The 288,358-nt window shown below is 39.5% G+C and overlaps 2 protein-coding genes and 1 long non-coding RNA gene across 6 annotated transcripts; 1 reads left to right on the top strand and 2 right to left on the bottom strand.

Annotated features, from left to right (window-relative positions):
- Window positions 1-60,935: 60,935 nt before the first annotated feature.
- GRIK1 (glutamate ionotropic receptor kainate type subunit 1) lies at window positions 60,936-216,888 on the top strand. 2 transcript variants are annotated; one of them, XM_085241740.1, is made up of 17 exons: window positions 60,936-61,326; window positions 143,749-143,916; window positions 146,319-146,576; window positions 154,436-154,617; window positions 163,436-163,489; window positions 165,492-165,665; window positions 168,547-168,690; window positions 181,462-181,569; window positions 185,713-185,826; window positions 187,074-187,277; window positions 187,888-188,111; window positions 192,626-192,744; window positions 196,888-197,105; window positions 201,008-201,233; window positions 205,552-205,802; window positions 208,453-208,618; window positions 216,396-216,532. In XM_085241740.1, exons 1-16 carry the CDS (start codon window positions 61,188-61,190, stop codon window positions 208,600-208,602), a joined length of 2,733 nt encoding a protein of 910 aa, XP_085097866.1. In that variant the 5' UTR covers window positions 60,936-61,187; the 3' UTR covers window positions 208,603-208,618; window positions 216,396-216,532. The 2 variants fall into 2 exon arrangements, with proteins under 2 accessions (XP_085097866.1, XP_085097861.1); XM_085241735.1 differs by lacking the exon at window positions 208,453-208,618 and having other exon boundaries at window positions 216,396-216,888.
- Window positions 105,005-106,212, bottom strand: LOC109365629 (uncharacterized). The gene is made up of 3 exons (XR_002111342.2): window positions 106,141-106,212; window positions 105,582-105,633; window positions 105,005-105,198 (listed from the first exon to the last, which is right to left on the bottom strand). It is a non-coding gene; the product is annotated as an uncharacterized LOC109365629 (long non-coding RNA).
- Window positions 216,889-259,290: 42,402 nt separating the features above from the next.
- Window positions 259,291-286,476, bottom strand: BACH1 (BTB domain and CNC homolog 1). Of its 3 annotated transcripts, none has more exons than XM_085241707.1 (6): window positions 286,335-286,473; window positions 279,298-279,428; window positions 274,698-274,995; window positions 269,695-271,086; window positions 267,867-268,073; window positions 259,291-262,607 (listed from the first exon to the last, which is right to left on the bottom strand). In XM_085241707.1, the coding sequence occupies exons 3-6, from the start codon at window positions 274,935-274,937 to the stop codon at window positions 262,146-262,148; spliced, it is 2,301 nt and encodes a 766-aa protein (XP_085097833.1). In that variant the 5' UTR covers window positions 274,938-274,995; window positions 279,298-279,428; window positions 286,335-286,473; the 3' UTR covers window positions 259,291-262,145. The 3 variants fall into 3 exon arrangements, with proteins under 3 accessions (XP_085097833.1, XP_085097841.1, XP_085097826.1); XM_085241715.1 differs by having other exon boundaries at window positions 279,298-279,431; window positions 286,335-286,472; XM_085241700.1 differs by lacking the exon at window positions 279,298-279,428 and having other exon boundaries at window positions 286,335-286,476.
- Window positions 286,477-288,358: the final 1,882 nt, after the last annotated feature.

Below are 288,358 nucleotides of genomic sequence, written 5' to 3'. Positions count from 1 at the left end.
GAGAACTACAGCTGTACATGGCCATGTCACTGCAAAACGTCTCTGTCATTTATGCAAGTTCGTACAGGTAATGTAGTTGAATACACATCAGCATGGAGTTAAAAAATGAGTAATTCATCATAGCTCTTCACCTCAAGAAGATACTGAAGGCATTTTGTCAGGGACATCATAGTTCTGGGGTGACTGAACCTCAGCTTCTCTCTTTGTGGTATTCGATGTCAAAGAGAAGAAGAACAGAATGGTATTTGAATGCCTCGCTTTGACAGTTCTGACATTAAACTGAATTAAAGTGATGGTATTAAATATGGTAATTTTTGAAGTCTGAGGATCAGAGTCTGAGACTAGACACATACTTACCTATGCTAGAACTTGAAGAATCATTTGCCACTCACACAAAATTAATTGAATTGACTTAAAATTTTATTTTGAAAGGAAATGTGTCAGTTTTTTATATATCTTCTCCTTCTCAAAGTCCTTAGGTTCTCATGCATGAGCTCTATTCTGAAATTTTAAATGCTGAAATGGTGTTCTAAGTTAGGAAGAATTTATAATTTGGGATTCTTCCATAATCCACTGACTCAAGGGATTTTAAAATGATAAAAAAAAAACCCTGTATTTTCAATTAAACCCTAATGCTGTCATAACAAGTTAATATAGATAAATATGCATATCTATTTGCGTAAAGTTACATAATCATAATAAAAAGAACTACTCCTTTCCTTAAAGAAATTCACAGTTCTTAAAAGTTTTGGTTCCTGAAAGCTATTTAATCTCTGGCATAAACCATCCATGCATATTTGAAACAAGGTTCTTTTATTTGTTCTTGAACTTTTTGCTTATTTTCCTTGGAGTTTGTTTTTGTTGCTGTTGTTGTTGGTTGTTGTTGTTTTGTCTGACATAACTCTTGCCTAATGAAGAGAACAGGAGCTTTAATATTAGTCAATTCTGATGTAACTCTGGAGCTGAAAAAACTTAATGGAAGAGTAGATCTGCATCTGCTCTGTTGCCTGGAAAAAGAAAGACGGGAAAAGTTATTTCCCTTGTGGTTGCCCCTTGGATCTGCTCAAGCCTGTCAGAATGTTTTTGTGTGGTAGGTAATTCAGATGCAATGCCATATTATTAATATTAAACTCCACCAGGAAAACAGGTAAGGAATTGCTATCTTTTACCTATATACTATGCAGCTAACTTGGAACTTGTTCTCAGTACTTGCTGAATTTTGGTTAGAAATTCTTAGAATTCTTAAAAAAACCTATTTTTTTAAAAACTTATTTCTGGTGGGAATTTAAAGTCTTTAAATTCTGTTATCAAAAGGTGAAATATTTAGAAAGCACTGAAAAACAAGAACATGTATTAAGCCTCGCAGGAATTGAGAACTACGTAGTTCACTTTTTCTTGTGATACTATTTGTTAATAGCACTGTTTTTACAACAGAGAAGACATCCCTGTTCTGAACTTCTCACATTTCCTCAGCTTGTGAATGTTTTCTTGAATTCTGCAATTGTACAACACAGAATGATAAGCTCCTATTTGTAGCAAGGTTTAATTTTCCGTGAAAATGTTGGCTGAAACTCATGGCTGGGGATTTGTTAACAGAACGAGAATAAAAAACAGTTTTGTCTTCCTTAGCGACCTCCAAAATCCACCCTGGTTTCTGCAAAATAGAAGGCGTTGTTTTCTGTGTAAACTCTTCCATGTGCACAAAGTCAGTGAATGGTGCAATGAAATATATATACTGGCAGTCAAATCAGATTTCTGAAGCTTAGCTGAAAAGTAGAATGTCATCAACTGTTTGAAACTCAGCTTATTTTAAGAGCCACTTTCCTTTTCAGTGTGTTGACATAAGAATATATTATATTTGTTATGAAATAGTCATTTGTCAATATAAGATCTTGAATCAGGCTTTCAGTCATATTGAAGTAACATGGAGAGCTGAACTCCTTTAGCAAAAATCATTTAGGAAAGATTTTCATTTGTACAAACGACATTTAGGAGCTAGATCTCAGACAGATATCTCCCACCCATCTGCCCCTGTCCTCTGCCACAAGTTGCTTTTGGGACCAAGTCCACAGATGGGAATACGTGTACCCGTATGGCCCACCTTAACTAACCCAACACCTTAGCAGAAAGAAGCAGAACTGGAGTGACTGCAGTACTGGGACACAATCTGTAGTGCTACCAAATGGAAACCTGCTAGAGAGAAGCAGCCAACTGTGATTAGAAAAATCACATGCTGACCCAAAGAGGCAGTAATGGGAGTCAAACTCTCACTGAAAACTCAGAGATGAGAATTTATCCCCTTGCTGAAAACTGAAGAAGTTGAAACCATTTCTGATCTGTGGCTCATTGCTCTTGGCAGAGTGGTGATGTCAACTGAACCAAGTATTAGATGAAGAAGTGTCTTGCATTAGTGACATTAATCCATAGCTGAGACTGAGTAACAGACCCAGCCTGTGGCAATGTTAGACTCAACATGCGTTTGCTCTGGGAAAGATGGTGCTTCAGTGCATCTGCTTGGATCTGTTCAACCACCATCCTCCCCTAGCATCCAAAAATTTATGTTGATACAATTCAATTTCAGCAAATATGATATCATCAGCTGAATAATTGCCTCCTATTGCCTTTAATCATTTTGGCAGGTAAATACAAGGGTTGAATTGAGGTAAAATGACAAGGTCATAAACAAGAAAATAAAGCAAAATATTTCTGCTAATTATCAACTGCAACCAAATACAGCTGCTGGGAACAAAGAAATGGAGTGCTTAGCTAAAGGTTCATTTTAAAGCTGGGTGTCAGGAGAGGGTAATTTGATACATTCTGCCAACCCGACAGTAATTTGTCAGACATGTTACAGACCTGCACTGCTGTCTTTGTTTAAGATGAGATGTCCTACTTTCCTGATTAAAAGGAACTCCTGATTTGCAATTCTGAACTAAGATAATTGCTTCAGCAACATTCCAAACTGGGTTACAATTATGGAGTGGGCATACATTACCAGTAATTTAATTTGTATGTCCATTTGTTACACAAGTAAGGATTCTTTCAGGAGCTACTGTGAGTGATATTTTTGCCTCTAGTATGTATTGGAGGCCACATTCACAAGATATACTTTCATGAATAAAACATGAGAAATCCAATTCCTCTGTCTATTGAAACAAAGAAAACAAACATTGCCTTTGGGACACTGTATACAAACAGAGATGCATTCAAGCTTGCACATAACTGCCTTACCTAAGGAGGGGAGCAGAGCTGCGTGAAAAAAGTATTTCATTTCGCAAGAACTGCCAAAATTCTGACAGAAAGTGGTCTTGATCATCAGCTAATCGAAATAAGTGTTAACCAGCTCAAAAGAGAAGCTTATAATTAGCATCATAACAAATCTTGCCCATGAGCCTTCCACTTCCTTTCTCCCTGTGCTTCTTGTTCTCAAAGGATGAAATGCCTCCAGTAGTCAATAACATCTATTTTTCAAAACAGATGGGGAGTTTCAAAGGTGCTGAAGGGGATTTCTTGTTCACTTCTACAGAGAATTGCAGTGATGGATGGGCATCTGTCTCCTAAAACAAATGTAATGCATGTTTCCCATAGACAAACTGAACTACGGTTTTCAAAACTGGTTGTTTTTGTTGTTATCTGTATGTTTGTATTTCTAGGTATTTCTAGATACTTCTAGGTATTTCTAGTTCAAGCTAACTAGTGATTTTATGATTTTGAAATTTTATGGTTTTTTTCACCCTCAAATATGTTCTGACATAACTTTAAGCATCCTTAGAAATTTTACAATTATTCCAGTCGGCTCATTTCCTGCTCTGCAGCCAGTGGATGCTATCTCAAACAAGCTAAGCTCTCTAGAATGAATTTGACCCACTGTCACATTGATATCAATCTGATATAATTCTCTTAACCCCTAGACATCCAGTTAGTTAAACATCTAAACCAACAGTTTCTGAATTCAGTGGCAGATTTGTGTAAGGAATAGTCTTTGAAAGGCTCTTCCACTTCCATTCAATTCTGTTGAAGGTAAACACTTTGGAATCTAGATTTTGGAGGGAAACTTCTACTTAGAGACAATAAAACAGCCAACACGTTAATGACTGGCTAAATTCCCTACTCAACTGCCTGAAGCAATGAGTCATTAACCCAACCATGTAATTAACTTGGACAAGGGACACATTGCATTTAAACTGATTATGAAAAAAAAGCACCAACCAACATATGCCAAGTAATAAAAAACTTTCAAGGATCCAGGCAAGGACACAATATGAAATAAAACAGAATGTAGTACATTTTACCCTGAAGGATACCTAACTGCTTTGCAAGTGATATACAGGCAGTACCGATGAAATAAATCCACCTTGAGGGGAGATACAATATTCATCTAGCAAAGAACTCCACAATATGGGAAGAAAAGATAGAAATAATTATTTTAACTGAAGGATGCATGGAAAAATCTGCACTCTAAAAATTGCCCTTGGAACTTCAGAGTAGGTGGTTTTATGTGTCCTTTAAACATCCCAATTAGAGTGAAGTATATAATATCCCATATTAAAGGATAGAAGTAGCATTTTTACGGGCAACAGGACCTGTGAAGGTGCCTTATGTAGCTATACCAGACAGGAAATTAGATTAGTTGCTACTGACAGGACCAACACCAGCTGTCCTGCATTGCTTCTTGTCTAGCAGATACACAGCTATAATTAGGGAGAGTTATAACACAGTGAAATATTTCCTCTAGTAGAATATGTTTACCTTTGTCAAGTACTTTCTATTTCCAAGGAAAGTATAAAGAAATAATAATTTCCTCAGACAGGAGGCTAAAGGATAAGCAATTGCAGTGAGAGTGAGACAACACGCCAATTCCTAATTACCTGCCTGTAATAGAGAAAATACCTTTCTTATTCTTATCTGTGTTTGTGGATAGGTGAAAGGACCTGAGCTGACAATTTCCTACCTCTCCAATTTTTCTTATTGGAAATTTCATACTGTAGAGCAGCATGAAATTCAGAGGACCAAGCAGCTGGAAATACTCTTCCTTCCTCTGCACTTGCTAGAGTCTTCTGTAGTGAAAATCAGCTTGGACTGTGGACAGCATCTTAGTCCATATTCTTTACCTCTGTGAAAGCAGCAGGCTAGTTTAACTAAGATATGCACTTATCACCTGTCAGACACAAAAATGTCCTTCAGACACTCTGGACATCCTTGACATGGTGACTGTTCATGCCATCTGTGCCCATAGCATAGGCACTTCTGTTAACTTCCAGAACACCATGGCCCAAGATGCTACACAAACATGTCTGATGGCAGCTCACTTTCTTATGGGGCTCAGCCAGCAATCAGAGACTAGCTGATTCCTTGTCTCCTTTGAATACTCAAAAAGGGACTGTTCCTTTCCATACCGTACAGATCCTTGGGTGAGCTGTGTAGACAGCAATTTCTGATGTCTTTGTGGTCACTGCGCTACACATCTTCTTGACTGGCGGATGTGACCAACTTCTTCAAGGTTCTACAGCACTGCACTTCCAGGAAGATTAAGAATGCATCCACCATCTCATTTCTTGCTTCTGTAACAGTGATGCAGTTCATTTCAGAACACTGGGGAGTTAGGATGTGCGATTTCTTTATTTCTGTTTTTTAAAACTCACTGCGTAACAACTCTTTCCAGCAACAGAACAATTGGCTCAGTTTCCCACTTTGGGATATACTATAAGCCTCTGGCTTCATAGTTTAACCACTTGAAACTGAATTATTGTCTCATTAAAATGTAAGCATTACCACTTAAGGGAAGTACCAAAAATGAAAGTGGCCTTTATCAAAATGATTCCATTGGTTAACTATAGTATTCTTTCCTGTACATTTAAGAATTAACCAAAGAAATAAGGAGCTCTGTGGGATCCCAAGAAGTCTTCAAGAGCAAATTTCTTATCACTTTAGTAAGTATTTATGTTAGGTCTTGGAAATCTTGCAAAAGGAACGTTAGTGACTAAGAAAATATTAAGCAAGATAAGAGTAGGTTAATGGATAAGACACACATATATACACGTACATATGTATGTATGTGATATATTCAAGAGAAATCAAGTTGCCCAGACAACATCTCTATCCCTGGAGGTGCTCACAGCCAGGTTGGATGGGTCCCAGGGAGCCTGAGCTGGTAGGTGGCAGCCCTTCCCATAGCAGAGGTTTGGAGCTAGATGATCTTTGTTGTCTCTTCCAGCCCAAACCCTTCTGTGATTCTGTGATTCTATGATTCTGTAGAGTTGGATATGACATAGCTTAGAAATGAATCTGTTTTAAAAGGAAGCCAAGTATTTTCTGTGCATGTGTGTTGAATAAACATCTAAAATCCTACCTCTCGGACTGATGTCTGAGGTTGATCACTGTATCCTAGCATCTTTGTTATGAACAAATGTGAATGAGGAGGAGAGCAAATTGTTCAAAGACTCTAATGAAGGTGAATTTCTGCCACAGTAATGACATCTCTTTGTATTTTTTTTCCCCTTTAAACCTCTAGATTTCCATCCAAGACAAATTTTATAATTTGTATCTTCAAAGAGTGGTTTGCAGAAGGTGCAATTAAGAAATGCAACCCAGGTCACATTCATATCAGTGTCAAAACTCTCACCGATTTCAACATGACTGGTGTTTTTCTTTGAGACTAAGTGAGAAGTGCTGTCTTCTAGAAGTAGTGCCTCCAAATTTCTAATCCACATGCTATTCACCTTTTTCTGCCCATGCGTATCTACAAGCACTTATCTTCTTTGTTAAGGTCACAATGAAAGCCCTGGAAATCTTTCTGTCAACATCTAAGGCTTTTAATTGAGTGCAATGTTAATATTGCATCATTCAATGAGTTCCAAAAACTTTTGCTGTTTGGAGTTGGGATGTAGGTCCGTGTAAAAGAAATAAAGTAAAAGTTATTGAATGTGGTTTTGATACTTTCTATATGATTACCAAAAATCAACAGTTATGTTATGGCCAAAATTAATGATGGAGACTTGAAATAGATTTGGAAGTCATGTCTATTAAAATCATAGGTTGATTCTCAGAAAATTAATGGAATCATAGAACGGTAGAGTCATTTGGATTGGAAGGCACCTTTAGGATCATCTAATTCCAGAGAGTGGTGGTCAATGACTCAGTGTTCAGATGGAGATCAGTGACGAGTGATGTCCCCAGAAGCCAGTACTGTGACTGGTGCTCTTTAAAATTTTCATCAGTGATAGCTATAATGAGATGGAATGCACTCTTAGCAGTTCGCAGATGATGCCAAGCTGCGTGGTGTTGTCAACATGCCTGAAGGACAGGATACCATCCAAAGAGATCTCGACAGACTAGAGCAGTGGGCCCAGGTGAATCTCATGAGGTTCAGCAAGTCCAAGTGCAAAGTCTTGCACCTGGGTCATAGCAACCTCCAGTATTGGTACAGGCTGGAGGATGAAAGAATAGAGCAGAGCCCTGCAAGAGGGACTTGGGGGCACTGGTGGATGGGAAGCTGGACATGAGCCAGCAATGTGACCTTGCAGCCCAGAAAGCCAACTGTATCCTGGGCTGCATCGGAAGAAGCATGGCCAGCAGGCTGAGGGAGGTGATCCTGAGCCTCTACTCCATGTTGGTGAGATCTCACCTGGAGTACTGTATTCAAATGTGGAGTTCTCAGTAGAGGAGAGACGTGGACTGTTGGAGTGCATCCAGAGGAGAGCCGCAAAAATGATCCACCTCTTGTACAAGAACAGGCTGAGAGAGCTGGGACTTTTCAGCCTGTAGAAGAGAAGGCTCTGGTAAGACTGGAGAGTGGCCTTTCAGTATCTACAGGGGAACTACAGAGAAAGAAGACTCTAATGTAAACATCATTCTCTCTTTCACTTTCTACAGCTAAGAATCCAGACCTCTGTTGTTACAGAAAAATATTAAATTGATGCTAGAATTGTTTACACTTCCTTTTAAGGGGAAAAATACAAATTCAATCTGTGATTTCACCATTAAATGAATGAATGAATGAATGAATGAATGAATGAATGAATGAAAGTACATGACAACTGAATAGGTCTATTCAATAATTTTATTTCCAGAACCATTAAATAAGTGAACGAATGAATCAATGAATCAATGAATGAAAGGTCATGTCAACTGAAGAGGTTTATTATTCAAACATCTTATTTCCAGAACTATATGCCTATAACTATCAACTTATGAGCCTGTAACCAGGTACTGCTATTCTGTCTGTCTGCAGTGGGTCCTATGCTATGGTGCCATCCTTTCACCTGCATCTGCTCTGCAAGAGCTGCAGGTTCATGTCAGGCAGTGCAGGGCTGCCCTATAGGAGTTGCAGGAGCACGGTGGGCAGTGTGGGGCTGCCCTACAGGAGCTGTGGTGCACATTGGGCAGTGTGGAGATGCTCAGGGCCGTCTGCCAGGTGGTGTCAGCATGGCCACTGCCATCATGGCCATGGAAAAGCATTGACTGAGGCATAGCAGGGCGGCCTGCGGAGCTGGAACTCTGGTGCCCGTGGGTGCTGGGGAAACTCCTGCTGTTCTGGCCTAGGTGCAAAAGTGGGTGCCACAAAGGGCAGAGCGTTGCAAGATGGAGGAGCAGAAGTGGCAGTCACATTGCAGAGGGGTGAATCCATATGCACGAAGCTGAGGAATGAAGCCTTACCTACTCACTGTTCCACAAACTCTGAAAGGCCTTTTGCTCCCCAGTGTTTCCACCTGAAACTGTTCTTCATCGATTACAACACAGTTCCCACCATGACCCCACCAACTGCTTTCAAACTGGTCACTTCCAACCAGTGCCCGGGGTTTCTCTGGAAAGCTGAGGGCTGCAAAGATACTGGCAGTGCCAACGTTCTGCTCAGAAGAGGAATAAGGTGAACATTTGGTTTCCTGCTCATTGGTAGAATGTTGTGAGTCCTTTTCTTCCTGTTGGTGCGCTGGCAGCATTCCAAGCTGTTCTTTGATTCTGAGAAGCACCAGGAGAAGGGCAGCCTGATCTCTCAGCCAGCTCCTCCGGATCCCAAACAGAAGAGGAACCTTCCACAGACAGCTGACTTTCAATATCTCCTGTCTCAGCCTGACCAACTTTGCACTCGCAGCCATCTCTGTGAGGAGCCACTCTCCGCCCTACCAGTTGGCAAGCAAAATCCCATAGAACTGTTTGGGAATCCGCTGGGAGATGCTCAGACATCACCATGGCACCCATGTATCATCACAGTGACATCTCCACAAGGTGCCCAGGGCCCGGCTGGTGCAGCAGCCAGAGCAGGCGTTGCTGACCCACACTTGTTGCTGGTCCTGCACAGGGCCACAGGTATTGTCACTTTACTCAAGGAGCAAATAAAACTGTGTCTGAAAAAGATGACTCCTCACCCAGACCTCAATTCCCCGTCTCTGTGTGATCCTCACGTTGCTCTCTTTTGGCTTCCTTGATGTCCCTCTGGTTGTCCAGGTGGGAGTGGAGGCCTCTAGGTGAGGCCCCTTAATCTGTCCAGCCCAGAGCAGAGAAACTGAGGGGAGGTCTTGTGATGGGCAGCAGTGGAGGGGCAGCACTGAGCTCTGCTCTGTGTGACAGCTACAGGGCCTGAGGGAATGGCATGGAGCTGTGTCAGGGGAAGGGCAGCTGGGGGTCAGGGAAAGGGTCTCCACTAGGGCGTGGAGTGGGCTGCACAGGGCTGTGGGCATGGCCCTGAGTGTTGGAGTTCAAGGAGCATCTGGACAGCACTCTAGATATAGGGTTTGAATTTTGGGTGGTGTCGTGTGGAACCTGGATTTGGACTCCATGATCCTTGTGGATCTCTACCAGTTTAGGATATTCTAAGATTGTACAAACTCTTCAATTTCACAAAACTTCACTTCTATGTTTTTCCAGGGGCACATGATAAGTCAGGGGAAAACAAAATTCCATTTTTGCCTTTTTCTGAAAAATTAACTTGCTCTTTTTATAAGAAAATCACTGCTTTATTTCAAGTATCTGTCAGTTTACTTCCAGTGTTATTAGAAGAGATGTGTGAAAGAAGAGGAGGAACAAAATCTGCTGGCTTGTTGAACAGAAGAGAATGAGTGAAGGCTCAAATTCTCTGTCTGGACAGGCAGATATGATCTAGGCTGGCACAGAGGGAGACATCAGCTGTTGCTAGTAGTGCTGTGGCCAGTCTATATGCTTCTATATTGAATTAGTAGCATCTTATGATTTCTTGGTTGGAATGCTGGAAGAGAACATAGTCCTTTATAGAACAATGAGCAGATAATTGGAGAAACAGGAAATATTAGTAATTAGGAAAGCTTGTTTGAAAAAGAGCTTAGCAGCACTTCTGCCACCCAGCTGGCAACCTCTGGAAATCTCTAAACAGTGCTTCTCCAATGCTACTCCCTCAAATTCTGTTTTCTTTCCTTCAGTCATTTGCTTGAATGACAGTGTAGACTCAATTAAGCCTTGATTAGAGCAAAGAGTGCTGCTGTTTTACTTTCAGAAATCTGTCTTGATAGTAGGTAGAAGGAAAAAAGTGAAAAAAACCCAACCCCATAAGCAAGCAAAGTATATTACAAGTACTTGTTTCAGAGACCATCTGAACAGATGAAAAGGTAGCAGGGGAAAGCAAAGTCAGAATCACATCACAAAGCAAAGGGAGGATCAGTTTCCTTACACTGATGCAGAATTTCTGGAGTAGAGCTTGGAACAAAAGTTCCTTCTCTGCTATGAAGAGGCAGACTCTCTTTTTGACCAGACAAAGAGCCACCTTTTAAAAGGCAACTCTGCACCCAGGGCTTTTGTCTTGCATATGCTTTGTGTTTTACTGGACATGCACTTTAAATAGGTGAAGAATATTAAAGCTGACTGGAAAAGAAATAATCATTGGACTCAACAGAAATACATTCTTCAGTCTCTCTGGTTTTTCTCTGACTGCTACTTCAAAGCCAAAAGCTGTAACGATGAATCTGCTTATAACACTCCCCCCAAATCAGAAAAAGCTGCTATCAGCATTCTTTGTAGGAAAATGAAAAGCAGCATAGGTTACTTTTGTAGGCATTTATCATCTTTGTTGTAATATGTAACTTTTAAAAGAAGCTATATCCAGATTGTCAGCTTGTTTTAATTCAATAAATTTCATCCACTGGTTTACTATATAATTGTCTTCAGCACAGATGAAGTAAATTTGATGTAAAATCAGCCTCTATGAGAGCAGATACACCATTAGAAAAATCAGTGTGGTGCTATTAAATACTTCAGGGGGTGTCTTTTGCATAAATAGTTAGAAAAATAAGTCTCAGCAAGACGAAGGAGCTGAAATGAAACACAGTTAGAGCCAGCTTATGAATGATTTATGCCCCCTTTTCACCACAGATTTCATTTTTACTTACGTAGGACTTATCAAACACGATGTATAAAAACGACATTCAATGGAATGAGTCACAGAGGGTTCAGAGGAACTTCTCCAATACTGGAGAACAATGGATCAGCCTTCGGGTTTGTTTTTTTGTTTGCTTTGCAGTAGTCTAAATGCCACTGCCCATTTCTCTGCATTCTCTAAAAGTGTAACAAAGAGACATTTCCAGCCGAAAATGTTTATAGTTGAAGTTTCAGATGGGGGATACTACATGCAACAGAATGGGGGCATGCAAGGCAACCAGAGGGAGCGTATGAGGTAACAGAGGCGCTTGTGTGCAGTGGTAAAGGCAAGGTGCTATGGTCTGAGGCAGAACAGATGCCTAATTGCTATCTGTACCCTGTGACCTGAAGGAGAGGCTGAAAGATGGTAAGTGAGGGAGGAAAGGCTACTGAGATGCAATTATCTTTCCACTAGTTTTAATTTACATACGTTAATATGCATACTTATAATCCAAGTAGCCCTCCATCACCACTTTGTGAGGCACAGCAACTGCAGGCAAACCCAGACTTACTGATTGGGTAATGCAACGTAATTAGAGGTAAGAGAGACTGTGCTGGAAGGGCTGCGCCTTTCCTTCAGTGACTGTCTCTGAGGTATGAGCTTTTATATTCCCTCTAACCCTGAGGATGCTGTATCATGAAGAGTGTTTGGAGCCCTCAGGTAGCTGCAATATACACTTGTCTGCAAGACCAGGAAAACAGCCATGGAGGTCACAGAATCACAGAATCACAGAATTGTAGGGGTTGGAAGGGACCTCTAGAGATCATCGAGACCAACCCCCCTGCCAAAGCAGGTTCCCTACACCAGGTCGCACAGGTAGGCGTCCAGGCGAGACTTGAATATCTCCAGAGAAGGAGACTCCACAACCTCCCTGGGCAGCCTGTTCCAGTGCTCCGTCACCCTCACCGTGAAGAAGTTCTTACGCACATTCGTGCGAAACTTCCTGTGCTGCAGCTTATGTCCGTTTCCCCTCGTCCTGTCTCCATGTACCACTGAAAAGAGACTGGCCTCACTGCTATGGCCGCCACACCTCAGATATTTATAAACCTGGATCAGGTCCCCTCTCAGTCGTCTTTTCTCAAGGCTAAACAGACCCAGTTCACTCAGCCTTTCTTCATAGGGGAGATGCTCCAGGCCCTTCACCATCTTTGTGGCCCTCCGCTGGACTCTTTCCAAGAGATCCCTGTCTTTTTTGTACTGGGGAGCCCAGAACTGGACACAGTACTCCAGATGAGACCTTATCAGGGCAGAGTAGAGGGGGAGGATCACCTCCCTCGACCTGCTGGACATGCTCTTCTTAATGCACCCCAGAATGCTATTGGCCTTTTTGGCCACGAGGGCACACTGCTGGCTCATGGCCAACCTGTCGTCCACCAGGACGCCCAGGTCCCTCTCTGCAGAGCTCCTCTCCAGCAGCTCATCCCCCAGCCTGTATTGGTGCATGCAATTCTTCCTCCCTAGGTGTAAGACCCTACACTTGCTTGTGTTGAACCTCATCCGGTTTCTTACTGCCCAGCTCTCCAGCCTGTCCAGGACTTGCTGAATGGCAGCACAGCCTTCAGGCGTGTCAGCCAATCCTCCCAACTTCGTATCATCAGCAAACTTGCTGAGGGTGGCCACTATCCCCTCATCAAGGTCATTGATGAAGATGTTGAACAAGACCGGACCCAGCACAGACCCCTGGGGGACACCACTGGTTACAGGTCTCCAGCCAGACTCTGCACCACCAACAACGACCCTCTGCGCTCTGCCAATCAGCCAGTTCTCAACCCACCTCACTGTCCACTCGTCTATCCCACACTTCCTCAGCTTTGATTCAATTCCAGACGGGCTTTAGCCTTCCTCGTTGCAAGGTCAAACAACAGCAAGTATTGAACTAGGTGCCCAGTAGATCCAGTTCTCACATTTAAACAATTTTAGACAGGTCACATGGCAAGGCCAAAGGAAATAATGGTAACACTTTGCGTCAGACTGGAGTTGAGCTGTTGGGATAAAAGTCTGTGTCCTGTGTATGGATTTCTGTCAAGACAAATCATCTGGCCTTTCTGGATGCACAACAAAGACATGCTGTGGGACAGATTTCTGCTTGCTGAAAACTGATGTAGTCTTCCCGTGCTCGCTCTTTTTATTTCACAGACCGTTTACTCCCTCAGTTCTTCTTGAAATTAGGACTAAGTAGCTGTGCTATCCATATGAACATAATTTCTGTGAAAAATGTTCTCTCTCACACTCACTTTCAATTGAATTTAACATAAAGGGTTTTTGAGTTTTGTAAACTTGAGCAGCTGGGTAAAGAGGGCAAGTCTTAGACTTTCCATGAGAAAGTTAGCAGCATACACAACAGAGAATCCATATTAAAAAGAAGAGGTCTCATGCATCCTCCAACTGCAGGAAGCTTTTTGATGAAAGCAGGTGCTTTAAGTCCCAGGAAATACAATCACTTCTTAGCAGTTCATCTGGGCTGCTCACACAACTACTTATTTTCCTTACTGACAATCTGCTCTTAAAATGAGAGGTGCTATGGTTTCAAAGTGCTCTTGGACCACTCAGAATGACCTCGGAAGCCCTAGAGAGTCACAAGCCCAGATGTATTAGGGATTGTTCATAATTAACATGAATGGGACAGCCAAGGGGCTGCCACAATAGCGAAACTGTGACCTTATCAGAAAAATAGACAGGATTCCAAACTTTGGCAAGTCAATTTTAAAAGACAAATCATGAAGAAGAGCTGAAGAATAGCTTGCTAAAAAGCATTACTTTTTTTTTTCCAAACAAAGCAGATGTAGGATATCCACTAGAATATATGCAGACCTGATAAAACACGGAAGTATAAGAAAAAGGAAGATAAAAACAGAGCAGAAAAACAAAGTGAAGATTCAATGAGATCTTCCTGAATCTGTTTATCATGGAGAAATTAAAGGCTATTTCCATGCTGGAAAGCTTCCTGAGAGGGAATGCATCGGAAAAGATTTGTGAAATAATCAGTCAGAAATCTATTGGACAGGTTGGAGTTTCTGAGGAACTTAATGATTCATCTGTGATATGAAACTTCTTGCATGAGACTGCCACCATATTGCAGAACTGCAGGCTGGCTAGCAAGACATAGTGCAAGGGAGAAGTGTAATCAAAAAGACTGGCACCTCTACTCTCAAGCTGGACTAGAAAGAATTCACTAGTAGGTGAATATATCAACATGGACTATTGGGAAATCTCAGCAGAGCTCTGGCAAGGGGAAATCAGGCCTTATAGATGTTCTGGATGGAGGCCTCAGGAGGAGTTGGAGAGCATATATATGAAGAACAGCTTGCTGATGAGACTGGAACAGATTTAAAAAGAGAATTAGTTTCCTTGCCAGTGGCTCTTCAAGAAGTAAAGCAGCTGTGGAATGGGAAGTGAAAACAGCATCAGCATGTCTGGAGATCATTTAAAAATATAGGAAAAAAGAGATGGGAATAGATTATCATTAATAAAGCCTATTCTAAATGAGACAGGAAGGAAGCAATTTGGAATGGTACTAATGATGCAAGCATTTGCACACTCTGGAAAGCTGCTGCAACTTTTTCTTCCATAACTGCTAAGTTACAAGAAGCATCTTTGAATGTCCCAAAAACTAGAAGACAAAATAAGGACTTTTGAGGTGCAGTGTTTTGTCCTACCTCCAAGGAAAAACAGTCTCACGTAGAGAAGGAGGAATATACAATAGAAGCTATAGAAGAATGCTAAGTTGCTTGTAAGAGGCTGAAACTGAGTTATCCTTTCCTGTCTGATTAGTTACTTAATGGATCCTACTATGATTTTACAAATCTCTCTCATTTGCAGTGACATCCATCTACTTGTTCTTCAGTGTCTAGAGATGAAAAAATACTGAGTTTTAGTATGTGGAAAACTTCAAGATTATAACAATTTTGAAGATGACTTTCAAATCAAAGAATTTTAGGAAGCATTGCCTGGAATGGCCAGTCTAGCAATATAGCAATGGCCATCCAGTACAGATTCCCACTCAAAGTAGAACTGTTAACAATACCAGATGAGGTCAAGTGGCTTTCTCTACCTGAATCTTGAAGAACAGATATTCTATAGCATCTCTTGGTATTGCATTTCAGTCCTGTGCTGCTTCTGTAGGGAAAAATAATAACAAAATTAAAAGAAAGATGAACATACATTATTACTATTATTATTATTATTATTATTATTATTATTATTATTATTATTATCCCTGAGAGATGTCATATTAAAGCATTTATTTGGGAAGCTGATGGAAAGAACAAAAATTCTTCAACAACAACGAGAGCAAAACCACTTTCATTTTTCTTGCAGACAGGTGATATCAAATGCTGAACCATAGAGAAGCACATTCATGACCATGAGACTTGTGAAAATTTTCAAGACTTAAGCAACTCCACTGTTATCAAAAGCAATTTTTATTCATTCTTAACTGAAGCTAGACAAGCCTGGCAGAAATCTTTGCTGTTCTAAAATATTCTAAGCTAGAATTTCACCTCTACAGCCTTGCCATCCAGCCAGATAATGAATGACTGACAAATAAGTCATATCACAAATAACACAGTGTCAGTATTGTGTTAAAATAGTCTTATGAATTTTAAAGAAACTTTTCCAAGCCTCAAGACAGGATGTTATAGCTAAAAAGATATCAATACAAATTAAGTATTTGCATGACAAGAGTGACTTTAATTAAAAATCTTTGGTATAATTTAAATCACATCCATGAAAATAGTCATTGAAGAATGAAATGTCTTATAGCAATTGACTCTTATAGTTCAACATAATTGGAAGGGAATGTCTGGAGCATCACTCACTAGTGGTTTTATACCTCTGCAGAAAAGCAGTCTGTAAGATTCTCTTAATAAACACTGAAGTAGCTGAGCTAAGACAGAAATATAATTCTGAAATTTAATAATATTGAATTTGCTTAAAATAAAAAAGATTTTGATATGGTATAGGTGGCGTTTTTGCACTTCAGACAAAAAGCCCTCAGGTGCAATGGAAGTTGCCATAATCCCATGAGGTTTCCAGGATATTCAGAAGCTCAGCTGGATGAAACTCTTGAATATGCACAAGTTCCCTTCTCTTTCCCCAAGGAAAAAGATTGTGAACATCCTGTTTCCCAACTGTGTTTTCCAATGTTTTATCTTTTCTGTATTATTGCATTTACAGATGATATGGTAATGCCTCAGTGTGTGTACATTACTTTTGTTTCTAGAACTAATCAAGATCTGTCAAACCTATTTAAGAATGTGGGCAGGAGAGAATGATTCTAGGTCATATTCAGGGGATGACATGCATTTTTTTTTTTTTTTTTCAGCAATTCCATTACATATCTAACAAACATAATCCTTGGAGATAACATATATTATCCTTAAAATGTTGGGCCAAATGCCTACATTTTAAAAGCTGGTTTTCATTAGTATAGTCCTTCACTGCAATCTGTAAAACCTCTGCAATGAAACAGCATGGAATTGAAGAACAGCCATAGAGCTGATGTTGTTAAAATAATTACAGACCATTGTAGAAAGTGTCATAAGTCTGAAAAGGTCCTGATCTAAATCAAAATGATAAATACAATACCTAGGTGTCTTCATAGAATCGTCACACAATCATCACAGAATGGCTTGGGTTAGAAGAGTCCTTGAAGACATCCAGCCCCAACCCCTGCCATGGGCAGGGCTGCCCCCCATCAGGTCAAGCTGCCCAGGGCCTCATCCAACCTGGTCTTGAGTGCCTTCAGGGATGGGGCATCACAGCTTCTCTGGTCAGCTGTGCCAGCTCCTCATCACCCTTCCTAAAGAATTTCTTCTTAAAGAATTTCATGAGAAGAGTGTTATTTGCCTTTTCCCCCTTTTCCCTTGCCTGACAAGCTACTGAATACTTAAGGAGAAGCAGGCTGTGGGAACCTGGACGTGCACCATAATATTAAGAGGCGGTTTGTCTAAATCTTCCTTTCTTCCCTGTGACCACAGCATTATCCCTCCATCTCTTGCCCCCCTTCAGCTTGATGAGCTTTAAGAGTATCTCAGAAGAACACATACTTTGTCATCAGTGATGACAAGGTAGGAAATGCTGCAGTACAGAGGCAGAAAACAAAGCAGAGCATGTTGCTGTATCCTAGGGAATAACCTAGACTGTTCAGGATGCTAATCAGGAAAGAAAATGAAATGATGATATGTTACTGTCAGAACTCTGTCTGCAGAGTGTATGAATGCAAGAGGTTATGATTATTTAACATTTTGATTTTCACTTCCCTCAAGTGGTAAAGCCCTTGCTGTCTAACTGGCTGCCATAGTTCTGCATCAGATTCACAGCAGCAAATCTCAAGACTTCTCAAGAAAGCAAAAGCTGGGAGTTACATGGCTAACATAAATATTATCAATCTGTTTGCAAGTGTCTGCATGCACTCAGAAATATGAGAATGTCATTTGTGCAGAGACTGTTAAAATACAAGCAAAAAACCCCCAAACCTGAGTTTCTCAGCAGAGGCAGAGCACAAAGACTCTATGCATGTGTTTCCTGAAGGTGAGTAGCCCGCATGACTCCTGCTAAAGTTGATGGAATCTGTGGTCATTCAATTCCAAAGAAAGAGCTGTGCTGCTTAGAGAGAAGCAAGTGCTCTTTAGGACTGCTGCTTTACAGCTGGGGGAAAAGGTTTAGACACCCACTTCTGCCATGGGGCTGCATTAGGCAGGTTGAGGACATCTTTCTCCACAAAAGGGCTCAAGTCCATAACTTTGAGAGTGAGAGGTGTCTCTGGAAGTGTGATGTTAGTACTTGATGAGGCGGTGGCACAGGCTGCCCAGGGAGGTGTTGCAGTCACCGTCCCTGGAGGTGTTCAGGAGCCGTGTGGATGTGGCACTGAGGGACGTGGGCAGTGGGCGTGGTGGGGGTGGGCTGATGGTTGGACTTGGTGATTACAGATGTTTTTTCCAACCTTCATGATTCTATCATTCTACTGTGAGGATAAGGGCACAGGAGATTATGAGGTACATCAAGGATGAGATAAAAACTTGAAAATGTCAGCATTCTGGTATCTTAATGTTACACCAAGCTCTACCTTTCCTCCTTGGAGAGCTGGAGGCATGTATTAGTTACAAATGAACACAAAGATGCTTTACATGTCAGGAGAAAAAGGAACAGTATCCATGACCTGAAACAATAAGGCGAAACAGGACAGCTTAAAAATGAATGTCTCTGCCCATCTGAAGAACAAAGAGCTGGTCCTGTTAGAACAGCTCACAACTGCTACATGCCAATTAGACATCCTTTTAGCTCAGACTGCCTTTAATCTCTGTGCTGTTCTGGTTTTGACTGAGCCCTTCTCAGGCATGGTAGGGACACAGAATCACTAAAATCTTATTTCCTAGAGCCTTGGGTGAAATAGCTTCTTTGGTTCCTTCAGAAAGGGAAAAGTTAAGTTTCACACCTTACTGCACACTGGGGAAGTGTTGGAATAGACCTCAGTCTTTCTTGTTTTAGATTTTCCACTGTTGATAATTAACTACAATTTTAATTAAGTCAGGCGGAGAGACTGAAATCTTCTGTCACAAGCAGCTTTATAGCCCTGGCTGCATTTCTGACAGTATGTGGTTTGCCAGCAACTCAAAATGTAAGGCAGTTCTGCTCAGTCCCACTCAGTTGGCTGTCTCTTGCCATTGGTGCCACAACAACTCCCAGATCTGGAGGAGGACTCTGACCGAACCACATGTGTCTTTACAGCTAACCTTAAAACTTCTTCTCAACAATGCAGTGGTCCTAAAAGGGTTTTATTTTCTTCGTTCTTTTCTTACTACCTTTCTTGTTTTCCCCCACACTTGGCTAGTTAGGCTAGAAAAAATGGTTACAAAGAACTGAAATAATTGCATCTACTATGCTTACCATTATCAGCAGAGTTAAGATGCTCTGACCAGCATCCCTACAATGAGCTCACAACCTATCCAGTACAAACATTTTGTTGAGGAATGAGCACCATCTATTCCAGTCCATTATTCCCAGTCAGATGAGCTGCTGTGGCTGCTTGAGTGCATGGCTCTATTGCTGACCTGGCATTAACCATGAGGTGAGTAACTCTGAGTTAAGTCTGTGTGCTACATCTTCAGGCCACAAGTGGGGCAGGCTAAGGCCATGAACGGAGAGAAGTGCTGCTTATCCAATGATGGGTGGTGGGTAGATGACTGTAGTAACCTAATGATGTAAGAATGGCACTAATGCCTTCAGGAGCACTAATGAACTGTATTACCAAGCATACTAAAAGGCTCGATAAAATCCTGACTCCCCACACAGCCCATAATACCAACCGCATTAGCTGCCAGCGTGCACATACTGCATTTCAAGGAACATTTGGATTTTGTGTTGAGGGATATGGTTTAATGAAAACTATTGGTGATAGGTGGATGGTTGGACTGGATGATCTTGTAGGCCTTTTCCAACCTTGGTGATTCTGTGATTCTGTGATTTCATGATGATGATACTCCACTTTACTCCACTGAACACAGGCCTTCTGCCCACAGGTCTTGCTGGACAAAAAGTTCAAGGCTCTATGCTCTGTTCATCCCAGAAGGATCTGATAAATGTTGGGTCAGGCTATAACTTTCTTGTAGGATCCTCTGAAGCTAACACTTAGGAAATAAGAAAGTAATTAAGCAAATAAGCAAAAGTAGGATCAGAACAAGAGGGGAGTTCTTTTGATTTAATACAATTTGAATCTTTGTAAATGTGTAGATTAAAGCCATTAAAGCTTTATTTTGTCCTTTGTCAATTTTGAGGCAAGCTGTTAATCTTCCTCCTGTGACATGATGTCTTGCCTATTAGTTTCTTATCAATTTTTCATCCTTTCAGAAGAATATCAGAAGAATAGGCGTCTATTGGGAAGGCAGAAATTAGAAATGAACAAAATCAGCAATTCTTCATACTGGCGTAAGTAGCGCTGAATGCTGAAAGTTTGTCCAGAGTTAAGCAATTACCGTAACTTTAGATAGTTTTACAGAGATGTTCAGAAAACAATAGAACAAATGTAGCGAATGTTACCTAATAACTTCTCAGATAAGCTGGGAAACACCCATTCTGAAACCAGGTGATTTTCACTGTTACTTAGTGCTTCAGTAAAAGTTGAGAACCACCTTTTTCACAGAAGAAAGCAACCAGGAGATCGCATTGGAGAAGAAAATCCTTGAAAAAAGAAATCCATTGAAAAATCATCTGTTAGCGATCAAGAGAGCAAATCTACTATGAGATCTTTGTTAAAAGACTACCAGCAGAACGGTGCAAACTGAAAGATTTATGTGTTGTCTGGTTGGGTATTAGGAAGAATTTCTTCTGAGCAAGAGCAGTGAGGCAGTGGCAGGGGCTGCCCAGGGAGGTGGTGCAGTCACCGTCCCTGGAGGTGTTCAGGAGCTGTGTGGATGTGGCACTGAGGGACGTGGGCAGTGGGCGTGGTGGGGGTGGGCTGGTGGTTGGACTGGGTGATCTCAGACGCCTTTTCCAACCTAATGGGTCTGAGATTCTATGACTCTCTGGAGTATTTTTTCTGCCAATGTAAATTACTTGGGGAGTGCTCATCTCCAGCAGGTATGGGTAGCAGACAGCAGACTAGACAGTCTGATTTGTATAAAGAGACATTAAGTGATGAGATGCCAAGTAGTACTTCATAACTACCTTGTCCGTTTTTGCAGAACACCTGGGAGAGATATTGCAGTGCTCTTGCAACACATGGTGCATTTGAGACTGAAATATTCCTTGTAATGTGGTGCATGAGAGCCAGGACTTGTGCTGCAATTGTATAATGATAGAATAATTTCATTAACTGGAGCTATGTTTGTGTCACGTTCCCTGTGCATGTTCTCTCACTAGGAAGAAATGTTGTTGTGAGTTGTGTTAGTACCAAAGGATGAGTTGCTTGCTGCAGTTACCTTTAAATGGGGGTGGGGGGGGGCGGAATATAAATTTGGATTTTTCTTCCAAAAAAACTTTTTTTTTCGTATCAGATAAATAGTATGCATGTGTATGTTTGTATTATTTAAATTTGCACAAGCCTCTTGCTTTTTATTAAAAAGGAGATTAGGCCTAAATAGAGACATTTTTCCTTCTGCATGGCTGGCAACTCCTTTCCACTGCCTCCCCTTGCTCCCAACCATCCCATCCTGCTCTTTTAAATCTTTGTGCTGTCCCAGTTTCTAAAGGAGAGAAATGAATGAAAGCCACCACACTTAACTTCAGAATGTGGCATGAAGGAGGGACAAAATTAAGTTTTGAAAGAGCATTTGAAGATGTCAGCAGAGCAAACACTGCCAGATTTTCCTTGAAGTGAACAAAAAGAACATTTTTCATTATACATTTCATAATGTTATTCATAAAATGAGTTTTTTCAGCAATTGAATACAAAGCTTAATTGAATAATGTTTACTGTTTTTAATTTTATAGCACCCAGTAGACAGGTAAATTGAGCCCCATATGGGAGCAATGGATGCTATTGTAACAGAGCCAACAATGTCATCACCAAGGTTTCTGTTGCCACATGTAGTAGAAGAACAACAAATGGACTGGTCTAGGTCACAAAGGAAATTTACATCCTTTGAATATGATAAAAAGCAGAAAATACAGAAATTACTGCTTTATCATTTATTTCTCTAAGGTTTCTAGTTCATAACTGTAGGTGTCTCTTCTTTTCCCCCATGTGTCCTTTCACTTCTAAATTGATATCCTTTTGTCTGTCTTGTTCTGGTCACCCTTAATGAGTAGTAGAAAGCTTCAGGTGTGGCTGCATTTCAATGTTAGGTAATTTATTACCAATGTGTCTGATTTGCCAAAGACCTGATATTTTCAAAACTATAGTTTTTTATTTTTGCTAAAGTCTGATCAGATTTGACAAATACATTTTTTCTCAGGGTGTGGTTAACCATTATGGAAAAACAAGTTTCTTCTCAGCCACAAGCCATTACTTGCAGAAGGAACAATACAAACTCTTATGCAGATTGTGCAGCTATTTTGGGTCGTGTTAGCTCTTGGATTTGCTGATCCAGCTGCCCATTTTACTCCTTCTGCAAATTTTCCACTTTCTTGTTTCCTACTTGCATTTCTGTATTATATGTTCTTGAAATGTATTATTAGGCAGAAAAGAGAACATAGTTCAGAAAACAAAAGTTTTTCTAGTGCTTGATTAACACTGTTTTCTTCTTGCATGTGCATAGGTGTGTTACACTTGTGTTGTCTTTTTTACATGGAAAATTGAAGGCTCGTTAATGGAAAAATGCTAATTTTAGTCAGAAAATTCTTGCTGTACCCAAGATTAGCAATATCAAACTAGTCCTGCTTGAATATTACCAGAAAGAAGTGGACATTGTTTTGAGCCAAAGGCACCAGTGATGAGTCTGTGGGTTGACATTCCCTGTATCATCAAAATCCAAACTAATGCACGCACACATACATGCACACGCACATGGTGATAAATGGCTTTGCTTCCAGCTGAGCTCTGTGACAAACTACCTTAAACTGTAATAAAGATCTGCAAGACCCAAGTGTTTTGCTGCTGCCTGTGGTGAGCTCACACTTCACTGGATTCCTACAGCTCGATACTGACATCCCATGGCTGGTCCCAACAACCCCAGCCGCTCCTCCTCCCCATAGGGATCTGCACTGTTGATGTTACAAATCAGCACAGAGACCAGAAAGGTCAGCACAGATGATTTTTTTTTCTTGTGTGAATTACTACGGGATGTGTTTTTCTGATATCTGGCTTCTGGCTGCTATCTGAATAGACTAGGCTTGTTGCAAAATTGTGTTGTGGTCTATGACTGAGACACTGGAAATTTAAGCCTTGTTAAAATGAAGAGAACTTTTGTCACTGAAGTACTGAGACCAAACAGACATCGTCATTCCCATATTTCCATTGTGGTTCTGCTACATAAACTTCACCTCAAGGAGGGCTGAAGGAAAGAAGGGGACACATTCTTTAGCAGGGTCTATGTGATAGGACAAGGGGAAATGGTTTCAGACTAAAAGAAGGGAGATCTACATTGGATACGACAGGAGTGGTGAGGCAGCGGAACAGGTTTCCCAGAGAGATGGTGGATGCCCCATCCATGGAGACAGTCAAGGTCAGGCTAGCTGGGGCTCTGAGCACCTGATGGAACTGTAGCTGTCCCTGCTCACTGCAGGAGAGTTGCACTACAGGGCCTTTAAGGGTCCCTTCCATCTCATTTAGATATATGATGATGATTCTATGATGGTTAGCTGAACTTGCAGTCACTCAGGAACGTTATAACCAATTTCTGCTTGCATGGTGCAGATCTTGGGTTACAAGATCTTCAACAGAGGCTCAAGGATGTCAGGCTTTTAGAACCGATATATTTGTGAATATTTTGACAGTAATGCAGATGTTTTCATGTAGATATTTATTTTAAATATCACCATTAGAAATTTAACAAGAGAAATATTTTAAATACTGAAAGAAAAGTGTAATCAGCCTGAAGCAGCTCTCAAAAAAGGAATGTCCTAACAGAAGTAATAACTTTCACCTCTGATTATGTAACATATCAAAGACTGAACTTATTTGAAATGGAGTGGGACAATATGAATTTTTTTACTTCTTTTTATGTGATTAATTGCCTTTGTTTGTCTAAGGAATTATGTGTGGATATATAATGATAAAATGATAAAGAGTAGATTGTAGAAAGAACACAGATGCAGATGTGCAAAAATAATCATAATTCAGAATTTTGATGGAAGGCTTTTTTTTTTTTTGTAATTAGTATGTAACATTTGCAAAAGAATTTTGAAAGCAAAAAGATCTGACAATAGACAGGAGATCCTTATCAGCTATTAAGTGAGATTAACTCAATTCATGCAGTTGTTAATTAAATATCTACGATTTTTGTGCAGACTTTGAAGTAAGAAATAAAGATGCAGTCTAAAGCAGACCCAGTAAAACGGAAATACAAGTCTGAGAAGAATCCACTCACATCCTAAACAAGTTATGAGACACTCAGAAATGGTATCTTGGGCTGATTCAGGAAACAAATTTGCAGTGTTTAACCAAATTGTCTAAGGTAATATTTTTAATAGCTCTGTAGAGCATGTTCTGAAGGTTGCTGGATACAGAAGTGTTTGGGTCTTTGATTTAGATACATATTGGTAACGTGTTAATGCAACTTAATTAATACAAACAATGTGGCCATGTGTGCATTATAGGGATTTTGGTGAGAACCTTCACCTGCTTGAAGGCCTCACCCGAATCCACTAATGAAATAAGAACTAAAAATTGCATGCCAGCATGATTTGTTATTCAAGCCAGAACAGAGTTGGCATTCCCTATTTAAAAGCCTGAGATGAGTTACACACCTAATATCTGACAAATCAGTGCTTATCTGTTATTTTAGAAGAGTAGTTATATTTTTATGACTGAGCAAGCAGTCCTTCTCACGGTAGTGGAGATTACATATACATCATGTCTTGAAAGCAAAAAGTACGGTTGTACTCATCTCTGGCAATATTAGTGAGGAGATATTACTCCTAGTGGAATGAACAGAGAAATTTTGGATTTTCTTCTTTTCTGTATCTTTTCAGATATGAGAAGCCAGACATTCCGAGCTATGAATCACCCAAAGCTCCAGCTAGTTTTGTACAGGCCACAGATCTTTTTCCATCTCTGAAAAACAGGTACTATAAAAGGACTGGAAGCACAAAATTGAGGTACCCTGTTTAGAAGCCACTGGTCTTCATAGGCAAAAGATTTTGATTAAAGTGCCTCCTACATCACTTTTCTTTTGTAGACTAATGGAAGACTTTTGTGTTAAGGAATTTCTCATCAATCATAGTCAACAAAATACGGGTGTCCACTTCTCTTTCTTCCTTAATGAATTTTCACATTTTTAGATTTCATATATTTACTAATATGTATCTCACAATATTTATATAGCAGAAAGAGTCAGGGGAAGTTTAAATGCATATCATCCAAATCAGTGCCCCGGAACTTACTAACTTCCTCTAATAGCAGTTGAAATAAAGGGAGGCTCTAAAACCAAGTACAAAATCCAGCAAGCAGGATTTTCTGCTTCACCAAAGAAGAAAACTATGGAAAAATTTAGAGGAGTTTGGCTACACACAGGGTTAGCTATATTTGAAAAAGACTTCTGGGCTGCCTAAATGACATTCAGGGCTGCCAAAAAGGAAATCGATTGTGTTAAATGCTTTGAACAAGTAAATTGATTCCTTTGTGGTTTCACCTTGGGCTGGTCAGGGACGTGCAAGGTTGCCTAAAGCAGCAAGCTGTTTCCACGGGGCATGCTCATCTAGAGAAAGAAGTACCCAAATAACATATCTTAAGTTGTCTCACGCCAAATTCCAGAGCGTCTCCCTCACTTGCTTTGGCTTTCAGGCAGAGCCCCTGTGTCTACCAGACACCCCCTGGCTGTGAACAGAGAAAATTGCAATGGCTGCGTTCTAAGGTTGCCAGGGGCCCTGCAGGATCAAGATGGGCTCAAGCTCATCATCCACTGAATTTAGGAATGAGACTCTTGAATCTTTCTACTGTGTGCAAGACCACTGAAATGAACCTTCTGCAGTTCTTGTTATTAGACTTTTTTTAGACCCGTTTAACACAGTATGCCTCATGCCAGAGAGGATTGTCTATTCCACCTGAATAAAGAGGAACTGAAATCATTTTAAAAAGAACTTTAAATCAAAGTAAACACTGAGTCATTAAAATGTTACAATGAATTAAGAAATTGTTTACTTAAATGTATTGATTTTTGTGGTTTACTAAATCAGGAGTTGGAATAGCCTCCATGGAGAAGCAAAATCCATTTGCCGACCTTTGTATTTATGTGCAAAAATATTGGAGAGGGACCAGAGCATTCTCTAGCTGTAGTTTAAATTCTTCTCATTTTAAACCTTTACAAATGAAATACATTATTTTGACACTTTCTGTATTTATTGTGGTAACGAGTCCTGCAAATTCCTTATGTGGTCATAAATCCTGAATACAACCGCTAGAAAGCACATACATTTTAGACAAGTAGTGGTTAGGCTCCTCACGCCTGAGACAAGCAGATATCTGTTCAGAACAGACAGTTCCTTATGCCACAGCCAAAGACATGGTCACCATCAGCCTGCTTTGGGAATTTCTTTGGAAGGAAGTCACTATTTCCTTTTGTTGGACCTTCCACCTGACTCAAAAAGTGGGATCTTTCAGGAAGGAAAAGCATATTCTCCCTCAGGAGTGTAGGATTAAGCTGCTCACGCATACATGGAGGGAAAGCCATGTTTTGTGTTGCTTAACCTCTTCACCAGCAGAAGTCCTCCTGCTGGGGCCACAAAGGAATTTGGGCTGATGTCACATTTTAAATCACTCCATCATATTGAATACTGACTAGGGATTTTTTTTCCTCCTTTCCTTGTTCTTTATATTTTTATATCTCATTCCAAGTATGGCTACACTTGTCATATCAAAGCTACTACAGAGAGAGTCCTAAGGCAGAACCTAAGGCGATTCCTTAAAGTTCTAGTCTGCTGAAATAATGTTTTCTGCATGTATGTATCAGTCTGCTCGCAGGTATAGACTGTGTGTTTCACAGCTTCATCTACCATAGCCCTAGAAAAAGTAGAGAGTCCTCTAGGAAAATGGAAAGGCATTTAGTACTGCTTTTCTTGTAATGTACTACAAAGGGAAATATCCTTTAAACGCAAAGTAAAAATGTGATCCAGGCATTACTTCTGTTTCAGGTTGAGACGTTCCTTTTGTCTAACACAGACCTGGTCTTTGATGACTGATGTTACATACTTCTTTTGGTTTTTCTGGGGAGGTTCACTGCATTCAACACTGAGCAGCAACAGAAGAGAAACTTAAAACTGTTAGAAGTGCTTGCTGAGAAATAGAACGGTTATAAAGCCAGTCTGCCCCTTCAACTGCCAAAGTGCATTTTCTTCTTACTGCTGTACTGATAGAGGCATTCTCTTCATTTCAGGGGAAGATTTCTCTAATCAGCAACAGTGATTTGTTACACTGTAGGCTTAGTAGTCTAAATAGACTCAGAAAGAAAAGAGGGAAAGGACAGGCATCTATTTCCTGCTTTTAAAGGTATTGAAAGATTTTTTGCACAGCTGGTGATATGGAGTAAGTGCAGATATTGGTAGCCACAGGTAAGTGATGAAAATACAGAGCTGAGAATGATTACAATGATACCTTTGGCACAAGGTCTGCCTTTGCATGCATGTGGATATTTGGCAACTAGCACAGAAGAGCTCTTTTTGTAAGTGACACTGTGTATCACTGTGAGCATTTCCTAAATAGTGTGAGATAGAAAACCAAAAATACTGAGCTGAAGGTTCTTCAGTTTGCATAAAACTGCCAAGCTAACCATTTCAGTATTTAAATTCCAATTTCATGCGGGAGTTTCAGGTAGGGATCAAGATCTTTTAAATTTAGAATTACACAGTACAGCATCTGAAGCAGTACAAAAAGATGAGAGTGGGAATGCTGCTGTGAGTAAGTGGAGATTGGGGAGACTGCAGGTGAATGGTGAACTAAAGATCCAAGAGACTTGTTACACAACCTGCAGCCATCGAGATCTAAGTTATAACTCATTGGAGCTCTTTTCAGTATTAGGGATGTCTGAGTTTCTCTTCTTGAAAGACCAACCAACCAACCAACCAACCAACCAAAAACCCCGAAGTCCCAAATACAATTCTCTGGACACTCAAATTCAGAACCTCTGAAAAAGCATATTGGAAGGTTTAGACTGTGAATTTCAGAAAGCTGAAAGAAGAAAAATCAACAAATATTTTTACTAATTGGGAAGACTTTCTTTAGGCACATTAGTGAAAAACAACTTAAAAACAAGTGACTCAACAGCGATCAAAGTGAGCTCTAAATGTTGATTGTGCTATTTTCACATTTGCCTACAGTTTCCTCTATAATAACAACTAAACCCCACCTTTATGATGTTTAAATTTGAACAAATGAAAGTACAGTTTGACATAAGCTATAGGATGGCACTGGGAAAAAGATGTCACTCAGTATTCTGCGACAAAAATGTTAGTATCTTCTGCAGCATTAATAGCAAGCAAAGGGTGGTAACTGGTAGGAACAGTCAAGTGTCAGGAGGAAAGCTGAAATCTGTTTCAGAGCACTTCTTTACCTGACAGCCTGAAGGAATTAGGACATTGTGTATAAGAAGACTTGAGTCCATGCATTTTTATTAATTGTATCTTTCGTGTGAGTGCATAAAAGAAATGCCTTACAATGACTGCTTTCAGTGAAGCAGCATTTAACATACTCTTCAGTTTTGTTTTTGTGCTAGAAAAAGTCATGCAGCTCAATAACAGCAGGTAATCAGAACTCTTCATGGCATAATTTCCTTAAAAGCATGCAAAATTGTAGATGGAATTATTTTAAAAAAGATAGTTAGAAGAGGAAAGGATACCCATCTTTTGTGCTTAGAGGCCTACTTCAGGAAACATTTAACCATTAGCTTAACTTTAAGTACATGCTTGTGTGCATTACAAGGCAGGAACAGGTTGCTTGTAAAGCATGAAGTGGAGCAACCAGGCTCTCAGCTGGGGTAAACTCATGCCACTGCAAGCAGTGAGAACCTGCCATGAGGTGATTATTAGCACTAAATTACCAGTAAAATCCTGCCCATAGCAATGTCACAGTGCCATTCTTGCTGGCTTCAATAGAAAAAGAGTTTTGTCTCATGGCTTAACTCCTCAAAGTGCCATGTGGTGTCTGGGAGAACTCCTACTCAAAACAATGATTAGTTTGCCTGAGTCAGTCAAATTTTTCTGTGAGACTTTTGTGCTAAGAAATATATCATTCAATTCTACACGTGAGACTCAGACCTCGTTGCACACGTGTTTCCATGCAATGTAATTACATTTGTTGTGAGACATTCAAGCAAGTCAAGGAGGGTACCAACTGCTGCCCAAAAGGAGAAAAAAAAAGACATAAAACATGTTCACATAGGGCTGCCAAGAAATTCACCAACTGCTTCATCAACTGGGAATTTCAAATTCTGACTTAAAACTGCACGCTATGAAGAAAAAAGCTTTAGGGGGTTCATATTTAATGAAATCCCAAATAGAAGGTAATTTAGTTTATTAGAAATGCCATCAGGAGCAAAACTCTGTCTATTGCCATTTGGGATCTCAGGCACCATTTGCTTTTTCTTCCAGGGTTATTGTTTTCAGGTTGTCTTTTTTTTCTGTGTTGAATTAGGAACTAATATTGGCATTAATTTAAGCTTCATTACTAGTGAGCAACTGCAAAGCCCTGATGACTTTGCTGTTTTATTAACAGGAAACAAATTGAACTGGCAACTGTAGAGTTTTTGTTTGCAGATGGACATTCTGCCCATCAGAGAGCGCTGTCTGGGAGGCTTGTGTGTAAGGACAGTACCCACAACCCCTACATACTGAAGATCTGTTTGGAGGCCTTCGCTTCTTGTACTCTGAACACATTTCTTATGTTAAGGTGCATTTGTGGTGGTCAGCAAGAACTGACTGAACTCAGTGGACTCCTTCTACTCCAGACGTTCTCTGATTGGATATTAGGAAGAATTTCTTCTCAGCAAGAGCAGTGAGGCAGTGGCACAGGCTGCCCAGGGAGGTGGTGCAGTCACCGTCCCTGGAGGTGTTCAGGAGCCGTGTGGATGTGGCACTGAGGGACGTGGGCAGTGAGCGTGGTGGGGGTGGGCTGACGGTTGGACTGGGTGATCTTACAAGTCTTTTCCAGCCTTAATGATTCTGTCATTATATGACTTAAAATCATGATCAGCCCCAAGGGCGTTTGTGGAGATGAAACTCTTCACCAGAGACATGGCATTAAGGCCCATCTACAGTAATAGATTGTTTCAGATTTCTCCAGTGTGTGCCTGTTTAACAGGGAGTAGGTCCTGATTTAGCCTTTTATCACTGTTTGAACAGCTCCTCCTAGATAATTCCCAGCATTTCAGAGGAGGTTTCTGCCACTCCAGCTGTGCAGGGCCATTGTCTCCTCTACTTGTGTAGCTCTTTCCTTTTAACTATTACTCAACTTGTTTTTCACTTTGGCTTTGGTAGTACCTTCCCAAGCAAGATTAACACTTCCAGTTGGGACCCAGTATAGTGGAAAACCAACTCAATTAATCTGTTACAGCTCAATTTTTCTCATTTCCATACTGAAATATAGGTAACAGATGGAAAAAACAAACAAGCAAACAAGCAAGCAAGCAAGCAAACAAACAAACAAACAAACAAAAACCAACAAAAAAACTCACCCTAAACAAACTCAAAAAACAGTACGTGTATTTTAAACACAAAGTAAGATTAAAGCTCAGTTTCTTTCCTTTTCCATGTGCAAAATCTTTAGGTGGAATATTTTATGAAGTATAAGAGAACTGGCAAAAGAGAAGAATGGCAGTAAGGAGAGCACAATCAGTGCCAGCAAGCACATTGTAGCTGCGGACTAGCAAGTCAGAGATGCCTAAAAATATCTTACAACCAGGTTTACTAGAGGAACTAAGGAGACTGAAACCTTGCTTAGCACTGTGGGTTCTTGTACTAGTGGGATGCACTTACCTAGGTGGGCTACTGATGTTAAAAAACTGATGCTGGTAACACAGCTAAAATCCCAAGTGAAGTGAATTTAAAGGAAATTCTTGTCAGGGGAAAGTACTGGTAACCTCTAGTTTGTTCCAGCTTTAAATATTTCCACCATGCATATAATGACTAAAAATTTTTGCATTGTGTCCTTGGATTAATAGATCTGCAGCTGGGGAAAACATCTTTGAGAAAAGGTCTTTGAGATTGATGGAGTTATTCTAATAAAACAGCAAAGTATAGATTTATTTTTTTCTGATCTGAGCATTTATTCCTTCAATAAATGTCCAAAGACTTCTTACGTGATTCTATTACATGCAAGCCTAGCTGCCATAGCTGATACCAACAATTGTTAGCATAAATAACTGACTATAAAAGTCTCCAAAATAATGTGGGTAGTGGTTTTCATTGGGATTTAGATCTCCCTAAGCAGAGCAGAAATAAAGACGGAAAGTAAATATGTGCCAGTTATGGAAATAATGCTGACAAGCAAATAGTGACAGAGACAGAAGTACTCCCTTATTCCCAGGAGTAATTGTGAGGACAATCACTGAAAGGAAATATAATTACATCTTCTAAAAATTTTTTCAAATCCCCACTACTTCCTGCACTGTGACTATTCCTAGTTGTATTTTTACTGTTACATTGAGTGTTTGCATTCACTTCTTAGCTGAAAGTAAATTATTTTTTGTAGTCCTTTGCTCTGAATTCCTCAAGGAGTCTCGTTGTGTATCCGCTTTTCTAATAATGGTCTATGGCTTTGTTTTTAACCCCAAATTTCATGAAGCTACGTGATGTTTCCATGCTGCCCCCCTCCTCAAGGAATGTAAGTCATTCTGATTCCCTTCAACTTCATTCTACTTCTGTCTTTAGGATACCAAGAATCACAGAATCACAGTGTGGTTGAAGGTTGGAAGGAAACTCTGAAGGTCATCTGGTCCAACTCACGTGGATCAAACAAGACCTGGAGCAGATTGCCCAAGAGCATGTCCAGTTTGGTTTTGAAATAAAGTATGAGGCATTAATTTCAGAGCAGAACTTGTATAAAGTATTCCTGTCTATATTTTAAGTGTGTAAGATAACTGGTTTTTTAGCATATGGTTTCTCAGAATTCCCTCCATATTTACACATACAATAAATAGATATTTGTTGTTTGTGTAACTGCAACAAGAAATTAAACATGAGCCTATAAAACCTGGTTTCAGGTCAAAGTTAGAAGATTCTGGGAACGCACTTTTTCTTCAGATATGCAAATAACACCACAAAAATACTGTACAGCCTTTTGTGTCTCACATCAACGTACCTTTTTTGTTATTTATGGCCAGCAGTGTGTAGAACACATCGTATTCCTCTTTGTCTCAGTTGCAGGTCTGACAAATACATTTGGCGGCTGATCACAAGTATAGTGTAATCTTAAATCACTTAGTTCATGTAAAATTATGTCTATAGCAGCAGCATGTACTAGGGGAAGATTTACGCACAGGAGATTTCTTCCACCGTAAATATTAAAGAAAATTTCCAGATGAAAAACACAAAGGCAGCTCTGAATGTAATGCCTCCTATTTTATTATTTTGGTCCACAACCTCAGAGGCTGATGGTGGTGGTGTGACAGTAGGCTGAACCTTCCCAACAGTATTCTGTTACATTTTGTTTCCGTTTGGCAGATGGCAGCAGTAGGGTAGTCTGACACAATGATGTCTGACATGGAGGTGTACACGAAGCAAAGGTGTGTCATCAAATTCCTCTATGCAGAAAAAATGGCCCCACTGACATTCTGCAATGCTTGCTGAACGTTTCTGGAGACCACACAGAAAATGTGAGTGCAGTGAGGGGTAAGTGGTGTGTTTCAGTAGTGGCAACAGTGACAGTGGATCACTTCTGCTGGTGCAGGTTTTGACAAGCACAGCTTGTTTTATTTTGAATTGCTTCAGTCTTAAAGGACCTTATAATAGCAACTCCAGTGTATCATACAGAAATTCTTCCTACCCCTACTTTTGTTTGTGATATGATCAGAAAAGTGTGCTCAAGGAAAGACTATTTTAGCAAAAGTGGAGTAGTATGTTCTGCATTTTGCTCTCCCCATTTTCAATCTTCTGCATTTTAGGAATTTCTTTAGCAAGAGGTTGCAGTTGGAGCCTCCTGTTTGATATTTCTGCCACTTTCTTTCTGAATTTGCCTGGACACAGCCTGTGAAAGAATGCCACAGTCTGTGCATTTTGTGAAAAAATTATTCTTTTTCTTGTCTTAACATGCCAGTTTGGTGAATGATACTTCCTGTGTTTACAGAATTAGGGAATGACTAACCCCACTCACTTCTCTCCTGTTGTTTATTATTTTTGATCCCCTTGCTATTGCTGCTTTTATGAACTAAAAGTGTTCTACACTGTTCAGCATCTTGTTCTTCAGAAGTCCTTCACTACTCTTCCTCCCTTCATCTGAAGTCATCCTGTCCTGTTACATACTCCTGAGGTGACAGGTCTGACAGGGTTGGCATGCAATATTCAAGATGTTGGATCAACTGCTTATTTTTGCAACAAAACAACGGTGTCTACTTTTTTTTTTTCCCCTGCCTTTTTATACATTCCCTAAAGACCACAACTGAGCTGTAAATTGATTTTTTCAGCACATTTCCAACAGTGATTCTAAGATCATTTCCTGGCTACTTTGGAAATGATTACTTCATGTATTTTGTTTGTAAACTTACATATATGTGAAAACTCATGGGAAGAAAAAGTATCTGTCAAAGCTGCTTTTACTGTGCATTTTTTTCATTTGGATTTCATCATTTTTCATCATTTGATGAATAATATGAAGGGTTGCAATTATCTGACACATAAATATGTAATCTTGTAATCACGATAACGGCTCTTACATAAAGAAAAGTCCCGTCAAATGCTAAAGTGGCAGACCTCATGAAGCACATGACTGATCTCTTAAAAAACAATCAAGATAAACATCAACAGTGTTGTGACAGTCACAGGAGATGTAGAGATGAAAACTAAGCACAGGTAGGAAGAGATGTCCAAGCTTAGCAAGCTCACACACGGCAGATGGAGAGGCAGAGACTCACTGCTTCATTGAAGACTCGCTGCGGGGAAGAACAGATAAGATTTATTACTGTCTGGGGACAACAGGTTCTGTGTAATCCAAAACTGGACTTGATGACTGAGAACTAAAATTAAACAGCTAAGGGTGAATTTTTAAGCTAAGACTGGGAGAAAGTCAAGAAACATGAAAAAGCACATAGTTAGGGATGGTGTATATCACAGGCATAAATCACAAAACTACTGTATCCTTAAACAAAGTAGGATGAAAACACAAAAAGCGTCAAAGCAATAATAAAGTGCATCCATAACAAATAAATCCGCATTTCAGAACATACATTGAAATTGGCAGGCTAACTAGGGCAGGCTAAGTATGGAAGAACTTGGATGTCTGGTTAAAAATGGCAAACAGAATAAATGAATATCAAACACTTGAGAGATAGAACATAATCAGAACAGTTCTTACTTCAGGGAGAACAATAATAATTTAAGGAGTGGCTGGAATCAAATCAGACAAATTTTCTAGCTGTTCACAGAATTCCTCTGGGCATCAGTTCTTTGCCAAAGCAGAACGATCACAGTCCGATATCTATATTACCGAGAATGACACCAAGGTGTGACAAAGACTAATGTGGTGAGAAGATCAAGAGGCTACAAATTAGAAATAAAAAACTAACAGAAGACTTCATGTCTTCTAGACAGACTGTCATGACAAAGCATGTTGCAGAAAATATTGTCTTAAAGGACTGCTTCTTTAATTAATTGATCAGAAAATCCACAAAGGAAAAGCTGTTCTTGATTTGTCTTCAAATAGGGAGTATGAATTTTTCAAGATGTACCCACTGAAGTTCTCCTTGATAGAAAAGCCTTAAGGTAGTCAAGTGTGACTTTTTGTGGTTCTTAAACGTCAAAAAACAAATCTACAGTAATAATATTAAACTTGAGATGTGAACCTATAATCAAGTAAAGAGTTTTATAGAAAGAAAATTAAAAGAAACAGCCAACAGGGTTAAAATAGTTGCAGGTGACCTGAAGAATGCTTCAGGACATCTCCACACTCCAGGCTGGGAATAAAACTTTAGAATGATTTTCAGAGAGGGAAAAAAAAAACCAAACAAATGAAACCAACAAACTGACAACAGAAAAACAGAACAGACAAACAAAGTAAAACCCCTTGAAAAATAACAATTAGCAGTTCAGTGGAAGTGTAAAAAAAATAATTTCAGAAATGGAAGTTATATCTGTACTGGGGAAACAGGCAATCAGGAATTATACATTTTAGAGAAATTTTTTGAGATTTGCAGTCTTCCCATGAGGGCCAGCATTTGAGCAGTCTGAGGCACTAAAGAGCTTCAGTTATAAGAAGAAAGTGCTAAAGGATTCAGATATGAACCTGCTCTCCTGCCAACTGTTGATGGTAGCCTGTTCCCTAAAGCAATCCTGATGCCAGTGGAAGAAGGATTGGTATACATAAAGACAGGTGTTTTGGGGAAAAAAGTCGTGGGCAGGAGATACATAGAAATCAGAAGCATACTCCCAATTTCTGTACTGTAAATTAGCTATAAAAGCATTAAGACCCAAGTGAGTACATGCATAAAGAGATAAGGGGTATGTATCAGTATGACTTCTGTGAGGGAAGAAATGCCTTGCAAAGAGACTAATACCTGGTTAGAAAAAGATGGATGACTTTTTATTTTAAATTGTCTTTCAGAGAAGCTGAATTTCTGCACATCTCTGACTTAATTTGGAAATGTTTCTAAAACAGCTGAGAATTTTAGAACTGCCCCAGAGTACACCAAGTTGGCAACAAAAAACTTACACATCACAAGCAAACATATGTCTTCTCTGGAAAACTGTGTAGAGTGTCTTGATGTAGCTTACATTTTCTAAAATGTAGCACTAAAGTAATGTTAATGTCTTTGGGGAAACACAGATCGTAATACATACGTTATAGTAATTTCAAATTTGATTATAAATTTAGAAAATTCAGAATTCATCACCAACTTCAACCCTTGGTTTGGTTGGATTTGCTTCGGTTTGGTTTGGTTTGGTTTACCAACTGTGGTACACAGTTGTCCACTTGTGTTCTTCTGTACCATTGACTTTGATCATATTTTCTTTGCATTTCTGGAGTTATCTTCTGGCATTTGTTTAGACCAGGAGTTTGAAAAATTCCTACTGTTGCCGATCTTTCCTCAAGTTGTTCTCATTTCCCCCAGAGGACTACAGATTGTCACTCATTGTTCTAATTTGCATTTTCTACAACTCCAAATCAAACCTAAACAGACTGTTTCATCAAGGAGAAACAAGAACATGACTCAGAAATACTAAAAAAGAATAATGGCAAAAGCAAAAAATTGTTTCGTAAGGGGCTTTAAGTGTTTATTCCAATGTTTGCTGATTGTGCCTAAGAGCAACAAAATGTAAATTAAATTAGTAGTTGAGTATATCATTAGGAAAAAAGCCTTTTGTTTAAAAAGGAGAAGAACCCCTAAATTAAGCCCAGTGTGGTTTCAGCCCACCCATTACATAAGCCACTAATCCACATCAACCCCTTTTAGTAACATATGGGCCATAATAATTTCCGGTGCTCTTTACTTCTTAAGCATAACAAGCTGCTAACTGAGAAGGACTTATGTTTGCATTTGTAGTTACTAAAGAGATCAACACTGGAATTTTCCCTTAAGGGTCACCGGAGTCTATTAAAAAGTCTGAGATTCATGACACTATCAGTTAGCAGAGAGCAGCATTGATGCATCAGGAGTAAGCAATCCAAATCCACATGGAAACATAGTGGCAGAGGCACAGTTTGTGAGCAGAATTTTTTGGGGGGTCCTTGCAGACTCTCTGCACTAACATCTGTCTCAGATGTTAAGTGGTGACAGAGAAATGGTGGATGTGCTTTGTTCCTTTTGTTTTTAAAATGAGAATGCATTGTGAGAGAGTATTTTTGTAGCATCTAATAACAAGTTTAGATTTATTTTCTTTAGAATACAACCTTTGTGTTACAAACAATGCTTGATGATAGAGTATCCAATTAATTGCTAGCTTTATATGCACACAGTACATAATGAATTTACATGAGTGTAGAAAAACAAAGCAATACTCATCCTGAGTGTAATCCCACTGATTATAGATGTGTGTCTCAGTTTTCATCCGTCCCATTATTCAAAGCACCCATTCTCCTTTCATTCATTCTTTTCCACTTCTCAAACCTTTCTTCACGGCCATGCTACCTCTTAAAATACCCTGTCATTAAGACATAACTAATCTGGTAGACTAGATGAATGAGGTAAAAACAGTTCCTCATGAATGCCTAGGATTTATTTTAAATCACGAGAATTTGCAAGTGCAGCTTGAATATGTCATTTTTCTCTCAAGATGTTCAAGGAAATATAGGGACATCTCTGTAACAAAAAATATATCTCTGCAGGAAAGAGAGTCTACGGTCACCTCTTTGCTCTGCATGGTATAATACTTGTCTGAAAATACAGAAATGGAAATTTGAACTTAAATGTTGAGCTCTGAAAAGACTGGAATGGTCTTTTCATTTGCCTGCAAAAGGCTCTGACCACCTGCAGTGCTGCAGGAACCAGAATAGTAGTTATGCTTTAAAAAAAGTAGATATAGGCCAAAAGCGGGCATTAACTAAACTCTAACAGCTACTGCATTGACTGCAATTGAGACAACAAAGATAGAAATTAGTAACTGTAGTGAAGAAGGGGGAGGACCTCTGAGTACAAAGCTGATTTTTGCCCTCTATTGCTATTTAGGTCATTTAAAGGTGAGCCAACAATTTGAAAGCCATTATTTTAATGAAAATTATTCAGTTTCTTTCCTTCTTTGCTTGTTTTTACAATTGGTTCTAATCCTATTCACTTTACTTGAGAACATACGAAAAATTAGGAAGATTTATGTAGCAATGGCTTTCCTGAATATAAAGAAAATATTGTGCATAGATGCCAGAGAGGTGGTGGATCAGCCTCTCTGCTCTCTTCCAGCAGGAGCAAGAACTCCCTTACGACAGCCTTGGTCACACCCTATGGGGACCTGCTGGGTTCCATTAGCATCAGCATGGGCAGTGAGCATCATTTCCTGCTTTCTGAAGTATAAAGAGACCCAAATCCAGCTGAGTTATAATTCTGGCTGGAAGGTTTTCTTCATTTGTCAGGTAGGATATACATATATACACACACACAAAACCATAAAACCTAAAAAAAACCCTTAACCATGCTTTACATTTCGCCTCTAATTTGGAGTATCTAGTATTCCTCTTACCTTCTTGTCACCTTAGGACTCTCCTGTAGGAACCATAGCACTGTCTAAACAAATATCAACACAACACAATGAGAATGTTCAGGAAGAAAGAAGGTTATGCACAGCCAGAAAGCACATCCCCATTAAAGCACCACTTAGTTCATCCAGGTGCCATAGTAACATTTATTTCCTGTGAATCTTCCCACAGGTCCTGCCCTCTCTTCCAAGGCAGCACATTGAGGGAAGTGAACCAAACACTGAAGGCTCTTCTTTCAGTCATTTCTTGGAGCAGGAAGCATCCTTCCCAGTCAGAAAGAGTGAAGATTAATGGCCAGACTGAGCCGGTTCCCGCAGAGTTGATGGATAGGATTTCCATGGTGCTTTCACAGATTCTGTCACTGACATGGACCAATGCATATTTTATGCAGAAAATGAGGATTTTGAGGGAGGGAGAAGAAACTGCTCGGCCTGCAGAAATTGAAATCAATGGAGGCGAAACCTGTTATTTTAGCACATAAGACCTACTGCTTGGTAATTAAGCCTCATAGTGTCTCAGAATGGTCCCTATTCATTAAAAGAATGACCCTCCATTCCAGATTTCAGATTAATGAAATTTAGTAATCCACCAGAACTGAGATGAACGAATGCTTTGTGACAGAAAGGGAGCAAGTGTCTACTCATGAAAGGCCACAGGTAATTGGCATAAGGTTACTGAAGCCTTTGTTTGGAAATTTAGGCAGAAAATTCTCTCTCTGGGTTTTACACAAAACTGAGAGAAAGCAGTCTTACAGAAGCAAATCTAACACAACTGTTACTGGCCTTATTATCGAGCAACAGGCATTTTTATTCAGTACTGCAGTTACCACATCCTCTTCCCTTTCCCAAAAGCAGAAAGTCATGAATGTCTAATGGCAGCATTTTTCTTGTTGTACATTCTCTGCTTGGGAACAGAGTAGGATTCTGTGCTCCAGTTTCACTTGTGAGCAGTATTTTGGAAAGCTTTTATTTTAAACTAAGAAAAAGAAATTTCAAAATGCAAGCCTGTAATGCACCTTATCAGCAGACAGCCAGGCTATGAACTGAGACCCCATTTCATGGAGTTCAGGAGATCAGTGTTCTTGTTCAAACTGAAAATGAAAAAATGCAGACAGTGATCATAGCCCTTTGCATCCATGGCATACAGTAGAGAGTAAATGGAAACAGATGCTCAGGCTGAAGTAGAATAGGAAGAAAGATAATGTGGCTACTGAAACTCGTTTTCTAGCAGTTCCTAACTGAGCAGTTCCCAACTCTTTAATATCCATACTTTACATTTTCTTCCACCTATGCTGGTCTCTGAGAGAACCTCTACAACCAGCATGAATGGAGCAAAGTTTTACAACTGGGTATTCAAATGGTGGTCACATACTACAGAAAGAAGATGCCTTGAATGTAAGTAACATAAACAATCATATAGATTAAGCATGGTAACTCCTTCAGGAAGATAAAAGTAGCTTCATCTTTACCTCATACAGTTTTTTTGAGACCCTTTAGACCCACAGGCTACAAAACAGTTACACCACCTAGGAAACAGTTAATTCTGAAGAAAACTAATCAAAATCAAGCTTTCCAGCAAGAGCTTTCTCAGAAGAAGGAAATCTCGTACTGTTATTTTTTATCCATTTTGGAAACTATTTAGTGAGTATATGCTAAATCTTTCTCTCATGTATGTTTTCCTGGCATACAAAGAACAAAGCCTAGATAGAGCCATGCAAATACCATCAGTTCCCTGAACACACACAGTCAGGGAAGCAAGGTCCCCAAGCTCATGTAACTCACAGTCAGGTTCAGGAGTCCTGCAGTTACTGATATATTACTTGGCCTATATACCTCTTCTCCAATTGCTTTGGATCGAATGAGTAAAATAGCAGATTTTAAGTGCCCAGGGTACACTGGGAGCCACACATATGGATGAGGACATTTTCTCTATGTGCTTGAGCCATTGCGTACACTGGTTTGTGATCCTCCCCTAACTGGCTGGCTCCAATTTGCTGTAGATTCCTGCATAATTCAAAGCTTGACTGGCCTTTTAAGCAGAGGGCTTTCATTTCTTCCAGCTAGCTATTTTAAGATTGTATAGTGATACTATCTAGGTAGATTGGTGATATCTTCTTCATTTGGAAGAATGATTGGATCAGCAAACATTTAATACAGCTTAGTGACACGTCCCCAGATTATTCAGTTAGGCTGTACGGCTGTGTATCCCAGCAGACACATCTAACTGAGCACCACACCAACCTAGAAGAAGTCAGCAAATCCAGCTTCATTCCAAATCTGTTTGGATTTTTGTCAAAGTCAGAAGCGTAATACTGCATAGGGCACAACTGCCATTTTAATACCTCAAAAGGATATAATTGAAATGAAAGCAAGTAATTATGACATGCAGATAAAATGCATTTTAATGCCTACAAATCTTCTGAAGCTCAACTTTAAAGTATGTCATTGAAACAAATACTGGTAATATCTGACTGTGACAGTATTCCCTTCTGCCATTTCCTCCTGTCTACTACTTTTTCATCCCCTCATACACTTCAGATTGAGATAACTATAATGAGTAAAATACACCAAATCATTACAATAACATGGTTCAGCAGGAATAAGATATTTCACCGATTTTTTTTCCTGTTTGCATGTTAACAATCACTGTGCTCAAGAATTCAGAGGACAAGAAAACTTAAGGACATATAATGACAATTTTGTGTACATCAGCCACTTTTAGTGCATTTGTATTCTTGTAATAAAATTAAATGACTCATTCTGCTTTCATTTCTCAGTGCAGCCTTTAACATTTTTCAGCCCTCATAAAAATACCTGTTTTTTTTCTTAACAGCTGTTGAAGTCATAATAGGGATACTACTGAAAATTCACTCTCTTTTTTCTTTTTCTTTTTTTTTTTCCCAGAGAAATGTTGGTCATCACATTACACTTGAGAAACTTCAAATGTTTGTGAAATGCTTTTAAGGGTGGATTTTGCTAAGGCAACTTCCGGAAGTCATGAATTTTTAGAATAGACACGTGATATGATAATTAAGAGTGCTGACACTAGAGGAATTTTTCTCCCTGAAGTACATAGAACTTTGCAGTGTTTGACAATGTGACAGCTAGCCAATTCAAGGGAGTTTTAAACCACTAATGTGAACTCAAATAATTTTTGGTATGGATTTTATTTTTGCTGTTGGATTCTTTCCAATTTGATGCCAGGCATATACACTTAGTCCCTGTATGCTCTACATTCTGTTATATAAAACTGAAAGTATTTTCTACCATGTCATCCTTGCCCTGCTCTGTGAGCTCTTTTGGACAGATACTGTTAGAATATATTTGTGTGCAGCCTAAATATGGCGCTCTAAATTTGACTGGCAGATCTCAGTAACAATAAAATAGCACTTTCTATCAGTGCTGTATGTAGAGGATGCTCCTGGCAATAAGAGCTGAGGACTTAGTCAATTTATCCTAATTTACGTCATTCTGTGCAGTATTAGCATAGCATCTTGCAGCGGCTGGCTTTAAATAAACATGTTCGGAGGTATTACAATGCATGTATATTGTCTTGAACGCTGATTCCCACTAGGACAGATGAACATCGGGTACGCACGCTGGAAAGGAATATGCGAGTTTAATTTGCAACTGTGCTCTTTCATTTAAAATAGAGCTTATGTTGATGAAGATCCAAGAAAATCCAAGAGTGTGTGACAGTGCCTTAGGCAGCTGTTATGTATTCTGATTGTTTTTTTGATCATGGGCTGAAGTAAAATTAATGGCTTAACTTAAACCAGTGGATATGCTTTGTGGCTGCTGGTGCTGACTAACTTCAGGAGCTTAATTACTGAGCTCATCTCCTAGACTCCTTGCATGGTGAGAAAGGAGCATCTCAGAGCACCTGGAGCAGAGTCCTGCTTTGAACTGTCCCCTGAAAAACATGTTGCTGTTGACTAACTACAGAAGGAACAGATTTCCTTGTTTAAACATTCCAACATCAATGCCACAGGTTATTTGGTGTGAAAATCGCAGTCCAGAGTCCTGCCGCAGCTCCATGCTTTTTACTGTCTTATTTTTGATTGTGTATCAGTCCAAATACACTTTCTCAACTGAAATCTTCACAATGATGAATTAACTTGTCATCAGCCTGATTACAAAATATGACAATATTTATCAAAAGACTCAAATATCAAGAAGCTCAATTAGGATAAATTTTATATTTGTTGTTGAAGTGCAGCATCAACTTTTCTGGTGTGTTACAGCAACTTTGTCCTCAGAATGAAATGTGAAATGACAAGCGACCCCTATACAGCCTCTTTCTTGACATCTCATCCTTGTACCACCATTCCTTTGGTCTACTGGGGTGTCTTCCCAGCCTTCATCAAGGCTGTTTTTGTGAGTACAGGACTACAGTTAGCCCTTTTTTTGTCCAACGTTTTTGCTATGCCTTATATTTTTCAAGATGACTGTTATTTTCACTAAATATCAGTACAGATTCTGGTGTCTTCCGAGGTGCTTTAAGAAGGACCTCACACTATTTAGACATAATTCACTATTATATGCGGACACATTTTAAAAGATAATGGCATTCCATCAAAGAGATGAGTGCAGAATAAATTGCAGAATAAAATGTTTTACTGAAGTTATATGGTAATGGCAAAGTTTCTTCATCATCTTCATTTATTATAGTGCCAGCTGCTGCTGGCATCTAAGTGCTCTAAAATAAATACTCTAATGTAATATTTTGAACCTTTTCCTCCTGCAATGGAAATTTCACTTGGCTGACAGAGTATAAATTGCCTCTTATGTCTGGTACTTCTATGGTGTATAGATAGTGATGGCTTTTGAGAAATAAAATATTTCTTTTGACATTTAAATGAAAGTCACACATTCTGTTTTGTTCTAAAAGTGTCTTGCATAAAGGTAAAGTGCGGTTATATTCACAAAGACAGAGTTCAGTGCTGGATTACATACACCTTTTATATCTGAGAAGACAACAAATCTATTGCAATAGCATCCAGACTGAAAGTGTACTGTCTTGCTGCCACAAGCAAGACAGTTCATTTATTTTTTTTTGTCAGCAGAAAACTTAACTTTCTTACACAGCTAGGGATTAAAATAAGGCATACTTATTTATTTACAAAGTCACAGGATATTTTTGTTGGCAGGTCATTCAGATAAGAACAGGAAATGTCCTGTAGTGTTTTCATTGGGAAAGAGAAAGAGTTCGATTTTGAGACAAGATAATGTAGTTATCACTCTGAAGTCCCCTTAGGATGAACCAAGAGAGTGAAGAATGGGGGTTTACAACTGAACTGAAGTAGAAGCCTCTAACTCTAGCACTAACAAAAGTACCTCTCTGGATACTAAGTGTGAATATAATGGGCTTGACATGAGCTAAACTAGAACTCTGGGCATGCTTAGCTTCCTTGCTTTCAACAGTCAGTTTACAAATAATGTTTGACTAATCATAAGGCCACGTCAAAAACAGTACCAGCCTTGGGGATAAACATGAAAACATTGTGTGGGTGATGCTTCAAAAACTGATGGCAGAAAATAAAAATTCTGACCACACATTCTTACTACTCAGTTCTGCAAAATTGTCATTAAACTGTGGAAGTGGGAGTAGATAAGGATATCTGAACCTTTAAAAATTAAGAAAGGAGATTAAACAGTGACACTTTCTGTTAAGAAAACGATACATCCTTCTTAGAAAGATGTAAGCACCCCTAGAAGCTAGCTGTAAGAAGCCCGAATAATCACATACACTGCAGCAGCATAGCTAAGAGGAGGTAGTGGAGTGAGCTCTTGGCGTGATGGACAAAGAATGGAAGTCTATGAATACATCCACTTGAACTTTTTGTTCAGTAAGGCTGCCATAAGGATAGCATTTGCACAGCTACGTGACATTCCTACAGAAAATGCTTGATTAGATAAACAGGAGATACTTAATGCTATGGTTTTCCATATACTTCTGTGCCAGACACCGTGTGTAGAAAAAGAGGGATCTTCATACCTTCCTTGAGGACTGTGATTGCACGACTTAGAAACATGGGGATAGAATTTAAAATAGAATAGAAGCAAATTTAATGTAGCTTTTGGAATATTTTTTTCATCTACAACTTAAGATATTTTCCAAGATATCTGCAACTTCTTGGTAAAAATGCAACCAATCAGATTATGAGGGCTTGTCCAAAGTTTGTGGGGCCATGAACATTACAGGTTTGTAATTACGGAATTAGTGTCTCTCCTCTCTTTCCTGAAAAGTTGTATGAGTAGACAGAGCTTTATTTTCAATGCTTCAAAATTTGTCCTCTGGAACATGAATGGGCACTTCAAAGGAAGATATGTGATGTTTGCCTGTTGCTTTATAGCATCGGGATTTCTTTTTTCCTGGAAATGGCCAGACTGGCTCTTGCTACATTTTCAAGAAATGGGAAGGAACAAAAAAATAAACAATCACAGTATATTTTGAAAATGAATCAAATCCTATGAAACAACATTTAGAGAATTATTATGGAAAATATTAATCAACGCAACTATAGTGTCACTACTGGACCATCATTAGTGATAATACAAATCTCCAAGATTCACTGTTAAAGTTATGTAAATCTGTTTGAAAAATAAAAGCTGAGTTTTACATTCCTATTATACATTGAATTACATATTTATAAGAGATGTGCCAAGACAGGAATCTGAACAGTAATTTTTATCTTTTCTTTAATCTGAAATAGAGAATTGCCACCATACAATGAGTTTCAAACATCACACATCTGCGTGGAAAAGTTTTAATTATAATTACTACAATTAGAAAAGATTGAAGGAGATAATCATTTTACACTTATTTTGTGCATTCTGCACTATTCACTGTGCGTGAATTAGTTTGTTATGGGTATTAACTCTTTGCTTATTTTTTTTCCCATGTCCTTGTCAACAAGTCTGTGTTTCCTTTTCATGGATTTATAAAGGATTGGCAAGCCTCAGGCACATGTAAAGTACACTTCAGATTGATCCACTGAGTTCAGGTGTCTTTACCACCTACAACTAATGAATAGATTCTGAGGCTTGCTTGAAATGTGCTATCTTTATCTTGGGAAAAAATAAATAAATCAGGGGACCAGTGTTCCTTGCAATACAAATCTGTTTCTTTCTGACAGGCTTAATGAGGCTAAAAGCTGTTAATTTAGGTGGTCCTCTGATGTACTTGGGCCAAGGGTGAGATGAAAGATGCATCTTCGATGTTTTTACAGATCTGAAGTGTTAACAGGGTTTTTCAAAGCTATGAACAACATCCAGACAGTCTGCTCCTCCAAGGCAGAAGTTGTCTTCAAACTGAGATTTTTTCTAGAAAAGATCACGACCCTTCAAACTTTTCTTGACATGTTTCTGTAATGGTAATGGTAATTCCTTGTATTTCTCTGTAGCTAACAGAGGAATGGAATTCCCTAAATGTCAAATTTTAAACAAGACTCTTGCTCTGTAGAGATAAGAACAGTCATCATTCCAGCCTTAGTCTTTCAATACGAATGTTTTCCACAATGAGTTTTTTGTTGTCAACCAAGAGCAATAACCAATCAATGTTGACATTTAAGAAAATCGTAGAGAATTAATCATGTATGACATGAGACCAAATGTTTTGATCTCAAAAAACAAGTGAAAGAACATATAGGTCAACTATTATTTGGCTCACATTTCTCCTACTGAAGGAAGTAAGAGATATTTATTTACTCAATTTTGCCATTATAACGAGGATTTTTTTCAAAATATCTGGAAGATTTTGTAGCACAAGCTCTTGTCCCTTTAATAATTTAGTCATAGCATCACAGAATGGCTTGGGTTAATATGGACACCAAAGATTACTCAATTCCAACATCCCTGCCACAGGCATGGACACCTCCCACTAGATCAGGTTGCTCAAAGGCCCATCCAATCTGACCTGGAGCACTTCCAGGGATGGGGCAGGCCTGGAGCTCCCAAGGCTCTCTGTTCAGTCTTGATATTCCTCAGTGTGCTCCTGGCTATACCACTAGTGCCCACAGGTAAAAAAAGCAGTGGGTAATAGTGAGCTGTACGAGACTTGGTAGTCTCTCAGTCACATCCTTGATACAAGCATCTGATAAACAGCACAGTTCTATAAAGAGTGTGTCAAATCAGCAAATGGGTGCCTACATACATCTCAGAAGGGAGTTGCCTGCTAGTATTTAGCTTTAGATGTCTTTTCATTTGAGATCTGACTTCTAAACAGAAGAAAAGACTTCTGTTCTAAAGGTGGCTGAATACTGGTACAGGTTGTCTGGAGAGCTAGTGAAGTTTCCATCCTTGGAGGTTACCCTGCTTGAGCAGGTATGTTGGACCAGATAATGCCAAGAAGTGCCTTCCAGTCTCAGTTGCTCTCTTCTTCAGAGATACAGATTCTGTTCTGTTCTGAATGTGGAAATCACATCCTAACATTTGTTTCAAACTTGAATTAATCATGCAATTAAAAATAAATGCTTTTGAAGTCAGAAAGAAAACAGCATTGAAATATGAAAATAAGACAGTATGTTATTTAAGCATATAATTTTTAATTGATTATGCTAATGTTTCTCTGAAGGAAATTTTTCAGTTTAAAGCTCTGAATAATCCACATTTGGGAAAGAAAACACTGATGTGCTTTCATGTGGTTTAAGGGTACCTGGGATACATGCAGTCTTTAAGATGAAGATCTGACATTTTTGCAGATTTGCTTATGCCTTGGTAACACTGGAAAACTTGAAAATGGAGAGGGAGCCTTTGGGGACTGAAGGACTCAAGCAATTTCAGGAAACAAGGAAGTCTTCTGCTCTGGTGCTAGGGATGGCCACAAGAGTTAACCTTGATCTATCAGTTTGATGAAGTCTTCCCAAAGCAGCTTCTTCTCTTCCAGGAAATTCTATGTGATCTTTAGAAGTGGACACTTGGAGAACATGGTAGTTAGAATATCTTTACCATTCCCTTTCTTTCATTCCCCTTTTCAGATGTTTTCAACCAGTTTTCCATTAGACATTTCACAAGAAGATGGTCCAGCAAGGTTATCAGAAAACTAGTAAAGCTAACAAAAAGACCCATGCTGGAGCTAATGCAACTCTCAGAACAAAACCAACTCCACCAGAGTTAAATCTACTTTAGTAAACACCAGCTGGGGATCTTGATATTAAAAATATAAAAAGAATGAGTGAAGATTTTGGTCTGCATGCTTTCCACACTATATATAATCTGACAAGAAAGTGAGATTTTTGGAGTCCAGTGTCACCAATTTAACCCTAAATCCACAAAGGCAAATACTTCTTTGGTATTGGTGTTAGATGCATTTACTCAGGCTGTTTTATTGCCACATGAATACTTCACCTAAACTTTGGAATTATATTAAGCCTAAAAATACCCTTCACTGTAGCAAGGGAATAGTACTAGCTCAGTACTTCTTATGGCACTTCTCCAGCAAGAGAGGAAGAATTTTTGGATCCCTGGATTGCAGTGTAGTTTCAGATAAAAATCTGATTGATTTAAAGTCATTATGTCTGATTTTCAAGATGTTTTGGCTTGTAATGCTCAAGTCTTAAATCGAATGGGAAAACTCCATTAATTTGGAAGATTTAATACTATCCCCTTGATGTCATTAACACAGTTCTAGATACACTGCTTCAAAATGCAGTTGGGTGGTAGCCCAAAATGGGCTGTGTCCTCAGTAATATAACTGTTCTTGTTCCAACAAAGACACATTGAGCTGTATGGACTTATCTTGTCTTAAGTTCTATGTACAATTTTAATTCTACCAATATCAGGGAGACTTGTAAATACGTCTACTTAGAGGCACCAAGTAATAAACACCTTCCTGGACTTTTCTTCAATATTTTGTTTACAGTAGTGAAATATCTTTCCATTCTCCTTTTCTCTTTAGTCAAATAGATAAAGCCAGAATTAACTGGAAAAAAAAAAATAAAAAATCTATTTATCCTGGTGAGAAAATTAGCCTATTCTAAGCAGTATTTAGATTATGTAAGCACGAAAGAAGTAGGAATTAGTGTTGTGGAGGATATCTGAAATAACTAAAAACAGTAAAAATAACTATTCTGATTAATCTGTCAGTTTGTCTAAGTACATTCATTCCTAAAAGACATTACACTACATATCACAGCCATAGCTATAGATGTTGCCCTATATCAACTGGACTGTTTCAATCACCTGTGCTCCAGACTAACTAACAATAAGTCAAAGGAACGGTGGCAGTGGATTTCTCAATTACAACAATATCGTTTCAGATAAGATGATCTTCTTCTGACCCTGGCTTTGATTTACCTACCTAGCTAACAGCATCATGGCTAGAGAGGGAAAAAAATACAATTAGAGCCAATTTGAGTCTTGTTATATTAGTAGACTCTCCAAAGTGGCATTTCAGCATTTAATTTTTTGACACGACATGACATGACAGAAACATGAGGGATTTTGATTGAGATGTGTTATCCTCTTCTGCTTCCTACAGAAAAAGTATTAAGGTGTTTCTGCTGGGTCACATAATGGGGCAGTCCTCAGCTAGTCACAGAGAGCATTCATGCAGCAACACAATAGAGTGAACAGAATGTGAATTAGTCAGGAGTCAGGACAAGATAACCCAGATGGGAGTGGACAATATGGAGAACGTGACTGTCTTCAGCTCACAGCATAGTGCCAGCACCAAGGTCTTCAGCATCGTTATGTTGTGAGAGGCAAAAATTGCAACATGCAATAAATTTGTTTACAGATGCAACGCAGCAGTTTAAGTTTAATTTGCACACAGCAGAGGAGGGCTGATTCAAAATATATCTAAGTTGCTTATGGAGATGTAATTTGTGTAGAGTTTGGGTTATTAAAACAACCACAAAAGAATATCATATTAAGGCATAGTTTTTAGGGTAATACGATTTCTTCATACATAGGAATTTCAGGCTAATTCTGAAAGGACATTTCTCTTTAACTTGATTGCATTTAATACTGGAATTGTTGTCATGCATAATTCCCTTAGTAATTATAGTGAGTATATTATATACAAGGCTTACTTCAAACACTAGAATATTAAAGAACTTGATCCAAACCCCAAAGTTGTTGGAATGGGCAGCCCCCCAAGGAGCTGAACACAGCTGGAAATGAAATGTTCAATCTCAATCCCAGCAAGACCAACGTGATGTTAGCTGCAAGGGGAGGACTAGCCAAGAGCAAGCTCCAGTCACTGTCTGTTCAACTTACAATCAGAGTTAGGGTGAATATCTGCACTGTACAGTCTACAAGCAATTAGACATATGGCCCAGTTCCTGAGCCTCATTATTACACACATGAGTACAAGGTACTGGACACGCTGTGTTGCTCAGGCTTTTAAATACCACTAAGAAATACAGTAAATTAGCCTGTGCAGGGGACTATGTTAGTGATGCTCAACAGCAGAATTACACAAAGATGTCTTCACTTGGAACAGCCTCAGTGACAGCAGCAGGAATGGCATGTCAGCTTGCTTTTCCCATGATCCCAGGCTGGAGATATGTCCTCCCTATTGGGTTCTGTACCTACAGCAACCTCTCGGTCAGAGGTTGTAATACTGTGGATGGAGAGCTCGGAGCACTATGCTCTAAGGACAGCCTGACAAGAGCACCAATCTGGTACTTCTGTGGACGTAGAAATGTACATGTACAAAAGTACATACTAGTGAGTCTGATCTGAACATGGAGGAATCAAAAGAAAATTTTTTTTCAAGTTCTCCCAAGACACAGCGTTGCACCTCTGCTGGCTGTCTGTACACACTTGTCTTAATGTGGACATCTGGACTTGCTGAAAACCCAACAGTGGGCGGTATTTATCAATGCTAATAATGTTATCAAGAGGTATGGTGAGGAGGGAGACCCAGACAGCCTCTCACATTTCACTACATAGAAGTGCTGTGAAAAGTACAAGAAGAGGAATGCTAATAAGAGCTCTCTCTTCTGCCCCCAGTCAACAAAATCCTTCCCCACTGTGTGCCATATGCCAACATGTCTGTGACTACTTCAGGGACTATTTGATATGTGGGTTGCAGTCACTAGAGAATACTGTTTTCAAGATGCATGAGCTGCAAGTAGTTTTTGTCTTCTTACTGCTTCCACTCCAGCCCCACTTGCCTTTTTTGTTTGTCTTTGCTACTCGAACTTCATTTTCTTCTCTCCATCCTTCATTCTCCATAGTTTGTTATCTACTTTTTCCCTTCCCTTGACACTTGTACCCTAATTCATGCCTCCGGTATTCCCAGACTTTCATGACCATAATAAAAATTAAACATGATCAACATAAAAAAAAAAGAAAAAACCCACAAGCTGCTTTTACATATTTGCCTTGACCATGCTGTTGAAGTACAGTGGCTTTGCTGCTCATTTGTCTACATTTCCCAATGTAAACTCTTTATAGAGAGGAGAGGATCTCCCTGTGGATAGTGATTGAAGAGGGGAAGAAGGAGAAGCAATTCTGTATTCAGCCAATTCCTCTCACACACAGGGAGAGGAGATGAAAGAGTACTAACACATGATTGCAGAGTTCTGAGCGGTGCTGGCGTAGCACAGAGCTGCACACTGCTTAATTTCCAGCACTGCCTGCATACGTGCCCTGCAACAGTGGAACTCCTGTCTGGACTGAAAGTGCTGTGCTTTGCCACCAAAGAAACCAGAAATATAAATAAAGAAGACCCAGTAACTTAGATATTTAAAATATATATCTGTATAATGTATATACATATATCAGCATGTATAGATATCCAAGTATATACATATAAAGATACTAAAATAGTCTAAGATTTTAAAATCATATGCTGATAAATATATATGTATATACAAAGCTGTTTATCTATATACACAACCAAAATCCTATATATTGCTTTTTTATCACAGATGTCTCGTCATTTTTTATTTTTTTGTGGATATATAAAAAATATTCACAGAACAAACACAACTTCTGTGATCCTTATGGTGCAGAGATTTAGAAGTACATACTACAGCTCTCTGAATGTAATTCTGTCAGGTGCTACATAAATTACAGTGGGTGCTATCACAACATAAATCATACATGTTTAAGATGAAGCTTTCTTTGTTACAGGCAAACTTTCTTAAGCAGTGGAGGATCTTTTCCAAAATCCTGATTCGTATCTGCACGTGAATTGCTATTGGTGCTCCTTACTATTACTCCTGTTGCCCTGGGAATAGGAGGCACACTGATCTGGGCCAGCACTGTGGTGCACAAGGTGAGACTTTGTGGAAAGCAGCAGGGCACTTCTGAGAGTCCCCAGAAGTGAGGAGTAACACTAAGATCTGCTGAAGAAGGGGAGTACCTAACACCCCCGGGCATCTCCTGGCAGTAGTGGAAGCTGAATTATCTGCTGAGGTCCTTGGGAGGGCAAGGAGAAGCTGTCCCATCTGATCCTGTATTGCTGACTGCATCAGAGCCAGGAAAATAGATTTTGGAGGAATCTAAGGAACTCATTTCCCTGCTTTTGTCAATCCAAGAAGAACTAGCAGTATCATAACCACCTTTCTCCCTCAGGTCCCAGTCGATTTCATCAATGCTGGAGTACTACAATAATAAAGTGAAATACTCTCTTTTTGACATTTAGGATACTCTTTTGAAATAAATGTGGAAGGAAAAATGTGATTGAGGACACATTTTAATAATACTGGGTAGGAATTTGGAGCAGTCATTAATTTACCCCATCGGCATACTCATAATTAAGACTAAGTCAATAGCAAAATATACACTGAGGAAACAGTAAATATGACACTTCATGCAATTTAATAAAAAAATCATATTAACTTTTCTCCCCTTGGCATTATCTGCTAAAAAATTTCCTTTTCTGTGTAAAAGAAATATGAAAATAAACTTTTCAAGAGCTTCTTAGGTTAGAAGTGTTGCTCTAGGTCAAATACTGAAAGCTCACATTGACTCCATTCATTTTAGTGGATATTTCAGGATTTCTTCTAATGTGATGAAGCAGAAATTGATTAAAGTTTGTTCTCCAATAGATGTGTCACTGTATTCTATGTAACTACAGTAGAAGTTTTCTTTTTCTAGATATCGCCAGTATATCATTTATTGCACACACACAAAAAAATGTGATATATGTTTGGCTGAGAAAATGTTTTCAATTGGTTGTGTTTGAGTTGCAGGTTATTTATGTCTTTCAGCTAAATAGTACAGCGGATGAAAGTATCTACTGCTCAGGGAAATGCAGTTTTGCAGATTAATATTGGGCCAATTCAATGGAGTGGATCAATGTTACTTTGTTAAGAGATTCTCCCTGATATTTCTTGCAAAAAGAGCTTGGAAAGGGGAGAACTGCATTTACAGGTTTGGAAATATAAATAAAGAGAGCACTTGAACTGAAAGAAGTTTTTTAAAAATGTGATGTTTAAGTTTACTGTAATCATGGTGCTATCTTCAGTGGGAGAAAAAATTATATTTTTTTCCTAAATATTATGATGCTTCAGCAAAAATACTCAATGCCTTGATGTTTTTAGTTTAAAAAGTAATTTAACCTCCTCTTTTATGTGAAATTCAGTCATGGTTTGGTAATAGTGTTATAGGTGGAGGGCAAAAAGCCATCTTTCTTGACTTCACCTGAAGCAAAATTGAAGGTAGGCTGGGGAATCTGAAATTATTCCCCTCAAACAACTCTCTTCTCTCCTCTGCCTACACTCAGGCAGTGCTCCATCACTCATATCCACCAGCTCTGCTCCACAGACCAAATTCCTTGTCTCATCATGCCTCCTTCCACAGACATCTGCAATTGCTCTCCAACGATGGCTGTTCTTCACGGGCAATGGCATGCTGAGTGACATAAAGGTTATTCGTATTCCTTATGGTTGCAGGCAAGTTTGGATGTGCTGCTTGTGTGTTCCCAGTAAAGAAAGTGAAGGAAATATTCCTCACCTTTCCTCTATATAAAAGAATCAAACAACTGAATATCCCAAGCTGGAAGTGACCCACAAGGATCGTCGAATCTGCCCCTCATCTCCACAGAACACTGCTCAACATTCAGACCCTATACCTGAGTGTTATCCAAATATTCCAATTCCAGCACTGAGGGCCGTGCCCACAGCCCTGTGCAGCCCGTTCCATGCCCAACGCCCTCTAGTGCAGACCCTTTCTCTGACCACCAGCTGCCCCTCCCCTGACACAGCTCCATGCCGTTCCCTCGGGCCCTGTTGCTGTCACACAGAGCAGAGCTCAGCGTTGCCCCTCTGCTCCCTGTGAGGAGCTGCAGCCGCCATCAGGCCTCCCCTCAGTTCTTCTGCTCTGGGCTGAGCACACCGAGGGGCCTCAGTCGCTCCTCAGATTCTTGCCTGCTAGAACCTTCACCATACCGTGTAGATACTGCTGGCCTATTTGTCTGCCAGAGCACACTGCTGACTGATTAAATTAAATCTCCAACCAGAAAACCCAGATCCCTCTCCATGAAGCTCTGCAGCCCTTCACCCCCAGTCTGTACACACACCCAGGGTCGTCCTGTCCTGGGGCAGACTCCAGCACTTGCTCCTGTTCAATTCCACGTAGTCAGTGACTGCCCAGCCCTCCCATCTTTCAAGATCTCTCTGTAAGGTCTCTCTACCCTCGAGGAGTCAACAGCTCCTCCCAGTTTAGTGTTGTCTTCAAACTCAGCATACATTTGAGTCTTGCAGACACTGTCCCTAGATCAAATCTTTTCCTTTGAGGTAAAGCACCTGATCCTGTAGAGAGAGGTGTGATTTAAATGGCATAGAGAACATCACTGTTTTCGTTGAATTGTGTTCTGGACTTCTAAAATACCAAATAACAGTACAGGCATCAATTAAAAGAGGGGTCGAACATCTGTTTCTACAAAATAGTGTCTTCTTCCAATTGGACTCACAGAGCTGCCTCTGGGAGACTGCTGGCACAGAAGAGCATCACCTGCACACACAGCTACTCCTTTGCAGAACCTGTGCTGTAGAAGAGTTGGAAGAGAACTCTAAGGGTCTAACTCCTCTGCAATGAGCAGGGACACCTACAGCTAGATCAGGTGCTCAGAGCCCCGTCCAACCTGACCTTGACTGTCTCCAGGGATGGGACATCCACCACCTCTTTGTGCAAGCTGTTCAAGTGCCTCACTGCCTGTACTGTAAAACATTTTTTCCTTATATGTGATTAAATATTCCCTCTTTTAGTTTGAAACCATTTCCCCTTCTCCTGTCACATAGATCCTGTCCTCTTCTTTCTTACAACCCCCTTTTAGATACAGAAAAGCCACTCTCAGATCTTATCAGAGCCTTCTCTTTTGCAGGCTGAACAGCTACAGCTCTCTCAGCCTGTCCTTGTAGGGGAGGTGTTCCATTTCTTGGATCACTTTTGTGGCCTTCCTCTGGACATACTCCAACAGGTCTACGTCTTTCCTGTAATGAGGACTCCACATCTGGATGCAGTACTGAAGATGAGGTCTCACCTGTGCAGATTAGAGAGGCAGAGTCACATCCCTTGACCTTCTGGCCATGTTTCTTTTGATGCAGTTCACTTTCTGGGCTGTGAGGGCACACTGTTAGATCATGTCCAGCTGCCATTCACCAGTACCCCCAGATTAATTTTCGGCAAGGACTCCTCCCAGTCTCCTCTTCTCTGGGCTGAACAAGTCAAATGAACTCTGCTGCTCTCATACATCTTGTACTCCAAATGTAAATGGAGAGTATTAACTCCAAAATTGCGAGGAAATAACAGCAAAAGTGTTGAATCACAGAATCACAGAATGGCCCTGGTTAGAAGGGGCTTCAAGGATCATGAATCTCCAACCCTCCTGCCAAAGGCAGAGGCACCAACCTCCCCATTTAATACTAGACCAGGCTGCCCAGGGCCCCATCCAATCTGTCTTTGAACACCTCTAGGGACAGGGCATCACAACCTCTCTGGGCAGCCTGTTCCAGCACCTCACCACTCTCTCTGTAAAGTACTTCCCCCTGACATCCAACCCAAATTTTCCCTCCTTCAGCTTAAAACCATTTCCCCTTGTCCTGCTGTTATCTACCCTTTCAAAGAGTTGACTCCCCTCCTGTTTATAGACTTCCTTTAGGTACTGAAAGGTTGCACTGAGGTCACCCCACAGACTTCTTTTCTCCAGGCTGAACAAGCCCAGCTCCCTCAGTCTGACTTTGTAGGGGAGGTACGCCAGCCATCTTTTTGGCCTTCCTCTGGACCCTCTCCAACAGCTCTCTGTCTTTCTTGTACTGGAGGCTCCAGATTTGGACACAGTACTCTAGATGAAGCCTCACAAGGGCAGAGTAGAGAGGGACAATCACCTCCCTGTCCCTGCTGGCCACCCCTCTTCTGATGGAGCCCATTTGCTTTCTGAGCTGCAAGAGCACACTGTTGGCTCATGTTAAGTTTTTCATCCATCAGGACCCCCAGGTCCTTCTCTGGAGGGCTACTCTCAAGGACTGCTCCTGGACAGCTGACAGAATGGTGGGTGGGAGATACCTGGGCTTCTGTTGGTTTGAGAAGGACAAAGAGGTCAGGAGGGGACCTGAGCTACAACACTTTCTTTAAAACTTTATTCAAAGAACAGAGCCCATGTTCAGAGGTGACAGAGGTTCTCGGGCACATGGGGCACTCCTACTGAGATTTGAGCAGCTTGGTGCTCAGTGAGGCAAAGTCTCTGTGAAGGGGAAGCAGTAATCTAGATCTGAAGGTCAGATAGGGAGGAAAGTGAGTGGAGACAGCAAACAAAGAGGAAGTCAGAACAACAGTGGAGCTGCCAGACCTGAGCCTGTCCCCAAATGAGCTACAACTTACCTTGGGTCTCTGAAGATGAAGACCTTGGCAACTCATTTGAGATTTTCATTCTTGTCTCCTTTGGAGGGATATTTATTTTTAAATGATATTGAAAGAAAATGTTTGAGCGAGTGGAAAGAGAAAAGGATAGGAGAGGAACATTCTTGTCTCTTGCTTTTCTCTTTTGCTTCAAATTTTTTTTTAATGCTCAAAGTGAAAGATTTTTTGAAGATCACAGCTATTTGTTTGAAAAGCAGAACGCTGATTTGATGTAGTTATTTTTAGATGATGCTATCAATTTCTGTGTTATCAGGTGTTGCATGTAGGTTATGAAAGACCTGGGGAAGTCTGATTTATTATGTTTCCATTGAGAGCTTTTACTACTGTGATAGTCTGCAATCTGTTGTTGAATCTTGTACTGTGTGATGCTGGAGGGGTATTGGGAGACAAACGATGGAAACACAGCCTTCACAAATGAATGCTAGCTGTTGTCTGTGGTCTAAACTCAATAAGAAAGTACTTTAGATGGGATGAGGTATGGCTGAAGTCCTGAGGGAGCAGGATTTTAGCACTGCACAGCTAAAATTTCTCAGCACTTCACCAAGAAAATGAGAACATTTCCAGGTGAGCCTTTTTGATATGTTTGCATGCAGTTGTCTTCCTGATATTTTGACTGACATCCAAACCCAAAACCAGAATTCCAAATTGAATGCAAAATGTGAGGGAGATGGTTTACATCCTCGGATTCAGACCTGAGGCTCAGATATCAGACACACTTTTAGGTTTTATTATTTTAACAGCAAATTGCATAACAATCAGATGGTATTTCAAACTGTAATTTGATGTTGTGAAAGAAGAGTGAAGACCTCAAATTCCTGTGTAAAGTACACTGTTATGATTTATAATATTAATGTACTCTGTGATGGGAACAGACTGATTACATACAACACTTTTCATTTACTAGGTATTGCAACACCTCTTACCAAGAAACTCATCTAAATATTGGCAACGCAGTAAATGAGTAAGCCAATGTGGCAGCCAGTATGAGCTGAATAACAGCTCACATGCTCAGGCTCTGGGCATTCAAACCTGCTTAAATGAGGGAAAAAAGGTTGGCCAGGGACCTAAGGGTTAACTGTTTTTTTTTCTCCAGAATCACTGAACAAAATCCAAATGGAGATTAATGATCCCAGGATATCAATAACTGAAGACCTGCAAGATGAACTCTATTGGGACTTCTCATTTTAAAATATCATCCGGAAATTAAAAAAAAAAAATGCTAACTGTAAGGCACACCATGATTTTTTTGGTTAGGACTTACTGGATGATTTGCTATTTGACAAGCAGTGGAAGAGATGTATGAGCTAGAAATTAGAAACCTTCAAGACAGTTCTAAGGCAATTTCAGTTAGTTTAAAAGTTTTTCTGTCCTTTTGCATTTCAGAATAATCCATTTCACAATCAAATATTCTCTTTCAGCAATATTTTGAGAAGAGGAAATACGTTAAATGTCAAAAGGGGAGCTTGAGAACCCTGCCTCTATCCCTCAGATTTCCAGTGGATGTATCTGAAATACAACCTTCCATTTCCCATCTGCGAAGACCAGTACAGGACACAGGATCACACACATAAATAAAAACAGAAAACTGGGCAGGAAAGATCTTTCGCAATAGCAAACAGACTATTTCTCATTTTAAATTTTGGCTTGTATTTGCCAAATAAGACCCGATTTGAAAATTTTCCATATTTGTTCACAGCTTTTTAAAGGCATTCACTCTTTCTGTATGAAGTTGCAGAATACATTCCAGGAGATGCTGAACTATACCCTGAAGAAGCAGCCTGCTTCCCGTTTCCTACAAACCACTGCTGCCACAAGAGTTGAGCAGAGCTTGAGCTGTTTGGGTTTCTCCACCAGCTCTAAGGGGTCAGCAGCCCTCTGCCCCTCCCTCGCAGTCGTCATTAAGCTCTTGTTATTCTCCTTTTGTGCAGCCTGCTTTCATAGGAGACACAAGGAAGCATTAGGCTAAAACCAAAGGTATTTTCTAAACCATATAGTTCTGGTTGACTTATTTTCTCACTTCACTGAATGCTGAGCTATCTTTGACTTTTTGCAGGAACATATCCACACTGAGGACAAGTGGTTTTGAAAATATCATGAACTGTGTTTTCCCTACAAAGTACTGGAATATTTTCTCTCTTTTCAAAGCAGTACCATTTCTTAGTGATGCAGAATTAGTATGATTTCCCATTGGCAGTGGCAACAGCTTGTAAATCCCTGTTATTAGCTATGTTGGTGTGATCCAGAAATTGAACTTGCCAGTCCAGTCTGTGCCACGTCAGTCACTGAGATTTTCCTGAATTAGAAGTGCTCTTTTTCTCATGAACAGCAATTTGAAAGAGGATGATAGATAATAAAACAGTGCCAAAGTTACTGAGCCATTTTATCCAGCCCAGAGTGGATATTCTGTCTCTTTCATGAGAGTCTAGGCTATAGTTATTAACCATGTCAGTGATTTAATATAATTGACACCTTTAGTCACTCTCTTGTGTTCTACACAGAACAGAGTGCTGGGCCATCTCTCATTCTATATCAGAACACATACCATGTCTTGGAGATGTGCAGGTAACTCTCAAGTAACAGTGGCAGGATGAGAAGCAACGACCTCAATTTGTGTCATGGAAGGTTTAGGTTGGGAATTAGGAATCATTTCTTCTCAGCAAGAGCAGTGAGGCAGTGGCACAGGCTGCCCAGGGAGGTGGTGCAGTCACCGTCCCTGGAGGTGTTCAAGAGCCGTGTGGATGTGGCACTGAGGGACGTGGGCAGTGGGCGTGGTGGGGGTGGGCTGGTGGATGGACTGGGTGATCTTTGAGATCTTTTCCAACCTTAATAAGCCTGTGATTCTATGATTCTTTGTATGCAAAATGTAAGAAATGTACAACTAGTGTCCTAGCGGGAATTCTCAGTGGTGAGAAGCACCAAATTGGCTCTGAGTTACTCAGTGAAAAGGAGAGGCAGGCTGACTGGGAGCTGTAATGCTGATGTTTGAATTTCCATTGGACTTCAGCATGCACTGCAACTCCTCTGAGAAGTTGATTTCTGGAACAATTGTTAGACAGACTGGAGAGGAATACAAAATAAACAAATTTAAATTATTTCAATTTTGGATCTCAGCTACACAGTTTTAGCCTTGTTGCTAGGTGGGAGTCATTCTCCTATTACTTTTTTTTTTTTTTTTTTGTCTTTTTTTCAACACAACTCAGTCCAGACACATATGTTTGTTTTGTAGTGAAACATTTTGAGATTTTGAGCTTCACAGAACTTTTAAAACTGAGATTTCAAAAAACAATGTGAGAATGTCGGCTAAGGCAAACATGGAAGGTGTTATGGGCCCTCAATGTGCAAAAACATTCTTCAATTTTCTTGACTGGGACTTGTGAACTCCTGATCACAGGTGAGCAGCCCTGCATTCTCCTTGCTGAGTCTCAGGCCATGACTGCGTGGGGGTTGCAACATTAGGATGTGTCCCTCACAGGCTTGCAGAAAGCCAGGGTAGCAACCACACCACAGAAAGGGCTGCAATGGAACAAGTAGCTGGAGGTGCTGCCTTCCCAGCCCCTCATCCTTCTGGCTTTCCTTCAGTCTCCAGGTGTTGTGCACCACTGCCTCATCACCGCTGATCAGTAGGAGTGGGGAAGCGATTATTCCTCTGTACTCCGAGCTGGCGAGGCTGCACCTAAAGTATTCTGCTCAGTTTTGGGTGCCATGCCACAAGAGCATATCCAGAGAAGGGCAATAGAGCTATGAGGGATCTGGAACACAAATCTGATGGGGAGTAGCTGAGGGAAATGGGCTTGTTTGGTCTGGAGAAAAGGAGGCTCAGGGGAGATATCATTGCTCTCTACAGCCATATGAGAGGAGGCTGTGGTGAGGTGGGGGTGAGCCTCTTCTCCTGGGTAACAGTGATAGGATGAAAGGGAATGGCCTCAAGTTGCACCAAATGAGGTTCAGGTTAGGTATTTGAAAAAATTTCTTCTCAGAAAGAGTGGTGAGGCAGTGGCACAGGCTGCCCAGGGAGGTGATGGTGTCATCATTCCTGGAGGTGTTCAAGAGCCGTGTGGATGTGGCACTGAGGGATGTGGGCAGTGGGCATGGTGGGGGTGGGCTGATGGTTGGACTGGGTGATCCTAGTGGTCTTTTCCAACCTTCATGGTTCTATGATTCTATGATTCCACATCTGGACGTGCAGAAGGGAGTGCTGTGCCACCTTTCCAAGCTTTGCCCCTCAAGGAGACTTTCAGAACCAGATGAAACCAAAAAGCAGCAGGAACTGCACGGCTGAAAGCATGGGGAAAACAGAAGAGGAGAATCCTCCAGTCTGGCGGAGGAAGCCCCGCGGGAATACGAGGCACAGAGGGGTGGGCAGCAGCTCTAGTTTCGTCCTGTTCTTGTGTCTGCCCCTATCCCTGCCCCTATCCCTGCCCCTATCCCTATCCCTATCCCTATCCCTATCCCTATCCCTATCCCTATCCCTATCCCTATCCCTATCCCTATCCCTATCCCTATCCTTATCCCTGCCCCTATCCCTATCCCTATCCCTATCCCTGCCCCTATCCCTATCCCTATCCCTATCCCTATCCCTATCCCTATCCCTATCCCTATCCCTATCCCTATCCCTATCCCTATCCCTATCCCTATCCCTATCCCTATCCCTATCCCTATCCCTATCCCTATCCCTATCCCTATCCCTGCCCCTGTTCTTATCGCAGCGCAGCACGGGTCCGACGGTGACGGGGAGCAGCAGGACGGTTCCTTCTGTGCCTCTGTGCCCGTTTCCCCCCCAGCGTGTACCGCCCGTCCCGCTCGTCCCCGGAGCCGCCCCGCCCCGCGGGAGGAGCCTCCCCTTCCCCTCCCGCCCCGTCCCTCCCTCCCGGTGGCGGCGGGGGGCGAGGGCAGCAGGGCGGCGGGAGCCGCGGGCAGCGCAGCGTAGCGCGGAGGCGGCGACGGGAGCGCGGGCGGCCGGCGCGGAGCCCCCGCGCCATGGGCGGGCGGCGCGGAGCGGCGGCGCGCAGCCGGCCCCGCCGGGGGTAGCCGCCCGCGCCCCGCACCGCGGACCCGGCATGAACTGAGGATGGCGAGCGCCTTCGGCCCGCGGTGGCCCCGGCGAGCGGCTCCGGGTGGTGGCAGCGGCGGCGGCGGGGGGCTCCTCTTCGTGCTGCTGTGCGCCTCGGCGGGCCTGCCCCTCAGCGGGCAGCAAGTGCTGCGGATCGGTGAGTGCCGCCCGTGGGTACCGCCGCCGGGCGCGGGGCATCCCGCTCAGCGGCTGCGGGCCGTGCGCGGGTGCGGGGTCGGGAGCGGGGCGCTGCCCTCGGCGGAGCGGATCCGAGCGGGCTCTCGCTCGCAGCCGCCACTTCGGAAAGTTTGCCCCGGTGCCCGGTGCGGGGGGAGCGGGGACGGGAGCCTCTGCCCAACGCCGCGGGGACCGCGAATAGCGGTTCGGAGAGCTGGAAAAGTGGCGAGATCTCCCGGGTCGGAGCTGCACCGCGCGCTGCAACCTTCTACTGTTTGCTCCCGTCCTTCTTTCCGAAGGGGGAAACGTTTTCCCTCCTTCGTTCTTAGCCCCTGACCCTGGAACGGAGGGAGCGCTCCCGAAGTGCTATCCGTACTCGTTAGCCCCAGCAAACAGAGAATTGTTTTTTAAAGGGAAAACTCCGCACCATGGAAACCCTGCTCGGCTCGCAGGAAGCCGCTCTCCCGACAGTGGGCTTCTTGTGTCGGCCAGTGAGACGGTGAATACAAAGTATCGCAGGAGTTAGGGGTGAGGAGCAACTGTGTTGCGGGCTGTAAGGCAGGAGATACCGCTCTTCTCTCTCTCTATCCCTTTTGCCAGTCTCTCTTGGCAAGTGCTGAACACGAAGGGAGTAAAAAGAAAAGAAATCGCACAGCCCGGGGGGATGCACTGGGTAAGGCACAGCCCTGTGACAAGCAGCAGATTGGTACCTCTTGGCCTCAAGTGCTAACCCCACTCACGAACTCTCCTCTAAAAACCCAGGGAAGGCTGCTCCCAGCTCGGAGAGCTCATCGCGGATTAGATAGGAATAAATGAAGGGGCTCAGTCCCTCAAAGCACTGAAAAAGGACAACCTGAAGGCACCCAGCAACTTGCAGCTGAAAATCTGAAATGTGTCTGGAGCTGTCTGCATGCGGAGAATGTGCTCTCCTTCTTTCTCATGGGGTGCAGCTGAAGTTTGCTGCTCTCTCTGCTCCCCACCACAGAGCTGTGCCCTGTGTAGAGGCAACGTGTACACACACAGTGCAGGTGAGATGCAAAATGAATTCAGGGCTAGTGGAACTCATGGGAGAAAGTGTGCTCAAATAACTCAGGCACGTGCTGTAGCTTTGCAAATGCATTGCATGGCTGCTGCTGCAAGGCAGTATTAACTTCCTTGTTAAGGCTGGAAATTGCTTCTGAGGTAACTGGAGCATTTTAGAGTTTGAACGAAAGTGTATTTGCTTGGATGTAGGCTAAATGCTTAGCTCTGTGCAGGATGGTCTGTGCAGAGGTCTACTATGTCCACCCCTCTGCTGCACAAAGTGCTTTGCTGTGTTCAGTCTAGCGAGGCTCCCAGGCAATTGCCCCACATTGCTTTTCCCTTACATAGCCCTGCACAACTTGTGGGCTCTCGGCTCTCTGAGGTGTGTGTCTGTCTGGTGCAAGTTCACTCAGTGATGGACACAGCGATGGTGCCCTAATGCTCTCTATGGTTGTATGACAATAAATGAGACAAATTGCTCAGCTTTCAATCACAGCAGCAAATACACATCCAGAGTGATGCTGCCTGAGAATGAATGTTCCTTATGTGGTTGTGAATGCATAAAACATTCAATGTACTTATTGCTATAGTTATCCTGCCTATAAAGTAATGATGTCATCAAATATTAATCCTTCACATCCGCTAACAGGGACAAGTCTCTCTGTCAGTCTTCAAAGTGACACGCAGAAGTAATGGAAATAACTCCTTCTATGCTCTTTGTGATAACATAATAAAATCATTCCAAAGCATTTCTGACTGAGGAAAATGCCATTAAGCCATCAGATTTTCTTTGTTGCGTTTTAGTTAATTAAGAAAAAGAAAGCACTGCCATACAATTTGCTGCAGTTTGCTGCCTGAATTAATACACTGTATTTAATTGCATTTTGCACTGTTAGGGAGCTTTTGGATTTTTTTGATTTTGTTGGCGTATGATACAATTGAACGGATTCTTTTGCTGGCATTTAATTAGTTGTGAAGGGAAATTCTGGCTATTCCTCAGCATCTAGGTGATGATTACTTTCCTATTCCTCTAAACAAGAAAATGAACAATAAAATTGATCCATTAGGAGAAAATAGTGGAATCTGAGGTAAGATACAGTTTCAGTTTCATGCAATACAATACTTTAGTGTCTTACTATTTCTTTCACGTTCATGCTAAAAAGCTTTTTCCTTGATATATGAACTAATAAAGCTGTCCAAGGAAATACTGTCTTTATCTATACATAACCCTCTAGACTATATTATGTGAAAGTATATTTAAAGTTCACAACCCTAATATTTTTGACTTAATACTGAGGAATTTCTAGCATTTGCACTGAGTCAACCTAACCCTCTTGCCTGCCCTACTTGTACCGCTTGTATAAAATGAACCAACTCAAATATGGGAAGGGAGAATGCAGATTAAGACGAGCAGGCACTAAATTGCAGAAAAACAGTCTCAAAAGCACTGAAATCTCATCAGTCACAAAACCTGATGTTAATGCTGGAGGCAGAGCGTTATTTCTTAGTGTGCATCCTTTGGACCATTGCAACTTCTAACCTAACGAAGCTATAAGAATATACTTCAGCATTACTGCAGGGTAATTAATGAAGATAGCTGTTTCAGCAACACTCTGGATAAGAAGTAAAGAATATTTGAGAAATTACACCAGTTATTAAAATATTGCTGGAGTTAATTAAAAAGAGAACATGGCACTTTGCAACAGATACTCGTAGGAAGTTAAACTTGGATGAAACTTGGAATCAATCTCTAAAATTAACTCCTGAAAATGAGCAAATGAGTAATTCTTAGGTTTCATAGAAATTGCATTAGTTGATTAAATAGACACTCTTCAGCTGATACCAGAAGTGATTTTCAGTAATATTTGGTATGTTTCTGTAGTTAATTGGAATATTTAAATATGGGTTTTGACTCTGCACTGATTTATTCCTTACTTCAGCAAAACCCCCAGTGGTTTTGTGAGCTGTGTTTTCAAAGATGGAGGATTAGTCCCGTAATATTTCTCTCTGATTGAGAAATGTAGATTTAAAACAGACACATGTAACTCAACCTGCAAAATATGGTTTTCCTCATAAGTTGAAATTTTTAGTATAGCTTTCGACAGATCTGTCTGTATTTCCCCAAGCAGGGTTGGAGCTGGGAGGTTTTTCCTGAATATTTGCATTTCTACAGTGTGAGAATGATAAAGATGAGAGCCTAATTAATTTCACTGGAAATTTTCTGCTTCTTGTCAACCTTTTTCAAGACTTTATTTGTGAAGGGAATTATATTAATACACATTTGAGATTCTTCAGTGTGACATGGAAAAAACTGTAGAAAGTTCTGTCGTATTTTAATGTCATTAAAATGTTAATTAAAAAGAAACTATTTCTTATTAGATGTCTACACGGTATTGTGTTCCATAATGTCGTAGGCAGTGTGACTGCATTTTACATCATTAGATGATCAGACATTAACTGCACATTGCTAACCAGATCCCAAATGCTCAGTGGCTCACCATTTCACTGTAATATATTTTATTTAAATTTCCTCATTCTGCACTTAACAGAAGACTGTTTTGCCACAAGTATTTCTGAAGGATTGCTACCAAAATGTCCCAGCAAAAGTTATAAGGCATCTCCCCTTCTCGCTGGGTTTGGGAGTACTGCACAAAGTGCGAGACAATGCAACATTTGGCTCATGCTCTAAATGGTTAATCAAGTCAAAAATACCCTATAAAAGGCAAATGCAAAATGCATTGCCAGAACCTTAGCAGAGCACTCCAGCATGTCTGTGCTTGTGCACAAAAAGGTCGGTGGAGCTCAGTGGCCATAATGCATACAGTGATCCCGGGGAAAACACTTGACTGCATTATGATTTGCGTGGTTGCATTCTGAAATTATAAAAAACAAAATCTCATTGGCAGTTTCTTTGTGTTCTGCCATTTAGGCTTGAAGATGCAGAAGGATGAATTACTTTGGGTTCTGTACCATTGTATTTCAAGGCTTTTTTACCATGGAAGATGCTTGCTGTGCTGGGTTGCTCCGCTGGGGTGTATTAAAAAGTCATGAAGCCACACTCAGCTGATGTACATTGACATCCTTTTATTGAACTCAAGAGAGCCATGCTGGTTTAAATTGCCTGAAGAGCTGGCTGGACATATTTAATATATGAGAGACAAAACTTCTGTAATTCCCCCAGCTGCCCTGCCTACTTACCACCCTTCCTAATGATGGGTAGGGTCAGACAAAATCAAACCCCATGTGTCTTGTTTCTCTTGTTTTCTGCCCATGAATTCTGCAGGCTTGGTAACCACAGCTAATCAATGGTGGCCATTGAGTGCCTGCAACTTACTGCAGTGATCATTGCCCCATCAGCTCTTGGTACCTCAGTAGCAGTGTTTGCTGGATGACTGTGCTGCTGCTGGAAAATCATTGTTACTGGGATGGCGTAAAGCACTGCTCAGTATGTGAAGAAATCTAGAGATGTTAACTTTCCAGAAAGCACAGAGTGTATATCTCTGTTGTCAGAATACACCTAAATATCTGCTTTAACATGAAATAGATGAGCTGTAAAATCAAAAATTATAGTCTTAAAATAGTCTATAATACCGTGGCTCGATGACTGTGCAGCAGGCAGCCACTCCCAGCCATACTAACAAAAACACCAGATGTGTTGCTTCTGTCCTGGAACATTTGTCAGAAAAGATTGATGGAGAACGGCAAAGAAAAGGTCCTAAGACTGGAGTTGGGATGGTATAGTCAGCACTGAAGGTAATGAAAAACAATTAAAAAAAATATGGCATGAAGGTGCGTTACTGCTGCATTTCACATCTTGGGAGATATGTGATTAGCAATGGCAAATTTTGCATATGTATCTTAGTCAAGAATCAAGTGAGTTACAGAAAAATGAAATGGAAAACAGCCGGGGCTGTTTTTGTTCCACTGACATCTGTGCTGTAATAATTTGTTACTTTCTCTTAACTTCCACAAGGTGTATATCCTAATGTGCAGAGTATGTCTGTGGTGCTGCAGTGAGCTCCATGTGGGAAGATAAATAGGGTATCCTGCTGTGTTTCACCAAGGCTTCAAATGCATTTATGTAACATATGTGCATCAGTTCAGACCGTTGAGAGTTCAGTAAAATAAAGCATGAAATCTTCACAACAATGAAATCAATGAAATTTTGCCAAAGGATAATAGTTTTCCATCAAATATTTTCATTTGTGCAAACTGTTTGACACTTAACCTAGTACTTTTTCAGTTAATAATTCATGCTCAGTACAGGTGAACACTGCAGGAAGAGCAATCATTATAAATAAAATAAAATTTCTTTGAGTTTCTGTTCTTGCCTAATAGCTTATTTCTGTTCAGGTATAATGAATTTCTTTTTGTGTCCTTCCCACAACACTAAATTTTGTATATCGAGCATCAGTTCTTGCTGTTACTATAAGCACCTCCATATGGCCCAGTCTCCACTTAACGTTTTCGATTCAGACCACAAGTACAGCCTCAGTACTGTTTTTTCATTATAGTCTGTTTTGTCTATCCTGGTCAGTAATAAAGCTTAAACCCCATACTCCCCTCTTCAATATTTTAAACAACGGCCTCTAATCTTCTTTTCTCAGAAGGGCTTGATTTGACCAACTAGACTATAGATTGTCCTGCAATGAAAGAAAAAAATCCTATCCAAGACCTGATTAGTTTTACTCCACAGCTTTGGATCTGTAACCCGCAAGCCCAGTTTGTCCTAGTTTTTGTTGACTTTAGATTTTAGTTGACAATAATGAGTTTATGACTTTAGAAAAGCTTTATAGTGGGAATATTATTACCCTTCATTCTCTCTCTTTTTTTCTTTCTTCTGAAGGTGATTCAGTATTACCTAGAAAATGATTCGCTTTCAAATGGTATATTTGCTTTCACTGAGCGTAATTAAAACTTTCATTATTCCAAATAGGCACTTTTTCGTTTCAATCAGAGGAATGAAGTATCTGAGCAGGCTGTTAAAATATTTTTTTCTTTTTCTTTTTCTTTTTCTTTTTTTCTTTTTTTCTTTTCTTTTTTTTTTTTTTCTTTTTTCTTTTTCTTATTTTTTCTAACAGTGCATAAGTTTCCCTATGTTATTTTTATACCTTCCTCTGTACCTCCTCAATAAATTGAGGTGCAACGAACACTGGGAGATGTGAATTAGTAATATGTCATAGAAGTATGGACAAAGAGGTAGAAATGATCTCAAAGGTTCAGTTGAGCTTTTCTTTGATCCATCATGCTCTTTGCAAATACACCTTCTGGTTGTTTGTTTCCTTGAGCTTTCAGATTACACCTCTAGAAGCTTAGAAGATGAGCATTATGAATTCTGTTAGCACTGATACTGGTTCCACATGCTGCCAGTGGATCTGGGAAAGCAAAGTTTGTCTGTTTCAAGGAAAATTTTATTTCCAGCACATTGATTCTGGCTAGGGCTCAAGATCAGCTATCCTTCCATATTGCTAAATGGCATAGAGGTCCTGGTGAAATGTTGAGTAGGTGGAAGTGACAGTCTGAGTGCAGAAGTATCTCCAGAAATATGGAGAAAAACTTGTTTAGAGTGAGGAAGTGTGCAAAACTCATTGTTCTATCTACATATGAAGGAACAGTGAAGCGTCCCACATCCATTATGTCCAAGCAACACTTTTTGCCAGAAGTACTGTCACAGATGCTGAAGCTTTGCTTTGGCTGTCAGACAGAGGAGGAACAGAGCCTTCCTTGACTTCAGTGGCATGCCACTGAGACCTTAAAATTACTATGATTTTACATTATAGTGATTTTTAGTATATAAAGAGCATTTAAAAACTCACGCTTTTTAAAGGATCAGGCATGCTAAAATATTTTAAGAACATTCAGTGCATTGTTAAGTCATACATACTTTTCAGCTCTAAATGTTTTGGAATAAGCAAGAAAAGATATTAGCAGATGAAAGGATTTAGAAAAAAAACAAACCACCATTCTAGAAGAACGACATTAGGTAGCTATAAGAAAAGAAGAAAAAGTGTTTGAAGATACAAGTTTATTCTTGGCGTCCCCTGGGATGCTTGATGAAGCAGAGTCCTGCCAGGTTGTTTTTATTGCCCTTGCTGCCACTCATTTCTACTAAGTATCACCTCCCCTTCACCTCAAGGGAGAGATGTGTCATTAATGTCCTCAGCATGCAAGGCAGATTCCCAACTGAGTAATTAGGCTTGCCTAATCTGCCACTGCTGTTTCTGCACTTGATGGCAGTCTGTATGTCAGCCTAACATATTTTAAGTATTTCTTTTGCTGCTTATTTCTTTAATGCTAAGTATCTTATCCTGTCAAAGAGCTTTGGCCTTCATGGTCCATGAAAGCACACATAGATCCATTAATCCAGTAGGTTTCTAACTCTCTGCTTTCCAACAGAGTAGAGCAAGAGTATGCCAAGTATTTGGTCTACAGAAAGAAAGCTACTTCTCTTTTCAAAGTTTGTCTTACTTATATCTTTAGAATGCTATAGCTGTAGTAGAACTACTGCAGTATACTGTAACAATTAAACAATGAACAACTACTATGAATTGCCCTATTCTTAGGGAAGGGGGATTATACCAACAGGGTTTACTATGATTCTGAGAAGAAAAAGTGCATGTACCTTATGTTTTGGATCATATAATTAGGAGGCAAATCCATAAAAATTGGTGCTTGTGGGATCTACCATGAAATGAAAGGTGGTATTCATTACTGCCTTACCTCATGTAGTTCCTACTGTGTTATATTTCAACAAGAATCATAATGAATAATAATAACACTGAGGTATTCTAAAGCAGTAGAGCTCATAGTACACCACAGAGCACATACAATTAATTTGATTTTATGGCTTGGGAAATCAACTCCGTAGGACTGAAGTGTTTTGCTGACAAACTTGTGGCAAAGCAGGAGGTGAATCCAGGCCTCGACCACCTCTGTCTACTGCATCACAACTTTGACATTTCCTTAAAGTTTGTATATTTGGTGAAGTTTTGCATAGATCCTTGGAAATTAGGAGTTTGAAGTGCTAAGCGTTGTTGCTATGGAGCCCAAAGTGTATTTATCTAAACGATTTACAGGTAACAATGAGAAGTTGCATCTTATAGCTTGAACTGTTAGCCCACACTTGGAGATCAGTCCTGGGAGGTCTGTATGAAGTAATAGCTTGGAAACCTTTCCTGTCACTGGAGGATGCTCTGAAGAAACAGAACACGTCTTCCTCTCCCAGTTTGGGTAGGGGCTAAATATTAGGTGCTGTATCTGACTGTAGCCAGAAGCCCATCAGAGACCAGCAGCATCCATGGCTCTTGCAAGTACCTTTTCTTCTGAGCCTAGATTTCTTCTGAGCCTACTTTCAGCATAGAATCATAAAACCTGAACCTCCTCTGGCACAACTTGAGCATACTTTCGCATGTCCTCTCCAGCCTCTTTCTTTGCATCTGTTCAGCAGTGGTGTTCTGCTGAAAATAAAGCATGGTAAATCTGAGCAACAAACACCTTTAGGATACAGTATGCTTTCCATTCATTCTCCTCATTTTGGCACTTACTCCATCAAGGCACACATGCCCCCTGTAATTATACATGTATCAAATACAGAAGCACTTTGATTGTCTCCTTTTGAGAAGGATATTTTGTACATGGACAAGATGGTTATGTGTTTTATAAGGCTGTAAATCTTAAGTAAATTCAAAATATTCCCTGAATTGGTCTGGCATGTTGTCTTGTATGTTTCAGCACCTCATTTCCTTTTTCCTCCATGAAAGGCTCTAAACAGCAAGAAAGAGACTTTCACATCATTCGAGCCTTATATAATGATGTACTATCAAAACCATTCAACTCTTTAGCAAATATTCAGGTTCCTTATAAAATATACAGTCACTAGCTAGGAATTAAATCTGACTTCAGAAAACACACATCTCAGTGCTTAGAATCTTTTGCATTTACTGTCCCGGACTTATCCCTGAAAAAATGTGAAAATTAGGTGCATTCAGATGTAAACCTCTAGGGGAAAAAAAAACAAAAAACAACCCACAACAAAAAATGCAACTTCGCTTTCACAAAAATAACCTTTTCTCCCCTTCAGGAAAAATACAAGAGAAGTCAAGCCATTTTAATCCTTCTTTCTGCCATGCAACCTGCTTTCTCCTAAATGTCTGCGGGGTGCTGTGCCAAACCAGTCATTTTTATAAAGGTTATGAATAGGAAGCTCAGGCCTGATGGGACATGAAAAGTAGTTTATGTGAAACAGTTCATTCTCGAGGAACTGCAAATTAATCTGTTTTTATCTGGAGCAGTCCCAAGAGATTAATCTCAAGACATCTGAGGCCATATCAAACTTAGAGACACCCTATCAGTAGTCATAGGAGGGGAGACCAGGTTGCTGCAGCAACAGCATGACATATGTAAAACTCTATTTGATTATGTTGGTATCATAGAGAAAGCTGTTTAAAAGTTAGGTCAGGTTTTTTAGTTGTACTATACTTTTCCAGAGACTGTCAGTCACTGTCAGATTGGTCAGTGACTCAAAATGCGTGATGAATAGCTTGATTAATTTATGCACAACTTAATCTCATGTGTATAGCAATCTAGCTGTCCACATAAAATAATTTAGTAATAAGATATTGGAGAGCTATTAAAGGAGCTAGTAATAAGCCACATAAGAATTCTTCCCTGCAATTTGGAGACAAATAAAATAATAATTTCTCATTAAAACATGTTCATGTTTTGATTTTGAATGCTTTTCTTCATGCTAGAGTTCAAAAAAGCACAGGAAATTACTTACATTGAACAGAGAATCTTTGACAGACATTAGAATGGGAAAAGAATGAGTAAATATACAGGCTACCAGAAGAACATGGAGTCACTGCTGTTCCCTTATGATTGTTCAAATTTATTTTGTATGATAAACAATGCTCATGATAAACAAAATTGCTTTCTTAATAGAATTCTGTGCCCCCAATTTATTCACTCATATTTAAAAATATTAAACATAAGAGACTATAGTCAAAGAACGCAGTAAATGAGGCAGAAATCCTGCAGAATAATGTACATAGTTAAATAACAGAAGATGGTATTTTTAAGTTGTTTAGTATTTCCCATCTTCTGGGGTTTTAATTTATAATCTAACGTGTTTTAATTAAAAAAAACTTTTTTGTATAGTTTTCTTTCACTGTGGAAAAAACAACCGAAAATCCAGGAGCGGAATGCTCCTTTGATGCCTACTGGGACATTCTTCACTGATAGTGCAGGAGCTTTGTGATGCAGAGCTGGGATCTGTACCACCTTACAGTAGATGTGGCTGTTCCATCTATGGGCTTTGCCCTAGAGAAGAATGAAGCATTTTTTCAGAGGTCTTTGGTGATGGGAAGCCAAGGGACTGGCTGACCATGCAACAGTGCAGTGAAGGGTTCTGGCTTATATTGCTCCTGACACCAAAAGAGACAAGGGACAGTTCCTGCAGATTTAGGCAACAGGTGCATAGTGTAGACAGGTTAAGATAGACACTTATCTGCCCACTGGGATAAAACCACCACTGACTGTGTGTGTTTGTGCAGCACTGGACCATCACATTTTAAGTCCTGCTTCAATATGTTCTTAGTGAAATGAATATCAGAATGTCTGTAAGTCAGGAAAACAACAACAACAACAACAAAACAAACAACCCCTCCCCTCCCCCCCCAAAATATTTGTTATTCACAGGAACAACTAAAACCTCCTGTATTCAGTCTGAAATAGATGCACATAGGGAAGTGTCACTTCAGATGGCTAACATTAGACAGAACTATAAAGAGCTAGAGACAGGGGTGTGCAGTGGGTAGAAACAGGGGTCTTTCACATTGACAAAAGCTACAAGGTCTTATTGGCAGTGCTCTTACTGGCAGTGCTTATAAAACAAGAGGTAGAGCTCTCCCATGGGAAAGCTATTTTGCCTTTGCTGAAGGTGAAGCATAAATAGCACCTAAGTGATCAGCCTGCATTAGCCATGTTGGTCTCGTCTGGGTGGTCACAGTTTCTGTCCATCATCTGGTTAAGGACCATGGAAACTTAAGGTACAGTAATAGGATGGTGGCTGTAGCAGTATTGACAGCTGGGGGAGTGCAGTCTGATTTGTCTAAAGCAGACCAGTTTGGACAAGCCAGCACAGGCAATGCCTTTCTTGGCATTTTACACTGTGAAATACTGCAATCTTTACTGCAACTTGCTGCTTCCTTCACTGGATTCTATCTGCTTAAATAAAACCTTTTAAGATCAGCATTTGTTCTTTGTTAAACAAGTCTCCACTTGTTTGCCTGCTAATGGCCAAGTAGAGCAGAAAAGAGAAATGCAGGTTTTCCTGCCTCTTCATTTGGAAGCAGTTCAAGAAATGTCTTCCTAAGGACACATAACATTCTTGTCTGTAGTACACATCTCTAAACCTGATAACAGAGATCTAGGCAGAGTGGGAGCTTGCTGCAAAGAAAGGTTTAGTATTCAGTGTGAACAAACCAGGATCTAGGGGAACTTTGATGAGAGATCATTTGGTCTGGGTTCATGCTGAACTTTACTGCGAATTATTTGCTATCCTGTGATCTACCACTAAGATGTCACAGTTGTGATGTAAGGATGATTTCAGTGTTCACTCGCAGCTTGCTTCCATGTACAGAGAACCATGGAGCAGAGTGGAACCAATCAAACACGAAGTTCAACATGCGTGTGACTGAAGATGTCAACAAAGCTGTAAGAGACTGTGGTTTTAAGGTAGCCAAATGTCAATGGAATTTAAGGCAAGTGAATTTCTTGTCTATTTGGGAACTTTATGCTTCCTGGCCATGCCTCCTCAATTTCTGCCTCTCCACTGAGCATGGAGATGCTCATCTCACTCTGACATGTGCTCCAGTGCAAGGTTCGATCCTGCCACCAAGGCCACTTTCAGAATTTTGATGCAAAATGATGTCTTTTTCTCACTATCTCTGTTCCAACAACTTGTACACAGAAAGCCTTTTATTCATCCAAAGCTGCTCGATTTTAACTATGCCAAACCATCCCAAAAACTTATCAGCAGCACACTGCAGCTGGAGTCTAGTATGACTTGATGCTTTTCTGACTGTAACTATCTAGAAAATTTTCATTTCACGTCCAAATTGTTTACTTATCTGCTACAAACATATGTTAAGAGAAGTTAAGGCTCTGTTGCCCAAGGTGCATTTTAATACAGGAAAAGAACTGCTTCAGACATTCCACATTACATCGTCTAGCTATATCTGGTGCTGTAAATTATAAAGCTGCTCCATTGAACTGAATGAAGATTAAATTTTTGAACACTGTTTCTGAAGAATGCAGATTTTTCTCTTTGAAATGAAGAAACTGTCCTGCATCAGTGTTTCTCACTGCACGCATTACTGCCCAGGCTTTCTATTTTTTAGCCTGGGTGCCAAACTGCTCCCTGGGGACTGTGTCCTGTCATTGATCCGTGTACTGACATTAAAAAGCATCTGCAGATGGAGTGAGTATGGGTTGTGCCCTGAGCAGCAAGTGGTCTGGGAAACTGTAATCCGTGTGCTGTCATCTTGAAATCAGATCTGTCAGGAAGGAAAATAAGCAAGAAACATCTATCTTCTCATCTGCATAAACCTTCTGTAGATGCCCAGATCATGTAAAATACACAGACGTGTTTTAAAAAATCAGCTCTCTACAGCTTCCAAATGAAGTACTTTCATGCTATTGTTTTACCTCGTTCCTCTACAAGCCTGAATTCCTAGCTTTCAGCCCTCTTCTCTTAGCTCTCCAGATGTGAGAAAGTTTCATCTGCTTTTTCTTCCTTCTGTGAGTAACAGTGGCCCCTGGGAGGAAGAGGAGTGGGTGCCTCTTTTAAAGCAACATAGTACCAACAGATTGCAGTGTGAAAATCTGTTGTTCTGTTGCCCTTGTATAAAAGGATGAATTTAGACCTTTTTCCTCTTACAAATTACCTCACATGCATGCACACAAATCCAGACATTGCAGCTGTCCCAGACAGCATTTGGAGGAGCATTAGCATATCCCTTAAGTTGAGAACAGTGATCACAAGCACACCTCACCCTGCTGTGGACAACGTCTTCAAAACAAAGTGGTGGAGGCCCATTTACCGTGTCATGCCCTCTATCACCTTGGGTGGTCAGCACAGTCTCAGCCTTCCTAGGATGGCTGCAATTAGGGTTACAGACAGAAAAGGAAAGTGTTTTCTACTAATTAGATAGCCATATGCTTTATGCCCTCTGGCTCTTAGCTTTACACAGGGGTGTTTCTTTATGTAAGAAGATCACTTCTTCTGTGTTAATCGGGATTTTATTTCTTAGCATACTTTATATATGCCTATTCAAAGAAGGGTAAGGAAGATGGTGAAGGGTCTGGAGCACAAGTCTTATGAAGAGCAGTTGAGGGAACCTCGTGGAAAGAGGTGGTTAGATGGAAGTCAGCCTCTTCTCCCACGCAACAGTGATAGGATGAGAGGGAATGGACTCAGATTGTGCCAGGGGATGCTCGGGTTAGATATTAGGAACAATTTCTTCTCAGAAAGAGCAGTGAGGCTGTAGCACAGGCTGCCCAGGGAGAAGGTGGAATCGCCGTTCCTGGAGGTGTTGAAGAGCATTATGTGGATGTGGCACTGAGGGACAGGGCAGTGGGTGTGGTGGGGGTGGGCTGATGGTTGGACTGGGTGATCTTACAGGTCTTTTCCAATCTTAATGTTTCTGTGGCTATATAACCAAAAGTTAGCCCAGGTTCTGTAACGTTTGGAAACGCTTTACACAGCAAGATAATGAGAAATAGTGATGAGGGAAAATATTGTTCTTTATAAATCTGGAATAATGAATACATCAACTTTTGTTCTAAGATCACTCATGAAGTAAATTTCTGCAAGTCCATAAGCACCCATAAGTGTGGAGAGGTCCCACCTCTTCTTGCTTTTCATGAGGGTAATTCCAAGAGTCCAATGTATGATTCTTTATCCTGAATATTTCTGTAAGTGCTAAATTTTTGTTATGCAGTGTCAGTACACGAGTGAATCTTGTTTCTGGGCATCTGTACTTTCCCTCTTTACTTTGAGAAATTTCACTAGTCAGTTTTGATCTGTTTTCTGGGTTATGTAGTGTTTTATAAGTATCTTGTGCAAGAAAGTAAAAACTTTAGAAATAATCCATATGACTTATGGAAACTGATCCCGGAAACATCTTTACTGAAAACATGGCTTTACTGATGTATTAGGTGTCCCATTGGTGTCAGGGTGCTGTGGCATGACTATGTGAAGCAAGGCCAGAGCTGCCCTGTGTTCCAATGGTCCACTGCAGGACAGAGCCTGTGCAGAGACCAATGTGGAGCAGATATCCACTCCGCAGCCTATGGAGAATCCCATGCCAGAGGAGATGGATGTGCCCTGAAGGAATATCATACGGAGGAAGGAGCCTCAGGGAGGAGACATTATGAACTGACCATATGTTCCCCGATGCCTTCTGGGGAGGAGGTAAAGGAGATGGGAATGAGGGAATGAAGTTGAGTGTGGAAGAATGGACAAGTTGATGGAAAGATGTCTGTGTTTCTCAATCTATATTAATTCTAATTGCTAGTAAGTTAAATGAATCTTTCCCAAGTTCAGTCCGTTTTGCCAGTGATGGTAACTGGCAAGTGATATCTGCATCTTTATCTTGATCTATGAGCTCTTCTCTTTTTATTTTTTCCCCCTGTTCTGTTGAGGACGTGGAGTGACAGAGAGGCTTGGCAAGTGGCTTGCAATTGGCCAAGGTCAAGGTGCCATGATTAGTGCTATACTGTGACATATATATTGGAATAACTCATTATGAGCAACATCTAAAAAGAGTGGTGTGAAGCTGTTTCTCTGCAATGGCTTGTAATTGTCATTGGAATTTCTCAAGTGAGAGCTTGACCTACCTGTTGGTACCAGTTCACTATGCATTTGCACAATGAGAAATGGTATCTTAAAATAATTTAAATAAGTTAGTTTAGAAGATGCAGAATCATCTTTACTGGGGAGCACTAACTGTTGCTTGAATTCTTGGCTTTTGTATTTGTAGCTCAGCTGTTTGTAATATCAAGAGTGTGTTTCACTGAAGTTCATAGAGTGACGCGATTTATGATATTTTCTAATTAAGTAACATAAATGTATATTTTTATTAATAAAAGTTCTTCACTGTTTGACCTTTGATTCCAAGTACACAGGAAAAATCTGAATGTAATGTAGTTACTGCTCATGCCAAATTTTTGCTTTTTTATATCTTTTTATCACTGCTGAATTAATGCATATTACAGAATTAACAAGTATCAAAGAAGCATTTTAGAGGAAGAGGCAGAGCTCAGTGCTGCTCCTCTGCTCCCTGAGAGGAACTGCAGGCTACCATGAGGCCTCCTCTCAGCCTCCTCTACTTCGGGCTGGGCAGACTTAGTGACCAAGGAATAGGGCATTGCCTTTGTCAAAGAGTCAAAACTCAATCATTCTTCCACAGTCATTGATTTATTATAAACTTCACAGGCAACAAGTAAAGCCCAATAAGTGCAAATATAGCTTCTCCAGGAAGTTTGATTTGACACAAGCTTAAAACTGCCTATCTTCAGCAGATAAAAGATCAAAACTTCTTTGAAAGCCAAGCCCTTGCTCGTATCTATGAGTCCTTACAGAAAACCTGTGAGAATAAGGTACAAAATCATCTCTTCTGATCCTCTGTCCTTTAAGTGACAGATCACTTGGTCTCAGAAAGAAATATGACCCAGAATCTATTTTAGCTATGTTTCTCCCAAAGTCAATGAAGCTATGCCAGTTTATACTGATGAGGTTTTGGCAAGTGTATTATTCTGACAGAATAACAGTTGGACAATTTACCGTGGTTCATCCAAATTGCAGATGAAGTTCAGAATTTCATTACTTTGAGGAAATCAATAGAAACAGCTCTCCTCCTACTTCCCTTTTCTACAATTGCTGATTTTGATGAGATCTCCTGCTCCTGCAAAGGTTTCCTCCTCTGTCCTGCTTTTTCTGACTATGGTAAAGGCATAGAAAGAATGCCAAAAATCACTAGCTTATAGTAAGACCAGATGTTGTCAGGCAGGTGTAAATTATTCCAGCCACTGATGGTACTGTTAATGGACTTGAATAAGAAGAGAGCTGGAATGTCTTCTACCCATTGCTTCTAGAGATAGCATGATTATTTATGTACGATTGTGTGACTGTAGCACTGAAAATACTAAAAACATAAACCTCTATGTAGATATCTAGTATGTCTTGTTAGAAAGAACCTTTACTTACTTTGTGCAGCTTAGCACAAATCTTTTGATTCAAGACACGAATGTATCAAATAAGGTCAAGCATGATAAAATTTTGGTGTCACACTAAATTCATGGTAAAGCTAATATTGTTATAGTCCTGTTGTGACTGACATAAACCTGTCACATTTTCAACAGGGTGATTCATGAAAGATACAGAAGAATCAATGGAGATAAAAATAGGTAATGCAATAACAGCATCCATTTTACTTGTGTTACATTGAGTAACCTGATTAAAAGGGTCACATTTAAATGTAAGCTGGCAAAACTTATAAGAATGAGAGTCACAGAGAAGGATTCCAACCTGATCAGCTTTGCAGGTAAGCCATGGGGTAATAATATATCAGTCTCTATAGGACACATAATCCCTATTGCTGTCACTGAGATCTCTGTATGAGTGAAGGGCAACATGCATTCCCCACCATTTGTGAAACTACTCTCAACTGGGGAACTGCAGTCAGCCTGGCAGATTTCTATTTGATGAATGCCAAAGTGAAACGAAAAGACCCTGAATGGTATGCTGCAAAGTTAAAGATTTCCTCTATATTCACTCGTAGGATCCTACAGGGGTCTCTGTGTCCTCTGCGGACTGTGATTCTGTCCAAGTATTTCAAGGTGAAAAAAGGTCATTCTGTCACCTATAGCTACTAAAATTTGTGCGTTCTATGTTTTGGGATGGATTAGCTGCTGCCATTCTTCTTGACACACTTGATGGACTCTGGAATGTGTTGCTCAAAGAAAGGAAAGATAACTATGACCATATATGTATAAAATACAAGGTTACAACATAATCATCATTTATTGTTTTTTTTTTTCTTTTTTCGCCACACGTTATTCATCTCAAAATGCACAGCAGTATTTCAAGTGTGATCTGATACAAATTTGAAGAGTTCCCTGATCTCTGAAGAGCCATATGAACTTACATCATCCGAGGATTTACACCTGTTCAGTTTGTACTGTGTACAGTGAATTGTCTATGTACACACATGTGTACAATACAAATGTATTGTATACAGTGAAACATGACTGCTAGATTCTTTTTGCTGAACAATGATGCTGCAGTTATTCTGAGACACTCTAATGTCTATATTGCAAGAGTAGGAAAAATGCAAGGAAGGAAGAAAGAAAGGAAGGAAGAAAAGAAGGAAGGAAAGAAGGAAAGAGCAAAAGAGAGAAAGGAAAGAGAAAGCAAGTAAAATGAAAGAAAGAAGGAAGAAGAAATAAAGTTCTTGCTGAAGATCTTATCTGCTGAAGCCAAGGCTTACGTTTTTCGATTACAATTACTGTTACCTTGGTTGCCTTTCTTTTTCTTTCTCGAGATTTTTCCCACAGAAGCACCTGTAATTCTCTTCCTTCTCCAAAGTCCTGATGCCTAACCCCAACAGGCCTTCCAAGAGGCAGTAATGCTGTTTCCAGTAGACACACAGTTATCAGAAGACCAAAACTGCAGTTAACTTTTCAGTTTTACCCTTGCTGTTGCCACTCATTGCAGTCCTCACACTGTTTGTTACAAAATTTTTAGGAATTGGATAACTTTGAGTACTCTATTATATGTAAAACTTGGCTAAGATTGGCCAGTGGTTTAATTATTGGTGCTAGCAAGACTGAGACAGATGAGCAGATAACATGACTTTGTAAAACTTGTTTCCTTAGGCAATCTGGCTGAAAAACAGACTCAAATCTTTTGGCTTAAGAAATCAGACATGTCTGTTACCCACAAAATAGATTATAGCTGAGATAGCCAAAATACAGGCTTCCCCATTCTACACTCTCTGAAGATGTATAATCAAAACTAAATTGATGCTGCTGTTGCAGCAAAACCTATGCTTTTGCAAAAGATAACATTAGGGAAAATTTGTTTTTCTTATGGGACAAGAGTAGATTAAGATATTATGTTAGATCCTTTCAAGCCAGCAGTATCTTCCCTTCCTCCCTAGCCTGGGAGACTGCAATCAGGATGCAGACAGACATCAAAGGGAAAAACTTTGATAGCAATTTCTGGAATATCAGGCCCATCAGTGTAGCTCTGCTTTCTCTTCATTACAGGGAAACATGTTTCAAGAAATCAAGCAGCACACGAAGTTCGGAACTACACTGATGTTTATTATTAAAAAATGCAATCTACATCCTTCACACATTTGAAAATTTAGTGTGCTCAGTTATGTTACAGATGATAAGTAAAGCACAAAATCAAAGAGAGAATTTGTCATTTTACTGAAAAAGTCCTCTAAGATGCAGAATATTAACAGGTATCATCAGAAACATTTATGCATAAATCAGGAGGGAGAAAAAAAGCTCTCATAAAGATAGCAGAGTGTCACTGAGGGAGGCAATTTCTCATACGATGTGGTGGTGGAAGAGAAGCTGGGGCTTTGTGTGCTGTTTTCCCAGTAACCCAAACTGCTGCAGTGTGCAGGAAGGAGACAGAAACATTAGGAAAGTGGGTGATGGATTTGGACAGTGCAACCTGCACGTGGTGATAGTTTATATATGCACGTGCAGGAGTGGCAATCCTGAAGCAGTACTTTGTGGTTTGGCTGTAGGCTTTTTGCTGATGCACTAAGGTAGCTAATAGTCCTCCAAATTCCTTCCTGTTACTGCTATTCAATGTGTACTCCTTTCCCTGCCCTTACAGCCCTCAAAATTGGAGCTAGAAGTTCCTTCTGAAGCTAGCAGGCTTGCCATAGAAAGGCGATTATTTTGGAGTTCTGCTACAATAGCTTTTTACTGCAGTCTTGCTATCTCCTGTCATCATGAGCTCAAGCACCGGAGACGCAAGGAGGATAAAGAAAAGGAAATGGAATGAAAAAATCTTAGATAAGACTGAATTGGCAGGTTGATAAGTACGTGGAATTGCATTTATGCACATTTTCTAGTTAAACTGAAGTACTTGTCAGCATGCAACATGCTTAAGAGATTATAGAATGCAGGGTTTATTGCAGAAGTTGTCATGAAAATCCCAAATAAAATTCTCTTATCCTAGCATGTTGTGCTCTGCCCTAAGCTTGAAGAAACACTGCCCTATGAGCAAAGAAATTTTGCAAGTTACATGAATCTGCTTGTAAAACCATCACAAGAGTGTAAGAATGTATTTGCAGCAAATGGGCAGTAAGAGATTTATTTTTTTTTTCTGTCATTACAGATGCCTTTTTATTAAGTTAAGACTCAGAATGTTCAGTGCTCCTGCCAGTAGTCAGGATAAGAAAAAAGAAAAAGGCAAAATTGGAAGTAAGACAAGTTTCCTGGTCTTTTTAAGACTAAGTAAGTCTTAAAAATTCAAGTAACTGACAGCAACAGAACAATTACAACTCTGACTGCTATTGACAGTCTGAGTCTTATACAGTCACCTTCCAGAGCTTTATTGCTTATCATCAGATTGCACAGTTGGCCCCAATGGAAAAGACAGGTTGCTGCAGATGACAGGATTTTTACAGCGGGCAATCATGATGGCATTAGTGTTTATCCACTGCAGTGAGTATATAAATCACAGCAAATGGGCTTCCCCTTGGAGTCAGAATCTGTTGTTTTATTTTTGCCCAAGCATGAGTATTTATCCACCAAATTGTGAAATTGCCAGACGCTCTTTATGCCCAGTCCAGCAAGCAGTTGGAGTTTACTTTCTGCAGATCACAAAACCGATATTAGAATGCTGCTTGGAGATCTACATGTTAAATTACAGGTGGCTTTGTCAGAGAACTCTCCCTATTCTGTGAGAGCTGGAGGTGTTTTGTTACATTTGGTCTTTGAGGGTCTTTGGTGGGAGAGTGAGGTAATGCAGTATGGATGCGGGGCTGCTTTCTCACCCTGAGTCGTATATGAAACTCTCTGCAGTGAACAGCTTGGAAACAGAAGGATAATTTTACCTAGGTAAATACAGACCTGCAGTTTTAGCTCAACAGTCAGATCGTTGATTGCTGTAGAACAGGCACTTCCCAGAAATTCTTACATAAATGAAAGGAATTACAATATAAGCATATTTGGAGGTTTTTCACTCCACTTTTCAGTGTCAGACAGTTACAGGTTTGAAAGGAAGAAGTTAGAAACCCTGAAAAAGAGAATTAAGGAAATATCCCTCAAGAAAGCTCTTTTCCAGCTTCTTATCCTCTAGTGTTTCACCTAACTACTACCACACATTAATTCTGCATTTAATCTTGTTTCATGTAATCGTAGCTGCTCTAATTCTCCACGTGTGTCTCATTTTTTCTTGAATCCCCCCTGACCTCTCTGTTCTCAGTATCACCTTGTAGTAACACGTTCTGCAAGTTAATTATTCTTTGCGTCAAGCAGGGTTTTCTTTTCTCCATTTCAGGTTTTGTTGAGTATCTTCTTTTACCCATAAACACAAAAGGGATAAACAGGAGAAGATAATCCTCTGCCTGTACTCTGTCTATACCTCTTGTTTGCTGTACCTGCATCCTGTTTTTTCTGCTCAGTTCTGTTGGCCATTCCATCCCAAAAGACAGAGCCTGGGTTGTAAGCTGGGCTTTATTCTCCTTAGTATTAACAGTCAAATCTAAATGTTAGTTGCAGTTAAACAAGGTGTTGTTTATGGGAGTTGTTGAGGGGAAAGGGAAGAAATAGCTGATAGAAAGGAGAGTACTTGCTTTTCCCTCTGCAGGCACCCTAACGGGAAATTTTGGTCCTGAGAGTAAAATTCCAAAAGTTAGGCTACCGTAGTAGGAATTATACAGCTTGGATCTTGCATCTATGCTTTCAGTTCTGCTCTCCTTGTCAGAAAAGGATGCTTTGAGATGAGCAGCATCTTCTGATCTCCCTAAAAAGCTATTCCATTTCCCTATCTGGCCTGCAGATGTGTGCTCTCTCCTTTAAAACCCTGCTGTGGCATTAAGTTGGGCCTTTTTTGACATATCACTCTGAGGTCACCAAAATGGCTTTTTATAGTGCTCTGTCCTCCGCTAGGCAATGGCTCCTTTGAAAACAGCCTCCCACATTTTATTCAGCACCTTATTGCCTGGAGTTACCTCTTTTGTCCCATGTTGCAGAATGTTTATGTAGCAAAAGTTAGACTCTTGCTAACTGTATTTGTCCACAGATAATGCTTTGTATTTTATACAACAGCAAAATAAGTACCTGTATGGAAAGACATAGGGATATGCTCTCTGATCTTGTCTGGAAAGGCTGAAATGTTTCCCTGTGGCTGTATTCAGATCTGGAAGTAAAACACTAAGCAACTTAAATGATCCTGTGAGATTTTAAATAGAGAGATATCTTGCTGCACCAAGAATGCAAATGCCAGTTTTCTTTAAGTTCATAAACTGTGTATAGCTCAGAGATATGCATGAACAGCCACGAAGAGCAGAGTGCTCTGTCTTATTTGAAATAAGGAAAGTTGTCTATGAAATTGAGAGAGCAAGAGGTGCATCCATGATGCTTTATACTTGTCATCCTATTTTAGTACAAAAAAAAAAAAAAGGGTCTCATTATTTGTGCCCACATTGCTGTCACTGTCTTCTGTTCCCATTTGTACCGTATATCTCATGTCCATTGAAATGCGTCTCTGCTTGCAGCAGCAACTGTTTTCAGCATTTTCTTTAAAACAGGTATTCTTCATTTCTTTGCAAACCAAAGAGCTCTAAGCTGGACATGGTATAAATGAGGACTTGTATTTTCAGTGTGGGATTTATGAGAGTCCTGTAATCTGGCTTGATTGCACCAAACATTCTTGATGGTAAAGCCTCAGACATCATTGGAGTAGGGGTAGGCTAATGTCAAGCACTTCTCACTACTGCTTTCTGCTAGTTTTCTGTGCTCAGTGCATCAGCAGATGCAAAGAAATGCTCTGTTCTGGAAAAGAGACTTTTTTTTTCCAGGCATGAGTTGCTGTAAAGGAAGGAAGACACTTATGAAAACCAATATACAAACATGTGCTTGTAGATATGCCCGAGGTCTTTCCTAGATGTCCAGCCCTATCAGTGTGTACAGCATTATTAATATTTACTAGTCCCACTGCTTTTCCATTCTGTGCAGGAATTCTGTGAACTGCAGTATTGCTGAGAATCCATTTTTGATTTTTAAAAAAAGAAGAAAATCAATGCTATAAATATACAAATATTTTGAAAGCTGTGTCAAGAAGACATAATTGGATTTATTTTTGGGGTTAAAGACAGGACAGAAGGGCATACACTGAAGGACTCCTGCATTCAGAACAATATATTACATACCTATACCCAAAGTAGAGCCACTCCTGCAGAGATGGAGAGTCTTTTAAAAATGTGCTTTATAGCCACATTGAACCTGCCAAATCTACAAATATATATGTATATATGTGTTTGTGTGTCTGTGTATGTGTGTGTGTATTTGGTCATAGTTAGATGTCAGGAGTGGAGTGTTTTTTTTTTATTTTTGCCTGTAGTGAGAGTCACATATTTCAGCAGGAAGCAAGTCTGAGGAACACAGACAAACTGGACAAATTCAGTCTTGCATGACTGTTCAGATAACCCAAGATTACTTGAATGAAAATCATGTTTGTTATTCCTGCTTTTCAGTTCCCTGGAAATCTAGTTTTTCAGAATTCTGAAAAATACATTTATGCTTGAAAGTCCCTGGATACATAAAATCATGGAATCATGGAACGGCTTGGGTTGGAAGGAACCCCAAGGATCACCAAGTTCCAACCCCTCTGCCACAGGCAGGGTTACCAACCACTAGATCAAGTACTTGATCAGTGCCCTATCCAACCTGGTCTTAAACACCTTTGGGGCTAGGGCATCCACAACTTCTCTGGGCAGTCCATGCCAGCACCTCACCACTCTCTCAGTAAAAAACTTCCCCCTGACATCTAATCTCCCCTCCGTTAGTTTAAAACCATACTTCCTTGTCCTAATGCTATCTATTCCTGTAAAAAGTTGATTGTCCTCCTGTTTATAAATTCCATTTAAATATTGGGAGGCTGCAGCTCCTAGAGAGGAGGCTTCAGGGAGACCTTGTTTTGGCCTTCCAATACTTTAGAAGAGAGCTTATAAACAGAAGGAGAACCAGCTTTTAACATGATCTCATAGTGATAGGATAAGGGAGAATGTTTTAAATAAAAGAAGGGGGGCTTATGTTAGATGGTAGGCAGAAATTCTTTCCTCAGAGGGTGGTGAAGCACTGGCCCAGACTGCCCAGAGAAGCTGTCCTGCCCCATCCCTTGTACTGCTCAAGGCCAGGTTGGATGGGGTCCTGGTAAGCCTGAGCTGGTTGGGTGGGCTTTGAGGCCCCTTCCAGCCCAAATAGTCCTGGAATTCTATGTTTCTGTGATTCACTGAGCATGGAATAATCTGTTATGGAATACTGCAAAGTTGCTTATTTTACAATGATAGTAATCAGAAATAATCTCTTATGGCCTAAGTCAAACGTTTTATTTTATGTGGAAAAACCAAATGCAGGGTCTCCTTTTTTTTTTCTTTTTTTTTCTGTGATAAGTGTATTGTCCTCATGATCAGGTAAAAATATAAGCCTGAGAACAGTCTAGTGCTGAGATGCTATCCCTTCCTTACATACGGTGTCTTTAGATGTGTCTGAGCATGAGGCTATCTCTCCATTATCATCAGAATACATCAGAAGGTGCTGTAGATCCACTGACCACAGCAGTGAGCAGCCCTGCTTGAGCAGCTGCAGAGATCTACGGTGGCTGAGCTCCAGTGTGCTCTCAGAAGACGCCTGCTAGCGGTAGGCTTGCATTAGGCTGCACTTCTGGACCGTGCCTTCCCCTGCAACTTCATACAGATGCGATGCAGCTTGCGGGCTGCAGAACTGCTCAGGGATGCAAACAAAATTCTGGGAGACAATCAGGTGATTAACTCCAAAAGCACACTGTGAGCTGCAGCTGAGCTAAAATGGTTCATATACCTGCTTCCTACAAAGCCTTTCACACAATACCTAACAGCACAGCCGTCACCATTGAACAAAATTTCTATAAAGCCTATGTGTCTTGTATCTTAAGGCATATGATAGATCTGTGTACTCCAGATTTTCATTTCATAGTGTATCTGTCACTCACAGACTTGCATGCCAAACATTGTTCGGCAGCTATTCTTCATTGGTAATCCAGCAAAACCCAGTTGTGGTAATAACAGAACAAGAGCAAAGCCAGTTGTGACATATATATAAATATAAGCTCTGTCAGCAACAATAATATTTTTGCATGTGGACAGAAAACAGAAAGAAAAAAGAAATTCCTGGACAGAGTACTGATCTGAATTCTCTCTGTACTTAATTGCTACAGCAAGTGCAACACCAGAGTGCCCCAGGGTGGTGCAGAATTGTCACACTCAGCCCCTGTGAAATGGGAAATTTCTTGGCAATCTGCAGTTGGACAGAAGGAGCCAGGGAGCCTGGCATGCCCTGCAGTGCAACCGCTGTTCAGCAGTTAGCCAGGTGTCAGGGCCCCTGCAGCACAGCGTGTATGAGAGTATCCATGCTGCCATACAACTTCAAATTGATTTCTCCCTTAACCTACAGGAAGCACTGTTCCTATGGGAGAATTCATTGCACAGAGAACGTGAATATTCATGTTACTGTCCATAGAGAGGGGCTTCTCATAGTTCAAGTTTAGGGGCTTATAAAAAAAGATCTTCCTTTGTCTATTTTTTTTGTCACAGTGTGAGATGCTGTTTTGAACACTTCATGCTTCTTTATTTATTTCATAAGATATGTTCAGGATCAGAATAAACTTAGACCAGAACCACTCACATATTGAAAATCTAGTAAAATACAAATACCAGAGCAGTTTCTCCCTGGGTAATGTGACCTTAATAGAGAAGCCGAAGAAGTGATCTAGCTGGAAGTTTTATTTGTGCTGAAAAGATTAAACCTTTATTTACGTATTTGTCTTGTGAGTTATAAAGCCCTTTTTGGCTTTTTCTCTTATCAGCCTTGTTTTCATTCTATTTTGTTCTGGCAGGCACATGGATGGAAAACTAAAGGGTTTTAAGAGGTAACAGTCATTCAGGTTTGGAACAATGTGCAGCAGTTGCTTAGTGCGTGAAACTATGGGATGAGGAACTTCAGACAAAAAAACCACTGCTGGTGCTTTTGCACTGTGTAAATGCATTTTCCCCCAAATCTGTCTGAATAGAGAACAACAAATTCATCTCAAATAATGGATAAACAAACAAACAAACAAACAAACAAACATATAAATTAAATATTTAGTGGCCCTACATAGAATATCTTTCTTACCACCTCTACTCTAATTGGCTAAAATTTCACAGCAGTACGGAGGAGTTGTTTCAATGCTTGTTCACCATAATTTAAGGTGATAATTAATAATAATTAATAATTTAATAATTTATGTCTAAAGCAGACAGATGATGGTTCCCAGTTAGTGCTTGTTTACAAGGAGACTCAAACCTGTTCTGCCAGAAGGAAAAAAAAAAAAAAGAGATTAAGAAAAATTTAGAGAATCCCAGAATCTTTAAGATTGGAAAAGATCACTAACATCATCTAGTCCAACTAACCATGTCCCTCAGTGCTACATCCACACGGCTCTTGGACACCTCCAGAGACAGTGACTCTACCATTTCCCTGGGTAGCTCCCACCTCCTCCCTGTGCCACTCCACCACCTCCTTGTGCCACTGCCTCACCTCAAATACCCAACCTGAACCTCCCGTGGAGAAACTTGAGGCCATTTCCTCTCATCCAATCACTGTTACCTGGGAAAAGAGGCTGACCCCCACTTCGCCACAACTTCTTTTCGGGTGGTTGTAGAGAGCAGTGAGCTCTCCTCTGAGCCTCCTCTTCTCCAGACTGAACAATCCCTGTTCCTTCAGCTAGGCCTGTGTATTATGAAGCAGAAGAATGAAATGCTTAGGAGAAATAGGTCTCCTCCCTGACTGGCTGGTGGCTCACGGCATCATCCCGAGAAGATGGGCCTGAGATTTCCTCAAGCACCTTGAGCAATGTAAACTCTGCACCAGATGGCTCAGCGACATTTGGCCTGTCACATTTTTACACACTGAAATAACACTTTTTATTAAAGCTGAATGTGATGAGGTTAATAATTTTTCAAAGAAAAGTCCATGAAGTGGAGAGAAAGCTGAGCTCACACAAGGGCTGCTGATGGTTCTGTTCCCTGCTAATGGAGATGGCATAGGGAAGAAGTGGGTCATAGAATCATAGAACCATTGAAGTTAGAAGGGACTCTTAAAAGCCATCTAGTCCAACCTTTCTGCAGTGAGCAGGAACACCCACAGCTCCATCAAGTGCTCAGAGCTCTGTCCAGCCTGGCCTTGTGTCCCATGCCTACCTGAACATTTAAAAAAAAAAAAGCCATAAATGCCTATTTGTGGCTGTATATTTTTTTAAGAAGGAAGTGTGAGACGTGAGGATTTTCCTGAAAAAATGGCAACTTAGGTAGGTCAACAGCTGCCTTGGTGCTAAATTCTGTACGGCCATAAAGATTCATCCCACGAGGCGGAGTTTTTCTTTTCTTTCTTTTTTTTTTTTTTTTTTTTGGTGTGTGCTTAGAGGGGAACATAAATCTGCTGTCCTCAGATTAAAATAAGCTTTTTCACAAATACAAAATTCTGCCCTAGGGGAATTTATCTGATAAAAGGAGAATTTTTTATGTGTTTTATTTAGACAGGAATATATAGTGCTTTTGCTTGTTTGGTTTCTGTTTTATCTGATACCTCATTTCTTTGATTCACAGATCAAAGGAAATTTAAGGATAAACTACAGTATTATTTGATGGGGATAACTGTGGTCCAGTGGGACATTTTCTTATGGATTGGATCAGTCCCAATAGCAAAACTGATCATGAAGCAAGTTTATGGGAAAAATAGCCAATTTGACAGGATTCATTTGTCAAGATCAATGGTGTGCAACACCAATGAAAAAATAGTAACTGCATATTGTCCAAGGGAAATTGTGGTATTTTTTTCTCCCTCTTCCATTATAAACATGAAGAGTGCCACCAGTATTTGTCCAGAGTGAGAGTTATTTTAAGTAGCCAGTACAGCTTAATTCTCTGTAGGATTTGTTGTTTTCTTTTTCATAAAAGTAAGCATTTAACTTAATAGCTTGAACACTGGAAAATGTTTTCAATTTGTATTTTGTGCTTATATTCTAGACTGGGTTTTTCTAAACAGATGTGGTGTTCAGGCAGAAATCGAGCTGTTTCCTGAGCTTGTTTTTTGTTGTTGCATTTTGTTACACAGAAGTAGTATTTTTAAGATGGACAAAACTTTTGTCAGATACAAAGAGTGAAGCTAGTCACCTCACTCCAAGCACGCCTCAAGTAAATTCAGTAGGGCGTCAAAGTGGCCTCTGGTACAAGTTCCCTTTTACCTGTTTGGGTGTGTTGAATGTTATAGGAAAAGAAGTCTTGTAAAATCAGTGTTCTCTGGAGTTGTTCACGTTTGGAAGAGCCACATTTTGACTGGAATTTGCTGATTTGTCCATGGTGGGCCTCCAACATCCAGAACTGCTTCAGGGAAGTTGGTTGTTCTCCGAGTCTCCTCTGCCAGCCACACACGCACTCTCTGGAGAGAATGCATCTGACAGAAAGGAAGAGCAAGTCCCTTAAAGCTTTTGCCTAAGCAAAAGCGATGAAGTACTAATGAGATGTAGAGTATTTGTAACAGCTTTTGAATGTTTGTGGTGTGTTCACACATGTGGCAATGTAAGATAAAAAATGGTGGTTTTTTTTTTTTTTCTTTTTTGAATGGGGAATAAAACATTCTGTGGCTATGCTTAAAGCTGCCAACATATATGTCTGTGAATGAACGAGAATCAATTTTTTTTGGTCACATTTGGGATTTACATTTCTGTGGTATCATGATGGGATTTTGAAGGGAGGCATTTTTTTTGCTTGGGGTTATGGGGTTGCATTCTGCTGCTGCTTGAAACTGTCCAGATAATCCCTAGATCGAATCTCACAGACTCTTTGGTTCTTTGGCATATCTTATGTTTTAGATTAGTAAAGCTTCAGGCTGCTCTTAGTAGTCACCAAACCCAAGTTAAATATTCAGCAAAATTGTGAAACGAGATATGTGAAAACATTGCAAATCTTCTGTTAGTGAGCTGCTCTGGGAAACCATGCAGAGTGTCATGGAAATTCTGTAGCAGTGTGTTGAGTAACTTCCGACGTCTATCAAAGCCACCTCAGCGGTGTGCTTCCCGTTGTTCTTGCCTCAACACACACAGACACCATGGTATTTTATGTATGAAATGTTATTTAATATATTTTTTCCTCAAAATGAATACCACTTTGCTTTTGTCTGAGATAACTGTATAATAAATTTGACCATGTTTTCTAATCTTTCCTTCTCCTTGAGCACAAAACCTCTGTAAAACTAGCAGCTTACTTAACTAGCAGTAGGGGCAATTACATAGTTGACATATTCCGTGATGTGTGTACAGTTCTTTCCAAAGGTGCAATCTATTTTAAGGATTTCGTTTTCCTCTGGGATAGTGGATTTTTTCTGCTCTTTAATTGCATTCACTTGCCTGTTAGACGGTTCTCTGATCACTGTAGCACTGTCCTTTGTATAAGAATTAGATGTGCTGCTAAGAGAAAAGACTCAATATCCTTTTCCTGGCTTCACTTCTTTATTTCCTTTTGTTTTATTTCTTCCATCATGACACTTTCATTACATCAGATCCTTGCTATTGTATCCATTTACTTGTTTTCCAGTGTTTTATGGAATTAATTTTCTGCTGTGCAGTTGTAGCCCTCTCTGCATCTCAGCACCACAGACTCATTTCTGCTCAGTCATCATCCAAGTGCCATTTAATACAGTCCTAATCACTGCCCTAAGTGCTTGAGATAAAAAAAATTCCTTTACCTACCCAAGCAATCCATGCATGGCAGTACAGATGAGAAAGTCACATCAAGCCCTGGGGTTGGCAGGGCTTCCAGAGCTGAGCACCACTGCTTTCCTGTGCTGGTACATAAAGGAGAAGTCCTTCTCATTCTTGAGCAAAGCATTTTTCTGTCATTTAGCAGTTATTAGTATGGAGCTGGCAAACAAATGGGAAAAAGCTTACATCCAGAATATAATTACATAGATGAATATCTAACACTAAAAAGAGCCCTTCTGAGAAATCAGACTTTTCTTCAATATCAGTATGCACACTTGCAAAAACATGAGAAAATTTGTATTAAAATACCTGAGTATACATAAAACTTGTCTTACTTTTGCTCCCAGAGATGTGGTATTATTAATTCAGGGAAAATGGAATAATAGCATAGCTAAGAAATGATTATGCAGAGCTAATATCCGTGCTCATTCTTTCTTTCTACGTTGTTCACACTTCTTCCAAAATAGGCTCTTCTACCTGTCCCTGAATTTCTTTCAGATCCAAATTTGGTGGAATGTGCTTATTCATCTAAGGAGTCACTTTCCTTTAGGGTGATCCTGTGCACTTTTCAGCTGGGTTGCTTTAATCCCTGCAACCTCGTAGGAGCAAAGGTGCTTGGAAGAGTGCTCACAGCTTCCCCTCTTATGGACCATGGGCATGTAATTACTGGCAAGCGCATGTCACCACATTGCCCAACTACTCCATTTCAGTGGTGTCTGTGGCTTTGCATCTATGGGAGATGCCCTCCAAAATGTGGAGGTACCACATGCTGTCTGCAGGCTTACAACTCAGCAAAACTAAATATGCAGCATTTCTGCAGGCAAAGTGAGGGTCATGAGTGAAAAGCTGGGGTTTGATTGCACTATTCCATCTCACTTGAAAAGTATTCTGTGGAGCGGTTTTGACCAGCTCTATCTGCAAGGCAGAATTGAAAGTGAAGTACTGGTAGGCATAGCTACCACTGCCTGATTTAAGTGGACTGCCGCGGATAATACTGATAAAATTAAAAAGTAATGGAGCTGTTCTTTAACATATTATCCTGTAGTATTTTATACTGCTGTATATATTACTGGGATTGTTTGGTCTGGAGAAGCCCTTACTACTCTCTACACCCATCTGAAGGAGGTTGTGGTGAGGTGGGGATAGGCCTTTTTTATGAGAGGGAATGGCCTCACTCTGCACCTTGAGGTGCCAATGGGAAGTTCAGGTTGAGCATTAGGAAGAATTACTTCTCAACAAGAGCTGTGAGGCAGTGGCCCAGGGAGGTTGTGGAGTCACCGTCCCTGGAGGTGTTCAAGTTGTGGCACTGAGGGACATGGGCAGTGGCCATGGTGTGGATGAGCTGACAGTTGGACTAGGTGATCTTAGAGGTATATTCCTGCCTTAATGATTCTATGATTGCTGCTGTAGAGAGCTTGGATATTCACACTAGTTGACTCCTAGAGCCAAACTTTGGTGTCTGCATTAGGAGCTAAGGAAAGCATTGCCATTGGAAACATTTTTTGACAAGTTAACTCCCTGTAATTCACTTAGATACCTGCCTCTTTCCATAGACTTTATTAGACTACTTATTTAAACCCCTCTGATGCCTAATATTCAGTGCTATCAATTCTCTACTTGCATAATGTGAACCTATTTCTGCATTAAAAATTCAGCTGGCAGTTTCTGATCTGGTTTTGTGGAGCCTACAGCAGAAAAATAGAATCATGGGGCTCCTGCTCTGGAAATTTTGGAACGAAAATGAAAATAGTGATGAAAGATTATTTTTTCTCACATGTATTTCCTATCTGATTTTATTCCTTTCTCTAAGGAACATGGAAAAATGAGTAAGCCACAAGACCAATCTCTTCCTTATGTTCTTATCACAAACATTGCAATGTGGGCAGTTTCTCTCACCTTGTGTTTACTGCGAAAAGTGGAAAAGTGAAATGTACAAGTATCAGATCTGTCTGTACTCAAAAAATCTATTGATAAAAAATATTCAAATTAAACCTTAAAAATGAATTGCTTATTGCAGTGTTATGATAAGGAATATTTCTATGTTAATAAATTCATGAATTGACATCACATTTAAAAATAAAAAATAAAAACCAGTTTCCAAATTATCAGAATTAATTAAAATGTAATTATGTATGAACTACCCTGAACTGATGTTCTTGATGATCTGAGCTAATCCTGTGTCACTTTCAATGTGAATGGAATTGAAATGTAGAAGTCAATACGTGGTGAATTTTGAGTAGACGCAAACACTGAAATAATTAAACATTTCCTGAGATGTTATGGGCCTAATCAAAAGGCCACAGAAATCTTTGCACTTTATAATTCTGATACAGTTTTTGAACACTTTAAAATGAAAAACATTATTGTTCTGAAACTACATGTGGCTTTGCTAGGTGGCAGGTAACTACTACGATGTACTTCAGAAGGATTTGGGCATGAACCAAAGCTCTTACTGTTGTGTTTTCATTAACAATTCTCCAAGGGACAGAATTCAGTAATCAGATTTCTTTGCATCTTTGCCTTGTGACAGTGCAAGTCTCTATGGGCAAGAGTGTATACAGAATATAAATACCTTTTCCAAAATTTGTTTGTTTGTTTGTTCATTTTCCTCACAATCCTGGGGCAAAGAGGAGAGATAAAGATCAGAGACTAGGCTAAAGTAACTCATCATATCCTTAAACAAGTATGGATTGATATCCTCATGCAGAGGCTGCTTATTTCTATGCGTAAAGCCTCTTTTAAACCTCTGTGTTACCTTATCTCATTTTCAGATGGGTCCACTTTCATGTGGATTGATAGAGAGAAATTGATAATTAATGCTGTTTTAACATCTCATTCAGGTGTTTGTGCCAGCTCGCCTGATACATATTTTGGATCCTCTCTTGAGTGTACAGGTGAAGAAACAAAAGATTGGCTGAGAAATGTAATATCCTGAGACAAAAAATCTGCAGATTATTTTTCAGTGTCTATTCTTTTCTGAAAAACAATGCACTGTGTTACAGGCACATAATGACACTGCTGATATGCAGCATTTTTGTTCTGATTAATTTACTGGATGAGATCATTCTGTACTGCAAGATGTCTCAAATGATGGTTCTGAATGGATGGCAGGCCTGTTATAAAACATGGTTCTGGAAAGCAGTATATTCCAAAATTCAAAACATGTTTTTTTCCCACTCTTGCTAGGCCATATGCAAGTAGACAGTTTGCATCAGGTCTGCAGTGCCTACTTCTGAAGTATTATCTAAACAGGGAATATTTTGACAAAAGCAAAAAGCTTTCTGATGGCATTTCATGCCCCATTAGAAACCAGAGGACCAACCAATAATAAGGTTATACCAAATGTATACTCATTCAAGTTCCCTTTTCTCACTGTGTAAACGTTTCCAGTCTTCTTCCATTACGAATGCTACAGTGTATGATGTGTGAATCAATCCTATCTGTGCAGACACAGCAGAATGAAAGGTATAATGATGTGGGAGTAAAGTGTCAGTGCATAATTCATATCTGACAGCGTGCTCAGTGGAGTGCTATCCGGCAGCCTTCCATGGCAAAGAGGTCCTCACGTGCTTCAGAAATTCATCTGCATCAGCTCATTGTGTTTCTGCTTGGGTGGCAGACTCATCATTTAGGATGAGTGAAATGCTATTCAGTGGCACTGCTATAGTAGAGAATAAGGACAGTGTAGCTCTGTGCCAACTGGTTGAGACTTTCCACTGCGAGACTGGTGGAAGATTTCTACTACAGCTCATGAAAGCCTGTCTCCACCAAAGACCCAAATTCTTCAAAACAGTAATTTAGTTTTACCAAATTATAAAGTAGTAAACTCCCTAGCAGCTTCATCCTACAAACACTAACAGTCTTATCTACTGGGGAGTCAAAGGGATTACCGTGATGAACACTTGCATTTGGCTCTGTGAGCAGCTGCTGTCTGCAAGCTGCAGGGAAGGAGAAAACTATTGAACTAAAGTTGCTTCCTCAGATCATCTGTCCATGTTTATGTATTGCAAGACTTAGGATCATCGGAATGTCAGTGCATTTAAATCACCACCATGCACCAAAAACTAGTAAAGCTGTGCCAATTTACATCTCAACACTGACATCTCAAAGAGTCATTACATATTGATGTGAGATAAGGATCCAGGACTTGATCTCATGCTAGGACGCAGTGGGAACAGATCTCAGTTTTGACTTAAAAGATTCAGTTCCTGCTGAATGCATCTTCTGAGCCTCTGCTGAATTTGAAATCTCATTTTGTCTATGCTTTTTAAAGCTCACTTTTTTGAGTGAATCCTTCTGCCCACCATGCTTAGTGATTACTTGCTCTTCCAGGATCATAACAAAAATGTTTGTTTTGTTCTAAGTGTGCTGTGACAATATTGCAAAATTATTATTTTGTTTCTCCTAAACTCAAGATTTTTCTGGTAGCAGTAATAATAATAATAAAAGACATACAGGCTGATGATTTATCTATGGTAAAATAGTGAAGCATAAAGGAATCTGAAGTAACTGAGAAAGAAAAACTGGAAAATATCTCAAATGAAACACTAACACACACATAAACTTTTGCTGCAGTATTCCTCATCTGGTTTTTACTTTTGTTTTCACAAGAAGACAAGAATCACACTGCTCAGGTGATGAATTTTAAACAGACTGTAGGACTGTTCATTGTAGGCTTTCTCTGAAATGTGTAAATAGCCTTCTTTGTGCAGGCTCAAGCTCAGAGAAAACCAGTACTTTTCAGTCTGGTAAGACATGTATTTTGAAACTAATAAATAATAACTACCGGTGCATAGCTAGATAATAGCTACAATCTCATATAACACATCAGATAGAATAATTTGAAATGGAATTGCTACTGCTGACTATAAACGGTTACCTTTTCTCAATATATAATTCTTGTGAGGCTTACAACTTCAACCATGGAAGCTGGAGTAACAGTGATTTCTTTCAGTTTTGTAGAAACGTAGAATAGAATCATAGAATCATAGAATCACCAAGGTTGGAAAAGACCTTCAAGATCATCCAGTTCAACTGTCTGCCTACCATCATCTAAACTGGAAAAGTTCTTCAATTTTATTAAGTTCAATTATCAACTTCAGCTATCCAGTTCCATCTGCAGATCATTATTGCCACATCCCCACATCTTTTAAACACCTCTGACTCTGCCACTTCCAAGTGCAGGACCCAGCACTGAACCTTATTGAATGTCATGACATCTTTGATATCTTTCCTACTTGTGGGATTATTTAAATATGGTTCTCCATCCTAGATGCCATGTTATAGTCCACCATTCATCTTCCCCCTCTGAACCAAAATTCTCAAGAACATGAGAAGCATGGTTGAATAATTCCTGCTTAAAGGCAGTGATATTAATTATCTTTCACTGTAGTAAGTATTTATGTCTTGCAAAGGTTGTATCTATTCTTGGAGAAAGGACATGCTATTCAACATTCATTAAGTTCACTGAACTCCTTTGTATTAAATTCTACACAACCTTTAAATTTCACCATTTCTAGGGCATGTTAAAGATAGGATGCTCCGCTTGCCCTAGATTTGAAGGCAGTTGGTACAATCTGGCATCCTGCACTGTTTGAAATAATGTCAGAACAAAACATAAAGCCCCAAAATAGGACCCTGGTGCATAGGTCCTTCACTGATCCCCTGTGTGCAAGCAAAGCCAGGATTAAGTGGCTACCTACCTCTCAGTTCTGCACAATCCAGTGCACTGACAGAGTGTGCTTTTAATTCTGGTCTCTGATTTCCATTTCAGCAAGCAAATATACAGAGAATAGGATTAAGTGCATTGTAAGACAAAAAGAAACTGAAAAATAGTTCTGTTTTGTTTTGTTTTGTTTTTCCAGAGAAAGATTTGAGATACACTATAAAGGTTGGTCGTTTTGTTATTCACTTTTGCCTGCTTAGGCTGTAAGCGCTGGGGATAGAAACCATTTTTCTGTGTGCACTTATATAACATAAAGGAAACACTGATTTTTCCTGTACCTCTGGCTGACCTTCAGAACTTCTCAAGCCACTTGATTAGTTGAAGTAAAAAAAAACCTTTTAAAACCCTTTCATGGGAAACAACAAAAGAGGAGACTGAGGGGACAGGTGTGCTTCAGAGACCATGGTGCAGGACTTCTGAGCTAGAGAAGTAGTTGCTGAGGAGGTGATGCCAAATCACAACTCAAGCTTTTTGTAATATTTCAGACTGTGTCCTAAGAAATGATGCAGACCATCACACTGTACTGCCTATGCACAATGGAAAAATTAAAATGTCAAGGGATGAACAGCGCGGGGTTCCTGAACCTACAGAGAGCAGATTTTGTGAGAACACCCGTTAAGAGTGACCTCTAGATACCTCTGTGGGAGTCTATGTCTGGATGGCAAATATTACTGATTAGGTTCTCATAATGTGATAAGTATTTTTTTCAAGGGAATTAAGATGCATACTGCTGTATATAGCAATCACCTGGTACGGTTTCTGAGAAGTATACATCTGGAAACTGTGAGAAAATCAGTTATGCTAGCATTTCTATTACCTCCCTATTACTGCCTAAGGAAATGGCTGCCACTAATTTTCATCAGGCAAAGTGATGGAAGAAAGAGGAACATTAAGTGTGAAAGAAGAATGGCAGTAGAGTTGGTCAGTGGACATTTTAAGAACTGCCTCTTTTCTCCCCCCACCATTAGATAAGCAACATGCATATATTCTTTTCTCACTCTTCATCTTTTCTCACTCTTTATCTCCCACATGCTCTGTATTGTCATTGTTTTTGTATGCAAAGTTTTAACATGAATCCTCATTTTCTATAGACAGTTTTGCTTTGATTAGCTCTAGTTGAAAATAAACGCAAAACGTGCATGAGGGGCAGTTACCTTTTAGTCTCTACTAAATCCCAAGCCTGCTGGTGTGAAAGTATTAATCAGTGTTTTCCTAACAGCGTACGGTAAGATGCAGCACTCACTGTTTCATCAGTTGCCACTGGGAAAGTAAGGCTTAATGTTCTCACTACAGATATCTGGAATGCAAATGTAGTTTTCTGTGCAAACACCTTTGAGGGGAGTTAAGAGAAAAAGGCCAAGAAAACCTATAGGATTTTTTCATCCACCCTCTCTTCTTTCCAGCTCATTTGGTCCTACTGGCTGTGAAAGGTGGTGTCATTGATTATATTTGTTGTTACCAACGAAAAAAGTGATTGGGCTCTTAGATGCGTCATCCATTCCACACGTTTTCTTAGTGAGAGCACCTCTGCTGTGCCTCCACACATATTCTTCTCGTCTGAGTGGTGTTTTTTTCCGTGGTAAGGATGATCGCAGTTAATTTGATTATGAATTAAAATGTCACTAATTCTCTGATACGTAAATAGACTCAGAATTAAGCTTTACCTAAAGATGTGACCAAGAGTTACTGCAGAGATCTGTACTTACTGTTCCCCTTGATTTTGTATCAGAGGTACCCAGAATAAAATTGCACTTTCCTATCCTAACCTCTTCCCTGTGGATTCTGAGACTTAAGGGCATTTCTTTCTTCTCACTCATCATCAGTATAAGCAGCCAAATTATGCCCTCAGGTCACTATGTGCAACCTTATTACCTTCAAAGTGAGCCCAGTGATGTACAGCTTCATTAGATTTGAGGGAGTTTGCATAGGTTTTTCCAAAGGCACAGTCTGAAAGTAATGGAGTTACAAAATATTATATTACCTGCAGAATATCTTTCTGCTGATGCTGGGGAAGAACTCAGATACACTGCCAGAGCCTTGGCTGAGTTTTTTTTTGGGTAGAAAAAGCATATTTTGAAGAAAAATACAATATGAAATAAGAGAGACAGAGCAATTACATGGCTTTGGTCCATTTTTATAACCCATTTCAAACAGATTCAAAATGTGAATTATCAACATTTACATTAAAGCTTCAGTAAAACAAGTGTTTTACTTACTAGAGCTTCTGGTGATTTATTCTGACATGGTGCACTTCTTATATGTCTGTACTCAAGAAGGTATTCTGAAACATCATATCCCAAATGACTTAGGTGCTGGATTAAAGACCTTCTCAGAAGCACTAAGCAAAAGTAAACATTGGCAATCGTGTGCTGCAGCCAGAGGAAAGTGAAGGATGTATTAAAGGCAACTTACTTTTTAATAAGACTTCTAATTACTTTCTCTAATGTTATGTCAACATTACCACAAGAAATCGAATGCTGCGTCACCTTGTGTGTCCTTTTAAAAGGTGCACTTTTTGCTTTGTCTTTTGAAACACTTTCTGGATGAGAAATGCTCAGTAAGTTCTTCAAGCTGGCAATGCTGCAGCCATATTCCATGACACAATTGTGAACCTCTGTTTTGAGGAGCTGCAGTTACAACTCCATGGCCATGAGATCCAGTGTAACCAGACTCTGATCATTTTCTCAGCAGAATCTGATCTATGCCAAGCTGAATGAAACACCACTGAATTTCAGTGAATTCTTCGGTCTTTGGGCTTTCATTCTGTGCCATATCTTCTACTTTTTCCCTGACTGATTATGAAGTTGTTGGTTACTCTCAGACAGTTCATGCAATAACTGGTGTGGAGGAGACTTGAGGCTCAGTTGAAGCACTAAGATCACTGTAACATTCACTTCAGAGCCAAAAGCTGTCAGTGTTTGATTTTGGCTATAGTATTGTATATGCAACTTTACATTTTAGTAGACACACTTATTCAACTTTGCCTAACGACTAAATAGAATTTAAATACACATTTAAATTTATCTATCTTTTAGATACAAAATGAGATATATAGGAAAGACATTATGAGTCCAATAGATTTTTCTTAGATTTAGGCCATGTGCAGTTTAACAAGAGCTACAAGGAAGCATTCTTCCCTTTTGTGAGCATGCCGCAAATGCTGATCAAATTCAGTAAAGCTCGTTTCTTTGCAGACAGAAAGAATATTTCCAAAGGGCTCTATAAATTAAAACGTTTGATCTGTCTTGAGCAGCAGGGAAAGACAGATAGCAGAATATTCGCCATAAGAGGTCAGGAGACCCAAAAGGAAATGCAGAAGCACCAATTGTTTCCAATCACTAATCATATATAATTGGTCTAGCTCACCTGAACTAGAACATATTTGTTATTATAATGCATAATTAAAGTTCTTTTCATTTTTCTGCTTTCCAATTGCAATTATCTTTCTTTTAACAAATGTTTGAAAAGGAAACTTCTTGTAAAAATGAAGATATGTTTGAAAAATTAGTATAATTAAGAAAATGTCCCTGAAAGAGGAGAAATTTTGCAAGTATGAACAATTTCAGCTCCACAATACTTTTTGACCATCCTCCGTGAATTCCATGAGACAGAAGATATTCTGATTCTGTCTCCTATGGATGCATTCAATTTTCTGTTTCATTTTAAAGTTCATCCAGGGATGAACTGGGGAACCAAAATTCTGAAGCAAATCATTAAAGCATATGGCTAATTCTGATTTTGACAGAAAAGTTTAGCATTAAAATGACATATAAAGACAACAGTAAGAAGTCGTGCAGTATAAACTCTTAATTGCCTTGAGTATCTTGGGAAGCTATGATAAATCAACCAAGCAGTAAGTGGCTTTGTGTTCCACAGCAGTAAGGAGTTCTATTGCGTAATGTGCTGTGAATAGGACTTATGTTGTCCAGCACTGAGTGATGTCTTCTTAATGCTACCCATCTTCCCTTAGCAAGAAGCATCCTTTGCTGGACTTTATCAGTAGACAATTCTGAGAATGAAACCATGGAATTTTCTGTAGTTCTACTTGCATAACAGAGTGGCAAAACGGCAAGTGAAGGATAAAACTGTACAAATCTGGATGGCTGAAAATTTTTTTTGCTTTTCATGTTTAAATCTTCTAATGCTTTGATTTTACTCTTTGAAATCAGGTTTCGCCCATTCTTTTTTCCATTCCTTTTATGCTAAAATATCCTTCAAGCACACAATGGTCTCTGCTTCTCCTGAGTTTTCCCACTCCCATATCCCCCATCAGTTCCCTCACCAAGGTGAGCACGATGTCAGGAGTTCTCTTCTTACACATAACACCTAGGCAAAATGAATTCAAGTACAACATAGGGAAATGCACTTGGGAAATGATAGAAGTATCCTCACAAACTGAAGCTCTGAAGTGAGATAGTGTTTTAAGGCAAAGCTTTTCAGAGGAACGTAGTCCTGGTGAGAGATACTGAAATTTAGCCTTGGAGACACAGCTCTTCAGAGCAGTCCCATCTCACTGTAACAAGGCAAAGTCCTCATCACTCCTCCAGGTTGTCCAGGCTTTAGGATTAAGAAGATTAGAGCAGTCAGTGTTGCAGTTTTGAATTGGCTTTTGAAGGTACGTGAGGCTGGTCAGCCGCCACCTGCTAGTTTCTAGCTTTAATGTCAGCTGTTCTTTAACAGCTCGATCCAAATCACATAGCCCAGGGTATTCAGTTCCCCTGCGGAAGTACTTTGGAGTCTTACACGTGGATTAGATACAATAGATGCTATAATCTGTTAAATATGTAAATCTCAGCCCATGGGCTCAGATGAGCGAGAATGTGTAGCTGTATCCTGTATCACTGCAATGCTCTGCTTGTGAGGTGTGGTGCAAACTGAAATGAAACTATGAAAATAAGATCTTCTTCCCAAAGACTCTTGTCTATCAAAGGTGAAAGCTTGGATGTGTCCCTTTGAAAGTGAATGGTTTGGGAGAATGGCTGAGGGGTGTTGTGTGCCATGCGAACATGGACAGCTCTCTATAAAACCTTGTGGTGAAGACCAGAGATAAAGATCTCTGATTCACTCAGGCTATGCTAGTCTCCATCTGTGAGAAACCACTAATAACTGATACTCCCATACTCATCTTTCTATTCTTCTTAAGCTCCTTCAGCCTTAGCCTTTCTGGGAATGAATGAAGAAATCTCACTGTAAAAACAATGGCCCTGCACTCATTGCAAACTCTGCCCTCATTTGAACATATGTGCCTGAATTATTTCACTTTGTTTGCATATTAACATCACAAACTTCTTTCAAGGCAGCATTTTCTGTGAATTTGGAGTGATGACATGACACTAACAGATATCTGGTCTGCCAAGCCCATCTTTGATGGGAGAATAAGCTAAAATTGAACAAAGCAGCCTCTTCTTTTAAGCTCAGTCAAAAAAAGAAACCATTGCAGCTGGTTCTGGTTAACCATTAATGCAAAACAGTCATTTTATTAATTCAAAAATTTAAAAGAAATCTCTGAACTATATGTACTTTCTCTTTTTCTGAGAAATAGATATTTCCTATATCATAAAACTAAATTAAAATCTTAGAAGTGATTATGGTTTTAAATAATAATGTTAAAGTCACTGATGGATTAGAGAATTATTAGTATCTTGAAGGATCTGTGATTAAAGATTATAATATTAATAAAATGTATGCAATCATTGATGTAATTTTGAAATATTAAGCTTATCTAATCTAATTTGCTACATTGCAGCATGAAATATAATAATTTAAACTAATTAAATGTCTCTAATCTTTTTCAAGCTTAAGCTTCAACTAACCAATATTTACATACTCAGAATGAGATTCACTACCTCAGTTTTCAAGAAAAATCCTTACAAAATCCAGCATCCTTATTTCAGCTGAAGAAATGTACTGCAGAAATACCAAGAGCTGTTTTAGAGAATCAAAAATGCATTCAAAGACTTAGCACAGCATTTACATAAGGACGACTATTAAACTGGTAAAGTAAACATAATATAATGGAATTACAGGGGTATTATAGAGGCAGTACTTTGGAAGCACTGCTATCCAGAAAGGTAGGATGTAAGAAAAGAAAATGGCTTTATTCTGGCCTGTTTGTGCAGCACACAATGTAAGGTGAGTCTAAGCTCATTAGTGAGGTGCTTGAAGATTCATCTTCCACAAGTTTGTACTGCAAAATGGAATATATAATAACTGCTTCTGTGTGCAAAAGAGAAGGCTCACTCTGCAGAAAGAAAATGCAGTGTGACTGGAGGGCAATTTATTAACATCCACAGCACAACTAACCACAAAACGAAAGTTGCATTTACGAACCATTGAATGCATCAGGCAAGACGAGATATAATAATGATAAACAAACTAGAGAGCAGAAAACTTCTCAGCAGAAACAAGCAGAGTCACCTAAGCAAAGCGCTGTTTAGAACTGTGCCCATTATCAGATATTTCAGAGAGCACAGCAGCAATTCATGTTTAAGTCTTGTCAAATACACCTATTCTCTGTATAATAAAATACCCTCAAACCAACACAAACAGTTTTTAAATAGTCACAAAAAGGAGAGGGAAGAGCCTGGAAATCATTGCCTGTCATTGCCAGTTGAATGATGAGACTATACAAATGTGGCTTCTCTTCCCCTGAAGAGTGGCCAGGAATCCTGAGCAGGCACTTCTTCCTGCTCCTGCTCCCCCTCACCCCTATCTCAAACAAAATCGTTTTCTTGGAGGGAGAGGCAAGTGGGGGAAGAGTGAGTTGTTTTTCTTTTCCTCTGCACCCCTTTACTAACTTGTCATTTAATCTGTGAACAAGAGCCAGCCAGTCATGGTGGCAGCCTGCTCCACAGTCTTATTTCCATCTCTGTCTTAGATTTATTCATGACTGCTTCATATCTACTTGTCCATGTGCCAATTTTGTCCTCCCTGTATTTTACACTCTTCTCTGCCACCAAAAACTTGTTTTAGAAGGAGAAATCTTATTCCTTTGCTGCCATTATTTCGGTTTGTGATCCAGCCTTTCTCATCTATTCTCCACTCAGGAGACAGATTTTCCACCTCCTGAGCATCCTGGTGAGCCATCTCCTCACATCTTTTCTGTAATATAGCTGACAAGAACTGTGTGCTGCCTTCCAGGCGACTTCTCATCAATTCCTCATGCAAGGACACCAGTGTTTTACTCTCTCTAGGGGATAGAGTTTAACAGATGATCATCACAGGTCTCTTTCAACTTGTGATATTCTATGATTCTGTGACTGAGCTGCATCCAAAGATTTTGTTTTCATAGAATCATAGAACCATTAAGTTTGGAAAAAACCACTAAGATCATCTAATCCAACCAACAGTCCATCACCTCTATGCCCACTAACCATGCCCCCAAAACTATGTTCCTTGCCTGTGGAAGCACAGTCAAATATTAGATTTCTACATAAACACCCATCTACAGCCAACTTGCTGCTTCATTGTAGCTACGCTTCCTTCAAAGGAACACTCCCCCTCCATAGCAGCTGGGGAAGTTTAGTAACATTCTGAGGTAAATCAGGCTGCTTCTTGTCCAGCCACCATCTGGCTACTGATTGCATAAAAAGGAATCAGAAGTTCATTTTGTAAGCGCTGCAGACAAAAGACAAGATTGTCAGGAGGAAGGAAGGAGAGGATGAATCACTTACTCACTGGAAAACAAAGCTTCAGAAAAGCCAAAATTCAGGTCAATGGTTTTGATAGAAAAAAGTTTGAAGAGTGTTCATTTTGATGTTTTAAAAATTGGGGTAAACTCATAAGTTATGACATCACTGATGAAAGAGGAAGGCAGAGGCTTTAGCATCTCCACAAAGACCACTTCTCAGCGGCGGTAACAAATGCTTGTAACACCTCCTGTTAAAAGCAAAAAAACCCAAACATTTCTGGTCTACCAGTCAGATCATAGGTTTCCGAAGTTACTTTGTTTTAAATAACTATTTTTTAAAATTCTACTTAAAAATCAGTCCTGATTTGTTTTGTTTCAGCATTATCCTTGTAGATAGTCCTATCCCCTATAGATGCATAGTGGGAAGCATTTAAATGCATTCTATGTGAATAAAACCTTGTTTGAAACTTACTCCAGAATACGATTTTGTTTTTAAAGCTCACAGCATCCAGTGTTCCTTAAAGTTTTGACTTACAAATAAAAGTCAGGCTGTGAGGCATAGAAGAGGTAAAAACAAAGACTAAGGAGCTGATTTTTACCTTGAAAAAACTGTGGTTTAAAAGCTTTTTCATAACACTTTGTGGCATAAAAAGTATCATTTCACATGTGTTTACAATTGCTTTCATTTGAAAGCCTGATTCAGTAAGATGTAACGAATGATAACACGAAGTAGTAGGCTGCCTGTTTTGGTCACTGCAATGGAACATAAATGATCAAATTAAATGGATATGATCGCTCTTATTGTTACTATGACGGAAATAGAAGTTACAGTAATTAGAGTAAAATGAAACAAAACCAGGGACAGAGTAATTTCTTGAACACAATTACAAAAAAGATTTCTGTAAAGTAACCCAGATTGTACAACATACGTCACTTGCAATAGTTATACCTTGCTCAAAGAGTGTTGTTTTCAATCTAAAACACTTTGTAAGAGGAAATAGGCTTGTTTGTTGTTGAGCTAAAACAATACTTGCCGTAATTAACAAGATTTTTTAACTGTTGCTTGATCTGGAGAGAGCAAAAAGATGCTGTATCTAATAGAAATGACACAGGAAGAGGTGAGTGGAAAGAAAACATCTTCCATGAATTGTATCTGGCCGTGGCTTTGAGAATGACTGCACTGAAAAGAAATGACAAGAAGCCTTTATTTTCCCTGAACAGTCAGAAGTACTGTTATTTTCGGTTTTATCCAAGAACTTGCACTGCAGAAAATTGATTCCAGGATGAATGAGAACAGTGTTGGCTCCTAGTCATCAGCAGGTGCTGGGTTTCTCCTGAAAATCTGCCATTTGAGAAGCGACCAGAGCTGGCCCTCCTCAACCTGAAGGAAAGTCAGAAGGGCATCGGTCACCTCAGAGAATGTTTGGACACTGCACAGGCCAAAAGCTTCCTCTTTTTAGAAACCTTTTAGATAACACTTTTGGAGGAGTTATCGCTTCCTAGTAATAATGCATGAAGAAATAGGTCCATGTATAATAACATTAGGGATATTTATAAATATACTTAAGAAGCAGGAGGGGAAATAGCAGGTGATTTTACTTTCAGAACATAAGTCAAGTATGTCCTATTAAGCCTAAATAGACTGGATTAATCAAATGTCATACTGGCACTTCTAATAATGATTTTACATTGCAAATTCCATTACCTAGCTTTACCAGCCAGGAGAAAAGTTACAGAAGATCAATTAAACAAACAGGAAATTACCTTTTCTCTTTGTAGTCCATGACTTCCAGTACTTACAACGGTGCCAAAATCCCTGAAAATTAAACAGGCATTTGCATAAGATTAATAACTCACCTGCTTTCTGCCTAAATCACAGCAGCTTGTTTAGGACCCCAGAGTTATCTAATGCCTGTTAGAGAGGCAGGAGATGATGAGAGCAAATTAAAAATGGCTTAACGTGTCAAAAAGGATCACAGCATTGGAACATGGGGCTCTTGCATTAATAAATGCACCTGCAGCGTCCCAGAGATTAATGAGCAAGATCTCAGCAGAATTCATTTCAGTGGGAAGCTGCTGGCAGGAGTTTGCCAGTCAAAGCATGGTCCCATGCTTATGAGCTGTGCAGAGGCAACCACCTGGGCTGCCAGGAAGGAGCTTCACATTTGTTCCCATCTAATTTTAGGAGCAACCCATGACTTGCTGTGGCTAAAGACGATGCATCCTGCTAACCAAAAATAATCGCTATAGGAAAAAAAATAAAAATAGAAAATAGGTTGTTTTGACAATTGGAGGCATGGTATAAGAATTTCTCATAACTCACTGGAGACTGGTGGCTGCGTGGCCATGCCCAGCCCCAGGCTGGCACAGAAGAAGGCATCAATGAGTTTGTTGTTACTACTTGAGCTGCTTAGCAACGGCCTGGGGCAGAGAGAGCTTCCTTCTCTGCACAGCGGCTGCTCCTCACAGGATGTTTAGCCAGATGGTGTACATAAGATTACTGGAAAATGATTTTCAGATAAACCAAGAGCCTGAACAAACTAATGTAGTTCCAGGTGCATTAGATAGTAATCCCCCGCAGAAGATCATTTCAAAGGAAAGTGCTAGTGAGTCTGCCCCTGAAATAGCTACAACTTTTTGTGGATCTCTATCCTCAAAGCCTCTGAAGCACCCTAACTTGTTTAAAAAGTGAGTGAGGAGGGGTTTGGAAGGAGGCAAAAGTTTCCATTTATGGCAGTTTGTTGGAAAAAGGCACAGAATGAGGGAAGGCAGGCTGTGTGAGGATGGGAGGGAGAGGGCAGTGATCCTCTTGATCCAATCTGAATGGGAGTTAATTTTCATGTAGGGTGGAGAATTGTGAGTAGCTTCATTGAAAAAGGAAGGAGGGAAGGAGAGAAGGAGGGAAGGAGGGAAGGAGGGAAGGAGGGAAGGAGGGAAGGAAGGAAGGAAGGAAGGAAGGAAGGAGAAGGAAGGAAGGAAGGAAGGAAGGAAGGAAGGAAGGAAGGAAGGAAGGAAGGAAGGAAAGAAGGAAGTCTGACCTCACACAGGTCAGACCTGTGTGAGGTCAGACTTAGCGGAATATTTGCTTGAGTGGAACTTACCAAATGGGTAACCCTTGAGTGTAGGATTAACAAGTCAAATAGCATTCAGAGATCACTGTTGGAAATATGCAAACAACTGTATTGGCAAGCCACATTTACAAAGGTCATTTGATCCCAGCGTGTGGAAAATGTATGCACATACTAATTGAGAGGCATATCTGAAAGTCTGACAGCCTGTTATTTGTGAGAGCATTGCCTGTATTTGCAGCAATAGGGCAAGTTCAGATGAGGGCAATAAAAATAGCTTGAAGCATGACAAGAAAGTGTACAGAGCCTGAAAAAATGCTCAGGCTGAGGCAGAAGGCTATGAAATCATCAGTGCAGGGGGGGAAGGTGAATCAGGAACAAGCATTCACTGCCTTTCTGAGCACAAGGACTAAGGGGCATGAAATGAAACTAGCAGAGGCCAATTTTATAGCAGTAACATAAAGTGATTCTTTGCACAACTTGTAGTTAAACTGCGAAACTCCTTGCTACAGGACATGGAGGAAGCAATCAGCCTTTCCTAGGTTCAAAAAGGCTTTGGAAAAGTCCTGGTAAAGCCCAATAAATGCTAAGACATTACCTCTGGTTCTTGAACTGAAAGAGCCAAAGGCACCTCGAATACTGACTATTCAAGAACAAAAACTGTTCTATGCTTCCCTGATACTCATGCTGTTTTCTAAATATCCACACTTTGCCACTGTCGAGATGAGATAGCAGAAGAGCCTGCCCTTTAGCCTGAGCCAGCACAGCTGTCTCTGTATTTCTCTTCTTTACATTGCTCTCATTATCAATCCACTAACCACCATGAGATTGGCGTACCATTATAACTGACTGCAACCAAAGCAGTTCTTGTGTCTGAGCTGGCTGGATGCCTTTCCTGCACACCAGTCACATGAGGGGTGATCTGCAGGATCCTCTGCTTGGCTTCCCTCGGCCTTCATGGAGGCATGCAGAGAATCTCAGGATCATCATAGAATCATAGAATTGTTAAAGTTGGAAAAAGCCATGAAGATCATTTAGTTCAACCATCAGCCCATTACCACCATGTCCATTCACTATGTCACTCAAAAAGCCCACTAAGAGAAAGGAGAGGCAGCCTGTAAAAGGGAGATGCTAAATCAGAAGTGTCTCTCCTTGTAGAGAAGCTATGGTGTCAGCATTGGAAATAAGATTGCCCCCCTTTTGCTGAAGCTGGGGATAAGCTGGGTGGTCATCCTATGCCCTCAGGTATAGGATAACTACTGGTGAAACACACTGACCAGATCCCAGTGTGAACTCATAACACAGAGTCTCTGCAGGGTCTGCCAATCTGGTAGATCATATTTGCTCAGTGAGGAGGAGGATCAGAAACAACCTATATTTCACCAGGAGCTTTCTTCAACCCAGGCCATTCTATGATTCTGTGATTCTTAGGACTAGGCTTTCCCCTAGCATTTTTCATTCCATGCTTTCCAGCTATACTGGAGCAGTATAAAGAACAATACATTGTAAAGTGCTACAGAGACCACTGTAATGTTTTTTATAGTTAGTTGCATTTGTAAACTCCCTTGCTTTCCTCTGGACCATTTGAACCATTTGATGTTGGTTAGTATTTGAAAAGGGTTTTGATGCATGCCAGCTGCTTATCTTCTCTGAAATACGTTATTAGCACTGAAATCAGGCCTCCTCTCTCCAAAACTGTGTATACTTATGTCTGTGCATCTGTTCTACACTGCACAATCAAACAGAAATCATGTAAGTAAGCAATGATTCTATAAGCGAGAACTTTCCAAAGCCATCCTGTGACCATACCTTGTGGATGTCGCTGTGTGATGACCGGATCTGCAGTGGCAGACCAGTTCAGCTCAGCACTGGTGCATCCCTCTATGCTTTCTGCTCATATTGGCAGAGAAGGATGACAACTGCAGGAAGTAGTACAAAGTGCACATGAGATCCACCAGCACTCTCTGTGCAAATCTTGAAAAACTGATGGCAGGACCTCAGAAAATGTGGCCTTTGAATTTTGAAAGATTCTTCATTCAAACACGAGTTTACTGCTTCATTTTCTTCTGTAAGTCTGGGTAAATCAGAGGTATTTCACCATATGCATAGGGAATGTATTTTCATTTTTAAGGTTATTCTTGGCTTGGAAAAGTTTAATGCTATTTTTGAGCCATTCAAGATTCAACAAACAAGCAAACCCCAAAGGCATTTATGAAAGCATATATTATAGACTTTTACCAAAAAGCATTGATGAACTACAATCACGATGAATAATAATTTCTGCTTGTGAGACACCCCAGTGCCAGTAGGTCAGAAAAGATTCTTCATTTTTTTGCCTTCGGCACAGTGTGCAAATACTTTGCACACTCTAAAAGCGATCCAGGAGCATGTCAACTACTGCACTGGCAAATTGATTAATTAAATAGCAATATAAACACAGCTACTCAAGGATGTAAGTGAACATCTTAGTTTGATTGTTCAGTAGAAGAAAGACTAAAAGTAACAAACCTGTAGAAAATGAGCTAAATGCACGCCAGGATTTTGTTGAAAGCTAAAGCTGCTTGGAAATGAAAGAAACCAGTCTCCAATTATTCACACACACTTCATGGCTGTAATTGACTGCAGGTTTTACAAAGTGGCAGCAGACATCAATTATAAATTTTCATGCTTTGCTTTTGGAGATGGAGAATGGAAAGAATGCAAAACAATTAAAAAACAAAACAAAACAAACAAAATAAACTCCTTAAACCCACATTCAACAAGACTTAGATTTCTCTGAATTATATTTTCACGAGTAACTTAAACTCTGGGCTTCCAGATAACTCTACTTCATCTCACTCTACTTCAGGGAATACAAGTGAACAGATTACACTGCACATGCTCAACAGAGCTATGCAAAGCTGAGGTCTGCATCAGTTCTTACGTGTTACTAACATATAAAAGTAACATATAAAAGCATGTGTTGTGTAACACATGTGAAGAACAGCTCATGTGTATACTTCCAGCATTCATGTTTATCAATACTGTAAAAATCAGATTTAAAGGGGGTGGACCTCCCTTGTTTCTATGCATTTGATACCTAATGTATTCTGAATTAAAAATGCATTCTAAAACAATCTAGAAATATATATATTTGGTAATGTTCAAGTAAGACATTCTAATTAAGATCTAGTATGTCTTGAAATTAATATGTATGCAAAATTTTGTTATCTTAATATACTTTGTCCTAGAATCTCCTTGGTTTTATTAAATTTTTAATAACTTTTTAAGCAAGGGAATTATGTCTGATATTGACTAAATTATGGCTAAATTAGAATCTAGCAGTCTACACCAACAGCTGAAATTATAGCCCCTTGAAATCCAGTGGTTCCTCCAATTCAGATTTTGAGAAATGGATTATCATAGATTTTCTGTGCTCTCCTAGGGGTTATGCATCTACTTTTAGGATGAAAAATCCTAAACTATAGATGATCTATAATTTCTTTTAAAAATAATATTGAATAAAAATACCCAGTTGGGTTCATGTTTTCATGATCTAATGAAATCCCCCAGAAATAAGATCTAAAACTACCCTCTATCCTCAAGTGTAGTGTGGGAATAGTGGTGTTGCAGAAATTGTAAAGTTATCAGTAAATGTTACCAAAAAAAAAAAAAAAAATCAATGTATTAGCAGTATCAAAGAAACATGTATTTGTAGGTTTAATATCTCTCAGTGCTATCAGTCTTGGCACAGCATTTTTTTATTAATCTTTACATCTTTGTGTGGAAGTCTGAGGCATTGAAGCAGGAAAAACAGTGAGTGAAAGCAGTGCTGATAGAGATGGACTTGTTTAGCTTGTGATTATCAGCTTGTACCAAACTTTGTTAGTGCAGCATCTAAGAGAATACTCTGATGGGAACAGGTAATTAATTACAATGCTCTCCATGCCACCTACTCCCAACCCAGGCGCCTTCTAGTTGAATCTCTAGAGAGACGGTTAGTGAATGTCACATCATCCAACACACTTGTGAATAGACCAAAATGTGGCGATTAATACTACTGTGTTAGCTGTATTTAATGGGAATTGTCTCTTCATCAGTTTGTGATGGATCAGGATTTTCTACATCTATCTGCTTCCAGGCAGTAGATAATCTTGCTGTGTGAGCTTCAAGAAGGTCAGAAGCTGATTTAACAGTCTTATCTTTCTGGAAAATAAATCTTATTCTCAAAGGGATAATACAAGCACTCATGTAGATAGTGAGCTATTGAACCTTGCCTGAGAAAGTGTGATGCTGTCTAGTTTTGCAACAACTGTGGTTTTTGAAGTAGATCGAAGCACACTCCTCTTTGTTTACCATGAAATAAACATGTAATAAGGTTTGCCACGTGAGTGAGACAGTTGCATTCGTTGAAGTTTTGTGTATGGCTTACAATGTTATGAAGAGAAAGAAAAGGCCTAAGTTCAGTGCTGGAGTCTTGGAAGCTTGGAAGCATGGTTTGATGCATTAGAAGCACTACCCACTAAAGGTAGATGGAACATGTTCATTCCAACATTTATCCATATGCCACAGAACATGATCTTATTTACTTTCTCTTTCCATTTAGTGAAGCAGAAAATGGACTAGTAACTGTGGAATACACAGTCAGATAAACTAGCACTCACTTGGTCCTTCTCTCTGTACCTTTATCACACACTCAGGGTGAAGAGATGTTAGTGTGAAAATAGGTTAGTGATGTTAATCATTTTCATGTGTGACATAGTCCCTGGAGTGACAGAGTTTCACTCTGTTCAAATGGCTTACACAAGGTTGGCACTGGCCTTACTTAATTTAAGAGCAGATGAGACTTTGACTTATATTTCATCTGTCCTCCCAGCTCTGCCTGAAATGATCTTTTCCCAGTTTTAGAACATGTCCATGTTCAGGTGCAGAGAATCTACCCCCACAAAACTCACACCTTGTTTCTCTTTTCACTTGTCATTGCTGATGTTCCTATAAATATTAGTGAGGGGTTAAACTGACTTAGGGGAGAGATTTTATTTTATTGCTGCCATTTATTCTTCCAGGTTGTGGATGCCCCCTCCCTGGAAGAATTTAAGGCCAGGCTGGATGGGGTTTTGAGCAGCATGGTCTAGTGGGAGCAGGGGGTTGGAATTAGATCTTAAAGGTCCCTTCTAACCCAAACCATTCCATGATTCTATGATTCTGTGATTTATGCTGGTACTCCACTGATAGTCCAGCAGTGTAAATGCTGTTTACTGATTGCTGCTTCCTCAGGACAGGGATGTTTCTGTGTGCTCAAAGACCATCTGAAAATGGAAAGGATATCAGAATAATAATAAAAATCTAACTGTGATACAGTTTGCATAGGAAAATCTCCCCAGTAAACAGGGCAAGAAGCAATGTTTACGAGAAAGCAACCAGCAGAATTAGTTATAGTGAAAAGTTCTCAGCAGAATATTTTTACTGCTGTGCATTTAGACATTAATGTATAATGGCATTAGTTTCACTGTAATTATATAACACAGATTGCACTGTTGCTAGAACGAAAAAAAAACCATTCAGTTTCCTTCACTTTTGTTACTAGAATTCCACTGTTTGTTAATATTCCGCTGTTCTCTTCATGTGCTTTTGCCATAACCACAACAGCTGCCCTGTCAGGGACTGAAAAGCAGGCAGTGATTATGTGACAGCTTTAGGGTATTTGCAAAAAATAAAATATTTTATGGGTGATTTTACGACCTTTGCAGGCAAAGGCTGAAGTTACAAGAATAAAACCTGCTGTTAAAAGCCTTACCTCTGCCCTACTTCACAACAGAAAGCTAACACCTACACTCAGCATACTCCTGCTACATAGAAAATAGAGCAGTAACTTCACTGAAGAGAGACATATGCCTGCCACAAGGATGTTATTTCCATAGACATGATCTGGCAGGGTAAAATGGAGAAGCCTTCACCTAGAAGCCTAAGGAACTCATTCCCCAGCTACTTTGAATCAGCATTTTTGCCTTGCATGATTATCAGAGACAGCACTGGTAAAACAGAGGAGGGGCTATTTCCAGACACATTCCTGTCCCTCACTTGGCTGGAAATGGCTTCCAGAAAGATTTGCTTTATGATATTCCCATGGACTAAGGTGAGGCTGACCAGCTTGCAGTTGCAGATTTCTCCTTGCCATTCCTGGAGATCGATTGGACATTTATGTTCTTTTCACTCACTGGAAACCTTCCCAGTTAGCGCAACTTTTTGAGGATAACAGGAAGAGGCCTTGCAATAACACCACACAACAGCTGTAGCACCACGAGGTACAGTTCATCTGGGCTCATGTCCCATCGACCTTAGTGATGCCTACTTCCTTCTATGGCAAAAGGAAATGCTACATTACCATGTACTTCTGAGTAGGTTTAGGAAACTGGGGAGGTTGTGATGTTGCCACTGAAAACTAAAGCAAAGAGAAAATCAGACATCATTTATCTTTTTTCATGAGGTGTGTCCACCAGCATGCCACCAGAAAGGCATCCTTGTGTCCCAGTGTGTCAGCAGAGATAAAATGAATGTCAAGGAAGCAAAAGTTCCTTTACCTCCTTTTCTCTTCCCTGCATCCTGAGTTCAGCAATGTCCTTTGCCTGAAGGTCTGGTGCCTGAAGACAGATGCCAAGGCCATCCCAATGGGCAATTAGTCTGGAATGAGCTCAAAGGACATGTCAGGGAGCACAAAAGAAAAAGCTGCAATTTTTTCAGTACTACTGGCATACTACTGTCTTGGCTTCATCTAGTCTTCTGAAGCTATAATCACACCTGCTTTTGGGGGGAGTAGGGATTGTATCCTATTCCCTTTTCTCCCACCACCTCCCAGGGCAGACTCATGCAGGCTTACTCTCTTCACCATTATAAATAGGAGGGAACATCTGGCCACTACATGGGCCAATGGGGCATGAATGAGTTCATGAGTTGCCTCTGTGAGACTGCTACATGCTGTTTGCTGAGCTGCCTCAGTGTTGCTCATTTAAGTGCTTACAACACACTGTTGTGGTACTTTATCTCACCACAACACTAAGAAGCAGACCCAGCTCTCTTTGGGCAGTGTGTTTGGGAGAGGTTTGGGTGAGAGTATAAAGTTAGATCCAATGTGAATTTATTAAAAATTGAATTTCAAAGCAAAGGTTCACACACACATAGAAGAAGTCTTTTATTGTTTTCTCATCTTTTATCCTGTCTAAACTCAGAACAGCTAAAAGAAGATCATTAATTTCTATTTAACAAGCTGATCTGGGGACAATCTAGGATGGTGGTTGTTTTCCCCCTTGACAAAGGCTTGTATGACCATATCACTTCTGCGGTGTTGTCAGTTTTTACTTTCATTAACAACAGAGAGATAGAATTTATAGCCATTAAAAAGCCTAAAGACATTGTCTGTCAGTCATCTCCTACTGAAATCGGATTTCCTTCATCTTTTCAAGAGATGGCTACAGTGCCTCTGGATCACAGTGGCACATTGTTATCTTGCTCATAAGAGTAGGCAGCACCACAGTAGGAACTGCAACCTTCACCATATTTGCATATTCTAAAACATCCTTGCCATTTCTGTTCTCCATCAGTATGAGCTTTCTGAACTGTCACTTTGAAGCAAATTTAGACTGTGATCTAAAACGACTTTTTTTAATTATAAGTTTGAATATAACTTTAATTCCCTCTCCTGTCTGGATGAAATTTCCACTTCTCTCATACATCTTTAATTGATTTCAGAACAATTTCCCCAAAATTTCTCCTGTCTGGTATTCTATAGATGTATCAAATGAAAGGCATACTGGAAAATGTCAGCTAAGTCTCACTCAAAATATTTCAAACAGGTACTACTGTTAGAACTCCTTTGCTAAATCCCACCCTGTGATAACTTGTCATAAATGCTTGATAGAATATATGCCATTTTGCAAACTTGTGTATAAGTATATTAACATATTAGCATGATAGTTGCATTAAATTTCACAGTAGCTGCAAATTTCTCTGGAGAGATAGAAAGTCAAGCAATTCGAAAGAACAGACAGGCGCCAAATTTTAGAATATAAATTCTATAGGAAAAAAAGATATATTATTTTCATAAGCCAGTTACTTCATAAAAATGGTTCTCAGTCATTACATGGAGTTTGCAGACATCAGTGAGGGGGAGCTGATGGAAAATAGAGGATGATTTTGACCAGATTTTACAAACCTGACCAAATGCTGCATTAATTAGCATACAGAATATCTGAGCTCTTCAATGTTTCTTAGGAAGCATCCTCTCACCACATTCATAACTCACTGTCTGCATATTTACTCATCAGAATGATGAAGAATGTTACAATTTACATTTTTAAAAAATCACATATCATTTTTCTCTAAGAGAATTAACATCTCTGGCAATTTTACCCTCTATATGGTGGTTCAACAGTGCAGGGAAAAAGAAATTAGCTCCATATTTCAGCTTCCTGACTCCTTTGCACATGAAGCATTGTTAGTTTGAAGCGGGTGCAGATGACCTCTTCTGCTATGCAGAAGGAAGTCGTGGGCATTTGTGGGTGAGCAACACAGTCACAGATGCAGGCACTAGACCTGGTTTTGACCTGTAAAGTTTGATTGCCCCAGTCACTTACCTGGGACCATCTAAACTTGCAAAAATGGCCAATCATGAAATATTCTTCATCTACTATCAAAGTCAACCAAACATAAAGGACAAATCTATGTGCAGAACTGGGAATAGCTTTGGTCCAGTAAGTCATGACCAAGAAATCGGAATTTTCTCATTTCTTGAATTGCCAGTTGGTCATAACTTTGGAGACAGTAATGGATCTCTTGTTTCATAAGTTCTTGACAAAACCTTTTCTTGTGAAACATCATGACAAAACTGGCATGGGTAAGATTCTTTAGTAGAGTTGGAGAGCCCTTTTCCATATGCTGAAGACACTGAGGCCTCATTCCCTTGATGAGTAAGCCTCCAAACTATCAGACATGCTTTTTTCTAACCCCGTCTTTCCTCACCTGCTATCATTCATTAAAATCTCTTTCAAATTGGTGTTTTTTCACTGGTATGCAGGAACATTTTACACTGAGCTAGGCTTTACATGGCATTTCAGTGAAATGTGCCAGGGCTTTGTACTGCCGAGGTGTGTGCTATGACTGCCAGAGTAGAATGAGTCATTCTTTCAGCAGATATTTAACTCCCAGTTCTAAATGTGACAGTTTCCTAACCAAAATTGTTAGAAATCTGACCAAATGCACAATTGCAATAATGGGCTTATGGAGCAAAGATCAAATAACCGCACTTTTAATAACCAGTTGAAGGGAAATGGGTAGTAAGCTAAGCTAGTAATAGATAGTAAAAATTAGTTGCATGCTTTTATATAAAATATTCTTATTCAGGAACTCTACCACAGTGGCTGCTCACACACATATGCCTGCGGCTTTCAGAGGGGACACTGTTTAAGACATGGCTCAATGTAAGCAGAAATTTGGAATTAATTTAAATAACCTCTTCACCCTAATGCTCCCAGTATTTAGATGTAAACTCTCTCGAGTCCGTGGTGAAGAGTGGAAATTAAGCCTTAAAAAATCCGTGATGCTTTTCTTCCTTTAACATCATTCCTTTTATTTATATTTTTTACTCACTAGTAGCCCTTTTTACTTTCCTAAGTCTACTACTTTAAAAGAAATGTATAATACATACACACTATGCCTCATAAATCCAAATGCTGGAACACGGAAATAGTTCTTATAACAACACTGAGGAAGATCTATCTTATGTGTACTGAAGGCATCATGGTGACATTTTTAGGTGATAGACCATAAGTTTGCCAGTGTGCGGCAGACCCCAGGGAAACTATGATAACAATAAAACATCTTTAAAGAAAGATTTTTAAGATTTTTAAAACAGTCCTGTACAAAGATATATACTAATAATATATATATATATATATATTTTTATTTTTGAGGACTTCAACACAGGCTCTGGTTTCATGGAAGCAATTTGCCAGAGACAGATTATTCTGGGTAGGTTTTATAGCACAAAGACATCAGTTCTGTGGGACAATCAGGTAGTCAGACGTCTACATATCAAAAAATGACTTTGTGTCTATTTGCAATAAATTGTACCTGTGATTATTTGCAGTCACAGAATTGGAGGCTAATTCTGAAATCTGGGGCCTTAATATCTTGAATAATTTATAGAAAATGGGTTTGGGTAAATTGGAAGTCGTAAAGCATCATAAAATCTACGGCATTTCCTATATCCATCTGGCGTCTTGGTTAATGTGGGCCAGCTTAGTCAGGGTGTAAAAGCAATTTCAACACTAAAGTGGCAAAGGGACTTTCTCCTGTTTGTATCAAAGCTGCACCAAGTCCCCTAAGCCTGCTTTTCTCTGGCACTGGATAGCCATAGCGTTTAACTGGATGACTCTAATAATAGATGACTTGCATAAACATTTTTGAAAGTTAGTTCCTGCTTTGTGCCTAAAACAATTCCCTTGGGACCACATCACAGTTTCAGGCTCATCATCACTCTTGTCAGTCAGTCATTTATGATACAGTTTCTGATACAAGGTCTTATTAATAATAGAGAAAATATCATCTGTGTGCACACAGGACCAGTACAGACTGATACAATGCCATTTTAAGGAGTTTAATTATAACGAGTTTCAGTCATTGATGTTTTACGTGTAACTGTAGGGCCTTCAATGGAAAACAAACTAGAGTCTGTTGGCAGCATTTTAAAAACATGTTGAGGAATAAGCAATGAATAGGCACAAACTTGCTGTGAGCAGCTTTATCCAGGATATGAGAGTAAGGCCTTGGAAGGCTTTTTGAATGTGCATGGTGAGTCCAAGCCTGGGCACTGCAGAGTGCTGGACTGTACCAGGACACTACCACCCTCTGTAGTCAACTAGGCAGGAGTTTGGAAATGCAAAGATTTTCTCTTCCTGTCTCCCTGAAAGTGGGTGCACCCAGCCCATCATGCCCACACTCTTCGATTGTTACATTTCATAAAATCTCCTTAAATGCAAAACTTGCAATTTTCTCCAAAAACACAATGAAAATTACTAGAGTAGGCAAATGTGGAGGTCAATATTGAATCTGTAAATGGAAATGAGCCCACTGCCTCACATCCTTCCCGATATTGGAAACAAGAATACCAGCCTTCATGAAAATCGAAAGCTAACCACAATGCAAAAGAAAAAGACAGAATAAAAAAAATTCATAAAATACACATTGCTTTTTCAGATCTGAACTGTGAACTGAGAGAGAACCTCAAAGAATACATTTGCAAGTGACTAACCTGCAAAAAGTATTCTGCTCTTTCAGCTTTCTCCATGCTCGCTACCAGTTGCAGGATGGAGGTAATGGATACTGCAGAGGCAGATTCACTGTGCAGATCAGCTAAAGACCAACTAAAACTTTGTATAAATGCTGCCATACCGAGGTATCAGTCAAACACTGCATAATACTACCAAAGAGGTGCAGAAGGATGTGCATGTGTGCAAAAATGGAGGAGCCTATGTGATACATCAGAAAGAGACATCATCCGCATTGTATCAGATAAAGGGCACTTTCCCAAACTCTGCTGTATAGCTTCTTCCCCAGAAAATACTGTCCAGCTGTTCATAGAATTATTGGGTTATCCACATTGGAAGAGCCCTCCAGAGCACTGCAGTCCAGCCCTCTGCCCCAAGCAGGGCCAACTGTGGGATCAAATCAGGTTGCTCAAGGTTTTCTCTCTAAGCAGGTCCTAAAACTCCTAAGAAAGAAGGCTGGATGCCTCTCTCATAGATGTGCAATACCTGTCCACAGGCAAGCAGAATCTGTGAGCATCTGTGGATGTTCCCCACAGCCACTGCAAGACAGATAGGCACTGGGCTGCATAGGTTCATCAGGTACAATCTGGGTCTTCATCCCCGGTCCCAAACCTTGTGGAAACTCCTCCCACTGACTCACTAGCTGAGGAGCTGGTACAGAGACAGCAGGGCAGTACTCATCATTTTTCTATGAGGAAATTATTCAAACTGAGTCCTGCTGTCCCAGGTAGAAAGAACACAAAGACTTATCCCACAGATTTCCATGTTTTTTCAAAATTCTTATGAACTTGCTACTTGATGTTGAACAAGTAACGAGCAAATCCCAGAACACTTAAGAATACATCATTTTCTAAATTTATTGCCAACTCTGACATGGAGGTCTGATACTCATAAGCTAAATTGAATTTTCCTACCTTCTTTAGCGATTTTGCTAGAGAAGAATGAAAAACCAATCTTCTTAAAAGAATTTCTGTATATTAATCTGCAATGTTTTATTTTCTATATAATTCTCATAGCATCTATAAATCCTCACACAGGGATTGTTCAGTCTGGAGAAGAGGAGGCTCAGGGGAGACCTTATCACTCTCTATAGCCACCTGAGAGGAGGTTGTGGTGAAGTGGGGATCTTTTCTCCCAGGTAACAGTGATAGGATGAGAGGGAATGGCCTGAAAGTTGTGCCAAGGGAGGTTCAGGTTGGGTATTTGAAAACATTTCTTCTCAGCAAGAGTGGTGAGGCAGTGGCACAGGCTGCCCAGGGAGGTGATGGTGTCATCATTCCTGGAGGTGTTCAAGAGCTGTGTGGATGTGGCACTGAGGGACAGTGGAGATGGGCTGATGGTTGGACAAAGTGATCTTAGTCCTTTCCAACCTTAGTTATTCTGTCAAGTTCACTGCTGAGATAATTCTCCCATGTAGAACAGAGCTTACCTCAGGTAGAGTAGGACTTGCATGTCTCCATATTTACTGGAGCACACTAGTCACTTCTAATGTTTTTTTTTTTTTAATAAGAAGTAAAATGAAGTATCAAATCCTGTGTACACCTCAGCACAGTCTGTTGAAGATTTGCCAGATTCTTACATGATTAATACAGAGTTGTGCAAGGTCTTTTTCTGCAGCTTTTTAAAAAGTCCTGCAGCTGAAGACAAAAGGCCTCCTGCTGTCCCCTGTCCTCCAGACCGATGCTGGAAGGAGAAGTGGAACTCAACCTGTGGGGCCCTGTGTCTCTAAGCTATTACAGCATAATGGAAGTCATAGAACTGTTTGAGTTTGAAGGGACCTTTAAAGGCTGTCTGGCTCAATCCTCCTGCAATAAGCAGGGACACGTACAGCTAGATGAGGCTGCTCAGAGCCCCATACAACCTGACCTTGAGTTTCTTCAGGGATGGGGCATCCCTCTGGGCAACCTGTTCCACTGCCTCACCACCCTTATTGTAAAGCATTTCTTCCTTATATTCAGAAATTACTGCACAAAGTGTGCTATTGTTGACTCCAAATTTTTTCAATTAATTATCACCAGGTCTGAATAATACAAAGGAATTGCTCTAACAGCAAAAATCCCCAAATGAAAAAAAAAATGTTTTATTAAAAAAAACACAAAACCTTTAATCAAGAAGCCCCAGTTTCTTCTAGCAGATGATCTCTATACAAGAAGCCAGCCCCCACACATGATTCAAATATTCATTTCAAAGAAAGGCTTTTGATAAAATAAGGGAATCAAACATCAAAAATGAGGGCTACCAATTGCAAAAGACAGCTCTCTGTTTTACAGCTGGTCAACTGAATAAGAAAGAGGTGACAGCTCCATTATTCTATTCATTTTCCAAATGTCTCTGAATGTGTGCTGCCCTTCTGCAAAATGGAGTCAGCTGGACCTATCTGCACCTTCTCTATGTTTCTTTGTTTCTTTGTTTTGTTTTGTAGTTTGAGTTTTTTAGTTCCTATAATATTATTTCATGTGCTGAAGGGATAAAGTAGTTCACTCACAAGACATCAATGCAAACCCAAGCTGTGTTGTAAATATAAAGAACAGTACTTTCTCCAGGTCATTTTTTGCTGTAAATCTGCATCAGCAATATTAAAAAAGTGAAGACCTGGAAAACTCTTTTTGCAAATAACCATAATGCTGCTATAATGGTAAGTTTTGCATATGGAAATGATGACACCCTCAAGAAGATGGAGCTGATGACTGCATTCCCGGCGGCATTACACCTTGCAGTCACAGCAAGAAGCACAGCAAATCCCTGTAAAGTTGCTATACCACTTAAAAGCCCCATATGGCTTACCTCAGTGTGAACTTTCTTTCTCAGTGTTCTACTTTGTTTTATAAAGGTGACTGTAAATTTCTGTCAAAGCAGCTGTCCTCTTTAGAGAAATGAGTTCTTATTTTGCAAAAGGGCCCTTTGATCATTGAGGCACTGGGAGAACACATGCAGTGAAAAAAAATAAAATTGTTTTTAATGCTAAAAGCTTTCTCATGATTTAAAAATGAAAAACAAACAAATAGCCAAGCAAACATCTAGCCTTCCTGCATCTTCTTCAGTAGTGACTCAAAACAGACTCTAGGCAAAACATAGTGAGTAGATGGAACTGCACGTGCATGTGAATGGTATTATCACAGATTCACAGAACAACTTGGGTTGGAAGAGACCTCAAAGACCATCTTGTTCCAACCCCCTGCCATGGGCAGTGTTGCCAAACACTAGGTCAAACACTAGATGAGGCTGCGCAGGGGTACAGTCCAGGAGGACAGACTCCACTCAAAACTATCAACCTATCATGTTTTCAGATGTGTTTGCAACTTTTCCCACTACCAGTATAATCTAGTTATTGTCTGTATTTGAGAAATCTACAGTACAGTACTCCAAACTTTTTTTGGTGTCTTCTAGGTTCTCTTTTCCTATTTGGAATGAAGCAGTTGTTTTCTTTATCCTTTCTAATCTCATGTCTGCAGTCAGTGCACTGCAAAGTGCCACTTCCCGCAGTGAGGCTGCAGTTAGGGCTAACTTTCAGAATGCTCACTATATAAGGTAGATTATTATCTTCATTGCACTGGGAGCCTCATCTGGTTTCTGTTAATATCCCCTCATAACAATTTTCTCAAGCACGGACATAAAAAAAAGTGAGAAAACTGTGTGTGTTTTTTTTTTCTTTAGAATAAAAGAAGCTGATTTTACACACGCATATACTTCTGAGGCTTGGAGACCCATGCTGTGCATCCAACTGCATGAAATCTCATATACTGGGATCAGAATATTTCAGCTCTGTAGCGCCTACCAGGCATAGAAGCATGCATTGGCGGTAACCTCAGTTCTACTGAACGCAGTAGGACTAGTCATGTGCATAAACTTATACATCTTCACATAATAAAAGGCAAAGAAAACATTCCTTCAGAAACCACACAAACTTTTTACTCATAGGATGTCAATAACAAAACCTCTACGAGCCAGGTCTTCAACCATCAAGTTTAATTGCTGTGTTCAGGCTTATTTTATAAGTCTTCTATAAATATATAATCTGTCTTTTCTTACTACAAATTATACCTGATAACATGAAAAGACCATCCCATAGATTTTCAGATAGTTCTCACATCTTTCCATTCTCTGTGAAAAAGAATAGAAAATTCAATTCACTATTGTTGGCACTGCTGTTGTGCAAAAAAACATGGGATTTTCTTTGCTTTCTTGTTGCTGCATGTTTATTTTTGTTATTTAAATTTGAATTCAAAGAACGCCATAGAGAAAATTAGATAGAATTCATGTCAACATTTCCTGAACTGTATTGGCTCTGCATAGGGAATATTATAAAATTCCTCCTAAAACAAAAATCCCATTTAATTTACTTTGATTTTTTTTTTTTTGGTAACATATGGGTGACCTCCACATTAAAGCATTTACAAACATTATACAGGAATTTCATGCTTATAAAGTTCTTTTTGTTTTGTTCTGTTTTGTTTTGTTTAACTACAAGAAAATGGCTTAAACAAGAAAGCTGCAAACTCAGAGGGTACACAGAGTTAGAAGAGTGAAACGGATTGTTGCTAAAATAAAGCACTTGCTACATTAGGCAAGAAGAAATGGTTTTCTCACATCCTGATGAGATGGACATGATGAAACTTGTGAGCTCTATGCACAGCTTTCGACAGGAGCTATTTGCAGTATTTAGGCACCAACAAGTGTGATCCATTCATATCAAAAATGGAAAAAAGGGGTTGTGCAGCTCTTTCCTCTTCAGGATAAGACTTCTGAGGACTACCTGTGTGCTCTAGAGGGGAAACATTCATGATCCTCCACCAGGCTCTGAAGTGGCCTACAGCTAATGCATTGAGTTACTTTTTCATTTTCCTTTTGCTTCATTTTTCCATCTTCCTGTTTTTTTTCCCCCCTTTTCACTTTTCTATTCACTTCTTGCATTTCCTTTTCCATTTTTTTCTGTCTTCATTTCCATTTAGCTTTCACTCCCTTCCTCCTTCTTCCTTCTTACTCAAATTTCAAAGCCAAGAGAGCGCTTGTTATCACTTTCCAGGTGTGCCCAAGAGGGAATCTGCCAAATAAAAACGAACTTACACCATTTTTTTTTGCTGCCCAGCACTGTTAAATATGCATAACTCGGGCTATTTTCATCAGCCATTTTATAAATTCCATATTGTAATTTATCATTTTGTTCGATCTTCCAAGTAGCAAATTTGTCAGTGATTCTCGACAGCAGTCCCAAACACTTCTTCTAAAAACTGGCACAGCAGCATTTGCCACTTCTGAGTCTTCTGGTAATGATTCTTACACTAATGAGAAACTGTGTATTATGTTAGCAGCTCAGCTACTTTTCCACTCTGCTGTCTTATCCCCCCCAGACTTCTTGAGTACATGCCATCTGGGCTCATTTGATAGTTACCACAGAAGATTTTAAAGGTATAGACACCTCTAAAATGACCAAAATCATGCTCTAATAAACCAAGCAGATCACACTTGGAAAGAAAAGAGAAGGAAAGAGAAGGAAAGGAAAGAGAAAGGAAGGGAAGAGAAAAAAGAAAAGAAAAGAAAAGAAAAGAGCCACAAAAAAATATTAAGGAAACAGAAATTTCTCAGTCATAAAAATGTCAGTGACCTTTTTTTTATTATTATTATTATTTAATATTTTCTTCTATTTTCTTCTGCTTTTTATTTTTTTTCAAGTTCTCACACATTGAATGAAAAGTAGCATGGACCAACAGCAATTTATTGCATTAATAAGCTTATTCATCCAGCTGCTGAAGCAGTATTGAATAAAAATGAATTCTAAATAGCTAATAATACATTTTTACTGCCTTTTCTAGAATTCAAATCTTTAGTCTATCTCTGCTCACAAAATAATGTATATGACAAAATGTAGCCTCAATAGAGAAAAACCATCTGCTAGAGTTCACAAAGGACAAATTTAAGAAATCATTTCTTGGCATGCTAAAACAACATGTTGAAATCCTGTCAAGCTCAACTGGTATTATTTTTGGCAGGATTAACCATATGAACACAGAGATTAAAAAGCAGAATATCCCATGATTATAGGCAATGTATGTACTATCTGAACAAACAAGCAACCGTGTTCCTGACACTGCAATTTTGTGCTTCTTGTACATCCCTCATCTTTCAAACAATCTATAGAGAAGGAATGGTAAAAGCAATTACACTTCATAAGCAAAAGTTTATATGTATTTCTGTCTTCTTTTTGGTCTACATCAACGTTCACATACAAATTTGTAGCAGAACTCTGCTTATAGGAAAAAATCAGAACTTCAATATGAATGAGATTCAGATTTTCATGTCTGCATTAAAACCCAAACTACTTGTCTATAGTCAAGGTTTGGCTTATTTTAGGGTCTGGGATTTTGGATCCAACACTGATTACTTGCATGTATTTTTAATAGTCCTCTGAAGCCTAATCTGATTCTGGCTTATGTATTCAGAAAAATTATCTGAGAAAGGTGTCTTTTTATTTTTAATGAAATAATTTATTATATACTTGCTATTTATATGCAGTTAACTCATCAATTTTGCCATCTCAGTATTATTTCCTGAAACTATCATTTTTTAAATATGCATTGAAAGTCAGAGGCTGCACTCCAGCAACTACAGGATACTTTTCAGGAATGGGACTGAGCAGAGCATCCTCACCTACGCAGATGCCTCCAGAGTCCCCACCAGGAGGGCTTCTGCAAAATGGCTGTCCAGGGGGTAACATGAATGCAAGCTCACCAAAGCCAGCAGGCTCTTCTCTCCCACTGAAGTTTGAATTGTATCGTGGTCATATACCTTCTCATAAATCAATGTAGTTCAACTATTAAATGCACTTTGACATTTTAAGGATTGTATTTGCTACAGGGGATATGAAGTGAGAAATGCAATTTGGGAAATATTCCATTTTGGTAAAGGATGCCTAGATGAGTTTAACTAGCTTTCAGCCAGGAGGAGGGGGCATCCTAGTTCTGTATCTATTGATACTTGGAACTGTTTTGATCAGATTCTAGTGATGGCTCTAACAATGGGCTAGTGCCAGTCCCATAAAGTATCTGTAGAGATTTTACATGATGCATGGGGATCAAGTTAACTCCTGTTCTTTGTGGAAAATTTTCAGAATATTTCTAGGAAAGGAAGTAAGTAATGCAATTATTCTGTTCATGGACTGAGCATTTTAAGAAACAGGTTCTTTGGCACAAACAACACATGCTTGAAATGCAAAGCATTAGGAATTTTGTGGTCATTATCTGGCCAAGACTATGCAGTGCAGCATGTTGAGTCTCTGTATGGCATTGCCCGCTGTGTCATCACCACACGACAAGACCCACTATGATATTTCAATACAAGTAGATATCAACTGGATTTTTCCCCCTGTATTAAAAAAGTTTACACATCTAAATACCCTTTAGACATCTTGAGATCCTGCACAGAATGATCCTGATGGACTAATCCAATCCTTCACAAAACTCCTAAAAACCAGAAAACAATAGCAACTACCTGACAAATCAGAGGAGTAGCATCAGCCATCCAGTTTTCAAGCAATAATGAAATAACCATTGCTTCAGTTGCCCTCAGCCTTTTCTAAGCCAGCTGGCATTATGCTACAGGGAAATTACACATCCATTTTGATTATTTACTCTCATGTGCACTCTGTATTCCTCACCCTCCCCCTGGATTTAACAATCGTTACTGTTAATAAGGGCCAGATCAGTGAGTGCTGAGGGTCCAATTCAAAGGCCAAGAAAGTTAATGGGAGGCCATTACATTTTGGATCAAAATCATGCTTTCACACCCAGACAACTTCAGTGAAAGCTATGCACTCAGCTCCCATGTCACTCTACCACGAGCAGTGCATATGTATCTGCAAATGTTTTAAGGTGAGAATATCGTTGGAAACCACTGCTTAGTGGAGTTTCTCAGCATGGTAAGATAATGTCACAATGCACAGGAAGGGCTAGTGGTGCCTGCAATACTGTGAATTAAGTTTAAAATTTGATGAGGACACTTCCAAATCCATTGGTTCCTACAGTCAGCAGTTCATTGATGGTCATTGGTAAAGATAGACAAGAAAGTAGTGAGGTTAAAAGACTCTTGAGGAGCTGGATGATCAATTCCTTCCAATTTTAATGGGAACTTGACATCAAAAACTTACTGCCAAGGGAAATAGATGGAAAGAGTATAAAAATTGCTGGCCTGACAGTTAAATGAAAAAAAAAGAAATAGAAGAATTTTGCAATTTTGTTTTCACATCTAATTTTACAACGGCTGGTAGTGTTGGAAAGTAGTTAAGCAACGTGTATGGAGAGAGAAAATAGTGGCGAAATCCCACAGTTTAGATCCTGAAGGAGATAAACGAAATGTACTCAGCGGATGATCCTTAGCTGAACACAAGCTGTAGGGTAAAACATAAGCTTCAATCAGCTCCTGCAAATAATTTGAGCCCAATGCCATAAGTGCCTTAAATTAAATCCCTCTCAACAGGAGCCAATCTAAATCATTAAACATATGTCACATAGAGAGCTATAATCACCACAAGTGTTGTCTACATAGCATTTAATTTACATAGGAAATGTATTGCAGTTGTTAATTTGACCATTTTTCAATGTTCAGTATCTCACAGAAAACACACATAGTTAGAAGCAACACTTGTTTTGTCACCAAGTGAAAACTGCATGTGCACATAATTCTGTTACCCAGTTTGTTGTGGCATATGTAACTGAAAGAAAGCTTTCCTGCCACACGAGCACCCTGCCTCTTCAAGACCTCTGTCATGATTTATTACTCCCTTCAGAACTTCTCCAAGTTTTATGCCAGACGGGATCGTTGGGTAATCTATATCTATCTTTCACCATAAAAAGGAGCAGAATTAGATCCCCTTTCCTCAAAACAGAGCCCATTAACATCTACGTGACTGTGGCACATGTTTCAGAACAGCACTCAGTGTTGATCCGAATAAATTACAACCTGTCGAGGAGTAGAGTTTTGGCTTGTAGTCTTTAAAACTGTTTCTGTTTTTCAGAATCATACACTCTGTCAAATGTCATATCCTTGGAGGAAAAAGTAAAAAGAAAAAGAGAAAGAAGCAAATTTCCTTTTGTCTGTGTGATTCGTGTTATAAAAAACTTTCACAAATCTATGGGCATCCACATCATTGGTGGCTCTTCCATCCCCTGATGGGGATGTGAGTAAGTGTTGTTCCAGGTTTGAATGTTAGGGAAAAGAATAAAAATAAATAGAGACTTCTCTACCACTGTTATGCTTCCTGAACCAAACACATCTTTAAATACAATAATCAAGAAGTCTGTTTTCCTTCTATTCTTTAGTGAATGTTGGAAGTAAGTCAGGTGGAAGAGTAAATAGAAGTAACTTGAGACACTTCAGAGGTACTGAGATCAGAGCCATGCCCAGCAGGCACCAGCATTTGGTAGGCACAAAACAACTAAGCAAAGCATAAAGGAAAAGAAGTGTATCCAAACAATAAGCCAAAGCAGCCTCTTTGTCACAGTGTCTCCAGCCAGCAAACATTTAAATAGCAGGGTTTTGCTTTAATAGCTTATTTCTTGAGTTACTGAAACCAATATGATAACACAAAGGAGTAGGCATATTGTTAAAATACTAATTTTATTGAATAGAGGGGAAAAAGTTCCCCTGGGAACAAGGGGACAAGAGACAAGAATCACATACTCTTGAGACACGTCTGCCTGAATCTGAAGAGTATATATGACAATCTTCAGTGCAAGATTGTCCCATTTCTGAAGCACCTTTATTCAGCCACTGCTTTATACTCAGCCTTCCTTGGGATCTGACACATTCCCTTTGGAAGGTCTTCTTGAATGAAATTAATTATCTAAAAATCTTAGTCCAGTAATTCTTTTAGAGTCTCTGTTCATGCTTAACAAGAGCTAATGGAGTTGCTTGATCTGGCAGTTCTCTTTGTCCAGTTTCTGCAGCCATGAAATACAACAGCTCCAATAATTTGAAACAATCTCAGCTCTGTTGATACAGAAATCCATCCTGGAATTTGCAAATGTGCAGCATGAGAAGAACAGTTTCATTTTAAGGCAAAAAACTAGCCTTGATGTCACTTTGAACATACAGCCTTAACACATGCCTTCCAAAATATGGAAGACCTTTCAGATGTAAAAAATGTCAAGAAAAATCAAAATAGCAAAAGATTTAGGAAGCTTTATATGCAGAGAGGAAACTTGAGTCACCTAGCAAAGAAATCTAATCTTTCTTGAGCTGAAGTTTTAATTCTAAACTTAAGTTTTCCTCTTCTGATTGATGGTGATACATTGAAATTATGACTATGTAATGGGATTCAAGCTATACTTTATGCACCGCGCTAACTATAATTAATTACAATTTCCTCTTCATAGCAAGGTTACTTAGGGACTTTAGGGTTGAAATTTCTGACAATCAAACTATAATATATTTTAAAAAAATGCATAAAAGCAATACTTCAGGTTTTGTATGTTATTTTAGGAAAGATTTAATTGCAGTATTCAATTAATGAGTCCAGAGAGGTAGTTTCCAATGAGTAATTATTTTCTTTCTTCTTTTTTTCTAAATCATTAAAAAATATATTGTAGTTTAATTGTGGCTAACAAATTTGTAAAGTTTTCCACAACCAAATTCCACCCAAAGTATATATCTAACTTTTCTACTGATAATTGCAACTAAGTGTAATACAACTATGATTAATACATATCTTATCTATAATAACAGATATATCTAACTAACTTGTTAATAATTCCAGATGAAGCTGCTCCTACTGGATCATACTGAGTGTTTGCCCACGAGGAAATGGAGTTTGTAATGCGCTACCAGAGCCTGTAAGAGATTTTCTTGCAAACCTTTGGCTTGAGAGAAATCAATGGAAAGATTTGGCCTTCAGTTACATTGATTATCTATAATAAGCAAGGCTAGATCAGGATTTAAAAAACAAACAAACAAACAAAAAGCAGAGAAGGAAAACAGTCCTGCAATGGCAGAATAGATAGAACAGCCAAGGAGATCTAGAATTTAGAAGTGTGTTTTCAGTGCAGTACAACCTCAAGCATGCATTGTGTAAGTGCAGAAAATCACTAACATACTTACTGCACATAACAAGCAAATCTGTCCAATAATGAAAAATCTGCATAAAAACTACATATTTGGACAGGAAATTGATAACAGCCAATTCACTCCTCACACCGTCATGTTATTTTAGCTGAATCACTCTTACACCATTTTTTGAATGGGAAAGAAGTCTACTTTAGCTTTGCAGTAAAAATCCATAGATCAATGTATACAGCAATGTTAAAGCAGTTTAATTTGCAACCAAATATAAAGTAAGATACATTCTGAACCGTCATTAAAGCTTGCTGATGTGTGAGGATGTGTGTTTCAGGGATCATTTTGTTGTTTGTTTTTAAGAATTTCAGTTGTCTTTTACAGACTGCATTGAGACAAATCTCATTTGCTGCACTTAGCCCTTGAAAGACAGAAAGAAGTGCTATATGCAGAACACTCTGGATGAGAAGAAAAGAATAGAAAGAGATTTGGTTGCTATAGCCTTTTCCACTTGGTTTTATACTAAATACATCCCTGAGAATCAACTAGAAATTCTCAGCATGGGATTGCCTGAGTCTGAGAATGATTGCTGGTGCAACAGGCATTCCTATGTATGCCCCAGATACAAAGCATTTCATGTTTGGCTTTTATCTAGTGAGTAGATTGCTGGCTCAGGTATCCTGAAATTTGCCAGTGCTTCATATATTTGGCTTGCCTAGAATATCCTGCTTTAATAGCTTTTGTGAATAATTTGAGTGGGGGCCTACGAAACCCAGAGACTGATGAATTGAATCTTTTGGATTCAAAGAACATTTGGGGATATTCAGCATTAAGAAAAGTGGTGCTACAACAGGGAAGTTGCCTGGTGAAAGGATTTCTGGAGTTAAGGCTCTTATGTCCCCTCTAATTTATACCCCTTTGTGCATAAGAATTTCAAAACTCTATATTTCTCCATCAGATGGTTAAGCTTTGCTGTGAACTCTTGGTTCCATCTCTGCATCCTAAGCATTTTCAAATCTGTCTTGTGGGAACAAGAATATATTATAATCTTTGGAAAACAAAAAAGAAACATTAAAAGAAAAAAGTGCTCTTATAGTTGTTATCAGGCCCAGTTTGGGTTTGCACTCCAAATCTCCACCGAGTTTGCATAATTTAATATTCCCTAAAGTTGAGACCAGGTGTAGATACACTCTCTTTACACTTGTTACTTTAACATCTGCAAATGTAGAAGCGAATAAGATATTTTTCAGACCAAAATGTCCCTCAGTAGTTTCATAAGTAGAAATGTTCCAGATTTATAATTATGAAGGGAGCTTTAATTTGCAGAAACCTCAACTAAGTATCTTTTCAACATCATTATTATAAAGAAATATGGCAACTCAAAGTGCGAATACTGATTAAACGTTACTTGTAAGAGTGGTGCAGTTGCAAAACCTGCCATCCTCATCCTTAAAGACACAGTCCTAGATAAGTCTAAGCCTACTTCGATGTTTTATTTTACAAGATCGAAAATGTATATTGATATTTTTCTTTAAAGCAGCTGTTGTACTGATGGTGCAGTATAAATAATATCTTCTTTAGAAAAATTAAAGCCCATTTTTCTGTGTTTTCCTTTTGCATATGTGGGTATTTAAGGATGAAACTACATGAATGCTAGCATGAGAGACTGAGTAATCCAGAAGGATGGATGAAAAATATATTTATTTAAAGTTGCTGGAATAAAAGATAAACTCTGAGAAAATTCTGCTGAGTTCAACTTGCTGGCATTTCACAAACTGTGGGGAACAGTCAGTGAAGTGCCTCACCTCAGTGGTTTACTTGGAGTTTCAAGAGAATCAAAATAGCTGATGCTATGGGATATCTGCTGACATTTGATTTGGATCCTTCCACTACAGCAGAATACTAATGGAGAGGAACAGTTATTTATTTTAATGAAAATCAATTTGATCATTTATGTCTTTTTTTCAAGTTTATGGTTTTAATTCTCACTTTTATATGTATTTTTAATTAAACATGTCATGATCTGAGTGGCTTATTGCAATCTTACCCGTATTTTGTCACTCTTTCTCGAAGTCTGCAAGGCTTCTGGTCCTATTGCAACAGGTTAATTTGTGCAAAAGAGCAGTAAAAGAGGCTTGGGAAAAACTCTTCCACCAGGCTGGCTGTGGCCTGAACATTGTCTATGGACTGTTTTGGGGATGGGTTTTCTTAGCTGTTTTTGTCAGAGGAAATAAAAAGCTCTTCCACAGCACAATGTTTTCCTAATGGATGTGTTATATAGTTCCCTTATAAGCCAAAACCAGCTCAGTGAGCAGTGTGTCAAGCTATGTTTTATTTATGCTTGTCTTCTGGGTTATGAGCATCTACTTTTCTATAATGGCTATAAAACATAGTTGATGCTCCTCTTTGCTGAGGTGTTACAAGAAACGCCATCATTTCAGCCCCATCAGAAGCGCACTTGTCTTGATCCTCCATCTCTGGAACAGTTGCATTTAAACGACTTTTGGGCCAAACCCAGTTTGCCTCTAAATTATGCTGAAGCAGACCTCAGGGAAAAAAAGGCAGCAATCCTGGGGCCACGCTTTGTGAAACTGCAAGTGATAGGCTGTGCTGTGGAAGGAGAAATGGAGAATAGCATCTTTCCTGTGCTGATTCCCTTTGTCCCTGCTCTGCTGAAGACCTGCATCTCACCGGACCAGAGGCGCAGCCCAAAGACAGAGGTGTCAAGAACTTTGCCAGTGCTGCCTCTGGTGTGCTTTTGAAGTTGAGTCAGGAAGATTTCTGATTCAATTACTAGGTATCTTCTCCATTTTAGCTTATCTCCAGATTGTGAGAAACATTCAGCCTCAGACAAGTCTACCCTAGGCAGTTATTTTTAAGAATACTCAAAACCAGAACATTCATATTATCTCCAAGAGATATCTTTGCTGTAGCTCGCTTAGCTGTGGATTCCTTGTAATACCCACCCAGAGAAGCCCATGTCAGTCATTTCTGTATCAATAGCTCACTGCCTTTAAGGGAATTGTAACTGCTGGATTCCAGAAAGAAAAGAGTGGTGAACAAAAGTTACAGTGCAAAACGTTCTCCCTACCAATTCTAACCTCCCTCCACCACCACCTCCATTCTGGAAAGGATGTACTTTTGGATCCTCTGTGATCTGAGTTTATCCATGCTTTTTCAGGGTAAACTCAGATTTCTTCAGCTTTAATAAAGAGCTTCTGTTCCTAAGCATCTTATGTATACTAGTGCTTAATAGGCACTCACAAAAAGTAAGAGTACATAACCCTGAACTTTCAGCATGAAAAGGCTGTTTACTGAATAATGCACATTTCAAAGAGCAGCCTAGGATTTGAAATCTGGCTTTGTATTTCTGTCTAAGAGCTTGAGAAAAATGGCTAGTCCTGAAATAGTGCTATTGTGTACTCGACCTCACAGTTGCTACATGGCAAAGCTATATTTCCGTGGCTCAGGACTGCTCTCCACATAGAGTAACCAACCTCTCCAGGGCTTCAGCCAAGTGAAGCTGTACGTTTTTCTGCTGTCAGAGTACAGAAAATAAAGTGATGTGACTACAGATAATGTATTGATTACTGCTTTCTGGGAAGTGTAAGATCTTGTAGGAATGGCAAAGTAAGATGCTGAAGTGTTATTTGCACAAATGTACTTCCTGTTTTAAGATGGTACCTATGTACAAGCAGGTAGCTTTTATGTGAATAACTGAACTGAATTCAGTTTTCTTTACTGTTGTTTTAGATAGGGTCTCTATTGCTCCATTTGGAGAAGTTACTTCTAGGTTTTCTTGGACATAAAGTAAAATTACTTTGTATCTGTGAGAAATCTGAATATATTTTTAAGCACACTAATACTTTTGAGGCAAATCTAACTAAAGCCAGTAAGTACAATTTCCAGCAAGCTCTGCAGTGCAAGCCTGTTGGTCTTCTAGTCTTCCTTCAGTCCTTCAGCCAGCTTTCTTTGCATTTTCCTCATTTACTTTTTGTTTCTGTGAAATTAATATCCCTTTTTTCTTTTTTTTTTTCTTTTTTTCCTGCTGTAATTTTCACCTTCTCTCTACTTTCTTGTTGCCTTTTCACACTTTCCCACTTTCAGCAACATTTCACAGTCCAGCATGCAATCAGCAATATGTTAGGATATCTGAAAGGGAAGTCCTCTGGCCCTGACAGATATGTAGGAAAACTATCCGTGAACGAATGCTCTGAAAATATTTAAAGATACACCAGAAATTACGTTTCTCTTTCAGCAAGACTTTATAGATTGTTGCAGCCTGGTAGGTATGAGAAAATTTGACCAAAACCTACTGAAATTGGTACAATCATTAAGGTTGGCAAAGACCAAAGATCACCCAGTCCAACTGTCAGCCCATCCTCACCATGCCCTCTTCCCATGTTCCTCAGTGCCACATCCACATGGCTCTTGAACACCTCCAGGGACGGTGACTCCATGACCTCCCTGGGCAGCCTGTGCCACTGCATCACCTCTCTTTCTAAGAAATTCTTCCTAATATCCAACCCAAACCTCTTCTGTCATGACTTAAGGCCACTACCCCTCATCCTAACACTTGTTACCTGGAAGAAAAGGATTACCCTTTACATCCCTATCCATCATAAGTGCTCACACTGAGTAAAAATATCCATATGAAGAACCCACTGTGCTGGGCTTTGGCTTCCTCGCTGTCTTACTGGCAGTGTTTCTCACAATGGCACTGGGCTGGGTGGCCTGGGGAGTCCTGAAGAGAACAGATCAGTTTGTAACACACATCATGATTAAAATATTGCTATGTTGTATATGAAGACTTGATTCGCTATGTACCTTCACAACATACAGTATACCAACTGTAGTAGGCACAGAAGCCCTGAAGGTACACACATGCAGTGGGAAAGCATGGTGATGTAACCTTGAACTTCTTTCAATGCCTTTTTCAGGTGAACTGCTCCTGGGGAAAACATCTCACACAATATCAGATCTCGTTGTCTGTAAGGTTCATCTGCCTATTTCTAGCTCCAAGAAGAGAAGTGAGAAAATTCTTATTTCCTTCAACTTGCAAAAATAGCATCAGATGGGACCCAATGTTGCACATGTAATAGAGTAATTAGAACCAATTCTCTCCCTCTCCTGTGTTTCTCTCCTTTGAAATTAATGCTGCAATGCATGGAGAGCTGGTTCACCCAGGAAAGTATGGTTATGTGGGAAGAATAACAAATAATATAAATAGCGTATGCACTATCCTGCATTTTTAGTGTCTGCTGACTGATCTCTGTATCAGGTGAAAACAATAAGTACAAGCAGTAAGACAATCATTTTTTAAAGTTATCAAATAAAGAGTTTGCACTTCTAGTTTCTTCCTAGTACTACCATTGTATTGCAAGACACATGTAAATCAGGTCAATCATTTTTTTCCCCTGTAAAAATAGAAGAATTTCACTACTTCAGAATTCCATAAAGTGAATTGTGCTGATTGAGCCCTCGGGAAATATCTCCACAATAACAACCTAAAATCAGATAGATCCCACTCACTAAAGCAGATCTTTGTATCTTGATATACTCAACTTTTTACTTATGTACGTATAGACATAAATATTTTTGTCTCTATGCTTTCCAAACGATAAAAGCATAGTTGAGTGCAATTCTTTGCTAGTCTTCGGATAATTACAAGAACCTGGTCCTGGTCATTAAGGTTGGAAAAGACCTCTACGATCACCTGGTCCAACCATCAGCCCACTCCCACCATGCCCATAGATCACCAATTGCAAAGATTCTACTGAGGCTACAGAGTAGTCTCAGGTCCTAAACACAGCCCCAGGAAGTGGATTTCAGTCATTCAGTTTTGAGTCTTGGAGTATTAGTTTGTCAAATATTCAATGACCTTTCTAAAAACAAATCTAACCTCACAAACAAACCCAATCCTCACATTTGCTGACTTTGACACTTTGGTTTCACCCTTTTCTTTCTGCACAAGGTTGCAGGTCATGAACCTGCCCCGGTTTTCAGTTTTTTGATCCTGTTACACAGTCATGGAAAGGAAAATGTTACTTTCACCTCAGCCCCCCATAGCCCGTCCTTCTCTGCCAGTTTGGTTGTGGATTTCTTGTAGTTTGTAGAAACTTGCAGCTACAGAGATTATAAAAACAGACATGGGGGTTCCTGTTGAGGACCAAAGCATGATTTTCCTTTTTGTGCCCATTTCCTCTTCTTATTTTTTATTTTGATGTCTGGAAATAATGCAGTTAGAGCAGGGAAAGGATATGTGCTTTCAGTATTGTTTGTCATGCATCCCAAAAGGAGGAGGTCACAGCAGGATGAAGAATTGCAGAGGGATCATGTTCCAGATTCAGGAACTGGCAGCAGTAGTGAGATGGCTGTGACACTTGGCAGGGTATATAGGAGGAAATCAAAGGCATGCTGGACAGGAACCAAGCTGGGTGAATGTGAAGATGGCAAATGCCAAGGTAAGGATGGGAGCTTCCAAAAGGCAGGGAAAGGCTGAAGCAGAGAGCAATGTGTGGAAGAGTTCCAAAGTAGGGTTTGAACAGTTTGAAGAGGGAATGATGGTAGAAAAGTCACTCGAGCTCTCAGCTTCACTGTCTGTAAAATGAGGATGATAATATGTGCCTAACTTGGAAGTCCCCATTGCAAGGCTAAATTCACCTGTGCAAAGAATACTAATGTGTTTAGTTTATATTCCATGAGCCTCATGCAAAACCCATGCATTTAATTCCATTAAAACCTCGGGGAGTAAGCCCATTTCAGTCTGGATTTGTAAATACAAAATGCAATTATTGTTGGTTATAAGACTGTGATTGTTAATGATTATTTCTGAGAAACTTTTTTCTTTTTTCTTCAAATTCACACATACACAGAGTAGTTTTTAGGTCATATATAAATTGGAGTTAATAACCAATTTCTGAAGTAATCTTACACAATCAGTGAGATAGCTTTAAAAAGAAAGATATTTTTAAAATATAAGCCTGTAAGTAATAACTCATTTGATTATTCTTTCCCTGTAAAATGAACACCAGCTTTAGCTCTGTGATGAGTACATTTACGCTGCCTCTTGGTCGGGCACCTTATGGCAGAGGAGAAAACATCCTCTGCTAAGAGACAAAGGCAGAGCAAGTATTTGGGATGTTTTCTAGTAAGTGCTTTCAGTCCCAGCAGCACTTTACACAAGTGAATATAACCTGCAGAAAAACCCTTTGTAAGTACTGTTTTGCCTTGCTCCATTTCAGTCCCACACCTCGAGCATGAGAGCTGTGTGTGGGCCCAATTTGGGCAGCAGAGCGCTGAGAGTCCATGTGTGCACTCATAGGGAGCAAGGACAAAATGTATGTTAATTTGGCTTTCTGAATTTCTTGCATTAACTTGGCATCAGCAACAGCTTCTCTTTCGGGAAGCCAGTTGACACATAGCTGCACAGTCATTCGGATTTTAACTCTCACTTCTCTTCAGTGTCTAACAGGTGGGTTTTAATGAGGTTTCGTGGACCCCATGGTGTTCAGATGGTACTGTGGGTAGGAGGAGAGGCTTCTCAAAGCAGCAGTCCCCTGGGATGTAGATGTTCAGATGTTTCTGGAAATCCTGCTAGTGGATCGCCTGCATGCTGTGGGACCAGAATGCCTTTGTGAGGCTCCAGTGGCTCAAAGCTTCAGAGATGAAGCAGTGCCTTTCAGTGAGCCACGTGCCTCCACATTACTGAATGAGAGTGTCACACTGTGCAAAAAGGGCTCATCCCAGGCCAATGAGAAGGTGCATATCAGTGTTAAGCTATGAAACAAGTATGCCTCTGAGCAAGGAAACCTGGATATCAACCATGTAGAATCTTAGTTTTATCCTTGACTGAAGCAAGCTGTGAATCATAGAAAAACACATTTTTTTCTAGGGAGGAGAAAAATTCCTGTGTCTTTATGAGAAAAATCTTAGCTGCTATCAGTATTTTTCCATTGCTCTTTGGTTGTACCTTTTAATATTGCAAACATTTCTTACTGCATGGTCAGCATGTTTGCTTTCAAATAGAAGTCTTTTAAAGTGTAGAACCTCAATAGAACATAAACAACATAGCAGCTTTCAGGTTTATTAACTCCTCCTGTTTCTTGCTTTAATTTCTGTCATAATATCAAAATACTTGTAATTAGTACTAGTATGCTCACATCTGGAGTGATGTGCATGTATGAATAGCTGTGCTGCAACTTAAGGGGCTGGAAATGCTGGCTCTAGGACCAAGATAGTATGCTAGGGGATGAAAATTTGTCAGTAAATAAAAATCCAGGCAACATATTTTTAAAATCTCATCATGTCTAGTGGCGGCTCGACTTATGGTCTTTGAAAATTTAATCTTGTACTCAGCAATTCTTTTCCCTATTTTAACAACATGAACACATTTTTTGTCCACGCTGCCAACATTTTCCACTGGTCAAAAAGTAGAAAGAATTACTCTGGTGATAAAGAATTCAATAGTTCAATATGCAGTTCAATAGCTGATACACACAGCAGCCTTCCAGTGTGCAAAGGAGATTGACCGCTGGTTCAGTGTAGAAGACTGGATGCAGATCTGCCTCATGGAGCCACCAGTGAGCTGGGGAGAGTTGCAGAAAATTTATTTGGGAAATCTGAAGTTTATGCACCGAGATAATGAATATATGAGTGTAAGAGTGTCCCAGAGCAAGATCTAAATTTGAAAAATAGCTGCTGTTTCGGCATATCCATGGCAACCATTGGATTTCAGGCTGGTTTAAGGGATGAACATGTTTTTTCTCTTTCAGTCTTTTTTAGGTGTCAGAGCGTAACACAGACCTCCTTCAAAAGCAGTTGTATTTTCACACCTCTGTTTTGCAAGCTATTAGGGCTATTTCTGTGAGCCTACATTCATTCCTCTTGGCTTTTTTGAAGTACTTCAATAGGGAGTAAAAAACAGACAAACAAAAAAACCAGTGCATTAAAACACTATTCTTAGCTGTGGAATAGGTAAAGAAAATCTGTCTGCAAGGAGAATATAGTTTTAAAAAATATTTTCAGAAGTTTGCATTTAATTTTGAAGGCATCAAAGATGATTGAAATCACAAAAATTCATTCACGTCTTGTCAGGCAACTCTGCACATATGCAGCTAAAAGAACTAGATACTAGATCTGCTGCACTGGGGCTGAAATTTGTTTGAGATATTTTGCATTGAGGAAATCCAACCAAAAAAGCCTGGAGAGATAGGTCAATAACTGCCATCAGAAAGGTCAACAACTTTTAGCTGTTACTGTTCATGGCAGATTTTAAAATGGGGACAGAGAATTTTTCCAATAACAGGCTTTTGAGTTCTGCCTTGTCTTGAAGTGAAACGTTGATATCCGTTGAATGGTATGGAAATTGATTCAGTCATGACCTTTTCTAAAACTCTCTCACTGTATGATGACCCCCATTAACTGGAACTTGCTTGCTCAGAAGGGCTGGAGCTACTTTTTCAGGTGTCTACTGAGGTGTGCTTTTGTATTTTTGACATTTTACTTGCTGTAGCTTTTTTTTTTTTTTTCCTTCAAAGGATGAATGGGAATGATGCTTTGTCATATTTGTCAGTTTGACTTGAACCTTGCTGTTGTCTGAAGAGCAGTCACTCATGGTTCAGATCTTGTTTCTATTAGAGGAAGATTAGCCAAGTAGGCATGTTCCTCTTACTTTCCCCAGCTAAATTAGAAGCTGGGGCATATAGAGCTTTTCTCTTCGGTCTCTGATACATGACTTTGTAAAGTAAATGCAGAAAGCGAAAGGTTTCTTCACACACATTGTGCACTGAAGCTGGTTTCTTTGTTAAATGAACATGACTACTGGCTCTCCCAGTTCTTATGTGTGGCTGAGGGAGTTGCTCCTTGCATACAATAAGATCAAGTAATGTAGGTCTGCCTTTGCCTCTCCAGAGTCTGTGAGCAGCAGTGCATGTGGGATCAGAGCATGGGAATGCTCCTCAGCTGTGTCTGCTGGCTCAGCGACTGAGAAGTGTTTACATCCACAAGAACCAAATCAGCTGCTATAGTTATCGTACTCAGCTTGCTTTGAGTACTCAGCTTTCTTGTGATTCAGGAGTCTGAAACCACCTATCATGGGTGCAAACACAGTGCCAGTGCAGAATCACAGAATCATAGGATATTACGACTTGGAAGCAACTCACGATGTCCATTGAGTCTCACTCCGGGCTCCACACAGGATCATCCAAAATTCAAACTCCATGCCTGAGAGAATTTTTCAAATGCTTCTTGAACTTGGGGCTGTGCCCACTGCCCTGGGGAGGCTAAGCCATGCCCATTGCTCTTGAAGGAAAGGTAGGTCTGCCTCAGCCAGGACTAAGAAGCATTTGGTTGGCCTACGATGCATGAGAGTACATCTTGTTTCAAAGAACAGTTGGGATGGAGGGGAGGAAGATGAAAGGGAGGACTTTGTCCTAGTAAATGCTACCAACAGCCTACCTTGAATGGCAGTGCTTGTTTTTGAGCCTAGAAGAAACAGCCTCATTTCTTTAGCATCTTTTGTATCTTGAGTGAACATTGATTTTTTTTCTTTCCCTTGTACAATCCTTTGGCTAATTTGTTTTTAAAATGTTGTTTATTTAAATGAATAATCTGACAAAAATATTCTTCGTCAAACTTGTCAGTTAATCTGCTCTTTCTCTTTTAACCTGAACCTTACAATAAATTCTAAGCTTGATGTCAAGCTATCAACAGAACATGAGAGAAGTGAAACAATTTAATAAATGGCTGGATTTCATTAAGAATACACAGATGAAAACACGACTGTATGGAACAGACCCTCTTCGTTGCAGGGAGTTGGACTAGATGACCTTTGAGGTCCCTTCCAACTCAAACAATTCTATGATTCTATGACTGTATCTGCTGCTTTGTTTGTGATGCAAATTTATAGGCTGATTTGGCTCTTTTTACACACATAGGTCCCAACAGAAAAAATCAAGCTCAAATAGGTAGCAGTTCTGGCTTTTCTCAAACTTCACTCACAGCATACAATGATTTCCTTCATTAACTATATCATGGAGTTTGTTCATGGGCAGCAGGATACTCCTTTTAGTGCTTCCTTCAGGGTGTTATCAGGAGAATAGACAGCCAAGTAAACATTTAGTGGCTTGGAATAGTGATGTCAGTGGTTTCCATACTTAGGAGACCATCCTATGGGTGGTGGGGGCAAGGAAGAAGCAGCTTTCAGAGACTCTGAATGGCATTGTGTTTAACAGTTCCAGTTTAGGAGAATGGCTGAAGGAGAGCCCTGTGGATAAGGTCTTGGGGTATTGGTTGATGAGGGACTCAACCAGATCCTCTAGTGTGTGCTCACAGCACAGGTCAACTGTGTCCTGGACTGCATCACAAGAGGAGTGGCCAGCAGGGACAGAGAAGGGATTGTCCCTCTCTGCTCTGCCCTCGTGAGGCCCTTCTGAAGTGCTGCGTCCAGGTCTGGGGCCCTCAACACATGAATAATGTGGAGCTGTTGGAGCGGGTTTGGAGGAGGCCATGAAAATAAGAGAATAGAAGCACCTCTCCTGTGAAAACAGATTGAGAATTTTGGGGCTGTTCAGCCTGGCGAATAGAAGGCTCTGGGAAGACCTTACTGGGGCCTTCAAGTACCTAAAGGGAGCCCACAGGAAAGGTGGGGAGCAACTTTTTTTATCTGAAAGTGTAGCGATTGGACAAGGAGTAATGGCTTTAAACTAAAAATGAATAGATTAAGATTAGATACTAGGAAGAAACTTGTCATCCGGAACATGGTGAGACACTGGCACAGGTTGCCCAGAGAAGTTGTGATTGCCCCTCCCTGAAAACATTCACAGCCAGGTTGGATGGTGTTTTGAGCAACCTGACCCAGTGGAAGATGGAAGATGTCCCTGCCCATGGCAGGGGGGTGGGAATAAGGTGGTTCCTTGAGGTTCATTCCAATCCAAACCATGCTATGATTCTATGATTCTATGAAGTCTAATTCATGCATGTAATTATGACTATCGGTCCTATTCTTATGCAGATCTATCCAGAGAACTGAAGTTCTCTATCAGTGCATTACTGCTATGTTAACATGTATAAAAGAACACCTGAAAATATGTTGAACGTGTACCAACATATTGACTGTACATCTGACTTTCAGAGAAATATATCTGATTACATTTGAAGTTTATGTGATGTTATATATTCAGTTTTGATTTGTTTGCTTAGCAAAATCTTCACTCTCCGTCACTCCTCACTTCCCTCCACTCCTCCCCCCTGCCCAGTGAATCCTTATTCTTCTTTTAAGGGAAACAATCAAAAATTCTGTAAAAATTTGCTAATGAATTATAAATAGCTCCTGAATATACATTAATTAAAATTAATCTCAATTTAATAGGTGACTGATTATCGGGCTGGAAAAAGTCCTTGTCCTGAAATGAAAAAGTTCTTGTGTTTGTGGTATATATAGGACACAAAGACTACTGCAAGATGGTTGAAAGATGTTATTTTAAGTTAAATAAACAAAGAAACAAGTAACTAGAACAATCACAGCACAATAGTAGTTTCCATGATGGAAAAGATTTTTTGCTAACAATACCCTGACTGAATGGAATGTTATCTTAGGCTATTGATAATAATAATTGTTTTCCACGTTGCCATATGAAATAACGTTCTGCTAATTCTAGTGCAGGTCCAAACAAAACATAACTATTGTACATTGCTGTCTCAAGACTAAACAGCATTATGGTCAACAGAAAGTACTTGTGTTCCCTAGATGAGAGATGGAAAAGTAAATTTTAGTAAACCAGAAAAGAGGTGAACTTTCTGGTATCATTATTATTGTAATGAGGAATTACAGGCTCTGAAAGAACTACATAGCTAAAATGCAAGTCTGAAATACATATAATAAAAGAAAACTTTGCTTAAATTGGCAAAATTTCTAAAGTTGTGTTAAGGTATTGTTATACATGGTTTTGAGAGATGTTGAGAGATGTTGTGTATTTGAGAGTGACTAGAAATTATAACTTGGGTTTGATAGCCTCCAGTATTTTCACTGCTGAGTTAAAATTCAAAACAGGTTTTAATTCTGCTGTGTTTCCATTTTCTGATTGTCAGCTAATGACTGCACTACTCCTACATTGGTGACGTCAAAATTGCATTAGCTGAATACATTCTGATGCTCAGGAAATATTAAGCGATGTCTAAAGCTCAAATTTCACATGGGGAAATGTGAAAATATGAAACAGAGAAATCCAAAGTATTCTCTAGTGACTTGGACTAAATTAGTAAATTATACTTGCAAAATCAAGTACTGAAGCTGGAAATTGCTGTTTAAAGGAGCTATTTTTTTCAAATTAGCTGTGTTTGTTACGCATTCATCAAATTCCAATACTTCCAGACAGTCTGAATGTGTTGTTGGCATTATATAATCTCCAGAGGCTAGGGGGAGTAGACATCCCAATTTAAGTGGGACAGCCTGTTTACTTGAAACATAGCCACCTTCTTGAGCTTAGAAAATATGAGAAAACAATTGGTAATGCTTCCAAAATTAAAATTAAAATTGGTTCTTTACTTGCTTCCATGTTAAAGAAAAGTTCTGATTCACATCATTTGTTTTATCAAGGATCAAAAAGTACGTTCAATTTCAGTTTGAAAGATAAAAAATGAGTTCTGACAAATTGAACAGAGCTCAAAGAGCAGTTGCTTGACTGAAATTGTACAGAATGGGTTGGGACAATCTCATTGTTCAAATAGTTTGAAGCAGATATTAGGAGTTTAGAGGAAGAAGCTGAAAGCAGTTGTGATAGATGCAGCACTGTCCTTGCAAGGGGATTTCTAAATCAGTTCCATATTAGTACTAGTAGACATTACACCCCTGGCAACATCACTTGCCTCTTTGGCACAGAGTTAGAATCTTTTGTGGGAGCAGTGTGGCTCAGTTATGTTTTATAACAAATTCATCTTATACATTAATGATCTTTGAATAAGCAAAGCCATTCACCAATGGCAAACAGTGATGCCCAAAGTATAAGTAACAACAACAAAACAAGCCCTTCTAAGGCAAAGACCTCAAGAGGAAATTTCCAGTCGATTTCTCCTCAAGCTGCTAACTGTAAACATGGAACTTGTACTGCCAGGATGTGTGCACTTCAGAAAACATCTCCAACGTATCCGAGTTGCATCTCTAAACATAGATTAGAATGAGCAGGGCAAACAAAACCAATGAATACCACTATGTTTTTAGTTGGGAACTCAACAGAAGTTTTAACAAACATTTAAGCATTTTACTTTAGGAAACCTGAATGATAAGCACGCATTATCTTTCACAGATGTTTGTCTAACAAACATTCATAATATCAAGCTAACCTACAGTGACATTGTAGATAAAAGCTAATGATCCAATGTGCTTTTGCTTTAGTGCTTTTAACTGTGATTTTAATTGTTTTCCTTCATGAACACAACCTATTTTTGCTCATAATTTATTTTTCTCTTTTATGTACAGTGATGAAGAGGTGAATAATACTTCTCCTTTATCTCTATCAACAGGAGGGATCTTTGAAACTGTGGAAAATGAGCCTGTTAATATTGAAGAATTGGCTTTCAAGTTTGCAGTCACCAACATTAATAGAAACAGAACACTGATGCCTAATACAACATTAACCTATGACATCCAGAGAATTAACCTTTTTGATAGTTTTGAAGCTTCGAGAAGAGGTAATTATCTCAATTACTGTGTCAGTAACATATCTCTGTTCCATACCATGTTTCCACACCCTGATCTCTTCTTCTCCTCCAGTTGTAATACATGTATACAAATGTTAACAAAAAATTTTATATTTCAAAGTTACATGAACTAAGAATCAAGATGGAGTTGGACTTGTCATCTAGTTTCTGATGAAACACCTACATCCTGTCTGCATGCTAAGAGCCCCAGATGGAAGGTGGCAGGACTAACCAGTTTTTCTTTCCAAAAAACAGATTTGCCACCTGGAATTCTGCAGAAAATGATCACTACCTAACAAGGAGCACAGTGGGATATCACAACCCATAATTAGCACATGCACACAGATATCCATTATTCATAACAAATGATTTCTACTTTAAAGAGCAGAGGCCAGTACTCTCTCAGTCCTGAAATATTAACACTTCAGTGGGTTAGAGATATGAGTGCAATTCTTTTGTTACAACAACTGTATGACAAGGATTGGACAAGCTCTGAATTTTTTGCTTATTCTTTTGTTGTTCCCAGAGGGAAAATGATGGCCCAATTATTTGTGTCTAATTTACTTCCAGAGTAAAACAGAAAGAGGAAAAAATTCTGTAACTTTCCTTAAGCACAGTGTATTTCTTCACCTCTAGGAGGCAGTCTTGAAGTTTGCTAAAATATATTCAGGAGCCTAGTTCCTGGAATTATATGGTGTGCATGCAATCTCAAGCAAGCAAGTCCTGGAAAAGACCCATAAGTTGCCAAGACTTTGCACATGTGCTTTGCAGTTCATTATAGCATCTGTTTCTGTGAATGCTGCGAAATGTGTTCACAGAAAGTTAAAAGATATGTTTTCTATTAGGCAAAAGAATACTAGCAAATAAACAAATCATGTAAGAAAGCTGCCTTTCAAATGACTAAGGTACTAAATTCTCCTCATGGGACTCCAGTTTCCTAAGCAATATTGAATACTGGGGAAAAAAAAGCAAAACATCAAAGATAGCTTTAAATCATGCATTTTTTCAAATATCAAGTATGATGATACTATATGCTGTCGAAAATGAAATATGCTGCGTTTGTAATCCATACAATCCAGCCTGAGAAGATTTTAGATTCTCTGTACAGTGAATACCTCTTCTGTGATTTCTGTGAAAATACCTCAGTACCTTATCCATTTACGTCTGCAGGAAAGAGATAATTACAAATATTTTTGAAAGTCTATAAGCACAAGGAATCCATGCAGACAATAGAAATTTCTTCTTGGTATGAATTATTGATATTATTTATTTAATTATTTATTAATTTCCACATTAAAACTTGCTATCTTTTCAGCAAGCTTCTGAATTAAACTTTGAAAGCCTGTGCATATTATGTCATCTGTAAGACATCCATTTGTGGGCTGAAAACAGAAAATAATTGATTTTCTGTTCTATTTTATTACTCTTAGATAACTAAATATTAATTTTAAAAACCTCTGCTCATTGTGGGTGTTTAGATACTTAGTATTTAGTCCAATAGCAGAGATTTCCAGACTTTCAACAGAGGTACCTTACAAAGAGAGCAACACAGCAGCTCATTGCAAGGCTTTGTCCCAGTCCATACAGACCTCATCAGAAACATCTGCAGTAAATTATAAAAATGGACAAAAGTAGTTAATATTCCTTCATCTCATGTCAATTAGCCTGAAAACACATGGGAGAGGAAAAGAAATGAAAATACACCTACAGGAGAGATTCTCTTGCTGGAAATATTAACTGCATTGGATATAGACATAAGGAGAACGAAGACTGTTGATAATGGCATTTGACTGATTTGGAAAGATATTAAAATGTCAGTGATGTTGGCTCTTTATTTCTTCATGTTGTTACTCATGCCTTTAGGCTTTATTGCTTCTTCTGTAAACACCGATTATGGAGTGCCATAAATCATAATGCCCTTTGCTGTTTATATTACTTTATTAGCTTGAAATTAAAGCAACTCGCATAGGTAGTAGCTTGCCAGTCATGGTGGGGAATCTGTAATAGTGTCTGTTGTGATTCCATGAATGTATTCCCTGACATACTGCCATGAAAGTTAATTCATGCAACGTCTCTTTGGCAAGCCAATAATGAAAAGCTCCTGGTTTCTCCAGGAAAATGCCATTCTGAGAAAAGTAATTCAGGAATCAATGTGATCTGAAGTCAATGGTGAGCTGAGCTGTTTTGGTTTTTATGTGTAGCAAGCTTGTTCTAGGATATAATGCTAATCAGCAAAGCCATTTTCAGGAACTATTTACAGGTAGGTTTTGGAATAACAAGTTTACTCATAGTCACTTTGAAATGGTGGACATGGATGGAGAATAAGTGGTCTCAAGAAATGCTACACGAGTTACCTGCTTTTGCTGACTAACAGCTTCTTCCTCTCCCTGCAGCATGTGATCAACTTGCTCTTGGTGTAGCTGCTCTGTTTGGACCATCCCACAGCTCCTCGGTCAGCGCTGTGCAGTCTATTTGCAATGCACTTGAAGTCCCGCATATTCAGACCCGATGGAAACACCCTACGGTTGATCACAAGGATGCATTTTATATCAACCTCTACCCAGACTATGCAGCCATCAGCAGAGCAGTTTTGGATCTTGTACTATACTACAACTGGAAAATAGTGACAGTAGTATATGAAGACAGCACAGGTAAGTAGCACTGGTGCACTGCAAGACAAGTGCTTCAGCTAATGAATGTACATAAATAACTTCTGTGACAGAAGTGCCTGTGATAGCTCAGTTTGGAGTACTTGCAGCAAATACAAAAGAAAAAGATCTGTTAAGGAGCAGTTAGGCTTCTGTGCCTATGGCTTCTGCAAAGCTGTTCGTTTCATCCAAACTTAAGAAGTCACCCGGAGGTAGCTCCAAAATTCTTGGTAATATGTCATCTTTTGTTTCTTATTTGTGGAACCAATATCAGCTTCAAACTGATAAATAGTCTATGGTAGGGCTGATTAGGGATTTCCACTGAGGGTCTTAAAAAGAATGCATTTACAAAGTAAAAGTTTAAACTGCAGCATTTTTAACATAGAGATTATCTTTTTCCTTGGAACTCTCTCAGCAAATCCACTTGTCAGCTGGGTACCAAATCCTGAATCTGAAAGTTAAAATTTGTGTAAATGTTGTCAGCTTGGAACTCTTAGATAAGATCATTCCTTCTTTATCACAAGAACCTCCTCTGTGGAAAAGCAGTAGTTACAGTTGTCCATTAAAATACCATGGACAAAGAATATCAGTTAAGCATCCCTTTCATTCATATAGCAAACAAACAAATAAATGATAACAAGAAGAGAATAACAAACTCATTCCTGGGAAGAAGTGATTTCAAACTTTATCAGAGACTATGACTTTCACTTTTTTAATACACAGACATTGAGCAAGAACACTGATGTTATAAGGCAATCCAAGCCACTTTTGTATATCTTTAATTATCTAGGCTTTATTATTCCTGTAGCTGATACCACTTCTTGTACTAACAACCAAAATATAACAAGCAGTGCAATTTCCCTCACTGGAGAGAGAAGAGACTTTGTTTCTGAAAAATCTACTCGCTCTTCTGATCATTGAACTAGTTACATTCCAAAGTTTTCTCAGAAGCAGTCCTATCCAGCAAGATAATACATCAAAATTTATTGCATGCATGATTGCAGAGAGTATGATCTCTCCAGCAGTGAATACTCTGTCACAGATTGTCCATAATTGGAGTTCAAAAGAAGAAGTTTACAAGTAAGCAAACCATTTAAGACTCAGAAAGGTCTATAGCTCTCCCATCAAAATGTGGGAAATACTAAGCAAAGCATACCACCTGTTTTTTTGTTGTTGTTGTTTTTGTTTTTTCACAAGACACTAAGTTACATTAAGGTCACTTTCTAAGCAGCAGAAAAGATTTTCTTGGAAACATCATATCTGCTGAGATGAAGAAAACAGAGCCAATGGAGTAATCCTTGAGCTAGAGAAATATGCAGCTTTTTTGCAGTCTAAGCAATGGATAAGACTAAACATCATACGGGTAGCTGAAATGATACAGCCCTGAAATCATAATTACAGGAAGAAACCACAAACTCCACTGTGAGTTTGCTGAGGACCCACAGCATCAGGAATGCTGGACTGGACTTGGGACAATCCAGACAAAGGCTGGCCAACAGCTAATGGATGCACCACAACCAGCACTGCCTATCTTAGCCCAATGAAAACGCTGAAAAGGCACAGACCAAAGCTCTGCTCTATCTACAATGCCCAACATTTTTTTTTAATTGATCTTTATTGGTCAATAGAAAATCCTCTTTTTCAATGAACTCTCTACTAAAATTCCCTCTGCTGATTGTGTGAAGTGACCCATTTGGAAGATCTTAGTGAGATCAGAGTGCTGAAGACATAAATGAGGTGAAACCAACTGTGGATTGTGTTGCTACATGACCTTAGCTATTGGTAGATCTTTTACCTCCAGCAGCATTTTACAGTGGGGTGGCTAGAACATACCAGTTATTCTCACTCCCATCCTTCAACACCATCTTTTTACAGTAAAGATGTAGATGTAGAAAACCATGTGCATTTTTGGAAAATTCTGTTATGCATTAGCAGTCACTGATGCAAAGTAAGCATTTTACAGTCAGCCCTGCTCTTAGACTTACATTTCCCTTTCTCTTCCCCTTGCCCACATAAATATTGCCCTTTTAGAGCTCTATGGACGTCCAAGTTGGTTCTTCAGTATTGGCATAAAACAATGTTGGCTGAGCTGCGAAAGCATCTACACAAGGCTTTAAAGGGAGTATACAAAATAAAACCAATCCAAACAAATCTATGTTAAAGTCAAATTGCAAAAACATGTCCAAAAAATAGAACTCTGCTAAAAAAAAAACAAACAGAAAACAACAGAAAACACAATAATTTTAACACTAGAAAAGATATATTTATTTGTATACATTTGACAGGACATAAGAAGCACATTTCCTGCTGGATACCAGAGGTAGATTTCAATGCCAGTATTCTATTCTGCTCACCTTAGACTCAGAATATACCAGCGTGCTGAAGGTAGAAAAGAAGGAGCAAGTCAAGCTGTGTTTACCACAGCAGACTTCTTGCATCTATACTAAGATGGTCTAGATCAGCAGGATTTCTCTTGGGCTCCTAGTAGTATATGCAAAAATATACCAAGAGGTAAACAAAGAAAGATCTTTTTCAGTCTACCCCAATAGCAAATTAGCATTCCAAAACACCAAGTGTTGTGTACATATTCAGTTATAAAAATTGATTGATATGAAAGAGACTTCATTTGCAGGGATATTTCCAAAGTAAATTAATCATCAATCATCTTATTAACATGAAGTCAGGGAAGAAAAGAGGTCAACTTTGATCAATGTAAATATTCTTTGGTTTGAGTTTAAATTGACACCATTTAGCTAGAGCTTTTTTTAGTTCTCATCTCTCATGTTTGTCATTTTTATACTACAAGTAGGAAAAAATCCAAAGATTTTTTTTTTTCTTTGAGACAAATTGTATGTGAAAAGCAGCTTCTTTCCTAATTAAACCATGAATTAATGGCTGTAACACTGAACTTCCCATGGTGCATACTCAGGTTGTTTCGGAGGTTGCAGATCAGCCCTGCTTCCAGTTTAAGGGTCTACTTTGAATACTGAAAACCCTGCTTTCATCCTTCACACTGCAATACTGATCTAAGCCCACATGCCATCACAACCACCTCTGGCACAGAGGCCACATACCATGCCTGTCTGCTAAGCTGAGGTTTCCCCCTGTCTCCTGTAATTCACCTTTTATCACCACATGCACGCTTCCACCAAGAGAAATGCAGGTTTGTGCAGTGATAAAAATCAGTTCATCTCAGTGAACTCATGCTTCCTAATGATCTGAATCACTTATGCTTACCCTCCTTATCTCAAACAGTATTTAACATCCTGCCAGTTTTTGCAATCCAACAGTTTTTCAGCCATAACTTTTCTCCAGGTGCTGATTTTGGAATGAATACAGAGACAAAAGCATAACAAATTTCTGAAAAACCTACTACTAGCCTTCACAGATCTTTATTGTTTAGTAAATCTTTTTCATTGACATCTACTTTTTGTGATCGGGCAAATGAATATCTTACAATCTGAATTTTTTATAAGCAGGTTGACATATGAAGATGGGCACTTCCCAGGAGGGGACAAGTGCTGTACATCTAGGAAGCTGCCTATATCAACAGAATTTATCACAACAAACAAAGAAAATTAGTGTGACACAGAGCTATCTTTCCTTGGCAGCTCAGTGTGCCTTTTAATATAGATCCAACATTTTGCTCTTCAGCATTTTGTAACCACATCAGATTTGTTCCTAATTTATCCACTGCTGACACTTAAGGGTAAATTATTACATATCATCTCATACACGCTTTTTAATATTGACATACTTCTGGCATTCTGTAATTTATTTAAAGTTTATTAAATAAATGGTTGAGCGTTAGTAATCTACTCAGCAGGCTCTACAGGACTTTCAATAATAAGCAAATTTCATATAAACAAATCTAGAAAATCTGGAACCAACAATGCTGAAAATTGTGTTTGCAATAGGAAGTACTTACTCATCCTGCTTCTTATCAAACACAGAAATGTTAGCAACTTTTGTCTTCTACATACCATGCTAAACAACTTTACTGTCTCTTACAAAGGGACCTATGGTACTTTAGAGCTTGTATTTTATTCCAAAATCATATTAGAAAAATTCCTTCATTTTTCCTGAGTTAAGTCAATCAGATTTTTACCCTCTTGTCTCTCAGCCCTCAGTATAAGTAGAACAATAAAATACACTATAGCTGATACTTATTTCTAACTGCTGTCCTTTCTGTGCCATTGGAAGATGGACTTTCAGTCAAAGTATTGGACTTTCAGCCAAAATTATTTTTCTAGATAGCAAAGTAATGGCTTCTGAGCATAGGATAAAGATCCCATGGTTTACTCCCTTTAAAATTCACAGTTTACTCCTTATCGCCTATAGTTTTCTAATACTAAGGGAAAATAAAATTCCTACGCCAATGTTTTTTTTTTTTTTTTTTTAATTGAGACTGACCTCCTTTTTTACATATTAAGCATAACTCAATTGGAGTACCTAGGCCGTAATCAGCCTTAATTCTATCTATTAATTAATTTAAAGGCATTAGTTTATATCAAGTACAATGCCTCGCCTGTGTAAGGCAAAGAGTTTTCTCTGCTAGTTTTAAAACAGTCCAACAAAACTTTGCTAAAGAGTACATTGTACGTCAAGAACTGCACATCCCAATCTTGGGTACCATAAATTACGGTTTACCATTCTATATGCCAGAGCTGGTTATGCATCTTTTTCCGTGGTTTATTTTGTTTGTAATAGATCCATTCCAGTATCTCAGTTTTGCGTATTGGTATTTTGATCTGTAACAGACACATAACTCCATTTCAGTTGTCAAAGCTCAAACAACAGCAATGATACTGCCTTCAGCGCAGGTTTGGCTCTGCCTCGTACCTATTCCATCTTCCCTGAATCCTGTTATTTTAACCTACCAGAGGGTGAGAAGGGCAACCACATCAAATACTTCATCTTCTGTAAGAATGCCTGACTTTCTCCATTTGTTAGCCAGCTATCCTAGCTTTCTAAGATTCTCAGGAGCCAAATCTTTTTGTCATATCATTTCAATCTGATTGCATAGAGCAAAATTTGAATTTTTACAAAATTTGCTTTCTTTGAATTTGCATCATTCAAAGAAAAGCTCAAACTTGGCTAATCCTAATGGTTTTCTAATAAAAGCATTTTCTCTCATTGCAGTAAAACCACCTCATTAACTTTTAAGTGTGAAAGAATGAACTACAGAAATGTATTATTAAAAAAAAGAAAGGGGAAATGGGGAAGTGCACACTTTCTACTCATACACTATCACCATTAGCGTATGATTATTACCACCAGTGTGCATGATTATTTGCCTGTTAAAGCACTGCATTCATGTTAGGTATGTTTGAATTCCTAAGTATATCACGCACAACTTGCTGCAGTTTTAGACATTGTGAAATGATATGAAATATTCAAAGACTTTCACATATTTAAACATTTTGCTTGTGTCAGAAAAGACCATTTCTCATGTTCAAATCAGTAAAAGACAAGTTGGAAAAATACTGAATCCAGCAATGTTAAATACAATTCCCAACACTGTTTCTAAAAGAAAAAGAAAAAGAGTTCCGAAGTCTGGATAAGAGAGACAATAGGCCAAGAAAATTAGTACTAAAGATCTGGTTTCCATCCCTACACCTTTGGTTTGATGACCCAAATTGTGCCTTTTTTCTCAATAGGACTATCTTCGGCCTCTTTGAAGTTCGCACTCAGCTACCGCGGCTTCACCTGGCTATACTCTACAACATTTTCCGTACTGAAGTTCCTGCTCTAGTGCAGACCTGCAAAACTGCTTAAGTCACATCATTTACTTTGTAGAGAGTGAGCAAATACTTATGACTCCTTGCCATACTAGCTGAAACTTCCTTTTTCAGACCTCAGAGGGAGTCACTGAGGCCTCCTGACTATTGTAGACTGACTGGTTAGTCTCAATAAGCAAGAGGAAAATGACTGCTGTAGGAACTGTGCTTTCCCAAACATTCATCCCTGATCCTGGGAGTCAGACTATGTACTTAGCATTCAAGATATGTTCCAAATAAAATATCGGTAGCATAATGTCCAAGGGTTTGCATTTGTTGAGCAGGAGGAAGAGGAAGAGGAGAACACTGATGATTGATTGATGAGAAGCACAAGTCCTGTGTGGCTGAAGCAGATAGTTTAATATCTTTTTCTTCTGCCCTTGTAATTCATCTGCGCTGGGAGTTAAGTAGTTTCTGATTCTGCAAAGATACATAACAATACTCAGTCTGAGGGTGCAGAGATTCCTTACATGCTGGACTCCCCTTATCCCAAAACTAATTCTATCCTGTTAGAGTCACCATTCAATATAGTGGCTGAGTCAACAGTTGAATACTTGAATATATTAAACAAACAAGTTATAGCTTTACAGACAGATTACATAAACTCCTACTTGTTAGTCAGTGTTGGAAGGATGCACTCCATCCCCATAATAATGAGTTCAAATTGTTTCATATTTACACAGGCTGGCTTCCAGCCAGGCTCTAATCTCACAATGTGCGCAGTAATTTACATTTGAATACTCATAATACTTAATATTCTGTATTGATTGTTGATACTTGAAGACCTGAAAGAACAAACCCAGCATTGCAGGCAGAAGGAAAGATTATTTTTTCAAAAAAACATTGCCAGAAAATTGAGCGAAAGCCAACAAGGGAAGCCAACAGCCAACATAGCAATATGTAGCAACTTGCTAACATCAGAAGAAATTGGGATGTTTTGTTTTGCCTTCTATGTGCCATTGGATCAATGAACCATGGATATTGATGCACAAGACAAATATATAATTCCCAGCAGGAGAACAATGAGCTTTTTCATATCCATCATTTGTTTGATTTTTATTTAAAAAGTGATCCTTGCTCATATTGTTTCCCCCTCTCTGCATATTGTTAAGACAGCCTTTTACTTTCACACAGCAGGAGATCACAAGTTTTCTTGTTGGAAAATTAAGTTCATGGGTAATGAGAAGGAGACTGTAATCACACACCTCAAAGAACTCTTAACTATCTTACTTTGTTTTTGGAGGCAATACAAATTGCATAGGAGTGCTGAATTAGCTAGTAGAATTGCACTGTGTTTAAATACTTGGGCAAATCTTCAACTGGTTAAACTTCACTGACTTCACTGAAATTAGTCCTGTAGATTTGTATCAGCTGAAGAACAGCACTAGGAATCATGTTCTTGTGTTTAGAGATACAGAACTGGATCTCAAAATATTTCAATACTTTCTAAGACTCAGTATTGCTGAATGAACTTAAATAAGTCATTTAATTTTACTATGCCCTTGAGCTTTTTGTCTCTAAATTGATGATAAAAAAAATCAGAATTCCCCTCTCTGGGGTATTGCAATGTATGCTGAAATGAGGACAATGAAAGACATATGGGTGCCTAGTAAGAATAATCATTGCTAAGTGCCACTCAAGCTAACCATTGCTTCTAAGTGAGCAACAGTGGAGATGCTGGACATTGAATGGTTTCCTTCCACCATTTCTCCTCATCTACTATGCTTACTGTTAGGTAGGAAAGTTAGTAAGGGTATTTTCTTAAATCTATGTTCTTGTTCTTTAATACTGAGATACTAATTGCTGCCAGCTACTGCTTTTTTGCAATGCACAGTATCAGTACTGCATCAGTGCAAACATATACTATAGTCAACAAATTCAAAACATATTTCAGAATATTCAGATGCTGAAGCAAAGTATAATCGTGAAAAGGAAAAGCTGTATCAATCAATAAGTTGGCAAATGTGAAGACAGCAGTTTAGAAACGTGAAATGTTAGAACTGATAAAAGACACTTTCCAAGTGACAATAAACACTGATTGCACAAAAAAGATTGTTTGTAGAATTGTATATCATTTTTCAGGTCTAATTCGTCTGCAAGAGCTCATCAAAGCCCCTTCTAGATACAACATTAAAATCAAAATCCGCCAATTGCCCTCTGGAAATAAAGATGCCCGGCCTTTACTCAAGGAAATGAAGAAAGGCAAGGAGTTCTATGTGATATTTGATTGCTCACATGAAACTGCAGCAGAAATCCTTAAGCAGGTAAGCAGAATGGGGTGAAAATGCATGGGTTAAATTTGCATCCTGAAAGCTGTCCACCTTAATAATTAGTACAAGGGACAGAAGGCACTACAGAACTTGCAGCAATTTCAGCACTCAACAAGATTTCAGGACTTTACAGAGTCAGAAGAACGAGCAGCAATATTGATGTAGATGTTCCTGTTCATTGAAGGGGAGTTGGACAGCACGACCTTTAAGGGTCTCTTCCAACTCAAATGATTTTATGATACTGTGTTGTCTGAAAATAAGTTAGTAAATATCCATCAGAAGGAAATATAAATATCTCTTTAAGATTTCAGGTTCTGCTTAACTAGGAAGACTGCTGAATCTATTTTATCTTTTTTAATTTAATTGATACACTTTATACGTCTTCTCCTGCAAAAAAAGAAAGAGTTCCGTTTTGGAGCACTTAGAGAGTGGCTCTCAGTGAGCTATTGCCTCCACAAGGGCTGCCCATCAGGTTCAGTTCTGAATGTACTAACAATGGGACATTAATCTCTTGCAGAAAATAGCATATCTGTGCATTCACATCCTGTAACAAAGCAAAATGTGGTCTGCTGGCATTATCTCATTGCATTTTAAACTCTGGGATAGCAAGAAGATGGAATGGAGACATTATCAGAGAAAGAAACTGTAATTTAAACAGGAAGAGAGGATATTGTTCAAGGGTTGGCATGGTCCTGACCTACGTGTGAGAGCTGGACAGTCACACAAGGCAAGGACAGATGCCACAAGGCCTGATGGTAATGGGCTGGGACATCACCAGCGGCACACAAAGAGTGGTGCAAATTAGAATTTGCTGTTGTCACTTATTATACATTTCTAGACAATCAAAGTCTAAAGCACTGGCTCCTACAAGTCAATGACCTATATTCAATAATCTCAAGCAAGCAGCACACTGGGAACAATGTTTTCCTTGGATTTTTTGGTTGGTTTATGTTGTTATTACTGTCAACCAGTTTAGTGGGAAATGCTGATTCCAAGAGATCATCAGGAAAGCTTCCACTGATCTAAAGGCACAAAGATGGGCTGTCCTGTAAAGGTTAAATTCCAATGCTCCCAATCTGCTATGTTTTGCCGGAATATTTAACGGAGAGCAGCATTCTGTATCAAAGTAGGTAAGTCAATATACTGGATGTAATAGTCAGTGGAGCCTGAAGCCATCTTGTCCACACAGGAGTCCTTTGGTCCTGTCAATACCAACTTGCTGGATGGTGTCCTAAATGAGCTGGGGTACACAAGTTCCCATGAGCTGAGAGGGCTGGCTTTATTGCTATCAGAAAAAGTGGACCTGAACTATATCTTAGGGTTTTCTTGGTGCAAGCTATATATTTATATCAGGCCCAGATGCAGGTGTGGTGTTGGGAACATGGGGAAAGAACTGCTGTTCACCTGCAAGAAGCAATATGTGGGGAAGGGTAGGAAGGAGAGCTGTGCTCTCACCCCGCTTGGCAGAGGACTATCCAAAAAGCATTTCAATCTGACAGCAGGGACAACATGCTACAAAATGAGATTTGTGGGGGAAGGGTTAAACAAACAGCATGAATTTTCAAGGCTCTGCAAGAAGATAGTGCAGATGTTTGGCACACTGCAGGAGGCACAGAACTTCAAATGCGCCAGGCTGAGTGTAAAATAAAAAAAAATAAAATAACCTTCATGTCAAAAGAAGAAGAGGAAGAGCTAAAAGATGCACTAAGACAGGGCAAAGTGGAAGAACGGTTTTTGTGGGAAATGGATCCGGGGAGACAATAGATATGCTGCAGATACAGATAATGCTTTCCAGTGCCTTCAGAGCTCAGAGAGGGATGGTGGATGGTGATGTGGAAGAAAACAAGAAAATTAAGAGAGATATACCTGGGGGCCAGAGCTGTGGGAACAGAGGCATCGTAAATACAGGCTAGAAATAAAGGGAAAATAGCTTTTGTATAAAATGCTTCTGTGCCTGTAACTAGCTGCTGGCAGCTGTAACTCAGATGCTGAAGTTTCTCACTGTCAAAAGCAGCTGTGAAATGTGGAGGTGTGCAGGGCTTCGAATGTGTTGCTCATCTGATTGTGGGTCAGCCGCCTGCATTACCATGATTCATGTGCTCATCACTGCACATGGAAAGCTGCGTGTAATTTTACACTGAATGAGAACAAGATATTGAATAGTATTAAAATTATTTTGAGAAAATTATTTAATATTACTAACAAAACAAACAAACAAACAAAAACAAACAAACAAAAAACATACCATCATTAAATTCTATAAGATTTCTGATAGGGTAGAAATCAGTGCCAAGGGTCACCTAAAGCAGGCCGCAAAAGAGAATTTCTTGTCTGATTACTGCATTTACAACAACATAGTTGAAACTTAGTAGTCCACACAGAAGAAGATAAATAAAGGAGGTGGAAATGTGCAGTAGGTTGGAGTGGGAATGGTATTTCACAAATTAAAATTGCAGCACAGTCATACAAGCATGTGCCTCCCATTTCTTATGCTTGGTTCCTTGTGTCCTGCTCACTGACGAAGTCTGCCTGGGTTCCTCCCAGAGCTTTGTGGAAGGGTCTTTATCTCCCTTCTTCAATTACAGAGTGTCTCTCCTCTGCATCAGTATCAACTCCATCTCTTCTGGACAACCCGCATCCAGGCAGTCAGCATCCCTCACCACCTCCAAGCCTTGCTTCAGCACCAAGGTCTCTCCAAGCAAGGGCTGGTTACAACAACAGTGGGGGCACTGGCTGAGGCATGGCTTGTCTGCTGGGAAGGGGGGGGCAAAGAAGGTCCAAAAGCTCTTTCTGGGACTGAAGGATCAGTACATTGGAAATGATGCCCTGAATGTGTCAGTGTATGGAGCTGTGTTTGGGAGCATGGATCTGTCCAAACTTGATACGTTACCAGGTGTGGAACATGAGGAGGTGAACTCTTTGCTTGCCTCCTTAGAGCATTTGTTTAGAACTGAGCAGAGAAGACAGATTCCTTCTCTTAAATGGGACAATCTTTTGCTTATTTATAGCTTCAAATAAAATGCCATTGAGCCACACTTCTTCCCTGTGCAAAATAATAGGAGAATCAATAACCTAATTTAAACAAAATACAAAGCCTACATGCCTCTGAATAATCTATTCCCTCAACTCCTGCTTTTTCATTTCTCTCTGGCATGCTACAGAGAGTCCAGACTTTCACAATCCCCAGCCAGCTTAATGAGACCTGGTTCTCCCATCATTGGCATCTGGAAGGAGTAAGCAGAAATTGTGATTATTAATTGCTGCTTTTTCCAGTAATTGCTGTGATTTTTCTCTTCATATTCCCTCATGAGGAATGGTAACCATGTGACTGGTGCATGGTGCCTAAAGGAGTTTCATGGCTGTTTGATGTACCATGCAGTCAGATGACTATCCAAACCAGCTGACCAAAGTGACCCACAGGCCACTATCTGAAATAGGATATCTGAAATTTCTTGAGCTCAGATGTTACACCTGCAGTTTTCAAATGAGATGATGGAAGAAGTTGCAGCTGATCTGGACTCTCATGACTTACTTGAAAACGTTTTCTGATGGAGCTTTAAAATTCATGAAGACTGAACAAATTCTCTGACAAGCAGCAAAACCTAGTATGGAATCATAGGATGGCTTGGGTTTGAAGTAACCTTAAAGATCATCTAGTTCCAATCAGGTGCTGAAAGCAAGAGCTAAGTGCAGTTGAGGTTTCTAAGGGCAAAACTGTGTTCTCCAAAGTCCGAGCACAGGATCTGTAGGAACTAACTTGGTAAACTTCAGCAGTGCCTGCCTTACCCTGTTCCAGTGATGCCCAGCATGTCTTCCCTTTCCAAGCCCCCGGAGACATTTCTAAGAGAGTGTGAGGTAATAGGGCATCCTCCAAAAATGTCTGAAATCAGCAGAATTGGGTACTTTACATGAGGAATTTAGAATCACTTTCTTAGGAAAAAACGTGATGCTTGCAACACTTACCTGAAATATTTCATGGACAGAGATTTAGTTCCTGTCTAGACTAGGAAGTAACTGCACAAGTCAGTTAAATCTAGCTTTTGCAAATAGCAATCTGCTTTATGTGCATATCTTCCAAAATGTTCTTACTACTTACTACTGCATTTACTATATTTTGTTTGATTTTGCCTTTTTATATGTGGAACTCAGTTCAAGAGGTTAAGTTGTTAGTGTTAACCTTCAATTTAGTCTTCTAATACACCAATATTTGGCATAGATATTCCTGCTAGGCAAATTTATCTCTCTTAAATTACATTGCTGCTAGCCTAAAATTATCTACTTCTTCCTCCACAGTTAAAAATAATTTCATGAAATGTAAAGCATTTTGATCAGGCTTAGGACACTCATAAATCATTTTATAAAGACTTCCATGTGTGTTTTCACCATGTGACAGACAAAGAGCAAAATAACTAATTTGGTTCATGCAGGAGTACAAAAAATAAGTGTCTCTGTAGAATACATTCTAATATAGTAATAAATTTGATAATGCAGAGAATATAAAACTCCAGTTCTTGAATGTGATCCTTCCACTAGGCAGGCAGGAAGGGTGAAAATGGCAGTCTCCTGAGGATAGGCAACATAAGCTGTGTTCTCTGCTGCTAGAGGAACACCTGTGGCAAATCCTCCCAGATGCCACAGGGTGAGAAGCAATCTCCTTTCACTGGTTCTCCTCCCTCTCACACCACCGCTGTGCTTTCCTGAGAAATCCTGATAGGGCTCATGCTTATGCTAAAGAAACTTTATACCTTTTTGAGCTGGACCACTGCTGTGACTGAGTGGGACACAGGTTACAGAGAAGGTTTCCAGTGAGCTGTCATGTCCAGTTTAAAGCTACCCACACTAAGTCCAGGGAAGCACTGCAAGAACAATATAAGCCTTTTTTGTTGAGCAGTTAAGAGGCCATGAGGCACAGGGTCTTTTATTCATTATGGCATATATTGCTGATCCTAGAAAACAGTGATGGTGCTAATTAATTGGATAATGAAACACATTCATTTCATATTCATGAAATTGAATAGCAGCACGAGTGAGAAAATGCGAAGTGAAAATGAGTAAAGTATCTGATGCAGTTCCTACTAATACTCTTCATCATCAATCTGATTCCAGCCTGCCTCCAAGACTAAGACCAGCTCTAAATGAGGAAATAATTATGCTGTTGTTGTTGTCGTTTTTTTTTTTTTTTTAACAAGATGAATAATCAAGTTAGAGTTGAGGTACAATGCAAGCCAAGAACAAGGAATCCAAAGAGATTTACATACTTAAGAGATCATGGAATCATAGAATTATAGGAGTTGGAAGGGGTCTCTGGAGACCATCAGGTCCAACATCGATGCCCCTGCTAAAGCAGGATAAACAGGAGAGCGCCCAGGTGGGTCTTGAATATCTCCAGAGAAGGAGACTCCACCACCCCTCTGGGCAGCCTGTTCCAGTGCTCTGTCACCCTCACAATAAATAATTTTTTCCTCATGTTCAGGTGGAACTTTTTGTGTTCCACTTTGTATCCATTGCCCCTTGTTCTGTTTTTGGGCAATGCTCAAAGATAACCTGGTCCCATCCAAACCGCAGATGATATTTTTGATCCAATCTCTATCCACTTATACACTTTGACCACTGATACTTGTTGAAATTCACATTGCATTTCATAAACCACAGCTAAAAGTACAGGTTTACCAGACACAAGTGCAAAACTTTGATTTGAAATGGATAATTGGGGATGAAAATCTATTATATTTGCCACAATAACATATATCTGGGGTTGACTGAAGAACAGATTTTATATAGGGCTCTGTGCGAAGGAGACCTGCAAGGAGAATACTGAGCATTTTATCATGGTTTTGCTAGTTTATATTCATCTAAGTTCCACAGTAAGTAAACACTGCTATCATTTAAATAAGACTACACAATTATTTATGTAATTGCATGCAAATTATTTAAATAGGAGAATGCAATCAAATCTCGTTCTAATTTCTTATGGGCAGCTATATATGTATAAACAAAACTTACTGTTTTCCTGTCCCTCTTCTGGGCTGTTCTCCTCATTTTCTGTACGGGGGAGGCTCTGTGGGAAGAGCCTGTGCAGCTGCTTTGCCAGGTCCTTCAGAGGTGTCAGCCTGAAAGGGATCTTTGCTCCCATCATACTTTTCTAATTATCTGCTTCATGGTAGTTCCTGGAAGCTGCTGTCTCCATATCTGCTGCTGCTGTGTTGCAGACAGACAGGAGAAAATGAGCCCTTGCTGCTGGGAGCACACAAGTGCAACTCTTCTAATTAATAGGAGCATTCAAATCATTAAGGTGATGCTTTGGGGTCCTCAGTATGGTATCTAACATCCCTCCTGCTGTTTCTTATACTTGCCTTCATTTCCTGTTTTCCTAATACCATCCTTCAGAGTGAACTCTCAGTATGGTCATCAAATCTGTCAATTCACTGGGAATTATACTTAGCCATTATGTTACCCTAAAAAAGAAATAAATAAGTTATTATTGCAAAGTCTCTCAGAACCGTGAATAAAAAGCACTTTATTTAGGTCAATCTACAAATCTAATTCACAAATCACAACAAAGTCTAAGGGCTATGTACCTGTTAATTAATTATCATTGCTAATGAGTGTTGGGGAGTGGGGAGGGACAACTGGTGCAGCCTGTTCTTGTGATCAGTGCTAAGTAAGAGAACTCAGCAACAGTTCAAGGCCCAACCTGAGACAGATCAAGCATCAACAATTACTCCTTAAAAAGAAAAGGACATTATTACTGTGTGTGTGCCACTTACAAGCTCTCTTCCAGCTATCTGTAGCTTCACATCTTAATTGAGTCACTGCTAATAGAGAAATTATGAAAGTGACACATCATTTGAGCTTTCCTGGGAGGCTGCTATACTTTCCTTGGAAGAACTTCAGCAAGCCTCTCTCATGGCACCCCTAAAGCCAGGTCATTGCCAAATCCAGGGCACTATTCCACTGCTGGCCATTATAGAATCATTAAAGTTGAAAACGACCACTAAGATCACCTAGTCCAATTGTCACCCATCCCCACCACACTCACTAACCATGTCTCTCAGTGCCACATCCACATGGCTCTTGCACATCTCCATTGTGAACCTGTGTCTCATCTATGACAGATAACACTGTTGGTCGAATCCCATTCTTTACCTGTAATTGTCCTTGCTTGTCAGGGGTTCTGCTTTGTTGCCAGATGTAGTTCTGTAATATGACTTTTGAAATCATTATTATTCACAGGCATGTGCGTGTTCTGCCTCCTCAGTTTATAGTGCTTTATTTGGGAATCAATATTTAAAAAAAAAAAAAAAAAGTTTTAATCTAAAGTGTGTTCAGGAGGCAAACACACCTATCTCTCGGGCCTTTGGATGTGTGAAGAAAATAATAATTGGGCTACCCTGGATTAACTAACTGTATACCCAGGAGCTGTGTATCTGCAGCTGCACGAACTAAATAATTCTTCCCAAACACCCAGGCTATACACTTGGTAATCATGCAAGCTAATATATTTCTCTAGCTGAAGTTGTATTTAAAGATGTTATATAGGTTAGCGTTGTGAGATTCAGGACCAAGTAAATCTAGGCATCCAGAGGCGTATCTGTGTTCAAGTCGCCTTTGAATCATTATTACCTAGAAGTGGCTCTATGTCTCATACAAAAACCTTGGATTATTTCAGTACACTTCCAACTAAAAGGAAACCCATATCACAGAAGTCCTGTCTGGCACCTCCTTCAGTAGCAGAGACCACAGTCACAGAAGCAGAGCTGGTTCAGGGAGCAGAATTCAGTCCAGCCATGTCTCTGCCAACAGCAAGGGGCTGGAGCTCAGTGATCTTTAAGGACCCTTTCAACCTATGCCATTCTCTGATTCTACAAATCAGCTGGGAAACACAGCATGCAGAGGTGTTCAGTGATATCAACATGTATAATTTTATGTGCAGAAAAAGGGAAGGAACATCTGTCTCCAGGGTTGCTAGGCTGCTGACTTTTCCAGGTAATAAAACAACTCTAAGAAAAGCAATACAAGAGGGTTAATAAAATAAGAAATAAAAAAGGCAATTTTGACATGTAAATTGAATGGAGTGTTTCAGTAAAATACTTGCCTTCTGGCTTGATTTTTAGTGTCTGGAAATGGATTGGTTGTTTGTGATTAACACTGAGCTGTTTTTATTATCTTCTGCAGCTTAGAAAGTTTAGGTTCTTCCCTTTCTTTATATGAGGAATTTCCACACACAATCAAATAGGTTTCTACTATGAAAGAATTTTGGCAAGCCAGATCAGATCATTTTCCCCCGTCTTTCAAGTAACTATCCAGACACTGCCAAAGCATTCTAAAATACTATTAATAGCACACACTTACTTTAGTGTGATCCAGACTGAATAATATTCAATCTTTCCCCATATTTCTGTCGTGATGATGAATTTTCCACTGGTTTTCTACCTCACAGCTTTTCCTCCACTTCACACAGTCTCAAAGAGGGCAATATGTTTGCATCACAGTAGCAGTGTGCATGGATGTGGCAATAAGCGTAGGTGATGCCAGACTGGAACTGCAGAGCATCCCATAACACACAGCGGGGGTGGCCTCATGTAATCATTTTCAGCAGTTTTTGGACAGGGGCTGAAGGAAAACCACATCCCTCCAGAGGTTTGCATCTGGCCCTACTGCTATAAACTGTCTGTAAATAAAATTCCTATTAGCATTTCTAAACTGCAAACTAAAGAATTTCACCTGGTATCGTTCCAGATTAACCCATACTTTTTAGTATACTGAAAGTGTCCAATGTAAAATATACTCTACTTTTAATCTCTTTCCACAGATTCTCTCCATGGGAATGATGACTGAATACTACCACTACTTTTTTACAACACTGGTAAGAAACACTGAAGATCTGCGCATGATTTTTTTTCCACTGCAAAAAAGTCAGCTAGAAAGTTTCCATTCCCCTCTGTGATTTGTGTTGCAATTAACTCAAGGAATTTCCTGGAGAATGAGTACTAACAGTCTTTACTGTATCAAGAGTCACAAGTTTTGCAGTATCAGTTGGGCTAACCAACACCGTAATACAGTGGCAATCAACTTCGATATCACATATAAGGTGCAGTCATTGGTACAGATGGATCAGAGTAGAAAATAATGAATAAATGGCTTTGAATAAAGTATGAAATAATGAATGGATGGCTTTGCAGCAAAGCTGAAACCAAGCTTTCTGCAGGCAGTGGAGTACAGCCCTCATCCAGCATAGTGTGTGAGCTTATCTTCAGTCTGTGCCTACTTAGCTTAAAAAGCAGCACCTAATTTTTATCTAGCTGAAGATCACGAAGCTCAACTGCACTGACCCTGTTGCTCCAAGCTGGTTTTTTTTGGGTACAGTGTTATAAAAAAAAGAGTAATTCAGAGGTGAAGATGTGCGTTTTGTTATAGCAAGTGTCAGACAAAGAATTATTGTTTAATTCCTATTAATTATCCAATTATCACAAAAATATCACAAAAAAGAAAATCACGTATTTCTAAATTTCTCTTGGGTTGTTTAATAATAAAAGAAAAATGCTACATTTTCTTTTATAGTCCAAATGTTAATTACTTCTTTCTAGATACATTCCTATATTTTAATATGCATACCACATACAACTGAGTCAATGCTGAAGATCTATTGGCATTGTAGACTTGCATCGTAGGAAGACAGACAAGTGCCAGTATTGCTAGAACAACCCTAGAAAGTTGGATTGTGTCAGTTCTGTGCATCAGCATATTCTTTATTTCCTTTCCATATAAAATTTCATGTGGAAGTGAAAATTCATTCTGAATCCAAGAGTTAATTCATTGGTCAGAAAATACTCTAACTGTGTGGAATTGAAAATTCCAGTAGGCTGAAATAGTTCTCCTTGAGCCCATTTTAACACCAAGGAAAATGTGAAAATTTAGGGTTTACTGTAGATCATATTGTTTTATAGAATAGCTGTGAATCTACCATTAAATATTAACCAAGTAAAACAGTATGCATGGGATAGTACAAAGCATTAAGTACATTAAATAAAAAAAAAAAAGCAGTAAACACCGTTGGTATTATCTAGGTGTTGTGGTATAAATGTTGATATTTTCACAGCTACTGTTGTATTAAAATCCACTTATTTGTCATTTTACCAGCTTTCCAGGATCAGCAAAAAGGATTTTTTGGGGGGAAGAAAGAAAAAGAAAAAGAAAAAAAAAAAAAGAAAAAGCCCTTCAGGCTTTGAAAAGCTGTTATCATACCACTGCTTGATAAATCTAGCTGTGGTATTTGCCACACAATTATGCCATTTAGAATGTCCATTATTTCTCTGCCCCATAAACAATGAGCGCTGCAGTGCGTGTAGCTACTGTGCACTAGCCTGACGTGGCCATTAGGCTCACTGGCAGCAAGTCATTGAAGCAGGCGAGACAGAAAAAAAATGGGGCTCATAAGCAGAAAATGTGCATTGCTCTCGATATCTCTTGGAGTTTTCCTTCCCAGAGTTCAGAAATAAGATCAGCTTTGAACAACTAATTCTTCATATTGGTCTGTCAGCGCTGTAGCACTGTTAGAGGGGTAAAATTAGATACTGTTGTGGTTTGGTTGCAAAATAACGCTGTCGTAGGGACCTGATTTACATATTCCAACAAAGCAGATATGTAGCTTGTCATAAACTTCACACAACCTTTGTTTCTTCAGATTTACAACTGAAACGGTTGTGGATAAGCTTTGAGGGCAAGCAGAGTTCTCAGGGCTTAAAAAAAAGCAGAACAAGAGCTTTGGATTAAAAATCAAATACAATTCTTGTCTAATTGTATCTTCTGAACATTTTGCTTTAAAAATGCTACATCTGATTTTGATTGTTTTCTTAATGTTGATTTAGGATCTATTTGCATTGGACCTGGAACCTTACAGATACAGTGGAGTCAATATGACAGGCTTTCGCCTACTCAACATCGAGAATCCTCAGGTCTCATCAGTCATTGAGAAATGGTCAATGGAGCGTCTGCAGGCACCACCAAAACCAGAGACTGGCCTCCTTGATGGCATGATGACAGTAAGTGAGCAACTGCAATGATGCAAAAGCATCTATAGCAGGCTCTGGAGAAGAGTAACAGCTCTCTGTCATGCTACCATCCAGCCTACACCATCCATCTTTTTGTTGCCAAATGTATATACTACTGTCTCATTTCTCCATCAATGTTCTGGATGGAGTGAAAAACATAACAGGAAATAAAAACTCTCAGAGCAGGTATAGGATTTATGACCTGCAGGGAAAGATATTGTACATGTGGACAGGTAATAGCACTTCTAAATTGGAAAAGAACTCCTTCCCTTCATTTCTATTATCTACAGCAACTCTTAAGATATAATTTAAAGATAAATGAAAGGTATCATCAAGTCAGGAAATTAGGATTTTTTTTTCCCTACCACTTCCTTAAGAATGAAAGGAAAGAATAAGAGCAATCACACAGACCATATGACTCCATTCAGTTTTGCAGGGTAGAGGGCTACCATTTTTTTTGTGGTAAGATAATATGTCTTGTCTTGGATAGAGGTGGTAGAGGTGATACAAACTAGGTTTTATTGCAGATGATTGCAGGGAAATTTCTGAAGCATTCTAACCCCTGAAGAGAAATTCATTATGTGCGCTACCACTAGCATTTATATATATATATATATCTTGTTTCAGCAGTGTAACTGTGTTCCCAGAAGCAGGATTTTAGGAAAACCTAAGTTCTTACTAATCTCTCATCCCCTCCTTTGCATCTCTCTAACATCTTAGTGTCCTTGATACTCTGAAACAGCATGAACACCAGGAAAAGCATCTTCTTAGTTATCTGTGAGTGTTTAAGTATTCATAATAAGTTCTGCTTATTCAATTTGATAGAGAGCTGCAGTACTGCTATGTTTCATTAGACAATAAGGCTATGACAAGCTGCACATTACAAGGAGATGAGGATTATATATCCTACTGTTAATTCAGGATTTCTTCTTTCATGCTATAATTTTTGCCCTGATCACAGATTGTGGGAGATGAGCAGAGCATAACCAAAGCAGTTTTGAGCTCACATCCCATTTTATGCCCAAATGGCACAAGAGATGTATTTGTTCTAAGTAGATCTTTGAATTTCTTTGCAATAATTTAAACAGAATCAAAATCAGAAAGACAAATTCCAAGACTAGTTCTTGGACCTCTTCTTCTTGTGCATAAGAATAGGTATCAACATTTAGGCACTTTTCTTAAGAAAATGAGGTGACTCTGTTTCTCAATGCTACACCAAGTGCTAAAACATTACAAGAAGGACAAGGAGGGTCAAACGACAAGAAAAAGCAGTGTAACCTCCTAGTTACTACAAGGTGGGATGGATGAGTAGCAAGTTGCACAAACACAAGATCCAAACTGCCAGGTTGGGCAGTACTGCCCAACATACTAACCATGTATGTTGGAGGCATGTTAAGTTACAAGCTTGGTGGTCCCAATTAGGAATGCAAAGCAAGGTGTGCACTGAAACATTTTCACTAAGTACTTCTAGAGCCTCTAAGCCTTGGGCATAGACCAACAGGGACATCAGCACCAATGAAAAATTCAGTCCTGAATGTACATGTCTCTTGTCTAATAAAAAGACCTGTACTCAAGCCCATTGACTTGAGATTAATATGAATCTTTCCACTGAGTTGGAGGGATTTGGGATCAGGCCTTTAGTCAGTGGGTCTTTTTGGTACAAGTACTTGTTTTAAGACTCTTGACACTGAGAACAGATGTTGTTGTCTCTTCCTGCTTGTCTTGCCACTTATAACATTTTCAATTTGCTCGAGTTGTGAGATCACTGTTTTGTGCAGATCCTGACTAGTGTGTCAAGAGCAATTCCTCATCTGCAGTACATTAAGATTAATTGATAAATTCAGATCACAATGGAGATTTTTGCTGGAAATCAAATGCTGGTAAGAATGATGCTGTTGTAATGTACTTAGGTAAATGAAACAAGAATCAAATCTATTAATTTCCCAAGGGAGTAGCACAGGAAAGGAATAAAAAATGGTGTTTGCAGTTCATATAAGCATGTCCAACTCTTCTCATCTGCAGTTACTGCCTTTTTAAAGACCCCTACTTAATTATTCAGTAGCTTTTGAAGAAATATAAGCACTTCATTTTTACCACAACCCTATGTGTTACGGGAAACACAGTCTATCTCAAGCACCAAATCAACAAAGAACAATGTGGGAGAAGGTAAGATTTTTCTTAAAAAAATTCACTGATAAAGGCTTATAGACTGTGCAATATCAGTCTGGAGCTTGCTGGGTGTGGTTTTAAACTAATAAGTCAATTCTCAGAAGAAATATGGATGCACAACAAGCATCCAGCAATTTTAGTAAGATTTCAGCATCATAGAGGTATTGACTATCTTAGCCAACTAGAACTTAGATGTAGAAATTCACCTTCATCACTAAGGTACCTCAAAAAGACCGTCCTCTAAGGTGGCATGGGAGTTATGGCAGGGGAATTGCTATAGCTGGAGCTCAGTGGAGCCATTGTACCCATTAATATCAACAGCCAAGATACCTGAGGGCAGTCAGATACTTAGAACCAGCAAATACCTTTAAGATACTTATCTGGTGCTCAGTGGGACTGATTTCCCTGGAAAGACAGGATCTGTGTTGCTCATTAACACTCCGCTCCATACCACGCTGTTGCAAGCAAACTCCTTCCTGCATTTTCCTCCCAGTGTCCACCTGAAAATAGTATGAAAGTAATTTACATTGAAAACAAAACAAAACAAACCCATCTGCATTAGCAACAGACTTCCAAGGAGAGCCAAGGAAGGAAGAAATGGATTCTTCCTTATCACCAGCTCAGGGTATTGCTTCTCAGTATTGAAACCAGGTAAAAGGAGGCATATTTTAAAAAAGCCTTTCTGTGTTATTTTTTCATGTAGACTGAGGCAGCTCTGATGTACGATGCAGTTTACATGGTAGCAGTGGCCTCCCAGCGTGCCTCTCAAATGACTGTCAGCTCCCTGCAGTGTCATAGACACAAGCCGTGGCGTTTTGGACCCAGATTTATGAACCTGATAAAAGAGGTAAGTGTAGACCGTCTGCTTATGGCCAGTATTATCCTTCCTCTGTTCTTTACTGTTCTGGCTTGTGTAATTGCTCCCCAGTCTTTATCATATGCTATATTCTTGGCACCCAGTTTTTCCTCACTTCCCCAGAGGAGAAACATTGATTGACACAAGGCTGTGTTTTACAGACACAAAGGCTGTGTTTTAGTTGCAACTTTATCTGGTCTTTGAGAAACATGCACTGCCAAGCCCTAAGTGTGATAAACTCTCAGGCTGAGGCACATGACTTCCCATGGGTTTTGCTTGGGTAATTATGGATGTTTATAACTTCTTAAATGAGCAAGCATTCCAGAAAATGGAAGAGTCAGTTCACCATTTTAAACTGATTGTTTTACAGATTGTTTGATGAATCACTGAGTAATACAACATTCAGAAAATACTGCAATCACTACTTCTAAAGAAGCAAATTGCTTCATGAGGTTACGCACTATCCCATGAGATTTCATCACTGGGATATCTTGATCCATAAATATTCTAAAAATACATGTTTTAGCTGAAATGTCCTCACATTTCCAAAAAACAGTATGTATTATGAATCTCAAAAGGAAGCTTCTCCTTTAAGGCAGAACATGAAAGTGAAAATTATAAATTATGTGTAGCTCCCTAAGTATATTTCACCATGTCCCCCAGTTTTGGTTCATGATAATGAAATTCTTTTAAAACCAAACTCATTAGTTCTTGAGAAGGTAGAACAGTACCTGTATATTGAGGTACAATGTAAGTAGTGGCAGCACATCAGGGCATACAACTGAATCCAGGAATATCTTAGGAACAAACTGAAAGGGAAGATGTGGTGGCTTCAGGACATGTACAAGAACTACTGTCACCTCCTCCCAACCCAAGTAAATTTCTTAGAGTTGCCATAGTCAGTCTACAACATGGTGATTCACCAACACACATAAGTAATATAAGTTCCCTATAAACTTCTTCAAAATACAAGGAAAAGACAAGAGTCACCCCAAGTACTGAAGAGCACTTGACTTTTAGAATCAAGGAACTTTGAAATATTTCCCAGCAGTGACTCAGTTGTGGGAAGGCTCACAGAAGACAGCACTGGCTCTTTCTATTCTCGCTGATCTCAGCTATATTACATCCAGCTCCTGCTTTGGGGAGGAAGTGGTGGGACTGTAAGCAGAATCAGTAGAAGACAAGAAAATGACCTCAGAGGACGAACTAACCCCCCTCTTCTTGATTTAATCTGAATGGGAATCTTTTGATCTTGTACTTCTCGACTTCAAATAAAATGAGGTACCAGTGCTACTCATTGAAGGACATGGTTAATGAGCACTGTGGTGATTGATTCATGTTTGGACTGGGTGATCTTACAGGTCTTTTCCAATCTTGATGATTCTATGACATATAATTTCTGGTGCATTTTTAAAAGAAATACAATGATACTGAAAGTTAGCAAAAGATTTTGCAATCAGTGAAGGCACTTGCATAATTCTATATCGCCTATTTTGGGTGATGCTGATCACATAGCTTAAGAGTCCTGAATTGCCAGAAATTCTAGATGTATCTCTGCAGATTCTATTCAGAGTTTATTGTTAAGCAGTCGTACAGTTCCCATTTATCATGTACAGCTGGCTTCTCTTGTATGGAGTGAGATATGTGAGCTAATTAGTGATTGTTGTGCAGATAGTGTCTTTTGTGGTCACTAAAACACCGATTTAAACACAGCAAGGGTCTTATCTTCCTGTTTCTGTTCTAGCAAAAAAAAAAAAAAAAAAAAAGTGGTTATTAAAATTGCATGATAAGGTTTAATAAGACAGTATTATATTTCCCTTGAAGGCTATAACAGGTATTGGAAACTAAATAGTAAATATGATTAGATGTCACTCTCGTTAGGATCTGATTTGCTCAGCAAGGAGGGATGAACTGTATAAATTATGAATCGAATAGGCATGCATGGAAAGGCATGGAGAGAAAAAGTCAAGCAAGCAGAAAGAATGGTTTGTGCCCACATAAATACAGTTTAATTATACTAGATTGTAAAATGGTACTGGCAATACGTGAAAACATTTTACAGGCTGCTCTGAAGACATGCTGGTCTCCGAGAATAATATTCAAAGAGGCTGCATGCAATGAGTACTGCAGGTGTTACAGCTTGGCAAGATCTTCAATAGCTTCCTGATGTATTTTGCATTTGCATTCCTGGTTTCTTTGCATTATATCTTAGTGGTGATAAAACAAGTGAGATGACTGCATTTCTTATGAGCCCATCTATAAAATGCCAGATTATTGGTAACTGAAAAGACCTCAGAACCATTCTGGACATAAGCAGAGGATAATAAGCAGGCAGTATCAGAATAACTGCCTGTTTTTCCTAATGGCCAAGACTTACTGCACTACTAGTAGGCCTATGTGAGAAAAGCAAAAGAAAAATAATGTCTGAAGCTAGAAAATAATCAATTACAGTGACAGAAAGAGTAATCTATTCTCTAAAGATCTCATGAGCTAATGCTGATTATAGGAACCATTTACCAACTTGCATGGAAAAGCAATCCTGCCTAAAGTTCCTTCAACTTGAGGACAATTTTGAGGTCAGAGAGGTCATCAACTAGTTCTCATAAAGGAGGATTTTATACATAAAATACACTGTCTGGGATCAAGATTTTTCTACAGTAGCTCATAAAGATCTTTTTAATGAAAAGTAAATCCTTGTCAGAAAATTGTCTTTCTCAGTGACCTAATGTCACTGACATCTAAGTGATATTGTGATATTTTAGCCCTTGCAGAAGCATTTACAGAGAGCAGATCTTGCCCACGTCCAGAAAGAAAAGTTTGGTCATTCTCTCTCTTCAGAGAGGGAATAAGAGTGAAGGGCTGATTCCACCCTTCCTGAAATTGTGCGTAAACATAAAACAATTTTTCACAATTAGATGATCAGATTCCCTAATCATGTCCCCTTTAAATCATGGGTTAAGTTCCAGAATAGCATTTGTCTATTGATTTTTATTCAATTATCTTGTAAACCAATGTGAGCTCCCCTCACTCGATCTCAGAAGCAACTAAAAGAACAACAGAATAGAGAAGAATTTCAGAAAATACAGATGCAGACTTTATCTTCAGTAACTTTATTCCCATCAAAGAGAATCACACTCACAAATCTCGAAGATTTAAACAAAAAATCTGAAGTACATATATCTACGTTTCCGTTTCTGTTTATTGATGATAAAATATGTCAGCATGGCTGGTTAGTAGAGACCAGCAGTAAGAGCAATACATCTATGTTCTGGATCAAAAACTGCATACAATCTTCTTTTGGTAGTACTTTCTTCCATGAAGATAATGTATGGCTGAGGTTAACGCCAACAGACATTTATATTCTGAAATAAAATTTTAAAATTCATGCAATTATCTATGCACATATAAATATCAAAACAATAGTTCTGGAACTTGCATAGTAAGAGTAGAATAGACAGAAATTATCAGCAATATTTACTACACAAAATCATTTTTTTTGATACATATTTTATATGTTCTAGCCTACTAGAAATGCTCATCATTTTTTTCCACACTGATATTTCCATTTAAAAGTTAGCACATAGCCCAAACTTATTTGCACTGGAAAAGCTCCCAACAGCCCTAGCCATTGCACCATTGAGCAGTTCAGTGTGAACAGCCTTTACACCAAAGACCTTGCAAGATAACTGTTAAATGCAGATGGTTTAGAATTCAGAGCAGTGTAGTGTTATTGAAACAATGTGCTCATCAAGGACACAACCTCCTACTCAATCATTCACATACATTCCATTGCTTGGGTTCTGTTATCTTGGGTGGAAATGACACTGTGCTTTGCATCATGTGAAGTCTCAATGGGCTCTCTGTTGTTCAGTGAGTCAGTATCACTGTAATAAGACAACAGCATGGACAGGGAGGATGTTTCCCACACAAGATGTTGGGTGGGAACACTAAAGCTCTGACTTTGGTTTCTGGTTCTGCCGTGGATTCTCTGCAACCATGAACAAATCATTTTCAGCCAGCTCCAATAACTTTGTCTCAGTTACCAGAGACAGAACAGCAGACCATTGCTTTGTGGATATTTCCAAGGCACTGACATGATCAGGCTAATCACTGTCTACACATGTAGCTATCAAATCAATCTAAAACAAAAGTAACAGGGCCTGAAATCTAGGTGAAGAAATTCTGTAGGTGGAAAGGCTGTGATTCCCTTCTGTAAAAGATTTATAATGGCTCTTGTCTAGTTAATGTGTTCAGGCTGTTAGCTTTGTGGAACAGGATCTCTCCATACTACCTCACCTGTACAATCAGTACCTGTTACAATGAAGTCCTATCCCCTATTATCACAATAGTGCAAAGTTGTTTTTCATGTTCGTAGTCAACAGTAAATGACACAGCCACTTTAATGGCAGTCACATTTGTGCAGTGTAAAATAAAAACTGTTCCTCCTAGGAATGCAAGATTTAACCTTCCCTTCCTATCCTTTACTCTCACTCCCTCACCTCTGGAATTGTTATAAAACTATTTGGTAAGCGTAAGCTTTAATGGAACTCAAAGTCATTTCAAACTTAGATTCTGAAATGAATCCACCTACTCTATCATCCTCAAGTATTCAGTTTGTTTGTCAAATGTATCATACCAAAAGCCTTTCATATGACTACCTGAAAGTCATTAAGCTCAGCCACTGCCCTGGAAACAAGTGTTTTTGAACAGTTCATAGAAACCTTTTTTCCTAAGAAATCCCTTGTCTCTATTCATCTACCATTTGTCTCTTGTTTCTAGACAGGAATCTGCTCAGTCTTATAATAGTTGCTTAAACTCCTTCCTAAGAACAAGCCTTCCCACACTGCCTCTTTTCCATTTCAATGCCGTTTGGCACATCATGAATTTCACCCTGCAGTGGTGAATGCTGAAACTACTTTTATTGCTGCTGTTATGCTGGATTTGGACTAGGATAATGGCAAAGTCATACACTAATTCACTGTATTCCTTAATCCTTGAGAATCTTCTTTAATAAGAGGATTAATTGTAAGAGCTGATAAGTTCATGTGTGGCTCAGAGCACATTTATTATGATTTCCTCTGCAACTAGAAGCAATAGCACTATCTCTTAAATCTATCAACTGTCTCTGTATTCTAACAAAGCAGGAACTTTTTCTTCCAAAAGAAAAGAGATGAAAGGAGAATTTAAAGAAAGTTTTCCTTGGTCATTAGCATTTTGATTGGGCAGTTTATCTGCAGAAAAGTGAATCGTGATATTGAGAGCATGAAGCTACATGAGAAATTTTACAAACTGCTCAGATACCTGATTTTGTAGTCAAGAAGTAAAAGTTTAGAGCTGCGTGAGTAAAGGAGCTCACTCACTGTCCATTCTTTGCTATCATGTAACACAATTAATGATCTCAGTATAAGTGCATAAATTGTCAATAATGATTCTGTAAACCATCAACCTTGTTGCTTTTGTCACCAACCTTGTTGCTTTTTATGATAATGTAATAATAATGTTAATGATAATGTTCCCTCGCCAGTGGACAAGGGGAGAGACACTGATGTCATCTATCTGGACTTCAGTATAGCCTCTGACATGGTTCCCCATAATGTCATTCTCTCCAAATTGGAAAGATATGGATCTGACAGGTGGACTATTTGATGGATGAGAAACTGGTTATGAGATTGTACCCAGAGAGTAGTGGTCAATGGCTCAGTGTTTGGATGGAGATCAATGACAAGTGGCGTTCCTCAGAGAATGGCAACACTCTCCCACTGAGTGGGATTGAGACTCTGCAAATCTGTGGATGACACCAAGCTGTTTGGTGTTGTTGACACACCTGAGAGGCTGGATCCAGAGAGACCTAGACAGGCTCAAGCAGTGGACCCAAGAGAAACTCATAAGGTTCAATATGTCCAAGTGGAGGGTCTTGCACTTGGGTTGTGGCACCCCTACTATCAGTAAAATTTGAGGAATGCTGTAACTGAAAAATTGTGTCACTGTACCACTCACAGGGGTAGCTCACTCTCATTCACCATATACTAATTATGTTTATCTGAGGTGAAATGTTCTAATAAGGTGGTAGCTAACACAAATTATAATGTAAAGTCTCTCTTCAAGACAGGACTAATTCATTTTTGAGAACTTTATTTATACTGGTAGACCAGTAGATAAGTTAAATGAATTTCCTAATTTCAGTCCAAACACCCAATGCAGTGTAGAGGTACAAAATGACTAGCTAGAATGTCTCTACCACTGTATAACGGTAAAGGAGTAAACATAATTTCGAGAGTTGAAAATAAACATTCTATCTTCCTAAATTCCAGGTCAGATGATTGCCAGTAAGTTGTTACTCTTTTATAAAAAATTACATGATAGTGGTAAGTTAATACCTTTTTCTGTGTAACTGCAGTTGGATAGAAATTTTCAATAGAATAGAAATTTTCAATAAATCAGAAATACATGCTCAATTTTGCCTAGTAAGTTCTTATAGTAAATATACACAGAATAACAACTAAAATTTAAAAAAAAAAAAATCTTGGAAAATATAATCATCATTTAAAAATGCAGTTCAGTTATTCATCATTCTATGTTAGCTAGGTTGCTCAGTAAGACAATCTACCAAAGGTAATCCTGTTAACAAAACTGAGTAGATAGGATAATATCCATTCCTTTTACTGGGCTTCTCAAATAGTGAAGAGTCCAATGGAACAACTACAGTTGCAAAGTCCCATTAACTACATGGAGAAATTCTACTGTTGGTATGCCTTTAAGATAAACTATCAAAATTATGAGCTGCTGGAGAGGAGCTCTTCAGAGAGGGACCTGGGCGTCCTGGTGGACGACAGGTTGGCCATGAGCCAGCAGTGTGCCCTCGTGGCCAAAAAGGCCAATGGCATTCTGGGGTGCATTAAGAAGAGCGTGTCCAGCAGGTCGAGGGAGGTGATCCTCCCCCTCTACTCTGCCCTGGTAAGGCCTCATCTGGAGTACTGTGTCCAGTTCTGGGCTCCCCAGTACAAAAAAGACAGGGATCTCTTGGAAAGAGTCCAGTGGAGGGCCACAAAGGTGGTGAAGGGCCTGGAGCATCTCCCCTATGAAGAAAGGCTAAGTGAACTGGGTCTGTTTAGCCTTGAGAAAAGACGACTGAGAGGGGACCTGATCCAGGTTTATAAATATCTGAGGTGTGGCGGCCATAGCAGTGAGGCCAGTCTCTTTTCAGTGGTACATGGAGACAGGACGAGGGGAAATGGACATAAGCTGCAGCATAGGAAGTTTCGCACGAATGTGCGTAAGAACTTCTTCACGGTGAGGGTGACGGAGCACTGGAACAGGCTGCCCAGGGAGGTTGTGGAGTCTCCTTCTCTGGAGATATTCAAGTCTCGCCTGAACGCCTACCTGTGCGACCTGGTGTAGGGAACCTGCTTTGGCAGGGGGGTTGGTCTCGATGATCTCTAGAGGTCCCTTCCAACCCCTACAATTCTGTGATTCTGTGATTCTGTGAAAATGATCAAATTCAGAGGAAATGAAAAAAGAAAAGAAGAAAGGGTCATCATCTACTGTGAGAATATCTCAAGTCAATTACTTGAAAAATAATAAAGTACTTGAGAAATTAACAGCAGTGCTTTTAAAAGAAAGCTGTCATTTAACACTACATTTATATCTGAGCATAGTGTTCAGATAAGGTATTAGTTATCTTCTACTTACTATACTTTCAAGTTACTGGTAGATGCAGTGTCAGAATACCTAGTACAAGCCAAGTTTGTACTTGGTTCTTTGGATCTGAGCAACAGAACAGTTGGTTTTCCTCAGTAATACCACTCTAAGATAGCTTTTCACTCAGAAATTTGATCAACTCCTCCTTTTGTCTACATATTTTTAAAATTTGTTAAACTATAATCACAGTTTTGTTTATACATGAAGGGTGCCTATGTGTGTCTGAGATGCTTTCTGCTAACTTCAGTTCCAGACATGCCTTCAAAATGGGGAGGAATCTTATTTTCTGAACAGTGGGAATTATTAAACTGGAAATTAAATTGTAATAAAAGGCTAAAACTTGAGTTTGAAACTGTGAAGAGGTTGCTTGATTAATTACAAGTGAAGGTTCAAAGAACCGCTTCAGAAAAACTGTTTTATTTCACAGGTCATTGGAATAAGTGGAATATTAATAGAAGGGAGGAAATATATGCACATTATAAAACATGATTAAACATAATATTTTTAAGAATTAGAATAAGATTGTGCACTTTCGTATTGCCAGGCCACATTGAACACTTTTTAAATGGCCTTGAAAAAAATAAAATTCTCTAATCTGAATTCCATGTGAAATACAATTAACCGATATCTATCACTTCACTGGGCTTGGTAAGAGTAAATGTGTCACAGAGAGATAAACAGTTAACTCAAATGTTTGGATACACGTCTATTGAGTAGGAAAAAACAAGATCACAAATAGGTAATCAATTTGTCTGAGAAAGATTGATATTTTTGTGTACTGCAATACAGTATTGGCAAAACTGTCTATATCCCATTATGGATATATCATAAAAAGGAATATTGATTATAGCCATGCATCGTATACAGTAGGCATTATGATTTACTGATCTAGTTATATCTGGGTAACAGAAATCAGAAAATCTGTGAGGTCTACTGGAGACAAAATAAACAGAACCTGAAATGCAGTTTGGAAATGTTTTTGTGATTGAGCCATTCATTGTCTTTGTTGAAATACAGTAATTGACTCATGATGATGAAGTGGAAATTGATATAAAGACCGTATGATGGTTGTGTGAATAGATCGCAAGCTTCTGGAGTGTTTGCTCTTAAAAGTTAAGTCACATTATTTCTCCATTTGTTATAATTTTCCATTTGTATATTTATATAGTAACCAATACTGTGATTTATACATTTAAATCCAGATGCCATTTTGTATTTTACCCATAATCTTAATCTTCTAAATAGAAAGTTTCTGTTTTAGTTATTTGGTTTCTTTGTGTAGCTTGCCTTTTCAGGCACGACAGCTTCTGGAGAGGTCTGAAGATTTAGCTGTGAGAAATTTAGATGTAATTTCTTCTATCCACTCTCTTCCCTGTGCTTGGTAAGAAAGAGTCAGAATAGCTGAAGGTTCTGTATGGTTTGCTTATTGACTAGCTAACATATTGGGTGAATATTAAACAAATTGGGTTTTGTTCAATAAACAATAGGAAGTTACCAAATATTTACATCTTATAAGTAGGAACTATAGTTATCTGATAAGATACAGTATTGGAGGCTGTGAGATCTTATTTTGAACCTCACTTAAACAGCACAGTACTTTACTGCTGTGAACCAAACTGCTGAATGAGCAGATCAGCGTCTCATCACAGCTCTGTTGTCAGAGGCAGCTTGCAACCTTGCAAAAACAGGATCAAAGACGAGCAAAGGACGTTACAAACAAAGCAACTGAAAATCACATTTTTTAATTAAGCTGAAGGCTGTACTCAAAAGTTATGCTAAAAAAATCAAAAATACATTCTATCTGTAAGAGTGTCAAATTGTGCCCTCAGTTCCACAGTATTAAAGCAAGGACAGAGTGTAAAAAGGCAATTTCTTCTGATGAATTGCTTAATTAAGTTCCGATTCAACTTTTATTGTATCCTGTAACATTTAACACAGAGTGGCACTAGAAACATTAAAACAGCTATAAATCTTGCATATAAAAGCATGAAATCTCACTGCTGTGTTCAACAGTCATGCAGTTTCTGGCCATTCCAAAAGTTCTGCTTCATTTCTAGTCGTTAATTGCATCTGAGAATTGTGCAAATGCTGCCCGTTCTGTTTGCCTGAACATGATAACTAATAGGCATTCATATACTCGATTTAACTGACAGGAACCTAGACCTGGTATACGGATATGATTTCTGAGCAATTGATACATTACAGTTTCTTTGCATGTAAGAAGCAATTGTGGCTTAGGATGCAAATCATATTAAAAACTGGGAAGTGTTATCATAGACTGTAGAAGGCCCAGGATTGACAGAACGTTCTTAGCTCATCTCTCTCTCCGGTTCTTGAAGAAATCTGGTTTCTGATCAGGAAAGAACCGTCACCCATCTGTCTGGACATGCTGTAGACACATATGACATAGCTGCCTCAAAGTAAGAAATTAAATGATGCTCGTTGGACTCTAACTCAAATGTTTTACTTTTATTTAGAGTAAGTAAAATAAATACGATTATAAGAGAGAGAATTTCATATAGAATTTAAAATTTATGTAGCCTGCGTCTCACGAGAGGGTCTGAAGAACACCTTCAGAATTGAAGGTCAACTCTGCAAAAGAGTCCCCGATTCCTGTTTATAATTTAAATCATTATTTAATGGTCTAAGTGATGCTTAAGGTAAACAAAGACTATATGCACTTATATGCTACCTTGAAGCTTAAGTGTACACCTGTGCAGCTTGTAACATCTTTTGAGTTCTTTCTTTTAATGGAGAACACCTTCTTCAAAAGTGAGTTGGCATTTTATCATGCAGAACTGAGATGTAGGCTCCTGATACTATTTCCTAATCTAATGTATTTTCTCCTTTACGCCTTTATTGAAGATCATATCACGTTAGCAGAGAAGCAGAGCACCTGATATGTAATCAATAAATGTGAACATTTCACAGAAACAAATTGCCCTCTGAGGAGGAATGGATAGCTAAAGATCATATTTAAAAAAATGTTCCATCTTTACGAATAGGAGATAGGGGTCATGTCAAAGTAATAAAAAGGCAGAGTAGAAAGGAGATATATAACAAAATGCATTCCTCTGTCTTTTTCCTATGCTAGGTCTATTATAACAGCATACAATACCCTCAAGTGTTTCACTGTTTATAGCTGAAGTTTTCACATATTCCCATGTCAATAGTGTGGGAAGCCTCATAGAAAGATCACTGCCATTGTAGTTTATATTTCTTTTATTGCTTAACCATACTTAGATATCCTAGTTTATTCACAAAAATTCTAGATTAATCTAGATTCTAGACTTGCCTGAGGCACATGGTGATAGCACAGCCTCTGAGATTAAGCCTTGCAGACTCAGAGCTGGAATTTAGATGTAATGTGAAGGAGAGACATCGTTCTCTTAATATGATGTTTTTTAATGCATCTTTCATTATGTCATCTGTCCACAACAAATTAAATGAAGCGAATATCAATGTGCAGAGGAAAAGCTTGTAATTTAAGAATTAAACAGCTGATGCACATGAAGAAACTGCCATCATTTATCATAAGCTTTTCTTTGAAGAATTTAATCCAATGTGGGAGTTCCCAAAAATAGGTTATGAAAATCATCTGCAGTTTGAAATGCATGAGTTTCTTTCTTTTGTAGTTAAGCATTAGCTTTGGGGGAAGAAGGGGGATTATGTGAGACAGATAAATCTCATTTGAAAAAAAAGTGAGCATTCTGGAAAGCCTACACGATACAGAAAGCTTCAACTGTTTAAGTTCAGGAGAGGGTGGAATTGAGGGTTAAGAGGGGGTTCTTCACCAGAGGGTGGTGGGCATGGAACAGGCTGCCCAGGGCAGTGGTCATGGCCCCAAGTGCTACAGTTCAAGAAACATCTAGACAATGCTTTCAGACATATGGTCTAATTTATGGGTGGTGCTGTGTGGAGCCCCGAGCTAGAGTCGATGACCCTTGAAGGCCCTTTCCAAATTGGGATATTCTATGATTCTGACTTAGTTCTGGACATTGATCGTGCCGCAAAGAAGAAGCATTATTCAGTGCAGGGAATCATCATGGCTTTGTAGCCCGATGTACAAAATCTGTTACTTTAATTTACTCTTGTTGCTAATGTTTAAAATAAGGAAAGTGTGAGTTCACTTAGCTACGATACAACAGGCAAAATGCTATCTTACACCAACTTCTATGCTATACTTCAAATACATAATACTTGTGCATACATTACTCTGCAAATTGTTTATTAGCTCTCTATGACTGGGTGCGTTTCTCCTGAAAGCCTGCTTTTAGAGCCATCCTCCTCATGCCATCAATACCTGTGACAACAGGCAGGAATCAGGAATCACTATTAGGAATTATACGCCTTGTTCACTTCCTTGGGAACTTGCATCTTCTTCATCTGTAACCTGCCCAAGAAACCAAACTATTATGACAAAAGTCCTTCTTTCATTTATCTCTTCCTGGAAAAAACCAGTTTTCCAGGCCCAGAGTAGCAGAAGCAGCATCTAACACAAGAAACTAGGAAAAGCAGAACTGAAGTGTTTAGAAAGCTGTAGTGATTTGGGATGGTTAGCTACCTACCCTCAAGAAAGACCTCCTGGGGATCCCATTCAGTACTAGTTGCCAGTCATTATCCTTCCTCATGGAAAATTTTCAAGGTCGTGGGCTGAAGTAAACAGTATCACTCCTGGGATGTTATTGGTTTTAGACCGCTTTACTTCGACATTCAGGCTTGAAGCTCGGACAAAACTATTTGATTTCTCTTATGCAGTGCAAAACTGCCCAGTCATTGGGTGCGCATGACACATACTTTATTTTCTCACTGTTTTTTATATGCAGTACAATACACGTGCAGACTGTCACACATTTGTGTCTGCTAGTAAAATATAAAACATATTGAAGAGAAGCTAGATGAAAGAACAAATGGAAGATGCTATTCTAAATCAAAATTTAAAAAAAACAGTCTAGTTAAAAAGAAATGTGATTGAATGCCATAGCTAATTTGAAATGCAATATTTGTTGTAGGTTTAGAGTAGTAGTTCCTGGTAAATGGAAAAGTGTTTTTGTGTTTCCACAGGCACGATGGGATGGCCTGACAGGGCGCATAACCTTCAACAAAACTGATGGCTTACGGAAGGATTTTGATTTGGACATCATTAGTCTCAAGGAAGAAGGAACAGAAAAGGTAAGCAAAACAATGACAGAAAGTTACTTTGGAAGTTGCATGGGAAAGTCCATTTTCCTCAGCTTAAATCTCCTATATTTGGGGTTAAAAAAACACTGTGACATTAAACAGAGCTAAGATTTTAAAAATTATTTTAAAATGTGTATCTTGCGTTTTTAGGTATTCGATAGCAATTTTGGATTGGTGATGTTACTACTGAATGTCAGTAATTATTCTAAGTGCACACTGCCACTGTAACTTAGAGTGGTCAGGTTATATATGTGCATACATATATACATAAAACTTAGACTTACATGTACTGCTTTTAAAAGGTGCAACATGAGGGAGAGAGAAAAGCAGATGGTGGAGTAATAGCCTCAAATAGCTTTGAGATGGTAAAAAATCTTGATGTTTTTGAACATGATCAGTAGTTTTGCCCTTACATCTCTAACCACTTATGATGGGTTATGCTGAACAGGTGACTAAATTAGCTATGTCATCTTTGTTTGAAAACAGAAAATTCTGCATAGTACAATTCCAGAAACTGGTTCTGCATTCAAAAAAAAAAAAAAAAGGTCAAATAAAATTCACATTATTCGAGGAAGTTCAAGGAAGCATGCCTCAGAAAAGCAAATTTGAAGTCAACAGTTCTTATTTCCCTTATTTACCACATACAAATTGTACTGAAGATACAGAGGGGTACTGCGGAGAGAACTCCTTGAGTCCAAAATGAACCCAGTAGCCAAGGATGTTTTTGGCTTTGCTCCAAAATAGCTGCTGCTACCATGCAAGCCACAGCAATGCCAGCCAGGAGCTGTGCTGGAGAACAGCAGGGTCTGTGGGTTCCCAGAGAGAGGTGGGGTGGTCTTGCCATGCTCTTGGTCAGCCAGCATGATTTCCCAGTGAGCACTGTAATGAGCAGCTACTGGAGGTGCCTGCAAATCCCCAAGGTGAGTATTACCAGCTCATGTCAGCTAGAGGCTGCACTGTCCCTTGCTCTGGGTACGCTGGTTTGACTCAGTGATGCTTTCTGTGGGTTAATTGAGACTTTAAATGTAATTGCTCCCACACAGCTCTCCAGACTCATTCTCTTTTCATTTTTAATGAAGTGCTCTGTTTATTTTTCTCTGTACCAAGGCTGCTGGCGAGGTTTCTAATCATTTATATAAAGTGTGGAAGAAGGTTTGTACACAGACAGGTGATGCAAAAAACCTATGGGTTGTGTCTTCAGACTCATCCTTTGGGTTTTGACAGTAACTCTCAAATTAAATTGCAGTTTAGAGACATCAGTCAATCTGAGAATGTGAATTGTTGTAGTACGATAAGTTTTGTTCAAACTTGAAATACTGTAGCCCTAAATAATAAAAAGACCTTGGCAGGAGTCAGACTTTTCATCAGGAACTTTTTTTTCACAATTACTTTATTTCTTGGAAGCTGAGCCTTTCCCTTCTTTAAGTAGAACACCTGGCTTCAGTGAAGCAGTCCTTTTCTCAGCAGTTATCTTTTCTGATTCACCTGGGATTTACCATGAGCGGTAAATTTATGACATTTCAAATGTATATTAGCACCAGCAGTAGGACTGTTTTAACATGCAAGGAGTATTTTTGCCTCCCACAAGAACACATACTGTGCAGGCAATGTTCTAGCATCATTGACTCAAAATTTTGACAAGTGTGTTATTAACTCCTTACAGAAAATAATATAGATGATTAAGTGGATGTTGTCATTCACTATGGAAATTTGAACTAAGCTTGTTTATAAAAGATGTAAATTCACAAATTTCAGTCCCCTTTTGACATAGGATGTCTCTGCCTGGTGGATAAGGCACCAAAGTGGGAGTCAGAGACCAGCTCCATGTGCCGTTCCCTGCTGGAGGTACAACCTACAGTTCCCTGTACCACAAAGTCGCCATTCTGTAAGGAGAAGATTACAATTGCATTTACTGTACTTAAAGTTGAAAATTTCTTATAACACTTAGAATTATATCTTTTTTTATATCTTTTGCACAGCTCTTATTATTTCCTCTCTCCACACACAATTAAAACCGATTTTGTTTTTGTGTTTTTTAATACTACGGCATAGAACAGTGTAAAATATCCCACAGTGCTCTTTTCTTGTTCTTGTAAAGGACATACTTAGTACCTTTGTTTTAATATCAATCAATGTGGCAAAGGCAAAAGGACTCAGTTTTCCTCATTCCCAGCGAATAGATCATCCTACCTGACATGCAGAACAGTATTGAGCCAATCTGGCTTTTGAGTCTAGGCACTCCATGTTATGCTGAATTTATTCAAACCAAATTACAATTGGTTCAGAACATAGATTTGCTGAGAAGGGCATATGACAACTCTCAAACTTGTCACTAAACTGCAATAAATCTCCTGGATTCACCATAGTGATGTACTGCCTTGGCCTCATTATTCCAGTGCCCCTCGACCTCCTCCATTGCTCTAAACAAGGTTGACCTCTGGTGTCATCCTTATCTTCAGATGTAGAGTGTTCTCCTGGTGTATTTTGTATGCACTGTGACTGTGTTGTTCCATGTTCTTCATGGTTGTTCTCTTCCCTGCTGCCAGCCGATAAAAGCAAATCAAGTCAGTATCAACAAGCAGAAGAGCTTTTGATTAACTCAGGCACCCTGGTGCAAATTCAAGGGCACTGGTTATTTACTGTGTTTCTGGTGCAGACTATCGTAATATACAACATCAGTTCCCCAACATGATCTAATTTTGGAAACAAAGGGAATGCTTGAAAAATACTTAAAGGGAAAAAAAAAAAAAAAAAAGACATGACTATCCCCAAGCATACTTTGGAGAAAATATTTATGAAAGACAAGAGCAGTGGCACTCAGGGACACAAACTCAAAGTTTGTATGAAGTGATATACTTATTAACCGGAATTGATAATCAGCAGACGCAAATTAATCTGCTGGGTTTGGTACAAAGGAGAAGCATTATCTACCTCAGTTAAGAACCAAAGAAAAAGAGTCCTGCCTGGCTCTGATGATGGAGCTTCTGATGGTGGGCATAGACCTTCATTACACAGGACAAGTCAGTGGATAGTGTCTTAGGCTTCCTTGTCAGCTTTGTGGGCAATCTCAGGAGGGAGAATCCAGAAGTTGATCTCTCCTGGGTAGAGCTGAAACATGCTGGCAGAGTGGCACAGCAGTGCAATTGGTTCAGTGGATGAACAATGTCAGTCCCCCAAGCCATCTATCTGGTGCTCGCCACAAATGTTCAAAATACAAACCAATCTGAGCAAGCTCCTTGCCTGAGGTTTTCCCACAGCAGCCCTCAACCACACTATATATGTAAACCAAAGGTAAAAAAATCTGAAAATGCTTTCAGACTGCATTTTTGTTAAGTAAATACTTATCTGAATAGATCAACTCCAAGGTTACAATTTCTGTCAGCATAAAGTAGAAGTCTAAATCCACTGAAATAATGGAGGTCTTTCCCTTTGGGCTTCAGATCAGACAATAAATACCACAATTCTTCACTGTTTCCAGAGTTAGAAAGGAATTAAAAATCAGTTTTGCCTTTGGTCACGTATATTTGCTAAACAAACACTGTTCAGGTGATGAGATGTTTTTACCTTGCTAGCTCTGTCATGTATAGTAGTCAATAAATAACAGAATAATCTTTACTAAACTTGATGAAGGCATAACAGAAGCAAAAGGCCACTGCATCTATCAATCTACTTCAACATATTTATTCAAGCTTTTAATCTCTTGCATTGGAAGACAGAGGTCTGGATGTGTGTTTCAACTCTACCATTTACAGAAGTAAAAAATCCATAAAAAAAGACATTTGACATTTTTTAGCAGGAAAGGAAGTCAACATGTTCCACTTTGTAGAAAATTGGCTAATACACAGCTGTATTGACATACTTTATAGTCTTACAGCGAATCAAGTTCAACATGCTTTTGAAAGAGCAGTACATTCCCTGTGTTTTCTAAATGTGACAATCAACCATTTAGTGTTGCTTCCTTATGCAGATCTACAGCTATATCCCTTCTCTAGCATCTTGTACTGCTGCTGTCTCTTTCTGTGGTGACTAGAGCCAGTGCACACTGATCAGACCATGAGCATTTAGAGAAATGCTGCATTCACTCAGACTGCTCACTGTGACCGGGCAGACTTTCACCTGCTCTCTTCTGTGTAGATTGGCGTGTGGAACTCCTACAGTGGCCTTAACATGACAGACAGCAACAAGGACAGATCAACCAACATCACAGACTCACTGGCTAACCGGACACTGATTGTCACGACCATTTTGGTAAGTCTTGGTGGACAGAACTGGAGTCCCCACTCGTGGTGCAGTTTGCAGGCATGGCTAGTGTTGTGTCGTGGGGCCCTACACAGCCACCATGATACTTCTGCCCTGCACTCCACTGCTGCTTTCTTCCATACTAAAACACACTTAGGTAAAATACTCCGTTTTAAAGCAAATTTTTGGATGTAGATTCAGAACCAGCATAAGTTGTCATCCATCCATGCAGTGGACTCAAAATACCCCACTACCAGTGAAAGACTCTGGGATACCTCTGTCTTCAAAACAGTTCAGCTTGCTTCAATATTTCAGAGAGGAACCCTGCATACTTTTCTTCCCAAAAGAGTTCTTCAATATTTCAGAGATGAAAGCTGTATGCTTTTCTTCCCAAAAGAATTAACACACATAAATGCTCAATTTTGTAGCCATTGTTTGTACATCCTTTCTTTTAACTGAGAGTTAAATGAAGAGGAATGAAAGAAAGCAACAAACAGTGGACAGACTGATTGAAGTATGTCCTTACTATGATAAACAGAAAATGTGAAAATGTTTTTCCAGCCATTTGCCCTGCCCCATAGTTTCTCTGTGTGGTCATTTATGCCACTTTTTTCCCCCCAACTATCCCATCCAACCCCTCAGGGGAAGAGCACAGAAACTCCCTCTATCCTTCTTTTCTATTGCCAGAATTCATTTTGCCACACTAAATTGCAGCAACATTTTCCCCCAGACCTTCTTCTAACCAAAATCCTTTAGAAAGAAAAGAAACAAAGTAGTTTGCAGTCTACTGCTGTTTTAATTTTTTCCTCTGAATGCCTGTTCAGCTCACAGCTACATCAAATGTTAGAGGATTTTTCAGTAAAGATGCATCTTTTTTTCTTGAAGATTGTCAGATTTTAGGTTCTGGTTATGATTCTTTTTCCATTTTTCAGGCTTCTCCTTCAATATGCCTTCCTGCTCCTCAGGGTGGGACCATATACAGATCTTGAATCTGATTCTGAAGCTGCTAAGCGCTGCTTTAATTAAAGCCCGTGGGAGCTATGAATGGTCTGTTCCACTGACAATTAGGGCCCTTACGCTTATCACTAATTGATTCCATGATTTTGTTAACATACCTAGAGTAGTCTTTAATGGACATAGTAAATGACTAGTATCCATCTAATTGCAATACATTAATAAAATATTCATTTAGAGAAACTGATATATTCTGAAAAAAATCTCATTTATATTGCTATTTCTGCTGTGTTTTTCTATAGGAAGATCCCTACGTTATGTACAAGAAGTCTGACAAGCCTTTGTATGGAAATGACAGATTCGAGGGTTACTGCCTGGATTTGCTAAAGGAGCTGTCAAATATTTTGGGCTTCATCTATGAGGTCAAACTAGTTTCTGATGGTAAATATGGAGCCCAGAATGACAAAGGAGAGTGGAATGGGATGGTCAAAGAACTCATAGATCATGTAAGATTGAATCATTCTCTCTTTATTCTCCTTTCAACTGCAGTGTTTTATATGAAGCCAGTCTACCTGAAATGTTTGCATTAGTTTACAGATTTTTTGAGCCACTGGTCAGTCCTACTGCCTCTGATTAGAATAGGAAATTACAGTAGTACATCTGAACTGGCAGTTTCTGGATCTAAGGGAAACCCCTAAGAGCAGTGAGTCAGTGGATGCTGAGTTCTCACAGATTATGCCCTCCTCTTCGTTACAAGCTCTTGTGGCAAAGGCAGAACTCACAGTACACCTCTGTCCTATGACAAACTGTGAACATCACCTTCCCAGGAACTGAGCTTCCTGGGACAGGGCCTCTCCAGAGGCCAAGTGCCCAAGCATGGTCAGACCTTCCACATACAGAAGCCATGAGGATCTCTAACATACAGAAAAAGGAATCAGAATGTAAAAAACTACTACCCAATAGTACCCTAGCACTGTTAAGTTTTGTCTTGCATTTCAGTTTTGTAGTCAAATTTAGCTTCTTTTTTAATACTCCAAGGAAAAAAATGGAAGGAATAGTAGTGTGTTTGCACAAAAACATGAAAAAGAACGAGTATTTTCCCATTTGTGTTTTCAGAAAGCTGATCTGGCAGTTGCTCCTCTCACTATTACTTATGTAAGAGAGAAGGTAATTGATTTTTCCAAGCCCTTCATGACGCTGGGAATCAGTATCTTGTACCGGAAGCCCAATGGCACAAACCCTGGTGTTTTCTCTTTTTTAAACCCTCTTTCTCCTGATATTTGGATGTATGTTCTCCTAGCCTGCCTCGGAGTCAGTTGTGTCCTCTTTGTCATTGCAAGGTAAGTCAAAGATGTTGTTTTAGATGCATCAGTATTAACCAGCTCTCATGCCATAGGTGTTGAATGGGCTTTGCAAAATAGCTATAATACTGTCCTAAGGCTGTTATCCAGTCTAAAACATAATGTTTTAGAAAATCTCTTGGTATTTGCACATCAACACTGCTATCTCTTTAATATATTGCAATGTGATAAGATTTAACTTTCCTTAAGGGCTTAATGGAGAGAAATATGTGATGAAATAGGTCAGCCTTTCTTTGCCAATGTGCAGTACCTCAGAACTTGTTGAAAAGTAGTTGGTATTAGTTGCATGTAAGCACTTCTTTTTTTCCAACTAACAGTGCATACACTTAAAAGGTAAGAAGGAGAACGTGAACATATTTTTGCTGAAGGATGCTAATTAGCTCAGCTCATTTCTTTTTGAAAACACAATATAATGTACCTAAAATCCCGGGGGTATATTCTGCAAAGAGCTACATAACCAATGCTCTCTCCCATAGCCATCCTGAGCTGCAACCTGCACTGCCTGTCAGTGACAGGTTCCCAGTAAAGTCCCAATGCAAAACCAGTAGGAAACAAGCGAGCACCACTTTTCTGAAAGAATCTAAAGCATATAGTGTTCTCAAAGCACTGAAATTGTGCTTGAAAGCTTCTGGACCAGTGTTGCGCAGTCATACAACAAGTTATACTTGACCAGCAGAACAGTCTACGCCCTTAACGTTGAACTTAACTTTAAAAACACAAGACATTTGATACGGTTTCACAAGCCAGCTACAAGCTATTTGTCATGGCCTCGGGGACCGTGGACAATGAGTCAGTTGCTCTGTGGCTTTGAGCAAGAGAAAGCCAAGCATGAAAGAAAATGAACTTAGAAACTTGTCAGAGGGAATTGGTCATTTGAGACATCTTCTGTCCTATACTTTTCAGTAAACATAAACATAACTGGTATAGTTATTGTTGCTTTCTTCAAATAATGACGTTGGAATTTCATTTCCTACTCTATTTTTTTTAATCTCATCCTATCCTTTGTTTTTTCCTTTTCATAATTTAGCAGATAGATCGATGTTTTATTAATGCTTCACAGATTTTATTTTTTGGATCATTTTACTTAGGATCACTATGGCTTCCTCCACTTTCATTATGCATTTTTTTTGCATGTAGCAGTGTATTCTACATTAACATGGGAAAACAGACTGAGAAAACATTGATACTATGAAATACAAGAACTGGAAGGATATATCATTGAAAACCTATCCTTTCACATCATCATCATAGCAAATGTAACATGGAAATGCTGCAGTTTTTAATGCAAATTCTACTTTAAAGAGTCAGCAATAATGTATACATTCCAATTATATGCCCTTATAACCTTCTTTCAAATATCAAAATGACAGTAATCTGAATCATTCATTGTGATAGATTCTGCCTGACTTCCACATGTGTGTGAGCCAAGTCAAATGGAGCTTTTACTGCTTTTCCACCACTTCACTCTTCTAATCAAAAGACACTGTGAAACCTTCATTCAGAGGAATAGTTCTGCTGAGAGTGATTGGCCTTGGGCATACATTTCTCTGCAGTCCATTGAACAAACCTAGTTCTCGGAGGTCAGCCTATGTGAAAGCTTCAGTTGTTTGCATGCTTCTATACCAGTGCCAAAGTACAGAACTTTGTGAGATTTACTTTTTCATTTAAATTTCTGAGAATGTGAAGAAGGAGAAAAGAATTAGAGGATAAGAGGTCATGAGTTAACTTATTGGTGTTGGCCCTATATAACAGAGAAAGTTCATCCCACCCTGGCAGAGATGGGATTGTACACAATTAGTCATGACTTCCCACAAGCTCTTGCAGTGGCTCACTGTACCATAAATAACAGCTCTTACTGTACGCAACTCATGATCTCACTCATGACTAATATTAACTCTGCTCAATTATGACAGATTGCAGTTGTGTCCCAAGACTGAAAACATCCTCTCCACCTCAGAACAGGCAGAATGGGAAACAAAGCCCAAATTATCCTCAGCTCTTCTAGTTTTTTTTTAAAAAAAACATCATCAAGACTGAAAGAATACATAAACTTCAGGGTTCTCTCCCGTTGCAGAGCTTCCTACTCACACACACATGGCTGGGAAAAAATCAAATGGAAACACAGTACTCATAGATCATCACATGAAACCTGTTTGCTTTACTCTCTTGGCTGTTAGATATTGCTCCAAATCACAGCGCAGCTTTTGGGTAAATCCGTAGCTCTGGCCTGTGTTACTGTGGGGTTTTGTTGTTGTTTTTTTTTTCCCCTAAATCTTTCTAAAAAGCAGAAGTTCTAGAAGCCTGATTTCCCTATAGATTCATGTCTCATGTTGGACTGTGATTACAAACTGAAGGTTTGCTTGCTTGTCTGCTGTCCTTGCAGTTGAAGAATATATAAGAGATTCCTTGCATATGCATTAACAGCTATGGCACATGCTGGGAGTTTGTCCTGCTGTTGTCCCGTGGTAGGAAGATTTATCAAATATTTCAGTAAATATTGGCTAGAATGGTTTTAGGAATTTCAGAAATCATCTGCTTTTTAACACTTCCATAGTAAATTAAACATTTAATGGTGTTTTGACATCAGTTCACAGAAGACAAATACTTGGGAATATCTTCATGGACTGAGGTAATTTTCCTGTTCTTTCTTCAGATTTTTCAGCAGCTGAACCATTTCTCTCTGAGTACTTTGTAGCCCCGTTATCATCACATTAATTTTTAAACTCAAACACTGACATTTTTATCACTGCTAAAGGTTACGGATTGACAAAGCTCTTTTCCTAAGCACACTAAATGAAGAAGGCATTTACTGCCAAGATTTCCCTTTACTGCTATGTCAAACTCCCTGTGCTCTTTGCATCGCTGATGGTAGAACTGAGGTAACTATAGTCATACAAGGTGAATAAAAATCACACACACCCTATGTAAAAGGTGCTTAGGTAACCTTGAACACGTTGTTTGTAAGAAGGAGAAAACTAAAGGGAAATGACCAGAAAAACACCAGACCTGAGTGAGTGATGAGATAGAGCAGAACTGTAATCCAGCCTCTTCACGGTGTTCAGCTCAGCACACAAGAAGAAAACCACCTTTTTTTTTTTTTTAAGATGGAAGTGTAATATAAACCTAGTATCACATTAAACTATACGTTTGTTGTGATAAAAAGTCTTTCTAGTTTGGCAGAAAGAGTTTTGCTGCCAGAATTTCATTGTTGCTTTCTATCAACCACTGTTTGGCTGTTTTGGTGATGGAGATGTTTGTCCCATCGCAGCCTGGGTTCTCCCTCCTGGTCAGACCCTAGAGCTGTTTGCACATCTTCTCACTGTCCTGTGGGAGCATGTTTTTGCTCATGTGTGCACAAACTGAGATGGGAACCATTTCATTGCTACACAGAGGCTTTCTGAAACAGAACTTGGTGACTCTTCTAACTGGTATATGCAGAACAGTTGTAACTTGAGTCTGAAAACTGTGTCTTCTGCTACAATTTTTAACCACTATGATACTAGTAATGGTAATATTGCTCAGATAATGGCATCCTAAGCTGCATACTGTTTCAATTAGTGAGTTCATGACTACCAGAGTTCATTTCTTCAGCTAAGCAAGGCGCTCCGCTTGCAACCGTGCATAAACTCAATGCTTAATTATATTGTTGAAACAGTAATTAAAATGTATTGGCATGACATTGTCAATTAAAGCTATAATCATAAACTTCATGAAAAAGTATGCAGCGAGCCATGCAGCAGAGGGAAACAACAGCAGGCAAGACACCCTGGGGAGGAGTGGTCTTTAGAGTAACTCTGCCAAGTGTATTGCAGACCAGAATGGATATAGTTTGCATTTATAGCACAATGCATGGGGAATAGAATAGAATCCTTCCATTTGAGGCAATCGCCCGCATGATTCTTTCCACACAGCGTAGCCCTATGGCTTTCAGGTTCTGCAATTGCTCCACACCACTTTCCAGCCGCTGGCAGCCATTTTCCCTGATGCCAGGGCAGCTCTGTGAAGGCATTCCACATCGAGTATCTCGACCAGCTGAAAATGGATGCCTCGAAAGGTCTTTTCTACCTTCACTATTCTCCAAATACTCTGCCATGGAGCAGTGCTGGAGCTTCAAGCAGTCTCCCCTGGTCTGCTTGAGATCTACCTGGGAGCAACATAGGCTGGAAAGCACTGGGAGAGTTGGGCCCTCCTAGCAACACCGGCCACAAAGTGTTGGGGGATTTGAGCCTCTCCAGCAACCTCAGCTTTGAGGGCAGTGACCAAGGAGCAGCAAAAGTAAGGACGCAGGTCCTGCGCTAGGAGCAAGGCCGTGACATTCTGCTCCACAGCTTGCGTGAGGCAGCTGCTGGACATCCTGCAGACAGCCTTCCCACTGAGGTTTCCTTTTTTCATGTTTTCTTCATTAATCTCCTCATTTTGTGCGTTGTTCAGGTCTGCTGCCGCTGTGTGTATTTTATTTGATGTTTACAGATTGTTTCTGTTAACTGCCACAGGTTTACACCCTATGAATGGTATAACCCCCACCCGTGCAACCCAGACTCAGATGTGGTGGAAAACAATTTTACTTTACTAAATAGTTTCTGGTTTGGAGTTGGAGCTCTCATGCAGCAAGGTACATCGGTTACACTTCGTTATCGCACACGTCCCACAGTCTGCTCAAGGGCTTCTGTGCTGGTAAACTCCACCCTCTGTAATTACAGCTTATACTGTAAAACCTGATTTCAGAACAAAAGCGATATAGGAAGGGAAGAAAGCAACGTATCTCTGGAGCTGGGAGATGGCAGAGGAGGGGAACCTGCGGAATCCAGGATAGAGATGCAGAAGGAATGAGGGGAAGTCTGGGAGAGAGGCACGCAGACAGATCCACATTGGAGTTGCTGAGGTTTAACAGAAAATATTCATTAGATATGATGTTCTTTATGATGAAGTTCAGTCTGTTGATTTAAGAGGTTTGGCAACAGGAAAATATCTTCCCAATTGAGCTTCATCCCAGTAGAATCAGTAACAGCCTTAGCTACCCTAGAAAAAAATGTTTTCACTGCCAAACAGAACAGATAATGTAATTTCTTCAGAATTATTGTTAAGTTTGTTGGCACTTGTCAAACGCTTTGTTTAAAACAAAAACCAAACCTTTTTTTTATGGCTTTTCTGCAGGTATGAGTCCCATCCTTCTGTAATCGAATCCAACCCTAGAAGCATTAACTTAACACTGTCACAAGTCCCTGTTGCTGATGATTTTGGAAACAGCTGACATTATACACAATTGACAAGGAAAGGCAGTGAAGCTCACTTCATATGGGAAGTAAAAGAGATATGTGTATTGACCACATTTGGTTATGGCATATATATTCAAAGGTTTCCAATTAAGTTACTATTTGCCAAAACTGGGGTTCACTGAAAGGAATGAAAATAATTTCTGACAAAATTTCCACTTGAATCAAAGCTGAACAAAAAAACCCACCCCACGACAACAACCAAAAAGGCAATCCAGAAGAAATATCATTTTGCTTCAGTATTAGATTCCTAAACATTTAAGTAAGGAATGTAAAACCATCTCTACTCTCATGCAGGTACAGTTTATTCTTCCCTTTTTAACAGACATGAGTAGCAATAAAAGAAACATTAGGAGGATCTTTCCTGGACACGGTAGAGATTGAAGTTTGTCTTGTATCTAGGATACTCTTGCTTGTATTGGTGCACTAATGCATTGACAGAATAGAAATGCTCCTTGAAGCCATTCAAAGCCTCACAGAAATGGCTTCGAAGGTGACCAGCTGAAGGAAGAGCCATTCTGTTTTGCTCCTTTGTTCTGTTGTCCTGTTGATCAGTGAGATGCAGACTGAGGTTTTACAGTATCAGGCAGGTGTGTGTATATAGCTGTGACTGCCGTGTGTGTGAAAGTGCCCCAGGATTTTGTGTTTCAATGTACTGCCTTTTTTGGAGTTTACCATCATCCACAGCAAACTGTGGGATGCAGTGTCTGCTCGTTACCACTACCTTGGGTACATGACAGTCAGCCCCAACCAGACTCTGCTTGTCTTTCAAGAAGTATAAAAACAAAACAAGAGAAAGAAAGAAAGAAAAAACATTTGTAAGGCAACACAAATGTTTCCATGTACAAACTTGTGGTGCGTGTGATTGTAAGTGCATCATTGCTAATGTGAAGAGCTTGAACATGGAGTGAATGGTTGTGAGACTCTGCATCTACTGTTATACTCTTTCTTGTTGACAGCAGCTGATTGCTATGCTTGATTGGAAGCCACTTGTTATTAAATTTTAAAATGTGATGATCAGACTTTCTCTTTTCTACAGAGCGTGAGCAAAGTCTGGATCAGGATTGGCTGTCATGTCTGCCATAAAAAGGCACTAGAGAGACTTCAGCAAGTATTGTCCCTGACCCTGAGTCTAACTAGCAACATTCCTATTTAGATGTTATTTCTCCTGGTTTTCCCCTGAAAGTCTCAAATATGTTATGCATACTCTGAAAGCATTCAAATTGGTCACATTTCATCAAATTCATTCAGAGAAACAAATTCATTCAGAGAAACAACTGCTTTTAGGAAGGCATGTTACATGCCAGAACCGCCTTCCAGGCAGATGGGCAGAACAGCAGTATTCAATTCAGGAAAGTACTTAGGATGAAGTCAGGGGCATGAAGCTTATACTAATGCTTTCTGCTGCAGTCAGGAAACACAGAAAGGTGAACAATGAAATAATCATGGGGCTGATCAAGAGAGATGCTGGGCCTGCTTGTTTCTTCTGGGAACAGAGCGTGCTCAGCACCTTCCAAAAGCAAAACCCAACACTCACTGCATAATTAATAGACCCAGGAGCCTTGAGCTTAATTGCACAGAATGTGTTCTGCTACTTTTTCACAAACAACTTTTTGCCAGAGGAAATCATGGGAGGGTTGCCACCCTACAAATTCAGCACGCAGGGCTTCTCCACATATTTGCTTGTGCCACCATGCAACTGCACTGGCAGATTTCTTTGTTGCTTGCTAGGATTATTTGTCTGTATACAATATATACTACGTGTTTCATCAGGGCCCAAGTTCAGAGTTTGTATGTGTATAGCTGCCTGAGCTTTAAAAACATTACACCTTCAGGATGGTCTGAATCAGCATTCCTAGAAGCCAGCTTTTTTAGGTCAGTCCTAGTTTGAAGATAAATACACGCTTAATTCTGAGAGCAACAAAGCAAAAAGCAAAAAGAAAAAAAAGATTTCATGCTATTAAAAAAATCTTTATCTGGAAGACAAAAGAAGAATAGAACACAACCACAACACAAACCTAAATAGAACAACAGCTCTAGAAATGGGTAGACTGGAATCAAATTTTAAGCAAGAGCTTTTGCTTTTAGACCGCTAGCCTAATTTGAAATCTGTACAGCACCAGAGCTGTGCAAGCAGAGCATCTGCTCTTGCAGTTCGGCAGTTCTGTCAGCCTCCTGAAACCCTAGGGCTACACTCAGCATTGACCTTTAAGAGACATATTTATATGTTTATGAAGCTGAGTTAAATCTGTTTGCTAGCTGTTTGTAAGCTTCTTACCCTTTCAGTTTTTGCCCCAGAAGTCATGTTCACTGTTTTTGTGAAGTCTGAAAACATTTTCTATAACCCACTTATATTTCTTCCAGAAATCGTTAAATAGCTCGAGAGAGAATGCATTATCAGGATGTTTTCCAATAACATAAATATTTGTTGCATCAAAAGTTTTCCATACTGAGGTTTCCATTCACAGGCAGAATAAATTCTTAAGTTTATCTTTCATCAATAAAATAATTATGCTGATGCTTTACTTTGAAATCAATAGTATTCAAGTGGATGTCTAAGTATTTTGTCAAACCAGATCCCATTTAATGAGCTAAATTCAGAGGGGAGGCCTCAAAACAAACAAACAACAAAAACAAACAAACAAACAAACAAAAAACTTGCATGAAAATGCTTGAGTACCTGTGTTGCTTACTTACATTCACTCTGAGCTGTTAAGAAGCCATTTTAGTGCACTTACCACCCAAGCTGGGAGCATGTTATTCCAGGGGATTTTATGACTATGGCAGATCATTTTGATACTTGTCAGTGTGACATGCAGGCTGAACTGCTAAAACCTTTTCATTCACTAGTGTCAAATACAGCGTCCAAAACTTTGCATTGCCCTGTACATCCAAAATGAACTTCCATTCACCCTCTGAATTTTAAAATGTAAATCACACTTTTGTAGTAAAACGTGTTCTGGATGGTGAGCTCAGGTTCATGCAGGCTCATGAATACACTGGAAGTATATTGATCACCTTGTTCCTACTTAGGTATGTGGATAGAAGGCACACAGAGCAGCTTCTTCTTGTAAGGCATTTCTCCTAGGCAGCTTGTAAGTAGAACAGCATTCTGCTAAAGATCTCTGGTTAAAAATATTGATTATGGTATACTGGCAAAAAGAGAAATTTAGGAATCAGATAAAAAATACTAGTACAGCTTGTTTGGGTTAGAAGGTTAATGGCACAATGAGCATTAGCTCAGAGAGGTAACGGGGTTTAGATCCAAGGATAATTCCATTTGTCATGTACCATGGCATACATCCCCTTCACACTGTGTTACCATTATAAATGTTAGATGTGCATCTGTGAGATTACTGTTTAAATCATTTTATTGTACTATGGCTCATAAAAGCATTTTGTGCCTAAAAATAGTCTGTGGTATCAGAAAAGGCATCTTTCAGCATCGCCTTAATGTGATTGTTTTGATGATATTGTAACAGGATCAGAACTGATGCCCAAAGCTCTTTCCACCAGAATAGTTGGAGGAATATGGTGGTTTTTCACCTTAATCATAATCTCATCCTATACTGCCAACCTGGCTGCATTCCTGACGGTAGAAAGGATGGAATCCCCCATTGATTCAGCCGACGATTTGGCAAAGCAAACCAAAATAGAGTATGGGGCTGTTAGAGATGGATCCACAATGACCTTCTTCAAGGTAAGATGGCGTCAGACAGCTCTGAGCGGTGAAACTGACCTGTGGATGATTACCTGCTACCTTTGCTGTGAGGAGCAAACCCATGCCTTTGAGAGAGAACCTGAAGGGAACGAGGCCATGGACCTGAAGACATTCTCCCTCAGATTGTTTCTCACAGTAGGATCTCAGCTTCATACAAACACTTGGCTAAGATTGATTATGAAGGTCACATCTGCACTGGAAAAACACTGCACATAATCGAAATACAAGCTGGTTTGCCTCCTTCTTAAAATATTCCATGGTCAGCATTATGCATACTACTAATATAATGGCCACATACACACATAAACATGTCTGTAAGCAAAGGATCATTTTGTGTGGCTAATTGCTTCATAGATAAATGCATTGGTTGTTTTTTGTTTTGTTCTTTTTTTTTTTGTTGTTTTTTTTTGTTCTTTTTTTTTTTTTTCACTATTAGTATTAATTAGACAGAAAATGGGTTAATCTCATGAAATGTCAATTTTCAAAGCCAACCAGTTTAGGAAATACACACAAAAATCCTGTGACAATTAGAATTAATTAGCAGCTTCATCAGTAGTCTCAGCAGGGAAGTTAAGCACTGAATAAAGTGGTATCATGCTTTTTACTGTAGCATCTGAGAATGGTGTTTATAAAAAGTCAGATATGCAGTGCCTTTGTGAATGAGACACCCTGGTGGAACAACATGTGGGGCAAAATAACCCTTGATTCTGAACGAGCAGATTCAGCTCCTGTGCTGAGAGACCTCGTGCACCAGTCTGTATCCCCCTGCACTGCTTTAAGCACAACCCCCTTACATTTCTACTTGAGGCGAAGTGAGCATTTCTACACTCAGAAAGGATTGGTATTTAGGTCATTTCTCAAAACCTGAAATGCTTATCAAGGTCATTTCAATTATGTGGTAGCACCATCCCTAGTGGAGCTATCAAGGGTGAATTCCCTTTGTAATGACTCTCCTGTGGCTGAATATAAATGTTTCTGCGCTGAAAGAAATGCAAAAAGTAGAGCATTTTTTCCAGAGCCTTGTTATAGTCAGTTCTTGGAAGGATGAGCTGACATTTCTTTAAAGACATGCCGGGAAACCAATCTCAAGATATTCCTGGAAACTTCATTAGGTGAGGACAGGATCTTGATACGAATGCAAAGCAATGGGAAACAGCCAGTGCTGCCCTCTGGGTTATCTCCTGGGTATAAGAGCTCTTCACCACCTAAAGACAGATGCTGTCATTGCCATTCTGAAGTCAAATTCAGCACAAGAAAGAACTCCTCAAAATCTGCTCCCTCCGCAATATTTCATTGGAAATAACTTGTAATTTCACCACAAGAAGTTGAGAACAAATTTCTAGAGCTGTTTCCAGCTCTACAGTGATTTATTTATTTATTTATTTTTCACCATTAATCCTTCAAGGTAAAATGTGTAGGCTTTAAAGTATGCAAGCCTCTTAAAAATAATAAGGTGATTAAATATCTATATGCTATACATGCCAGCTTACTTGTGCCTGAAATATGTGTGTGCATAAAACCAAAGGGAAGGACATCAGTTTTAGTACAGAATGGAGATAGATAAGCTGGCAGAATGAAGGTGACATAGTGAAAGGTGCATAGAAAATGCAATTCATTTCACTTGTAAACTAGTGAGGCACACACAGCGCTATATAATAAATGTGATTATTTTTATTAGCCTTATTATGTAGCCTTTCATGACTCTCACAATATTAGGATTTCCTTTCTCTGACTAAAAGTTCAAAATTTTCACAGTATGTGTACAGTAAATACAACAGATAACTTATGTATGCAAAAGGAAGTCTCTGTGCCCTGCGAGGACATCGCTTTGCCTCCCTTGTACTGTAAAATACTGCATATATTTCTGGAGCTAAGTAAGCTCACACAGAGCCACATGCACAGCAGTGAGAGAGCTGGGGGATGTAAAACCCAGTAGTCAGAAGGACACATCAGGGGTAGGTGTTTCTGTGTGTGCCTTATGACACAGTTTAAGAGAAAGCACTCTTGCCATAAAGGATTGAGAGCTTGTATCCCAGCTGTGAATAGCCTCTCTAGACAAACTCTTGCTAAAGAGGCAATATTTTCAAGAATGTTCCTGCAGTGGCTATGCTTTCTAACCAGGTATTGAGGACAATGAAAACAAAAGCAATTGAAATTATCTGTGGAAGACAAGAGACTCTTGGCGTTAAAGGAACCCCAGGAGTCAGCCTCGCAGCCCCTTACACAAATTTGGGCAAAATTCAACGCATCTATATGATAAATTTTCCACTGCTTTCTTGCCTCTCTGTGATAATAGATGTTAATCTCAACTTACAAGTCCTGCTAGGTCCCACCTCCAGATGTGCAGACATTTTTCCACTTAAATCAATGAGAAGCCATTTGAATCAAGTTGCTAAGTCAAGAAGCTGAGATCTTTCTATCAAACTTATCTGAATAAGGAATACATCTTTCCAGTAAATTCAATATCAGGTTCAATTTACTGCATAAATGTATCATCAGTTTCAAAAAGTATTCCCAGCTGAACAGTACAAATGCCTTCTACTTGCAAAAAGCCACTTAACCATCTCCAAAGCTTACTGATATCCAGTGGCTTAAAGTCTTGGTTGAAACCTAGGTGAAATTCACAGGTATTGAATTCACAGGAAATCATATTAGCTTTTAAAGCTCAAAGAACCAGAAAATCAGCTGCTCCCAGGAATTTCCCAGACACTAGTATTTAATGAGTGCTTGTGGTCTCCAACACAGTGAGCCTAAAATCAGCTGTGATGGCTTCAAACCAAAGATACGAACAATGAAGAAGGTGAGAATATACTGCTCCAGAACTGGGGAAGTGCATACATGGAGGGGACCGTGGGCTCATATTTATACCAAAATTTGGTTTGTGCGTGTCTGGCTCATGCTAGGTACTGGCACAAAATAGTTCAGTAATGGTTGGCTATCTTGAGACAAACAGTTTCTAATGGTCCGACTTCCTGTAGGTCTAACATGCTGTTTCATCCAGAAGCGACACTGTGCTCAGTAGGCTTGGACAGCACACAGAAGAGCAAGGTTTAATTGTGCTAGCTCTGTGCAACTGCTTGAAGGTTTCTGGATTGCAGATAGCACCGCTTGAGGGTAGCAGGCAAAGTGCCCCTGAGAACGCTGAGCAGGCTCAGTTTGTCTTCTCAGACCCTGTGAGGATGCTCACACAGAACAGGGAGTGGAGTGGGGAGGAAGGAATGTCCAGCACTGCATTCAGGCAGCTATGACTTTTGGCACCCCTCTTCCCTGTGCCTCTAGGTATTGACACAAGCCATGTGCACACTCCTACTGAGGCCAGTGGTAAAAATTCCCCAAACTTCAGTGGGAGAAGGATTAGGTCCTTAATTCTGATTGCAATGGAAAGTTGAAAGCAGAATTTTGCTTAGAAGCCGCTTTAGGTTTGTTTGTCAAACTTTATCCTTGAAGTACATGACTTTTAGGCAATGATATCAATATAAAAGAGCCAGTGCTTTACTCATCTTCAGCTTTTGGAAGAGTACACTCACCCTGACTGGCAGAAACCCCGATACTGAGTACAAGAGTATCCAGCTGCACTAATTTGCTGGGTTGTGTGTAATTATTTGCTGTAATCCATGTAACAGCATTAGCCCAAAAAACTTCAAAGCCCTTCACGGTTGTGCCAGTAACGGAGTTCCTGGCACTGCAAGGGAAACAGAAGAAGCATAAAGCACAGTGAGAGTGAAAGGTTGCAGGAAGGAAAACCATTTTTTTATTCGAGATACGCTATTGACATCATTCACAACAAGCCAAACGATAGGGCCTATCAAGGTGGAGGAAATGTTTACAGGTGTAATTTGAGTGCTTTGGTGTGATTCTGTGTCCTCATTTTTCCTTCTTAGAAATCCAAAATATCAACATATGAGAAGATGTGGGCATTCATGAGCAGCAGGCAGCAGACAGCGCTGGTGAAGAACAATGATGAGGGAATCCAGCGTGTGCTCACGACAGACTATGCGCTGCTGATGGAGTCCACCAGCATTGAGTATGTGACTCAAAGAAACTGCAACCTCACTCAGATCGGGGGACTCATCGATTCGAAAGGCTATGGTGTGGGAACCCCTATAGGTAAGATGTTTTCCAGCACAGGTGATGTGGAGCACACCCAGCAATGTCCTCTACAGATGTGTAGATGACTAGCTGAATTATGCCCTATTCTTTTAGAAAACATTTTCATCAAAACGGACTCCGGGAGTCTCCTTTAAGGCAAAAGGTCTCCTCTTGTATCCACTTATCTGCAAGCAGCCTCTGTAGCGAATAAGGAATATAGCAGTGCAGGCTACATTTGCAGAGCAAAGTCAAGTAACCTTCTTGCCTTCTGGAGCGTCCCCTCTGCGACAAACTGGATGTCCCCTGTGCTGCTCTGTTCTAAGTTCAAGTTGCACTACTTGCTTTGTGAAATCAAGTAGTCTCGGGGAAGGTGGAAGAGGGGACAACAAATGTGTCCAATATACACATCTGAAAGAAAGTATGAAAAGAGACTAATTTCTGTTCTATTTTGAGACTCGAGAGCTGCACATAAGAACAATGAGAAGCAATTGCAAGGTTCTGCCTTTGCATCAGGGACTTCAGTGTTTCAAGATAAGCAGAGCTTAAGATTCCCAGGCTCTATGAACTCTTTCCAGCAGAGTTTTAGCATACTCAGTGTCCTTTACAAGATCTTTTTAATTGCAGAGAATTACATAACGTGCGTTTTTTTTTTCTCTTTGCTTGCTTGTTTTGTGTTTGTGTTCTTATGAATAATGGGTACTGGGCAGCCAGATCTTTTTCTTGCATTGTATTCTTCTCCATACTGCTCACATATATATTTACTTTGTCTCACTCAATTAATAGTTACACAATTCTATTGACTTCAGGAGAATTAACTAGTGTTTATAATAGGTGAAGTATTTGGTCCGTTAGTTGCTTGGTAGATCAGATATAAATAAGAGAAGAAAAACACCACTGCACTTTGAAATGGGATTCTGTATGTCACTGAGCACTTCAGATTGTCACACAAATAATATTTTAAGTATATTTTTCCACTGTCTATATGAGGATGGCTTTCTGTCCTTATGGAAAATGGTACAAGTGTTAAAATATCCCCAAATAAAGACAAACGAATGGCAAGAGTTTCATTGCAGTTATAAAGCTACCACACTTTAAACCAAGAACAATGAAGGAATAATTGGAACAGATGGCAATCCTCGGAGAGAGTGCATCCATTGGAAATACAGCTGTGAAATATATTTATAAGATGTTTCTCGTATGATAAATGTGCCTTGATCTTTTTTCTTAACGAAAACCAGCAAAATTCAGGGGAATTGATACCTCTAAGCACTTGGGAATACTGCAGTGTCATCAAGCTTCTTAAGCTTTTAAAAAGTTGATTTCACAGATAAGATGAAGTGTCTAAATCTTCATAATATTCACATAAAGCCCATAGCCTCTGTCAGTCTCTCACAGCATTCAAAACAATCGCACTGCAGAAGCTGCACTGAAAACAAGACTTATCTGTGATCATAACACCAAAGTTTCAACAAGTCTGAGCCTGCATTCACTCCTTCAGGATAATCTACAACCACATGGTTATGGTTTGCAGCAGCAAAAGCATGCCTTGCACTCCAAAATTTCCAGTGAATGAGCTGAATACCATCACCACTTGGTTCCCAAGGAAACAATTAATCTATGAATCCAGGGAATATCAACTCTGCGAGTAGAAAATTGCAGATATAAGCTGTCTTCATTCTTCATTGTGCTGAGCTAGGAAGACAGAAATTCAGGTGGATCAACAAACATCTCTGTTTATGCTTATTAGTGAGCCCTGGGTTACAGGAAGAGGGTTTTCATTAGATTCTTGGCAAAGATCAGTACTGATGAAAAATCTGCAGTGATGGTTGATGGTCAGCTTGCTGCAGTCTGGAAGCAGTGCTGTAACAGAGGCACCTCTATGCAAAAGCTATACAAATGTCATCCTAGGAGGAATCCAGCTGAAGAAAGCAACACTATATATGTGTCAGGATAGGTATTCCAGTATCACTGCCAGTGCTGATGCAAGTAACACTAACACTAAAGCTGTTACTTGGGAGATTGCTAAGAAAGTATTTAGATTTATTTCTTGTCCTGAGAGGTAGGTTGTTAATAGCTCAGTTGTCATAAATGCTATGCTATGCTGAATATTCAAAGAGGTCTTGAGATTTGTGTGCAGTTTTAGTGCTCACCAATATAACATCACTAATCCAGCACTCCAGGCACACTTGATGAACTTCAAAAGCACCTGTAGAAGTATAGATAGGCACCTTCTACCCTCAAGATGAATTGTGATAATCCTGCTGGCAACAAAAACATCACAAGAAAGAATGAACATCCCCACAAATATTGTGCCATGACTCAGGCTGCTTCGCTTTGCCTAGCTGCTGTGTTCTTTCAGACAAGGGAAAATAGTTGATACCTACAATATAACAAACTCCAGCCATCAGAAAGACAAACCTCTCCTAAGGTAGAAATAATTTTGCTTTTTCTTCTGGAAGGTGTTGTTGTTTTCAGTGGTAATAATTCACTTCTCTGTGTAAAGACAGTTTTGTAAGTGTTTCATTTTCTGCTGTGCTTATTTTTGGCTCTTTAATAGCATGCATAGAAATCATCTATTCTTACAGCCAGCGTATTTTCCTTTCAGAGCTGGCTTTCCAAAGCAGTAGCTGCTGATTGCTGGCTTCCCAGATGGACTTCGTATAATCTGACACATGTCTCTTGGCATCTGTGGTCACAGCATGTCCTATTGCTGGCAGTAGGGTACACTGAAAAATATCTGAGTGTTGGCACAACAGAGTACTGCTGTATTTTTCGCACTGACTCTCCTCAGACAGTGCTGCAGGCTAAAGGAAATGGAAAGAGAAAAAGGGACTTGCATTCATGGTACAATTATTTTTAATAGTGTCCTACACAACAGTGTAAGAATGAAAAGTGAAACCAAGGCCAAATATCCCAGGCCATTTAGAGATATGAAGACACAAAAGTGGTGCTTAGTGAGATTTTCCTGTGTCCATATCCACATGTACCCTGACAACACTGAAACTCTGGGCACACCTTCTGCCTTGAATTTTATTCATCTTGATGAAGGCAAGAATTGCAACTGCTTTAACTTGAGGCAAAATGTGGCTCGTGAAATTCTAGCTAGAGGGGAATAGTCTCATTAATGTGCTAAAGGAGAGGAAAGGATGGCAGTTAGCTACATGGATGAGGGACTGGTGACGCTGGCTGATTTCAGCCCAGACACTTAAACCTTCCAACTGCAGGAATTCCAGCATGACAGAGGTTGGGGGCACATATATGTCTTCAGAGCCAAACAGCTTTTCTTGTAATCCTCTCCTGCTTGCTATCATAAAATCCTTGCCCTATAAACAAAAGCCTCCCTTACAATGCCAAAAACAACTTCTGCTTATCTTTTATAATTAATAACAGGATTGCTGCTATTGTTGACAACTTCAGCTTCTGGCAGCACTGAAAAGGTTAATTGATAGTAATTTCTTTTAACAGTTCTGTGCTCCAAAAGTGGGATGAGGGGCAAACCTTTCCCTTCTCCTGCTTTGAGGCTACAGATCTGTGCATGTGTTAGAGCTGCTGGCTGAACTGAATCCTGAACAACAGAGATTTTGGAAGATGGAAAGCTAGACCAGTGCATGAGAAGCAAATCTAAACAGATTGAACTGCCCAATGTGACCCCACTATTTGCCAGATACTGTACAGGGCCATTAATGATGTTGAGCTGAAAATGCATCATTTAGCAAGCTGTTGGCCTGAAAATAAAAAGCATTAAATATATGCTATTTTCAGCTTGAAGTGCCAATAATGTTGCAAGTCACGGAAAAAAAGGGCTAGGCCAGCTTGTGTTCTTGTAAGCTCTAAGGTAGATGAAGTGGAGTTGTGGGCATATGAAGGTACAAATGAGAAGAGAATGCATTTGACTGGCTGTGGGTTTTCTTAGACAGTTATTTTTCATGCAGTAGGAAAAATAAACAGATGTTGAAGTAAATAGAAGAGATGTAAAGTGGAAAGTCTCAAAGGATGCTTAAAGCAATATTCAGACATGATATAGAGGGATTATTTAGCAAGCAAACCCACTGCCAAATCTTAAATAAACCTCAGTAGGAGACCCTAGAAAACAACATGAATTTCCAAACAAATAACAACTCCAAAGGAGCCTTCTGTTTTCCAGTCCCCAGGGCAGATGCCAACAGCTTGTTGGTACTCCGTCCTCCTCCAGCTGAAGAGAACACAAGAATTTCTAGCTGGAATAATTCAGACTTGTAACAAGGGGGCCATTTTGCTCCAGATAGCAGCAACGTGCTCTTTCTCTGCCTTTACTTTGCTGCAATCAGCACTGACAAATCATGTTCTCATCTTCCAGGGTCACCTTATAGGGACAAGATCACCATTGCCATCCTCCAGCTCCAGGAGGAGGGGAAGCTCCACATGATGAAGGAAAAGTGGTGGCGAGGCAACGGCTGCCCTGAAGAGGACAGCAAAGAAGCCAGTGCTCTTGGGGTAGAGAATATTGGGGGCATCTTCATAGTGCTCGCTGCTGGGCTTGTTCTTTCAGTGTTCGTAGCCATTGGTGAATTTATTTATAAATCAAGGAAAAACAGTGATATTGAGCAGGTAAGTCATCCTTTTCCAGCTTGCTGATGTTTCTGGGAGGCTGAGATCTGTGGTGACTGCATTATGTCTCTTTGCTGGAGTGCAGATTTTGTATTGCTGAACTCTCACCATTTGTTTCTGGCACTACAGAGAAATAATTTCTTAATAAGAATAGGGAAGCAACTCATCCACAGTTCAATTAGTGCTGTTTAATATGGCAATGCAGAACAAGAGCAATTAATTTCTCAAAGTGTTTTAGCTTGATCTTTAAGATTTAGAGTATAAATTACCTTGGAAAGGAATAAAACATATTTTTTTTTAAATAGCATTAACATCAGCTCTTGAGTAACAACAGGAATGTACTTCCAAATCCCTAGTGTAATTTTTCTCTTGCTCTAGACAGCATTTCTTTCACAGCCAGGGGTTTACATACTCTGTGCTGAAGCATGCACTTCAAAGCAGGGAAACCTGCTGAAAAGTGATGGATGCCATAGCAAAGTAAGATTATGGAGCCAAACAATTTTGGGATATATCTCCACTGAAGTGCAATGAGTGATTTGAAAACTGCGAGAGGAAACAAAGAAAATGTTACATACAAATCACATCTTCAATATAACAGAAGCTTGTGAAATAGAATCCATCTTTGAAAGAGGGTGTAAACATCCATTTACCGAGACAAACACAGTAAAAGAAACAAGATACATACAGCCACTCAGAGTCTATTCGTGAAGCTGTCTACCAACCCTCTTGCTCTGAATACCTTCCCTGGTTCTGGTCTACTGCTGGCAATGTCCTAGAACCTGGTTTGGCCCTGTTTGGATCAACTGTAAAGATGTTCTTGTCCTGTTCACTTCAACAGGATGTTTCATAGGAATGAGGGTCATGTTGCACTGCAGGGTTGGTAGACACTGAGACAGTCATCAGTTTGTATCACCTAACTTCAGACATACACTTCTAAGAGAGTTGTTTAAGCTCAGTTTGCACTTAGATGGGAAAGGCAAGAGATTTTCAGTCAGCAGTTCATCCTCTCCCTCCAAGGTGTAGGCCTTCAAAAATGATGACATAAATGACAGAAAGGGCGGTCAAGAAAAATAAGGGATGAGTGGAAAGAGGAGGAGAACGTTCTGAACTCTACCTCAGAGATGTAGTTTACACTGTATTGATGCTGAGACATGAGAGGGTTTCACATCTAAGTCAAAGCAAACAGACATGGCTGAGGGCCTGGAGAGGACAGTGCCTCATTTTTAAACATTGGATTTTTGATGGAATGAACCACCCTGCAGTGACGTCAAGGCACTGATCTCTCTCTGGTGACAGCGAATAGGACTCGGGGGAACAGCATGGAGCTGTGTATGGGGAGGGTCAGCTTGAGGATTAGGAAAGGGCTGTTCACTGAGAGAATGGCTGGGCACTGGTACAGGCTCCCCAGGGCAGCAGTCATGGCCTCCGTTTTGGACAATCCTCCCAAACTAGGGTTTGAATTTGGGGTGGTCTTGTACGGAGCCAGGATTTGGACTCAATGATCCTTGTGGGTCCCTTCAAGCTCAGGGTATCCTGTGGTTCTACGCCTGTATCTCCTTGCAGTCACAAGTAGCTAAGTCTACATGCCCACTGTTCAGACAGCTAGATCTGAATCCTACCAGGTATCTTCATTTTCCAAATGACTCTTGATGTTATTGTGGGTCCCTGGGACCTAATGCCACACTCACTGATTGGGCTGAGTCTTCGCAGTGCCCTGCAGAAGAGGGCAGCTCATGACTATGCAGACTACTCTGCATGCTCCTGATCAAGCCCTCACTATAAGCAATGTGTACGAACAAAGGATGTAACTCAGGCAATTTTGCACGCCTTATTAATCAAGGTGTCTCTGTTTGGGAGTAAGTCAGAGAGAAAGGATGGATGCATTATGCTCATATTGCAACTTTCTGGTTACCATGTAAACTTTATAGAACAGTACTAGCACAAAATGAGTAAAGAATGTATGGAGATCAAATTAAAGACTCAGGAGTTTTTTATTCAAATAAATTTTGGGGCACTGTTGGAGATAAAATGCATAGAATGAGCACTAAAGTGGTGCAGAATATTTTGGAACAATTCAGGAGCCTGGAAAGGCAATGTACCTTTGAAATCAGAATTAAAATAGACCTAAAGCTTTACATCATGAGAGATTGTTAAATTATTTAGCAATTTGTTGGATGAATAACATAATACTCAGGGATGAATATATAAATATACAGTGTCTGTATGTAGTGAAACTGCTACTGTTTCACAGTGATGTGTTGCTGATTGTAATAATGGAAATCTTTAAATATGTTAATGTGACAACATGATATGTGACAACATAATATATGACTACTGCAGATTTTTTTTCTGTGAAAGTAATTCCAAAGAAAGAAAATTCTTGTGATTTCAGTGTAATTTTCTGGTTTCTCTCTTTTTGCTTTATTTTCATACTGGTGATATAAGAAGCTTAGACAGAAAATGCTGCACATCATATATTATCACTAAGCTAATCCAAAGCATGATTTGCATACAATCTATGACTTTTCTGTTTCCATAAATAGAATCTCTTTTGATTTAAATAGCTTTTGAATCTCATTCTCATGTTTGTTTTTAATTCTACTTCTCTCATTTATTCATTTTCTCAATTTTTTTTTTTCTTGCATGCAAGGCCTTTTGTTTCTTTTACGGACTTCAGTGTAAGCAAACCCATCCGTCCAACTCCACCTCTGGCACCACCTTATCTACGGAGTTAGACTGTGGCAAGTTAATCCGAGAGGAGAGAGGGATTCGAACACAGCCCTCAATTCATACTGTATAGTCAGGAAAGAAAAAAGGTGTGTCCAATGAAAGCATTAAACAGTTCACTTAATGACAAAGGTTGCACTCACTAAACGCAGTTAATGTCTCCAAGTGCCTTTTATTTCAGCAGGAGATAAGCTTATCTAATGCAAATTGTCAAAGTCCTGGAAATTTGGGCAGTTTAAATGCATATCACAGAAAATAATTACACCTACAGCAAAGAGTGAGAGCAACAGACTATAGCAGATTTTGAGAAATACAATAGTCTCTATGTACAAGTGTCATCTTGTCATTTCATTGGGTAATTCATGTTTGTTTGTTTGTTTTTCAGGTAAGAAATATTGTTTACCTCCTTTTCATTTTCAACCAAACTTGAGTAAACTCATGGCAATCTCATTAGTAAAAGCATGAAGAAAAATTTCCCTTGGTCTCTGGTTAAGCATTCAGCAAGTGGGCCAGAGTTCTCTATAAACCTCAGAAAATAACCTGCAGGCTCCATTAACTTTCTGAACTCCTATTATAAACAGCCAGAAATTTTTATCTGGCATATATTATTTCCAGTGTCAATATTTAATGAATTTTAATTCATCCATTTAAAATTCATTAGACAACGCCTCCAAGTAACTATCATAGCACAAGATCATATCTATCAGTTAAATTTTATGCCATGTAACCATTAACATTTAAGAACATAATCAGTGAAAGCACCCTGAGGCACTCCCAGCATATATGTACCTTTCATAGAATAACTCTGTTGACTTGGCTTGAGTAATCCATGATTTTCACCGTTGTAAGGCTTTATAATATAGGTAAATCTTTTATGACATAAGTGGCAGTAAAAATCATGATATCAATTTATGCTGAAGTGTATAGCCTTGACTTTTTTTTTTTTTTTTTTTTTTTTTTGCATATTGAAACAAAGAAAGAAGCTGTTGTAGAGGAATCCAAGACATATTGGATGTTTTCTATACCCTGGAAGGAGAACAATTTGGTTTCCTTCAGTCCTATGCTTGCCTGGGGACTGCCAGAGTGGGAGACAACAGGCTGTATCTGTTGTTGTCTCAGAAAAACATGTGACAACAATTTGGAGTAGATATACAAAATATATAGAAATGTCATCTCATAGGATATCATGAACCACTGCAAACACCAAGTTTGCAAAACCTGATTACCTTTTTTCTGAATGTCATTATATCCTGTCTTACCTTCACTTTCACCAATTCATTTTCCACCCTTCACACCAACTTTATGTTTTCTTGCACACTGCAGTTCCTCCTCATCAAACAAGTTAATGATCTGTTTTATTGAGGGGCCATTTCTGGCCTCTATTGCAATTAGAAAACTTGTTCAAGTGGATGACTTCATGCTCAATCACCAACATGCTCCAGCAAAGCTCTGCTGTCCTCTTGAATTGTTTCTCTCGTATCTGGCTTCTGAATAGAATATGTTTTACTTCTATTCATTTTACAACTTTTAGTCAGCAATATTTATAGTGGCAGTGGGCTTCAAGTTGCTTTCGGGTGTTCTTTTTTTTAATGAAGACTTATAGTTCTCATGGTTCGACTACAGCAGTTCTTCTCTGCCAGTGTTCTTTCATATATATGAGTGAGTGTTATGCCCTACTCCAAACACTGCAAAAAACTCTCTTGCTCAAACTGGAATTTTAACCTGTTTTACCAGTGCCTTGAAAGCTTAGGTTCTTCATAAAACGATCCTTCCTAGCAGTGAAGACCTGAATAAGATCTTCAATATCCCTGATTTCAAAAAATAAACATTCTTGTCTGCAATTTCCCAGTTGAAGAAACTTAAACTAATTAAATCCAGCTTCTCTGAACTCTCAGAGTAGAAGGAAAATTACTAATGGGCTTATCTTCATCATTGCTCTGTGCAAGAAATCCATCAGCTTGCAGCTTCTACTACATTCTTAATCACTGTTTAAATGAATGCAGAATCCAGAAAGTTTCTGTTACTTTTTGGGTAAACATTTTCACATCTGTCAAGGAATGATCATTTTGCCTGTCTAGGTGTCCCCAGAGGCAACCTTGCAGCCTTCAGCTTGCCAGTGAGAATTACAAAGCAGTTTTGCCTTTCCCTAACTATCTAACTACAAAAAAATTATTTGAAAGTTTTTCTTTTTCATTAGCAGTTATGCCAGCAGTTAAGGCAGTGAAGAGCAGGCGTGCCAGCTGGGAACTAATAAATCTACATTTCTAAACACAATATTTGCAAGTTTCACCATGGGTCCAGAAAAAGCCAGGTGCTTTCAGCTTAATAGTGGGGTTTGAGGAAGGCACAGCCCATGGCATCTCCCATGAAGTGCACGGCATCTGGCAGGAGTCAAACACAGAATTAGGAAGAAATGTTAAAGCCTTAAAAAATTTTCAACCTATCAACACTCTCCGCTTTTAAACTGTTACAATTTGAACTTTGGCCACGAAAAAATACTCCATTCACAAATGATTGCAATTGCATTTCTCTCACTTGCAGCCTTGTAACTGCACCTGGGACCCAACAGTCAATGTCTCCTCTCACGTGTGGGTCAGCACTGAGTTAACAGCTCTGCCTGTGATGGAAGAGCCACAACAGGCTGTCAGCTCTGGCAGCACCAATAGAGCATAACCAGAGCTACTTGGGGAGAAAAATGGTTATAAACATACCCTTGTGCCATTTCATAGTATTTCTTTTTATTTTACCTTTGTTACATTTTAATCAGAGCTCCCAGAATATTCAAACAGTGTCTGAAGAAAAAAAAAAAGGAAAAAAAAAGAAAAAAAAAAAGGTATATTCTTTGACACATAGAAACCACTGGCTTCCAAAAGTAATGGGGTCATGCACAAACTGTCCATTGCCAGGTTGATTTGGCTGGGGTCAATGCTCCTACCTTTATTAGTGCCATTTGCTGCCCTTATTACAGTCTGCCATCCAGTGAAACAAAAATACAGCATGGAGCATGGAGAAAGAATGAGACAGAAGAATGAAAGGAACAAAGGCAGTATGAGAGCAGCCTTTCAAAATCTAAAGAGGGGCTGTAAGAAAGAAGGGGACAGACTCTTTAACTGGGTATTTTGTGATACGACAAAGGGAAATTGTTTCAAACTAAAAGAGAGGAGATTTAGATCAGATACAAGGAAGAAGTTTTTTACAATAAGGGTGGGGAGGCAGTGGAATGGGTTGCCCAGAGAGGTGGTGGATGCCCTGATCCTGGAGATATTCAAGGTCAGGCTGAATGGGGCTCTGAGCACCTAATGGAGCTGTAGGTGTTCCAGTTCGTGATGTAGATGACCTTTAAAATTCCCTTCCAACTGAAACGATTCTATAATTCTATGATTCTGTGAATATGATCACTGTTTCAGAGAGCTAGGATCAGGGTGGCTTAGCAACACACCTGCACCATACAGTTAGAACAAGCACACCAATCATGCTTTCTGCATCTGGATTGATATTTGCTCAAAGCACTGCCACAGCTTCATGCCCTTGTGTCATCTCTCTTGGATTAAAGCTCTGAAGAGTCACAGTTTTAGCTCTTTGGGAACAAAGGAGTAGAAGAAAAAAAATCTCTACTCAGTGACATTCTTGCAAAAAACATTTTTTTGTTAATTTATTAGGTCTATAAATACCTTCTCTTCTTCAAACATTAATTTGAGCCCATCCATTGGCACTCCATAACCCCACCTCCAAACCTGACTGTGGCTAGCAGTGCCTGCAGTGAACAGCCCTGTTTGCATTTGATGTCTTCTGAGATCAGCAAGTAGCTTTACTGATTATTTTGTGTGTGTGTGTGTGTGTGTGTGTGTGTGTGTGTGTGTGTAAACAGGAAGCTGAGAAGCAGTTTATGTAATTGAAAAACAGTTAAAATAATCCATGGATTATTGTGACACTGTTTTGACAGTCACCGTTCAATAGACTCTGACAGTTTAAAATCCTCCATTTAAGTGATCTCCTCATGCAATTAGCCATTAGTGACAGAACACTCAAACAGATTCTTAATGTGCTGCAACAGCAGCTCACTCACTAGGAGAAACTATTTTGGATATTTCTCCTTCACTGCACTAGGAAAAAACAAATCACTTTTCTTTCAGCAGAAGACATATGTCAGTGTCCCAGCGATGAGTTTTTCACACTGAGGAAGGCACAGCAGGAGTAAAACCTTGTTTTCTGCACTTCTTCCTCCATGGCTGAACTAGTCAGGTGTTCTCTCCAAATAAAATCTAGTCTAAATCCTTTGATTTTGATAACTCCCAGTTGTCCAGCACAGCACACTGATTGCCCTTTTGTTCGTTTGCTGCTTGTTTGGTTTGTTTTCTTTTGCTTGTTTGATTTTTTTTTCAAGGTGTTAAAAAAACAATTGAAGAATCTTGTCCTCAGGGGTAGGTAGACTTTGATAAAGTCTAACTACAGCTATTTTTTTTTATTATTATTAGAAATTTCTAACTTCATGTTATCCTTTAAATTCAGATTCTATAATTACTTTGTAGCTTAGTACAGTCTTTTGGATGCCAGTGTAAGAAAGGATTTGAGATCTTCCTGATTAAGCTTTTTCATCCCGCTGCAATCGCCAAAGGACAAATAGGAAGAATCTCAAAAAAAAAAAAAAAAAAAAAAGGAGCCCCAAATCCATTCTATTTGTAAAAGATTTCCTTTAACTTTCACAGGCCATGTACTTCAGCATTTTGGCACTGTTTAGGAGAGAAAGTCAAGCTCAATTGCATAACTTTAAACTTATTATTCTGTTGTTAAATATGTTGCTGTCTCTAGTCTTCTCTCTTTTTTGGAGAGACCTCAAAAGTGGTCTTAATAATATGTTGAAAACAAACAAACAAACAAACAAAAACAACCCACAAAAGCTTATTAAAGAAATTCTTTTGGTCTGGCTATCCAAATATGAAGTTAAAAGAACAGTATCTTGCCCTTGTAAGTAGAATTTGAAAGTCATCGTGCTCTTTCTAAAGGCAACTACAGACATGGTGTTGTTCAGAGGGCTGTATCGGGAGTTCCTAAAGATGGTGATTTTCAAGTAACTCCTTAGGCATCCTGGTGATTTTTGAATTTGCTTTATGTTACTGTTCTCTACTGCTTGAAAAATTCAGGTCAATTCCAGTTTTCAAATGTTTGTTCAGTATCCTGATTGCATTCACGATCTTTGAGATAAATAGGATGTTGAGCCAGTTTTCCTAGGACTTGAAAGAGTTCTTGTCATATCTGCTTTCTGACCTTCCGAATGATTAACCAGACCCAAAAGTTCAGAGTATCATCTCAGATAGCTCTTTTAGACAACCTTAAGCAATCTGTGAAGGCAGAGGTAGAAAAGGACCTGTGTATTGCAGGCTTTTAATGCTCTTTGCCACCTCCAATAGGTTTTCTCAAAGGTGGCAGTATTTCAGATACAGAGATGATCATAAAATTGATCAGGGCTGTAATTATGTCTGTGACCATTGGAATATCCTTGAAAGATTAGTTCAGTATCTTTTTAATTCATTTCTTCAGGTTGAAAGTGGAACCAGTGGGGTGCTTCGCATATCATGAAGTCAGAAAGCTCATATACATCATGTCAGCAAATGTCTATGTGCAGATGTAAATGACCTTCATGAGAGTACTTTGCTGATCTGAAATCAAAAGACATTGTGATAATTGTCTTGTCTGACTAACACAAATCAGTTTGGAAAATTTCATTATAGGTATATTAACATGGCAGCAAACTGTACTATTTCTTCTGTAGAAATCATCCCTGCATGCATATTGCAGAGATTGATGACTATTGTTAAGAGCATACACAACATGCAGTTGATAAGAACAGGGGTAAAAAAATAAGATCATTCCTACACATTTTTAATATTTTCCTTTCCTTGTTTTCCATGTAGTTCCAGAATCACTTGGTAATCTAGATGTTGAAAGTTCAGTTAAAACTAAGACAGTGGAGAGAAATTATCCATGCCAAGTTAGCTAGTTAGAATATATACTTTTATTAGTTTGGAAATAAGTGGTGCTATGCTTTAAAAAGCAAAATATACAAATAATTAAAATGATACCTGCTTCACCTGCTGCTTCCAGAGGGCATAGGGCTGCAGCAGACGTCATTGACTCTAAACCCAGTAACACCAGAATTCCTATTTTACATTATCTAAAGGGTCATTTAAATGACACAGTCCTGGCTATTACCAGACTTTAATTTGAAAAAAAGGTAGTACAGTGTCCTGGACCATGACTGTTATACTTTGCGCCTGGCATGAATTTATTATACTTTGATTTATGTATACTAAAGAATTTCAGATGAGCAAAAATTAAACATCTCAAAGATAAAACTTTAAATTCCAGATGTAGCACTTTATGGGATCTTTGCCAGCAGTTCATCCCACAAATGGGTGTGCTGACACCTGCAAGATCATATACCTTCAACCACAGACACATTAATATACTGATGTCTTGGACTCACTTGCAAAATCAGGCTTACACACTACACCCACAGAGTTCATACTGGACAGGAAGAAGCACAGCACAAGGAGTTCACTACTGAGGAAGTCCTTTGCTGCTTTAAATAAATGATCTAGCCTTTATCCAGGTTATCCTCACACTCTTTTGCATTTGAAAATATTCCTCTGGAATATCTGGCTATTATAAAGGTTGGATTTTCTCTTCTTTTTCTCCTCTTCCAAAATCATATGTGTAATACTTTTTTTTAACCCTGTGTAACTGAAATCACCATTGAGTTAGTGGCTAAATACTGAACACTGCTCCTTTTGCACTGGTATCACTGGTAGAAGGGAATTTATATTTGGTATAAAGAACTATGTTTGTGTGCTGTTGCTCTCATTTGACAAGATAAACCAATTATAATAACAATATACAGTATACAACAATATAATATATCTATAAACAATAACACAATTAACCAGATGTGTTAAAACTGAGCAGTTCTGCAGTTCTATAAGGGCTTTGGTAGGGGGATTTATTCAGCATGATGGAGGTAAGGTGGTCAAAGCTTTGTTTCACACTGCTACCATCATTTCATTTTATGCATCAAGCTATACATATTGCATGAAACAATCTTTTGCCTTGCTAGATACTTCCATTGAAAGCCTCTTTGTGTTTTTTGTGTTACAAGTAATTATTTCAGCAGAAGATTGTAAAAGATTTTTCACTTACTCAAATTGTCTTTGTTAATATTGGGATGATGGAAAGAGAAAAGATTTCTGTTTGCTTTCTAAACTATTCAGCTACCTCATTCTTGTGGTAATTTCTCTCCTTTCTTTGACATAAAACATTTGAAAAAGATTCTTTCCAAGGAGAGAAGAGGACTGAGGAGTATGCTGTGTTTTGGAATTGCCTATTAATTTAGTGAGGAGAAAATAACTAAGCCACAAAGAAATCTTTGTTTTCTTTATTATTCACAATTCTGTGGGACTAAGGTACATGTGATTTTAAAAAAAGATGATCTTTTTTTCTTTTAAGGTCAGAAGGAAAGTTACTTGTTGAAAAAGGGTAAGTTTTATTACGTGAAGTCAACAGAACATCACAAATCTACCTATCTGTGTAGAATTTAAGAAATATTAATATCAGCTTTAGTTAAGCCAAAATTAAATTGATTTCAGTGGAAGCCAAGTTAGGCAAAAAAAAAAAAAAAAAAAGTGATTACAGACTTCACTTGTTAGAAATAAGGGACTTGCTCAAAACTGACAGAAGTCACCAGAGAAGCTTCCTGATTCTGCTTTTAAGTGCCGAGATCCTTTTTTTATAAGAGCCATGATTTGGTCAGAGGGTATGGCCAAACTCTGTCTTCAGTGAAAAGTGTCTAATGCAATTTCTGTGTCCCAACAGTGTCTTTCTTTCAATGCTATAATGGAGGAGCTTGGCATTTCACTCAAGCATCAGAAGAAGTTAAAGAAAAGGTCAAGAACTAAGGCAAAGTCTTCATTCACAAGTATCCTTACTTGCCACCAGAGAAGGACACTGAGGAAAGAAACCATAGCGTGAAACAGGAGAGATCCTGGGAAGAAATATCAGGAAGAAAAACAGAACAAAAACTTTGCTGCCTACAAGTTGATTGTGGTGGGATTTCTGAAATACAGACATTTACGTTGTTCTTCAGAAATTCTCTGTGGTTTCTTTTTTTAATCTAGAGGTACAACAGTTTAAATGCTCACATAGACTGATGTACTGCTACTAATCATCCGGGAAGTGTCTCATTATTTCTTTTGAGATGGATTTGTATGCTCACCTGGTTTGCATCTCTCTTCCCCTCCCCATGCATTGCTGTATGTGCTTTCTAAATAAATAAATAAACAAGAGACAGAGATCTTTTTTTCCAATACTCTGGAAGTGATATCTATTTTGTTTTTCTTTTGAAGAAAAGATTTCAGTCCTGCTAAGTACAGTTGTTTAGAAACTGGTGTCCAGATAACCAAAATAAGCATCTGTACAATTAACAAACAACGACTACAAAAATATATAAAATACTGAGGCATCAAAGAACGAGTTATTCTTACTTTTCTCTGAAGGTTCTTATCTGTGACTACCTTGGCTTTCCTTATCTTCTCTCTTTCTTATTTATTTTAAAATGAGATAATATAGAAATGCTGTGGCTCCAGGTGCTAGATGTTCAAAAGGAAAATCTGAAAATTACAAATGCGATGATCAGTGAACAAACGAAGACAACACTGACAACATTACAGTGCCACATCCTCTAGCTTCTAATCCCCAAAAAATTATTCTCAAAATGAACCTCAAAATGAAAATCACCTAGAAAATAGAGAAAAGAATATTCAATTTATAACAAGCCTTGACCAGAAAAGTAACATCTGACAGAGATGTAGCCAATGCTCTAGATGGGGAGCAGTACCTTGCTGTCCTACACAGTCGGTTAGACATGGGTTCAAGACAATCTCAGCACTATGACCACTCCTAGACTTAATGCAAGACTGAAAAAAGGGAACCAGAGAACTAAGCTACCAACTGCATTTCTGGACAGTGCATGGAGCTGGGTCAGACTAAATCGTGTCAACAATATTTGCTTTAGACTTTGCTTTCAGCAAAGTATCAGGTTTTATTGTCCTTCTTATATTCACCCAGGGACTTATTGCTTACCACTGATTACCTCTGCCTTATATCCATGTCCATTTTCTGTGCAAAGGAGACAGTACTTGTGGAATTTGTTGTGTGAAGAAATCTCTCCTCCATCATTTCCTCACAGCACCACTCTGTGCAGCCCCTACTGACTGGCTGGGTGAATCTGAAAAAGAATGACATTACTTACAAAAGCCTTGCTTGAGAAGTGATATGTTTCTATATTATTATAGGCAAGAAGACACCTCAGTTCACTTAGCCTTTCCACGAGAATTGCGTTTCCTAAAATGCATGACATTATCACTCATTTGCCCTACGCTTTCTAAAATTACTCCATATCTTTCTCAAAACAGGATGCCCCAAACTAGATATGCTCTACCATTTGAAGTTTCACTCATGAGGTGGGCAAAAGAACTGCTTTATGTGTCTGAAAAGCAGTACCATTGCTTGTACACTTTGTGATGAGGTCTGCCTTCATGTGACTGGGGTAAAGCAAGTGAGCCCTCGGTGTACAGGCAATGATGATTTCAGAGTACAGAATGATTTTTTTTTTTTTTTAAATAGACTGATTCTCAAGTATATCAGTTTGTTCAGATCAGTTTGTCCTCAGCCATGCTTTTTGCCTTAACCAGCTTGCTAGTACTTGCAAATTTAGCAAACACACCCACTGAAGACAGAGTATAAAGGAGAGCCAGCTGCCCTATAAATCCCTCCATTTTGGTAGTGGAGCTCTGGGAGTTAATAGGATAGTTCCACATTTTCAGCCACCACACCAAATATGTCATTTGTCCCATCATCCTACTTGTTTATGAAAATATCACATAGGATTGGATCAAAAAACTTATTAAAACTGAGATGGAGGAGCTTTCCCCTCACCCGCAGGACTCACTAAGCTGTTAAAGAAGAAAATTCATCAAATTAACAAGACCTGGGTTTGACAGATTCATATTAACTCTTGCTCATTTCCAACAATTACTTATGAAGCAGTTAGTTTATACCAGTGTGTCCAGGCACCAACAGTTAAGCTATCTAGCTCAAAACTTCCTAGATTCTCATTTTTCTCCCTTTAAGACATAAATTATGATTGCTGTTTTCCAGCATTTCCTACTTATCCTCTATGAGTTTGTCTCCGAGAGCTCAGAGCAGCCAGCCTGTAGGAAAGCAAAAATAGTCTTTTACAGTGACTACAGTAGAAAGCTCCAATCAGTGCTTGCTTTTGGGAAGCTTAGCGTGTTGCCTACTCCAGTAACATGCTGAGTTGATGAGTAGTAATTAAGAAAAAACAGCCCCTGGCCCTCAGTGCTCACATAGGATCTCATAATACCGTACCTTCGTCTTTCTGAAAGTAATTTATTTTATTTATGTCATCATCAAATTACAAACAGGCCTTTCAGACCACCATCATGATTGAAAAGCAAGTTATTATTTTCCAGTCTGAGAAACTCTATCACTCTGCCAACCACAGCCTTCAGCTAAGATATTTTTAAATGAATAGGTTCAAAGTGATAAAAGATTTATAATCAGGTCCTTTTTTTTCTCCTTTTTTTTCTTTCTTTTTTTTTTTTTTTCCAAAGAATGACTCTTCTACTCTTCTGTGGCTTAGACCTTGAGGCTGAGTTCCATTTTCTTAGGTATCTATTAATGTTTTCCTGAAACTAGGAGGTAGTGTTTTGTTTACTGCTTTTTACAACTTTCCCATTAGTGGTCCACCCCTTAAAAAAAAAGACTCAGGGAAAAAAGAAACTGTTTTTACTGTCTGCATAGAAATATGTGGAGAAACAATAAATAGAGCATACTTGGATCTTTTTTTTTTTTTTCTTTTTAGTAGCTTGAAAGACTCACAGCATATTAGAACGTCTCTGTGTTAATCTCAGATGGCCCTTACCAAACTACACTTACTGCAAAGAAGCTAACCAGCCTGCCATGATTTCAGAAAGCAACACATCACTATGTGTGGCTGTGCCCTTCTCTGCCATCTGCAGGAATGAAGATTCATGATGGGTCAAAAATCCACTTCAACATAAATTTTCCCCCAAATGGGGTGGACACTAGGTGAGAACTATTCAGTGAAATGTAGTTCCCCAAAAGCTCTGAGCAGCTGCAGACCACTAACACAACCCACTGCTCTGTTTCATCTCTTGGTATTTTCATGGCAGCACTGTCTTAGCCTGTAAATTCTTTGCCAATTGGCCTCCTTTTGAGAAACTACAGGAAGAATTAACAGTAGACAGTGAAGGAGTTGAAGGGACATGCGATCTCACTGTTTGCTCCTGCCTTAGGCCAGCAGTGGCCTGGTGCCTGCTTCTGACATGGCACCTTGCATTGGCCATCAGCACTTTTCAGAGCACCCATGGATATGTGGGATGCCTGCATAGGGGCTTGAAACCAACCTACCTCTCACCTTGGTTCAACAGAGTATTCAGTATTCCAGCTAGTTAAAACTGCATCTAAGGAAGATGCTTTGGGATTCATCTAAATCCCACTAGTATTTCAGGATTCAGCCAAGTGCTTTTTCTGATTTGAAGCTGTGACCTTTCGTAACCTCTTCAAAACACACTCAGGTCACTGGTTAGACTGCTCATATGCCACTCACAGACAGGTCCCAGCTCCACATACCCATACGCATGCAGTCCATTCGCAGTTACACATCTCATCTTATTTCCTCTATGTACATTAGTGTGAAACAAACAAAATCTTTTTAAAAGCACCTTCACTTCTGTGTCATTGGAAACTATTTCCTTCAGTTTAGATGCTAATTGTAAATTCATGTCATGACTGAGAAAGCTGTTTTGTCTTGAGGGAAGAGGAACAAGCACAGGGCAATCTTACACATCGACATGGTAGCAAACATGATTACTGCGACCTTTTCACTGTATCCCAATAAATATTTTTTCCTGCCTTTTTTCCTGCATGGCAGCATGCAGTACAAGATAAGCCTGATTAGAGATTATCCATTAGGAAAGCAAATGTCCTCATCAGATCTTTGTCTTGGCAGCAGCAAGCATGCATCCTCATTGTTTATAAAAGAGAAATACAATATTGACTGATGCTGTTGAATGGCTTTAATGTGTTTCATTCCAGAAATGGCCGTGTTTTGATGTTACCGCTACCAACCAACAGACTGCAGTCTTACTAAGGGCTATTAAACATCCATTAAATTCCTTGAGAAAGTGGTAAGGCAGGCTCAGTGGAAAAGAGAGAATATTGGAAATATGTAAGCAACTGTTTAAGCTGTGTGCACAGAGCCCAGGCCAACACCATGATTGATAAGCTACTGCAAAACAAATGAGGATCAGCTTATTCCCTTCTGAGCTCCTTGTCAGAGGATTGCATCTTGCGGGTCTGCTGTGAACCAGTAATCCCATGGGGCATTTATTGACTGTTGAGCTTGTCCCTTAATTGCTCTCTGTCAGGCTTGTAGGAGTCACAATTTCTGAAGGATCAGAACTGCCACTATTTAAAGATATGTCACTTACACCTGTCAAACAACTGTGATTTTATTTCAACCCCATCTACTGATAAAGATGAGCATTTTTTGTCTGTTGAATTCTGGTTCTTGTTTGCCTCTCTTAACCTCCCCCAGTTCAAGCTCTCTTATCATTAATGCAATCGTTATACAGCCATCACTGGTAAAACATGAAGCTCACCCCTGCGTTTCTAGACTTTGACAGCCCAAGAGATGAAACCTATACATTAGTCACCCATTCATGATGTACCCAGAAACCAGCAGCAGCTGATAAGAGCCTGTAAGGCAACCTTACAGATATGGTAGCCTCTAGCTCAGACAAGCTGACATCTGGGGAAAAGCTGGGTTTCCAGCTTGACTGAATAATGAAAATAGTAGATACAAAGACCTCAGATACTACCCCCCTCCCCCGCCAACTGCCTAGAAAGCCCTGGGCACCATATCAGCTCTCTCAATGCCCATGAATAATGACAAGAAAGGATGCTGACCCACAGTCTGCAGGATTGAACACATATCAGCCCTACTGAACACTGAGAGAATGGGGAAAGCACCTCATTCTCCCATCCAGCCCATAGGAGCCTTTCAGACACAGCTAGCCATCTTAAAAATTGTCTAGCCCTTTATTGCTGTCACCCTGTGGCAAGCCATCTGTGCTCAGTAAGGACTGCATGCCGTTATTCCTCTCCTCCCTTTGTGGTGGAGGAGGAATGCTCAGGAAGAGAAAGAGTATCACAAGCCATTGGGAGCATGTGGACAATCCTGCTCTGACAGGACAAAAAAACTCAGCATGCTGATCATTCTGCTGGGTCATTTAAAGGGCCCTTGCAACTATGCCTTCAGTGCTGAACAGACCAAGAAATACATTGGAAAGACACTACTAGAGAAGGAAAGTATCTTGAACTAGCCAGTAGAGCCATAAATTTCACGTAAGAGCTGAGAGTGCTGACACCAGCCCAGCAGGAGCATGCAGGTGCTAGATACCAAGCGCTGTGCATTAGCCTAATGAATCACAATTACAGAAACACCTGAACCAGATAACGCTGTGCTCATCCTTTCTGAAATGCATACAAGCATAAAGCAGCTTGTAACGCTCCCTCGACTCCCCAGTGGTTTCAAATAAGGTGCTGTTTGAAAGCAGTTAGGTTTGCTTCAGAAAGATCCACGTCACTTTATTGAGCACACATCTTTAGCCAAGATTTTCTTTCAACTCTGGGTTCCACACAGCACCACCCTAAATCAAACCCTATCTCCAAGACACTGCCCAAACTCTCCTTGAACTCCAGCACTGAGGGTCGTGCCCACAGCCCTGTGCAGCCCGTTCCACGCCCATCGCCCTCTGGTGCAGACCCTTTCCCTGACCACCAGTGCCCCTCCCCTGACACAGCTCCATGCCGTTCCCTCGGGCCCTGTCGCTGTCACACAGAGCAGAGCTCAGCGCTGCCCCTCCGCTCCCTGTGAAGAGCTGCAGCCGCCATCAGGCCTCCCCTCAACTCCGCTGCTCTGGGCTGGACATACGGAAGGGCTTCGGCTGCTCCTCATACTTCTTGCCCTCTAGATGTCCGCAATTCATTTCTGCTTCCCCAAGCAATCACCAATTCCTTTCCTCCTAGGAGAACAGAGCTGGCCTAGCCTACGATTGTGTTTATGTGCCTATAGCTCCTACCCACCAAGAGGGAGATGTCACAGGGCACCATATTGCAACAAGTGACACTCCCAATGCTATCTGTCCTGGTGTCTCTGGGAAGGGCAGAACCCATAAAGGCAGGGCAAGCACATAGGAAATCGTAGAGGAGTCTCTCTCCCTGCTTCACCTCCCAGCCAGACCAGGGTAGTTGTGCCTATCTCTGTGCAGCCTGTGTCCTTGGGGCACAACCTGAGCTGACAGACAAGGGTGACATGTTCAGCACAGAGGGATGAGGACCGGGTTGGCTCTATTAGTTTCCTGTATTTTGGAGCAGTGCACTGCCAGAATTTGCAGGCAGGCAATACCTGGGAGGCTGCCATGACAGCCCTGTGTCTGTACCACCTCCATCCTCAAGGGCAAATGCTATGGAAACAGGGATTTTGCTATTTAATAGTCCCAAAATACTTACAGCAGGGAGGTCTCTTCACCGTGACTACCATAAGGAGAATTACTAAGGATGGATAAAGTGCTAAAAGCTGGGATGTTACTGATTGCAGAGTAAAGTGATGGGGTACATTTACAATGTTACTGGGTCTGCTCTCCTCTTGCAGATGACCTCCAGACTAGTGAGCTGTTATTCAGATTGATGAACAGTTTAAATAACAGTTATTCATTAGCTGACGCTTTTACATATCCTTTGCATTCTGCTCACAACTGAATCATACACCTTCTCCTTATAATACATACAGTCAAGGAGACTCTATAAGAGACCTAGATTTTCTTTTTCCAGTTGGGTTTTTTATAAAATAAAGCTGTCACATGGGTGTGGGTTTTTTTTGTTTGTTTGGTTGATTTTTTGAGGTTTTGGTACTTACTTGTCTGAAAAACCTGTACATTCAGCAAAAGCTACCCATGGTTTCTGAAAACTGTGAGGAAAAAGCAACCCTTCAGCAAAGATTTTCAAGCGATTGATTAGGAAATCCCAAAAGCAAACAGAGGTTTTCATCCTAGAGCTGCCTACAGTCTCTTTCTGGAAGCAGCAAGGCTAAGAAAAAAATCTGATCCCAAAAAACAGTGAGGCAGGACCAAATGAGAGCACTGTGGATGATATTTCAACCTTGCAGAGGGGTGAACCAAACTAGAACAACCAGAGGGAGAAAAAAACATATCACAGGGAAATGGATTGCTGTTTGTTGCAGGATGACAATGGAGATGACAAAGATGTTGAAAGCTTTGTTCTAGCAAGCCAGTAGTGTGTGCTTTCATTCCCAAGCAATGACAGTGGGAAATTTTTAGTGAATTCTCCACAGATGGGGTTGAAACTTCCTCCCACAGGATTTTACTCATGCACAAAACACCAGACTGCTGAAAATACAGACTAGAGAAATTACTCTCATGTCCAGAGCACTCCAGCTGCACCTATGAATCGTTAGCTCTTCTTGTTGGTATAAAGGAAAAGATGTCTTAGTTTTAGTGTGTGAGCACAGAAGGTAATCTAATAAATGTCTCTTTTCAGTGAGTCAAGTATGAGCTATGTTATCTGGAGAATTTGGATGCCCGAAGAGACAGTTAGATCCTAGCAGAATATTAAAAAGAGTTGCTTATATCAAGATATTTTCTGTTTACCCCAAAAGTAAACAGTGAATAGTACCCTCTTATAATAGTGTGATTTAACTTAACTCTAATTCCTTACCTATCACATCTCTGGAAACAAAAACATGCAAGTTTACATTTAAAGCAGCCTGTTAAAGGTAACCCTAATACATTTCCTATGAAGGTCATTGCTGTTCCACAATCCCTATTTTCATTTTTAATCACATTTATTCTGTGAAGAAATTGAATTTTATATAAATACGATTGTCCCCAAAAGAATACTGATATTTCCTTTTCATTTGATAGTAATCAAATATTCAGGTTTCACATGGATGTGCTGGGATAAGCAGGGGGCTGAACTCTTCCCTGACACTTGGAAAGAGATGCAGAAATGTTTGAAAAAATAGTTATAGTATGATTTGTAAAGTTCCTGCATCTGCAAAAACTAAATATCATGTCTATATTGAATCAAACTGGCAAGCTAATTTAATGGTGCCTATTCAAGTGTGTACCATATTTCAACAATTATTTTTTAAATTATAGCATTTGCAAGTGCCACTAGGGGAGACCAGTGTAACCTTTAATGTCTGGAGACAGATTTCCAGCAGGCAGCTCCAAAAATTGTGGGGAACCTTAGGTTCTTTGTGGCCACTTCCTTGCTGAGAAACTGTTGCCCCACACCTAATTAAATGATAAGGCCAAACAGAAGGAATTTTTCTCCTTGCTAGAGACAGCACTGAATCTTGTTCCCTTCAAAGAAATCAGTGTCTCTTGAGAAGGCACAGCCTTAAATGCTCAGCGGAAGACAAACAGGTTGCCTAACAAGCGAACAGCAAGAAATACTGCTGTCACAGTTACCTTAAGCTTCAGTCACCCTTCTGCAGGTCAGCACGTTTACAGTTTCTTAATTGCTAGTGCAGTAGTTTTTCATGGGCTACCAGCTCTAAATGAAAATGGAGGCTTTACATCGGAAGGAATGATGTCTTTAGCAGTTAATCTCTCTAATCACAGGGTTTCCTAACTGCTAATCTAGCATTTTGTTATCCAACAGGGATTTACCCGGTTTCATTCAATCAGATTGTATGTCAGATTAACGGCTTGTTCAGAGGGCAGAGGCTGGGTATCAGTGTCTCGTGGGGCAGGGCAAGAGGATGTGGAGGACATCTGCACTGTGCAAATCTTCCCAGAGGATTTCCCACTCAGAGGAGGTGTTGGGTAGGTTGCCATTTATTTTTTAAAAACATTGTGCACGCTGGTGAATCTACATCTTCAGTGGAACAACCATAAAAAAATGAAGTGATTGTGCTTTTTTTTTTTTTTAAGAGGGAAGAAGAGAAAGCACAAGGATCAACTTTCATATGCATTTGACAGATGCTTCTCTTGTCAGAAAGATGTCACTCAGACAAGACAGTTTTCTTTAAAGACTCGCTTGTTTTCTGCTTCCATTACTCCCCCTTCAAAACAAACAGAAGTTTAGTTATATTTTTTAAAAATTTAAATCCAGTTTCATGATAGATTAAATAATCTTTCTATGGTGATTAAATCAGAGTCTGAGCATTTCTGGAGGATGCTTTGAAGTGTGAGAAAAGCTTTTCTGGCATGCTGTCACTGTTCCTTCTCTTCTGTAACTATTATCTGTCTTTCTTCATACAAAAAATATCACCCCAATCAGGGATTGAACTCTACCAGGTAATCTTTTCTATCCACTACATGTCTAAGTTATCTGCCCATTTCAGAGCGTATCTGGAGCACAATAACTGCAACTCATTTGGAAGGGCCTTTGATAGTGCAGTGATATAAAGTCAGATATAAAGGCTTATCTGACTGCTTAATTAGTGACAGAAACTTCCTCAATTATTGATGCCCAAATTATCTTTTACTGTTTCTGTTCTTAGCGTGCAAAGTACCCACATCTGCACTAACCTTGGGTACACCTGTTTTAAATGTCTAATCTTGCTTTCCTACAAGAAAATAGGTGAACTGGAAGACAATCCTTGACAGCAGCATAGTGACAGAAGCCATAATCAAAATAAAACTGTCTTCATGCAATAGCTAATTAGCACGATGTATTTGATACTATTATCTAAAGGCTTAATTCAGTAATTATAGCACCTTTTGTTCTGTAGAATAAGTATCTGGTTGGATATAAGGAGGAATTTCTTCTGAGCAAGAGCAGTGAGGCAGTGGCACAGGCTGCCCAGGGAGGTGGTGCAGTCACTGTCCCTGGAGGTGTTCAGGAGCCGTGTGGATGTGGCACTGAGGGACGTGGGCAGTGGGCGTGGTGGGGGTGGGCTGGTGGTTGGACTGGGTGATCTCAGAGGTCTTCCTCATATTTCATGATTCTATGACTCTATTTATTCTTTCTACTGATTTTAATGAATCTAGTGCTTAGTAAAAGACAGTCAACAGGAGGAAACATGAATTATTTATATGGCTTTCAACTTTATCTCTGCGAGTAAGTTACCAGAGCATCAGCAGTATATCCACATCACATGCATGGCTTTTTAAAAAAAAAATTAAAGCTGGAAAAACATGAAAAAAAATGCTGGAAAATGCACTATCCTACCTCTGTTGGAAATGCCATCCTGAAAGCAAGCACCTGTAACAGCAGTTTATCTTACTTCCTTACCAGAGTAGAGAGTAGTGAGGCTGAAGATGTTCTTGACTGTCCCGTGCAGGTATGCACCCATGAAAGCAAGCTGATAGCATTCAACAGGAACACTAGAGAAGGATGCAGAATTGACTACAACTGGAAGCCGTTTTAATCTGTATACTATTGCCAGAGCTAGCTATCTAAATTGTGCTGAATTATGCAGTGGCATCAGCTTAGTTTGTTTGTTTCCATATTAGAATCTATTTTGCAAGATAGACACATGCCCTTCTTGCCCAGTATCAATTTCCATTCTGGCTTTCCCAACTTTAATTACTTGAAATACATCCCTTGGACTGAAATTCAACAGGTTTCTGAGAGGTGGACACTTGTTTCTGATAAGTAAAATGTAAATTGTTTCTACACTTTACAGACTATCTGGATGGCACATAGTCAGCTGTTCTATGAAAAAGATTGAAGCTAAAGTAGCTAATAGCAAATCCAATTCTTTTTAAAATGACAAGCTTTGACTGTGGGAAAGATGGTAAACTTACATCAAGAAATTAATTCTGTAAGTTCATCAGCAATATCCTAGCAAGACAATGCAATACTGAACCACTTTTCTATGCAGCAGTGGCACAGCAGGCAGGAAGCTTATAGACAAATTATTTTTAGTCACTGAAGAACCAACTCATTCATACACCTAATGGATTATATGTCTAATAAAAGACTGACTACATCTCCTTTATAGTCCCAAGGAACCAGTTCTTCGGGAAAATATCACACTGAACAAAAGGTCAAAACCGGCATTCAGTATTTTATTATCAATTCACCATTTTCATAAATAATTTGAACAGTGGAAGACAATAAACATTTGCAGAGTAGCCTGACTCGGCAGTATCAACAAACTCTCAGGAGGGCTCCTTGAGCTGGCAGCTCTGCCTGGCATACAGCTAGGACCAACTCTTCCCTGGTAGCTTGGGACAACATACAGCTCATAAGGACACTGCTGCACTGAGTGACCTCCTACTTCTACTTTTGCTAATGCTTGCCATGCCAAAATGCCAGTATGCATGCACTGATCCCCTCTCAAACATGGACACCTGAACAGCCCCCACATGGGCACTGTGCCTCCCTACATAGTGCTCAGGAAAAGGGCCTGGCTCAGCCCCCCCACAGGTTCCTCATCCAGCCACTACTGATGGGAAGAAGGTCCCATCCGATGGCTGAGTAAACCAGGAAAAGCAAAGGGAATTTAGTGTGGCCAGACATCGATGTGCTAGAACATACTTCATTTATTTAGTTGTATTGCAGCTCATAGCATGCTGCAAGTTCCACAGTCTACAGAAAGAGAGAAACTGCATCTCAAGAGCTAGAAAGCACATATAACACATTTCAGCAAACTCTTTCAGCCTGACCACTTATATCACAGTGCAATTAACTGAAATAAAAGTGGTTCCTGCTGATGGTTAACTCATGACCATTAATCAGGGCATGCATAAACCAAAATAGAGGCTCACAGTGCAGCTATGAGGCAGAAGTGTGATTGACAAGAAAAATGTACTGAAAAGATGTTATGACTCCAAAACCCACCCTAGGGCAGGGAAGATTTCCTCAGAATGATCAGAAATAAGCTTGCCATGGAAAAGCAGAGATTGAAAGCACTGGGCACAGAGTTGGCAAGAAAAGGGAGATGTGGAGTAAGTTGGCTTGGTAGAATAGATTTGTCACAGAAAAATGAACAATCACCATGAGTGCATCAAGGCAAAGCCACACTCCACTCATGTTGCACCATAAAGTAATATGCATTTCCAATTATAAGTGAACTCCAAATCTATTCTTATGTCTCCTTTGTCAGAAAAAAAAAATAAAAAATCCAGTAATTGGAAAAAAATCTGACAGGGTTCTTGAATAAAGACGGCTCTGCAATGTACTTTTCACTCAACCTTCATCCTGAATGCTGAATCCTGAGAATGCTGGGTGGCTAGGATCCTTTTACATGCCCTCAGTTGAAATCATACTTTCTGTTTCCTGGGATGGAAGCCTTGAGAGAATAAATGTGGTGGGGAAAAAAGAAAAAAGTAAGGGATTTGACAAGCCAGCAAGAGAAAGGGAAGAAAGAAAGGAGATAGGTGGCATAACAAGTAAGCTCAGTGCAAAAGAAGTAGAGCTGGTCTCACCTAGAGCTCAAGGGCTATATTTTGAAATAAACAGAAAAACACTCAACTCCTTCACATGTCATTCTACTTACAATGAAATATAGGGAAAAATCCAGGCTTGTGGTTACTATACAAATATTTTCTCTTTAAAGGTTTGACCCAATGCATTCCCTAAACCAGGACATGGATCTACAAAGAGGATGATTTTATGCAGCAAGAAACTCCTGGGTAGAGGATAGAAAGTACAGCTATGTTAATAAGATCAAATATGTCCTTTCTGTATAATCCACACATCTGAAATTATTTATAGCAGAGCTATGCCCAGACTAAATCAGCCAATGCATGTGTATGAAGTGACTTTCCATGAAAAATATTTTCTACTTTTAGCCAAAGCTAACAGTTTTCCCAGAATTTACATGAGAATCTGCATGCTATTTACACTTGGTTAACTATTGTTTGGTTGACTATTTGTGCAGTGAATTGCTGACATTTTGAAAGCAGCTATCTGATGATTTAACGTAGACCTGAAGTGTGACCTTTGGTTTATACAAAATGCATATAAAGTGGGTAAAATGAGTTGCTGAACTTACCTCGTATGTCATGTCTAACAGCTAGTCTTCCTTTTTTTTTCTGATCTCCTCTTCCCTGAACTTCTCTGAAGAAATATTTTGGTGTTTTGTTTTGTTTTGTTTTTAATACAGATTTGATCATCATCCATTCTGCAGTGCTGTTTCAAAATGTCCCTAAACCAGATGCCAATCCAGAGACAAAGTAGTAGCACGACACGTCATTCTTAATATTAATAGATGATCATTGTTTATTCAATTTAGTCAGTGTTGTTTTGGTTGTTTTTTTTTTTAATAAATGACTGGGCTTCTACATTTATTTAAGAAATCCACACACCACGGTAGTTTAAGTGTAATATTATTTTTCATTTGAAGCTAGAAAAAGAAATGCAAGTATTTATGAAGATAGATTTAGCCACTGAGATGAAAAAGGAGATGGGTGTCAACCTATTCTGCAGTACCTGTCAGACTGATTCACAGGTATACCACCAGAAGAAATATAACATGCAGGACTGTTTGAAACCAGACACATTTTTGCTTTGCATGCATACAAGAATTGGTGTGCATTTGTTCTTCTACATGTTTGCCTTTATGCTTATCAACACAGACCTGTTGTCCTTACTTCAGTGCTTCCACATACTTCTATGTGATTCCAAGCACAAATACACTTTTCCTATCCATACAAAGTTTCTTCATAGTAAGACTCTTTCTCTCAAAATTCACTATTTTCTGCTCCTAGTCAAACATATGTCCAAGTTTCCTCAAGCACATACTGTACAGCTGTTTTTTCTTCTGCTGCTGCTTTTTAGAGGTTTTTCTGTGATCTTTAAAAATTGTAGGAAGTTTATGTATCAATAGGAACATGTAGTTAAAGGTCGCACAGGGATTTTCCTTTCAAATCTGACCTTTCAAGTGTTATTGAAAAAAGAGCACTGTAATGAGATATTTATATGCAGGATCTTTTCTGTTCTTTCTAGACATATTGCAATGCTACGTAGGTGAGACAGAAAAGTGAACTAGGAGTCTTGAGAGGTCATTTAGTTCCCCTGCACCAAAGCAGAGCTTCTGATATCCCCACATTTCTAGAGGATGTTGATCTTTAAATCTTCCAGTCAAAAAGAACCTGGATGTTTCATGGTAGTTCCCTTCTAGGGCAGAAGTGTGAAAATTAGAGGTTACCTAAAGGTTTTTGCTTAGTACGTAAACAAAAAGAAAACTTTTAAAAAATACATTTTTTTTCTGTTGATTTGATCACTAGCAGATGTCACTCGGAAAGACCTAAACAAGCTCAAGTAAGGTCAAGAGAACCTCATGAATCATAGAATCATAGAATCGCTCAGGTTGGAAAAGACCTTAAAGATCATCGAGTCCAACCACAACCTAAACATACTACCCTAACTACCCTCCGCTACATCAGGTTCCATAAGTCCAAGTGCAAGGTCTTGCATCTAGATTGTGGCAACCCCCCACTATCAGTACAAGCTGGGAGATGAAAGCATAGAACGTAGCCCTGCTGAAAAGGACTTGGGGTACTGGTGTCCTGTGTCCTCAGAGCCCAGAGTGCCAACAGTGTCCTGAGCTGCATCAAAAGTAGCACGGCCAGCAGGTGGAGGGAGGTGATCCTGTCCCTCTGCTCTGTGCTGGTGGGGCTTCACCAGCAGTACTGCATCCAGATGTGGAGTCCTCAGTACAGGAGAGACACAGACCTGTTGGAGTGTGTCCAGAGGAGAGCCGCAAAGATGATCCAAGGGATGGAACCCTTCTCCTATGAGGACAGGCTCAGTTTTTTACGATAAGGATAGTGAGGTAGTAGAACAGGCTGCCCAGGCACATGGTGGATGCCCCGTCCCTGGAGACACTCAAAGTCAGGCTGGCTGGGGATCTGAGCACTTGATGCAGCTACAGGTGTCCCTATTCATTGCAGGGGAGCTGCACTAGATGGAGTTTAAAGGTCCTTTCCAACTCAAACAATTCTATGATTCTTAGTAAAAGATAAAGGAAAATTAACAGGGTACGTGGCTCAGAAATCTAATCCCATAAACTAAGGAAGATCCATGGGAGAAAAGGAAGATAACATTGACCTCAAGCTGTTTATGGAAAGCAGTATATGGAGGTATTTATTTCCTGTTTCTGAAAGAAGGTTTTTCAGTCTTAACTTAGATTGCAAGATATATTGCAGAGACAACGCCAGATGCATGCAGTCAGTTTTTGAAGAAGACAAAAATTCTTCAGCATTACTCAAATCCTGCCCTTTCCACCTCTAGCTCCACATGCCAGACTGACATTTGAGCTCTTCACTATTGAGCATCTGAGGGAGCTAAACAAGTCTGCAATACTGTCATTGAGGGGGAAAAAAAAAAAAAAAAAGTTTTCAAAGGTTTTTCCAATAACCTAAATACATAAAATGAGTACAAAATGCATATGATTTTGCAGCTCAACTAATTACCCAAAAAAGACCCTAAACTGTTCCTAAAGCAGCAAATCGAGAGCTGTGGATTTCTGCAGTTGCCTATAAGTCTCATAGGCAGCAGTTATTGATGGGTGTGCAGTTTCCTATAACCTCTCATCTGCTGAGAAAGTGGTCTACAAACTTCATGAAAGAGATGTTCCTCTTGAGATTTTCTGTCTGATTTTGGCTAGATCAGAAAGACCCTGATTGATAGGAACCTCGTAGAAATTCGGCACTTCAGACCTGCGCACTGCTCCAGTTTAGGCAGAGGCATGAATTTACAAATTCTTATTAAAATAAGTATGCATAAAAAATCCTTCCTAAAGATAATTAAAGTATAATAATCACTCCTATCAGGTTCTCAAGCACTTGTCATTTACATCATTTAAACCAAACTCCCCAGTCCACAGTTTTAATAGTAGTATAAGAATAGGCTTCAGCTGAAGTCAGGTCACATTATGCTAAATGCTGTTCATGAGTAATATATAGAAGCAAAGTAAGCAGCTGACACTTCCTATTCAATTAAAATAGAAGCTGCAAGAGAAAGCAGAGATAAATCCATTATCACTAATTTACAGACAGTAACCCATTTCAGAGATGTTAAGCAGTTTGATCAAGGTCACCTAAGAGAACTGTGGCAGAGCCACAAGAATCACAGGATCATTAAGGTTGGGAAAGGTTCCTGTATCATCTAGTCCAATCGTCAGCCCATCATCACCGTGCCCACTAACCACATCCTAAAATTGTTTCAGGCATAGGCACAATAACATATTTTTCTTTCAATGGAAAGGAGATGATGCGAGATGAAAAATAATTTAAAAATTATTAAAGTCTTTTAATTGCCTATGCTCAGAGATATTATTGGTTATCTTGTGGATTTTCTGCAGACTATCATTTCTTACTTGAATATTGTGGATAATCTGTGCTACTGGGATATTATCACATTTTATTATACCCAACTGTTGCCTTGTGGGATGGATTCATCCCAAGGGGATAAGTCTAGCCTGCTGTCCAGCCTCCCTTTCATCTGACTGTAATGTCCTGAGCTCTGCATCACTTCTTGGGGGTAAGATGCACAGAATGCCCCTTGTCCCCTAGAGAACTCAGTGTCTGGAAGTAGGAATGGATGTTTTGCATCCAAATGCATCCACTGAATTTAAGAATAGCAAACTCTCACAAGACTATCCGAATTCATCTGCCTTCTCGTCATTTAAATCCTTAAATAAATAAAGACAAAAGCACAGCTAACTTGCTGAAGTCCATCAATGAAGTCTTCTTGTTTAGATCGATGCTCCTGTTAAGAAGTAGAAGGGCAGCACAGGTCTGAAAAGCCACCCATCACCATTCTTATTCACACTGAGCAGTATCTTCTTCTTTAAGAGTGATGGAGTACACGAATCCTAAAGAGTATCGTACCAGTTAGCAGATCTCCTTACTTAGATTTATAAAGTACCCATTGACAAGACAGACACAGAACCAGAGCAAGGATGCTCACAGAGAGATAGGCCTGACAGATGCATCTGCTCCCTGTGCCAAGGTGAGAGATGACAGCACACTTGCCCCCTGGTGCTGCCGTGGCACCATGCAGGGCTTTGCCTTACAGTAAGGGCTGTGTTTCTTCCAAATTTCTGCTTTGTGCCAACACTGTTTCTGAGGATGGAAAGTTTCTAAAGAGTTACAATAGGAAAGAGGTGAAAAGAGAACTTTTATAAAGACTGGGGAGAAAGTATCATCATTGTTCACTTGCTGTACTTGCAAAGATCTGATAGAGGTGAAGGGAAAGATAAGGGAAGGCAGAAAAAAAAAAAGAAATCCAAAACAATAACCAAACAAAATGAAACAAATTTAATAACTATGAAATGAAAATTTTTTTGTAAGATAGAAGGAATCCTTGAGAGACTTCTCCAGTGCTGTGATTTCAGAGAACATCAGAGTTCAGCACAGTCATTCCTTGGTCCCTCTGGGCTCTACAAGTGATATCTCATCCTCCTCTGTCCTCAGCTGCCTTTCTTAGTTCTAAAATCCTTCCTTACCCCGTGTTTCTTACCTCCTCTCTCAGACAGCCTAACTACCAATATAGCCACCTAAAATCAGAGCAACTGTTCCCACTTTGTATTTCACTTTGAAATTTCCAGTTTTTATTTCAGCCAGTGTATGCCAGAAAACATTTCAACTTTTCCCAACTGTACCAGCATGTCTAATAAAAGATATCATCTCTGTTCCTAAGTCCCACCTGGCTAATGTTCTTAGCTCATGATAACCGAAAACGCTCTAACTCTTCTTCCAAAATATTAATGGGGAGTCCTTTATGTTAAGATTGAGCAACACTTGAGAGACCTCTTTACCATTTGGGATAATAAATCTCCTGTTTATGCGTACAACGATACTGGGAAAAGTGATATGCCATCACATTACCTGGTGAATGAAGATTTGCTTCAAAAACTAGATGTTAATGTTTCTCTTAAAGACCTGTCTACATTATTCATATTATAATACTGCTTATTCTACAATCTGAATCCCTCCAAATGATCACTCCCCATTTTCCTGTGTGGAGTTTGGTCATCAAAAAATCACTTTGGATTCAAATGAATATTTAACTCTGGCAAGTACAAAGAAGGGAATTTCAAGAAACAAAGACTTATAGACACTTTGCAAATGATTTTTTTCTCTGTTTATGAAATGGTTTAAGAAAGGTAACTGAGCTGACTTTTGTAAAGGGACTCAAAATATTTCACTTTGTCTGTGTGAAATTCTTATTTTGGTAAGAAAAAAAATATTGAATTGTGAGCACTCGAAGTTTTTCCCTTCCTTGTTTTGTGATGCAGTGGGACAGAGAATAATTTAGGACCCCTAACAATTCCTGCTCCTGTGAAATGCTTATTTGGCTGGCCCCATTTGGCCGAGAGAAACAAGAGAACAGAGAGGTGCATGAGACTACACGCCATCCATCACAGGGTAGAGACCTTGACTTCACCTTTGTCTCCTTTCGGGCATCTTCAGAAGCTTCTACCATCCCTGGAAGCTTTTACAACAATGTGTCTCCATGCGCTAGTGGTGACGATGGCCTCTCACAGTTGGTCTGTTGTGTCCCTACAACTTTGCATGGGGACTCTTAACTCATCAGTGGTGTGGAAGGAATGGTTTTAAGTATGAACTATCTCATAACTTCTTTTCTTCTGTGTTTTCAGAGACCCATTCTTCCCCATCTTCCTTGTGGCTTACATTCCCACACAGCAACATGGATAGTAATAGTATTTCATCTCATAAAATGAGATTTTTTTTTTTGCTGGAAAGGTACACATTTTGTGTATGGCACAGTGCATTCAGACCCACCAGCCTCACCTCTGGTAAGAGCAAGTAAAGCCAAAAACATTCTTAACTTAAAAATAACAAAATTGGCAGTGAACTGAGAATCTGCTCTATATGTTACTTGTGGAGATAACTCCTCCTGTTCTTCTGTACCACTGCAGGCAGAACACTCAGAGGTGATTCTAGCAACACCACCTGCAGTGAACACTGCAGTTAACACTGAAACCTGCAGTGCTCAGGGCACCAAAAGCTGGGGCTGTATGGGGGGAAAGCCTCAACTTGTTGAATAAAACATATTTATAGTCGTTCTGACTTCTGGCTGCCACTCCAGGGCATACACATCTGGTATTTGCTGGGAGCCCTGACACACAAGGGCAGCCCAGTGCTTAGCTGGGGCACAGCAGGAGGGCACTATAGCTGGTGACAGCATCAGACAGATCAGTCTCATCCTGTGGAGGAGAGCATTCCCCCAGCACTTCTGAGGATGAAAGCAATGGAGGCAGCTTCCTTCTTACTCAGGATTACTTCAACCAGGATTGGGTGATGTTGTCAGCGGTGCCTGCTGATATTTCCCTGGTGTTAGCAGAGCTTCCTCATGCAATAACGAAAGTGACTAGAAATGATGCTTGAAAAACAACTCTTCCTAGCCTGAAAGAGTTTGTTTCAAGAGAAATAAGTGGTAGAAAACAGTGTATTTCGCAATGGAAATCCTTGTATGTTGCCTGCCAACTCTTGTCCTTTTACCTTTCACCTGTTTTTAGGATCAATCTCTCTCAGTGGCTACCTCATAGGATATTCCAGAAGTAATGCCTCTTATTTGTTTCCAAAGAAACACGAACAGATACATAAAGTGCAGTAACACTATTTGATGCAAAACTCTGCTTTTCACCACAGTCATCACCATTAGTTGTGCATTTTCACCAGCAATGAACAGGAGTCTGCATGTCATGCTTGTAAACATCTGAACCAGCACCCACTGTTGATGTCACTGCTGAATCACGGCTGAAATGCACCATCCACTGCCTCACTGTGCTCACATCCACTGGTTCGTCTCCATCAACATTCAGTCAGCATTAACAAATGTCAATGGGTGCCATTTTTTCCACATGGAGGAATTCAGTGAAACACCTTTGCTTCATATGCGCTTCCTTGTCAGATGTCATTTTGTCAGCTTGCCTCTCTGCTGCCATCTGTCACATGGCAACAACATGTAATGGAATATTGGTGGGAAGGTTCAGCCTCTACTGCCGTACTACCAACATTTCCCTCTGATGTCATAAGCCAACATCATAAAATAGGAGGCATTACTTTTGGAGCAGCCCTCTATAACTATAATCTGGGACATGCTAAGCTTCAGACAAGAATAAAAAATAAATGCACATGAAAACAATTTCTTGCATTTGCGGGCTCTGTATTATTATTACAGGTTAAATCACAAATACTTCTTTTTTTTTTTTTGCCATCACATAAACAAATAGCCAACAACATCAAAAAGCAAATTAAAAGGACATTGTGTTATGAAAAGCACAGGTTTGTCTTAAACAACAAGCTGCAGCATATACTTTCCAGAAGACACTGGGCAAATTGTGATTTCTTTCTGTGACATCTGGTGGCAATAATGATTTGATTGTGATGTTTCCATTCATTCCCTCATTTTATTTCTATAGTTTTAAGAATATCTCCCCCAAGGTGAGTGTCTATGGCTTCTGGTGATAATGCAGAAACTGGAAACCTTCTACCAAAAAAACCAGATAGAGATTTCCAATTGCAGCATAAGGATTCAACAGAGACAATGCAGGCAATAAATCTTCCAGTTTTAGTGCACAGCCAGTAGAACAGTGCTAAATTTTATGTAAATAAAAATTACCCACAAAATATAGCAGTCATTCTGGAAGAGAGAAGCTGATCCAGCTTCTGTATTTCAGCAGAGCACAGGGGGACCTAAGCCAGCTCTTTGGCAGCCGGGTCCCATAAGACCCCAGAACTCTGTGCGAGACATGGGAGGCTGCTCTGTGGTTGTTCGGCAAGGTACAAGCACTCTCAGCATGTTTGCATGACAGGGAATGAGCCTAGATGAAACATTAAAGTGCAATTAGAGAGATCTTGTTCAGACAAATTGGTTTTGATGCCTATATTCCTTAGCTCTTCAATACTGCCATGTCAGATAGAAAAAAAAAAAAAAACACAACAAAACAGAGCCAAGGCTCAGGTAGCAATTGCCTTCATTCCTCAACGAGAACAAACCCACTCAAGAAAATTCGGTTCTTCAATAAGCTAAGACAAAAGGAGCATTGTGAAGCCCTGTAACTCAGAGATGTTTCATCTGCAACCTAACTATTAACCCTGCCAAGGCAGCACCAGGTCCAAACAATTCCCATGAGGTTTGCCCTGGCCATGCTTTTAGCTGCACAGCCCACACAGCGCAGCCACAATGCAGCCACATAGAATACCCTGAGCAGGAAGGGAGCCATAATGGTCATAGAATCATAGAACCGTAGAATGGCTTGGGTTGAAAAGGATCTCAAAGATCATCTAGTTTCAACCCCCCTGCTGTGGGCAGGGTGGCCAAACACTAGATCAGGCTGCCCAGAGTCACATCCAGCCTGGATCATCAAGTCCAGCTCTGGGCTTCAGACAGGACCATCCAAAATCAAACCCCATGTCCAAGAGCACTGCCTAAATATTCCCTTGAATTCCAGCACTTGAAGCAGTGCCCACTGCCCTGAGGAGTCCGTTGCATGCCCACCACCCTCTAGTGAAGAACCTTTTCCTGATATCCAACACGTAAGGCACGTGCCCAGCAGAGCAGCTCCTCTCTATGCGTGCACATATCCAGATTGATAGTTAACTACTCAGCAGGGTAGAAGCACACATAACATAAGATGATGCAGCTTTGTGTTCAGATTATCAAATCCATAGCATTTGGAGGTGCTTTTCGAGCTTAGGTCTGCTTTCAGCCTGGCTTTCCCCCAGCCAGGAGCAGGTTCTGTGGGCACAGGAGGCAAGCAAGGGTTTTTGCTGGGGAAAGGCTGCCAGCAGCCTAGAGAAGAAAATTTATTGATCTGCTGCAGGGTAAAATGTAGTTCAGTGTCCTTGACCATTATAATCCCATCCTGTCTTTGCCAAGATTTTCAACTTCTCTTTCTCTTGCTCTCTTTTTTTTTCTTTTTTTTTTTTTTTCTTTCTTCAAGCAGGAATATTTGTATGCTAGACACTGGACTGAGCTGTACTCTCAGGATGTGTTTCAATTTCTACATTGTAGTGGAAGGGGAACCAATAACCTCTTCATTGTATTCTGTTCCTCCTGACCAGGTAAGGGCAGGTGCTATGTTACACTGTGACCCAAATGTCTGTAGACTATCCACTTCATTCTGTACACAGAAGGGGAAATCAAGTATTTCTTAAACTAAGGGCCATCAAAAAAAGATAGTTTTAGAGAAGCAATTATAAAATATGTAGGGACAAGTGTTGGGATGTGCTCCAGTGGCACTTTTGGCAAAGTACATTCTTTGTAATTTTTGAAGATATCTTGAAGGAAAGGAACACTTGCATCAAAAGTTAAAGTAGTCCATCTACATCTGTATTCCCTGTCTTTTGCTGGACATGGAGATGTGGTGCTTATGTCTTCTCAAAGGCTTAAAAAGAATGGAAAAGAGGGAAAATAAAAAGTTGAGAAATACGGATGTGATCTGAGTTTCTAGGGAAATAAACCTCTTGATAAAATACTACAAAAAATCCATATAATCTTCTTTTCTTCTCACATACGGTTTAAGTTTGGGATTAATATTTCATACCCAATTTGAATTTCATGTTTCTTTTAAAATAATAATTATTTTATCATGAAAAGTCAACAGAAAATTAGATTTTAGGACTTATTTACAACTATAGTGTTATTTAAAAACCCTGACTGTCCCAGTTAAAAGACTTCACACTACAGCATATTACTGACATTTATCTAGCTATAAACACTCACTGAAGAGCAGCATGTTATGGTTAATTAAACAACAACAGTCAGGTGGGGGGGGAAGGAAGAGGAAATAATAGTCATTTAGTTTAACTGGAAAAACGTGAAGAGACTTGTAATGCAGCCACACACTTGCGAATGGAATACGCAATTCGAATAAGAAATACAAGCCCCCAGAAATGGCACTCTGGGTGCAACAAACAGCAAACACGATCAGCAACCCAAGACATGGTCTTAGATTATTGGTCAGTTATCTTTCATGAGTTGCACCGGGTAAAGGCTTGCAGCATCTGTAATTTTAAGAAAAAAAAGATTATATCTAATCAGTGCTGGTCTCCTATACCACTGTTTCCACATGCCTTCTCTGTCCTTCATCCTGCTTCTGCCTCTGGGTGGAAGTGCACTCCTGCTGCAGAGCAGCCTGCAGCCTGGGAGGAGAGCACACAGCATCCCTCCGAGACATGTGATTTACATTCACATTCAAACTCATCCTTAGACACCAGTCGGGACCTCTACTTGTGCAGCGCAGCACCCAGCCCTCTTGCCATGCCATCAGCCTGATTTCCTTTCAGTGTGGCTGAACACCTATGGTCCGTGCATTCATGGTGAGGTGGCTTCAGTGTTGGGCTTTCTGCAAGTACCCTGTCCCAGCAGATGTGAGATGGCACCAGCAGGCTACTTGGAAAGCCCCAGGCTTTCCAGTACGTTATCTGGTAGCTCTCACTTTCTCAGTACCAGCTGGCTCTGATGTAGGCAGGCAAAGACACAAGTATTGATGGGATGGAATAAACACTCATACCCTGCATTTATGTTGAGCTTATCTTTGCCCTTCTTTTTAAATATCTCATTAAGGATACATTATATAGCAATTTAATAATAAACTCTTCACTTCTAAAGTAGTCAAGCACAATTTATCAGCCTTTTATAGATCAATAGGGACAGAAGGCAAATACAGCCAAGTGCTGAAAATTCAGCCCAGGTTATCCTGCCCTGGACTATGTCAGTCTACGCCTATCAGGTGTAAGACAACCACACTTTAGACAAGATGCCTTAAGAGTCACCTTATGTTTCTTTTTTTTTTTCTTTTTCTTTTTTTTTTCTTCTTTTGACATTGGCTTAAAGCCTTGGAGCCAGAGAGAGAGAAATGGTGCAGATGAGCAGGCATGTGTTGACACTGCATGCCCTTGGCACTTGGGCAGCTCTGTCCCCAACACAGTCAGATGCAGGAATAGCCTCCACTACTACCCCTGGAGCTGCTCTGCAAAACTCTCAGAGCACGGTAGATCGTGAGGGTGGCAGAGATACCTCGTCCATGTCTTTACCAAAGGCAGTTAGCTCTGGGATCAGATCAACCTGCTCAGTGCTTTACTCATTTGGGTCTTGGAAACCCTTAAGAGTGGAAGCTGTGTTCTTGGGTTGGGATGGGTGGTGACTGGGCACTGCAATTTAAAGAAGATTTTAGTACACGTGCCCAGTGAGTCAATCCGAGCTGACAGAAATAAGAAACCTTAACTGGGATCAGGGATGATAGCTCTAGTTGACAAGGGACCAAGATCATAACCCTATCCTTGCCAAAGGCATGGGAGCAAGGACTATGGACTTTAGGTGTCTCAGATGCTCCCTCTATAATGGAGATGAACAGTCACTCAGGGGACAATTAAAACTTGGCTGCTTCAGTCCTTATTATTTGCAAGTTACTAAGTTTCACAAAGGAAGGTGCCACAAAAGATGCAAGAATAACATGATAATCAGGGAGAAACTCGCATCAGAGCATTTCTATTTTCAGAGACCCTTGGTAGACTGCAGCCAGCATGCATTTCATTGGTTGTTTTATGGAAAATGTATATTTCAGCACTTTTTCCAAAACTCATTAGCCCAATCAATTTTAATCCATCTTCTATGTTCCCCAGGGTTAACAGAGATAGAAAATGCAGATAAAGGGAAGAAATGTAAGGAATATCTGCAGATATCATCTATCAGCAGTAGCACTTCTAGCATCTGAAAACCTCCCACTGACAGTCTTTCTTGGTGTAAAGGCTATAACAAACTGCTGCTGGGCAGAAGGAAAATGTCAAATGCATGCTAAAAGTCATAGCAAATGCATATCTCAAATGCTTGAGGATTTATTGCAACTGTGTGTTTTCTATTACTGCATGTCCTAAAATACAAAAATTAAATGAAACCGTACTTACCTGGCAAAGTATGTACTTTTAAGTATAACTTTTTCAATTAATCTTCTGCTTTGAGTGCACTAGAAAGAATAGCTGCATAGTCAATTACCTGAAAAAGTCTATCAAATTCTCAACACTATGCTGCCGGTAAAGGAGAAAAACTTTAGACTTCTCTCCCCAAAGGCATATTAAATAACAAAAGCTGCTTTGTCCCTTATCTCCCTTTTTTTTTTTTTTTTTTTTTTTTTTTTTTAAGAAAATTAAGAGATTTTTATTCTTTGTTCCTGCTAGGGAAGTTGTGCCATGGCTTGTATAGGAAAGAGCAATATTCAATAAATAGGTCTTTTAATTGGTGCTAATTTTTTTTTGTCTGCAGTATATGATGTACCTCTAATAATAAAGACGCAAGCTAGTGCAATGTGTTGAGCACTGTATTCAGAATACAAATGAACTGGCAGCCTTTTGAAAAAGAGTAAATAAGAGACATCTAGTGCCCAGTAAGACTAAGGGCTCTAACGCAGTCAAAAGAATTGGCACGATGCAACAGCTGTATTACAGGTATCACATAGTTATTAAGATAATGAAATTTAACCAAAAGGTGTTACACTTTTCTAATGCTAAAAAGTTACTAAGAACAACAACATGGCTAAGTAAACCTTATCTTTCATCACTCGAGTGGAACACTGAGACCCACCAGCACCCCGATAGTGGGGAAGAGCTTAGAGGAGAAAAAAAATGGAACAAAAATGGAATGAAAAACAATAAGCCTGGGGAAGAATGCATCATAAAGAAAGTTGCACTTATCTAAATACCAGGGAGACAAGAAAGTAACCTTGGCTTAAGATAAGACAGCTGCACCAGTGAGTAATTACGTTCTTAGAGACAGTTAACAAAGAGCACATCTTCCAGAGCCAGACGGACCCACCCACACAGGGAAAGTGCATACGTAGCTCAGTCCAACATGTATGAAATCCAGACAACTAATAAAACACATTTTAAAGAGAGCAATCATTTGACTATCTGAAAGGAGGCCATGGTAAGGTGGGAGTTGGCCTCTTCTCCCCGGTAACAGCAGTAGGATGAGACCTCAAGTTGCTAGGAGTGGCCTCAAGTTGCACCAGGGAAGACTCAGGTTGGGTATTAGGAAAAAATTATTCTCCGAATGAAAGAGTGGTGAGGTATTGGAACAGGCTGCCCAGGGAGGTGGTAGAGCCACCACTATCCCTGGAGGTGTTCAAGAGGTGGCACTGAGGGACATGATTAGTGGGCATGGTGAGGATGGCCTGACAGTTGGACTAAATGATTTTAGAGGTCTTTTGCAACTTTAATGATACTACCATTCTACGAGCTGGTTTCATCCCACACGTGCCTTATCAGTAACTGAGGACAGTGTAGTGAAGGTGAGCACACACAGTGACCAGCAATGGGAATCACATCTGTATTGAGGATTAACTGTATATTGCAGTTATTGCACACTCTTGTGTTGCCATTTCAGTACATTCCTGTATCACTCATTTAAAAGAAAATCACATGTAACTTTAAGTAAACCAAATAAGTAATCCAATACTAAGCAAATTTGATAATAAATAAAATTTAATAATGAGTAGATTTGACATTAAATCTTCTTCACATGGAACGTTAAAAGAATCTGGTCAGAAATCTGGACTCTGGCATCTACTGGCCATGTTTATTCAGCAGAATTTTAAGATACAACTTTTTTCTTTGCATTCATCTTTGTAGACCAAGCCACAGATGAAACCTTGCAATGATTCAGTGTAGTCTGTAATAATGACACGGATTTCAAAACAATGTGCCTGTTGCTATCAGAAACATCGAGATATATGAATGAAAAGAGCTATATAAAATATAGTAATCTCTGAATAGAATGGTAATCATCATTCCACTTTTCTTTTTTATTCAAATGAATTATTATATAAAGTTCAAAGTTCATTTTTTAAAATATTCCCTTGAAAAATAAAAAAAGGTTTTAAAGTTTAGTAAGATCTCCTCAATAGCAAAGAACTGCATCCTAGTTTGTACCTTCTCCATCTGAAATGTTTTCCATTCTTTATTTTATCTCACAATTCAGCTCAATTTCTGACTTTCGCTTTTTTGTGGATACCACTGAGCTCAGACACACACACTTTCCTCTTATCTCTTTCTTTTCTGCAGCAGAACCTCATAGATCTGTTGAAGTCTTTTCTCCAAGCATTTGTCCAGCCTCTCTTTACCTATGTAGTATTTCAGCATCTTTAAGTATCCTTCACGCATGAAAAACAAACCATCTCTTAAGTGAAGACCAACCTCTTGGTTGTTTTGAACCTTGTTCCTGCTCACTTCACTTAATAGCCTACAGAAGACTCGTTGAATGGTTGGTCCCTTTCTGTCATCCCACACTGGTCACAACCCTCTGTCACATCTCCCATATTGTCCCGATCGCCAGCTCCCACTTTTGTTTTTCACAAGCAAGGCTCAGTGATAACAGGTCAATTTATGCTATTCTTTGTCGGTTAGCTTTTAGTTGCAGCTTGTTTTCTCCGGGGTCCCTCAACTATTCGTGTTAATTTTCAGGTAATTAAATTGAATGCCCTTGTCGTGGTGGTGACATTCATTGTTCATGGACAGCTAATAGAGCTATGCAGAGATACCCGCTCTCTAGTCTCCCAAGAAACTGCAAAATCTTCAGTCTTTTCCTATCAACATAGTAAAAATTTTACATAGACGGAGAAAGCGCAGAACATTTCAGAAACTCTTGCTGGTTCTGAACCATGACTCCTCAGCTTAGCAAGCATGTATTACAGCAAGCCTTGGTTCTGTGGGTTATTCCACTTTCCATTCTCATTTCTAACCGTTGGATTTCCCCCACACAGAGCTCCTGACATTACGTTGCTCACAGCAAAGCTGTGGAAACACCTGCTTCTTGTCACCAGGCCAGCATGGAGTCTGTCAGCAGTGGGAGGCCTCAAGGAATGTCCAGTCCTACAAGTGTGAGAGCAGCCACCTCTTTCCCCAGGGGAGCAAAGCAGCCACTCAAAATTCAGTGATTTTCACCTCATCCAGACTGATTTGCTAACACTTGCTCATCTGCTTGTTTGAACAGCTATGTGAAATTTTTCTTCTTAATGCTGAAACCACATAGGCACAATAAAGAAAATAATGTATTGGAAACAGACATATATAACACTAAAACCAGCACCTATAGGATCAAAGTATTTGCAGGTGGCTTGAGAGCATGGTGAAGATAGTATAGCAGAGGCTTAGAGCTAACTATGTCCTAAAAAATGACCCTCGAGTGATTGCTGAAAATGCTGTGTGGTCAAGCAGCGGAATAAAGAAAGCTATTAATAGCAAAAAAGCATCCATCCAGAAGCAGAAGCCATGTCCAAATACAGAAAATAGAAAAGAGCATTAATTCTGGATGGTTAAAGATAAAGCCATATTAAAACCGTGCTGCAGACAAGTTTTCTGAACTTTCTCAGTCTGTAGAAACTGAAAACAAAATAGGTGCAAGAGAAATAAACAAGAAAGTTAAAGCCACAACAGAAATGCTAAATCAATGCTTTACATCTGTTTTTACAATGCAGAATATGGAATTGCCTGTTTTGGCACCCAGCCATACAGCCAGCTGGAAAAAAAAAAAAAAGACAAGTAGAAATGTCAGCATAAGAAATATAGAACAAATAGATAAAACAAATAGGAATAATTCAGGAAGCCCAGATGGTATTCATTCAGGTCTTAAGGATTTCCAATACCAACTCTTGAAGTAGGTAGGTGTGCTGTTTCCTACAACGTGAGCAATCAGAGAAAAGGAAAGTGATACCAGCTTCTGAAATGAGCTATGGGAAGACCTATGGAACGGGTGTTTAGTAATTCTGCTGCCTGTAGGGATCAGGTTGATTAAGATTATAATAGGGGAAGCAAGAAAAGATGCATCAGTATTCTGATAAGAAGGATCAATATGATCAAAAGAGGGAAGTCGCAAACCTATTTGTGTTCCTTGAAGGGATCACCAAGTTTGTGGCCAGGAGCGAACCATGTTGGGATTTCCAAAATGGGTTTGCATAATACTAACAGAACAAAGCTCTTTGTAAGAAATGGGTGCTGTTATGGATTAAGAGTACATTAAGAGATACAAAATAAAAGGCATAAAAACAATCAGTCTTCAACCTGAAGAGGAAACTACCACTTGGATCCATTAATTATCTTGGTGTTCAACACACTCATAAATTACATGAAAAAGGTGAACTATATGACAAAGATTGCTGATGGTAATAATTCAGCACAGTAAAAGAATAAAATGGACCGACAACAGTTGCAGGAGGAGACTGAGCAGCTGGATGGTAAAATGGGCAGATTAAATTCAATGTTGTTAAAGCACAGTGATCCACAGAGGGAAAAACAACTTTAATTAACCATACGCGCTAATGAGTTCTAAACTAGCTGTATATGAATAAGAAACAAAAAAATCCAGAGCTACAGTGGATAGGTTTTTGAAAATAGCTCATTAGTGGTCAAAACAATGAGCAGATGATTAGCAAAGATTAAGAACAGAGAATAAAATAGAAAGCATTTTCTTCCCAATAAATAGATACACATCTTAAACAAGGCATGCAGTTCTGATCACCATATCTAAAAATGGATATAGCAGAAAAACAAAGGTGAAGAGAAAGAAACAACAACAACAAAACAAGGCTTTAGAGAATTATCTACCTTGGAAAAAAGAGATATCAGGTCAGCGCTCTACAAAATTCAGAACAAGACTGAAAATCTGAATAGGAAATCTATTATTCTCCATTTTTCATGATACCAAAGCTCAAGAGTATCCCAAGTACTGGTCAGGTAAAAGACGTAGAAGCAGAATAATCAGAATTAGGTGTTTGGATTTGTTTGTTGTTGTTGTTGCTTGTTTGTCTGTTTTGCTTACTTAAAAAAAAAAAAAAAAAGCCATCATATTGTTAAAGAGAAAAATGTAATGCAATCTTGGACTCAGGAAGGCCATAATGGTGCGAGTCACCAGGAAGAAGCGTCAGGCAGTAGAAGGATGACCCTGTATATGTCAGAGTGGTTTGGCTACCCTCAGAATGTGCATACAGAGCCAGGTGGACCTGTGTGCAGAAAGCTTGGCTGTTTCTACACTCTTCAGTATTGATAAAGAAGTAGTACACTGAATCAGTAGGAACAAATTTGCACAAAGTGGTAGAAGTCAGCTACAACTCCACTTTACCAACATATAAACAAATTTACCTGAACTCTACCTAATCTGTACATACTTAGCCTGGAGATTAATTTGCCTATATCATTTTCTAGAGGTGGTGTTTGTTTTGAATACCTGACCTATCGTGATTACTGCGGGTTCAAAATTATCCCCTTACATTTTTGTCTGCAATGTGAATACCAATAAATGACAATACGATCAAGAGACATTCATACATAAAATTGCTGTAAGTCTGCTAGGAGTAGGATGCCAAGAGCTTCATAAGCAATAACTGTGTTTTATCCTTCATGATCTTCCTTTTTCTTCTGCATTCAGTTTCTTCTGCCTTCAATCAAAAGGCACATATTAAGTTATTTTGGAAAAGTCGGCTAATCTGAATTTTATTTGCTGACTAAAAGTATTTTTGGCTGCATGTAACATAGCCAAAATAAATGTGAGAGGAGGTCGTTTCCAAAAAGTTGGTGGAAAACTATCACAGGAAAAAATACATAACTTTTTTCAAAGGTAGGAAATTCATCTCCTGTCTTCCATAATCTTGAAGAACATTCTAAAAGATTATAGGCACAGGCAACAGATAGTAATTTCAGCATAGCAGCAATTTATAAGGCCCTTTACATAATGGGAAGTCTCAGAAATGACCACAAGAGTCAGAACGAACAGGAAAGCACCCTCATTCATATAGAAATGCAGATACTGTTGTTTAATAAAGAACATAAATTTTAATTTGCCTTAAAAAAAAAAGAATTTAGCATATATGTTCGATGTTTTGGATAAGGCATGATTTTGGACAGGTATGCTAAAATGTCTTTGTTAAAAAAGCTGAATTGCTGCTCTTAAGCACTAGAAAAAGTAAGTCTTCAGATGAAAATTTTGAAATACATCACGTAGCACACAACTTTACCAATGGGAATAACTTCAAATTAAGGTTTTCATTAGTTCAGCATTTGGTAATATTCGGAAGTTATCTTTTGTGGTTACGACGTGGGAAAGCACAATGTTAATACAACTGAGGCATCTCAAGTTCTATAAATAAAAAATGGAAAGGACCCAAATTATTATACTGAAAACCATGGGAACATTTGCTTTAATGCATTGCAGCTTGAGTTTCAAATAATACTTATGACAGTTTGTAAAATTTATTACCGAAGTAGTTATTTGCATTAGAAGATTCCTGGATTTAATCATTCTTCACTCTTCTGCCTTCCATGTCCCAACTCGTCGCTAATTTCAGCTGGAATGATTCATGGTTTCCCAAACATTGGAGCATCAATTACAGACTTTTAACACTGTTTTTGAGGTACCTTTCAATGACAACATTAGCCTCGCTTCATTCTAGGGATGCAGTACATTTTTTCTCTTCTTTGATTTTAGGAATCAATCTGCTGAAACGTACACAGGATGCAGGAACTACTTACTGTTCAGGATTCATAGGAATAGTTTATAATAATTGTGGTGACTAAGGCATTTTTTTTCTGAAACAGCTGAATTTGCTAAGCATTAATGCATTTCGTGACAATGCATAATACAGAACAGTATATTGCTAAGCTGAGGGTCACAAAAAAAAAAAATAAAAAATCAGGTTCCTACATTAACCAGGCCACAGGCAGAAAAAAAAAAAAGCAGAAAAAGTCAAAGAAGGATGTAGGTGAGATGAGCTTAAATACAAGACAATAGCTGGTTTTATGCCAAGAGCACAAAATGAGGGGAGAATAACATTGTTTACTGAAGGACATCAAATCAGGGTTCAGGGAAGCTTTGCACTAATCCTGTGTTGTAATGACAGCTTAAAAATTTGGTACTTTGATGAGTTCCGAGATTGACTTAAACCTCTTTAATTTGGCTTGCTGGTATTTAATCTTTTAACTTTGCATTCTTAATCAAAACTCAAAGCAGATCTTTAATCTTGTATGTATAAAATGGAAGATTAGAGGCCCCTGACCTGCCTGTCATAGACAGCTGTTTGCTTCCCCTTCTTCTTTTCTTCTCCTCACTGCCACAGCAAGTGACAGCCATTTCAAACCTCAGGGAGGGTCCTGGGAAAAATGGAATGGACTTAAAAATCTGAACCTGATCTTTCCAGTGAAAAATTTAAACCCATCAAAGCCCCTCCACATGCTTCTTTTAACTTATTGTTAATATGACAGGAAAATAATTCTGTTTTAGCCATGTCTCTTCATGAAAAGAGAGTGGCCCTCGGGTTTCCTGCTCTCCTGAGTTATGTGCAGTCGATGGTGACTCAGGTTTACTAGTATACCACACACAAGACAAACGTGACTCAACAAAATGCTTAAAGCAGAGATAAGCTTTTCTACTGGCAAAAAATATATTTTTTACAACTGTTTGGTTTTACTGCATATTCTCTGGGGGAAGGTATAGGTTTTTTTCTTAGCATTTGAAGAAGAGCACGCTGGAGTGAGCCAGGGTGCCTCAAGCAGCTCCTGCTGCGGGGACCTGGGGGTGGGAACAGAGTTGCCAACAGAGCACTGCAGTACTTCAGCAGACACACAGCATCCTGCAATGCTTTGCAACACTCTCTTCCTCTTCCAGAGGAGTTTCTGGCCTTTGAGATAACCTATACTGTCTCCACTATCAAGAGCATTTGGAGAACTGATTTTGTGAGACTTATTTTTTTCCACCTCCACACAGAAAATACCACTGAAGTACAAAAGTGGACCCATGTCCTTGGAGCACTCGGCTAGCACTTAGGAGACCAGGCTGCTTTGTCTTGCAACTGAACCTGTAATTCATCTCACCTTGCTGCAGCAAGACAGCCCCACTCTGGGGTCTTGTCTCAGACTTGGCACGAGGAGAAGAATCATTAGAGTATGGATGATTTAATTAGTTCGAAAGCAAGAGCATACTGGGCATTGCTAATTGCAGGAGAGATCCAAGATAGGAGGGAAAGTCACCTCTTCTTTCATGAACTTCATTTATCCCCCCTGTGCTGAGTTCCCCGAGTTCCCTGAGACTTTCGTACGAAAGCCTCCAGACGTCTGAGCTGCCTGACAAAACAGTAGTTGGTTTTCTCCTCACGTAGCTGAGTTGAAAACATTTAATGTCATGAAAATCTTAATCAGCCATACCGGGAGAACAACAATCTTGATTTCACAATTCATTTTAAATTCCTCACATTTTCCATCATCATCATGGAAGCACTTTATTTTACATCACTCTTAGTTATGGTTATCCTGGTTTATCAGATCCTGAATTATTCAAATCACTTAAAGAGAGAAAAAGTCTAAGGAAAAGTCATTTCCCAAAGTTCCATAAGAGTTTTGGACCATCTTCAACTTATTTTTGATGCCAGAGAGTTACAATTAAACTGGATTTTTTTTTCTTAAAGAGCATATACAGCTCTATAGAATAACAACAAAAAAAAGTGTTTGGAGTTATTTGAAGGATGGGGAAAGTTCAAAAGGAAAAAGGCATTTTTGATACAGAGCAGGAAAAAATTTCTCAATGTATAAGGAGTATATCTTGGATAGCATTATGACTTTTATGCTTACAAGCACACTGCATAAAGTATATTCTCATAATCCAAGGATTAAGACAAGATCATCTTTCCCTCCCTTGGGAAGACAGCTCAAGATTAAGAAACTTTTTAGAAACAACACTGACTAAAAGAGATAAGACTTTTCTTTCTCACCTTCCCTAATGAAAGCATATACAGCTCCACTTCATAATCTCCAAATTCAGCAAGAGGTCTACTGCTGTCACTAAAAAATTAAGAATCTCTTGCAGCTGCTACTGTCCTATAACCCTTCGTCTTTGAAAGGAACAAGAAAAGCTGGTGTGAATAAAAAGGAAACTCTTTAATCCTCAAGTTTACAACTGAAATGCAAGAGGAATTTGGTGAAATAGAAACTGGTCATTTAGCCTAGTAGAAGTTTTGACTGCTGTTTGACTATGCAAGAAATGAAGAAGCGTTCTGTAAATACTCAAAAGTGTTTCCACATCCTCCTTTTGATTTCTGACAGCATTACCAGTGAAATCAGTAAATCACCAGGTGATCAGACAGTCATGTCGGACCAAACAGCAGCCAGTATTACATGTATTTATTAGCTGCTTGGACACTGCTATTGTTCTACTTATTTTTCCCGCTGAATTCAGATGAAACATACAGCATACTTCTACATTACTATGGGCACTCTTTCAGGGATCTTCCTTTGCTATGTAGGTTCCTTTGCAAAAAGGAGGGAGGAACATATGAGAAACCAGGTTTTCCTCTTAATTGCAAATCAAACAACTCCTTGAATTATGCTTTCAGTGAATTAGGCTTTACAGTTAGCCTAGAGGATCAAACTTATCCATTTCAGACAACTGCATGACAACTCTCTACTTTTTTCTTGTCTGAAAGCCTATGCCAAAATAGATCAAATCATAATTATTTTGTTGGGTTTCCTTTTTTTTTTTTTTCCTCTTCCTCCATACAAGTTTACACAGAGCTAACAGTGAGTGGAATGAAGTCAAGAAAATTGAACTGCGGGATTGCTCCCCACTGTCTTGCTACGCTCAAATTCAGTCAAATACATGGTAGGTAAGAATGGTAAGGGACCAAACTTAGAGCTTCAGCACTGCTTTCAGACCCAGCTGACAATCTTTAAAGTACATTGGACATGAAAACATTGACTGGACACTAGACAGATTCAGCTACTTGCTACTAAGAGACACAAGGCTAATGTTTCATGTTTCTGCAATACTGTTGTTAGAATCTACTTACTAACTTTTAAAATGTAGACAACCAATAATACTAAAAATACACTGAACTATCATCAGTACGTGAACTCTTCGGACCTGTGGATGTATGCTTGGATGAAAGCCTTGCAGAATGCACCATCCAGTAGCTACCAAGGCCTGCTTCCAAATTCATCAGCAAGAAGTCTGATCTCATGGCTAGCTTTAGAATAAATTTTAAATGCAACACCATGGCAAATTGCACAGCACAGGAGGTACAATTTCTTTTAGTAATTTGTAAACTCCCCTGTTCTTACCCTTATTTTACCCTGAAGTTGGAGAGTTGCTAAGGCTTTCAGTATCAACATATGAAGTCACCTTTCCCAGTTTTGGTTGACTAGTGGCTTTCCATTTTAATGTCTAGCAGGTGCCTGGATGTCAAGTGCTTTGAAAACTCTTATTTTAATCATGCCTCCACTTCAAGTATACCTAATGGTACTTAGTGTTATACGTGACAACACGTGAGTCTAACAGATACATCTAATGGGATAGCTACACGCCTGAAATGACATTGAGTTGGACTTGGTGGTTCTTATGGGTCTCTTCTGACTTGAGATCTTCTATGATTCTAAGCAGATATTTTTAGGCAACCAAATCCCTCTACCAGTGTCAGTGACAGCAGTAGCAAAGTGAACCACAATTAAAGGTAGTTTACCTTGGAGCTCAGTAGACTTGTGGTCAAATAGGAATATTTCTGTGCAGCAGTGAAACAACCTGTTACAATTACTGTTACTCTATTGGTTTACATTCCTCTGAATTCCTTCATCCTTGGAAGAACACAGGACTTGAAAGCATACCCACTGAGTATATCTCTTTAAGATACACTGACTGAGCTGATGCTTTCTCAAGAGCAGAAATCCTTCTGAGTTCGCAAGATACTTCATTTTGCCATAATACTCATTTTGCAATTTTGTAACACATCCTTTTTATAACACAATTTTGTGCCCTCCTACCAGATTTGCTAGTGTTGCAAACACCTCACACCACTCAGCCCTGAGACAGCTCCAGCCTCAGAGCACAGCTAAAGACTTCCTGACCTCGAGATTCCACGCTAGCATCCTTCTACAGAAGAGAAGCTCAGACTCACACATCACACCCACTGGTGGACCAGATGAGAAGTTGTGTCCCTGTTCACTGCAGGGGAGTTGGACTAGATGGCCCTCAGAGGTCCTTTCCAACTCTACCAGTCTAAGACAGCAGCTCTGTGCTGTTACAGAGTAGATCTGGCCTTGATGTGCAGATGGACTACAAAGTAGCCTATGAATTTCAGTTACAGCGATCAGGGCTGACTTCCTGGCTTCAGACCCTGTCCCTGTCACAAAGGTGAAGGTGAAGGTTGGGGCTGTGTACAGAAAAAAAAAAAAAAAAAAGCAGTAGTTCTTGAGCTATGTGTACAGTTCACTGTCATAATAATTACACATTCAGATCCCTGACTGCTCAGGGCTAATGTTGAAGGGAGTAGGAGTGAAGATACGTAACACAAAGGCACTTGTTTTGATTAGCACCGTTTTTGTAACAATAAGGGCTCACCATATCCAGTCACATTTACAGTTTAGGGTTACAATGGTAAAAATAAATAAATAAATAAGTCTACAATGACTAAGCCTTCGTTCAAGATGGTGCGGGAAGAGTCATGACTCATCTAACAAAACATTTTCACATGCTTTACTTCCCCACATGAATAGCACAAAATAGTTGTTAAAAGAGAGAAATTAGCAAGGGAAAGAAAAAGGAAATCATCAGCAAAAGCCCATAGCTTAAGTCTTGCAGCATATTTTTCTGATACATAAAACACCTCAGTCATAAATCACAAATCACATTCAAGTGTGGAACAGCGAGGAAAGTACAGCCCTGGGTCCTACTGTTTCACAGACCTGACTGTTGTGTGCTGCATAGAACTGCTATGCCATATCACTGAGTTACGATTCCTCTGTTGTATGACCAGTCACAAACTGGGAGGAAGGGAAAGGCAAGGACAGCACTATTAAAAGCAGGAAGCCCTCGCAAAGGTTTTTTCTTTCCTTCATTAGCTAGCTAATGACATGGAAGCAGGGTTTGTGGCTGAGTTGACTTCTGTCAGTCAGCAATTCTGAGCACATAGGATGGTGTGGCACAGACAAATATCAAATTTATCCATCAGTACCTGCTCAGTCAGACTTGACATTTAAAGGGAAAGTTAAAGCCACCATTGGTTATGAATAGATTGGCTTTTTGGGTATTTTTTTGAGCATTCATAAATGTCTCAGCTAAAGTAACTACATTTCTCATTTCTGCAAGTTGTTTTTTAAAAGCAGAACACAATACAGTAACTGTTTTGAAAGAGAAACTTGGCATACATAGCAACAATGCATTCAGCACCAACACGGCTATTTTCAAGCAACAGGACACCTGTAGAAGATGGCTACAAAAACCAGTTCCTACAACGCAATGCCTCACGTGATTGCACATGAAACTGTGTTTCTTTGAGGTATTTCCACTGGAAGAATTTGCACATCAAGAAGTTGTAGCACCAAAATGCCAACCCCCAACCAGGAGCAGTTGGATCGTTAAGCCTCAGATTAAAATCACAGCTCCTTTGAGAAACAAATCAAAACACATCACAGCACGCAGCAGCTGGCTTCCTGACTTAAGCTTTCTCATTGATAGCTTCCCAAAATTTGTGAGCATGCAAACTAACCCACAGCCATAAGGACATCTCCAAAAAGTGTTGGAGGCAAACGCCTTTGTTGTAGCACCGACTCTTCCTCCCCTCCTTTTCCCCTTAAGAGCTCCATAAGGTAACACAAGCAAAGAATATCTCTAGGTATCTCAGATATTGGATCTTCAGAACAACGGAAGAGGAAAAGAGTAAAGAAGGGTTAATGATCCATTGCATTTTATTGCTTAGTTGCATTGGGGTTTCATTGTAAGCCTCTATTTCCAGAGTTTTATAGCGCAGTGTTAAAACAACCATTTGATTTTAAGATGAAGCATAAGTTACTTCTGACAGCTCAAATAAAGTATTCAAGCTTTTTTGAGACTGAAATTATGCACAATTATTTCTATTACTAAGAAAATCCATTTCTGATACCTGATTTTCTTTAATAAGGTAACAGCTTTAAAAAAGAAATTTTCCTTTTATGACATCTGCATTTAATATTTGCATTTGAATACACCAATGTTACTGTTCTAATGAAAAGCTGCTTTCTGGTTTAGCTGGTCATTCGTCAAGCAAATTAATATCCCTAAAAACACTTTTATAACTGACTCTACAGGAAGAGTTATAGAGCAAGACAATTATATTTCACTATTATGGTAGAAAAATTTGCCATATGTACACAGTGTAACGTGTGTTTTTAAGTTGATGGGAGAAAAAGGAAATAGGAGAAGTAGGATCTCTGTGTTACTGAATTTACAGAATCATACAATTGTTTGAGTTGGAAGGGACCCTTAAGGCTGTCTGGTCCAACCCCCCTACAATAAGCAGGGACACCTACAGCTCCATCAGGTGCTCAGAGCCCCATCCAGCCTGACCTCGAGCGTCTCCAGGGATGAGGCATCCACCACCTCTCTGGGCAAAGCATTTCAGTGTATTATCTACACACGCAATTAAGAAGAAAGAGTTTCCATCTTTGCCTGTAATTCCATTGTATAACTTCATTCTTCTGCAACATATACCCTGATGATTAATTTGGCAACCTCTGACATCAGGATGTATGATACTCCTGAAGCTTCTCAGCAGACCAACTAAACACAGGCACGTGCTTTATCTCAGCTCCTCCTCCTTCCCCTTTCTTAGAAGGCATGTGCTAGATGGCATGAGCTGAGCAATGCAGTTTGTGCTCAAGAAGCCAGTGACAGCAAATCCCTTCTCCTAAAGCACGGGTGGCTCTTTGTGTTCACATCAAATACCTGGTGTCACCTGGCACTTTGGCTTGTTTGAAAGCAGCGTTTGCTGTCTTCAGCAGCATCCAAGAAGACAGCTCAAGAAGATGGCACTCCACCAGTGAAGAAGAAAGAGGTGGAAGAACCATCCTCAACTTTGGGGAAACAATCATAGAAACGTAGAATGGCTTGGGTTGAAAAGGACTTCAAAGATGATCTAGTTTCAACCCCCCTGCCACAGGCAGCATCGCCAAGCACTAGACCAGGCTCTCTAACACTCTCCCAAACCTGAACTCCCATTACTGCTTAGTACAAAGTTCTTGTGTGTTTGCGCATCAGACCACAGACTGGTGATGCTATTAGAGCCAGGCTGAGAGCTAAATCATATGACTTGAAAACAGTAGCTTCATTTTTAAACCATAATTTAATTCTGTCCCTATTTATATTTAAAAGGCCTCACGCTAGCTCTTAATTTGAAGACCTTTTCTTTCTTAGAAGTTGAGCACGTTAATTGGACTAATAGCAGCAATAATTAATAACACTAAAAAGGTGTTAATGCACTGTTAGCTGAGACCCCAAGGCAAACTTTAATGTGCTCTCCAACTTAATTATAATCACAAAGTGGGAAATGTTTTGTTCATTATTTTTCCTGTTGTCCTCATTTCTATCTTGAATCCAAGTCTATGTGATACGATACACTCAAGGAATGAAAAGATGAAAGCAAAATAGATGCTTCTGGAATTCACATCTGAATATAATATGACAACATATTGGTATTGGACCAGCAGACTGCATTCACATTACTCACCTGCTGAAATTGCTTGAGTATTAAGCAATCTGCAGGATGAAGTGCTTGATACTGAGATTCATATTCTCAATGGCTTTTAAAAACCATTGAATTTCACTCTTCCACCAGCTCATTTTTGTTATGCTTTCTTTTTAACCCACAAGTGTGTTCTCACTTTGATGCAGCCAGGGATACAGGCAGTGCGTAGGATTATGCTGCCATCTATAGTTTGGATAGCAAAACAGATCACACCAAATGATAAAGACACTGGATAAGTAGAACTACTTGGGCACTAAGGATTTTCTGTTCTCAAAGTGACTCTTCATAAAATTACATACATTTGAAAGAAGCTAATTTTTTTTTTTCTTTTTTAGTATGTGAATATTTAATATATTTTGATGAAAACAGAGCAAGAAACCCATTTTCTCACTAGAAAAATAACAGAAAATTCCTGTGTGGAAATACTACAAATGACCAATTTGTCTCCTTCAATCTGACACTTCCATGCTTTACTGACAAAAACGAAACAAAAACAAACAAAAAAAGCCATCAGAATCATCTACCAGTCTTTTTATATATCTAAAGATGGAAGTTCTATACCAGTGGCAGTGCTCAGAAAATGTTTCTCATGGACAGAGAGGGTTAAGAAATCATTACCTGTGCACAAAGAAAACGTATCCTACGGTAACTGCAGTTGTAGACCATCTAAGACCAAACTTAAAACTCCTACTGACCTTCAGAAATACAACCTCAAGAGTTCTAAGACTTCCTACTGAACACTGACCACACAACAATTTGCTCCTCTTGACATTCCCAGAATGAAGGACTTCCCAGGTCATCCCATACCTCTACTTCCTCCCAAGCACAGATTCAAACACAGCAAGGACATGGATGGCACGTGCACAACTCACGTATGGACGATATGACCTAAGGAACTCCAGACACCCCAAGGTATGTGACAGCTCAGCTCACAAGCAGATTTCAGCCTGATGCGTTCAGGCACAGTTTTGTATGCATATAGATTTACGATGTGTTTGGTACTCAGTACACTGGCTTGCAATAAGACCACTTATATGTGAGGCAATATTGACTGTACTATAGAAGCTTAATATTTAGGCAACTAAATATGCAACACCTAACATTTACGTTTAGGACTGACTAGTCTAAAGCCATTTTCAGCATTCCTCTAGTCGTACCATACTTTCTCAGAGGCCAGAATGCCTATAATGAAGAGTTTTATAGGTGGCAAAATGAAACACTGTCCTAAAACTAAACTTAGATTATAGTTTATCTTGCATTTTGCAAATCCTATTATTGAGCTTTCACATTCTTTAATCAAAATTTCTTTGGGTAGAGACCATTTGTATGTGTGCCTACAATACCTATCGTATATTAATGTGTTGCTTTTTTTTTTTTTAAGCACATAACCATGTTTTAAATAGCATCCTTAGTAAGCTACACCATATACAGAATGACCATTGCAATGAGTGCTTTTATTTCTAGTTTACTTTGAAACAGCGGAGAAGAGATGGAAAAGTCAACCTGAGCTTTTTATAACACCTACTCAAAAGGAGAAAAATATTAGGTTCTAGTGCATGCCAATTCTACCCTGAATTTATCCTCGTTCAACAGGAAAATAAGGTTTAAAAATAAAACTGCTATGATGTAGAAAAACATTTCCCAGCAACAAATGCCATTACCTGGACCTTCATACCCCATTCCCAGAAATATTTGTTTAAACATCCTGCTTGTTTCCAAAGCTTCAAGCTGAGATGAACGCTGTTTTCCCTGTCCCATCTCAGTTACCCAAAGGTGGAAAGAAAACTTCTTGCTTTGTTAGCAAAATTAGTGTCCACACGTTGTCAGATTAGTATTTGCAAGTAAAAAAAAATTAAAAACAGTAATAAAGTTTGTGTAGTCTATGGACAGTAAAGACATTTAAGAACATAACACACACTTGAAGACTTCACTTGAAGTTCTGCTTAAGTGGCTCACTTCCTCTTTTTTCCTTTAAGCCTCATCCACAGAAGTTTAACTAAAAGCAAGTCTTAATGTGCTGAAATTAAAAAAAAAAACATACATGTTTTTGAATCTCAACTGCACATTTTTGGGGCTCATTCTTTTGAGGAACAAAAATGAAAAAGAGGAAATCAATAAGCAAAACAAGGTATTAGCACATAGCCATAAAGGCCCAGCTTCTCTTTCTGTGCCAAAAAAAAAAAAAAAACGACAACATTAATTCTGTGCAGATCAACTATTCTGTTTACACTGAATCCTTTGTCAGAACACTGATCAAATTTGTTCAAAAGAAAAGAAACTGCTACCATCAGAGTAGGCACGTTGTTACCTTTTCAACATTAAAAAAATGATTACTGTTTCAAACAAGTTTCTTACTAATTTCACTCAGCCCTGTCACAGTCAAATAAAAACTGAAGTGCTCACATATGAGTGCCATTTATCAGCAGTTCCTCATTTCTTGCCTCCTAAAAAAAGATCCAGAGGCAGAACTAAGTGTACGGTACTGTTCACTGTCATATGTACCCATTTTAGTTTTCACTGCAGTTGTTTCCTGCTGAATATTAAGAGATTTAAACTTATCACAGTCTTGCACTGAGACTGTTTCCTCAAAAAGGAATCACAGAATGGCCTGGGTTGAAAAGGACACAATGACCATCCAGTTTCAACCCCCCTGCTATGTGCAGGGTCACCAACCAGCAGACCAGGCTGCCCAGAGCCACATCCAGCCTGGCCTTGAATGCCTCCAGGGATGGGGCATCCACAGCCTCCTTGGGCAACCTGTTCCAGTGTCACCACTCTCTGAGTGAAGAACTTTCTCCTAATACCTAACCTAAACCTCCCCCACAGTAACATCCCTGTAAAAGCTAACATCTTGACTCTTAGCACTAAGGAATGCACAAAATACCTACGACCTAAATCCAAGTGATTACAGATTTCAATGACAAAACTGTCCCTCAGAAAATGTGGCTACGCTGCCTGACCAATTAAAAGCAGCATGTTAAGCCTTACAATCGCCACACTTTCCAGCCTTCTCCCCAGCAATGACAGCTTCCACTTTTAATAAGGCATCTGCTATAGGATCAAGCAACTCCACCAGTAAACATTCCCACTGAATAAGAATTATACAAAAAAAGAAAAGCCTTTGTAGAAAGGATAGTGGTTTTTATTGTAGTCTTAGAAAATACTGAATTATGAAAGATACAAAATCAACTGTTGTAATTATCTGTTTATTTTACAATCTGTATGCCATCATACTCTTATGGCTTTAAGATACTCTGTCCAAAGTACTTTAAAACATGCTTTAACAAAGTATTTTACAATTTCAAAATTGAGCATTTCTTTACTGGAAAAAAAAAAACTCCAAAACATTTACCTGAGAATCAGTATCAGAAAACTGTCATTCATTTTTAACTTTTGCAAGTTGATGGTATAGTCTATAGAAGTCAACATGCAACTTGTGTGTCTAGTGTATTAAATAAATATTTTACAAATTTAGATACAGCTGGTTAGGCAAAAGCCTACCCTTGAACTTCATCATTTTCATCATAGGATTAAATACATTACATTAATTTTATCATAACCAGACATGAAATAACAGCCCCACAATATTTGCTAGATGGAATTCAGCCATGGCTGATCAGACTGTGGCAATGGAGCACAATTATTTTGGTGGATACTCTACCTTCTGGGACTTGGTCATCCACAGCCAGGTGAATCAGGGGTTAGGGCCACTGGACTCACTGATATTCCCTGCCAGTCATTGTCTACATATACACTCAATTAATTCATAACAAGTATATCTAGCCCAAGAAATCCCATTTTAAAGTACACGTATTATAGGATAATGCTTTAAAGTCACTATCCGTGTCATTTCAGAATATCACCAACTTTAAAAAGTGATGTTACATATGGACAGCAGAAGGTTTGGGACTCTGTTTTTAATATTACTTATAAAGCAAACCGACAAGAAAAACAGACACTTAATATACCGCCCACAATGGCAGGACATGAGGGAGGCAGTATTAAATTAATCAGAGATAAACAGATGCTGGAGAACAAACACATAGAGCTTCATGAGTAATGCACATGCAGGATCAACATATGTAAATGCTGTTCATTTAAAAGAATCTCAATTCAATTATCTGAGTACTTTCAAAGTAGTAAGTTTCATGATATCCACAATAAAGTATTTATTTCTGAATTTCAATCACTGCAAGCACTGTGATTTATACAAGCTATGCTCCATTAACATAAATTTTCTCCTTAAAGTAATGATGTATAATGGAAATCCAAAGATATTACTATTACTAGAGATTTGAATTAACCTTCAATCCCACAGATGAGGTAGTGTAGTCACTTGTATTAGGTGCTGGTTAAGAGAAGTACTGCTGATACTCATCAATTTTATTTTTTGTTTTAAATAAGTGGCCTGATAGTCTTAATATATTTATTAATGCTATGTTACCTAGCAAGAGGAAGGAAAAAAAAAACAAAACAAAAAACCTTTGCCAAGAAGTTTCCTTAGCAAGTTCTGTCTCACTGCAAGACAAAACTGCAAAGCAGTATTTACAATAGTCCTTTGCTCTAGCTGCTACCTACTATACATGCACACAAAGACACAAACAGCTAATACACATTCTGAGGTAGGAAATGAAGAATTCCACTGGCTTGTAAAAGATTCTTCATGTTTTGTAAACCAGCAAAAACAAAGTTTTCTGTGGTGAGGTTCAATACTTAGTTCTGGTGTGAGAATAACATTTAAGTAACAAAGAATCATCAGCATCCAATATGCATCTACATAAAAATCTTAAATAAAAAAGGGATTACTTTAAGTTTCTTTTATCTTAGTGGCTGAATTCTCCTTCACAAATGAAGTGAAAGTCATCTTTACAGTTCTTTTACTTGTTTTACTTCTTATACATTTACACTTATAACATAAGCCATTGAAAAACTACAGTTTAGCCATAAACATATTCTGAAAATTAAAATTCTGAAATAGATCTTTACTGGTCCCAGTGATCAGAGAACAAAAACATAGGTGACTTAAAATGCAATTAGACATTCAAGTTATGAAGAATTTGTGCCTGACTACCTGAATAACAACAATATCTGTCCCTAATCTTTCACAACAGTTCGATTCCAATTTATCACAAATAGCAATAAGGTCAATAGATGCCAGGATAGAACATCATTGTACATCAAGGAATTTTAGCAAGCATCTGGAATTCAGATGCCAGAGGATCCAATGCTGTAAAAACAACAAATTTTATCAAATTTCTGCCTTTTGTACTATGTTGTTATTTCTCACACAAAAACCAGAGAAGAGAGCAGTATGCTGCAGCACCTTTGCTTTTCCAGTCATCTTAACTATACATGGGAGAGCTAAGACAAATTCTCAACAAAAGCTGGCTCTTGTAACAGGGATGGGAACAGCAGGAAGCAATGAGTTGTTCTAGAGCGCATCTGCCAGAACCTCCTCAAACTGTCATGTTATCTTAACTCATCTATAAAATAAACACTCACCAAGCTTCATATGCTTCCTAAGGCTTGTCCGACAGAGAGAGATAAAAAAAACATCTTAAAGAAAAAAGCACTCCATGTATAGAAGTCATGATAAACATCTGTCAAGGAACACTTACTTGAGATGCAGAGCGGCATTAGGTACTGTGGCATAAAGCAGAGTGAAGGCTGCTTATATCTGAATGAAAACTTCCTCACAAATCAACATCTGTGCACAACGTTTATACTTTCAAACAACTTACTTGAACATTCCTTGCCATCACCACGCAGAAAAAAGCTCCAAGGCCGATACATACAAATTACAATTTAGAATTACACAGAGCAAACCGAAGCTTGCAATAATGGCTGCGTAATTCTCCATACAGTTTTAAAAGAAATATTAATCTTTCCTTTCACTTACTAAATTACTGCACGATAATGCTCAATTTCATTTTAAATTGCAATGCTGAGAAGCTGGCAACAGGAAGAGAATAGAGTCACTCATCTGTAGTGCATTTATCAGTCATTTGCTGACAGAAGTCTGTGATAGCACCACTCTGTCCACATTGTTCCACAAGTGAAGTTTTTTCCAATGTTCTTACAGGAACTGGGTGTAGTTCTTGTACTTGATCATATGTTGCATCGCACACACTTTTCACACGCTGGAAACAAGAACTCTGCTCATTTGTGGGTGTAACACTCGAAAGAGCATCTACTAACTCTGTAGTTGTTGGTGTTGTGAGCTCGCTCTCAGATGGAGCTGTTCGTTCTCTCTCCGGGAATGCAAAATAAAGTGGACAATCTGAGGAAGAATATTTTGCAAGTATTTGTATTTGCTCGTTACTCAAGGCTGCTTCCTTACACACCTGCTGGCAAAGACCGGTCAGATTCTGCTTTGTCTCACCCAGAGTTGACAAAATGAGGTTTCTCTCCTTCAGCAAGTTTTCCTTCTCATTTTGCTGCAAAAATAATAATAAAAAAAAAAAACTTTAGTTACTTTTTAACAAGGCTGTAAATGATTTGGTCTGCTGAAACAGAAAGAATTCAGCGCTGTGAAGATCATCAGCAACAGAACCAAATAACAAGTAAAAGACAAACTCCATCTTGAAGTGTCAGCCCATATCTGAAGGTATATTCCCAGGCATAAAACTTTTATAAAACTAATACTGACAGCCAAAATAATGAAACTTAGTTATTAAATAAAACCTAGCTCCACTTACTGTAAGTATTCCCAAAACACTAATTCCATAGGATAACACATCTGAACTGCTAGCACTAGGTCAACTAAACATTAAACAGCCCAGTTTCCATGGAGACTTAAATGAAAATACTGGAAAACAGGCATCACTTTTTCAGTATCGACACTACTGCTAGATGAAATTTAATTCTCAAGAAGTGCTGTACAACAAACAATGGAGATCAGATGTGTTTCTAAAGCAAACAGAAATTAAAGAAACAAACAAACAAACAAAAAAAATCACTAAAACTGTGGACAAAGTATTTTCTCTGGGAATGCAGCAACTTAGTTTACTTCAAGGAGCTGATTAAAACACTGACACCTAAAGAATTGATAGTGATCAATGACAGAATAGTGAATTCAAGAGATGAGAACTGCAGTACCAACAGGTAGATAACCTCTGTTAGAGCAAGGGAACGCAGGCTGAAATGTTTAAGTTCTGTTTAGCCAAACATGCTTAAGAATGGTGGATACTTCGCAGATACAAAACTGCTCTCAACAGCTACACTTCAAGCACAGGGCAGCAAAAGCAATTCACCAGTGAACATGGAATGGTAAAAATCATAATTTGTTAAAACTTAACCTGTATTTTACTGCAAAGTCAAATTTCTGAGGTCGGAAAGTCCCAGGAGCACAACTGGCTGAAGATGCAAGGACCAAAAAAAAAAAAAATGCAGGGGTTGTCTAACAACAGAAATAAGTGATGTCTGGAGAAAAGAAAAATGAGGAAAAAGGATGGGAAACAAACAAGATCATAAAAAAAACAGTTGAAACAAGAAAGAAATACACACCAAGTTTGACAGATAACTACAAAAGGCAGAGTTCTGAAGACAAATTTCAGTTTCTACACAAAGCTTTAAATAGCTTGTGAGAAATAAATATTTATCCCGGGTTACCTTATTGCTAGATCAATTCATTCTTAGAAAGCCCAATTATTTTTAGCTCTTCTCACATTCTCACTTACAGAAGAAACTCACACTGCAGCTTCAACAATTTTCAGAAAGAATTCACTAACATAAAGTGGCACTTTGCAAGGAATGCAGTGGCTGCCAGTCCCCTTTTGCCTAAAATGATTAGAAAAGAGAGCAGCTGTTGCCACACATCCTAATCTGAAATCACTTTATGCAAATTTTAGGTATGCAGAGGCACTCAGCTGTGTAATAGTCCAGCTTATTTCATCAGTCCGTATTACTCAATACAAACTTCAACACTCATATTTTTTTGAGTGTAAGTTACCTATCCCCAATTAACAAGTTGTTAATAATACATTTCAATAGTATTTTATTTTAGCAGCATTTTATTAATGCTACAAAGTACTGATAACTAGTTACAAAGTCACAGCAATCATAAAATTGGAAATATCTACTACTTCTGGTGAAGAATCTATCTAGTTCACACATCTCTTCTCTTTGCTATAGCATATATAACAAGATCACAATCCATTTCTTAGATCACACCTATGGTGTGTCAATCACTGCCTCATCCTTCTCCTGAGCTCCAGAACCCTAAAGGAGGTAGCATTCCTTAAGGCCAGCTTAGTCTTCTCCCTCTCACAAGGACCTTTAGCCTAAAACTTTGATGCAAATTCGATGCAAGAGGGTATATGGCAGGTCAATACACACAGCTGTTCTGGAAGAGCTGTTTGAAAGCAGTTAACCTCTGAGTGGTCCACACGTATTCCCAAATACAGTGAGCAATAATACATAGGCTTGCTTGAAAGGTCAATGAGCAAAGACCATGTAAAGTCTGTGGTAGCATCATACTGATGACCAATTAAAACTCTAATAAACTGCTCTCTCACTTCTCTTCTTCAAAGAGTGAAGGACAATAAGACTTGGGGTGGGGGGAAAGGAGTTGCAATAATGCTGTTCTAGATACTAGTGCAGAGCACACCATTATATGGGCTGCAGCCCAGTACAGGGTTCAAGATGATAGAACCTGTACAGATGACCAAGGGAATTGACAAAACTTAATTCCCCTAGGTAAAGATTGGGTTCAACAAGGAGCACAAAGAGATTAACATAAGTTTCAAATTCACAGAATCACCTGGGTGGTAAGTACCTCTGCAGCAGGTCTATAGTCCAGTCTAGTCTCCTGCTCTAAACATCAGCTCTGAGCAAGATCAGGCTGCTCAGGGCTTTGTCCTGTGGCATGACAAAAACCTCCTAGGACAGAGCCTGCACAATTTATATGTGTTGCCTCAACATCATCTCCCTATCCCCATTAGAAAAAAGTTTTCCATGTTCAGTTGAAGCCGCCTATTTTTTATTTGTGACGTTGTCTTTTTCTTTTCCTGACTGGGAAGCTGGAGTGCTTCCAATGTCTACATCATTGAATGGCTCGAACTGGAAGGGACTTTAACGACTGAACTCCAATCCCCTGCTGTTCTCAGGGCTGCCACCCACCAGCTCAGGCTGCCCATGGCCCCATCCAACCTGGCCTTGAGTGCCTCCAGGAAAATGGCATATACAATCCTGATGTCTTCCCACAGAAACAGGCAGGTGGCAATTAGGTTTCCCCACAGCCATCTCTTGTCCAGGCAGAAGCAGACCCATCTTGTCTGTCTTTTCCACAAAGTACTTCAGCCCTGACCGCTCTGGGGATCTTCTCCTAATCCCACTCCAAGGTTAGGAGTGAGGTTAGGAGTGGAGGATCATCTGGCACAGGGAGGGCAAGGGCAAAATCAGGCACAGTATTCTAGATTCAACCTTATGATTACTAAGTATAGGAGTGCAATCACTGCCTTCAAACCACTGGTTATGCTCCTGTTTATACAACCCAGGATGCTGACAGCCTTTTTTCTGTTCCGACAAGCTGTTGACTCATGCTCAGCTGTTGACTCATACTCATGCCCAGATAACCCCCCCCCAACCAGGGCCTTTTCAGCAAAGCCACTTCCCAGCCAGCTTCTAGCCTCTGCTAATGAAATTGATATGCGACTTTCCCCACAGCACACCACAACTACTGTGTTTTAACCCAAGCAAACAAAAACATAAGAAGCAAGAAGTTCAGACTTCAATAGAAGAAAGTGTGCCACACATCCTGAAAAGCAGAACAAGGAATTTAGCTGAATAATGTTTCCTAATACTTTGTAAATTGCAGCTTGTTATCTACTTGTCAAGTTTTCAAATTACAGCCATGCCACATTATCCCCTCACAAAGCCACGTTACAAAAAATACCATGGGAAGATCAACAAGTAACTTCTGAGACCCATGACTAACCTAGAGAAGCAGGAAGAAGTTGCCATGCCCAAAGAAATGTGGGTGTACCACACATCTTTCACAGATGCCTCTTTTTTTCCAGTCAACTAGAAGCTGTGCTTGAGGCAGATCTCAAAGATTCTGTATTTGTGCACTACTTCCACATGTCTGACTGGGTGTAACACCTGCTGATGCAAGACAAGACCAAGAGTTCCATACAAGAAACCAACCTGCACAGTTGGAATAAACAAGCAACTGGAAGTTTTTGTGCTTAGAGCACAATTCAGAACTCAGACCTCACAACTCTAAACACTGTCTAGCACTTGCATAATGATATCTGTAAAACAGCAGACATTCACACAGTCTTAGGGTAAGTCCATAGGGAAAAAAAGGATGTTATATGATGAATATCAGCCATTTAGTCAACTACAAGTTTAATCTTGCAGATGAATCATGTCTAATTTCAGGGGTAAAGTTGTTGCACAATATGGACAAAGTTACAAAACAAACAGAATGACACTAAGACGAAGTTCTGAACTGTCAGAACTGCAGCTTCTCATTTTAGCCTGCATAATTTAACTTCTGTCAACATAATCACCAGATTTCCCTCTTCCCCCAGGAATATCATCTTCATTCAGCACACTGAGTGAATGGACTTGCCCTTTCAACTCTCAGCCTTCCTTCAAAGTCTAATTTACTGCAGAAGCACATTTAATGAAAGATTAATCACTTATCAAAAAGAAATTTCTAGCCCATGCTGCTTTGCTCTAACTTCACTTTCCTTTTCCTTCTAAGGTCAGAAGGCACTTTTACATGACTGCAAATACTCCTATCTGAAGCAGATACCAAATTCATATACATAAAACACAAAGTCTAAATGACCACTGATGTGAACTAAGTGTACAGTAACCTTAATCCACTGAAGTACGTAGCACAGATGTGTAAACAAGAACGAAACTGAAATGACAGAATCAGAAACTTTAAAAATAGCCACTCAATGATTTCCCTGCGATAAGTACTTGAGACTCTGCACATTTGTTTGAAGTTACGCATTAATTCCTCAGCTTCTATCATGATACGCACTAAAACTGTAAACAAGTTCTTGAACTCTACCTTCTGCACTCCAATTTTGAGATTCAAGACTCAGCAGACAATTTACCGGTCCATGTTGAAATGTTACAAGAACAAATACTTACACAACTAATAACAGTATAGCAATATAACAGTAAGCTTCAAGAGTAACAGAATCACAGAATGGCCTGGGTTGAAAAGGACCACAAAGATCATCCAGTTTGAACCCCCCTGCTGTGTGCAGGGTCACCAACCAGCAGACCAGGCTGCCCAGAGCCACATCCAGCCTGGCCTTGAATGCCTCCAGGGATGGGGCATCCACAGCCTCCTTGGGCAACCTGTTCGAAGCATGAGCTGAAGAACATAATCACAAAGAAAGAAAGCAAAGAAGTAGAAAACTGAGCAGGATGGGATAATAGTCTGGGAAATATTCTATGTAATAAAACTCAGTGCTGATGTGCTTCCAAAACAGCATTCACTAAGATTCATGCTGCAATGAACTTTTACTTGAATGAAAACCACAGAAGAAAAAATGTGCACTGAAGTGTACAGTAAATCCAGAACTTCTATCAACAAGTCATCTGTTTAAGACTGTTTTCAGAGCTTCCGTAGATAAACAAGCTGCCTCACTACCAAGCCACTGGCAGATATCCAGCAAACACGTTTAACGAAAGACAGAAGTCATATGAATCTTGATATTCATACATACCAGTTTCTCAATTTCGGATTCGAGATTTTGTATGCAGTCAAGTTTTCTCTTACGACATCGCTGCGCTGCAATTCTATTTTTACTTCGTCTTCGAATATCATGGATACAGTCCAATTGCTCAGGGGTTAATTTATGCATTTTCAGAAATGACTGGAAGTCATTTCTGGAAAGGGAGATAATCCTTTGTGCATTAAATGGCAGTTTTACCTAGAATGTAAGATACAAATATAAGCCAAAGGTGAAACTGATAACCACGTACTCCAACAAATCATCTCAAGTTTTAATTTTAAGTGTTCTTTAGCAAAACACCTACATCTCAGAAACAAGAGCAAGCTAGAAGAGCCATTAGGGAGCTAGATAAAATGTGGGAGCTTGAAGCAGATGAACTCAAGCATGGGCAAAATAATGGAGTACCCTGCACATTTACACTACATCATCAAAAGCTTATTCAAGTAGGATGAAATCTATCCCTGTGTACAGGGAATCACTTCAGTGATACGTTCTAGGCAAGTAAGTTACGGTTAGGAGGCAGATAAAATAGGGGTCAAGAATCACTAATGCACCCTGAAGTCCCCTCTCACTTGCTAAGCCTGCGTTCTGTATATATTTTTATACCTTAGGTTTTCTGCAGGAAAAGTTCATATGAAAGAGGCATCTACTTAAAACAGAAGTTCCTGGCAGCAGTTTTATACTCCTTAACGCTGCTGCTACTGAACGTACACCTGAGCTACAGAAGCAAGAGCTTCAGAAACATACAGAGATCATGCAGCTCTGATAAATACTGAAAACCATCTTTCCCTCTACAAATAATAATTATTATTTTTAAGTATACAGTTAAAGACACTATTACAACCCCTAAACTGGACTAAATTAAGAAGCAAAATTTATTCTCTTACTGTGGTCAAAGATCTCAAATTAGTTTGGGAAGTAAACAAAAAATTTCCTTTTTGTGTTTGCCTATCACTGGTAATCCACAGGGAAGAGTACTGCCTTCACTGCCATTTACTTCATAATGTAAAGAAGAGAAGTGCTTTTAAGCCTATCCTGGCCCATTATTTAACCTGCCAACCTCCTACAGGAATTGTTGCTTTCATTTATGATAAAAGCCCCTTCAATGTCCCACAGTAAAAAAAAAAAAAAAAAGAATCACACTGCTATTCTACAATTCTAGGAACCACTACCGAAGTCATTTTATATACACAATAGAACTACTTGGTATTTGACTACTTAGGACATCTGTCTAAAATCCTACTAAAGCAATTACGTAGGAAAGAAGTACCAAACATATTCTGCATTTGGAGAGAACAAATATAACCTAAATTTCAGAGAAAGCGATGCTGTTAAAATGCTCTTAAATGCATGGCTACTGTTGCCAGCTTGAAAACTTGCTTTTCATTTTGCAGGTAATGTGAAGTGTTATTTCCCTCCCACCTTCTCAAGTCTGAAGAAAAATCAAGAACATGTTTAAGTTTCTACAAAAAACACTATGAAAATTGGAATTAATTTTAACCAAAGTAGACCAAAAAAATGAAAAAGCCTAAAAAGTCCACAGTACTTGATTTAGAAGACAAAACTTTATCGTAAGGTTTTTCCAGAAACATATCTGAAGAGACCTAACACCTAACCACCTATCACTCCAATGTCCTGCAAAATATTTTAAGTCTCCTTGAATTAACAGTTTTCTCCCACATTAAGCCTTCAAATGTTTATTTTAATTTCCATTTCCCAAGGTTTTAAAACAAGAAGTAATGAAACAAGATTGCAGAACTAGATTTCTGAGAAGGGCCTTAAGAGACAGGGAAGCAAAGGATAACAAGAATGTTCTTACCTCACATTCCTGTTCTCTAGCTGAACAGGATTCACTGTCTCCCTCAGTATCAGTTTCTGAATCCTCCCCCAAACTTATCACATAATTATAGGGACACTGTTCTTGCCGGTGCTCTTGAACATAATCTCCACTGCTTATTTCAGAGCTGTTGGAGCATCCTTCAGTACTAAGATTGCTTATGAAGGGGCAGTTGACAGAATTCAATGTCGTAAAAGTTCGTTGAGAGCAAGGTTCAGGACTTTCACTGATCCTGATACCCAGCCACGGACACTCTGATTTCTTCCCTGAATACGCAGGCTCCGAGCGTTCTTTTGGCACTGCAGATGGTAAATGGATTTGACAGCCTTCTGTACTGTAAATATCGCTCCAGAACCCTTTTGCTAGATGTTCTGCTACCTCTCTCTCCACACTGCTTCGATCACCAGTTGACGTAATGTTAATGGCTTCCCTAGCACACAAATCGACCTTTAAAGTTGCACTGTCTTGACTTTCCATTTTGTCACTTTCAGCTCCGGTACCTGTTGCAGTTTTTTCAGATAAGATTGCGGTGCTTTGCATACTACTGAAATTTAAGTTCCCATATTGCTCACAAGAACGTAAAAAAGACACAGAATTAAGTCCATGAGGCGTAGCAGTGTTTTGGGGGAAAGCAGCAACATCCGTTTTCTCCACAGGACACGAGACGCTTTGAGTCACAGAATCTCTCTTTGATTCTTCTTTTTTCTCAATGTCTTCCTCCTCACCTTCTTCCATTTTTACCTGAGTCTCTTCACACTTCGAGGCCAGCTGCATAGGTACACACTCCTGAGCTTTTGGTGTGCTGTCATTATCAGGTATTTCTTTCTCGATAAAAGTTACAATTGGTGGCACCTGAACATCTTTAGTACTGGAACTGGAATCTGAAGTATGAACTTTGTCATTTCCAAAAGCTTTCTGGAATTTCCTATACTTGGGGCACTGGGAAGATGAGCTGGAAACGTTACCTTTTTCTAAATGTATAGGATCTGAGGTTGGGTTGGTATTATCTTGAAGGGCAGGTGACGCTTTCGCATTTTCGTCATCTTTACAGAGTTTTGTATGAGAGGCTTGAATATATTCTTTTTCTAGAAGTTCTTCTGCTTCATCATCTATTTCTAGGTCTCCATCATCCACGCTGCTAATTTTAGGGTTTACTTTCCTACAATGCTGTGTGCAGCATTTCTTCCTAGGACACTCCTGTTCTGATTTACAGTCCAAGAATTTGAATTTGAGAAACTGAAAGCAAGACTCTTCAATGTTCCGTACGCCCAAGAATTCAGCACACTTGCAAACCTCAGATACGTTATCTTTATTTAAAATAAGTTTAGCTGTGTATGCAAACTGAAGCAAAGGACTAAATCCTTTAAGTGTTACCTACAAAAAAAAAAAGAAAGAAAGAAAATTAGCATGGCCAACTTCCTGCTTGGTGAAACCCTCTTGCTTCCCATTTACCAGAGCATACCACATCAAAAAGAACAGGGCCCCACATACCCACTTCTGTTTCACTGGGTAGTAGTTAGGTTGCCAAGTTTCTAGTTACAACCCCTACACATACATGGGTTTAAACAGCGAGAACTCACATCCTGCAGTCAGAAAGTCGCTCCATCAGGACAGAGAACAAGAGACAAGCAGCAGATTTGATCCAGAAAGGAAATCTGGCCACACTCATTGTGGAGCAAATCAGAAATAATTCTATCCTGTATATTTTATGGCAATTATCTTCTTCACTGTGAAGAGTCTCTTAAACAACTCTCATAATACAGTACTAAAATGTGAAAAATATTGCTGTCCTCTGAAAACCAGGAATGGGACTCGAATTTTATAAACATAACTTCCATAGTGAAATTACATGCGAATTACTCCTGAGCAAGATCAAAATGCTGCTGGCATGAATCATTCCTTTAAAGAGCAATTACTGCTATTTGCTCAGTTTCACGCATCACTGATATACAGAACTCTAAAGTAATTGAATTTGACCACACATGACTATTTAGTACTGTAGCCATCTACTCCTTTCTTCCACTCATGGACAAAAAGAAAAGTACTCAAAACCCTATGCCAACCGCAGTTACAGTTTCTTTGGAGTACATAGGCTTTTTGGAACAGTTCCATAATTATCATCTTAGCTTCTACTGCAGAGCAGTTACCTAAAAGGGAACTCAAAGATAAACAGCGCCGCTTTTTTCTTTGGAAAAATTACTAAGAAAGCAGGTAGGAAAGTGTAAACAGACTATCATACTAAAAGTTGTGTGCTACTTCCTTTAGCAAGTGAAAAAATGAAGGAGTATATCCATTATTACTACTGCTAAAGCTCAAGCCCACATGCTGGGCTTTTTGTCTTTAAAGAAAAACATGGAAATAACAATTAAAAGGCAGTTGACGTGATCTACAGAGACAGCTTAGCAGAAAAAAAACAAACTCTTAAACCTAAAGAATTCTTAAGGTAATGTTTCAAATATACCCTAGAGACACTGTGGTGATCTGATCAGTATTCTTAATTCATCCTTAAACTGTTTTCCTATTCACTTTTTTTTTTTTAATGTGCTTGCAAGACATCTTCAAACCTAATACAGCCAATAAATCTGATTTATTTATAAACAGATGACATTCATACATAAAATTAAACAAAACAAATATGTTTCAAAATTGTACATTTTTCATTTACCAGGGAATACTCCTTGCTAAAAAATGGAAAGATTAAGAGAAAAAAAACACTATGCTCCTCATACATTCTCCTATGTATTTTTAGCTAGCTATCCTCAAACATGATGAATCACTGGAAAGATTCTTGGTCTGACTAAAGAGGAGTCTGGCAGGAGCCATTTATTTTATCTGTATTGCTGATGACAGTCTAATTTCCGAGTGTGAAAACTTCAGGAGGAAAACAATAGAAGTAACTGACAGCAAGGTGTCACCGGTTAGCTTTGATGATGTATATGGAACAAATTAATATCTAAATATTTGGGTATTTCACATTTTGGACTGGCATCTTTTACTTTAAACTTCAAAAACTTTGGATAATCAAAAGGGTTAAGAAATTGCCAAGTCAATTAGTATTTATTTGTCCCTTTCGAGCATGCAGCTTCATAAACTGACTCATTTCAAAACATTTAGCAGTCTCCAGAAGACAAGCTCCAATTTCTCAAAGTGTTTTTACCAAACGATGAGATCAAATTATTAGAAGATAAGATACCCTGCTGGTATTTTTGCTGGTTGTTACAGCATATTCAGCTTTTACATCAGTAACGCTAGACAATGTCTTTAGGTTGTAGACTTAAGAGGACTTATCTCACTCAGACTATCAGTGTCATTATGTTCCCCCATTTTGCTTACAAACTCTGGTCCCCTCCTAGCTCAGGTTTAGTGGAACACCAGTGCTTTCCACAAGATTTTCCCCTTCCAAATCTGACGCGCATCTCTTATTCTTCCAATATCCTACTTTTGTATTGTTTCAAAAGTTTTACATGTCACTGATCTCTGTTACTCCAAATGACAGCTTTGTGTCTCCTATCACTCTATTTCCCTTCCACAACAGCTCCTACCATTTCACTTCTTTTAGTCTGGGAGATATTCAGGCTAACAACATACTAAGCCACTATAAAGAAGAGAGGGAAGAAGAAATGAACATACAGAGACAATGAGGAGAATGAATAAAGCTGACAGTGTTATCATGGCATAACACCAGTTTGTAGCAAATTCATCACAGAACAGCAAAGATCAGGGAAGCTCTTTAAAAGAGACGATCTGATCCCTTTCAGTTTCCAGTTTTTTATAAGATCAGATATTATAGTTGCAGAGAATCCTTGTGTTTATCTACTACAAAGTCAGTGAAGGAGCTATTTTAGGAAGATACAGGCTTTCTGAATACATCATTATGTTACGGTAGCATTCAACTTAGTCTTGTACACAAACAAGTCACTGAAGTGACATCACTACAGGTATTCATTGTCACGTACCCTTCCTCCTGGCTTGAATGATTCTAGATGACTTGCCAACAATTTCTGCATTATTTTTAACTCCCTTCCCAAGCTGTTTACCAGAAACAGCCTCCCAGAAAATCACTGATCATGTACCAGTTCTTCAGCTTCCTGCTGCTTCTGGGCATAGAGTACTTGGAGGCTCCTGACTTTTCGTTTACAAGCACAGTGTTTCACATGAACATTTGTTTGCCTCACGACTCTTAAAAATTTCAGATGGTATTTAAGTATCTTAAATGCTTTCAACTAAATACCAACTGGAATCTTTAAATGTCTTGGATGCTTCGGTAACTGATAACCAAATTGCTTTTCTATGCATGACTGGTTCTGGCTCACTCCCCCTAAATGCCTTTAAATTCAATCTGATTTTAAAGGATTTATTTAAGGTGAAAAAGCAAGCAATTGTCCCCGGCTTTAAAGTATAAATACAGCAGAAAAAGAGATCAAGCTTCTAACAATGAGTGTACAAAAAGGATAGGAACTGAAGCGAAGAAAGTCAACAATAAGCTGCAAGCAAGGAATACAAGCACAGCTGTATTTCTCAAACATTTTTGAACTAAACCTTGATGACACTAATTGCAAGACTAAAATGGCAGCATCATTAATTTGCTTATTATTCCCAAAATATTCCTTTCTTGCATGGGATGACTAGTGTCTCTTTACTGTTTGAAGCCCATGTTAAACAGCTTTTTTTTTTTTTGACAAACTGACATGCTTAGAATTTAGTGCACTATTTTGAGAGTAATAAACACATTATTGAACCCACCTACCCTACAAATTCCCCAGGAGAGAATTTATTTATCTTCAGTCTGTGATATTCATTCTGCTCTATCCAGTCTTTACCTCAATCAGCAACAGCTTTACAGCTTAGAAATTTCTTCCCCTCAGTTCTTAACTCTCTTCTCTTCACTGATATTCTCTATTAAGCATCAGTTTATTGTAAAACAGAGTTGAACAAAACAGACCAGAAGCACGGGTAGGTACAATACAGAAGCAAGCAACACTCACCTCTTCTGGTAAAGTGATGATAAGATCAGAATCCAGTTGGCCCACAATTCTTGAAAGGAAGTAACTACTGCAAGCTGCAAGCACAGCTTTGTGAGCCCGAAATCGCTGGTCTTCCACTAAAATAGTGACATCACAAAGAATATCTTGCTTTCTCTGATCATCGAGACTGAGAAGTACATTGGTACTGTGTACTGAAGACTCGTATGCAAAAACCACGCTGTTCTTCTCACTTAGAGACATTCTGTATCACAAATGTTAGTGTAAGTCTCAGTGGAAAGCATGCTTCTATTCTTCCAATCTGGAGAAAGAAAAACAAATTGTACACATGAAAATCACTTCACACAGGAACCTACTGACAATACAAGAACTCAAGGAAAACTGCTGAACATATGTTGCCTGTACTAATTCTCTGCAAAAATGAGCTTAAAATTTAATATTTCACAAGATAACACATTCGTATGAACATTTCAAGTATCCAAACCCTAACACGTATATCTTAAATATTGGTTTAGTAGATGCACAGACAAAAAAAATACAGTATTTCATGTGACCTCAAGGACAGAGAACCAATTTTCCCCACAGCAAATCCTTAAGCATAACAATTTGACCATAACACTTAAAACCTACAAATTAATGCGTAAATAATTATCGTTATGTTCTGACTCCAACACTACGAAAATGTAAAGAGAAATAAAACCCAGATCCATTCAGCAAGATATTATGTAAGCTACTTCTGTTTACTGATTACAGTACAAACTAAAATATTTGTTTTACCTTATTTCAAAAGTAGCTTGCCTACTAGAACAGTTAATCATTGTTAGAAGTTATTTTCTCTCTAGCAGATACTTCAGTTTTTTAAGCACATTAGTCCTCTTATTTTCCACCTGTCTTAATTCTCTAATGCAGACTACAGACTACCCCCCCCCACTTCTATAACCTTCTTTCTGCTCATCACTATTTTAATCATTACATTTCTCAGAAGTTTGCTTTCATATTGAAGCAGTGAAGGTGATTCTGGTCACCTGGCAACAGACTGCTCTTATGATAAAGCAAAGCTCTGAAATAATAGAATTTATTGGACAATAAATAACAATGAAAGTGCTAAAATATTTTAAACTTGGAAATTAACTCATAACTGTCCCAAAGCTATTCCTGAGCTCCTTCATTCGAGAGATGCAGAGGTAGGGAAAAGCCAGCCCTACTAGAGCACACAAAGTTCAATAGCATTTTCAAGACTAATCCTCACATTTTATTTCCCAATTCCTATTTTCTCTGGAACCAGCCTTCCTTCAAGTTAAAAACAACAACAAGCAAACCAATACAAAGCATCTTCGAACCCAAAGCTTGGTCAAGAAGCTTCATGGTTGGATTTGGAACTGGTTACATACAAGGAAAATGTACCTCTGCTCCTAGTAACATACATTAACAGACCAAGCACTTCCATTCCACTGGACTATTCTACCCACTAGAATACTGTAGTTACTGTAACCGAACACAGTTGCTGACACAGGACTACCCAACCATTGCATTGCTCAACAGTTATGATTTGCCAGCTCTCAGCAACAACAAAACTGTAGCCAATGCAAATCTACAGTTTTCAGATATGGGAAACTTTCACAACTCCGAAAGGGAGAAAAAGGACATGAGTATTTTTAAACACAATGGGGAAAACAAACAAAAAAATGAGCACCCTGCCAGCTATGCTTCTGGTTATTTACTGCTTGTTACTTTCATAGAAGGCAAACAGTTTTTGTTATCTTTTGAACAGAAAGAAGAGATCCCCCACTGAATATTTTCCAGATGCAACAGTAAGATAGCACCAGTCCAGGTACAGACTATCAGCATTATTTGTACTTCTCCCTCCATAATGGAATATTGTACACTCAACTTCACAAAAAAAATAAATAAATAAAGTATAATTGTGTTTGTACCAGAAATAAATACTGAAAAGAGGAACTACAACAAGATGGAAGACTAAATCCAGTGTGGTGGGGGACACAGAAATGTTAAAAGGACCTATTTTAGGATGACTATTTAGGCAAAACTCCTAATGAGTTCAATTATAGTTCCAGCAGTCCTACAGACATTCCTTACCTCTTTTTCTTCAAGCCCTCCCAACCCTCAGATAGACAGTCCACACATCAAATACACTGCTCCCAGGTTCTCCCTCATAAGGTAATGCAATCCAAAATCCCATTCAGCTCACTGCACCTCCATAACTTGGAAGGCTAAAAGGAACAGCAGCTTACACGTGTGCTGTGGACAGCTGAATCTATCTCACTTCATCCCTATAAGGCATACAACACATTTTCCAACCCCTGAGCAGCCTACAGAAAGCACTGATAAATGATTTCTAAGGTTGCTGTTGCCAAAGGGGGAAAAAAAGCCCCAAACCACCTTCAGTTTCTTCTATAGTGAAAATAAGAATATTCAACAGTGGAATCACCAAGATTGAAAAAGATCTCTAAGATCTTCCAGTCTAACCATCCACCAATGGTTCCCACTTACCATGTCCCTCAATACAGCATCTAAATGTTTCTTAAACACCTCCAAGGTTGGTGACTTCACCACCTCCCTGGGCAGCCTGTGCCACTTCTTCACCACTCTCTCAGAGTAGTATTGCCTAATGTCCAATCTGACCCTCCCTCCTCTGATGCAAACTGAGGCCATTCCCTCTCATCCTATCGCTGTCACCTGGAAGAAGAGGCTGAACCCCACCTCATCACAACCTCCTTTCAGGTAGCTGTAGAGAGCCATGAGGCCCTTCCCTGAGCCTCTTCTTTTCCAGACTGAATGACTCCAGCTCCCTCAGCCGCTCCCCATCAGACTTGTGCTCCAGACCCCTCACAGCTTCACTGCCCTTCTCTGGACACACTCCAGGGCCTCCATGTCTTTCTTGCAGTGAGGGGACCAAAAATGAGCATAGCACTTGAAGTGTGGTCCCCTTAAACAGGATATAAGTCTGAGATATCCAAAGTATAAAATGCAGCATTTCAAAATTTAAAAGAGGCTTCAAATAACCAAAACACTAATTTTGGCTTTTTTGTGAAACCTAGTAATGGTTATACACAGTAAAGGGAGAAATCAAGAGGAAAAGAACCAAAAGGTTGAATGAAAACAAAAAGTATCAAATCCGAAAGGGAAAGATGTAACCACTAGAACTGTTACACTTCAGGAAAGTGCTGACAAAGGTCAGATTTGTGAGTGTCCTAATTCTGTTTTCTAGTTGTGCAATAAAGGCATGGCCTCACATTTATCACAGCTCATCATGACAGACAACCTGATTTTCCACTGTATCCATGCCTATAAATACGTTCTACAAACACCCACAGAAACAACAGCGAAAAACTCTGTACTTCTGTGAACTGTTTAATGTTCATCTGTTCTCCTGAAGACTTTAGAAATTACTTTAAATTAATTCCATTTATGGATAGACTGATGAGGTGAAAGGTTTGGAGACAGCAATTCGGTTGTAATTAAGAAGCTTTGTGACTTGCAATCTTGTTCTGCCACTCTTCCCCTAGGAAAGACCTTCACAGGCTTTCTTCATCTCAATACAGGTGCCCAGGGGCAGTAATCACACTATCTTTATTTCAAAATGAACACTTAAGGAAGGAAAACTAGAGGCAGGCACAGATAAATTGTAAAATTACACCAAGTCTGCAGATGACCATATATTTAAATCACCGTTCATTAAGTCAGTGCCAATTAACGACTGCTTTTGCACGATGCAAAAGATGCCAAGAACCACAAGCACTGCTGTATGGAACATCTTAAATACCATCGGGAGATAAGAAACCCAAAAAACCTTCCAAAACTTGAAGTAGCTCTTACAATGCAAGCTGAAAGGATTAAAGATGAAACAATGCAGAAGTTCAATACAAATCTTAATTTAGCAGAGGAAAACCAAAACTGTGAGTACAAGGACATTCTTCAAATCCCTCTCATGTCAAGCTCTGAGCACCTAAGAAGCTCACAGACTTGAGGGAAAGAAAAAGGGCCCATGACATGTGCCAGTATAAGAACTACCTGACAGAAAACTACAGCTGAATGAACTAAGTTCCACTTTGAGGACACAACCAAGCACATTACTATCAAGCTTCCACTCTTCATCAGTGACCGAGAGGAAAAAAATGCTTTGCTTAAGGGCAAAAATAGTGTCTCTTAAGTACGGATTATAATATTTTTGTCTGCTTCCAAGTGAAGATGAGCTGATTTATCTCACCCCCTACTATCATAGGACTCAAGAGGAAAACTATGAAGAACAGGTACCTGTAAAATTAACGTACCTTCAGTAGGTTTAGACATCCCTACTTTTAATCAATTAAGCATTCACCTTGATTTTCAAAAGACACATAAAATACTTCTCTTAACACAAATTAGCACTGTCAACAATATGAAGAAGAGGAATATAAATGTTTGAATATGTAATGTAGAAATCAGAGGAAGATGTCTACCAAGATCCATCAAGAAATAACAGATCTCATTTCCTCGCACATTTCAAGTTATTAGTTAATTTATGTTGCTAATGTGGAGGTAAATGCAAAGTAAGGTACTTTAAATAATCTCAGACTTCAAGCATGCTCATCTGATCACTTACAACTAGAAGTTACTTCTCCTTTGGACTAGATGATCTTGTAGGTCCTTTCCAACCTTGTGATTCTATGATTCTGAACTCCTAGCTGAGGGCAGAATGAGGCAGGCCAGCCAGATAATCCTCTGAAGGAGATACTGCTAGGGAAGAAAGTCAAGAGTCACTTAAGGGCAGATCTTCAGGAAAACCAAGAGATGTCCTCCATTTGACACTAGTGTACATATATTCCAAAGATGATAATCACTATGGCTGAATCTCGCGTCAAGCTATAAGGAACTACCGTTGCTAAGTTACAGAAGGAACATAATGGATAATGCTATCTTGGAATAGATAGATTCAGAGTGGAAACATTATACCAGAAGAAAATTTCTCATCCGCACACAAAGACCTGGTATGAAGTAGATTAACTTTCATGCTCAGCTGTACAACATATGCAGAGCTTGCATTCAAATTAACATCCTGTGGTCAACAAGGGAAGCGTTTTACCTGAAGTGAAGGAAGCTCTGAAGCATCAAGTTGTCACTGAAGCGGACAAAAACATGAGCAGAAACCAACTTACCTCTACACACTCACAGCAGAGCAAAACAACTGCTTCAAGATTAAGTATGCCATAATGATCAAGTCCCTCATGGTTGCAAAGAAAGAAGATAAACAGAAATTCCATTCTAACAGGAAAATTCCACTACTAATCAAAAGTAATAGCAATAAGATGTGGATGTCAAGACACCATTTGAAGCCTTAAAACAATAAAATACCACCAGTTAGCTCACTGCAGATCTTAACAGCAGTGATCAGCAGCAATCATCGCCACTAACACTCATCCAAACACCCACTGAACAATTACCAAAATTCCAGCTTTCCTGCAGAGGATTTCTCAAACATCCACACTCTGTCCAAAGTACTTTATAACAAGTGTCAAACATACAGAATCACCTGCTTTAAGGTAGGAAGGTTCTACAGCGGGATTTGGATAGGCTGAGGCCAACCGTATGAGGCTCAACAAGACCAGATGACAGGTCCTGCACTTCGGTCACGACCCCATGTAGTCTGGGGTCTGGGGTAGAGTGGCTGGCAAGCTGCATGAAGAATGTGGGTTTATTGGTCAACAGCCAGCTGAACATGAGCCAGCAGTGTGCTCTGGTGACCAAGAAAGACAGCAGCATCCTGGCTTGAAACAGAAACAGCGCAGCCAGCAGGAGCAGGGAAATCATCCCTCTGTGCTGGACACCAGTCGGGCTGTACCTCAAATACTGTGTGCAGTTTTGGGCCCCCTTACTACAAAAGAAAAAACAACATAGAAGCACTGAGCTTGAGTTCAAAGAAGGGCAACAAAGCTGATAGAGGGTCTGGAATACAGGTCTTATGAGAATCAGCTAAAGGAACTTAATCTAGAGAACAGGAGGCTCAGAGGAGACCTCATCATCCTCTACAATCATCTGAATGGAGGTTGTGGTGAGGTAGACGTCAGCCTCTTCTCCCAGATAACAGTGACAGACCAAGAGGTGATGGCCTCAAGTTGTGCCAAGGGTGGTTTAGGTTGGATATTAGGAAGCACTTCACTGAAGGGCTGCCCAGGGAGGTGGTGGAATCACCACCCTGGAGGTGTTCAAGAGCCATGTGGACGTGGCACTGAGGGATGTGGGCAGTGAGTATGGTGGTGGGCTGGTGGTTGGACTGGGTGATCTTAGGGGTCTTTTCCCAATCTTGATGATTCTTTGATAAAGATCAACTAAACTGACTACAAAAATAAACATAATATTAATTAACTGCTTTTAATAACAATAATTTCTTTAAGTTTTAAATGAAGATTTCAGCAGAGCATCTTGCATTTTACACGCATATAGGAACCCCTCCCCCAGATGTTGTATAGTTTAAAACCAAGCTTTTTGTTGACTTAGCTATAAATGTAGAGAACAGATGTTATCTCATTGTTTTTCTGTTCTACTATATACTTGCATCATTCTTTCTGGACAGAGAAGACAAAAATAACAGCTGGAAGTCTCCGCCTGTCTGCAACAGATGCCAGGAACTTCACTACAAAGTAACTTACAACAACAACAAGACAGCTATCACCCTGGTAAATAAATTCAGCATTCTTCAGTTTGTATTCAAACACCACAAACTCCAGAAAGAGAAAGGTGAGACATTTCAGCGTACAAAGGGCTATCTATCCTCCACAGCTAAAGCAAATGTTTTGAGTGTGAGAGCAGCTGAAGTTGGCAGCATTAGAAGAAAATTCACAACTAAAAAAAAAAATGAATGAGTCATAGAAGTGAGCTCCATAGGCTCTCAGGCTCTTTAAGGGAAGAGGCCCAAAAAAAATACTAAAACAGCACTTAGAACAGAGACTCCAGAGTGCAAATTCATGTAAAGAAACAGGAATGACAGTAGGATGCACCTTTGAATTCTGAGCACATTTACCAAAACAGTTTTTGACTATTCTGAGTTCAAGTGCTTTTGGTGTCCCTACAAATACTAAATGGGTGCACACAAATCTTTAGAAATCAACAGTGGTTGTGCCTTTTGCTACTCAGATGGTCTGTGCTGAGAAATCTAAAGACACAGAAAATCCCATGTCCAATTCTCACCAACATGAATGGGAATCCAGAGGAATCTGGATTTGAGGAAGTCTATAGAGCATCCAAGCCTGGTGATCATCTGTGAAAGACTCACTGCCAAACAAAACACAAAACTGTACTTTGCAATCATCAACTGTAACACACTTAATAGCGAGTGGGGTAATAAACCAGCTCAAACTGACACGTGGCTCTTCTGCCTTATGTTCTACAAAGACAGAAGTAGCACTAGCATAAACAAATTAGCTACAGAAGTTACATCCTAGCAAGTCACTGCTTTCTTTTAAAGAGCAAGTCTTATTTTTTCCTATCAGTCAGTAACTACACTTCAGAGATTCCTAAATAAATAATAATAATAAAAAAAAGGCTAACCTTTTATTTCTAGACTCAGATATCAGCTACACTGCTCTACCACTGATTTGTGTACAGGTAAGGGTTTGGGTTTTGTTTTTCCATCTCAAGACCTTGGGCTACATTTCCTGTCAATTGTCCAACCCAAGCGTTACTCAATTTACTAACCAGTAAACAAAAGCCTGTTCCTTATTCTTTACTTAGACAGTAGCTGTTCACCAACAGCATGCTGGATCTCGATCCTCTGCAATAACAACATGAACTTTCAGTAGCACACAAGTAAAGCTCCTGAGGATACAAGAAAGCAGTGAGTGCAACTCCTCCTCAGCAGAACTCAGGCAGGCTGCCTTTACTGTCAGCATTATCACAGCTGGCTGAGCTTGGGCACCCAGATGCAATTCCTGTTGTGATCATTACCACCATTACACTAGCAGGCTACCTCATCACCCAGTAGACAATAAACACCTACTCAGCAACCGCCGTGCTTCTAACTTACCTGTGTTCTTAGAATACCTTAAATTCCTGAACAGCTGGGGAAAAAAAAATCTTGAAAAGCAAAGTCTGAGTGTTACTCCTGACTCCCATGCTGATGTACTGAGTAACTTTTTAAGCAGCTCACTGTTTTCCCTCAGTTCCCTTACAGCAGACATTTACATTTATTTTATTCTATTTAAAAAAATCCTGCCATTCACAGATGCGGTACACAAAGAGGCAACTATTTATATTCCCTACTACTAAAGGGAGACTGTTTGGATAAAAGACAGTTTCTTCAAAATACAGTGCAAAAGCTGTTTTCTGAAGCTTTCTACCCGTGTGTCTGCCCCCAGATACCTCGCCTTTTAAGGAAATGAAGTTACGTTACAGATGAATGCCTGGAGCAGCTAATAGCTGCTGATTCATGTTATGCTGACAAGGGATGAACAAGCATTTTAGCATTCATGTTTACTGCCTCTCCAGCATCAGCTCAAAAACACTTGAACACGGCGATTAAGAAACCTATTATAACAGCTAAGCTTCGGTTCATTAAAACAATGCTTTCCTCCTGTAAAGAAAGCAGATCTCATCTTTAGATGATTAGCAAATTCATCATTAAATGTCTAGGCCATTCAAACTACACAGCGGGATGATACCACTTAATTACATAAGTGAGCTCTTAAAAAAAATGATTAGACTGTATTTCTGCAACATCACTCTTACCAAAGCATTTGGACTCCTGACAAGTTACAAGTGAGAACTGAAAGGAATCACGGGAAGTCAGGCCAGTGTCTCAGAGTCATGATTTATTCTCAAGCTTTTAAGCCTAAAGCTTCAGTTGTTTTTGAACACCTGGTACTTGGAGCAGGGAGAGAAGGACAAAGAATTCGGATTCCTAGAAGACACAAGACTCCAGCAGCTGGGATTTTGAAGAAATACACAGAAGACCGATACCGTATAAAAATCAAATTCTCCCCATAAATTTTGGGATAGTTTCCCTACAATAACATAATGCAATAATCACATTCCAGCAAAAATAAATAAATAGAAGACACCTCTATTTGCTATTTTGGATTATATTACACTCAGCTAAATTTTTCTATGCAGCATGAAAATAATCACTTTGTGGGGATGTGATTTCTGTGCTGAAAATGAAAAGGATTGAAGGGACTTCAGAGACTGCTCTGCAGCAAAATCCAACCTTTACAATCCTTCAGTTCCACTCTTCAACAATTACTCTGGGAAGGCAGCTATGCACAGATTTAGTAAAGGCATGTTTTTTTTTTTTTTTCCCCAAGTCAGAGTAAAATATTTAATCAGGATAAAACTGACTAACAAAACGTGCACAGCTGGCACCTACTGTCAACTCTTGCCTTTGCTTAAAGAACAAACACCTTCACATCTCTATCTGCATATCCTACTCCTTGCCACAGTTAAACAAACTACATTTGTTGTGTCAGAGACCGTCAGAATCCATTCACAAGTAGGTACATTAAAAATACTTGTAACAAACAGCAAGTCAACCATTTGTAGTTCAAGAACTTGTGAAGGATGCAAGAACTGAGGAGCAAACAGTGGCAAGACAAGGAAAATTCTTTTGGAAAACGATCTTCATAATGTTATTTGTGGCATTAACTTTTTAAGTCATTTGCTTCCACAGCTTTTCTTTACAGCATATGAAACCAAAAGTTCAGAAACACTTCTATGAAAACAGCATATGAATGTCTATGAAGAAAGCATAGACAAATATTGCTAATTCCAGTCAAATTTACACAAGGAGAAAAGATGCAGAATGCCAGACTTCAAACAGCAGCAGCAATAGCAAGTGCTGTCTACCTTCCTATTAACGACAGCAGACCAAGACTGGAATCCAAACACCTGCAGACACTATCTTGACAATTAAAGTCACTTGCAAACAGAAGTCCAACATGATTCCACAGTCTACCTGAATATTTATTAACATGCAAGCAGTTTAAAGGCATTTTGGCTGGCCCTAAGCTACTAATATTCTTCAACACAACCTAATGATTAAACTCTATTTATTTGCATTTCACTAATGCTTCTAAGCCAGTTTGCCCTCCCTAGCACGCTCCCTCCCTTCTTTTTAAAGCTTCAGTAGCTGACAAGTCAGTTGAGCATTACTTTGACCTGCTAACGAGCACTTATACAAAACACAAAGGTCTCCCTTGTATTACTGAAGAACCAAACCTCTCCACCACAAGAACTGCCTTATCTGAAAAATACGGCTTGCTGCTGGAGATGAAGATTCTTCTATGGTATGGGCTATGATCTGTTTCAGCAAAATAAGCCTTCCTCCACCCCTATATGGTTAACTTCTGAACCAGAGGCAGGGAAAGCTGCAGGGGTCCTCATGAATTATCCCCAATTTGGTCATACCAGGCTGAATTCATGCAACTGAAGTAAGCAAAAAAATAGCTGCTGAAACAACCATTAAGGTTTTGTTCCTACCCATGCTTGAATCAACCAACACATTACTACTGTTTAGCTAAGGACTGCATATAAACAAGACTTGCACTATAAATGCCACAAAGGTCTTTTCAGCCCCTAAAACCTCCCCTATGAAACTTTCAGCAGCAGAATCCTAAGGGACAACAACAACACCAGCACTCAGAGAGAGGTGAATCCTTCCAGTGTCCCTCCTGCGCCAACACCTCGCGCCAGTTTACTCAGCACTGGGAGAAAGCCAGGTTTACAATTAAAAGGAAACCAATGAGGAAGTTGCCTTAGCACCTCTTCTTACTTGATCAAATGTGAGAGTGTCAGAACAAGGACTCCCGAGTCCAAGGCACTGGGGAAAGATATTTGGTCGGGGACTCATATTACAACTCAATACAAAGACGTCTCTGTTTTATTTCTGAAGATACGCACGGCCTATGCCCAGCAAGAGTGCCACTTGATCAAAGCGATCAGGTGAAGAGCACAGCACACAGGCAGTTCTTACATTAACATAAATACCCTGACCACACTAAAACCTTTGCTTCGGACACTTTCGAGTACAAAACACTCAAGAACAAAGCAGATGTCACATAAGTGTCCACTTTGGCATTTAGGTTACTGTGCCAGCGACGCAGACTTCCCCAGCATCCCACTTCCATTCGCTTCACCAGACGGAGACAGCCTACAGAAGTCAGTTCTTTCTGTATTGAAATGAACAGGAAAATACGCTCCAGAAGAACGCCTGAAGAAATCCAAACGCTGTTACAATAGAAGGGTCACCAAGGAAGCCCTCCGTGCAGGTACACTTAGAGCTTAAAGGATACATAGCGTTGCGTGGCCCCAGGTACTTACGCAGACTGGAAAAGGAAAACGCAACCACAGCTCGACAGAAAAGCAGACGACAATTCTTTTCTAAGTGCTACACTCCCGAAGCGCGCCAAGCGTTTCACAGCGCGGAACGAGCCTGACGAGAGGATCGCCGCCTCCTCGCCGACGGTCCGAGCGGAGCCCTCCCAGCTCCAAGAGATCGCAGCCTTCCCCCGCGCGACGCTGGGTCACAGAGCCGCCGAGCCCCGCAGAGGTAACGCGGCACCCGCCGCCCTAGCGGGACGCAGCGCCCCGCTGGGGGAGGGAAGGCGGGGGGGGGGAACGGCTGCCCGACAGAGAGCGCGCCCTTCAGCTCACCTCAGCGTTTTTGCTGCTGCCACCGCCCCTCAGCCGCGGGCCGGGCGGGCGGCCGGTGGGCAGCACCGCCGCCGCCTCTCTCCCTTTCCTTCCCCCGCTCCTTTTCTCTCCTGCTCGGCTGCTCCCGTCCCAGCGGCTGCGGCCCGACTGCGGCGACCGCGGTCAGGTGACTCCCGACAACATTGCCGCCCCCCCCCCGCCGCACACGCACACACCCCGCCTGCCCATTGGCCGCCGCGCTCCCCGCCGCCGCGCAGACGCCCACAGAAGAACGCAGAGCGCGTGCTCCGCAGCGCCCCGCCCGCTCGGTGAGTGACGTGAGTGGTGATGCCGTTCCAGTGGGAAACGTTAGGCTGGCGTTTCGTTGAGGTGCCGGCCTTGGGTTGGCTTTGCTGGTAAAAGTTACTCACTGAGCGTGTGCCGTGTGGGCTGAAGCACTGCTTGACAGGGACAGGGCCGGGTCTGCTGGAAGCGATATGCAGCACAGCGTGTCTACCTGAGCCATCGGCTTTGTGCCACACAGAAGGAAAGATAGGGTCATAGCATAGGACTGTAACATTGTTTAGGTGGGAAAAGACCTTCAAGATCATCAAATTATAAGATCACAGAATGGTTTGGGCTGGAAAGAAGCTCAAAGCCCACTCACCCCAACCCCTGCCGTGGGCAGTGCTGCCCCTCACCAGCTCAGGCTGCCCAGAGCCCCATCCAACCTGGCCTTAAGCACCTCCAGGGATGGGGCACCACAGCTTCTCTGGGCAGCTGTGCCAGCTCCTCACTGCCCTCTGAGGAAAGAATTTCTAACATCCAATCTAGATTTCTTTTAGTTAAACTAAAGCTATTTCCCCTGGTCCATCTCTACTACACTGTGTAAAATGTCCATCTCCATCCTGTTTATAAGCTCCCTTCAAGCACTGGAAGGCCACAATGAGGTCTCTTCAGAGTCTTCTTCAGGTTGAACAAGCCTAGCTCCCTCAGCCTGTCTTCACAGGAGAGGTGCTCCAGCTCTCTGATCATATTCATGCCCTCCTGTGCGCCTGTTCCAGCAAGTACACATCCTTCTTGTGCCTGGGGTCCCAAGCCTGGACACAATCACCAATCCAATCATCAGTCTGCTGAATCCTATCACCAAACCATGTTTGTAAGTGCCACCTCCACATGTTCTTAAACATCTTGAAGAATGGGGACTGCACCACTGCCCTGGCAGGATGGTAGTGGGAATGAAGTGTGTGGATGAGCAAGGTGCGAGGAGATGACTTTCAGCTAGCACAGGCAAGGGAGAGCAGGGTGGAGTTGGCGTTGAGGTAGCAGCCCTGTTGAAAGGCAGAATGGGAGCCCCATCACAACATGAATGCAGCTTTTGGATCCCAATGAGTGTTTTTGCGTGGTGCCATCTACACGTGAAAGTTCAGTCTAAGGTAATTCAGAGGTGTCTTAGGAGCTGCTGTCCAGGACTGGAAGGTTTTCAGGATTTCCTGGAGATGTTTGCCTCAATCTCTAGAGCAACTCAAAAAGACCTAGCTGCTACTCTTAGTGCTAAAATGTGGCCTGAGGGCAGCTTATTCTCCTCAGTATCATCCTGAAAAAAAAATGCAAAGTCCAATAAAGGACAAATGGAAAGAACTCAGCTTCATTGTATATTAAAAGGAAAAAAAAATATCTGTTGGCCATATGGGAGAGGGATAAACTCCATTTGTCTGCCCATGGAACCCAATTAAGGCAACCTCCTTCTGGAAACTGCACGTCCCAAATAAAACTTTAATGATGGGAAGGCTGAAAGATGCACTGTCAGTAATACTGACAATAGGAATGTCGTTATTACAGAATGTTAACGGAGTGTAACAATTTTGTTTACATAGGAATCATAGAATTATATTTTTACATCATAGAAATTTTTTTTTTTTTTTAATTGGTGCCAATGTCCTCTCTCAGGTGACAAGTGATATAACCTGAGGGAGTAGTATGAAGCTGCATCAGGGGAGGTGGGTCAGATTGGGTGTTAGGGAAAGATTCTTCATCAGAGAGTG

Source organism: Meleagris gallopavo, chromosome 1, assembly GCF_905368555.1.
Source record: "Meleagris gallopavo chromosome 1, MGAL_WU_HG_1.1, whole genome shotgun sequence".
Classification (NCBI taxonomy): domain Eukaryota; kingdom Metazoa; phylum Chordata; class Aves; order Galliformes; family Phasianidae; genus Meleagris; species Meleagris gallopavo.
The sequence above is the reverse complement of the archived record's forward strand: the minus strand, read 5'-3'. Positions and strand labels throughout refer to the sequence as shown.

Bases quoted from the DNA above. Each gene is read 5' to 3' on its own strand.
- GRIK1 (XM_085241735.1), top strand. From the start codon at position 61,188: ATGGCGAGCGCCTTCGGCCCGCGGTGGCCCCGGCGAGCGGCTCCGGGT. The intron at 201,234-205,551 runs GTAAGATGTTTT...CTCATCTTCCAG, and splicing joins TGGTGTGGGAACCCCTATAG to GGTCACCTTATAGGGACAAG. The intron at 205,803-216,395 runs GTAAGTCATCCT...GTGTCCCAACAG, and splicing joins AAAACAGTGATATTGAGCAG to TGTCTTTCTTTCAATGCTAT.
- BACH1 (XM_085241700.1), bottom strand. From the start codon at position 274,937: ATGTCTCTAAGTGAGAAGAACAGCGTGGTTTTTGCATACGAGTCTTCA. The intron at 268,074-269,694 runs GTAAGAACATTC...CTTACATTCTAG, and splicing joins CTAGAGAACAGGAATGTGAG to GTAAAACTGCCATTTAATGC. The intron at 262,608-267,866 runs GTATGTATGAAT...TTATTTTTGCAG, and splicing joins AATCCGAAATTGAGAAACTG to CAAAATGAGAAGGAAAACTT.